Genomic DNA, 288358 nt, shown 5'->3' with positions numbered 1-288358 from the left:
AATGCAGGAACAATGTTATAAATAGAAATACAAATATAAACTTTTCATAAATATATTAAGCTATGATAAAATATAAAGAAATGTGGGAAAGTGGTAAATCTATAATGCAGGGATAGAAGTAAGTTCTGCGCAGGAGTAGGAGGAAGAGGGGTTTTCAATGATATAGGAAATACTTTATTTCTTAAGATGAGCAGTGAAAACATTAACATATGTTATATTATCTCTCTTTTAATGTGTATTTTATGCTTTTTATAATACATTCAAAGGGTAGACAATATCCTTAATATTAGGCCCCAAATTCACAAACATACACATGCACTATTCTCTCAACTGTTCTGTAATATTAGACACTTAATCGCAGAAGTGACTGACAAGGTTATCTATTCAAACTTCCCTCAAATTAAGAATGTACTGCCCAATATTCTAATCATCCATCTATTCAGGTATTCATTTAAAAATTTAAAAAATATATTTAAAAGGACCTCTTTGTGGTAAGCACTAGAAAGTCAGTGGAAGACACAGAGGGAAATAAAAACCTACCTATTTACGATGGGAATTTGGATCATAGAGGAGAGATGGAGCTGTAAAAACTGAAGTGAAATGACTTGTTGTAGGTGCTATAATAGAAGGACCAGGCAGAAGACAAAGGCTGATGGTGTAAATCTGAAGGTAGCCGAGGATGTGGGATGGGAGCTGAGGCCCAGAGAATAAGTCAGCCTCTTACATATGAAGATTTGGTTTTCCACCCTGCACTCTCCCACCCTATAATGATGCTCTGTACATGTGATATTTATAATGTAAATGTATTTGAGCTATATACATAACAAATTTAATAATATCCCCCAAAAGTTCCAGTAGGTAAGAGCTATAGCATAGTTAAAATGCATAGCCTATATCTATAAAATCCAAGTTAAATGAGGTGAAGAAAGGGTCTGAAATAAAGAAAGAATCAGCAGTAATGCTAAAATTTAAATTCTAGAGAAAATGTTGAAAACATTCCTTTTGCTTTTTGGATTGATTTTTATCTTGATTAAAAATATTGTTTTGTTCACCTGAGTGGTTACTTTTATTTAAAATAGTGGTTAGAAGCACGAATGTTGGCACCAGAAAGACTGTTACAGAATAGCTATATGTCTTTAGGGAAATTTCTTAACCTAAGATCTAATTTTCTTTTATGTAAAATACGAATGATAGGAATATTATTACCATATTGTTATGAGAAATAAAATAGGCAATTCACATAATATTCTTAACACATTGCCTGGCACACCAAAAGCACTCAAAAATGTTCACTGTGGTATTATCATTATTTCAAATTGCCAGCAAGGAAAATCTAAATGTCCATATGCTATCTTTTATCAGGCATTTGAAATTCAATGGTACATAATTCCTTCCTAATCCCCTCTGAGTTCTTTGAATGTACATTTTCTGAGACAAGACACATTCAACTCTATATAAATTTGAGTAAAGCTGTGAACTAGAGAGTTATAGATGCTGCCTGCTACTCCAATCAGGAATTGTCGACACGCTTTTCAGCAAGCATCGTCATGCATTCACTTTTTTCTATTTTCTTTAGAAATGAACAGTCGATCTTAATTTACAGCACAGAACTGTTGTGAGAAATTAGGGAAATTACCGCCAAAAAAATGGCTTCAAATTTCACACCACTAAGTGCAACCTAACACCTAATGGCAATTTAAATGTTGGTTTTCTCTACAAATGTTATAATAATTGTTTGCTAGAGAATTCAACATAATTTGTATTTAAAATATTTGTATGCTAGCTCTGGCATTACCTTAGGTTATTTTGTTTTTGTGGAGTTTATCTTTCTGCAATTTGAAACTATGATAAAACTAATTATTAGAAAGTTGTTCCGCTTCGAAATGTATTCCTGACAAACGTTTCTTATTTGTGTTTTCAAAGTTTACAATACTTTCTGCTTAGGAAGGAATCAAAAGCATTTTTATAATTTGCACAAACTCTCACCTAAAGCCTTATATTCCCTTAGTTCTTGGGAAATAAAAATTAGGGAGAATATATTTTTGTGAAAAAATGAGATACTAAACGAAAAATTTTACACATACATTAATGTGAAGATGTTATATATGTGCGTGAGGGATTTTATCTGAGGGATTATTATTAAAATTTAAAGAGACTAACTTATAAACAATAGAAAGAAAATTCAATTTATTGTTATAAGTGTTTTATAGATTCTTTAAGCTAATAACAGCACACAATTGGACTTCTTTAGAAACACTATATATAAAGTTCCATAACCATTTACCACAAATTGTGGCAACTTTTTAAAATATATAAAATGATTAGTTCTAAAGTAATGGCATATTTTGAAAAATGTTCTACGTCTTGTAAGTGATTGATACATATTGACCTTCCATGGGAATCAAAGTATATTACCTAATCTGGAATTCTAAAGTGACACTACCTGAAATTATGGTCAAGGGACAGTGTGTGGTAAGGAACAGGTGCAAACCATTTATCTTCATTTCCCTGGCTTTTATTAGTTAATATCTATTTAAGGTTTTAAGGTGGCGGTGAGGGCCATCCCCTCCAAAGAAGCTTCCTTTTCCTGTCAATAAGTAAAACTTTGGTTTTTAAGATGACAGGGTTAATGACTCTTTAAAAAAACTTGTGCTAACAGGAAATCACGTGGAGTGTGTGCGGAAAGTGAGGAGAGGTTAGTGGTGGTCCGAGGAGCCCTGGAGAAGAGAGCTGGAGAAGGGAGCTGCTGCTCATCAGAGCCTGAGAGCCTCCAGGAAGGAGAGGTCCTCTGCAGGCCCTCGCCCCAGCTCTTGGCTTGTAGTTAGACACAGTACGATGATCACAGCGTTGGATGCAGTGAGAATTTAATACCCTGGCAGCTGTGGAAACAGTAAGATGATCCACCTCGCTACAGTGGGGTTGGGGAGCGTTCACAGGCTTCACTAGGGCTTCAAAAAAGCACAGCAGTGCCTGCTCCACCGAGCTGCTTCTAATTCTCTAGACGCTTGAAATTTTTCTTTTTCAAAAGGGACATTAGCTGAAGGTCATTTCTCCTGACTTAGGTTTCAGTGATTAATTTCATTTCCCTTGTTCAAGGGGCCTGTGTATACCTTACAAAATTGCATCAACAAATTGGGTTAGTAGCCTATTAGGCTAAGAAAAATAAAATTATCGTCCCCTCATCTTCTCTGTGTCCCATCCACTGCAGTGCAAGTGGGTATCCCTCGGTCCTGGATATGCTCACATGATAAGATGAACCTTAATAGAAAAATCATAAGTAAGCAGAAGAATGCTGCTAACCCAATTTTCCTTGCGTGTAAAATGATTAAAAGTCAGAGAAATAGGCAATATTTCATTTTCTGGATTTATAGATGATAGTTTAGGAATCCAGCAATGCATTTTGTTTTAAGGTGAGTTTTTTAATTAAGATATAATTGATATATAATATTGCATTAGTTTTAGATGCACAATAGAATGATTTAATATATGTATATATTACAAAATGATTACCAAAATTAATTTAGTTGACAGACATCACCACGCAGTTACAAATGTTTTTCTTGTGATGAGAACTTTTAAGATCTACTCTCTTAACAGCTTTCAAATATACAGTACAGTATTATTAACTATAGTCACCATGCTGTACATTTCAGCCCAGGAATTATTTATCTTATAATTGGATAGCAACACCTTTTGATTGCAGTTTGGCTCAGTTCAGTAGGACGCTGAATCCCTTTGGACACTTGGTTTTTCTTTGAATGAGTGCAAATATTTGTGGCAGTGACATTTCTATATTTTCTGCTCTGTTATAGATTCTTAAATATATTTTTCTCATAGTAATTAACACCTTTATGCTGTTCAAAACACTGAGAAATATTTTTTAAATCCTACTCATAGAAATACTCAGTTCTCAGAAGAACGGGAGAAATGCTTTTAATGCAAGGGAATAAAATAAGCCAAAAAAATGGATCTCTTGGATCAGGTGGGAAGTAGGGATGCCAGCAGGAAGAATGTGTGTGGGGTGGAACATGGTGTGTAGGAGTCCGTGCGTCTGTGTTCTGTAGCTGTTGGTACCCACAGTCCTCCCTCAGGACAGGGACACAAAGGGAGCAGGTGAGACGTGTGGGTGAGACATGTCTCAGAGGACTAGATGAAGTAAAACAGAGCTGTGCGGAAGTTAGTGGAAAACTATTAAAAGGAAGAACCAACAGCTGTTTAAAAACAACAAACAAACAAAAACCCTTAGGATCCTGTTTCAAAGAACTATTGTCTTCCCATCAGAAAGACCAGTAATTTTCCTTTACATCAACCCCCCCAATGAGAAGTATAAAATATGTTGACTTTTAAAAAGATTTGTTTCATATGTGGGGTGTCCTGCAATTTGGACTGGTGATTTATTAATCATAAATGAGCATTGTGTGTTCACAGCAGAGAGCTGAAGTAGGAGTTGGGGCTGTGTCGTAGGCCAGCAATACACCCGTGACTGATGGGGGCCTTCATTGCTTGTTTCGCGGGAGGTCACTTAGAGGGCCTATCAGCTTGGGCTTCTACTAGAGATGGAAATACATACTCCAGAATGACTCCTTTTCCAGAGGAGATGTTGTAGGCAAAAGGGAAAAGATACCAATTATTAGTCATTTATGTCAATTTAGATAAAAGAGGTTTTGTTTATGATGATGGTTGTTTTTGATGTGTGGGGATTATGTTAATTTGATTGTTTGCTCTCAGAGTTGGATATTGTTTACACTTATATTCTCTATGCAGGTGTCAGCAATTTTTCTCTCTAAAGGGAGTGTGTATATATATATATATGGTTTTATGGGCCACATACAGCCTCTGCCTCTGTTGCTGCTTCTCACTTTCTTCCCCTCCTCTCCTTTTTCTCTCCTCTCCCCTACCCTTTCCTCTCCTTCCTCCTCCTCCTGCAATTGTTCCTCCTGTGCAATAAAGTAATGCAACCCTGAGGAGCCCTTATTTAAGATCATCAGAATACTAACTGCAAGACTATGGACCATTATTACTAGAAATGACCTAATGTCGTTCCATTCAACACTGATTGGTTACTAAAGTGCTTTTATTTTCCAATGAGCAAGCTTATTCAAAGAACAAGGGTAACTATAAGCTGTCTTCTATAATTCTGGTTTAAGATACCGGGTAGGTTTGAAGTTGTCAATGTTAAATCAATGCCAGGCCTCTTTTTCCAAGATTTCTAAAGTGTTAACATCTCACCAAAATACTGACTATATGTGTAATTAATAAGGTTGAAAAATAAATATAGGTGTGATAAAACAGCATCAATCTATATGTTTACATAGTATAAATCATAACTAGAATTTACATTTAAATATGTTATCTTTCAAGGAGAATCTTGTAAAGGGCCACTTACTCTAATCCTAGCTCCACAAGTGTCATTAACCAGAAAATGGGGGATTTATGTTTCATAAGCCATGTAAAGTACTGTCCTCTTATTACTTTTCACAGATTTCTTAAATGATCTCACCAATAACAGCAATTATTATATCTAACTTCCCAAATAGCCCAACCTTTATAACTATGGCCCTGACTTCTAATTTCGCTCTTGATCCATGCATCTAGTTGCCTGTTAGGCATCTTTTTCTGGAGTTACCAACGTGTGTCATAAACAATACATGCTCAGTATATAACAATTCCTCATTTCCCAAACCTCCTCCACCATCTGCATCACAATATCATTTCTACCCAGATGTCCAAGCCTGAATGCTGAACACCCGCTCCGTCTCTCTAACCTGCCTTCCCTGTGCCAAAATGCTCACTGCCTTCTGTCGATTTTATCTCCTCTGTATCCCTCAGACTCATCTCGTTTCCATTTCCACCACCACTGACTCACTGCTGGACCTCATTATCCGGGCTTATCCTGCTTCAATAAGCTCCCTGTCAGCAGCCTTGACCCTCTCTAATCCATACCTGACATTGCAGCTAGAGTAATCTTTTAAAATGCAAATTTAATCATCTTATTTCCCTGTTTAAATCCTTCAAATGGCTTCCCATTTTGTACAGGTTAAAGTCCACAAGCTCTTATCTAGCATACATGGCATTGCCGTGATCTCACACCCAAACTCATATCGCCTCCATTCCTCCTCCACCCATCACAACCCCCAAACTTAATGGCCCAACGGGAACTTCTTGGAGTCTCTGCACAGCCCCATTCTAGTTGTTTATCACATTCTGCTTTCACTACTTACAAAGTCCTTTACACCTTTATCTATTTCTCAGACTCACACTCACACTTTAATATTTAGGTAAGTGCCACACTCTGCATTAGTTAGGATTCGTAAGTGAAAGAGAACCACTTATATATACACTGGAACCAATTACAATTATATAGACATATCTATGTATGTGATTTTTATGAGGAATTGGCTCATGCAATAGTGGAAGAGGCTGGTAATTCCAGAATTTGCAGAGTGGGCCGAGGGTACAGGGGACGGAGGGAGGGCTGATGTTTCAGTCTGAAGACCGTCAGGCAGGAAGAGCTGATGATGCTGATGAAGCTGAAGTCCAAAGGCAGTCAGCTGGAGAATTCTCTCTCACTCAAGGGAGGGTCAATCTCTTTGTTTTATTTTTTTAATCCTCACCCTAGGATATTTTTTCAGAGAGAGTAGAAAGGGGTAGAGGAAGACAGAGAGAGAGAGAGAGAGAGAGAAACATTGATGTGAAAGAGACACATCAATTGGTTGCCTCCTGCACTCGCCCCTACCTTGGGCCAGGGATCGAGCCTGCACCCGAGGTATGGGTTCGTTCCCTTGGCCAGAATCGAACCCAGACCCTTCAGTCCACAGGCCAACACTCTAACCACTGAGCCAAGCCAGCTAAGGCAGGGAGGCTCAATCTTTTGGTTCTATTCAAGCCTTCGACGGACAGGATAAGACCCACCCACAATGTTCCCCGATTTAATACTGATCTCATCCAGAAACACACTCACAGAATAATGTTTGATCAACTGTCTGGGAACTCAGTGGCCCAGCCAAACTGACACCTAAAATTAACCATTACACTCTCTATGAAGTAAATCTTCACTCCTCAAGAGAATTAGTTGAATATTCTCTCATTGCTGCATAAACATACCTATTATATTCCTCTATTTTTATTACAATATTTTTTACAATCATTTATGTCAATCTCTCCTGTCAGATACAAGGTCCATGAGGAAAGGTATCATAGTTGACATTACACATGACAAATTCAGTGTTCAATAAATGAGTAATGAATTAAAGTGAAATATATAGTTGAGAAATATATATGAAAATATCTATATAAATATTTTAATGAAATCGTGTTACACTGGTCATCAGTAGTAGTTAAAAAGATAATAATAAGACCAGACATTGTAGAGACATGTTCCATTTACAAGATGTTTCTTTCCCAAATGTCTTTCTCACATTAGTTACGCTTATACACAAATGGCTAGTGTTTCTCCCATCTAAGAGATGTGGCGACTGAGGCTTAGAAGATATGAATCTGATCAATGTCACCGAGTTAGCAACTGTGACTGCCGGGACTTCCAGAATCAATCTACTTAGCACTTTCCCCCACAACAGTCAGGTTTTCATAAAAGCTTGTGCTAATCCCTTATTTTGTAATTTTTTAACTACATGTCTTTTACTTGGTTATTAATTTTCAGACTCTCACTGTACATGGGGAAGCGATACGCTGTTACTTGGAGCAGTATGTTGGAACATGCTACTGCTTGACTCATTTCCAATTTTCAATATCTGTAAAAAATGGAAGTGGTTCAAATAGCTGCAAATTAAAGCACAATTTAAAACCACTGTATCATATCAAGCCTATCTGTGCTTTGGTTTATAAGTGCATATTGCCTGTGCATGGATAATCCATCACAGCTTAAATTAGAAAAAGACTCACAGCAGGTCGCTGATTTTCCTGACAACATGACCTTCTAAATACTTCTTAAACTAAATAGATGTGTTTTCCTCTCAATGTTTGCAAATCAACATACTTTCAATGGAGACTCGTTTCTGTCTGGGAAGCCCATGCGAGCCCATCATTTAATTAGACGGGTATTTGCATCTATAAAGCAGGAGTACCCGAGGGCAAGGGCATCCACTCGGACATGTGCCCCAGTTCCAGGACGATGTGCTCATCTGTCAAGGTCCTTGAAACTGAAGCCATGCGACCGTCCTCTGATGTTGGAAGGTATTCTGGACACACCGCTTCGGCTTGCCTGCCGAGCAGTGTCAGATTTCACAGACCCTCCAGGGATAAAAGGAATCTCTACTGAGACGTGGGCGTATTAAATTTGGTCAGTATTTCTCATCTCCCTTTTTAAAAACCGTTTTTATTATGTTTATTTTCAATGAACACTTAGAAAGTCTGAGACAGCTATAACTGTCACTGTTCACAATACCCACCCCATATCAAATATCCAGAAACAAGTGCATGTGTAACCAAAGCTTTGCTCTTCACAAAGATATTTAAATTGCGCAAATATGGTCTCCTTTCCAGTCTCAAAACCCGTGTTATTCTGTTAAGCCAATTTCCTTCTCTTTGTTTATGTGAATGGCACTCCAGATAATGGTCTCCTCAGTATGAATTATTTTATACAACCACTTTCCCAAATTAGTATCTGCTCTGCTCCCCATATCCTTAACAATTTTAAGTGTTTATAATATTGAATTAAAGACATAGAAAGTGATATTTTATAGGCATGTGGGCTTCTTGCACGACAAGGGAGGCGGCATTCCTTTTAGCCAGGAGCATCATATTCTTGGCTATGAGTGGAGGAATGTTTCTTTAGGATAAAAGCGAGGCATCCTGGTCGCCTGTGATGGGGGGATTTAAAATTGTGCAGCCGAAGGGGGAAGCTTTAGGTTTTTTATCAGGAGCTGGCCCAGGAGGTTGTGCAGCTGAGAGGCGGGATGTATTGGTGGGCTTCCCTCACAGGGAGGTGGTGTAAAAATGAGAGATTCGAGGACAGCATGGGGGGGGTGGAGCCTGCCACAGCTGTGGGGAATCGCAGACTTCTTTTTGTCTAATGAGAGGGATCTAGAAGCAGCATCTGGCAGCAGGGAGGGGCTATGTTTTAGTATAGACAGAAATAGAAGATAAAAGGGTATAGTGGATGCAATGCATGCACTTTCGTAAAGCATTTGATACAGTGTGTGGTAAAACTGAAATTTAAAATACTTCTGGTGGGTCCTACTACCCAAACTCATGAGAAACACGTGAGAAACTGCGCAGAAAGGAAAGGGCACGGCAGGCAGGCCTGGCTGGCACAGGGCTCTGAGCCCGCCCCGGGAGCCTGCTGGGCGGCGGTGGCCGGCCCGCCTGCTTCAGCGCAGCTCCAAGGACTGGGAGGTGGCTGAGGGCCTTTCTCATAATTCATGGGCGACGCTGAGTGGGAATGTGATATGTGCACATATAAATCCTACACCAGGATTTAAGGAACGAAGGCGGCTCTACGTCAGAGTCCAGGAGGTCATGGGAAGTAGGATTTGCCTTCTCCCTACGTTCCCAGCAGCACCTGGTTCATTCTGCGATTCAGCAATCACTCATTCAGGCCAAAGTGTCAAAGTCCGTCCTGAATAAAGATTTGTTTTTGTTAATCCACCTGGATAAAAATAGCAAGAGCCAATAACCGAAAGTGGAAACTGCTCCTCTCTTAATATGAAAACTGAAATAAATTTACAGATATAGTAAATATAAAAATAAAAGACACAGAAATGTAACTTTCTATATGGAATGCATTAAAAAGTCATCATTACATCATGGAAAAAAGTTATTTGTTATATTTTTAAACTGTTAATGTGAACCTTATATTCCTAAACTTAGTAACTAGAATATGTTTTACTTAATCAAGGAAAAGACACAAACTGAATTTAAGTTCACAGAAATGATATTTTTAGGTTTTGTTACAGTGACAGTCATTTAAAATGCGAAGACAGTTGTAAACTTGAATTACTGCAGAGTATTTTTATTACAAAGAGTAAGTTGGTATATGCAAATGGAGAGATAGGATGTGATAAGATATTTTGATAGCTTCACAGAGTTAGGGCAAAGGCTACCTGGTGAAATCAATGTTTATCTCAGTTTCTAAATCTTGTTATGTTTAAAAGTGATTTTAAAAATCACTTGTCTTAAAAAGGGACACATGTTCCTTTCATGGAAAGTAGTGTGCATCTGAGCACAATTTGTGACTTTAATTTGATTGCTAAGAAGAAGAAAAGTTTATATAAAGAAATATAAGGCAAGTAATAGATGAGAGAGAGAAAAGGGGTAAATCTAACACAAATTGTCGTCCCTTTGGCCCTGGAAAAGAAAAGATGCAGAAGTTATGAAGCTGCAGGAAAATGTTAGAAAGGCAGAGTAAGGCTTTATCTCTGATTTACAGAAAGCTGTCATGGATGAGACTCGCACTCATCCGAAAGAGCAAAGCAATTGATGGATATTGGCCTAAAGCCCCAGGGCAGTGCGTGCACTTTGAAAACGTTTTAACTTTAAAATATTTTAAAATATTCAAAATATTCAAAATGGCTGAAAGAGCCATCTACTCAAAACAGAGAATAAACTACTACTAGAAGAATTGATCACTATTAGCAATTAAGGATCAAAGTCAAAATATAATAAAATTTTAAGTATTGGTTTTGATATGTAGAAATATTAATCTTTCCCAAGACCAAGAACAATATTTTCATACTTACACTTACATTTTAAAGCAAATAATGGTTACTCCCCTCCCAACCCCCCCCCCCAAAAAAAAAAGATTCTCTACCTGTTAATTATGTCTTTAGGAAAGCTCGGTATCCCAATGAACCAGTACTCTCAACATAACTTAAGTTTGTAATTTCACTATTGAGTATAGAATGTTAAACCTATAAATGGTGATAAATAAAGCCTGGTTAAATACAGAGGGTTTACATTTTAATCATAGAGGGGAACTTTGTAATTAAACAATGACAACTGACCTTAAAATGATATATTCTTTTTTTTTTAATGTATCTCTTTTGCTTCTTTCATTCTTTATTATTCACAATTATCATTAATATTATCATTTTCATTTTATTCAATCCTTATTTTGTTTTTATTCCTTCTATCTCTGGATGCCGCCTAAGCAAAGGGAACAAGTTGATCTTTGAGGTTCTGTGAAGCCGAAGCTGAGCACTGACTGAATGCCTGGCCTCCCACGCACCAGATTTTGCATCCGCCTGGTTCTTCCATTCCACCCTCTTGGCCTTCCCTATCCAGGGAACTTCCCTGAGTCAGGATGTCACACACCCAAAGGTGCTGCCTATTGCCTTCTCCTGGCAATGACAAGGTCACATTTATTATATTCTTTTTTGGGGGGGAGGTCTAATCTTTTATTTAATAGTTCCAATGGGAAGTCAAGATTTTAACAGTGTGTGGTAAGAGATGAGAGGTCATTCATACAGGAAAAGCTAAGGCGTTTCTTGCAGCTGTTGTCTAGTCTGATACCCATTCCCAAGCTGGCCAGGAGTCAGGTCACCCAGTCAATGGATGGCCTCAATAATACTCTTCTACCCTACTGATGCCTAAGGAATGCATATCCCTTTTGCAAATGATTAAGTAATTACATTCTAAAAGGAAACCTCTAAACTAATTTTTAAATAACTGTTATGGTTATCGATTCAATATTACCGTAGAATAATAACCCTCACAAAGTTATAATTATATATGATATATCATAAAGATTTATATAATCATTACCACTTAAATATCATTATATTGATGATAGATAAAGGTCATTATTAATGATACACTAATTGAAAACAAAAGTATTTGGAAAGAAAAAGCAAAATGAATAACATTTTCTGCTTAGGATCTATGAAGCATATAGCATAATCCACATTTTAATTATCTTTTGAGACAAAATGCTACATTATCAGAAAGTGAATATATTTAAAATTAGATTCTATCAATTAGTAAATAACAATATTGCTGACATGATGAAATTTAAGCTGAGAATGTTAATCTGGGAAATAAATTCAATTTTATGTTACTACTTCATTCTTGAATAAATAAAAATATATCACATTTAGCGCGATTATTTTCTATTCATTCAAGACATTTGAATAGCAATTGTTAGTTGTTTTGGCAATAATCTTTATGGTTCTCATAATGTCAAATTATTTTGGAAACATACTCATTGCAAAATAGAAGAATCCAGTGGAAACAACAGACAAAGTTCTCTGGGATTTGAAAGACTTAGGGATTCACCTATTAATTTAATAAATAATTCCGGGTATCTATCATATATTCAACAACAATGCAAAGTGCTAGAAGTTCAAAGATAAGATATAATACCTATAGTCAATACCCTAGCCAAATATGGTGTCTATAACCCACTGTAGTTTACTGGAAATTAGCAATGGCAGCTTCAGTGTTCCTTGACAGATTAGGGCCCAAGTTGGCCACTATTGTTTCTCTTTGCTTTTCACTCTATCCCTCCCCCTTTTCTGTCTTCTAGACCTGAACCCCACTATCCTAACTTCTTGCTTTTGGTTTATCCTAACCTTGGGCCTTAACTAGCTATGGATCCTTCCAGACAGTGGTTCAGCTTCTGGCTATACTATTTCATGTTTCAGCCATCCCAAGTAAGCAAACATTCTTTTTGGTTTACCAGGTTCCAGCCCTGAGATTCCCCTTCTAAATACTGCTCTTCTCTAAGTACTCTTGCTTCAGACCCTTGAGCAAGACCTGAAAGTTAAACAAAAGAAACCGACATCTAAACAGATAGCGAAACCGTACGTGTGGGATATGACTCTGTAGAAGTCTACGAGGTATGTTTATGGCACAGAGGGAATAAGAAATACATCAATGTCTTAAAACTGTCTAACCTAAATAATTTTGCCACAATTTTAGAAGTGTTCTCTTTGTTCTCTAACATAGATCTTCTCTATCCATTCACTAAGGACATATTTCACTGAGGACGGGTCTATGATGATATGCTCTGGGTATGCAATAGTGAGAAAGACCCTACTCTCTTAGAGATTAAAGTTCAGCAGTAAAAACAGATGTTGAGCAAGAATCGCAAAGGTGTTCTGTGCTCTGAAGAAGGTCGAGGATCATTAGACTTCTGACAGACAGCCTTTACCTAGCCAGGCTTCTGGGAAGAAAGGAGCATCAAACTGTGGTTTCACATGACAATGTGCCCATTTCTTGTACACCTATAATCCATTTCTATTAGCCTACCCGAAATTCATTAGAGTAAGTATCAACATGAGCTACACTTTAACTCTCTTTTAGCATAAGGCTCTGTATTATTCAGAAATAAATATATTTACTGTTCGATTGCACTGAAATGTGTAAAACATTTCTCTTGCTGATTATATTTTATTACCATAAGTCCTTATGGAAACAAAACACCAAATGAACCAAAAAGTTAATGGACAGAAGTACATTCAGCTCTTTCCATAACATGTACCCCAACACACTGAGGTGGTAATTTGACAATGTACCAGGAGAAACTCACATTCACTTTTCTGCTTCACGTAGATAGATTTAGGAACAGTAGATGCACAAACGTATTCAATTTCCAAGATGTTATGTGCATAGTGTTTTTTAGGACAAACTACTGAATTGCTCAAACCGCACCTTTTCCACTAAATTAGAGCTTACAAGTAAATATGGATAAATCTATCTTCTATTATTTTTCAGCATTTATTGCATATCACATCTTACCTTTACATCAGTTTTATCTTGAATGCAGATCAGCCTCCACCACTGAGGGCCCTCTGTTACTGAGTATTTGTTTATTCCCCCTTTAAATGTTCCACAGGAGACCTAGCATAGTCAACATTTAATAAATTCTTGGTGGATTAAATGGAATGCAATGAAATTAAGTGAAATATCTATAAAATCAGTCATACTAACTGAGTTTTGAAGTGATTGATCTCAAAAAACAGGTCTGGATACTGAACAGAAGGTCCACAACTGTATAAACATCCTCACCATGATTATATAATTATTTTTCTACAGAACATGGGGACATGAAAAATCGAATCACTAAATTATTTACTTCAATTGCTTTTTTTTTTTTTTTTAACCAGTCTTTTCATTAAAAATGGTAACTAATTGTCTGGTTTAAAAATTTCTTTCCTCCAACTAATTTGTATATAAAAGGAACAGTACCAGTGGAATGACCAAGTAAGGAAGAAACAAAAGTCCTAAGCAGCCTGTAGAGGACATGCCCTGAATTATCAAGGTTCTCTTGCTAATTGCAGCCCAATTCGAACAGATTGAGGTGTTGCTGTGTCGGAAGGAGGAGAGTCAAAAACCACAGATCCCAACCCTAAATGGGCACAGAGAACACACACAGCTCACAGGGAAGACTTGTCAGTACAGTTCCTTCCCCCGTGGAAAGCATTTTGTTAACTAGCATTAGTTTATAGCCAGTAGCTTTTCTAGAAGAAACAGGGACTCAAAACATACCCCAGTCTAAGAAGAACTTGGACTGCGATGTAGAGGTCATTGAGCAGAGATCAAAGAAAGCCTGCAGCTGTTCTATTCTGGTTGTCCTGGGGTGTTCTTTGATGTCTATATAACTGTTTGGGCTAAAAATCAGAGTCCCGTGGAGAAAGAGTCACTCCCACTTCTTCCACCAACTTTTATGGGTTTTACCAAGAAGTGGAGAATTAGGTAAACACTCAGGCATATCGGCTACTTAAGCATTTAGAGTTACAGGAGCATTTTTACTTTTGAGGAAAAGTGTGGTACATGGTTAAGTAGAAAGTGTACACAAGTTAAATTTTTTTTAGTACCTCCATGTTAGTATAAAATTTCATAAATGAGAACCCCAGACTTTCAGGGATGAATCTGGTCCCTCTTTCAAGCTGCACATGTCATGTCCTAGTCCTCAGACAAGGGTCGAATCTTTCTTTGTATATCTTTAGACATATACCCAGAAATTGTGAGATTAATATTAAACTGGGTAAACATATCAGCCACCGTTAATGCTATGTGTTACCATGACATTAGGCTTTGTCTTGCTAAGGTTTTATATATTTATTTTAAGCTCAGCAATTATTTCATTTAGGACATGTTGTTTTTGGTAATGATCCCTAAAATATAAAAGGTTTAATTGTGAGAGTAAAAGAGCGTCTACATGTGTTCAGGGATTTAAGGGTAAATTAAAAATCTCTAATCTTCATACCCTCGTTGAGTGCATGTTTCCTAAGTCTTTTACTATGGCAGCAGGGCCAGCAGGTTCATTCGACCAAAATGCCACCAATCTGGCCTCCGTTGGCACATCTTCCGAGCCAAAATGAAATGGAAAGCAATTATTCAACAGCTCAAGCCCAAAGCCCCTATTCCACCATTCCTTTAACTATTTGGCTGATAGGTTTCTGTCTGAAACATCCCAATTAATTACAGCACTTCACACTTCGCTCTGACCGTGGAGACTTGCCAAGCCACTGACATTGGTCTGTCCTCTGTGTGTGTAAATGTCTCCAGGGCAAGGGAGTGTTTCTGAAGAGTGGCCGAGGGGCAATCCAAACAACAGCATGGCAGAGTGGCTCTGCTTTATTTCTCTTTAAAAGCCAGAGAGGCAGCACCAAGAAACCAACCTTTTTCCTCCACTGGGAAATTTCACTTCATCTCTGTGACGCTAAAGGAACACAGTATTTAGAAAGCGTCTGATTAATGGGAGCAATGAAGACCTCCGAGGCAGGCCATGTCTGAAACTGCTGACCCAAGTGACCCGTTTGTAGTTTACTCTGAAACTCACTATCTCTGCATTTGTACTCTATGAACAACACCTGACAGACTGCATAGATAATACACTGACCAACAGACAGATGACAACAAAATTTGCTTTTTGATTGAACACTCTGATGAAGAATTAAATAGTTTAAATAGGGCTTTTTTCATCTTTATTGCAATTCAGGCACACTTCATCTGTTAATTGTGAATTATAAATACCTATTTTATGACAATTTCTGGATAGGCTTTTGCTTCTAAAATAATTTTTAAAATGTTTGTTTCATTTCTGCTGGGTTTTTGTCTCATTTTGTTTTCCTCAGAATGAAAGCAAGAAACTGTAAAGTTAAACTTTTCATGTCTTTTTAAAGCTTTGATACATTCTATTTCCTTTCAAAGTTTTATTTTGAGCAGTTGTTTTAGGAATAGGAAAATTAATTACAATTACAGCTATTACAAAATGGAACGGGAAAGAGCCTGTGTTATATCATATACAAAGTACAGGGTCTGGTTTATGTATGAATTTTTTACAATATTCCTGGCTTCCCAATCACGCCGTGCATAAGTAGCTATAGGGTAGCCGGCGGAGGAGATTAAGGGATCAAGGGCATATTCCGTTCTGTGAGGTTCACCGTGGCTAACGCTGCTCCAGTGCTGCTTTTGCTCTTGGTTTCAAGGGGAACCTTAGCTCCAAGTTGACCTGGATTATATTTTGGGGGCAACATACTGAACATTCTGGCTCGTGAGCTCAATATCTCAAGTGGGAACTGAGTGACTATGTGTGGCACTCTCTTGTCCTGCCCATTTAATCTGTCTCTGCAGGGATGGGAGGTGAGGACACTGAGGATGAATTCTGGGAACGTTAAGAGACGCCTAAAGAGCAGAGGCGCAAAGCAGCACCGCGGTCAGGCATAAAAATGTCCCCAGCTGTCCATTTGGACACCACACACAAAGCAGAAAGATAAGCCCCCAAGTGAATTTATTTCAAAGTTCTAGCTTCATTCTTACAAACAGACAAATAAAAGCTTACGTTTGTTATTCACATTAATAAATTAAACATTAGGAAAATGATGTGCTAATCTCTCACTGTCCTGTGGCTATTTCACTCCTTTCACACTTTTATGAGTGGGTTTCTCCAAGTATAATGTGAATGCTTTTGTTTATCAATCCTTGCTATTTGTCTGTTTTTAAAGTTATGAATCATAGTAATAGTTTAATCTCAGTTTCTAATTCTGTTCAAAGGTAACATTTTTTGCTTCAATGTGTGCTTTTTTTAAACATCCTAAACATAAAACAGTATTTCTCCAGGTGGATGGAAATTAAAATATAATGCTTTAGTATAAAGTAATTCACACCCCCACCCCCACCCCAGACACTTACGGTGTATTTGGTGACAAGTTAAGGAGCCCACCATTTTGCAGAGCTGGGAAACATATCTGTTAACAAACCTTATTTGAATCTCCCCTCTCAACCATCTCCACTTTTGAACCCCTAGTCCAAGCCACAGCACTTGCTACAGTTCAGTACAGTGGGGTTACTGTTTCTCTCTCGTTAAGTTGGCAATACAGACAGTACGTTGATCTCTGGGACACTCATTCAGCAGAACTTCATTCAGCAAAAATTTATTGAGTGTCTCCTATGTGCTCAGCATTTTATGTTCCAGTCAGAGGGAACCACTTGCCATTCCTCCCACGTGCCACCCTTTCTAGTCTTCCTTCCTTTGATGGTAACAACTCCTCGGCCCAGATTACTCACCCTCATTACTTCATCACATATATCTCAGTTCAACTCTTGCCCATTTATCAAGGCACAGCTCAGATGTTTCTTCCTTTCGAAAACTATTTTTGTTTCTATCAGCGGGAGATGATTTCCTTCTTATTGGTGCCCAATAATATCTTATTTGTGCCCAGTTATGTCCTTTGTGAAGTCCAGTACAAAATGGAAATGAAATGCCCCTTGTTCAAAACTTCCGAATTCCAAGAGTGGCAGCCGGGATCAAACCAAGCGTGGGCCCTGTGCTGCTGCACAGGTCTCCAGCCCCGTCTGTACCTCCACAACGCACTAATTGGCCTTCAATTTTCTTACTGCATGAGCTATTTTTACACAGATTGACTTTTCTTTTTGAATATACTGTAGGCTCCTTGAGAATAGTGTCTGCGAATATTCTCACAGTAACCTAAAGTTAGAGTCTTGCAAAAGATCATATTCTAATTCTTGCTCCTGAAATGTAGACCATGGACTGACATCGCCTGGAAGCTGTGCAGAAGTGTAGACTCTCTCACCCCACCCAAGCCACTGAATCCAATGTGCATTTCACAAGACCTCTGTGTGGTTTGTATGCAGGTTCAAGCTTGAGAAGTTGGCTATAGTTTTACGATATTCTGTTGTTTTAGTACCGATCCAGATTCCACTCCTGTGTGTTGTTATCTATATCTGTATAATATGCCACAAAACTTAGCAACTTAAAACAATGCCTATTTATTATCTGGCATTTTCTGTTTTTCAAGAATGTGTGCTGTGTATCTCGGTGTCTGTGCCTCAAACTCTCTCCTAGGCTGCAGTCAGCCTTTGATCAGGAGCTGCAGCTTAACCCGGAGACTGGACTGGGGGTGACCTGACTCATTCTCAGGCACACAGGCCCCTTCGCAGAACGGTTTGATGACATGGTGAGAAATCCAAGAGGGAGCAAGAGAAAACCTTCAAGGGGAAGTCCCTGTCTCTTTATAACCTAATTGCAGAAGTGACATTACCTCACTCCTGCAGGGTTCTATTGATTTAGAAGTGAGTCACTAAATCCAGCCCACACTCGGGGAGGAGATTACACAAAGGCATGATAGTAGGAGTGAATCGCTGGAGGTCATCTTAAGGACCCTCTATTACACCCTCCCATTTAAGAGGAAATAAGAGCTAGAAAAATATAATTTCATCTGTTTAAGCTTTCTACAGACATTTTTTAAGGTTGTTTTTTTTTAAAAAATCCTCACCCGAGGATATGAGAATATGTGTTTTGTTTTAAATTGATTTTAGAGAGAGGAAAAGGGAGAGAGGAGAGAAAGAGAAAAGGAGAGAGGGAGAGAGAGAAGCATCGATGTGAGAGAAAAACATTGATCAGTTGCCTCCCCCATGCATCCCAAAAGGAGTCGAACCCTCAACCTGGTATGTTCCTTGGCTGGAAATCAAACCCACAGCCTTGTAGTGTACAGGATGACATTCCAACCAGCGGAGCCCCCCGGCCAGGGCTCTAAGGTTGTTTTTTTTTTTTTTTTAATGTGTCCAAAGAAATGTATGTGCAACTCTCCCATACCATTTTAGGAATATGACATGTCTATTCGGCACATTTTTGTTTCATGAATAGAACACACTATTTATTTGGGGGTAAATATGAAATAATTTAAAATGTATGAATCAGAATTCTTTCATTTGCAGGAACCATAACCCAATTCAGATAAATATAAATAAAAAAATTTTAATCGAGTGCCTGTAAAATGAAGCGTGTTTGGCGTTTGGCATGGCACAGTTCAGCCAGTTTTACCAGGTTTCTCTCCCTCTTGCTCTCACTCGTATTCTCATTCTCTGTGTGTGTTTTTTCTTATTTGGAACTCATTCTCAAACAGATATTGTTGATGTGAAGAAACCTGACATTTCCAGACTAATGTCATTTTTACAACCAGAATTCCTATTAGGTAGCAAGTTTTGTTTTATGTTTTTTTTCCCCAAAATTCCAACTGACATCCTAGAATTAAATGTGTCTCAGCCTGGCTTAAGTTGCATACTCTTTCTGGCCAGGAAAAGATATATATATAAAATATGTGAAGAGTCAGGCCTGGTATTGTGTCTAGGGCTTAGGTTGGGGCGTAGGGCCAGCCTCACTCAAAGAGCATGTACTAAGTGGGGGGGGGGGGGGGGAGAGTAAATCCTTAAAGAAAAATTGGGTGCTAAAAATTAGAATGGAGATTGGTCCAGCAAAAACTGCATATGACAACTACAAATATTTATTCAATGCCTATAATGTGCCCAGTGCGATGTTGATACTAGGAGTAATTCTACTGCTGACTTGTATAGTTTTCTTCAACTTCTGAGAGGGAGACTCAAGAAAGCTGAATAAATGGTAATAAGGTGCACCAAGTTCCTTTAGCTGGTTCAGAGGGTAAAAAGAAAACCAAGCTAAGTGAATATTTTGCATCACAGAAATTTTTATAAATGTATATGGTTTTAAACAGTTATATTAATATAATTAAATAGCTTAAAATAGGGATAAAATATTTTTGAAGCAATTTTTTAAGGTAAAAATTAGAATCCTACACTATTGGCCTCATAAAAGTATAAACTCTGTTGCCACCTCCTGCTTTGGTTACGTCGTCACGGAGAGAGAGGACTCACTGCTTCCAGTCCAGATTTGCCTTTCTTTTTGATAGCTTGGTGCCTCTTTCCCAGGAACCCTATTGAGGCCAGGTTAGGCTTAAAATAATCACAATGATCAAATATTATGGTGATTATTTTTCCTAAGCAATATGATCCTTAGGTAAGTCTTATAAATTTCTGAACCTGGTTTTGTGGCAGATGACAGGTTAGCTCATGTAATAGAATAGAGGGGGCCTTTATGTAACACGCGGTAAGGCAGTCATCCTGCCCACCTTTATTCTCTTACACTCTTAGGAGGTAAAGATCTGCAGGAACGCTGGAAGAATACTAAAAGTTACCGAAATAGACATGTTATTTTTCTGGTTTTAACCAAAAAGATAAAACTGGGGAGGAGCGGAGGGTCCATGTTTGCATGCAGTTGTCCAGGGAATGGACACATGTTCGTTTCTATTTGCTTAAGGTTATGAGCTGCTGGATCACTGCAGCACTTGTAAATGATTTATGGAATGAGACACATTCCTGCTTAGCGCACAAAGACTATCGACTGTGCTGGCAATTACAGAGGGCGGCTGCTATTTTTAGTGGTAGAGTTACACAGGAACCACATTATTATTATATGGAATATCATGAAATATAAACTAAGCATCAACACAATGGAGTTCTTATGAAGTTATGCCTAACAGAAAAGTAGTGAGAATGATTGCATTTCTTTGCAGTCTGTGCACAGATGCAAAATGAAGTAATTAACAGAAATCATACATAATTTTAGTGATAGCACTTGGTTCTGCATGGGACCTTAATGTTCACATGTTATATGTAACCCAAGAGTCAGTCTCATACCCCCCTTCAAGGGTACACATCCTCTAATATATTTGGACAAAATGGTCTGCCTCATCTCCACTCCCAGCCACGCGTTAGCCACCTGCTCCTCTGCTCACGCTGTCTTCTGGGCCTGGTGTATATTTCTACACCATTGCACCTCCAGGTATAATCCTGATCACTTCATTCCCTAAAGCACCACCAATTCATGGCTGTATATGGGGCAAAAATTGTGTGGATTTGGGGCAATGGAGGGGATAATTTTCAGAGCATCAGAGCCCAGTAAAAATTTTAAATAAATTATAAGAAATTCTGTTTTCTTAAATATTTTTCAGTATTTCTTTCATGGACTTTTCAGACTTTTCTCTTACCTTCAAGGTTCATCTTTGCCCCAGGAATGCAGGTCTCTCCTTCTGCCCTTGACCTCCTCCCCACTATTCTTAAGCATTTCGATCTGCAAACCCCTCACCTCTGTGAACTCCTGTACTCTGCATTTGAAGTCTATGGGTCTACAGACCCATTAAATTATTTTCCCTGAAACATAAATAATTGGTCACACAGATGCATAAAACTAACACACACAGATAGGAAGCAAGATTGAGTGACACGAAAACACACAGTAAACAACTTATAGAAAAATATATAGACATAGGCAAGATGTATACATCACACACACACAAACTCAATATATGAATAACAAAATGAGACTAGGATAGAAAAGAGTGCTTTTATTTTGGTTGTCACCACTCATTAATTTGAATCAACCTTCTTGAAATATAACTTATGAGTTTACTATAATCAAGAGAGTAAAAAAATGTTGTATACACCTAAAATATAAGTGTTAGTAAATAAACAGGGACCAAAAGATCAAAACAGTTACTAAATAAACAGGACCCAACTGTGGCATACTAAAGTAAAAACATATAATGAGCGCACACACACACACACGCACACAGCCAGAGGAGCAAAGTATACAATAATTCAGGGGCATACAGCTCTAAGTGCTGATTACACGTTCTCATGATAAGCATAATGAAAGGATTTCCATAATTCCCATAGCCATTGTCTTGTCCCTGCTCCTTTTGGTGACTTCCTATTGACAATTTTAACATGGCATCTGAAAATCGTCATCATCCTGTGAGTGGAGAAAGAACCCTCTGAGCAAAGGAGGTTCCAGTTATTGCTATTACTTTACTCTGATGTTTTATCCCCTTGCTGCATATGTTAAGTTTTACTGTTTCTCTTCTCCCCCCTCTACTGCATCTTTAACCTTCTTATTTTCCCTGTGGGGCCACCTCCCTGCGACGGGCAGCTCAGAGCTGGTAGGGTCCCGGACCTCCTCTGATCCCTGCCTGTGCCCTCCCCGGCCTCTCTCTCTTCTCACGCCTTTATCCAGCTCCAACGCGAAAGGGCTTCCTACCCTCCCTCTGCCAACAATTCTACTCAGTCTCTGCTGCCAAGGCTGTTGGATCAACAGTCTCCTCCCTTAAAATATGGCTCCTTCTTGGATTTATTTTGATGAAATATGGTTTGAGTGAATATCTTTCCTTCAGAAAAAATCCATTCCTTGAGAAAAAAAAAAATCCTTTGAGGTTTTTGTTGTTGATGATGTTGTTTTGTTTTATTTTTAAACAGTGTCTCCAGAGAAACCAATACTCTGAAATTCCTTTATATTTACTTGAAAGAATCCTCCCCACCTAAAAAAAAATAAAAATCCATATGTCAAAACTTGCCGGCTCTTTATGAATAGTAAAAGTATTACTTGAAGACGAACCACTTAAGATTTGATTGACCCGTTTATGTGTGTAGGACTCCGCTAGCCTCTAAGGAAAGGGTGGTCCTTTGATTGAGCTTAAAGAGACTGGCCCATTTACTTAATTTTCCAATGGCTACTCCCAGGACAACCTAATGGGGGCTTTTGTTTTTGTTTATTACAAAGTGCATTTAAAATATTTTGTGGCTTGTTTCATCCAGATATCAGCTTAAAAATCATCCCTTCGGATCTTAATAAAATTGTTCCAAACCTCTATTCAATATATCATGGAGAATCAAATGTCTTCCTCAAGATTTCTATGAATTTCTAAAGATCTTTTTGATTTTCAACTGTTTTCTTACATACATGTAGGGATTAACTTAGTGTCTAGATTGTCTTACTCTGTTTTTAAATGCTCTCATCGAGGAGGAACTCACTATACTATATTAAGGGTTAGAGAGATAGGAGGACATAGCAAGGCCCACAACTTAAAATTCCACCTTGGGTGGTTAAGGGAAAGGGAGAGATTAATAGGAAGAGTGCAGAGGATACTTAGGGCATTGAAATTACTCTGATACTTTAACAATAAGTACATGTCATTATACATTTGTCAGAACGCAAACTTATAAAGTGTACCATACCAGGCATAAACTCTAATGTAAAGTATAGTCTTTGAATGAAAACCATATATCAGTGAAGTTCCATTGATTGTAACAACATCCTGAGTTCACACTGGTGGAGAAAGATGCTGGAAATGGGAGAGGCTCTCTCTCTCTCTCTCTCTCTCTCTCTGTAGCAAAGGAACAAGGGGCATATGGGAATCTCTGTACTTTTGCTGTGAACTTAAAACTGCTATAAAAATAGTGAGTTTAAAAAAATATTCCACATGGGAAACAGTCCTGCTCCTAAAGCTTAGCAGCAGTTTCCTTGGCTCAGGTTTTACCCCCTACCATGCTTCCCAGCCTCTTCCTCTCTCCCTGTCCTCTGAGCAACCTCACAGCCCCCGAACATCTCTGCTTATATCCAGTGCAGGCAGAACTGCATTCGCCTTCACCAGCATAGCTCCTACACAGCCATGCTGTCAGAATCTCCCCTGCAAGCTCCAAATACCTTAAAAAGGTATTTTCCCCAAACAGACAGTTCTCGTCCTAAAGTTAGAATTCTGGAGCCAGCTGTTTGAGTCACTGAAATCTCAAACTCCATTCTATACAAATTGTGACCAAGGCTCAGATTGCTTGAAAGCAGCCCAGTGCTCTTTCATGATTTTGAATATTTTAATGCTTAAAATAATGATAAGAAATGTTCTGGTTCTATCTCTTCCCTTCTCTTGATGCAGTGGGCAGGTCCATTTCCCATACCCTTTCTGTCTTTGAATGATTATTAAGAAAGGGTGAGCCCGGCCAGTGTGGCTCAGATGGTTGAGCATTTGACCATGCATCAGGAGGTCACCAGTTTGATTTCCAGTCAGGGCACATGCTCAGGTTGAGGGCTCGATCCCAAGTAGGGGGCGTGCAGGAGGCCTCCAATCAATGTTTCTCTCTCATAGGTGTTTCTATTTCTCTCTCCCTCTCCCTTCCTCTCTCTCTAAAAACCACTAAAAGAATTAAAAGAACAAAAAAGATGAGTCCTTTGAAATCCTGAGACATTCCCAGCCACTTAATTTTTGAGCTTGTCTCTATTAGAACGAAAGTTAAATATTTCTGATTCTGAACTTGGGGTTCATTACTTCCCTTAGTTCTCTTATGCCTCTCGAGGTTCCAAATATTCAGTGTTCATCTAGGCAATCTAATTATGGTGCTGAAGAATTTCGACACCATAATTTCTATTCAATATACATATCAAATATGGGGAGATACATCAAAGGTTAAGGTTCCAATTTACCTCTACTATCCTCATATGAGCGATGCTGACTTTTGATCCAAGGTGATATCCAAACATTGACTAAATTAGCTTTAATAGTGATCCTACTGCCTTTTTGTCATTGACTTTTCTACTTAATAGGGACTTATTTAATCCCAAAAATGTAAAGTAAAATGATTCTCAGTTGAATTGGTACCTACAGGAACATACTCATAGTCTGTGTATTCTGGGTAGTTTCATTTCATTTGTGGGACACAGTAGTCAGTAGCACATGAATTTAAAGTTAATATACTAAGATTACTATTGTCATAACTATCTGTACAGAGGTTTCAAAAAATGTTTTCTCAGTTATAAATATGCCCATACTTTGAAAAAAAGATATTGTTGTAAGTTTAAAGCCAAGTTTAAACTGTTGTGCTTTCTGTTGCTACTTGCTAATTAATTGTACTTAATTATAATTCACTTTTAAACATAGTCATTATGAAACAGTTAATTATTCCACATTATGGCAGATCTGAGTATAAAATAATGTATTCAAAGAACATCAAAATAATCTACTGAAGTAAATATTTTCCAGTGTTTGGTTAATTAGTACCCTCTACTGTTGAAAATTCTATAAAATTACTTATTTTCAATATATATTATTAAAAGTCCAAATTTAAAATCACTGAAATAAATATTATATTTAGCATTTATATTTTTCATATAGACTTCAATTTTTTCTGCTAAATATATATGTGTGCATTTATTAAAAATTATGGTTGAAAAATAGTTGTTATCCATTTGTGCAAACTTTATAAAAATTAGGTAAGAATGCAGTAAAAATATGACTTTTTAATTCTTTTAATTAAATTGGAAGAAGAGATATCAGTAAAATGCTTTTATAGGAACTGAGATCATACATAGGAAAGGTTAAAAAACATTGCAAAGGCTCTGTCTTGTATTATCCATTATGCCACTGTTTTCGTTATCTATTCTTGCATAACAAACCACCCAAACCCAAAACTTAGTGACTTAAAACCACCACCACCATTTTTTATTTGGCATCTTTCTACAACTTGGAGGCATCGTGTCTCTGACAGACATTTCTCTGTTGTCTGGGGTGGCTTGACTGGGGCTTGAGGGTCAGACATGGCTTCGCTCACATCTCTGATATGTCAGAGTGAGTCCTTAAAAAAGCTGTAGAACTGGCCCGGACCCTCTCCGTACTCACAGCCTTTCATCACTCAGAAGTCTCACAGGCACTTCTTTATTGGGCTCAATGCCAAGAGAGCCAAAACTAAAGCGACCAGGATCCTTATGGCCTCCGTCTGGACCTGGCACAGTATCAGCTCTGCCACACTCAAAGCTAGGCACAAGGTGAACCCCAATTCTAGGCGAGGAGAAATAAACTCCACCTTGTGGTGGGGGTTCGACATGCATTTAGGGGAATGTGATGAACTGTCGGTTGGCAACTTTGCAGCCATCTCTCACAGTCACAATTAAGTTAGTACTTAGGGAAAGTGATGGTGAACGGGAATTTCAATGAGTTACACTTCAGACGTCAAATAAAAGAAAACAATATATTTAAGACAAGGCTGCTGCTTTTTAAGGCTTCTGAGGCTCAAAAATATTATTTTAGGATGACAACAAACATACTGAGATGTTGGCCAAGTTAGATGTCAACTAAAAGCTACTAGTTAGCACCAGTTAATCAAATGCCACTGACTCTAGCCAGTTCAGTTTTGTTAGTAATCTATTTTAGGCACTCAGTATTTCCAACAGAAAGACATACAAATATTACAAACAGTGAATGATGTCCTAATAACCAAAATTATATGTCAATTAGCACATTTTCAATTACCTACCACATTTGGCAATTAACATTTTGTTAATCATCTACTCTGCAATTTGATGTGACTTTCTAAAGTAATAGCTTACCCTCTACCTCTGAAAAATTACTGTTTACCATTGGCGAATATGTAATCAGTTCCTCAACTTTATATTTGATTTAGAAGTGCCTTGTGGTAATGGATTCACCTCAAGCAGGACTTGTTTGGAATAGTGTTCATATGTGAGGGCACACATTCCGAGTGACAGTTCTGTGGTTTGGATGTCCTCAATATACAAAAAGTATGCCAAAAATGGATTCACAGACATTAAGAAAGGATTTTTAATGACGTGCATTTGACAATCAGAGTTCTTTTTATAGGAGTGTTCTCATAGCAGTGTAAGGAAACTAGAGCGTTATTTTGATTAATATGAAATCATATGAACTGAGATTTTGAATAACACCCCAGTGCAGCACTTCTCTGTGCATTTTGGCAAGAAGTGTGGTGTAGTAGGAAGTACAGGGATTTTGACAGCTCTAACTTCAAATCTTAGCTCATCCATTTATTAGTAGATTTGTCAGCCATTGCTGTGTTAATGCTTCCTAACAAACCACCCCCAACTCTACAGCAGCAAACATTTGACGTGCTAGCTCCTAGGTTTACAGGTCAAGGCAGTTTGGCTCCACAGGGTATGCTCGGCAGGGCAGGTCTTCACACTGTGGTCAGGATGGGCTTGAGTTATCACTACAGGTGAGGTTTAGGTGCATCCTCCATGCATTGTGCCCACCCAGGGGATACTCTCATCACAGTAAATAGCATAAAAGCAAAAGACAAGCTAAACTACACAACACATTTAAAGCCTCTGTTCACGTAACACCCAATTACGAATATTCTATTCCCAAAGTCATGCAGGCAAGTCAAAATGAGGCAGAGACCATACTGTTTCCTGAGAAGGGAGTAGAGAGGTGAGTTAATACCATCTGTATATTATTGTAATCTATTACAATACTTGGCCACATTGGGGCACTTTCCTAATAGTCTCTGAGTTTTCATGTTACCATCTGTGAAATAGGAATGATAATATAAAATTTTCAGAACTATGTGGGATGATCATACTCCTAACACAAAGTTGACTGGATAAAAATAAGTAGGTAGTGTTATTTAGTTCAATGAGGATCTGTGTGATGCAACAGATTTAGCAAAATTTGAAAGAAGTGAAATATTGGCTATTTTGAATTTACTGTCACTAATTAGTGAATTGCATTTACTTTTGTTAAAATCAATGTTGAACTCAGGCTGTTCATGAAAGTTCACGTAAAAACATTAAGTTCCATTTAATATAGTCATGAAGTTGTATTTAGATGTATGGTATTGTCTCAGTAATCTATCAGTAGATAAATTAACCAACAAATCTATATTAAATACTCTGAAAAATTGTGAAATTGTCATTGTAGAAAAGAACTGACAGATATAACGTAAGGAATTTCCCTTCTAGCAGCTTCTAATCTTGATAGAGAGTATAACACAAGAGAGTTTAAAACACAAATTAATGATGTAGATAATTAAATTGCAGAATTTGGAAGGGCAAAAATCTCAGTAAGTGGGTAATAAACATGAAAAAACTCATAAGACAGGAAGGACTATTGTTGTAACTTAATTGAAGGATTGGGTTTGAGTAATGAAAATGATTGGAAATTAGTAGCTGGGGGAATTTACATCACTATTACTATAATCCCAGCTCCCACTGTAAGGTATCTTCAGTACCTCGAGCTTTATGTAGGCACTTTACCTTCATGTGTTCATTATCAATCAAAGATGGTGATTGTCCCCATTGAAAAAGAGACTGACTCATAACTTAATTTTTAGACATGCATCATAAGAGGTTTACAGACCTTTACAACTCTACACCCTCAGCTTTGACTATACAACACTCTCTCACATGGGTGACATACTTGGCTAAAGGAGAAAGTATATGTAGCATAACACAAAGAAGTAATAATTAAAAAGGAGGCTTAGTTGATATCATAAAGAACTTTGAATATCAGGCTAAAAAATATGAATGCTTCATGTCAATAGGGGTTCATTGATGGATTCTGAGCAGGAGGTTGATGAGAATAAAACAGTGCTCTAAACAAGCCAATCTGACATAGACACGTTAGCTCACATTAGATATGAGGAGATTATATAGAAGGTTATGCAATGGTTTAGCACTGTGTATGAAGGGCGTGCGACAATACATGGAAGGAGTGAAAGAGAAGAGGAATATTATGAAGGCAGGATTAACAGGATCTCAGGGAAGGCAGTTCTACTTTTTTAAAATTCCTCATTAAGTTATATTTTATATAATGTACAAAGGAAAAATTTCTTGGGATGATCATATAATATACAGCCTTTACTATTTTCTGTGTGTTTATGTGCAAACACGCCTATAAAGTGGGGCCAATACATTTGTTCCCTTTCCCCTGGTAAGACATTCCATTGGCTCACATACATTATTGTTGAAAGACAGAAGCAGATGTTAATAGAAGTGATGTTTAATGATCTGTGACCCTATATACAAAGACTACAGCCATCATAGTCATCTGCTAACCACATCTATGAAAACTGGCAGTGCAATAGAATTCATGACCTTCAGATCTCAAGTACCGGCCTCTTTCCAGTGAGTTGAAAGGGCTCAGCTGGAAGGAAAATAAAAAAAGAGAGTAAACATTTGAACAAGTGTGACATCCTTCGTATTGGGGGTAAGTGATATATACACAGCTTTCTTTTACCTCTCATTTCCCCTGCAATTAGGGTGAAGCTTGTTCTCAAGGTGCAGACCAGCTGGGGTTCACAGAAGGGCATTACCACAGTTGGGTGCCAATCTTTAATGATGCAACACTGCCTCTGTACACAGACTTCAAGGTCGTCAGTAAACACGTGGAAATAATCACAACAAGTTTCTATTAAAAGCATCAATGATGACTCGATGGCCAAAGAAGGAGATTCACTTTCTAATCAAATAGAATCTATAGACAGTTGAACATCTGTGACATTATATATGAGAGAAAGGGCAGGATACACATCAGTTGGAGGGTAAATCTCCCCAAGGTAGGTTTTATAGGTTTTGTTAATTATTACTAAAATGAAAGTTTCGCTTTGACACTGAGAATTACCAAGAGAGAAGCAGTTCTAAATTCTTAGGCATCCTGCCATGTTATGATTAATTTTACAGTCTATGCATGGATGTTTAGTTAGAGAAGAGAACTGTAGCTATCTTGTACAATCCATCAAAATAGTAGGAATAAACTGTCACTCCCAACATGAGCCGTGAACATGTTTATTTATGAGCCACTCTGTTGAAATTGAAAAAAAGAAAATCAAGACAGCAATGCATAGAGAGGCATCTGAAATGTTCTCTGTTAAGCGCTAGCTAATGGAAAGCATGCAACAAAGAGAACCTGGCTGATTTCCAGTTTTCAAAACTGTTGAGGACATTGGTTCAAATGGTTTAGGTTTCCTTTTTGACTCACCGTAAGACCCTTAAAATCTAATGGGAATGTCCTCAGAATTTGGCTGTTATGTCTAAAAGGAGAGTGAAATACTTTTTTTAAGTCTTTAATTTTAAACTTTAGTATTAAAAAATGAAAATATATATACCAACATGGTAAGTGGTTATCTTTGTGGAATAGTACTGTGGATGACTTTGTACCTTTTAAATTATTTTTTCTACATTATAAATTACATTTATAATGCTATATAAAACCAAGATCTTCATTCTCTTTTAAGTAGCCTTATCCCCATTTTTGGAGGACAATGATTATTAGCACAATGTAGGGACTCAACAAATATCTGTTAAATAAAGAAATGAATTAATTAACCAAAATTATGTCTAGCTAATAGCTCATAAGTAAACTGCTATTAAATTCCTGTTAATGTAATTATAGATATAAATAAAAGCATTCATATTTACATAAACTTTGAAAACTTTAGCTAAAAAAAATCTGCTTATTATTAGCACCTGGGAGAAATTTCGACAAACTACAAGGCCAATCAAACTAAAAACAAGTAAAAGTTAATTGGTGACTCCAATGTGCTTTGCAAAAATAAGAACCATGCAAATGTAACAATATTTGATCCTCTTATTAAATAATAATGGGTCAAAGGGAAGGCAAAACTTTGATTACGGCAATATTAGGGATGTTGTCAAAGAGATTTTCTGATGAGGAAAACAATTTATTATTCAAAAAATTTGATCTAAGATGTTTTAAAACAAAGAACTAGGCAAAAACACTGAAACAAGTTAAAGTATTCAGAAAGAAAAGAGAGAGAAGAACTGATGATTCATGGTCTGATACTTTGTAAAAAGATGACAACTGGGGGAAAAAGAGCAAACCGGAAACACTTTCAGAGGAAATGAAGAATATTACTTGACAGAAGTGATCACAAAAGAAGTAGCAATCACAGAGGGTACATTAAAAATCATAAGAGAATACTCCATATATAATAAAATATATTTGAAAATATGGAAACAACTATTCGTTTAAAACGACATTAAAATGGTTTTCTAAAGTAGTAGAAAGCCTAGGCATTAACAAATAACAAAAAACATGAAATAGAAAAAGTATCAAGAAACACCAAACCAGATAAAGACAAGTCCTAATGATTTTTCTGGCAAATACTGTTGTACCTTCAGCAAGTAAATAATCTCTATTCCACTGAGATATATGCCATAAAACAGAGCATTCTGAATTTTTCCAAATGATTTTATGATGCTAGCATTACCCATCTAAAAATTTATGTAAAAAACTAACAAGCACTTTCTTGGGTCTTCCGCTTTTCGTCTTTTCCCTGGAACACTGTTCTTCAGGGTATGAATGCCTCTCACCAGGCAGCCTCAGAGGGCAGCTCCCCACAGCTCAAAGTCCTTCCCCGAAAACGCCCTCTAAGATTGTGCTTCCCAGCTTCTCTATCCAATTCAACCAATTTTATTTCACAGCACCACAATGTGAATTTCTTTTATGTTTTTAAAAAATGTGTTTTGTACATCTCTGGCCACTGGAGAGTAAACTCCATAAATACACAGCTGAAACCTCAGTGCCTTGAACACTGTTGACCATACAGTAGGCACTTAACAGATATTTGCAAGTGTGATGTCCCATTTATAAGTAGACATGCAAACATCTTAAATGGATATGTTAGATATTGATAAGTGGAATTTTACTTTTGGAAATTTATATAAATTAAATAATTTGATAAGTGCAAAGACATATATGTAAGTTATCCATACCAGTGCTGGTTTCTAATAGATAAAATGAGATACCATTGAAATACCCATCAGGACTGAACCATTTACAGAAATGCTGTATAGCTTTGTAAAGGAATTCCATGCAGCCATGGTACACAGAGTGATGGACGTGTGCATTTTCTGCTGTGCCTTTATACATACAAAAATGGAAACTATAGGCAAAATATTAACATTTTGTGCATATTAAAGTAATACATCCTTCATATTTTGTTTTATAGAGAGAGTGATGCATAATGACAAGTACATAAATATCTTTAATCAGACAAAAAATGAGTAGTAATAAAATGGATAATAAAATAAGACTTGTCTTCAAGATATTAAATCATAGCACAAAGTTTTAATAATTAATATATTGTAGTATTAGTATAAGAATCAAGAGACAGGTCTAGCAGAATTGATACTGTTGATGTAAATATAGATAGTTGGTATTTAGAGTATGCCAAAGGACATATCACAGATAATTTAGGAGAAGGGATTGATTACTCACCAAATGGTACAGAGAAATGTGTCCAATGAGAGGAAAAATGCAACTTTGATTCTACTCTTATACTACATACCACATTTAAGAATAACAAATTAAATCAGAAAATAAAATAATTGGAAATTGAAATTACTTTTGATCTGTTCAAGAATTTAAAAGTATTTACTAAACATGAGAGCAGTGGAAGATATTATAAAGGAAAATACCCATTTATCTAAATACATGCAAGTTTGAAGCATTGCGTGCTGAACAAACACAATTTTATAGTAGAATTCTTTATTCATTCAATCAAATGCGAGGGCAGAACAAAGGCATTTCACATGTGAAAAGACACTCAATTCCTAGGTCTCTTTGGTAGAAAGATACTGAGGATATAATTTAACAGATACAGAAGTACAATAGACAAGAATCCATTAAGAGATCCAATATTAAGCTGATCTAATTCTTTAGACCTACAGTAGGCCAAAAGATCAGGGTTAGAGAGAAAGATGCTCCACAGAATAATCACTATGAAGGAGACAATAGAAAAATAAGGTATGAAAAAGGCATAAAACACCAGAGGGCAAAACAGGCAACTTGAAACTTCAGGAGAAACCAACAACTATAATCGAAAGCCACAGGTCAGTTGTACAGAAGCCAGTCGAAGACAAAGCAAGAAGACGTTGGTGTTCAAGAGAAAGAACAGAATGGAATGGGTACAGTAAAATTAAAAACAGAATGGCATTAGTACAAATATGAGTTATTAGAGTGAGGGAGAAAAAAGCACATATTAATTTTTTCCCAACAAAACAGAAGAAAGGCAACTAGCAACTCCAAGAGAAACCTACAATTGAAAAAAAAGGGTCTGATACAAGTATAAAGGAGAGCAAACCAGTGTAATTTTAGACACTCACAAGGCTTTAAACAAAGAAGAATCATTTGTGTGGCACTGGAATTGTAACATTGAAAACATAGACAAGAAATGTAATATAGAAGGCTATATGATCCAGAAGTAAATTTTATCTGTCTAGTCATAATCACATAAATAATGTCTCTTTATTTCAATTTCTATTTTCACTGATTTTTAAGAGAGAGAGAGAGAAACATTCATATGAGAGCAAAACATCGATAGGCTTCGTCCTGCGTGCCCCCTACCAGGGACAGAGCTTGCAGCCCAGCTATGTGCCCTGACTGGCAACCAAACTGGCAACCTTTTGGTGCACAGGGGGATGCCCAACCAACTGAGCCACACCGGCCAGGGCTATTTCAATTTTTACAACCAACCTATAGATAAAGCAAGAAATATTTAATAAAGTGCAAAATACAGGAGTAAGAAAGAGAAATAGATTGAAATATCAGAGTCCTTGATAAGTTTGTTCATAAGCCACAAGGAAATCAAGAAGTGCTTAATACCCATAGGTTTAAGGATATGATTTAAAGATCAAATAATAATCAATAGATAAGTTAAAGATGGGTTTGCAGAATTAAGTGGAGATGGAGATATAGGTGGAAGAGGGTATAAGTTAGCAAACACTTCGTTTAGTGAAGATTCGACGATGAGATTTATTATGAGCAAATTATTTAGACACCCACATGTGAGTGGCTGAAGAAATAAAAATATAAATTGCAAAAGGGCGTTAACTCAGGAAAGTGGCCCTAAAATCTGGGAGTAATGAGCATTAAACTGTTGTGATCAGGTTAAAAATGTAAACTTCTATATTGTGATAGCCTACAAAGTAAAAAAAGTAAAAGGCCTAGAAAGTAAAAAAGGAAGATGCATACCTGGAAAATATTTGCAACACACAGGATAGCTTCAGGGTTAAAGACATAAATATCTTCTAAATAAGTAAGAAAAAAATGAATTTACTAATTTTAAAAAAAGAAAGAAATCAGAACTGGTAACTAACAAAAGCAAAAATATAGTGAATAAGTATAAAAATTATTTCATCATACCAAATAAACCAATACCATATTTAATCAAAATATGGCATTTATTTTAAGCAGTTAAGTTTTCACAGTATTCTAAAATTTTATAATACCAATGCTGTGGTAGGGACAGTAATGTAGGTATTTCTACACATTGCATTTGAGGTGTTAAATGGTGAAAGGTTATAGATCAAAGAATGGTATATTTATCTAGTAGCTTGACTTTATAAATTTAGTTTTAGGAACTCAAAGATACAACCTTATCCATTCAAAGATTCATAAAATAACGTATTTCTATCAATATTATGTATAATAATTGAAAACAAGCAAATACCCAACTAAATGATTAAGTATGGGTGAAGATCTAATTAATGTTTTCTTTAACCATATAACAAGTGAGAAAAGCAGACACAATATGAGATTATTCAAAGCAGACTGCTCCTAGGGAGGAGGTGTGGGGGCTGGGTGGAGGTGGGCAAAGGCTGGGGGCGCATATCTGCCATGGTGTCAACAATAAAAAATTTAAGTATAAAAGCAGGCTGCTTACAATCTCAATTTTGTTATCCATATATGTTTAAATAATTTATATAATATTATATGTATTTATATGTGATTAAATTTACAAGTTTGCATGTATATATGAACTTAGGACCAACTGCAAAATGTTACCATGTCTGAGCTTATGGTTAATATTTATTATGCTCTTTATATTTCTATAATTTTAAATGTGTTCCTTTATATTAAATCAGACAAAATACATAGTATTTATGATAAACTAAAATTAAATCAAGTGAAAACACAGTTATTTTATTTCACAAAGCCAGATATGAATTATATAATATAATTAATCTAAGTTGCAAAGCATTTTCAAGGACTTTACGAGAATTCCTGATGAGTGAGTAGATATGACTAATTCATCATTTATGCAGCAAACTCCTTATTCATAAACAGAATTGAGTGTACTTGGAACACATGATCAAAAATTAGTAGAGGTTTATTTTATAAAGTTTTACTGGTTCCATATAAAATTTTAAATACCTATTTAGACTTAATTATGATTATAGAATTGCTCCAGAGACAGTTATCATATACATTTATAAATTTTTTAATTAAGTAAATTTATTTTCTTTTCATGAAAATTTAGCATTATTATCCCAGTAATTTTGTTTCAGTACCTATTCTGAATAATTTATCAAAGGAAAAGACAATAGGGATTTTTATTTAATTTCAATGTATTTTAATTAAATCAATACACTATGTAAGTTATACATATACATAAAAAAAACTAGAATTTGCTATAATATTATTTATTGTGGTAAAGAATTTTACACAGGCATATATGTTATAAACTTCAAAGAGCCTCAGATGATAGTCTGAGACCACTCACCTTGAGGGAAATATTATTTAATTTTACATGTACAACAATTTTTTTCTTCACTAAAAAGACAAAAGTTAATTGTTCAATAAACTGGAGGCATAACTACCTGAATTGTTTGGAAAATGAAGACATTCTGTTTTCTTCTAGTGAAAAGGGGGGAAATAGAGGAGGGTTTCTGTAAATGAAGAATTAAAATAGATTGGGGTTAATGTTAGGAAATTTGAACTATATTCTGTAGGCCAAAGGGAAACATTGTGGGGTTTTTGGTGGGGGCATGACAAGATTGGGTTTATACTTTGTCAGAATATCCCACAGAGTTGCTCTGTGAATGAAGCATTCTTGATTTTAAAATTTAGTAAATGCATTCTAAGCTTATAGACATCTGTTTGGATAACTACAATGAGTTTTATCGTAGAAAAGGCTCTGAAAAGTCCTGCAACAAAATGTAAAATATGTTTAACTTTGTTAAACTCAGTTTTTGCTAACTATATTTTATTAGAAATTAGTTTTGGAAATAACATCTCACCTTCTAAATTATCTTTGAAAACAGCTGCTTTATAATGGCATCAATAAATTCTATAACGTAGTCTGAAATAGCAATAGAAGCCTTTACATCATGCATCATTCTCATGATTTACCAAGGGGTTTTACTTTTAGAAATTTTCTATATTAGGTTTCACTTGTTGCCCTAAAGCTTGTATTTTTGTGTAAAAAAATTAATCTGGTTACTAAGTATACAAAAAAGTAAATTCCAATAGGTTAAGATGTATCTAAAAAGTATAAAAATAATTATTTTAAAATAATAGTTATTTTCTTTATGAGATTTGCTATAGTCCATTAATTCTCTTAAAGGAGTTTATAAACCTTAAATATCAAACTCAAAGACAGTTTATTTTAGTGTTACTATGCATGTAAGCCCATAGAAATTATTTTCAAACCTTAAGTCATACTCTTTAATCTCCACTTTCTCCCTAACTGCTAAAAACTACAGATTCCATCCAAACTAAAACTACAATTTAGGATTTATGAAGGATTTAATTCATACTTTTTACACAGAATAGATATTGTGAGAATAAAAATCTATTTTACTAAATCATTTGCTCTCAGCCGAGCACTGCTCACACAGGCAGAATCAGAAAAGAGAAATATTAACATCTTTGAATGCCAGTGTTTGAAATACATCTTAGACTATTGACAGTTCTGTCTGACAGAGCTTTCTGACCACCTCATGAATTAGGAGAATGAACATATCCTTGAAAAGTTGGCCTCTTTTGGAAAAGTCATTTTCAGACGACTTGTCATCTCCCATTGTAAAACTCCTGCTCTGTGAAAGTTCTCTTGGGTCTTTATTTTCACTATTAGAAGAGACCAAACTCATTATGCTATTTAACACCTTGAACTAGACAGCAACTTGGCACAGGAAAGGAGTAGCCAGTGTTATATTTGCCATTAAATACAGGCACCTTTTAAACTATTCAGAGCGCAATTTTATTAAGCAAAAGGCATATTATTGGCTTAGGGCCATGTACTATAAATATTTCCTGCTCAAGATCGATTGATGTAGAATTACTTGAATAATGCTAAAGGAAATATAAAATAAGACCTAGATGTCAGATGATATAAAAGATTACATAAATGTCAGAAATTAAATTAAATTATTTCTAAATTATCCTTTGTGTATGACCTGGATATTGTTGAAATAGGGTCCATAGAGTCCAATCCCAGATATAATGAGATGGTTGAATTTATACAATCTATAGGATGTGCAAAATTCCCTCTTCTCCAGGTGCTCTCAAAGTAGAATCCAGAAAAAGCAAATCAATTTTTGGCTCAAGAAAGAATGTGCCTTCCCCTTCAAATTTGGGAACATTAGCCAATCAATATCTGTTTGGATGTCCTTTCTTGCCTTTGTTACTCTAAATCAAGAGTCCTGAAAATTAAGCAGTATTAAAAGAAAAAATCTGAACATGCTACAATGAACTTTTACTGAAGCCAAAGTTTTCTTAGAGTGGCTACTAAGTGGTTAACACCAATCCTTTGAAAGATAGTGACACAGTCTCTCTTGCCTCCTTTTCTAAAAGATTCAGAGCAGCAACAGGACTTCATAAGAAAAAAGGGGAGTAACTATTTTGGAACAAACAAGAAGGTGATAGTTCTTGCAATTTGGGAATCCAAAAGCAAATTTCTTATGCACCAGTTAGAACTTCAACAAATTGTATTTGGGGCTAGATAGTGTTGTGTTCTTTGACAATGCAGCTTTCGCAATGGTGTATAAAGAGACAGAGAAAAGCACATTTGGGGCTCACATAATATATACCCAGGGAGATATAAAAAAATTATTTTGATTTATAAATATGTTTTCAACTTAACAAATTTATCTGAACAGATATGTGCTGTATTTTCCCCTAATTTAAGTTCAAAAGTTGGTTTAATGATTTTTGCTTAATAAAGAATATAATTTTGTCATTTGATATCCCTGAGACCAGCAATCAGTTCCACCGAAGCAGAGTTAATTTTTCTTATTCTTGATATAGGAAGTAAACAATGTCAAGAGAGCAAAATGTACTAGGGAATGAGGAATCTGAAGTACAGACACCTCCTCCTCACATAACCCCCTCACTGAGAAGATTAGCTTACGTGTGTTGTAATTTCCTAAACAGAGCACCAGTTCCTTAAGAACAGAGATAGTCCTACATAGTTGGATTCTGACAAACCAGCACATTGTGAGTGCCTAAGAACAACTTAATGATCTACTAATTAAATTAAAGGTTAAAAAAAGTCTAATAATGACTACTAATTATATATGGATTCCAAAATTTCAACTTAATTAATTAAATAGACATAGAACAGGACAGAGCATAAACATCAGTGTTTAAGCTGTTTCTGCCCACTTACCAAGTGCAATGAACTTGGGGAAGTCACCTCACCTCTCTACAACTCAGTTCTGTCTTAATTAAAATGACAATAAAACAATACCTACTACAGGGTTTTTATAAGTCTGTAATCAGATGTATGTTAAAGCTCTCTGTTAACTAAAGTCATTATATAAATAAAAGTATGTATTATTATTTATGCTAAAAATTAATGACAAATCAGCCCTATACCTATGTACTCCAATAAAACTTAGGGTAACTAAAGATGATTAGTACCTCTATTTTTAAAAAGAAATGGTGTTTAGATTGAGAACACTTGAACATAAGGGTCTAGATTAGAAATCTATAATTAAAACTCAGGAAGTATATATACTATATCATATATTCCTGAACAATGATTTGATGAAGCTTATACATCTAAGTAAATTTAGAAAAAGACAATTAAAGATAAAAATGGAAAAACACTAACTCCTGAGGGACAGGGAAATAGTCGTATTTTAGAACCTATAATTTATTTAGTGTAATTGGTATTCAAATTTCATCTGAGCTTTAGCAAAATTGTTGCTACGAGCAGACTGAAACCAATTTCCCACAGCTGGTGTGAACTTCCTCGTGAAGGGTGTACAGCTGTAAGCCCTTGGACATGATTTTGCAGAGTCTAGCACACTCCCCAGTGAGTCTTCTCCATTTTATCTACACTGTCTCCAGCCACAGTCATACTTCCTTCATAACTAGAAAATCAGCTCACACTGAACTTTATTCTGATCCCGGTTTTTAACTCTATGTCCCTCAAATTTATTATATCTTATCTGGAAATATATGTATATTTTCACCCATTCTCTCCTCCTTCCTTTACTGAGTTAGAGGAAAACACAAAATCCTTCCTGTTTTCCAAGGTTAATTATCTACTCGTGTCTTCTAGTTCCCTTGTGCCATCAATTTCTCTCTTCATTATATTTCAGGCTCTTCCTCTCCCCTGGTGACTTTGATTCAACTCAGTAAAATATCGATCTTTCTTAATGCAAAAATTACATTTCCAAATTTCTACAGCATCCTAGAGTAGAGAAAATACAACCTAGAATGTAAACTGAGCTGATCTTGAATGCCAGATCCTCTACCCACCACAAGCGTTCAGCAGAAGTCACATATTTTTTATTTCTCTGCCCTTCCAACCATATTTGAATCTAGCACGTTGTGTCATTGCGCAGGTTTTCTCTGTAATACTTTTGCTTTGATATCTCCCTGTTGGTTCCTTCCATAACCGTATAAAGTTATGCTTTGATTGCTTCCTTATTATTGACATTGCCTACTAATCTGTTTTCCCATCCCTCTCTTCACTGTCTCTGATCTATATTATACATTATTACAAGAATAGTTCCCCAAATCACACTTCTAATCTAATTTTTGTTGTAAAAAGATCTCAGTTCCTGTGCAAGGCATTTGAGAGATTCTAAAATATACCCCAAATGATTTTCCAACAATCTCCTTATAGCTGAGCTTTACATACACTCACTTTACAATGTCAGCTCAATAAAATTGGCCTGTGTTTTCCTGCCTCTATGCCTGAAATTATATTTTTTTTATACCAAGTTCACCCTTTTAAATTTTCCAAACACTGAGGGTGTCCTTGTTGCATCTTTAAAGACTCCCTTCAAAGTCTTCTTCTTCCAGTAAGTCTCCGAGGTTCCTCAACCAGAACTTTCCTCCACCCCTAACTTCTAGGAAGATTTTATGTTTTTACTTCAACATTTATCTTCTACCTTATACTTCTTTATCCATGTATATTTTCTTGTTCGGCAGATTCCAGCTCATCAACAACAGTCATCATGCCAGTTTTGTTTCTGCCCCACTCATCAAGTCCTTTCACTTTGAAAATCCTTGGGGTTCCATGTAAAGGGATGTTTGTAATATTTTAAATAAAATAAAGTAAATGAATGTTGACTTTATATATATCTGCAAAATAAAGAATATAAAGAGCCAATTTTTCCTTTCCTCTCACATGAAAACAGAAGTTCACATTCTGCAGCGTGTTTGTGCGCACCGATACACACCAAGAGCCCATGAGATCTCATCAAGTTCAGGAGTGAAATCTTGTGCCAAAGTGATGTTTGCATGGTGGGTAAAGAGAGAGTAGATGACAGGGAGGATACAAGTCCAGTGAACCAAATCCGAAGTGGTAATTTTTACAACCTGCATAATCGGCTCTCCATATGTTTCCTGCAAACCCTAGGAAAGGTACTGTAGCCATGATCTCTGCCTTAGAGGAGAGCACATAAAGATTCACCTCTTAGTGGGAATAAATTTAGAAATAGAGAAGCAAGAGGAAAGCTTCTTGGCAACTTTTCCTGTAAGTATGTGCAAAGCTGAAAAGCCAAATGGAGAGAGGAGTCTGTGTATCACACACCACATGCAAAGTCATCGCACATCATAATGCTTTCAGATCGCATGTTCTTTCACATTCTCGGACACGGCACCACGTAGTGAAGCTCCCAGCAGCTGGAGGCATCCTGGTGCAGCAACGGTCTACCCAGAGCGCTCAGGGCTTCCTCTAGAGTTCTCGGCCGCAGTGGCTTGAGACAGATTGAAAGCTTTATGCTCACAAGTCGAATCCAGACTGTGACCTAAATTAATTTCCCTTACATAATTTTTAAAAATGTTTCAACTATTTTCAAGTCAAAGGAACCCTGTACAGTCTAAATTAGGGAAAGTAAATTGAGTTTATCTACTAATGGAGGTGTTGGTGCAAATTTTCATATTTCTAATATATAATTTTGTCTTTCCCTCTTGTCCCTTTGATCCTCACTGTCCCCCATCTGTCCCAGCAGGGGGCTATGGGCTGCCGTTTGAGCAAAATATATTTCAAGTGATTTGTTCACATCTCAAGGAATGATTTTGTTACCATCATTTTCAAATATATACCCTTTGGGTAATTTTCTTGAGACAGTGTCCCCATTATTAAAAAATATGAATACTTTTTTCCTAAACTGGCGTGGTAATCTGGTTATTGGTCATGAAATATATAGTCATGAAAACAGCACATCAAAGGTGTTGCTCTTTGGGCTTCTGTGTCAGTGAGAACCCATCCCCCTTAGGAATTTCACTCTAAAGCAGACAAAGGCCCTTGTTCCTGCCCCTTATTGATCTCATGGGCTAACAGAAGTCCTACGGGAAGAATAAGCTACTTGCTAACAGATGTCTACATGGCTTTTCTAGTTGTGTTGGGGCGGTGGTGTGGTGGAAGGGCACAGCTTGTGGCATGATGGCATAGGTTTGATTGATCCCCAGATTCTCCTCTTCAACTGCTGTGTGATATTGAACGAGTTACTCAGAAAACTTATTTTGCATCTATTTAATATTCTGTGAAATGAGGATAATACAATTCACTTTCAAGGTGTCCTAAGGATTCAATAACATGACATGAGTAAAGCTGTCTAATACCTTCACTAAAGATAAGTCTTTGTTCTTCTTCTTTCCCCCCTCCCCTCGTTATAAAGTTAATTCAACCACCGTTTTACCTTTCAGATGGATTACATGTGAGGGCCTGATTTTTAATTTTATCTCACATATGGTCCCTGTACCCATCTCTGTGAATATCTATTTCTAAAGCACTCTTTGCCTTTTGCCATTTAAAAAAGAAATGCTTATTTAAAAAAAAAAAAAAGTTCTAGTACACAAGCCAAATAAGCCTACAATAGTTCAGTTAATTCTCCTAACAGTTATTCAAATAGATATTATTTATCTTTAATCTATAAATGAGGAAACTAAGATTTAAAAAGCTAAGTGACTTTTATAATACCGCGAAGGCTAAGCAAGGTTAAGTGGCTGCTGTAATACTGTAACATGAGGGAGCAGCGATTCTGGGAATTGAACCCACGTTTTCCAGTTTCAAGCTGAGTGACCTCTCTCTTCCCCCATCCTGGCAGAGCTTTACTTCACATAGTTTTCCTCCTGTCTCTTTAATGTACTTTTATAATTTGCATATTAAACCCAATATTTTGCCTTAGGCAGCTTCATCTTTCTGTTCTCCTTTAGGAACCCGGAGAAAACTCTTGCTATGGCTGTAAATAGGCATCTTTAGTCATAGTTACGTTGAGGCACTTGGGAGGGAGGGAGGAACGGAAGGAGGAACGGAGGGAGGGAGGGAAGAGGGATGGGGAGACAGAAGAAGGAAGGGAAAAAAATGAGAAACTGAGTTACTGAAGGATCATCCTCATCACAAACAGTATGGACAGAAGTGGATTATTGATTATATTAGTATCTATAACTCTTTGAGTATATGCCATACCCTGGAGCAAATTTATATAGAGATAGATTAATAAATAATATATTAAACTCCCTAAAAATTCTGAGAAATAGATTTTATTATCTTCATTCCCAAAAACCCTACAAAACAGGGTTCATTATTTTAGATACAAAAATAGTCTCAGTGAAGTTAAATAATTTGCCTAAAGTCACATCATAAATTGGCAATGAAATGATTAAAAGCTTCTTCTATGTTGTGAAATAAAATGAATGTTTTTGTATGATACCAAGCAGTCTTTCTACAAAAATAAATCATCTATTCCCTTAATAAATAGTAATAACATGAAGAACTTTTTTAGCTATCAAGGGTCCTTAAATATTAAAGCATATTTTTTCTAAGTATCTCTATTCATTTTTGGAAATAATACCCTAATAAAATTAGTATCAAGAAATTATAAAAAACTATGATGTCACCTAAAAGAAAAGAATGCACATCTGGTTCCTGTCGGAATGAGGGCTACCAAAGCACACACAAAGGGTAATCTTATGGAATATAAAGGGCCGAGAGTCTGAATGATTTTAGCAAATAGGACAGAAGAAAAAAAACAAAGAAAGAAAATCAGAAAGTGTCTCCACTTTTCACCAAAATGTTTATAGTTTCAGACATTCCTATTCTGAACCCTGATAAACAAAGTGCTTTTTATAAATGTTGTTCAGAAATAAACTCTGGTACATCCTCAAGACTGAGTTACCAAAACCATGACTGTGATCATAGATAAAGACCTTTAAAACAACAGGGATTTATTAGAAATCTATTTAGGTAAAAATGGCAATACACCAAAAATACAGGCTATGGCCCTATCTGTGACTAAAATTCTTAAATTTAGATGTATGACTGACAAATTGATAATTGTTTGGAAATACATAAACAAAATGTTAATAGAGGTTATGTCTAGATAATGTGGCTATGCATAATTTCAAATTTTATTTAGTGCTAGTTTGAATTTTCTAAAATGGACACACATATCAGCTTTTCGTAACAAGAGGCAATAGAGCTTACATCAAAATTCAAAGTTTACTTTGTTCCATTTTGGATGCTGATCATTCAGATATGGCTCATGCATTTCCTTCATTCAGGGAGATGCCACTACCAACTGACTGATAAAGAAAAATAAAAATAAACTCCTTTTTCAAAGAGAAAAAAAAATAAGGGAGCCACTTCTTGGTTGTCAGTGTGATCACATCAGACTCTAAGACCCAAGGAGACAATTCATTTAGACTCTGTGCTGCACACAGAGCTACTGGTGCTATGCACACAATTATGATCATTGACAGTCACTCAATCTCCTCTCTCTTCTGTGCCATTGCTGCCCTGGTGCTGCTTTGGCAGCATACGTAGGTTTTAAGTTGTCAATCATGATTCTTTTATATTCCCACAAAATGATAAAAACTCATAATATAAAAAGATGCCTGGTGGAGCAAAGTTTTTGCTGGACAATCACATTCCTTTCCCATGTGAGTTATTCTGTCAATATCTAATGCACCAAATGTGCTGCAATCCAAACAAAGCAAGTTTCCTTGTTTTAGTTTCCATATAATATATTTCAAAAACTAGGCTCATTTTTGAAGAATATTCAATGATTGCTCCACAAATTTCTGAGACAGTCTGAGATTAAACAGGGAAATCAATCAGAACAAAATAAGATTCCTTTTGCCTTTCTATATCAAAACACTTCCAATCTATTCTCTAACTGTCCTCGGGAGTAAAATCTTCATTAAGCTGAAATACACACATTGCCATAAATCATAGAAAATATCTATCTCTGCTTTGCATATTCTGTTTTAGGCTGAGCGATCAATACCACTCACCATTTTCCAAAAGAAAATAGGTATCTTTTTTTGTTTTCAGTGTTTCAAATGGAATTTTCAGAAAACCTGAAAGCCAAAGAAAAGCTAAACAAGCACTAGATTACCATTATAATAAAAAGACTTTCAGTGAACTGAAAATTTAAATCTAAGTGTAGTGTGTGTGTGTGTGTGTGTTTCCTTCATGAAATAAAATGACCTAGGAGATGTTTACTACCCAAGAGATCAACTTTGAAAGCCCTAGAAGATTACCACAAGGAGGTCATAATCTTGGAATTTTAGGAATACCTACGTAAGGTATAAGTAATAAATTATTTCAGGAAGTTTCTGTCCCACTGCCAACCCCAGATGACCAGATATGTGGCTGGCCATACTGAATAATAAAGTTTGGGACCAGATTGTCCCCTTGAAATGTATGAACTGCTTGCCTTCAATTTCATTACTAGAGTTCTTCATGCAGACACTTCTCAGGAACCTCGAACAATTTACTATATCTAGAATTGTGTGAAATATTTACCTTGAAAATGGGAAATATTTCATTTTATACTGGAGTTTTGTTTCTTTTATTCACAGAATTAATCATATATACATTTAAAAAAACTTAATTTAGATTTTTTTTTGTACCATTTAGTCTTATATTTATAGATTCGGATGTAGTGTTTTAATAGCAGTTTGCTCCTGGGAAAACGAGCCAAATATTCATAATAATATTTACTTATTCAAAATAAATGTTTCAAATTTTTGATGTTTTTTAAGTGCAGAAAGATTAGTATTCAATGTATTTCAATAAGTGGCTGTGAACAGTAGTTAGGACTTTGATTATATGTCTCATCTCAGCAAATCACCTTCAGAAACCTAGAGTGGCCTAACTTGAGTATAGGGCACTATTGAAATTACATTTAAAAGGCAGGGAAAATGTAGTTACAAGGTAAAAATGTAAGAGTAGTAATTACTTGGTCTGTGTTAGGGCAAAGTCATGAGACAGAGTCACAGAATGAAACCCAATTAGCAGAGGTTATAAAAAGAAATAAGGAAACACTTACTGTAAGTGCCTGAGAATCAAAAGAATGTCACTGAAGAGTGTGAGTCCACTACTTAATAGGAAAAGGGAAAATTATAGACTACAAGAAGGCCAACACGTCTAATTGCTCCTCGGGTTATTATTTTCTAAATACTAATAATTGTAAAAGGTTGTCTAATGTGATAATAGTTACCAAGGTTGAAGAGATCAAAAGGCAATGTCGGAAAGTAATAGATGGAGGTGAGTAAACATTATTGTAAATGTATTAATGGTATCCTGAGATGTACCAAAGAAGCATCTGATGCTGAGGTGGCAGTGAGAGTACAGGCTGGTAAAATAAATAGGAATCATTCATTCCTCTTTCAGTGGTCCAAAGGCGAGAATTATTCCAGTAAAACCTTTAAAATTGATAATCAGAAAATCAATCAGTTAGAAATGTTTGTTAAATGCCTATTATATTTCTAGGCCAGGCCATGAACTGCAGTGAATCTCTAACGTACATATGACTTATCTCTACTCAAGAGCATTCACTGCAGTTTTGGTAAGTAGCTAATGTATGTGTGCAGTAATTAAACAGCAGTTATGATAAACATGTAAAGTAGTAATAAAGGTATTCTAACCCATATATTATCAACAATCAAACCTACTAATGTGACACTAATAATAACTCCGTTCAGGGAATAGAATAAGTCTATTCTACCTTCTAATGCCTTTCTAATGCTCTCTTTGCCAGAGAGTTTTTTACAGGGTTCAATTCTCTGTGAAAAAAATATGATGGGTAAATAAATACTTATTGATGGATCAGAACATATAAATATACATTCTAACTTCCTTAGATCACAAAGTACTTTGCCTTATTAAGATCATAATAAAAAGATGATTTTCCCCACTTTATTTACCTGCATTCCTTTAAACTATTCAAAGACTTACAAATATTAAAAAGAACTTAAAAAAATATGACAATGATCAAACCTTATAGGGGTTTTATGTATATTTTATCTTTAAAATAGTCCTTGTTTAATTATTTACAGAACTTTGAGCCAACAATTAATAGTTGTGTATTATAGTGCTTCTAAAACTAAGCTTCTTGCTCGACTGGTGTGGCTCAGTGGTTGAGCATCGACCTAGGATCCAGGAGGTCACAGTTTGATTCCCTGTCAGGGCACATGCCTGGGTTGTGGGCTCGATCCCCAGCAGGGGCCGTGCAAGAGGCAGTCTCTCAATGACTCTCATCATTGATGTTTCTATCTCTCTCTCCCTCTTCCTTCCTCTCCCTGAAATCAATAAAAAATATATTTAAAAAATAAAAATAAAACACTTCTTCAGCTTACTATTTACATCCTGAAACTCAGTGCAAAGCAGACGATGATAATAATAATTAGCAGTGTTTTGCTGTCTTATGACTATAATGAAATATCATTAAATAAATCATAAATATTCTGGTAAAATAAAATTGAAATCTTTATAATCTATTTTAGAATGGCCTGTAAATAAATGAAAATAAATTTAGAAGTAAAGATAGATAGTACTTTCACCAAAAGAGTGTCACTATTGGTTTAAAAATTACACAAGACTTTAAAGAGCAAAGTACATAAAAATAAATAGAACAGAACAAAATACAGAAAACAATTGGGTGAGAAAAGATTTCTAGAGTAGTTTTCTAGGTGAGTTGTTTTCTGCTTCCAATGACAGTAGTGAGTAGCATTCATTCAAGAGTAAAAAAGAAAGAACTCTTACCTTTTGCTACAGCATAGATGGACCTGGAGATTATTATGCAAAACGAAATAAGCAACTCAGAGAAAGACAAGTAAACTGACAAACAACATAGAACCATAAGCATGGATACGTGGAACAGACTGACAAATGTCAGAGGGGAGATGGGTGGGGTAGAATGGAGAAAGGAAGGTGAAGGGATTAGCTAAAGAACAGATATGCATAGCCCATGGACACAGAGAATAGTGTGGTGATGGCCAAGGTGGGGGGCACTGGGTGAAGGTGGGCAAAGCAGGAGGAATGAAGGACATCTGCAATAATGTCAAAATATAAAATTTAAATTTAAAACAGAGTAAATAATTGATTTAACTTAATAAATTTATCAGTAAAATACATTTTAGTTCTTTCTCAAATTAAATAAAAATTATATGAATATTAATTAGCTTATAAAAGTTACTTTTAAAATCTCTTTAAAAATAAAAATAAAAACCTCAACAAAATATTGGCAAGCAAAATCCAACAATACATAAAAATCTGCAAATCAGTCAATGTAATTCACCACATTAACAAAATGACAGATAAAAATCATATGGTCATCTCAATAGATACAGAAAAGCCATTTGATAAAAATCAGTATCTGTTTATGAAAAAAACCTCAAAAATGTTGATATAGTGGTAACATACCTCAGTATAATGAAGGCCATAAATTATAGGCTCTCAGCTAACATAGTCAATGGTGAAAAGCTGAAAGCCTTTACTTTAATATCAAGAACAAGGCAATGACACTTACTCTCACTACTTCTTTATTTAAAGTTGTGTGTTTTATGTTATGTGTTTATTAAGAATTCTACACCATGAACAACTGGATTTTATTCCACAGATACAAGGCTTCTTCAATTTTCTAAAATCAATCAATGTAATCCACCCTATTCACCGGCTAAAGAAGAAGTATGCCATGATCATATTAATGCAAACATAGCATTTGACACAACTCAAATGCAATTCAAGTTTTTATTATAAAACTCTCAGAAAAATAAGACTAGAATACATCTACAAAAAACCTACAGCTAGCATTACACTAAAAGACTGAAAGCTTTCCCCCTGAGATCAAGATCAGGCAAAGATGTCTGCTCTTTCCGTCATATTCAACAGAATGCCAGGAGTTCTAGCAAGTGCAATAAGTTGAGAGAAGGAAATAAAAGGTGTACAGATAAGAAAGGAAGAAATAAAACTGTCTTGTATTGTCAATGAAATAATTGGCTACATAAAATATTCCAAAAAATTGACAAAAACAAACACAACAAGAAAAAACACTCCTAGCACTAATAACGGAGTTTTGTCAAGTCTCAGGATCTCAGGGTACAATAAAGCAACTGTATTTGTATATGCTAGTAATAACATCAGGACACTACAACTAATAAACAAAATACATTTATAATTTCTCAAAAACATTAAATACTTAAGTATAAAGCTGACAAAACATGCAGGGCTTGCACACTGAAAACTACACAAAACTGAAGAAGAAGACCTAAATAAATAGAGAGACATATCATGTTCATGGATTGGAAGACTGAACATAGTATAGAAGCCAGTTCTCCCCAAGCTTAATGCAATTCCTATCAAAATCCCAGCCAGAGGATTTCTAGATATAGACAAGATTATTTTAAAATTTGTATGGAAATACAAGGAATCAGGGTAGCTAAAACAGTTTTGAAAAAGAATAATAAAGTAGGTGGAATCACTCTACCCAATTTAAAGAAATGTTATTTAGCTAAATCAGTCAAGGTTGTGCGGCATTGGCAGAGCAATAGACACATAAATTAGTGGAATAGAAGACTCAAAATTGGACCCACACAAAAACATCCAAAGCAACTCAAGGAAGTAAAGATAGGCTTTTCAACACATGATGCAATTGGACATCCATAGGCAAAAGAAAACTTCACAGTTAATAGAAAAATTAACTCAAAATGAATCACTGACTTTTAAATGCAAAACATGACTATAAAACTTTTAGAAAAATAACAGAACATCTTGTGATCTAGTGCCAAGAGAGTTCTTAGGCACTAAAATCGTGATCCATAAAAGGAAAATTTAATAAGTTGGACTTAATCAAATAAAAAAAAAATTGCTCTGTGAAGGAGAGTAAAAAGATAAGCTACTAGAGATGGGGAGAAAATATCTGCATACTACAGCAAAGGACCAGTATATAGAATATATAAAGAACTCTCAAAACTTAACAGTAAAAAGAAATGAATGAAAAAAATGGCTGAAGTCATAAAGTGACATTTCACTGCAGGGAACATGCAGATGACAATCTCCCCACTTCTATTCAACATAGCACTAGAAGTCCTAGCCAGAACAATTAGGTAAGAAAAAGAAATAAAAGTTATCCAAATTGGAAAGGAAAAAGTAAAACTGTCACTATTTGCAGTTGACATGATATTATATATATAAAATCCTAAAGACTCCATCAAAAAAGCTGTTAGAATTCATCAGTTCAGTAAAGGTGCAAGATACAAAATCAATACTAAAAAAGTGACATTTTTATATACTAATATTGAACTATCAGAGAGAGAAATAAAGAAAATAATCCCATTTGCAATTGTATCAAAAGAATAAAAAGCTTAGGAATAAATTTAACCAAGGAGGGGAAAGGCCTTTATATTGAAAACTACAAGACTTTAATGAAAGAAATTCAAGAAGAAACAAATAAATGAAAAGAAACCCCATATCCATGAATTGGAGGAACCAATATTGTTAAAATATCCATATTACCTAGAGCAATCTACAGATTCAATGCCATCACTATCACAGTTCCAATGGCATTTTTCAAAGGAATGGAACAAATAATCCTAAAATTTGTATGGAATTCCATAGCCAAAGCATTTTGAGAAAGAAGAGCAAAGATAGAGGCATCGTGCTCCCTGATTTCAAATTATATTACAAGGTTATGGTAATTAAAACAGTTTAGTATTAACATAAAAACAGATACATAGATTGGTGGAACAGAATAGAGAGCCCAGAAATAAATCATGCATATCTGGTAAATTAATTTACAACAGAGGAGACAGGAATATACAATGGAGAAAGGACAGTCACATGCAAAATAATAAAACTAAGTCATTATCTTATACCATACAAAAAAATTAATTCAAAATGGATTAAAGACTTGAGCTTACCCAGCCAGTGTGGCTCAGTAGTTGAGTGTCAACCCATGAACCAAGAGGTTGTCGGTGTCATTCCCAGTTAGGGAACATGCCTGGGTTGCAGGCTTGATCCCCAGAAGGGGGCATGCAAGAGACAGTTGATCCATGTCTCTCTCATCGATGTTTCTATCTATCTTTCTCCCTTACTCTCTCTCTAAAATCAATAAAAACATATGGGGAAAAAAAAACAAACTTGAACATAAAACGTGAAATACATAACATCTGAAACCATAAAACTCTTAGTAAAATACCTAAGTGGTAAGCTCATTAACAGGCTTGGCAATATATATGTTTTTAATCTGACACCAAAAGCAAAAGCAACAAAAGCAAAAATAAGTAAGTGGAACTACATCCTGCTAAAACACTTCTTCACAGCAAAAGAAATAATCAACAAAATAAAAATACTACCTGAATGGGAAAAAATATTTGCAAACTCATATCTCATGAGGGGCTAAAATCTAAAATGTATAAAGAATTTATATAACTCAGAAAAAAAAATCCAATTTAAAAAGATAGGCAGAGAATCTGAATAGATATTTTTCCAAAGATGGCATATAGACAGCCAACAAGTACATGAAAAGATGCTCAACACCATTAATCGTCAGGAAAATTTTGTTTAACTGGATATATTTATAATAATTTCTTAATTGATTATTTTTAGTTCCCTCTCTTCTTAGACACTATTGAGTCACAGTAAGTTCTTGTATTTCTCCCCTAGTATCAAATTTAAAAACTCATTACTTTTTGTCACAGTTTATATCTGTGAAGTAATCAGTGAGCTTATTCTACTTTCCATGGAATCTTCCCTTTTCTGCTTATATTTGTGGCATTAATTCTACACTATAATATGTATCTGTCATCTCTATGTCCATTAGTTAGTCCTAGGTATAAAGTTAAATATATTATATGCTCATCAATAGTGCCCATGGCAAAGCTTCATCAATCGTCTCTTAGAGAGCTGAATCTTATTTTCTTATGATCTAGTTGGTTCTTCAGGACAGTTACATGGGAACAATATTCTCAATTTTTTTTCATTTTCATAAAATATTTACCTATAATCAAAGACTTCTAGCATCAATACTATATTACCTTAATAATTTTGCTTTAGAATAAATTTTAATTTATGATAGATTATGTTTCCCCATCTTTATTCTTTCCAAGTTGCAAGGATTCACCCATGTTATATGGGAATGTATAAGGGCACAAATTTTAAAAATCTCTATCTATGACACTTGAACTTGGATTTATGATCTTGGCTTCTCAACAAACATCTCCTTCACCAAACACCCAAACACACACACACACACACACACACACACACACACACACACACACAATGACATTAGCTCCAGGAGTTTGGCATAGTTTCTAGAGATTTTATGTAAGATTCCTGATAGCTTGATATTCTACTGGATAGGCATTATTAATTTTGCCCATTTCACAGTTGACAAAACTGAAGCTAATTCATTTTAATGAAATTGATCAACTAGATTATAAGCTTATCAGATATGTCTTCGTATACTTCAGAACATCCAATATTACTTGCCTATAAAGAACACAAAAATTAATTATTGATTTGTTATTTACTTATTAAATAGATCTATTATTATGGATCAAAGAATTTATTGTGAAAAGGAAACCAACAGAACACTCTCACTATTTTGACAGATAATTATTAGCAAACATCAGGAAGAAACATCTTCTATTCTCTAGTTTGAGCATACAAAGTTGTGTTGTCAAAAATCTTGTACTAATTGTCTTTTAGACAAAAGCTGAGGTTTGGCAAGCTTACATATATAGTAATTGTCATTATCATGTGTGATTCATTAAAAACCCATAACAAAGCACTCTGTGGAGGAAGTTCTCAAAGCACTTCCCATCTTCTGCTGATGTTATGCCTGTGAAGCTTGTTCTTTAGTCTGAAGCTGCAGCCATGGACTATTTTCATCAAACTCCCCTGTATTATATTCTAAATGATTATTCTTGTGTAAAAATGTGAGCTATCTTTGATTACCTCATGCCTAGTTGTGCTTTCTGCCCTTGCTTTTGGCTAGCAATTTATGTAGGAATACTTCATGTAAAGTTGTACCTAAATTTTTTTTTTAATTTCTTTCCCATACCTCTTAGATGTTATAATCAAAGTGAAATTGTAAAAGTTCACTTACTGGAGATGAACCATTTCAAAAATTTTTCTGAAATGTGCCTGAGAGAATTCCTTACTGCAGAATCTCTTCTGCATCAAATTTCAGTAAAACGACTGGCACAGAGCTGGTAAGCTCATCAAAATATCAGGAACTCCAACAAACAATTTCACTAGTATACAACAGACCAGAGTATATTAAAAAGTGTTTCTTCTAAAAGTCATAACTTGAAATTAAACATATTAACTGTAAGTTAATCACTTTTCATATGAGCACATATCCAATTCAGATTTATTTACTCCATATGACCTTTGTCTATAATACTAATTGTATAATAAGTAGAATGATTGTTATGTACTCATAAGAATTCAGGCAAGTGCTATATATATATTTGAGAAAAAACATTATGTCCCTTAATTTCCCTTAAGATAACATCCAATCAACTTCTAATGACAAGATGCTTTGTTTCTTTTTTTATCACTATTTATTAAGACTTATAGTGGATCTCATTATTATATAATCCACCATGTAAGCCAGGTTCCTTTATAATATTTATTGTTTAATTATTATTTAAATCATTCTACTCAAATCAATCACCACACACTTCTTTATTATCCAACCATATGAATCATTCTAAATTGACCACATGCCTTGAATCTGCCTTTTAAAAAAATAAAATAGAGGCCCCCAAAGATAAAATTTTATTATGTCACTCCTAATATTAGCCCAATACTCAAAGTAAATTAAAAAATAAGTATATAAGAAGTAAACATGCCAAAAAAATCAGTATGCCTATTTATGCATAAAATATGTTGATGATGTTGATAACAATATTAACAATTTTTTTACTACTTGTTCTGTGAGATAAGCACTATTAAGATGTATACTTTAATGATAAAGAAACAAGCTGAGATAATTACATGGCTTAGTGAAAATCATGTATCTAGCTAGTGGGAGAATTTGGAAAAAAATCAATTTTGATCAAAAAAAACATATCATTATGCTATACTGTCTCAGAATTTTGGAAAATCAGAAGGTGAGGTCTCATCAAGGTATGGAAGCCTTGAGTGACAACACTAAATATATCTTGGCCTTTTATAAGCGCTGTCAAAAAGTATGTTCTCACCTGCTATAAAGGTGGCCAGAATAAGGTATATCAGTTGTACATTATTAAAAACCAACCAGCAAACAACCAAAATAATTTTTGGAGCTGTCATAATAACATGTGTTTGGCAGGGTGTGTGTGTGGAGAGGGTGGGGAGGAGTAATCTTTCTTCCTCAAGTGAAAGAAAATTGTTGTAAACCCCCATGTGGATGCACTGATGCTTAAATTCAAGGGTAGCTTTTTTACAGACATGGCTTTTAAACTTAGACATGGTGAATGACACATCAGGAGCAGATTTAGGCTCTTCTGTGCTCAGGTAAAACTAGTACTGTGGCTTCAGCAGAGGTTTGTCAAGACCCAACGGATAATGGGATTTTCCAACCATGAAATATAGTGGAAGGTGTAGGTTATCAAACTACATTTTCTCTCTCAAGAATTACTTTTGCCATCTAAGAGTCACCACAATCTGTCTTCCATCATGTTCACAAGGGTCTTTTTGATCATAGTAATATCTAAAGAGAGTAGAGAGTTTTTATAATTAACAAAATTGTAAAGTTCTCAAGGCAAACCATATCAGTCACCTCTCCTGCCCCTGCCTCGGAATATTTGTTCTGTTGCCTCTAATCTCTTTTCACATGGATATGGCTAAAAAAGACATTTTGTACCTGTGCCCACAAAACCTTAAAGACCAATACCACATATCATGTGGCCAGTAAGCTAAATTGGCACCCAGAGCATGCCACCGAACTAGAAGCCAGAAAGCATACACTCTAGAAAATATAACATTTTTACCTTCTAGTAAAGGGTCTGGTTGGCATGGACTAGACTTCATCCTGTATTTTTCCAATATAATGTTTAACTATCAGAATTAATATATTTCATTTTGACTAGAGCATTAAGGTAATATACAATTAAGCGCTTCAGAACACGTCCAAGAATTCTTTAAAAAATAAAAAATAAAACAAACCTGAGATTCTTGGGAACTTATTTATGGGAGACACTCCAATAATTCAAATTTAACAAGAAACAAAGACACAATGGCCTTTTAAAGCTTGGAAAATATGCCTGGCTGGCATGGCTCGGTGGTTGAGCATCGACCTATGAACCAGAAAGTCACAGGTCAATTCCTGGTCAGGGTATATGCCTGGGTTTCAGGATCGATCCCCAGTGGGGGGCCTGCAGGAGGCCGCCGATGAGTGATTCTCTCTCATCATTGATGTTTCTATCTCTTCCTCTCCCTCTCCCTCTTTCTGAAATCAATAAAAACATATATTTTTTAAAAAACTTGGAAAACATGATGGCCTGTAGTAAAAATAAAATGTGAATGTAAAAATTGCTTTGGCAGAGCATTGAGGAAGGAGCTAAGGGGTTCCGAGTGGTGGCGTGCTAGAATGAATTTATTGTATGTTATCAGTGAACGCCATAAGCTGCCTGTGCTCCCCAGGAGGAATTAGAAGAAGCTTCTTTCACTGAAGCAATAGGGGTTGGTCAAGTGGTGAGGGCGCTGGCATTACTGACAGGCTCAGTTGTAACCTCGCTTTGAGGGTCAGAGTTGATGGCAGTGAAGTCACCTGGGTTCTTTACAGGCAAGAGAAAGGATAAGATTCTGGAACAGCACAAATCAGATGACAGCAACTAACTGTCAGAGGCAAGGTTTTTATAATTGCCATACGGGCAATAAATCCAGACTGGTAACCAGAGGTCGTGACTTACAGGGGTCTGTGCTGGTGGCTAATAGACATGGTGTCCTTGGAGTGAGAGACATGGATAATCAACGAGGGCGTCATTGACCTAGATAATTACAAAGATTAAGTGAGAGTGAGCTGAAAGTTCAGCTGATGCAGTTGAAAATCCCAGTGCCTCGCCCAGCTTGTGTGCGAGTGGGCACGAAGGCATAAATCTTTGTATCTTATATCAGTGCTAACTATAAAAAGTATCTGGCACAGAGGAGACACTAAATAATAAGGATAATATGACTCATTCAGCGGAGGTCAGACAGCTTTGGTCCTTGACCACTCCATGCTTATGTGAGCGGAGTCATCGTTGGTGCTTTGGCCAATGGAATAAAAGTAGAAGCTGACATGTGCCATTTCTGAGCAGGGGCTTTGAAAACTATTATGCTGCCTGATGCCTTGCTTTCCCCCCTTCCTTAGCATGCCAACGCCCTTGAAAGGAGCTGCGACACACTGGGTTCCAAGGTGAAACAGAGAAGGGGGGGGAGGAGACACAGCTGGCCGACAAAGTACATGGAACATGGGAAAATAATAAACCTTTTTTTAAAGCCACTGAGGTTTTTCATTTGCATTGCTAACCTCTCCTAATTTATACAACTGTCAGCTATCAATGCTGAGTAATTATAGCAATAATTTTTCAAAAAGGAATAATTAACAGTTCTATTATATATCTCATCATTCCCAGTGCTTAATTTTCACATGCTCCCGATGTTCCCATGACAGGGACAGAGAGCAGGACATACCCAGGTTTCTGGATCACGACTTGATGTCTCTTGTTTTAAAGAATGAGCTTGTTTTCCCTGTGGCAGAGCCTAAGTGTGCACAGGACTCATTTCAAGAGTGTCCCTGACAGGTGTTCAGCCGAGTTAAGTAATAGCTTCCTTATCGCCGTGTACAATAGGCTACCCATGTAAGAGTGCTTTCAATTTCAATATATGCCACCTCAAATGAATTCATGAGGCAATAAGTCAGGAATTTGCAACCTTTGCCTTCAAAATTTCATAAGGGAAGGCAGAGCAAGCAGCACATTCACTGCAGATTACATTGCTGGGTCTAAATCAGGATCTTCACCACTCACTGATAGTGTAGGGAAATACTCAGTTTCCTATCAATTTGCAGCAACTTTGTAGACTTATCCTTTATACAAATGCAAATACAGGCTCCAGTCTGATTTAACCTCATAAGGAGCTGCTTATTTGCAATGACAAAACGAAAAAAAATCTACAATAGTGTGCTAGGTAGTTCATATTTTTTATATTGAAAGACAGTTTCTTACAGGTCGAAATAACAATGACAATAAGAAGAACTCTCTTTCCTTACAAATATGAAGACCCTGATGAATTCACTTTGGACTTGAACTGTAGCCTCAAGTTTTTACACTGTCATTAGTGCCTCGGCAGCCCACAGGCCATTGAACATACATTAATGTTTGTATTAAAGCCATTGATTCTTGTGTGTATTTCAGAGCAGGGAAGCATTAATTCAAGGAGCTTTCCTGACAGGTGTACCCACAGGTTGAGTACAGACTTTAAAATACAAGCATAGACTTTAAAATACAAGCATAGGATTAACCCCTTCTTTTCCTTCCAGTGAATCACTACTGTATGTTATTCTATCATTTTTCCTAGGGGTGAGGTGATGGGAATAGTCATTTATCCTGGGCCAAATCCCCACAATTGCTAATATAAATATTGCCTTTGTTCGTCTAAGAGACAATGAATCACAGTGTACTTTCCTTAAATTCTTCTCTCTATCACATCTCTTGGTAGTCCTGGATCAAAACCAGTTGGTTGTTTTTTTAAAAAAACAAAAGATTGGTAGTCAGACTTCCAGGGGGTAATGACAGTAAGTTACTACTTGCACATTGCCTGAATTAAAGGAATAATACTTTGTTCATCTAGTCTTAGGTATACCCCCACTTGAGCCTTCATGTTACCTCTTGAAAGACCCCCCAATATCAGTTTTTAAATTGCTCACACAAAGTATTCCTGAGTGATTTTTAGCATATTATGGGATATAGCTTGGTGCTAATGCACTTCTTAGTATCACAGGCTATCTGATGGTTTCCCCTAATTAGATAGCTATGCACTCCTATTTTTTCCAGATATCTAATGCAACACTTTTTTAGAGTCAGTGTCAATAGCAACTCCCAATATCAAACATTAGATATTCCTTACTCCAGCCATGGAGCTACTTATTCTGACAAGGATCTCATGGCGTCCACATAGATATTTAAATTCTTTCATGGGCCAATAGATGGCAAAAACACTTACTTTATGGGCTTGAAAGTATTGCCTATACTTCTCTAAGAAGAGGAGCAAAAAGAAAAAATGATTTTGGCAATTAGAAATTCCTAGACAATTGGAGAGCAGCTGCAGTAGAGTGACTAATCAAGGCAGAAGCTGTCTCACCGGTACTTTTACCAATAATAGAGAAAGTCCAACAGCCGTACAGTTTTCGAAAAAAGAAAAATTAAATCCATATACTATACAAAAATTATTTTATCATTTTTTCTCAATTCATTTATTGAGTGTTTCAATACTATCATATATCCTACTATATATAGGTCATATCTGTCATATATTGAAATGGTCAGTTTTGCATTTTGATATGCTTATAATTAGGTAGCTTTATTTTATTGAAAAAAGTCAGAATGTTTCCAAACATTCTAATGCAAATTGACTAATAATCTATTAAAATTTAGAACTCTATGTCCCAATTCCTTTACATATGCTCTTCAATACATTTTTATTTTCAAAATCACCATTTTTCCCTTTCTCAATCATCACCAGAAACTTATAAATATAAAGTTGTGAATCATAGATAAAAAAGTTTAATAAGACTATTAAAAAAATTTAAGTGTGTACTAACTGTACTCTCTAGATCTCTACTACAAACATTTTTCTTTCTTTCTTACTTTTCTTTCTTTTTTTTTTTTTTAATACCTCTTTATTGATTTCAGAGACAGGAAGGGAGAAGAAGAGAGAGGTAGAAACATTAATGATGAGAGAGTCATTGATCGGCTGCCTCCTGCATGCCCCCGACAGGGAATCCAGACTGCAACCCAGGCATGTGCCCTGGCGGGGAATCAAAGTGCGATTTCCTGGATCTTAGGTCAACACTCAGCCACTGAGCCACACCCTGCCTGGGGACAAACATTTTTCATAGAGAATAATGACTAGTATTCCTCTTCTTGTCAGAAATATGTATACAACACAATATAGTGGTCTTTACAACTATTTAGAGCTATTTATTTTGGGGGAAAATACATATTAATGCCATGAAAAAAATTTTATTAGTATTTTTTTTAAATATCCAATCAAAAGTGGTAATTATGTTGGTCAACTCAAGTATTTGTGTAATTTTTGAATAATTTTTATTAATTGTTTTGATCTACACTGAAAAGAAATCAGTATGCTTTTTATTCTTTTTCTATAACAATTAATAAAATGATTGCTCTCATTTATATTGCATATATAGATGATTTACAATTTATCATGCATGATCGGGCAATGTGCCTTCTTAACAGAATGCATGTTAATAGGCTTAGCTAAAGTTTAGTCTTACTATCTAACAAGCATGACCTCTTGTGATTTTGTTAAGCAGGTACATGAGTCTAGAACAAAAATTGTATGTAAATTTCCATAAACCTAAATGATAATCAGTATTTATCTTCTTAAACCAATGAAATAATTTTCATTTAAATTGGCAGAGGAAACTAGCTTCCAATTTAGCAAACTATGGTATAGGCTCAGATACAGCCACAATATATTTTTGTAATAATTATTAAGTATTGTGTAGACTACTATATCAGTGGAGACACAGTAAAAAAAAACAAAAAACCCAGAAATGATATCTGTTATTTCAACACAAAAGAAGTCAATATAAGGAATTGCTTAAGTTTATATTAGAGAATTGGAATTATGAAAAGGAAATACTGAGGTAAAACAGAAACAGTATCTGCTAGAAGTAGCCACCATCTTTGGGGCTGGAGAACAATGAGAAAAAGTGGGGGGGGTGTGGAGTGGGGATTCCAACCTCTGAGCCAGAGGCTTAGTTCCTGACAACTCTGAGTGGTCTGGGTGTGGGCACAAAACTAGGCACTGAAATCAACTGCCCCTGCCAGGATGAAGGGTTATCGCTGGTGCCATACTATCAGGACCAACAATCAAAGAGGGCAGAGCAAGCCTTCAGTTCTGTTTTAGGCCCCTCTTGTGCCCCCTATTGGTGGAACCTGGCAGGGAGCAGCTAGAAATGTGTTTTGCAAGGTCTCCACCCAGCATCATGATACAGAAAGAATGGAGTAAAGAGAAAGAATGGGTCAGTAAGTGACCCTTATCTTTATTATTGTTATTATTGTGGAATTCTCCTTAAAATCTGAGGATTAAAATTCCATGATATAATGTATGCTTTTAAAAAATATACAGATCATGTATCATAGAAATGTACACTTAAAACTTATATAATCTTAATAACAAATGTCACCTCAATAAATTTAATTTAAAAATTTAAACATAGTGAAAAAGGAAAAAAAATCAAGTTTGATGAACATTATTGGTGTATACTTTTGTAAACCTTCACATTGAATGCTTTTTACTTATATAAAATGATATTTTTAATGTATTTTTTCTTGGTACTTCTTAGCGCATTCTCAATTTCCCTCTGGATTTTTCCACTTGAAGAAAAGTGATAGAAGCGTTTCATATCCCTGTTCACTCTCTTTTCTACTCCTCCCCATAAGAAGGGCAGTTTGGCTGGCTGAGCTGCGCCATTTGTCAAGTTCATCAAGGAATGAGTGAGCAACACATTTAGATGAAAGCCACTCCTTTCTTATCCATGAAACAATTTATTTGCATATTCGTATTGTTATTGGATGACTAGTACAGATTTAATGATTGATTTTCCTATTAATGCCATATGCATCATTTATATTTCCGTTAAAAGTATAATACTAATTTTATAACACTAATGAAAATATTTTCCTTATAACTACATGTAGCAAAAATATACGATCAGTTGGAGTTTTTCTTTTCCCACTTGATCATTAGTGACAATTTCTATGAAATATAAAAAAGAGATATTTTTATTTTGAAATTTAGAAAATTGTCATTAAGGTATTGTGATTAGGAAAGTTATTAAGTTCATACTGAGAGTGGTACTTGTGACAAATTTGAAATTAGAGACTTTCTCTTAGGTATACTTTGTCCACAAGCAGCTGTAAAAAATGCTAAGTAAGAAATGCTTGAATAAGGGCCTCCCAAGTAAAAGATCAGCTCAAATTAATTTATCGATTTCTATTTTGAACACTGATGGATTTACCTGTTTGTAAGTGGGGTCCTTAGTTAAAATTCCCAAATATTTTAAAGCAGTCCTTATATCTAAGTGAGTAAGCAGGTAGGAAGCTCTTTGGAGTTTTAGGGGATCTTTTTTTAAAAAAATCCTCACCAGAAGACATGTTTTTCATTAACTTTTTTAGAGAGAGGAAGGTAGAGAGAGAGAAAGAGAAACATTGATTGGCTGCCTCCCATACACACCCCAACCAAGGATCGAACCCCCAACCTGGGTATGTGCCCTGACTGGGAATCAAACCCTGCACCTTTCAGTGTACAGGACGATGCTCCGACCAACTGAACCACAACAGCCAGGGCAAGTTTTAAGGCACCTCGATTTCATTCCATGAGGACATGAGATTGAAAAAATTTCTATGACTAATTTTAAAAATTATTTTAATTTAAAGGATAATATTTTATAGAAAAGGGCACAGAACATGTACAGTCCAGTGAATAATCATAAAACAATTACTCATGTAATTTTCACCAAGGTCAAGAAATTGACCATTGTTATAGACGGTGGGCAACTTCTAAGACAGACCTCACTGACACCGGCCTCCTGTTTATCATGCCCCTGTGTGGACTGGGCTTAGTGACAGCAAAAACAGAACAAAACAAAACAAAATGAGGCAGAGGTGACAGGATGTCACTTTTGAGATTAGGTAATAAAAAGACAGTGGCTTACCTCTTGGCATTCCTTCTCTTGTTCTCCTTTAAATCACTCACACTGATAGAAGTCAGCTGCAAAGTCAGAGGCAGCCCTGGGGAGAGACCCACAGGAGTGAGCCTGGAAGCGGATTTCAGAGGCCTGCCAAAACCACGTCAGTGATCTTGGACTACGATACTTCAGGCTCATTCAAGGTTTGAAAGAACCATCTTGGCTGACACTTTAATTCACCCTCGTGAAAGACACTGAGACACAGTCATCCAGGTAAGTAGTACTCTGATTCCCGACACAAAGAAACTGATATAATAAATATCCGTTACTTTAAATGCTAAGTTTGGGAGTAATTAATTACACAGCAATAGGTAACTCATACTCTATTACCCAAAAGGCCCTTGCATGCCCCCTCCTAATTATTTCCCCCTCTCCCCTCTCCTGTCCCCAAAAGTAACCACTATTCCTACTTCTAACACAAAAGTTTTGCTTTCACCTGCCTTTGAGCTCCTCGTGAATTCAACATGCAGTTTATGTTCTTTCGTAGCCAGCATTTTTTGCTCCACATTACATTTGTCAGATTCATTTTCATTATTGTATAGTGTCAGTTTGAGGCTCTTAGGTTTTTTGTTATGAAAATTTTTATGAATGTCTCTTGGTGCTCCGATTTATATTATTTCTGATTAGTATAAAGCTTCAGCTAGAATTTCGGTATCAAAAGTGCGCATATCCTCCACGCTGGCCTGTAAGGACAAACTGTTTTCTATAGCGGTCTCGCCGATTTTCTCTCCCAAAGCAGAGCATCACGGTTCTCACTGCCCCACATCTTCATCCAATTTTGCTATTTAAGTTTTTTCGTTTTAACCCTTCTGCCGCGGGAATGGTAGTAATTCTGTGTGTTTAACTTACATCTCCTGATGACTGAGTGCTTGAGTGCTCTTTGGCTATAGAGTCCTGCCATGTACTCTGCGAATTTGCGCTTTCCTTACGGATTGCAGTAGTCCTTTATAAATTCTGGATGCAAACTCTCTCTTAGTTATGTGTTTAAAGTCACCTTGCCCCTCTTGGGGGGAAGGGGAGCTTGTATTTTTTTCTTCAAAAGGTGTCTTCTGATAAACAGTAGGTTTTACTTTAATCTGATTTCTCAGTCTATTTTTTATGGTTAGCACTTTTATAACTAATGGAAGAAGTCTTTCCCTTTCCCAGGGTCCCCCTTTAATATGTTAGAAATTGTAACACTTTACTTTTCATAAATATATCTACAATCTACCAGGAATTATTTCTCTGTAAGTGTGAGGCATGTATCAGATTTTCTGTTTTTCCCCATAGATATACAGTTGACACAAGATGCTTTATTGAAAAGACCACCTTTGCCCCTTGGCATGGTAGTGTCATCTACATGGTGACCACATATGTGTGCTATGTTTCTGAACTCTCAATTTCATTTCATTGGCCCCCATCTCTGTTGATGTGTCAGTACACACTGCCTTAATTGTTATGATTTTATAAAAGAACTTGAGTTTTGATATCTGATAGTGTAGGTTATCCAGTTTTATACTTCCTCTTCAAAATTTGGTTCTTTGCAGTTCCATGTTTATTTTTAATCATTTTATCAATTTTCCCTAAAAAAAAAAAAAAATTACACCCTTCAGGATTCTGGTTGGGATTGCATTGAATCCTTAGATAAACTTAGGAAAAACTCACATATTCACAGCAATAGGTTTTCCAGTTCATAGATTTAGAGGCCAAGGCATACACTGATGGGGACACCAGCCATGTTTAAGGTCTCTGAAACCTCCATTTATGTCAATCCAGTCCCATGTGAATCCCCAGATCTCGGCTGTTCACTCTGTTCCTCTAGTAGTAGCCTTATGGGCACGTTTACATAGAAGTCTTTGCTTTTGCCTCAAACCTACAACCAACAAGCGCCTGGAAGGACAGCTGTAGATCCTTAGCCCTTTTTTCTCCTTGCTGGAACTTTACTCATTTTAGTCTTTGTTGCCTCTGGAGTTCCCTGATGCCTTTAAATAAATGATATTCTATTTTTTCCAGGTTTCCTATTTTCTAATTGTTTTTGATCTGCTTCAAAATGCTCCATCTTACCTGAAAGTGAACTTCTCTAAGGACTTATATTTTATTTAGACCAGCAGCAACGGGTGATCTCCTTAATTTACTGAGATTGAGATGGTTCAAATTTTGGCTTCAAACCCTGTTAAGGCCAGGATATGTATTTCTTATTTCTTGTTTACCTTTCCTCTGCAATATAGCCCTTAGGAGATCCTAATTCAAATGAAAGGAGTTTTCTAGGGCTCCTATTTTGACAAGCATACATTTGAATTTCCATTCGTCGACATTGCTCATTTGTCAAAAGTTCTGTTCAGTTTGCCTCTAATAGCATGTACAGATGCCTCTAAACCTAGGAAAAGAGCAGGCCCAAATATTGGGTTTACTTCTTGGGGTTTCCATCTTTTCCTGGAACTTGGCCCTGTAATTCTTCTTGTCTTGTTAGATCTCCAATGTCTCAAAGGATTTGTTCTTATAAATTTTTCCTCAGCATTTCTAGTTCTCCCAATGAAGAAACCTGATCACATTACCTAGTTAATATTTCTTTAAATGCAAAAGCATAGAAAAATTTGCTAATGAGTTATTTTCACAATAAGGAAGGTATTAATTTTTGGACTTGGCTGAAAAAATAAAGTAGTCTGATTTGGTTTGGCATCTCTTTGTTTTGTTTGTGTTGTTGGTTTTAGTTTTAATGCTTTTGGCTACAGTGCCAAAGATCTGCTCTGTAAGTTCAAGTATTTGGAATGAATTTTTTCACTTGAAAAAATGGTAGCAGGGACACATTAAACATAAGGGCTCACCCCTGTTTTAATTTTTGAGGTCCCATTTAGTGCCTTCATTTGGCTGGTCTTCTGCCAATTAAAAAAAAAAAAAACTTGAGCATTTTAGCCTTGCACATGCTTTGCATCTACAAAACTGCTTATAAAAATTTATAAAGTGTGCTCTTTAGGGACAAAGAAGTATTCCATTTTACTGCCAGTAATACCTCAGTCCAGACAGTATAGTTCTATGTTTTATTATTGAACATGGATGAACTTTATGAATGTACATATACCAGAACCCTGAAAAATCCATAATCTAAATATTCACAATCCCCCATTATTTCTGGGTATCACTATACCCTTGTTCACAATGTTTGCCTCCTCACAACCTGTGCATCAGGTTAAGCTCCTTTAGTTTATCGTGTTTGCTATTGCTCTAAGTGTTAGCATATGCATTTCTGCATTAGGTATCTATCGCTGTGTAACAACTTACCACAAAAGTTAGCAGCTTAAAACAACACTTTAGTTATTTTCTAAGTTTCTTAGGTCAGGAATCCAGGCATAGCTGGGTCCTCTACTTCAGGGTCTCTTATAGGCTGCAATCCATCTGTCAGCTGGGATATGGTCACCTCGAGATTTACCTGTGGAAAGACCTACATCCAGGTTCACAGAGTTGTTGGCAGGATTCAATTCTTTGAAAACTGTCAGACAGAGGATCTCAGATTCTCACTGGTGGTTGACCAGAAGTAACCCTCAGTTCCTTGCATAGAGACTTTTCCAAGGTACCATCTCTCTTCAGGAAACCAAGAAAGCTGAGAAGGCAACAGAGTCTGTTACTTTCTTGTAAGGTAGAAGTCACAGTCTTTTGCAATCTAGTAATAATGTGACATCCCAGCACTTTTACTATATCCTATTGGTTAGAATCTAGTTACTAAGCCTAGCCTACATTCAAGGAAAGGGGATTACACAAGAGCTGGAATGCAGAAAAGCTAACATATGGAGGGAAGAACTGACCAAAAAAACATATACAAACGGGACTCATACTCTACATGATTAGTTATGTCCCAAGCAATCTTCCTGAGGCAGATTTCTGATCATAGCATTACCCTGCCCAGTAAAAATATCAAAGATTCTCTTGCCTGAAACTTTCCACAATCAGATCTTAGCATTCATTTCCAACTTTTCTATTTTTTTTTTACCACTCCTCATGAATTCCATGTTCTAGCCAATGCTCTTAGCTTAATTCATACAGTGCATGCTCTGCAGGTTTGTTCATGTTGTTCCCCTGCCTGTAACAGGTCCTTCTCTTACTACAAAGTAAGATTTTCAAGCCTGGAAATAGAATGGACAATAGAGGGCACATTGTTTTTTTTTCACTTATTTATAGAGATAGCACCAAAAGAGGCAACATGTATAAAACTTAAAAGGCAGGATTTCAGGTATAATAGAGCATTACTGAAAGCCTTCAAGGCTACCCAACAACGAAGTAAACTACCTCGAAAAGAGTGAGTTTTCCATTTTTTAGAGGTTTAAATGAAGACAAAAAATCTGTATATTACAGGGATAAAGGGGTTTCAGGGTTCAATGGGAGTTAAAATGAAAAGATTTCTAAACTACCTTCCAGCTCTTGAGTCCACAAATCCGTGAATTTATATAAGGATAAGAAAGCAAAACTATTTCCTTTGACATGCAAAGATGAGAAAAAATTATTTACATAATAAAATTTTAATATAAATTATACTTGCTATTTAATTTTAAGCTGTGGGTTTAGTGGATGTTCCAATTTTCTAATTGTTTACGAACATTAGCTGTTCGTACAAATTATGAAACCTCCGTATTTCAATATTTTTCTTATTTATAATTCATAATTATCATAAAAAACAATGGAATTACCTAACATTCTAAATTTTAAGATAACTATGTTTGTAATTATTGTGCACAAATGAAAGGTTTTATTTATAGAAGAGGAAAGATAGTACAATTTAAAGACCTTGTTCCTATCAACTATGTTCTTAAGAATTTCTATAAAAGGAACTCAGTCCATATTTTCACATAATCTTTGGTTATTGCTCATTTTAGGTTTATTGATGAGACAGAAATTCAGAAAAATATTTATCTTGCTTTAGAAAAATTCACAGATGCAACAGCTGCCCAAACTCTTGTTGCTACTCGAGATAAGTTGGAGCAAGTGGTGTACAAGTGTTGCTTTGAATCATTGCATGGGTAAGAAACCTCCAAAAGCATGCCTTCTAGCTTTCCCAGAGAGACCAGAAGAGACAGAGAGAAAGGGAGGGAGACAGAGAGAGGTCAAAGGAACCAGGGATGTCCATTTCTTATTGGAGCACTGGATTAACAGTCTCTCCTAATGGTTTCCAGTAGAAAAGACCCAATCTGTAGGTAGAAACTGGGATATGTTTTTAAAAGAAGAAATTATGGCAATTCCTTTTATTTTACTTTATCTAAACTCTAAGATAACTCAAGTCAGAAACCCTGTCTAATTTGTTGTTATGGCATGGCTCAGTATCCATCACACTCACACAAACATTTAAATAAATGTTCAATGAATTAGTAATTGAGAGAACAAATACGAGGACAGATGCATGGGACTCAAACAGTGTCCCAGTGTTCTGTTGGGCCTTAGAACTGCTGACTGGTCTGTTATCATGCTCCCAAGGATCATGTATCACAGAAATAAGGAGACTTGCACGAGACTAAACACTAGTATTTACTGACTCCCTGATGAGGAGAAGTAGAATTAGGTGTGGAGCCATCTGGCTGGACTGTTTCTGTCATATACGTGATGTGATTCGAGTCAAATAAACCAGGCATAATGAAACTGACTATTGTGTAAAGTTGGTGTTATGGCCATAAGACGACACACACTCTAGTTGATGGGGATGGAATTTCCTTTAAGAGAAATGGAAACTTCCATCTTGGGAAAAAGTTAATCCTGGGACCGATGGAAGTGGATTTTCGATTAGGGGAAGAAAAATTGTTCTGGTCTTCCTGGAGCCTAGAGTAGGTCAGGCTCTGAGATGTGGTAAGAGATGAACTGCCCTGTGGGTCAGGAGTAGGACAACAGGCAGCCAGTAAGGGGAGCCTGTGAAGGGTCTGGGCCTGGGCAGTTGTTAAAAGTCACCTTGTTCTGTACACCTTCTACTTTCCCAGCTGGTTGCTAAAAATTAATTACAATTTGCAGTATGGGACTCTGCCTTGTGTTTGGAAGGAAATGAGCACTTTCCAGAGTGCTCCAGTCGCAGTAGCGGGGAGCAGTCACCGGAGGAGTGGTGGCTGGTGGTAGGTCAACAACAGGACCAGCCCAGGGGTCAAACACTGTGGAAGTCCAGAAAAGAAAATCCCTGACACATTGTTTAAAACTATTCTTTAGACATTTAAAGAGTGGTCATTTGGTAACCAGTTACCTTGTCTGTAAAATGGGGTGATAATACTTGTCCCTGCTTCCCTTCATGGAAGTTAAGAAAACGTAAAATAATTAATGACTGTAATGTGTTTGAACACCTTGGAAGAAATATTATATATAAGCATATGATATCATGATTACCCTCATAATAAAAAGAAAAGAAAATATTAAAATAACAATAATATGTACATTTTCAACACCTGTGGTTGTATATGAAATATATAACTCTTTTTATTGTTTTCTGTCTAATCCAATGCACCTGCATTAAAAAATGTACCCCAATGGTCTAATTTTAAAAAGTACATAAAATTTAGACAGGTACTTATTCTTTTATTCACCCCATTGTGCCTAGGTCTCACAGAACATATTTTAAATAATATACAGCCACAAAGAGACCACTTCAATACAAATCTCAATAGTGTGGGTTAGTAGAAATTACTTTTTAAGGCAAACATCTGGCACCTCATAAATATATATCAGCTTTCATCAAGAGTTTTTCAAACTCTCCCCATATATAAGCATTATTAATTCAGCATATTGTACGTAGGTTTTTAAAGTAGTCCCAAAGCAGAATTACATATGTAAAATATGTGCTGTAATATCTAGGCCCGTGCAGTTCATAAAGAACAAGACATTAACCACAATGCTAACTCCTTTTGATTTAATGTACTCTGCTAGCTAACAGGGGTGATTTTTTTAAGCACAGATACAAGAAAATACTCCAGTTAAGCTTAAAGGCAGCTATTTATTCCGACTAATTTTTTTCCTCTCTTGTGACATTTAGCAAATTATTCTAGGCTTACATTTAGCTTGTGTCAAAAACATGTCTGAAATATTTTACTCTGGTTTATTTCTGTATCTGAAAGAAATTTTAAGAGACGATTTGCCTTTGCAAAGGCTGAATTCAGAACACCTTACCTGGTACTTCTCCTTTTCCAAGTATTGAAAAATAAAAGGATGTTCACTCACTAGTAGCAACAGGTGAAAGACCTAATTGTGTATCAGGACAGTAAGGCAACAATATGTGATCCCACCAAGTCTCAATAAGTGCCCTGTCACTGTCTGCCTTACATGTCTGAATCCCACAGGCTTGCTCACAGTGTGTCCTTAGCTGCCAGGGTAGTTGGCTGCCATGATAAACACAAAGAGATGGTCTTTGATACAGAGAGAAGCTTCCTGCTGCAAAGTCTACAGCACTGGCTCTCTCTCTACAGACCTCTGGTAATGGAGCTGGAAACTGACAAAGTACAACTACTACATATGGGACCTTTATTCTTCCCTCTTCATTTGAGCTTGAAAGACTGTCTCCCAATCTCTGACAAGTCCCATTTCACAGCAGAACCGAATGGTCCGAGAAAGATCTCTGTAAGGATAAACTAGTACAAAAAAATTACTGAGTGTAAGAAATGATAGGGAAGTCCAAAAAAGAGTGACTCAGAAGAGCAGTCAGAAGAGTTATGTTCTCTAACAATATTTTTTTTAGATAAAAAACATAATCAATGCTTCTTTATAGAAGTCAAGGCAGTCACACAACTATGAGGCAGACAACCAAAGGGAAAATCTGGTCCAGAAGAAACTATACAGAGAGCAAAATACAATCACCAAATTAAAAACCTCAATGAGGTAAAGATTAGCAAATTGAAAAGGCAGAAACTAAATGACCAACACAGTCACAGATAAAGAAGAAAATCCTGCCTTTTGTGGCAACATGGATTAACTTTGAAGGCATAATGCTAAGTGAAATAAGTTAGACGGAGAAAGACAAATACTGTACATTTTCACTTATACATAGAATCTAAAAAACGGCAAAGTTGATTGTCTAACTATTGTGCTGTGTACCTGAAATCAATACAAAATAATATTGAAAGTAAACTGTAATTGAAGAATAAAAATTTTAAAATGCAAAAATGAATAAATCAAAATTTTAAAAAAGCCAAACTCATAGAAATAGAGAGTAGAATACAATGGTGGCTGCCAGGAGTTGAGAGAGGGGAAAATGGGGGGATGCTGGTCAAAGGGTACAAACTTCCAGCTACAGGGTGAATCCTAAGATACAAATGGTGACGTTAGTTAACAACAGTACTATATATTATACAATGAAAGTTGTTACGAGAGCAAATCTTAAGTGTTATCACCACAAAAATATTTCAATGTGAGAGGCTAGAGGTGTTAAGTAACCTTATTTAGTTATTCATTTCACAATATTTGTGTATCAAATCACCACATTGTTACTTAAACATACATATGCTACATGTTGATAAAATCTCAATAAAGCTAGGAGAAAATAAGAGATGATATTACAAATATAATGCCTGAGAATTTCTATGACAAAATCCTCCAATTAACAAAGCGCAATGAGAAAAGTACACAATTAATAAAAATAAATTCAAATCCAAACATTTGTTAAAACTTCCAAAGAATAAAAACAAGAGATTGAGTGCTTGTGAAGAACAATTAGATTGAGAGCAAATATTGTTTATCAAAAACAATAAAGGTGGAAGCCATATCTTCAACATGTTGAACTTAGAGTTGTATACCTAGATAAACTTTTGTTTCAGATCAAAGGAGAAATAAGGACACTTTCAGGGAGATAGAGTTTTACCTTCTGTGAGTTCTTACTGAGAGTATTGCTAAAGAATGTGTATCTGAAAGCAGTAAATTGAACTATGAAGTTGAAATAGAAGGTTGACCAAAGGCATTGGAAATCAACAAAACAGTCTTACGGAAGCACTGACTGTAAACAAATAATAGTAACGATAATATCAACATGACAAAAATAAAAATAATTTATGAGGAAACATAAAGCAAATGATTAAAGGGCAATATCAAAATGGAAAACATTCTAAGAGCCTAAGATCCTGCCAGATATCATAGTCTCAAAGTACATAATGCAAAAACTGTAAAAAAAATCAAAAAGAAGTTGAATTAAAAACATGGAACAGTAAAAACAGCTTAACAGATCAAGTTGGCTTGATAATCTTCAATTTTTTCAGTAAGGACCATTAACAGCAAAAGACAATTTAGTATTTTACTTCAATAAATATCCATGTTTGTTTAAATATAAAGCTATTGATTCCACAGCAGAAAGAAGTATTTCAGTAAAACTGATAGTGTTTCATGTTTCTATTGTGGCTTTACCTAATCCGCACACATTTCTATAAGGCTCTGAGCTATGCTCATCATAGAAAATGTCCTGTCTTCAAGAGCTTACAGTGCAGTTTTACTGTTGCATTATTCAAACTGTAAGGAACATATTATTCCCAGGATGGTAAATTTGGCTTTATTACTCAGACCTAACAAAGTAACACATAACACATGCACATAAACTAGGGTTCCCGCAGCCTTTTGAGGTTGTCCAAAATACTAGAACATGCTTTTCAAATGTTTATTTAAAGAATTTTACTTCATAATGAATTAAGCTATCTGTAGGAAGAAAAGGGAGTTCCAGAATAGGTATTTTATTAATAAAATACTTTAATACTTTAAAGAAGAGAAAAACAAATAATCATCTGGAAAAATGCCAAAAAGATGCCAAAAAAGTGTTGTCTTTAGAAAATTAAATGTAGAATGGTACTTCAACATGTACAGGACAAGAAGGTCTATGCTCTCCACTTACGATTCCACATTATTTGAAAATTCTTATTAATGCGATAAATAATTAGAAATAATTTGTAAAGGAAAACTTCCAGAAGATGTCATTATCTACCTTAAAAGTACCAAAAAAAAAAAAAAAAAATCAACTTAAAATGCTTAAAAGAAAAAAAATGCTATGTTAGATGTGAAATATAAATATAAGGAAATTAAAAGTTTTCTTGTATGCCTAATGGTATCTAAGATGTTGGTCACTGTAGCAACCAATGTCTAAAATATATGGGAATTACTTGTATGAGAAATAGTTATGAAAATATGACAACACTTCAGTGATGAATAAAAAAATTATTTTGAAAGACAGCTAAAAGGAGGGAGTCATACCAGATTTCTGGATTCAAAAAAATAAGATTTTATAAAGGTATAAGTTTTCCAAAAATTATCTGTATGTATAATGAAATTTTAATCAACATTTCAAAAGGATATATTTCAAACTTGACAAAAATAATTCTAAACTATATCTGAGAAAATTGATTGTGCTGCTCTTGTGCCCTCTCCCCTAGAGAAGGCCATACTTGTGGAAGGCATTGGGACTCTATGCTACACCTCCTGGATCAGGCATCGCACATATAGGTGGACCGAAAAGTTGTATGTGACCATGGTTAGTTAACCACATATCTTGATAGATGAACTATTTCATACTAATTTCTTGCAATGCTGTTATTTGTGTTTCATAATTGACTATCCACTAAATAGACCTTGGTACTTAATAATTGCAAATAAAGAGTAGACCAAGCTTTGACTTCTGATTTACTCCTTTATTAATGGCTATTAAAATAAGCACTTATATTTATGGAACACTTCTAATTTTCTAGGAACTTTACATGCATTTTCTCATTCGATCTCTATACAAATATCATATAATAGCTATATCGAGAATTCCATGAGAAAATTAAAGCTCAGTGAAATTAAACACCTGTTGTTCAGTTACGTATTGCTAAACTCAGTCAATCCCAAGCTTTTTTTGGCTCTAAATTCAGGCCCTTTCATTTTGCTGTTATTTTCTTATGGTTTTATTATTTATTTTATATCTTCAATCATTTTTAATATTTATGTTTTAAATTTTATTTCTAGTTTAGTCATTCTTCTCTTCACTTTGTCTGCCAGTTCTCACGTTGCTGTATTTGCTATGCATGAATAATTTTTTAGTCAAAAATCTATTTTATTATTTATTTATTTATTTATTTATTTATTTATTTATTTATTTATTTATATTTATTATTTTCTTTTGGAAGCCCTAGAGTTGTGGAAATGTCACTGGAGAGATATTTTTGGCTTGTTTATCCTGGAGATTTCAAGGACTTCGATGATCCTGGAGCAATTTTGACGTTGAATTGTTGCCATGTAGTTCTCAAAGCACGCAGGGTCTGTGCATTATCACTTCGTATTTATATGTAAAGTGGGCTTGGAATTTCAATTTCTCTTCACTGACCTTTTTCCTTCAGAGACAGAGACTGGCAATTGCCCTGGTCTCTTTGGGGAAGAGCGGGGAGAGGAGTGCGGAGCTTTCCGCAGGGCCTGCCTGGCCTGCTCCCTGCAGCGCGGAGGCCTTGCGGCCTGTCCTGGGGCTTCCTAGGACCCAGGGCCCACTCCTTCAGCCCTGCAGGGCCCCAGACCCCAATCCCTCGGCCACCTGGGTATCGGCCTTGACTCACCGCTTTTGCGATGTTTTGTAATTGATTTCAAACAAATGTGGATTCCCTTTTTATTATTTTTAGTTTAGATGTTTAGCTTTTTGAGTCTACTGTTTCCTTATGTTTATAAAGGGACAATTCTTCTCTCCCTCTCCATGTGCGCTGTCCTGGCACTCCATGTGTTTCTCATTTCTTCTATGGACTGAGAATTGTTTCTCTCTGCCCTCACCTGTTGATTGTGCTGCTTTCACTTCCTCCCAAGTGCTTTCTATTCCCTTACCTCCTTCTTATTTCTTGATTTCTTCTATCTGCCCTTTTTCCTGGGGTACCTCTTCCTCTTTACTTATCTTAAATATCAGCCTGCACCTTTCCCCATCAGTTTTTTTCTTCCCATTTTTCATGTAACTTTTTAACTGTTATCTATACATTTTGTTCCGTTATCTCTTGTTGAATGTGATATAAGTCAGAGCTGGAATATTGTGCTTTTGTGTGTGTGCTTCATTGATTAGCTCAGAACACTACAAGAAATTGCAGCCAAATGGGGCTTAAGGGATCAAATTATAATGAAAAATTAATTAAGTTAATTAACTGCAACTTGGAGTTTGAAGTATAAAACTCAGGTAATCACTCCATTGGGTTAGGGGCTCCATTATTTAGGGTGTAACAAAGTGTGAAATTTAAACTGAAATTAGGTAATTTATCAAAATAAAAGTCTCGACTCTACATTCTAAACAAATATAAGGCATTTTATTTTTGGAGGAAAGGTATATTATGTACGTCAGGGCAACACTTATAATGCAGATATTCTGCAAATGTGGTTCTCATTCTAATATGTAAAGATGGTGAAAATTATACCAAAGAGTTTTGATTGTTGTAGGAATGGAGTCACACTATCATTTGGAGGTCGCCACCGAATAGGACCTCAGTTTGTTTAACAGAAATAGTATTAGCTCATAGTTACTATGCACATACTATGTGTCAGGGACTATTCTAAGTGACTTAACTTTAATCACTCATCTCCTTCTACAATGACCCTAAGAAATAGGTCATATTATTATTTCATCTTACATATGGGAACTGAGGCACAGACAGGTTAACTTACTTGTTCAAGGACACGAAGGTATTTGGTTTTGGAGGTAGGATTTAAAATTGGACAAATTAGTTCCAGATTCTGGCATTTTAAGAATCATTTCACTTTAAGAAATATACTTGAAATCTAAAGAAACTACATTATAGCAACCATGGAGTCCTCAGATAGTTAATATTAATCAAGACCTATCTATGTATTCTTTTAGCAAAGTGCATATTAATATTTTAATTATTTCATAAATGTCTATACTTTAAATGAAGAGATAAACTTTTTTTTTTTTACCTGAAAAGGAATTCATTAATATATTGCCACTATGGGGGTGTGTTGTACAAAATGAATTTATGGATTTTAGTAATACTATGAAAAGAGAAGAGCAGATGATTAGTGTAGTCTATTAGTATAGTTTAAGAGAAGTTGGAGGAAACATTCATCACAGGACCATCTTTACCAGGCTTTGGTCCCAGCACTTACTATAGCCACCTATGACTTTATTAAGATAAAGACAAAGAGAGAAACAGGAAAAAATAGCACATATAAAGAAAATTATTTTGACAATCTTTATTCAAGCATAAATAAAGAAAAACAAGAAAAAGAAACAAAGACATGAAGAAAGGGAGGAAGTAAAGAATGAAGGCTGCCAGGGAGGAAGGAAGGGGGAGAGGGAGGGATGGAGGGAGGGAGGGAGGGAGGGAGGGAGGGAGGGAGGGAGGGAGGGAGGGAGGGAGGGAGGGAGATAAAAAGAGAAAAAAGGAAGAAAATGAGAGAAATAAAGAAAAGAAAAAGAAAAAAGGAAATAAAAGAAGAAAAGAAAAATTACCTGTAACCCAGCTTCTTGAAGGTCATTGCTCTCCGTATTTCGGTGTCTGTTCTTTCTAATAGATACTATGCATGGCATTAAAAATACGCACACACACAGTGGCGTACACATACTCACTTGCAGGCTGCTTCTTTTTCAGACAGTAATGCACTGTCAACAAAACATGTTCTGTGCCATTAATCAATTATTTATTTTTTTACTTCTCACTTTGAAATAATTCCCAATTCGCAAAAACATTTAAAAATTAATACAAAAAGTCTGTGTCTTTCACTCATCTTCTCCAAATGCTAACATCTACATTACACTATAAAGTGATCAAAACCAGAAAATTACCATTTATACAGTAGTAGTACTAGTCTAGCTACCTCACTGAAATTTCAGCAGTTGTCCCACGCATGTCCTTTCTCTGGTCCAGGATCCAGTCAGGATCACACATTTCATTTACTTAGATGTCATTGAGTTTATTTAGACTGCCCTTATCAGAGAAAATTCTTTAGTTTTTATTTTTCATTATCTTCACCCTTTTGAAGAGTACCGGCCTGTTATCTTGTGGAATGTCCTTCAATGTAAGGCTCTCTGATGGTTCAGGTTATAGACATTTTTCCAAGTATATTGCAGAAGTGATGTTGTATTATATCAGGAAGCTCAGTGCATTATATCAGGAAACTCAAGTAACTGGTATGTCCCATCACTGCAATGGTTAAATTAATGTTTTGACTGAGATGGCATCTGCTATGTCTATCCACTGTAAAGCTACCATTTTTTCCCTTTGCATTTAATAAATTAAAAGATGGTTGAGATTATGTAAATACATTATTTCTCATTATACTTTCGCCCACTTATTTAGCATCCATTGATAAATCTTGCCTAAAACATTTATAACTGCAATGTTTACCAAATGTTTACCAAATTTTCTTTTTCCATCATTCTTTCTATAATTTTTAACTTGAATTCTACTATAAGGAAGAACTGTTACTTATCTCTTATTATTTATTTATTTATTTACTTATTTATTTTCTTATTTAAATATATATCATTATAGGCTCATGAATATTTGTTTTCTTTTGTTTTATAATACCTTACTCTTGTTAATTTTTTCTTGCTCTAATTATGGCAAATTTAGCCATTCAAACATGCCCCAATAATTTTTTGGCCATTCCCTTTCCCTGTACTTTCCCTGCCCTGAAATCTGTCATTTCTCCAAGGAGTCCTGGTTCCATTTGTTGGAGAGTGGCATTAGGAAACCAATATCCTGGCACTGGGTATGCTAAGTGCTGCTTGGTTTCCATTGTTTACAGCCTTTTAAGTAAACAGAGTTAATAAATACATGTATGTATACACACTAATATACGCACATTTATATATTATTTGTCTATTTATATATCTACATTAAAAATCATGAATTTATTCTAATATTTCCAATTCCACTTCAACAACTCTTAACCTCTTGTCTTTCCTTACTTATAACTCCTTTCCTCCACAATAGAAAACCTGGCACTTATTACCCACATTTTCTACTCATTTGGTCAATCAAAAATACACTTAGTTTCCCAATTAGTTACAGATTCTACTACTGAAATATGACAGTTGTATAAAGTTATTTTTGTCTCTGTCAGATTACATAGTAAAAATATTGTTTTGCAGAGTTACAAAGAGTTATTCCTTTTTTTCCACCCCTTCAGTGCATTATGTTATTCATTTGTGATACTATTAAGCTCAGTTACATTCTTTAGATTTTATTTTAATCTCTTTCCCTTAATCCTGGTTTCTATTAATTTATCATGGACAATAATTTCAGGTATATCAACTCAGAAGAGCCTAAAATTCACTTACAGATCTGTTGTTGCCATGCTGAAATTCTTAATTTCTGAAACAGGGACCCCTCATTTTTGTTTGGCATTTGGCCACTCAAGTTATGTAACAGGTCTGTGTCCTAATGAAGGGAGCAACATATATCTAGTAGGTGCTTCCACATTTACCTGCTTTTATTACCTTAAAATAACAGCTTCCATCATCTCTTCTCATTCACTTCCCCCTATCCAAAAAAAGTTTATTGTTGAATTATTAATTTCATGGTCTCCTAGTTCTTAAGAAATATTAAATTCTTAAATACTCCACTACTTGTTCCTTCTTCAAGTTCCTCAAACATGGCCATATGCCTGCAACTTAGTGGGTAGAAAAACTCCATCAGGACTTGCTAACTCATCAAGCTAAAATTGTGTTTATTTATGGTAGCTATCTCAAAAATGCTTTTATTTTCTCTCTACTTACATCACTCCTTAAATTTTTACAACATAAGTTTAGTCCCTTAGAACTTCATTTTCAAAGTTCAACAATGATTTACCAATTGGCAGAATCGGCACACTTTCCCTTGGTTTTCCAGTCTCCTTGACATTGTCTTCATTAATTTTTTTCTACTTGAAAGTTCCTCTTCAACTGCCATTCATGATAGAACACTCATCCCTTCCCCTCTCTTCTCTTGTGCTTCCCTCCACCTCAGTCTGCTTTCTCTGGGTATAAATTGGCACATAATTATGCTAAGTGAAATAGGGCAGTCAGAGAAAGACACGTATCCCATGATCTCACTCATATGTGGAATCTAATCACCAAAATAAGCTGAACAAAACAAACTGGAGGGGATCAACGGGGGGAAAAAGGGAGCCATCTGTAATACTTTCAACAATAAAGATGAATTTTTAAAAAAGGTGGCCTTTTTGCCAACACCTCCAACTTAGTCTTAAGTCTTAGTCTTAGTCTCCAAATTACTTGTAAAATGGGTTCTAAGAAAAAAAGAGAGGGGAAAAAAATAGAGAAAAAAAGGGGTAAGAGAATTTAAAAACAAATTTTTAATTTGTATCTTTATTGATTTCAGAGAGAGGAAGGGAGAGGGAGAGAGAAAGAGAGAAAAACATCAATGAGGAGAGAGTCATTGATCGGCTGCCTCCTGCACGCCCCCCACCGGGGATCGAATCCTCAACCCTCAACCCGGGCATGTGCCCTGACCAGGAATCAAACCACAATTTCCTGGATCACAGGTTGATGCTCAACCGCTGAGCCACTCTGGCCGGGCAAGGGGTAGGAGAATTTCACAGCAAGATGCAGAGGTCGAATCCAGACCAAAAAGAATCCTGGAGAAGAGTAGAAAACTGAGAAGTCCTCAGGACTTCACCACAGACATCTGAGAACCTCTCTCCAGGGTTCTGCTATTGAACTGCTTCAGTCCAGTGAGTCCTAACATTCTGGGAGGCTTCAAATTCCCAAAAGAGAGCATCTGATTGAAGCATCTTATACCTTGGATTAATCATCTTTGGTCCAGTCACGACTAGGAGAGTCATGTTCCCAGACTCTGGAAAAGACCCTAGTTGTTATCTACTGCAAATATTCACAGTACTTCCTACACTGAAGAAAATATTTCTGCTTTTTAATTCAACTTTGTGTGATATAGTTTAAAGAAGACATTCAAAACCTAGCCAGTAAGTACCCAGGAAAGAGTGGCTAAATTAAGATAAAATCAAAATTATATATATATCAGGTAAGAGAAGAGTTATAGGGAGGAAAATATACAATAACAGTTTTCAAATATTTTAAACTTATGAATTAGAAATAGTCAACTTATTTCATAGCTCCAGGAAACAGAAATGAATGCCACAATGTAAAATATGTGTGATCATATTTCTTAGCTCAAAGTAAAGAGAATATTTTTAAATTACAAAGTTTTTCATTAACAACATTGTGAGAATTAGAGCACCCAATAAATATTATAGGCAAACTCAAATTTTCCTCTCACTGGAGATGTTCAAATTGAATGTTAACCATCTAATGTGGACTATTTAGAGAAATATGCTGATACTGCTTGAATATTCATAGTAATCACTGCCCCAAAACATAATTATATCATGTTGGCATTGGAATGGGTATTAGGTAATCTAGTCTACTTACATCACTCTATAAATGAACAACTGAGCCTCTATGAGGTTATGAGGCCACGAGATTGGTTAGTGGCAGAACCAGAGCAGAAACACCGTTTATGAATGCTCCACAAACCGGGAACAGAGGACATCTACAATGAACAGAGGAACATAATAGGCCACAAGCAGGAACACTGGTTAATCTTAGTCCTTAACGTCAAAGTTATTCTGACAGGCTAAAGCTATAAAGTTTGACAGAGCACTCTGTTCTTCTATGGGGAAATAGCTTAAGCTGGCATTTTTTTTCCAACCAGGATAATAAAAACTGTTTACATAACTTTTAAAATATAAAAATAATATAAAACAAAACCAAAGAAAATGTAGAAAACAGAGGAAAGAAAAATCACTGATAGCCCCACTCAAAGACAATTATTTTGGTACTTTGGCTTACCTAATTCCAGCATTTTTATATGTTTTTACATGGTTTTTACATATACATGTTTTTTACATTATGTGTATGTTTATACATGGTTTATATACCCACACTTCCCATATATAAATTCTGCACCTTTATTTTCACTCTTCTTCTAGGTATTATCACACACTTTTAAATAGTTTTTTTTTTTTCCTTTTTCCTTTAAAGGAGTTATCAAAAACCAATTTTAAGGAAATATCTTAACGAAGTGTTTTTAAATGAAATACTAAAATTTGATAGCATTTTTTCCTATTGTAGCAATGTTCAGGTACATCTAAGTCTCCATATTTAACTTGAGAAAATTTTCTAACTACTTGGGATGAAAGACTGTCTTTCCTCCAGAGTCATTCTCATCTGTGACTATTTTAGGGAGGAGCAGATTTTTGAGGGCACTCCCACAAATTCCTTGGCCATATATCCTAAGTTCTCTTCATAAGTAATGTTTTACCTCTCCACAGTGATACATATGGCGTATTAATTTTCCCCTAAAATAAACAGTGTAAGTGACTGTAAAATATCCCAGGTAAACTTTCATGTACATTTAAAGCTCATATAAGATCCTGCGTTTTACTGTTTGGAAAACAAGTATTTCTTTCTTTCATAGATGAGCTGCGTTTTGCCAGAACATTATCTTTTTAGAGTTAATCTCGTGATAATTGAGCAAGACATGCAGGGGGTTGTCATCAGGGTGAAAATGAGCGTTTGGACGATATGAGGGCTGTGAAAGACACGGATGGAGACAGAAATGAGGCGTACCTAGTATTCACCTGTTTCATTGAAGTTGTCTTATGACAGGTCTGTCACTCCCGATTCTTTGCAGGGTTACCTCTTTCCACTCTACTGCCAGAATGGTGTTTTAAATGTTCCTGTGACTAAATATCTCAGTTACTTCCTGAACACAACATTCAAGGCTCTTTATGACTAGGGTGCCCATTTATCCTGTTTTGTTAGGAAAGTCCCAGTGTTCATCTGTTATTTTGGTGTCATTATTTACAGCATCCCTTTACTTTCAAAAGTTTTCCAATTTCAGAAAGTTTTATTGTCACCATACTCATGACCTACCTGTTACCAACCCTTTCAGTCCCTTCTGCTACTGTCTAACTTGCACTTTTAGTTCCATACCACATAATCCATTCAGCAACTGCAGACAATGTATATGCACTGAGTCCCCGCCCCTTTGTCAGAGCTACTTCTTTTATATGGAATGCCTTTCCTCCTTCCCTACTTTGGTAAAATCCTATCTTTTTTTTTTCGTGGTCCAGATCCAAGGTCACTGCTCCTGTCAAGTCTTCTATGGTCCTCTCTGCTCACCCACTGCACTTAGTCTCTCTGCCACTTGAATGAAATGTACTTTGAGGTTCCAATGCACCAGTATATTTTGATCAATGTATACAATTTAATTTTTGCTAAAACAGAATATACGTAATGTTAAAGTGTCTAAGAACTGAACATGGGCCCGGCCGGGCGTGGCTCAGCGGTTGAGCATCGACCTGGGATCCAGGCGATCGGGGTTCGGTTCCCGGTCAGGGCACATGCCCAGGTTGCGGGCTCGATCAATGACTCTCTCATCATTGATGTTTCTCTCTCTCTCTCTCTCTCCTTTCCTCTCTCGAAAATCAATAAAGCTATATTTTTAAAAAAAAAAAAAAGGAGTGAACATGGGGTGAAGGGGGTTCCTCATTATGCCTCAGAGCAGGATACAAATGCTCTGTTTGAGAGTTAAGCAGAGTCTGATGTTAAGTGAAGGTTAAGAGTGACATGTGAGAACATCACAACACTTGTTTAGATGGACAGTAAGCAGTGCAGCTCCAACAGCGGGCTGTGCTGCAGAGCAGTGGTTCCTTTTACAGACACTAGGAAGACACGGTGGTGCTGTGCTAGTGACTGCACTGTAATTATTGCTCACCTGCTTAGTGTTCTACTGAGTCTTTTAACCACTTCAAGTATAGTGTCAAAACCTCTAGTATTCAAAACTGTGCTGTGGTGACCAAAAAAAAGAAAAAAAATGAGAGCTATTCGTATGGTAACCTAGAGCATAGGTATTTTTGAATAAAAGACGACCTGAGAATATATTCTGCCACAGCCTAAGTGTGACCTTAGAAAAATTATTTAAACTCTTTAAACTAAGTCTCTTCTTCATTCAAAGAGGGGGGAAATACCTATTTTTATAAGGGTTGTTGTGTTGATCCCATAAAATCATGCTTATAAAGGGCTCATGGAGTAAGTACTCACTAAACATTGCACCCCTGCCTAGGTAATCTTTGTGTACTGTAGTAGGTTGTGTAATACCATAGGAACTAATCAACTGGTGCACCTTTCTGTCTGTGGGGGGAAATGAACAAAAGAAAACCAAGATATTTGTAATACTTGACCGCAATGTGGTGACAGAGCAGTAGTATCAGTGCAAAGCAAAGACAGTGAACTTATCAGAAGAGATTCAAGCCATCCCGGGAGACACATCAGAAAATTGAAGGAGATCATGAGTGGAAAAGTATTCAGAGTTCAGTCCATGGGAAATGAATCAAGCTAAAATAAGAAAGTAGTGTGACCTCAGTCAAAAGGGGCTAAGGCATCAATCTTCTTCAGGAACCAATGTGAAATGAGCTCATAAAAGAATGGCATCAAGTAATTAGCCTAATCTCCCAGGGAGAGTTTTTGAGACAGACTGTGGCCACCCACTCAGCGGTGAAATGTTTCTAAGAACATCTTATGAATAAATTAATTAACTGGGCCTTTATCTCCTAAGAAAATGAAGAGGGCATCCTCCACATGCTTGAAAATCCATTTGACCCACTTGATTGAGGTGAAGATCGTGCAGACCCTCTCACATGCTCAAGCATTTACACTCATGTAAACCCAGTGACTACAATGCTTGTCTAAGTACAAACACTGAATACGTGTTGACTGTATCTAAAACAGAGTACAGTTTTATTTTAACCATATCTTTAATCCTGCTATACAATAGGGATGGATGGGGCAGTTTCTACTACACTGGCAAGACTAAGAAAGGAGATATTTTGGAGCCAAGCAGACCTTTTTTTCATCTTTTCAAATCCCATTAGAAACATGTATGTTCCCAGGACCAGATCTTAAAACAATCAGTTTTTATAGAAGGTTCTGGGAGTTGCCAAAGATGCCACAAAGAAGCAATATACACATTGTTATCAACATCCCCTGGGGAAAGTAACTCAAATCACTTACCACTTGAGGAGAAACACAGTCTGAAATTTTGAGGTCTTAAGAAAGTCACCAAAATTCTGTCATAGGATTGTGTGAGCTCTTAAATTTTTATAATTTGATGGCTAGAAGATACATTAAAATACTTCTTTACTCTTAGTTGTACTCTTAGTGACTGCAAAATTACTATGCAAACAGATGATAGGCTTTTTTTTAATTTATTTGTAAGCATTTCTTTAAATATTGTACCTTAAAAAATAAATAAATACATAAATAAATATTGTACCTTAATAATATAGCTAGAATTATCTGATAAAGAGAATATCTAAATGGTAACATTAAAAATACTATGTCAACAACCTGTGAAATGAGTTCCATATTATGCCACATGTTAGTGGCTGTAAATTAAAATCAAAGAAGTTATTTAAGGAAAATGATTGTGGAACAGCTTTTAATGTGTTTTCTTTTTATAATATTAGTTAATAAACATCTTTAATTTCAAGATTAAATTTATAGGGTAATTTTCCCTGAAAAGAGAAGGCATATCTAAGTAATTCCAAAAGTATAAACTGGCAGATCTGTTCTCTTCCTTTCTGAACCAATCCTTCTTTAAATCATGATAATAAATAAAGTGCTTAGACTTCAAAGACTTTCCCTGTTGGGCAGGGAAAAACACAAAACTAATCCCATTTACTAAGAAAAATTGAAAGTAAGTTATATCTCTAAAAAATAAGAATAAAGAAAACAAATTTATTTATGGAAGGCTCTGGGGACTCCACATGTACTTTGGCTTGTGGCTGCACAACTCTGGCCTACTTTTCTCTTTTCTCTTACATAAGGCATTTTCTCTTTTCACTTACATAAGGCATTTATTGTGTACTCAAAGGATAATGTATGGAAAATGGGCCACTAAGTAGAAGGTAGAGAGAATCAACATACAGCTTTATTATGTTCTTTATTAATAAATTCCGCAAATACTAAATGAACACTTAAAATATGCCAGGAACCCTACCAGTGCAGGCAAGATTGTGATGGGGGGGAAAACCCCACAAAACAAAACAGTGTCCTGGCATTCACACACAAAGCTTCTAGATTAGTTGTAAAGATAAATATTAAATGAATTATTAATTAATTAAAATTGTAACTTGGTCTGTCATCATGAAGCCCAGTCTAGTAAACTTTGCTATCTAATGAGTAAGCAAATAAACTCAAAGGTTGGAAAAAAATTTACAATATGTAGTTCAACTTCTTCATTTTTACTCACTTCTCAGTCCCCTTTTACCTGTTAAAAACACACAATGCAACCTACAGATGGTGTATCAATGCACTATAGAATTATACAGTTGAAACCTATATAATTTTATTAACCAATGTCACCCCAATAAATTTAATTAAAGTTTTTTTAAATGAAAAAAAATACCACAGAATAAATTTCTAAACCGTTAAGGAAAAGACAAATGCCTTCTAAGGTCACTTTCAACATTACAGTCTATAATTCAAACTTAAAGTGAAATGTTCATAAGTTAGCTCTGTTTTTGATGAATAGAAGCCTTGCTAATTACCGTGTTATGCAACTGGCATTGAAATTCAAAGCTAGAGAACCTACAAGGAAACTTGAAAATGTTCTATCAGTTAGTTTGTAGATATGGCAGCAAGAGTAGCTTTCCATCATGCCAAACACCCCAATCTTTTTATTTAGTATTTTCAAGTTTCTGTTAATTAGGTGGTAGTAATACAAGTAACAATAATAATAATATCCGGGTGTCATCAGGTTTCACTGGACAGAACATGATGTTTGATTCTAATATACCTGAATTTAAATCTTGTATTCTATTACCATGTAAGTTTTCTAAGAGACAGTCAGACTTCCCTCACTTTAAAATTTAGAGAAATAATAAGCACTTCACAGTATTATTGTGAGAATTTTCTGAATTGTCCTATCTAAAGACCTTAGTATATAACAGCTGCTCAAAAATGTTAATTCTCTTTTTAATGATTAATTGACCCAAGTAAATGGTTTCTCCTATTAGGATGACTAACCCAGATTCTAGAATAATATACCTAACTGGCTACTCTGTATCTCTATTTGGGTGCCCAATAGACAACTCAAAAATTAACAAGTTCAAAACAGAAATCTTGACTCAATATCAGCCCCAAACCTTCCCTACATCCAAACTGGTTCTTCCCTTAGATTTCTTCACTCATTATCGGTGGTACCTGGATGATCATATCACAGATATAAAAGGCAAAATTGATTCCACAGACCAACTGATAGAACATTTTCAAGTTTCCTTGCATGTCCTCCAGCTTTGCATTTCAATGCCAAAAACAGTGGCCATGTTTCTCTCATGTACCCCAAGTATGGCCATTTCCATTGAATGCTGACCCCCTCATTCACTTCTCTCTTGTCTCACCTGAAATATTGTTAACAGCCTCCTAACCTGTTCCATTATTGGCTTTCATTATTGGTTTCCATTATTGGCTTTCACATGGCTCATTTCCACATGCTAGTTAGGGCAAACTTTCAAAAATATAAATAAAATACTGTCACTCCTCTGACTAAATCTCTCCAATGACTTCTTATTGTGGTTAGAATAAAATCTAAACTCATTGTCTTAGCCTTAATCATATCGTTTGATTTGGCCTCTGCCTGTCTAACCATTCACCGCACTCCAACCAAACAGACTTTCTTTGCTAAGTTCATTCTCTCATCAGGGCTTTTCCACATTCTATTTACAGTGTCCGTGCCCTAGTTTTTAAAGTTGCTGGCCCTTTTTAATAATTCAGGTCGCAGCTCAAATGTTAAGTCCTGAAAGAGATCTTCCTTGGCCATACCATATAAAGCCGCAAACCCTCCTATCTCTGCACCATCACACCTGATCTCGTATTTCAGTTTTATTATTATAGCACTTATTTCCATGTGAAAGTATCTTATTTTATTATTTGGGTATGTGTTTAAACCTTTCTTGGAAGGTAATCACCAGAAGAGAAATCACCTTCTTGACTCTTACACTACCTGGTGTCAACTGCCAGACACACAGTAATCACTCAGTGAATGCCATTAGAAACTTCAAAATAGCAGATGGCAACAATAAAACAACAAAAATAAGTGCATATTGTGAGTAATGCTCAAATGTTCACAAATATATTTAAGTGTACTAACAGAAATAGAGAAAATAAAGAGAGATAATTACTTTGAAATTCTAAATCAGTGGAAGAAATGTTTGTATTTTAAAATATTGATTTAATAACCTTACTTTCCTTTCAGAAGCACTCTTTGCCACACATTGAATAATCATACAGGATCTAATTACTAATAATAAAGATATACTATTAAGCAATAATAATGTAATTATTATGGTTTGGTTTATAAAAGAAAAAACATAAGCAAAATAACATCCCCTAGTAAAATTTTAACTCACATAAACATTTAAAGATCCAAGCAACCACGCAGTAGGCTTACTTATATGAGCAGTACAGTGTAATTTTAGCATTTAATAAATTAATAATAGTCATTGCCTTTAATGAAGGTCATGCAATTTTCTTCTTCAAGTCAATATAATAATTCTGAACTTTTATAACTCAGGGAAAAATTATATGGAGGCTTGAAAACTATTCAAGTAAATCATGAATAGCAAAGGTACACTTTACTATTGGAAACTTTATCAGTGTAAAAAATAAACACAATTATGATTTCATTTGTGCATTCTTGTATCTGTGAATACTCTAAATGTTGCCTATTAATTCTTAGAATTATATTAAATATACTGAAGGAAGATTGGTTAATATCCCCTGAGATTTCCATGCAAAATAAATGTCTGTTTCATTTGGCTAGTCAGGTGGGAAAGTAGGAACACAAAGTCAATACGAATTTACATATCATACTGTGCTGTTTCCAAAGGCTCAGGAATATTCATTTTCCAGATAGTAATCACTCTTTCCACTTTATAGTTTGCAAACATCACATACATTATCTCATTTGCGCTTCATAACAATTATTTGAGGTAAGTATGGCAGAGTATTGTTTCATTTTTACAAATGAGTAAAAAGAAACATGAGGAACAAAAATGTGAGTAATTTTTCCAGATCGCATGGCTAGAAATGGACAAATCAGCAATATAGCCTAGGGTTGGAATTTCTATCGCAGAATTCTTTTCATCACACCATCCACCTCTGTTAATTTCCCGACAAGCAGGACATGAAGTAATTAAAGAAGAGTGCCTTGAGCTATTGCTACCCACAGAAGTGTCATGACATTCATGTTTCCCTACAACAGCAGATCCAGTTCTGATTCTAAGCAGGAAGTGTCTCTTAAAAACAAGGGGCTAGAAAACCCTCTTGCGTCAACAAAGCTACAGAACCGAATACTAATTCTGCAAAGAGAAAGCAGCTGCTGGTAGACAGAGCTCTCAGAATAGAAGAGCAGAGAGCAGCTAGCTGGAAACTACTCTCAAAAGACAGCAGTTTCCAGAACATATTGAAATGAAGCACAGATTTTTGTAGGAATCAATTGATAAAGATCCAGTGCTCAAAGATTATACAAAGAGGAAGAAAAACAGGAAAAGACTAAGAATCTTGTATTAAGGAGCGTGTTTCTCGATCAGGCAGATTTGGGCAAGAGAAACTTGATACGGAAAGATCAAAACCCAGATTGGACCATATCACATTGTTAAATAAATATTACAAGTCTTATGTGAGGGGAACTTGGAAATATCAGAACCTCCATTATGCCTGTTATAGATCTTACCTGACTGCACTGTAAACTGTACAAAATCTTCCTTTGGTTTATGGATTTAGTTACTCTGGACAAATAAATCTGCTACCTTTTTTAAGTTCCAATATGAAGACACCTAGAAAACGCAGGTCTTATTAGAGCTAAAATTCTAGAGCTCAGGTTTGATTTAATTATTTAGTTAACCAAACTTATACCTTTCTGAATGAAGTTTAATTCTGTCTTAGGCTGACTGTGTCCCTCTGCTCATGGTCACTGCTTCCCTCAAGGCCAAGATTGATCATGCCTATGTCCCTCAAGGCTCCAGAAAGTGCTCCCTCCCCTATTCCCCCTCGGCCAAGGTGTGATAATAATTTGTCTGCTAATATGCCCCAGATTGTTGCAGTATCCTTTGTGGTTGCCATACACCCACACCTTTATAATTAGGATCTCTATAAATATATCATTCTAGAATTAAGTGTGCCATCTGCTTCCTGTTGGTACTCTAACAGATACAGACCCACATAGTGCGAGACTCTTTGTTACACAGTTCTCATCACAATCATAACATATGTACTGTTGTATTTCCTATTGATACAAATGAAACTTGAGCTTGTAGAATTTAAATAGTTTACCTAATGTCACACAGACAGTAAGGAGACACCAGAATTTTGATATCGAATAATTTGAGCCAAAACCTCTGATATTTCCACTATTGCACTGACTCTTGAGTTTGTATTATATATGTATATTTGCACATGTGTATGCTTTATTGGTAGCAAAGATTGTTGTAAAGTTTCAGGATGTTTGGGTGAAAAAAAAAATAGAAGAGATAAACTATTTCAAATCCTTTATAAGTAAATAAGGTAAAGAAACTGGGGGAAAAAGTAATTTGCTCAAATTCACAAAGGTATTGACTACCAGCCATGCGTCCACACACACACACTTTAAATAGAGATATGTAACATTCAATGACCTACTGATGCAGAGGTAAAATGGTAAAACTACTTTGAAAAACAGATTGACAGTTTCTTAAAATACTTACTGTATGATCCAGAGATGCTACTCCTGGTATTTACCGCGTCCCGCAAGCATATTCATATTGTTACTCATATTGTTACAGCAGGCAGTTAGTTAGTTATTAACGAGAAAATTCAGGGAACAAACATCTGATTAAGCCAAATTAACTAGGAAGGGGCAATTTATAATCACTCAGGGAACAACCAGCACCTTCCCCTGATTAAGTGGGGAGGGGGAGCCCCCTGTGGGGTAAGCGCATGCTCAGTAGAAGTGAAAATGGTGACCATAAAGGGGAGGAGACTACTCTGGAAAATTTGGGTAAAAAAGACCAAATAGGACAGGGCACAAAACCCCAGGAGATACAGGAAAGGTATTAGATAGGATGAAAGCACCAGCACAGGCCTGGAAAAGCCAGGAAAGAGATTGGGAAGTTTGAAAAGAGGCCTGCACTTTCCCAAAACCCGAGGAAATATATATGGAAGTTGAGAAAGGCCCGTCTCTGGGTGGCAGCCCTGCTGGCCAGAGCATAGCGCCAGTTGTGGCCTGGGTGCCATCAGCCTTGGCGGGAAACGTACAGATGGGAAATTAGGCTTGGAGAAGTTAAGTAACTTGCCCAAGGTTACACAGCTAAGGATTTTTATGTCAGCTGGGAGCAGGGACTGAGCTGGACTTCAGGGGCCTCAGGTGCTGGGAGTGATGGCATTGCAGCTCTGGGCCCTGACTCTTCTGGGCCTGGTGGGCACAAGTGTGGGCCTGCGGCCTGGAAGTTAGACTTCTTCCACAGCAACGGGGAGCTGAACCACCTGGTCATAGATCAGACAGCGGCAGAGGTGTATCTGGGAGCAGACTGGTAACATCAACCAGCTTCTGCTGCTGGGCCTGCTGGGGAAGCACCTCATCAAGTGAGGCAACCTCTTCAAGGGCACCCTAATAAATCTTACCACTATTGCTCAAATCCTCCTTTGCAAGTGTCCCCGAAATGCTTTTTCTGAACACTGCAAGAACCTATTCCAGACCCATCTTCCTCAGGTAACAATGTCTGTACAAAGACTTAAATATAAATGTTCATAGCAACTTTATTTGTAATCACCAAAAACAAGAATCAACCCAATGTCCATCAACAGTAAAATGGGTAATTCCACAACAGAATACTACTCAGCAACAGATAGGAATGACCTACTTACTAATACATGCAACAATGTGGAGTCTCAAAATAATGTGCTAAGTGAAAAAAATCAGTCCAAAAAAAAAGGATTTTCTGATTCCATTCACATAGAAATTCTAGAAAATTCAAGATAATATATAGTAACAGAAAACAAATGAGTGGCACCTGGGGACTGGGAAGGAGAGAGTGACAGGAGTGCGGGAAGGGTGGAAAACAAGAATTACAAAGAGTCATGGGGTTAATTTAGGGAATGAAAGTTGTGTTCATTATCTTGATCCTGTTGACAGATTTACAAGTGTATACATATATCAACTTATCAAAATGTACACTTTATATATGTAACATTTATTGTATGTCATGTATACCACAATAAAGCTGTTAAAAAATTATAATGACTATGTATTATTTTTTCTATTTAAATTATTTTAATTAATTGTGATTACATTATTATGTATCCAGATTCTGACCTTGTAGCAGTAACATAGTGGGTAAAGAGTTTCTCTCAGGGGAAAGGTTTATGGAAAAAGTCCTATGTGACAACTTAGGCAGGGGGCTATTGCCCAGAAGTCTCCCCATGAAATCTAGCCATAAGAGGGGGAAAAAAAATAAAGCAATGGGAAGGAAAGACCAGAGGATTAAGAAAGATGAACACGGGTTAGGAAGTGGATATGAGTTTGGGAAAGTCCAGGAGCACATGAAGGCCAAGGTCAGTAGTTGAACATCTAAGACATTCTCCCAGGCTGGTCACCTAACAAGTACAGTCTAGAGTATCTAATTAGATTTTTGGGGAGAGCTTAGAATATTTCATTGACTAGGGTAAAACAAGCGACATCTATTCTAAGCTAGGTAATGAATTCACCAATTAAATAAAAAAGAGATCTCTCAATGATACCCCGTCAAAGGGACTGAAGTCCTCATATTTAACTAAGAAAAACACTGTTTACATGATGTAAAAAGACTGTGTTGATGAAGTGGAATTGTGGCCAGTGAAGTTGAATTGTGAACATTTTCTTTCCCTGTTGTGTATATAAAATAATTGCTCTTTGAAAAATTAAAATCTCAATTTAATGATAATGCTTAGGGATTGAGAGTTCTTGTTAATTGAATTTTTTATTTATACAATCATGGATGACAATCATAGAATTTCACAGCTGGAAAGGACCTTGGAGATCATTTAGTCCAGCCTCATTTTATAGATTAGGTAACAGAGGACCAAGAGGTTAAGTAAATGGCCCAAGGTGGCAGTCAATTAGTGACAGAACTGGGATTACAAGAGAAACTTAACTAGAACATGCTATTTTGTTTTAATCCTTGTGATTGAAAAATTTTCCACTAAAAAATGTATTCATCTACTTAAATGTTTTAATATGAAAATACAGGAACTCTGAACCTACAGTGAGGTTGTGCCCCCAATTTCTTCTTTTATTAATTTATTTAACTCATATTTGTTGAACGTTCACTATGTTCTGGGGACTAATTAAGTTTTGAGGATAAAGAAATAAAATGTACAGAGCTCACAGTCTAAGGGATTGTCAGGAAGTAAATGTGATAAATTCCATGACAGATGTAAGCACAGGGGCCCTGAAACTGCACCAGAGGGGTATCTGCTGAGATGGAAAAGAATTGTGACAAATGTTGTATTAATATAAAGAACATATAAATTAGGGATACACACACACACACACATATAAAGCCATAAAGAAAAACAATAAAGGAAATGCTTATCACAAAATTTAGGATAGTGATTAACTCTAAGACGGGATGAAGAAGCTCATTGTGGCAGTTGCCGGAAGCCCATTCAATTATACTAGTCATAATCAATTTCTTAACCTGGGGGGCACATTGTATCATTTTTTAAAATAAATATATACACTTGTTTGTGTACAGACTATAATACATTAAGAAAAAATAATATTTTAAGCAACTGAGAGATAAAATATTAGGAGAGTGAGTGAAAACTATGGTCCCTTTCATTAGCCAAGGATTAAAAGGAGATTCCACAGGAGCTCAAGGGGTACGAGGGGCAAAGAAAGTAAATATTTCAGTTTTTCTGGTCACCAAGATAAAATGATTCAAAATTAAGATAGGAGGACTACATCAATAAATATAGTTATGAAACTGAAGAATGTTAAAGTCCGTTTGCGAATGGTGGTCAGGCATTCCTTTCTGTTAGACAAAAGAAAAATGGGAAAGAGCTAATTGTGAGAAATTTTAGGAGAGAAAAAAGACATGGTCCTCATGGCAAAAATAATGTTCCATATTTGCTTAGCAAGGAAAGGCAAGAAGAGGTGGTGAGCGGGGGATAGGGGAGTGGAAGGGACATGGATGGGGCAGAACTGTCCTTCGAAGCTGGGAGGAAGTGAAAATGTGTGGAACAGCCTCTAATGGACACAAAAATTACCATTAAAGTCTATCTGAGGAGTAACAATGAACCTGCAGTTGATTACACTGGCAGTCTCCTGCCTTTTTTTATTTTTAAAGCAATGATTAGCAATGATTAGCACGCTGGTCAGGGAAGTGGAGAGATCGGGGAGCTGAGAATAACGCAGAGCGCGTCTGGAACTGACAGAGGCAGCGAGGAAACACAGGGAGTAGGGCCATGTCATAGCCTGGCCCACGGTACGAGATGTGGAGCTACAATTAGGCAAACAGAAGAGTGGAAAGGAAGAAGCCACTTGGAACTTAATCTGAACCCACCAGAGCAGAACAGGTGAGGACATTATGTTTTAGGATTCAATAGTTAGATTTGCTGTGAGACTAACTACAAAGAGCACATGAAAGGGGGCGGGGTGTTGGAGGTAGTGTGAGCCATGAACGATGTACAAAGAATGTCATAAACTCTACTTGGATTCAGACAAAAGTCAAAAGGGGTTTGCAAGAGCAGGTGTTAGATCCCAGCAGGAAGGCAGAGCACAGCTATAATCTGGTTGATGGCCCAGGAAATTTAGGAAGAAAAAAGTTACTATTCAGAAATAGGTCTGTAGGTGGGAAATAAGGACCCATTTAGCAGGTGGGTGTTGAGAAGCAACCTTTTGTACTTCTAGAAAGAAGTACAAAAGAGGCCAGGGTAAAAGGGACCCAGTATTAATTAGCCCTGCTCTGGGAACTGAACCCCTAGGGATAAGAGCAAGTTTGATTCTGAGCCTCTGCTCCGGAGCTTCAGGCTAGAAGAGCCAAGAGTAAGGCTAAATATCTTCTGATTGGTGTCTTAAGCTGTTCAGCTATTCTTTCATAAGTTGGATGGTCTCAGAACTGGGGGAATGTGAAGGTGTACTAGATGTGGACAAGGGGACTCAGTCCTATAATCGGGTTTGAAACAGTGGAGTCAAGAGAACTGAGGTAAGTACGGTCGAAAAGCATGAAAAGGTGGTTTAGGCAGAAAAGAGTTAACATGAGGTCCAGGAGACTGGCGGGACTCAGGGCCGGAGCCACTGAGATGTCTGTGCTTGTGACTGACTCACTACGCTGGTTCTTCACGTTTTCTGCTAGTTCATATCTGTATCCAGGCTGGACCAAGTGATTTACAGTCGCTCGTCTTCCTTCTGATAGGTGCACTTCAAGGTCACATTCATCAGAATGTCAGGTCACGGGGGAGTATTTTCAAAGACTCCTGCTACTCTTAGGGAGCTGATGTGTTACCCAAAACACATGAGCACCTGTGCTGTCAAAAATGCTGTGCTATGTGAAAGTGCCACAGACACACATATCTGACTTCAGGAAAAGTGCAATCAGTTCCACACAGGAGCCATGCTTAATAGGAAAACAACAATCCAGTCACCCCCCTTGAGAGTGTGGAACATTGTCAATCATTCCGGAAAGTTAAAAAGAGCAGGGGAGGGGCTACCATTTGTGAAAATGATTTGATATGTGAAAAATGAAAGGGTTAGATCTAAAAAATGAGAAATGTAGGAACAAATTTTCATATAAAATAGAGAGGATAAAGGTATATTTTTATTTCAGAACATGTTCCTTATTCAAGTGTATTTTAAAGCTTCCTTTGCATATGAAGAATAGTCTTAAAGAGCCATGTATGAAAGCTTCACTGCAATACTCTGCACTGCAGAGCACACTATAGTGAAGCAAGTCTATCTGGGCATCACCTGGAGGAGGCGTGTTCAGTAAAATGCCAAGAGGCTCTTAAGATAATTTCACTAAAGCAAGTCTCACAAATGAAACCATGAGCACAGTGCTTTAGCAAAGTTTCAGCATATATTTGCATTTTAATACTTTGGAATAATAACTAGAACAATTGATTAGGAATGAAAATGCTACACTAAGCATCTATGATGAGAGTGCTAAAAAAATCTCCATTTCATTTTCTTTTTAAAATAATTAATTAATATTTGATAATTATATAACAATTAATTACATATTTAATTTTTCACCTCTTTAAATATAAGTAAAATATTTTTAAATTATCTACATTGTTAATATCTTGTTGATTGTTGATTTTAATTACTATCCACAGAAAGTTTAAAATTAGGTTTCATTTGTTTTAAGGACAAAATTTTCATGAAAGCTTTTTTTCAACCATATGTACCCTAAGAAATACTTTAATGCATCATAATTTAGCTTATGCTCTTGAATAAATAATTCCACTTAATGGAAAATTTTCTTAAAATGTAAATGCTATTCAACTTCATTCTACATAATTTTAAACTAATTCTACACAAAAACCCATACATTTTTGCGAAAATGTGATTGTTCATTTTTAAGTTAGTATCACGCAAACACACATACATACACAATTGGCTAAAAATGAACAAAAGGTATGGCTGTATAAAATACTAACACACACACACAGAAAAAAACCATACACTTAGAATTTTTTCTAGAGAATAAGTAATCATGGACATAGAAGAGAATTTTATCTGTTGGGTTCCCAACAAGAAGCAGATGTCACAGTAAAACCAGGACAATTCCGAAAGCTACCTGAATATGGGGCTATTACGGAGACGAGACAAGGGTCTAAGGGAGCCACGAAGCACAAAGCAGCAATGCGGGCTTGGTAGAAGCTGTGGAGCTGCTGCACCCTGACAAAAGCGAGAAGAGAGCAGTTACTGGACTGTTCTATTTCCAGAGAGAGAGCCAAGAGGATAAATACTTGAGTTCACTCCCGTCCCTCTCTCGGATGTTCTACAGGACTCTCCAATGGCCAGACCCAGTTAACAGCCTCTGGGCACAGGAGCCCTAAGTAGGCCACTGGCTCTTTTTCCTCAGACAGAAAACCAGGTAGAGAAGGGAACAGAGGATCTAGAGGAGCCAACCAACAAATGGCCAAGCCAAAAGCTATAGAGCTAAAATTTTCCCCTAAATTAATATGTAAGGTGTTTAAATTATAGCAATTATTGAACAGTATTAGTAATTACAACAATTAGTAATTCAACCAAGAAATACTTGGTTGAACTACTTCTAGAATCTATTGCCACTATTGACAGAGTTCACAATTCAGCCCGATACAAATCTCATCTCTCCGTCGCCGCAGTTAGAAGAGATATTTTCAGGGGTTTGGTTCGCACACCCGTATGCATTAATGTATTCAACAGCAAGGTTCATCATTCATTCTTTCAATCATTAATCCATTCATCCACTCTGCCAGGCACTGTGGATTAAAAAAGGGATCTCTGCTTTGCAGAAATTCACAGTGTAGTGAAATAGACAAATTTAACAACTAATTCGAAGACAATGTTTGTGAAAAGACCTCAGAAGAGGGATGCTTTTATCAAAAAGCTAATTTTTGACCTGGGACTTGAAGAAAGAATTATTCTAGATAGGAGAGAGAGCTTGTGCAAAAGAATAAAGTGAGAGGTTCTGGTATGTTTGGGAAACCACAAAAAATTCAGAGTGATGTGGGCACAGTGTGAGGGTGGGTGAGAGATGCAGATGAAACAGAAAAGGTGAATTGGGACCTAATTATTAAGGCCTTGCATGCCATGAAAATAGCTTAAATTCTGTCCTAAAGATAATGGTTTTCCTTTTTATTTTGCCATAATAATAAAAATACAGAGAGGGGATAGTGAACTTATAAACCCACAGGTCTGTCAGCAGCATCCTTAGCAGTATTCCGCTGCAAACAAACAAAAAAAAAAAACATTTTAAAGTCATACCTTACTGAGAAAACAAATGAGAATCTTGCATTCTCCTCTTCTGTTGTAATAACATAAAAGGGATGTTTTGACCCACTTACAAATGATTAAGATGGCTATTATAGCAAGCCAGTTATGGTTAGCTTGAGGTTTCTAAAAACTCCATGCGTGATCTGAGAAAGCACCCTCCCCAGGGAGTTTAAGAAGCAAATTTGAGAAGTTTCATAAGGCAATAGAGAGACAATGGAAATTGTGTGTGAGTGTGTGTGTGTGTGTGGGGGGGAGACCTTTAAATGATATAGAAATAGTGGGAAAACATCATAGGCACAGTTATAATGGAGAAAAGAGACCGTATTCAAGAAACGAAGAATCTAGTGTCTGGTAACACTGGGAGATTAAGAATGAAACAAGGGTGATTTCAAGGTTTCTATCTGGCATAGTTGGTCTCAATGCTGATGACATTTTTGAAAATCACAAAAAAAAGAGAAAAGTTTGTGAATAAATGTAGTGATCATAGCTGGGGAACATACTGAGTGAGTTTCTAGAGGAAGCCATACGGATAAGTAGAGATTTACAGAAGAATGACACAAAATCAGGTCTGGATTTCCAAAAATAAAGGTTGGGATTCAATGTCAAAAATTAGCCATGCACCATGTTAAAATACTTGGCTTTGGAGACTAATTTCACTTATTGAAACATTACAAGTTCATGGAGCCCTGGGCCATATGACAGACTTCCCACTTACTGTAAAGGCTGCACAACCTTAGAAGACGTGCACAACCTCCTCCACCCCTCCGCTCATCACGGAGGCGCACCCCCTCATCTGCCTCACACATCTGTCACCTGTGAGCCCCTGATGATGTTTAAATTTGCAGTTTGGTGAAAGCCAGTTAATTAAATTACTTATAGGAAATAAAAGGAGGGGACTAAAAATGATAAAGGAAAAGAGATGAGAAGAGAGAGACAATGAAAGGGAAGGTGTGGGGGGAGGAAGAAAATAAGAAGACTGTTTTCCCTGAGAAACAGCTGAAAATTGCCAGGAAAGGATTGTAAGGATGGTCAAGTAAGCAAGAAAGGGATTGCGCTAGTCCAGCAAGTAAGAAAACAGAAAGTTTGCACTGTCATGAAAGTTAAGGGAGGAAAAATTTCCAATAAAGTAATGAGAAATCCCATGCAGTCAAGAGGTTCGATTCAAACGAGTTTGGAATTTTGGAGATTATTGTTATCTCAACAGGGGCTAGATTGCAGTGCACTTTAGGGGAACGGAAAGTGAGCCAAGACATCCAAGTAACCCGAAACATTCTTTTAGTGTGTGATTTTTTTGTGTTTTTGAAAAGTTTAATCCACATGATAGAGTACATGAAAAGAGCAGAAATTAATATACCAAGTTATAAATTTATTCTTAAACTTGAATTTAAATAAATTATACTTTCAGGATACACATATCACGCAAAATGACTCATGCTTTATTCTAGAATGTTACTTGAATGTGAGGATAGATGAAGATTTGAAATAAACCAACTTCAAGACAAGACTGAGGTGTGTTTTTTACTTGATCTTGATACAATTCACCCTGATTTTATAGGAATGAAAAAAATTATTACTGAAAGTATGTATTATGCCCAAGATTTTACAGATTATTTTCTCACCCAAATACTAACAGATACATTTGTGGAACAGTAGGAAGTCCATTCAGAGCTAATGGCCTGTCCTGCAGCTTCCCTGTATCTGTCAGGTTACGGCAGGAAACCAAAGACATACTCAAAAGGATTGTCAGTGGAGATGATTTATGGGAGAGACTATTGTACAAAGGCTCCAACACAGTTAAAGGAAAACAATTAAGACAGATATAGCTCAGGACAAGCTAAAGAAGGCCCAGGCTGAGTAAGGAAGGAGGGGGAATATTTGCTAGAACCCAGGTGAACACGTAACTGTAGGGGAAGGACAAGACGGGAACTGTGTTTTTAAGAGAAAAATAGCTACAGCCAATCAGAATGAGGGCTGACAGGAAGGGGGCTAGGGGGATAAATATGTCATACTCATTGTCCCCCCAGTCTCCAGTATCTGGCCTTCTCTCCCACTGTCTAAACCCAACCAGAAGCCCTTATCCCAACAATAGAGGTGCTTGATTTTCTCTCTCACTGTTCGGAAGACTCACACATTAGGCAGGTACTATAGCCTGTTTTTCAATAGTATCCAAGGTCATCTCTTACTTTTGAGGGAATTTGTCCTTGCTATTGTCTGTGAAGCGAGGGAAAGTGCTCCTGCTGCTATTGACTATGAAAGCCAGAGGGCCAGACCTTTCCTCTCGCAGCCCTCTGCCCACTAAGGCAAGAGACGTGTCCTCCCGAGACTCTAAAGTTAGAGGAAGGAAGCAATATTAACCAGGGAGTCAGGGTTTATTCTAGAGAGAGGAAGCTCTGGTCACTTTAGCAGCAGCAGTAGCTGCCTGGCCAGGCTATTCCTGCTAAGAACACTTACAGTATTTTCTATACTTTTATTACTGGAACGTCTTTAATTCAATCCATTACCCTAACCTAGCCTTCCAGCTTCTCGACAATTACATGAGCTCCAAAAAGTCCTTCCAATAAATGCTCTTGTTGGCGTCTGTTATGTGTACTCAAGGGCATCCTAATGTCTGTGGTTGCTGTTTGCAACACTTGAGTTGCTGGTTGGATGGTAACTGCTTTGCCCATGGAGTAGGCGGGGTTATTTCTTTGCACCCGTGACCTGGACCTGTCCTTGTTTGTTCTTTCCTTTTCACCCAGTGCTCAGGCCCCTTCTCAGTGCCCTACCTAGTGCTCCCTTCGCCATGACTCTGCCCTCATCCAGAGCCCTTTTTCCCCATCTCTATCCATTTTTTTTTTTTTTATGTGTAGTATTTTTTTAAATCTCAATACTCATCTTTGGAAACATTTTCATTCCAAAGAGTTTAATTCCAATATTTGAATTCAGTTCAATGTGTATAACTGATAGAAGCTTGATGTGATAACCAATAGACGTTTAGGTATCAGAGGCCAGCTGTTCGTTGAGATACCTGAGGTACAGAACAGAAGGACCATCCTGGCAGTCTTAAAAACCTCAGCAGTCAAATGACTGACTACTCTGCTTAAAAAGTGTAATGCAAGGGAAAGAGGGAAATTAACATTTTATACTTGTCTACTTTAAGTCAACTGCACTGTGCTGGCCACTTTTTGAAGTTATCTCCTTTCATTCTCACAGTAAGAGAGTTTAGATAACTTCTCCAAGTCACTGCTATTTTGTGACAGAGCTGGGATTAGATCCTGTAAAGTCCCACCCTTAGCTCCTGCCACACTACCATCCTGCCTCAGAATGACAGCTACCCCTTTAAAGACCCTGACACTCACATATGAGTGTGAGGAAATTAGTGGCAGCAGTCAGTTCAGTGACAAAGGTACAAGAGACTACATGGCACCTCACATTTCAAGATGAATTTTTGACAGCACAAAAGGCACTTTATTAAGAAGTCATGAATTCGATTGGGTTATGCTTAAAACATCTACTAGCAAGCCACTTCTTAAATTACCATTTTATGGGCTATGGTATTGAAGGAAAGGAAACTGAATAATTTGCTCATGTGTCAGAGGGAGTCTGCTTGTGTACCGTTAATGATAATGAAAATATCTGACATGTAATAACGTTCTGGTAACACTTAAATCAACCTGATTACACTGAAAACCTAATAAACAGTAACTACAGAGTTTTTTAATATGCTTCTGGCTGAAGTACTGCCAATCTATAAAATATTTCTGAATTCCAAACCGCAATGGATGTGTTAATCAAAATAGAGGAAATAAAAACACAGCTTTGATTGAGTACACTTTTAACATTAAATTAAAGAAAAATAACTGAAAATCATATTTTGAATGTTAATTTTAGGGAATTAATATTATTTTGTGGCCACGATGAGTTTCTTTAGTGTAATTGAATTCTTTTTGGTGATTGGGTTTCATAGGTGTGACTGGAAGCAGCTGGAAAAGCAAATCGAGTTTGCTCAGGAAGATATTAATGGCATTCTGAAATTCCTTATCCCCAAGAGAAGGGTAAAACTTTAAGCTAAATACTTGAAAGAATACACATTTTACATGTTTCTTTTAATAGTGATGAGAGTTGCTTATTAATCAATGTTTAACAATGTAATTACAGCTGTTTTAGTCTCACCAGATAACACAGAAATAAATGACCTGCAACTAGTGAAGTGTGCAGATAGGGTAATGAATTCTTTCCATCAGCACACTAATTTATTAGTAATAAACAAAGACCATGATGAATTAGGAGAATTGTAGAGTTTCTGAATATTGAAATCAAATTTCCAGATGAAAGCATTTAATCATTAGTTTTTCCTTCATTTATTTCTCTTCATGTCTGATAATGGATTGGGATTTGCCTTTTTGGACTGCATTAAATAGTTCATTGAAAGCTCTTCTTTCATACTATTTGCAAGTTTACATTGATCCAACTCTTATTGTTACATATTAGTCTGACCTAATACTGAAAGTAGACTAACTTTAATTTCAATTAATTGAACTATTATGTTTAAAAGAGCTCAATGAAACACTATTTGATTAGCCCTGTTTTCTTAAAACTGGCTTTAACCACGTAGAATTCTATTTGAAGATTTCAGTTAACTCAAAGGAGAAAGACGCAAATGCATGCACATTGTGATAAATATCACCACTATCCTACAGTGAGGGAAGTCATACACACCCCAAAATAGCATTGTACAATGTTTGTCATTTTATAAACACTCTTTGTTTAAATTCTAGTGTTCCTTTGAACTTCACTAGCATACAGTTCTTCAAATATGAATTTTACCTGGTGGCATACATTAAATAAATGCTCCTTCAATTACCACCAATTTGGAGGGCGAGGGAGTGGGACGATGGCAATCTCAATCTGAATTCCTAAGTTAGAAATGCGATGTTGCTTTAAAAGAAAAGAATTAGATGTATCATTGGCAAATATGTTCTTCCATACACTGGGCTCCCTTTTCATTTTGTGGATGGTTTCTTTTGCTGTGCAGAAACTTTTTAGTTTGATGTTGTTCCATTTGTTTATTTTTTTCCTTTGTTTCTCTTGCCCTAGGAGATATATTAGTGAAAATTCTGTTACATGAGATGTCTGAAATTTTACTGCCTATGTTTTCTTCTAGGATTTTTATGGTTTCAAGATTTACATTTAAGTCTTTTATCCATTTTGAGTGGAGGGAAGGAAAGGGAGGGTATGGGGGACATCTGTAATACCTTCAACAATAAAAATAAATTTTAAAAAAGAAAATAATTAAAAGCAAGAGCTACTGAATACTTTCTTAAATTACTTAAGAAAATTAAGAAATTATCATACTTAAATCTATATATATTTTGTTGAACTGTATTTTAAGAAGTGGGTTCTAAAAGAAAGGTATGAATCCTGTTAAGAAACAGGATGGAGAGTGAGCTAGAAAGTGGGAAACGTAGAAAAACAAGAATGTGAAGAAAAACAAATTTTTGCACTAACTTTCTGCCCAGAATGGAAATGAGTCTAGCAAGAAAATTACTCTTTCCTGATGAGAAAGGAATTTTCAGAGACACCAGTGGGTGACACTGCCCCCTGTCTGAATCTGCACAAAGTTGGAGATAGTCTCTCCTCTAGCTCTGGTGCAGCCTGGTGGAACAGAACACTTTTTCCTCCAGGTAAAAGAGGCAAGTAAGCAGAGAGAGAACGACTCAGGTCTGAGCCCAAATTAATTCAGTGCTTTCTCCCCGTGATAACTTATGAAGAGGGTATTAGATGCCTCAACTTTTTAAGACTGGAGAGTGCAGCCTGAGAAAGGGCCAGAGAAATTAGAACTGCCATACATTGCTAGTGGAAATGTAAAATGGGATTCAGGCACTATGGAAAAACGTTTGACAATTCCTCAAAAAATTAAGTATAAAATGCCATACAACCCAGCAAATCCACTCAGTATATACCCAAGAGAAATGAAAATAGGTACTTAAATGAAAACATATTCAGGCATGTTCAGAGTAACACTGTTCACAATAGCTAAAAGGTGAAAATCCAACGAAAGGAGGAATGGATAAACAAATTGTGGCATCCGATGGAATACTGTCCAGCCATAAAACATAATGAAGTCCTGATACGCGCTTCAGCTGGTTTGAACTTTGAAAACATTATGCTAACTGAGAGAAGCCCGTCACAGAACACCACATATTGTAGGATTGCATTTATGTGAAACATACAGAATAAGTACCAGGCACAGAGGCAGAGCAGGTTGGTGTTGGCCGCGGGCGGGAGGTGGGGAGGTGAGAGTGCAGTCACTGCTTAATGGGCCTCCTTTCGGGTGATGAAAGTGTTTCAGAGCTAGATAAAGGTGACAGTCGCAAAACATTGTAAAAGTACTAGATACCAGTGAATTAACCCAAAAATTGTCCATTTTATGTTCCATTAATTTCACTTCCATAAAATTAAAAGCAAAGAAACAGGAAAAAGCATAAATGATGGCGAAATAGGCTCCATTCCATACAGAATCGGGGAATTAAAATCAGGGTATCTACTTACTAAAAAATTCATACGATTACACAAAGTCCAATAAAGTTCAACAATCAATACATATAAAATCTCTAAATATAATAAAATGGAAAGAAATTATTTAACTTGATAAACATTGAGAACAGATATTTACCAAAACCTACCGTTATAGTGTATGGTGAAATGTGAAAATCATAACACAAAAGTCAAGAACAAGACTAGAATGCCTGTGTCAGCTGCTGTTATAATGAAAATTACTTTGGACAGTTTAGATAATGCAACTGGAACTAAAAATGAAAAATTTTAAATATTAGAGGAATAAAAGTATATCTATTTACATAATTTATAATATATAACACCAAAATCCAAGAGATACTATATTACTAGTATTAAAATAAAATCAAATAAGTTAAGTAGATATAGAAAAAATATGCAAATGTCCATAAATAATTTCCAATAACAAGTTTAAAAGTAGGGTTAAAAAATTAGTATCCCAGGGACAATTTTAAAAATTACAAAATGCAGGAATAATTCTTTTAAGTATATGAAGGAAATTATAAAATATTATTGTAAGTGGTAAGGCAAAATCTGAACAGTTGCAGAAATATACTCTTCTCTGGATAAGAATGTTTTATATTATTTTTATTAACAAATCTAATTCAATCAGTATTTCAACACAATTTTTAATGTGGTAAAACAAATATTCATATGGAAAAATACATAGTCTATGAAGAGGTAACAAAATTAAGAAAGAGAATGAGTGAGAAAAATTATTTAAAAAAATACTAGCTTTCCTAAATACTAACAGTGCTTGCTATAAAACATTTTGTAATAAAAATGTGTTTTGGTTATGGGAAGATAGAAATAAATCAGTGAGCCCTAGAAGGGATGCTCAGTTGGTTGGAGTGTCACTCTGTACACCAAAAGGTTGCAAGTTTGATTTCTAGTCAGGGCACTTACCTAGGTTGTGGATTCGATTCCTGGTTGGGGTGCATATGTGAGGTGACCAAGCGATGTTTCTCTCTCACATTGATGTCTCTCTCTCTTTCCCTTCCTCTCTCTCTAAAAATCAATTCAAAAAATACCCTCGGGTAATGATAAATAAATAAATAGATAAATAAATAAATAAATAAATAAATAAATAAATAAATAAATAAAACAAAATAGAGAATTCAAAATGTAGATTAAGTATATATGATGACTCACAACACTTGTTTAAGCAGTTAGACACCCGAGATGGAGCTCAATCTCTCACTATATGAAAAATCAATTTTGAAATTAATTTAATGTTTAAATTTTAAAAATAAATTAAAATATTACAAGAGCAAATATCATTTATGGAAGAGATTCCCTTAATGGATTATTATAAATGCAAAAAACAACTGCAGGTTCAGATGTTATGACTTTTGCTAAAAAAAATTTTTATAAATCTAGAAAAGTGACCATATGGTTGTAAAAGGATGGGTAAAGCTGTAGTTAGGAACACCCCAAAATGTTAACATATTTACATGGGATTACATTGAAAGATGGGAGGTAACAAAGTAAGGATAGTGAGAAATTATTAACATTTCTTTATAGATCTTGGCATTATTTAATTGGATGTGATGAGTTCATGTTATTTTTGTCTTATTTGGAATACATTTTACAAGGAAGAAATACAAGGTAAATCCTTCTGAAATAGAAGGGTGGCTTCAGAAGTGTGACAGCAGAAGATTAAGACTGAAGAGAAGCCATTAGAAGTTTGAATTGGCAAGAAGAAGAAAAGGATTCATCAGGCCCAGGCCAGGAACAGAACCACAGGACATTCTCACCACTGTAGGTACCAATACCATTTAGCTCAATCAGTTGCACAGGGTTCCCAGAAGACTGGGCAGAATGGCACAGATCCCCCGAGTGTCCATCCTACTGAAGGAATCAGGGATTGGGGCTCCTCAGATCTACCATAGAATCATGAGGGTTCCAGCACGGCAGAGATCTATACAACTAGCTCCAAGCGAGAGACGGGGGACTGGAGAGAACGAGGCACTAAATAGGGGTGCTTGGGATGGAGTCAGAATCTAGGCAAAGGAAGCTGTGCCCGTTTAGAAAATTGTTTTCCATATCAATTAAGCCAGTGTGTGTATTATACATATATATATATACATATATGTATGTGTGTGTATATGTATATATATGTATTCCTCATTATTGTGGCCTACTTACTAGCCTAATTGATATATAGAACAATTATATATATATAATTATATATATATAAAACTCATTAAAAGACTATTGGCTAAAAGACATCTTTTGTAAAATTTAACTGCAAACCACTGTATTCAGTGAGTTACATTCATCATTTCAGGTTGTTACAATTACTCTGGGAGATACATATTTTTATCTCCATTAGACAAATAAGGAAACATATTCAACAGCTAGGAGAAACATGCCCTAAGTCACAAAGCAAATAAGAATGGGGCTGGGATTTGACCCTAGATACACATGCATATATCATTATGTATCATTCAACATTGTACCCAAGAGTACAACTATAATAACCTTTTTTATAGTGTTCCCTGAATAATATTTATTTTGAAGATATATGCCTGGAACTAAGAGCTGGACTTATTACAAAAATCACATTTAATTAGTGAACAGGCACTATCCATTTTTTTCCCTTTCATACATTTTTTTTCTCTTTCATACAATTCTTTTAACAGTATGATCTTGGAACTTAGGCCTGAGTTATTGAAGCTATAGTTATTGAAAACCTTTGAGAAAAATGAATGAAAGTAACTGCTGAGATGGAATAGAAAATTCATTATCAGTTTCTGTATAGTGGAAACACAAGGATTAGAACAAGGGCTCGGAAAGTTTGATGAGCACTACTTGAGGTTATGTGATGATACAACTTACACCTGAAGATGAGACAAAGAGAGAGGGTGATATGAAAGCAGACACTGAATTGAGATAATCATCAAACAAACATTGCTTCAAGGAATTTACACCAAAAACCATAAACCAATAAAGACCCTTTGCTGGGAGACATGACATTAATACATACGTATTTCCCAGATTGTCCAGATAGCAAACATGACAAATCATTAGTTGATTTAATAATTCCTTTTCCCACAGGTGAAAATCTCTTTGTTGAAAGACAATGATATATTTACAGCATTTTGCAACTACATTCACCTGACCATCCAAAATCAGACGAGGTTATTAAAAATGACTTATAAACTGTGGGATCTACAACATCCCCATACAGTTTGTGGGTAGCTCTTTGTGTGCAAAGAACAGGTTAACCTGTTACAGGCACGTGGAGTATGTTTTTCTGGCCAGTTGCAGATGCATATATAAAATCTGACTGCTAAGTGGACTTCTACCAAGGCTTACGTCTGTGCAATAAGCTAAAAGGATCTTGCTCTATCAAGCTCTGACAGGGAGCTCTATTGGGAATTTCAGCTTCACATTCTTCCTTTTAAGATATTTCCCTTGCAAGGGACTTCAGCCTTGTCATGGCAGAAGCAAAGGGAGTTCTGTCCGCAGCATTTGACTATCACACATCTCAAGAAGGGCTGAGTTAGAATAGGAATTGGGCTTAATGCAATTTAAAATAACAATGTTTTCACTTTTGTACCTATTTTTCTTTTAATGGATTATCTTTTGGACTCTTTTGTTTTTTAATTTGTTCTACTACAATTTGAAAATAGTAATCAACAAGTACATGCTAAAAGCAGTCTATTATGAGGGTAATTGAGCATTAAAGAACAAAGCTAGATTTATATCACAAAAGCACGCACTCTCCTTAAACAGGTCTCAGATTTGGGCGTTAAATGTGTTCCTGTGCTTGCTTCATATTAAAATATATATATATATATATATATATTATCCAGTTCTCAGAGGTAGTTCGGGCACCCACTAGAGCAACACTGCTACCTGCTTTTCAGAAACACTCTATATTTCAATCAAACAACTAGAAATGGAAGTCCTATTATAAGACATCTAGTTGTGTGTACACACACTTCCTGAAAAAGGACTTTGCTTACATCTTGATTTAAAGCAGTCTTCTCTCTTAATGATCTTTGTAACATTACCAACATTTACTAATTTGCAAACACTTACTAGTCCCTGTATCTGCATTATTTTGAGTTGTGGACATCACTTGGCTCTCTCACATGGAGTATAAATTCCATGAAGACAAGTATAATCTGTTCATTGCTGTACCCCCAGTATCTGCAACATAGTGTGGCTATGAAAAGGAGAGGGTAGAGGAGTGAAAGAAACAGCAAAGGAAAAGAGGGAAGGAAGGGAGGTGGAGAAGAGAGTGAAGAAATGTATTTGTAAATCTGCATCTCAACTCAGAATACTCAAATTAGCCAAACTCCACGTGTTAGTAAGTTTGGAGCCTGAGACTACTGAAACATGCTTATTAATGACTTGTAGAACGCACCAGAAGAGGGAGGTAGATGCAAACGTATTAATCTGCCAAAGTTTACAGTGGTTTTCAAAACTTTACTTGGAAAGTGTTTTCAACAAATGGTGCCGGGGCAACTGAAGCACGGGTCCCGATAAATGAACTTTTACCAGAATGTCATAGCTTATGAGAAAATGTTAGCTCAAAAGTATCACACCCGTAAAATGTAAACTGCCAAATATTTGGTAAAAAAAACATCGGACAAAGTCTTAAGTCTAGAGCAAGCAAAGAGATTTTAGGCTTGACAACAAATACAATTTATAAAAGAAAAAAAATGATACATTGGAGCTCTCCTTGTGAAGATAACGAAATAACAAGCTACGGACTAGGAGATATCATTTGTAAACCACACATCCATAAAAGGCCTTGCATCTAGAATATATTTTAAAAAGTAAAAACCTCTCAAACTCAACAGTACAAAAACAAAACAATGTAATTAGGAAATAGAAAAAAAAAAAAAAAAAGATGTGACAAGTCATTTCACCAGGGGATAAACAGATGGCAAATAAGCACAAAGGAAAATGCTCAGTATCATTAGCCATTAATGAAATGTAAACTACAAAATGAGATACAGTATCATTACATACCTAAAGGAGTGGCTAAAAAAGAAACTGTGATAATACCAAATGCGACAAGGATTCAGGAAAACTGGATCACTAGTACACTGCTGATCGGCATGTGAAATGGAGAGCCCTGGCCGGCGTGGCTCAGCTGGCTGGAGCAGGTTCCTGTGCACCAGGTTTCGGGCTTGATCCCCACTGGGGAGCATGCAGGTCGCCACGAATAGATGTTTCTCTCTCACATCAATGTTTCTCTCTCTCCCTCTTCCTCTCTCTAGGATCAATATTTTTTTTTAAAGAATGTAAAATAGTATAGCTACCCTGAAAAAGAGTAAAGCAGTTTTCTTACAGAGCTAAACTTGTGCTTACCCTGTGGCCCAGCCAGCAGTTTGCACTCTTGGGCACTATCCCAGAGAAACAGAAGCTTATGATGATACAAAAACCTGTGCATACAAGTCCATAGCTTTATTTATAGTGGTCAAAATCTGGAAATAATTCAAATGTCCTTCAGTGGGTGCATGGGTAAATAAACTGTGGTATACTCATACAATGGAATGCTTCTCATCAATAAATGGAATGAACTATTGCCCAGCCAGTGTGGCTCAGTGGTCGAGTGTCAACCCATGAACCGAGAGGTCCTAGTTCGATTCCCAGTCAGGGCACATGCCCAGGTTGCAGGCTCAGTCCCAGTAGGGGGCGTGCAGAAGGCAGCCAATCGATGTCTCTCTCTCATCGATGTTTCTATCTCTCTATCCCTCTCTCTAAAAAAAAAAATCAATAAAAATACATATTAAAAAAAAAGAAAGAAAAGAATGAACTATTAACACACTCAACAACTTGGATGAATCTCATGGATATTTTGCTGAGTGAAAATGGCCAATCTCAAAAAGTCACAAACTGTATATGATTCCATTTGTATCACATTCTTAAAATCACAGAATGATAGAGATGGAGAATATATTAACGATTGCCAAGGGTTAGGAATGCTGGGAGAGGAAGTGAGTGTAGCTACACAAAAGGAGCATGTGGGATCTTTGTGGTGATGCAATAATTCTGAATCTGGATTATGGTGGTGGCTACACAAGGGGAAAAACTGCATAGAACTACACACACACACACAAATGAGTGCGTGTAAAACTGCTCACATCTGAATATACTCTGTGGATCATACTGGTGTCAATTTCATGGTTTTAATATTATACAGTAGTTTTGCAAGATGTTAATACTGACAGGAACGGTGAATGGTATACTGTCTTTCTTTGTATGTTTTTTGCAATTTCTTTGAATCTGTAATTCTTTAAAAATGAAAAGTTTAAAAAATCACTTAGAATCTTTTAAAAAAACCCAAGCCCAGCCTGCCTTTCATACAAATTAAGTCTCTAGGATTGGAATCCAGCATGTTAAAAGCTTCCCAAGTGATTTCAATAAAGAGCCAACATTAAAAAAACAATGTTCCAAAGCAGTGGCTCTCATGGTGTGATCCCAAAATCAGAAGCAAAAGAATCACTTGGAAATTTGTTAGTCATGCAAATTCTCAGGCTTCACCCAAGGCCTTCCGGTTCCGGCACTCGAAGACTGGGAACTGGCAAGTCATGTTTTAACAAAATTTGTAGGTCGCTCTGATGTACACCGTCTCCGGCATGGCAGCCACTAGCCACAGGCAGCTATTGAACACTTGAAATGTGGCTAGTGCCACATGTTGAAATAATAATATTTTGACATATTAGGCTAAATAAAATGTATTAACAGATTAAACCTCACTCTTAAAATTTTCCCCAGCACTAGTGGCATATAATTGACATATAACATTGTATAAGTTTAGGGTGTACAGCACCATGGTTTGATAAACATATATGCTATGAAATGATTACTATAATTAGGTTAGATAACATATTCATCACCTCACAAAATTACAACTTGTTTGTGGTGTGAACATTTAAGATGTATTCTCTTAACAACTTTCAAGTATGTAACAGTATCGTTAACTGTAGTCACCATGCTGCACATCAGATCGGAACACACTCATATAACTGGAAGTTTGTATCCTTTGGCAAACGTCTTCCTTATCTATTTCTTCTTAATGTTTTAATGTGGCTACTACAAAATTTTAAATTACGTACGGCTTACGTTACATGTCTATGGAACAATGTTGCTCTACAGCAGTTATTCTCAGCCCTGAGTCTACGGTAGGAGGACCCAAGGAACCTGAAAAATAATACCGGTGCCTACACTCTGCCCCAGATTAACCTAATCAAATTGTTAATAATGGGCTTCTGCAGTTGATCATTTTAAAAAGTTTTCTGGATGATTTTAATGTGTTTCCAGGTAGGAGAACCATTGACCTAGGCCAGGTTCTAAGTTTTTTCAGCTTGAATTCCTTGTACTTGGGAACCTCTCCCCATCCCACAAATGCACCTTCACACATAATTTGCATATATTTTAAAGGTATTGGCAGGCATCATATAGAGGACCCCTGCTTGACAGCTTTTCTGATTTCCTTCTAAGAAACTTGAACTAAACAGTTTAATATTTTTTCATGTCCTTACATTTATTATCACACTTCATTTTTAAGTAGGTAAACTGGAGCTAGGGTGAGTGGTCCATCATAATCTTGCTGAACTCTCAGATGTGATTTTTTTAAACTTACTAAGTATGCATAATGAGAACTTATCTTGCTTAATTCTGCCTTATTTCCCCAATAATTATCTGCTCTATTTGAATATTTATGGCTTTCTTTAAAAATGAATATGCATCCTCTGATATATTGTTTCCTCTCTTGAATTTCATGTATTAGCTACTCTAATGACCTTTAAAGACTTGAATTTTGATTAATAATGGCACTGCCAAAAATCTTGCCTCCATATAATCTAAACTATGAGAAATGTCCTCCTATCTCTAGCTGGTGTGCTCAGTGGTTAGAGCGCTGGCCCACGTATGGAAGGGTGGCGGGTTTGAGTCCCAGTTAAGGGAACGCACCTGGGTTGCAGGTTGGAGCCCTGGCCCAGGTTGGGGTGAGTGTGGGAGGCAGCTAATCAATGTGCCCCTCACACCCATGTTTCTCTCTCCCTCCCACTCTCTCTAAACATCAGACCGTCTATCTCACTGAAAAGGAACAGTCTGTTAATTGTGTGTATTTCTGCCAAAGGCTAAACAGTAGAATGTACTTTGTAAAGTGTCATGAATGCAGAGAGGGAAGAAATAAAAGAGGGGAAAACATGGGGGGAGAAATGACAAGGAGAAGAGATGACTAACTCTATTCGTGTCTACTTCAATTTCTTTCTTTGGTGCCTGATAATTTTTTGAGGACAGGCCTTGGTTAAATTTATTCCCCGGTACTTAATTCTTTTTGAAGCAATCGTGAATGGGATGGTTCTCCTAGTTTCCCTTACTGATAGTTTATTATTGGTGTGTAAAAATGCTACTGGTTTCTGGCCCTGGCCAGTTTCCAGATGTTTATTTGGAATCCTGCTACTTTAAGGAATTCATTTATCAGTTCTAGTAGTTTTTTGGTGGGATCTTTAGGATTCTCTACATATAGTATCAGGTCATCTATAAGTAATGACAGTTTTACTTCTTTCTTTCCAATTTGGATGCCTTTTATTTCTTCTTCGTCTCTGATTGCTGTGGCTAGAACTTCCAGTACTGTTTTTTTGTTGTTGTTTTTTGTTTGTTTGTTTGTTTTGAAATGTATCTTTATTGATTTCAGAGAGAGGAGAGGAGAGGGAGAGAGAGAAACACCAGTGATGAGAGAGTCATTGATCAGCTGCCTCCTGCACGCTCCCCACCGGGGATGGAGCCCTCAACCCGGGCATGTGTCCTGACGGGGAATCGAACTGTGATCTCCTGGATCCTACGTCGATGCTCCACCGCTGAGCCACACCAGCCGGGCTCCAGTACTATGTTGGATAAGAGCAAAAGTGGACACCCCTGTCTTGTTCTCCATCTTAAGGGACACACTTGTAGTTTTTGCCCACAGAGTACTGTGTTGGCTGCCTAATGACCTAGTCATTTCACTTCTGGGAATATATCCAATGAAACCAGAAGCACTAATTCTAGATAATATATGCACCCCTTTGCTCACTGCAGTGTTATTTACAACAGCCAAGATTTGGAAGCAGCCCAAGTGCCCATCAGTAGGGAGTGGATAAAAAAGCTGTGGGACATTTGCCCAGTGGACTACTACTCAGCCATAAAAAAGAAGGAAATCTTGCCTTTCATGGGCGGACGTAGAGAGTATTAAGCTAAGTGAAATAAGCCGGAGAAAAACCAGTACTATATGATTTCACTTATATGTGGAATCTAATGATCAAAATAAACTCACAAAGCAGAGGCAGTCTGTGGATACCGAGACCAGACCGACACTGTCAGAGGGGAGGGAGTTAGTGGCTGGGTGAGAAGTGTGACGGGATTAAGCAAAGAAAAAAAAGAAAGACTCAGGGACACAGACCACAGTATGGTGATTGCCAGAGAGGAGGGTGGGGAAGCAGAAGAGGGTCAAAGGGGGATAAGCAGTGATGGAAGGAGACTTGACTTTAGGCGGTAAACACTCAATACAATATAGAGATGATGTAGAATTGTATACATGAAACCTATATAATTTTATTAACCAATGTCACCCCAATAAATTCAATAAATAAATGGAGAAGGACATACCGCAGGGGAAGGGGTCAGGGCTGGAATAGGGTACGCCTAGGCTTGCTAAGGGAAACAGCCAAATCTGTGAGTGATGAAGTAGTCTAGAAAGGCAGCTAGTACGCTGTCCAGTAAATATTTTGATAAGAAAAATGGCATCACATGTTAATCACTGCCATTAGACAAATTCAGGAAAACACAGTAGGTGGCAAGCAATAAGGGCACTGAAGAGCAGTTAATATCCAGGCAGACGGCAGGTGGGCCACGTCAAGATGTTATTTCAGCAGGTAGCAAAGCCTAAGGCGTAGGGCTTGGTTCTAGGTCAAGGACCTGGCTAGAGGGGTGGGGTGGTGGAAAGTTTACTTAAGGGACTCACACTTACAGGCCAAGGTAAGAATTAGAATACCAGATTTAGGAAACCAAATATAGACCTTGACTCAAAAATGAATCACTGGTCCTCCAACCATGTATTTCACAGTCCTTGAATTCCGCCTTCCTAACGCCAGGCGTAGTTTGCATAGAGACTACGGTGAAAGCCAGTTGGCTCTACTAGGTGTAGAGAGAAATATGCAAAATCTGTGAGCCACCTAGGTCTTGGAAATAGTGCATTGTATGTGTATCTCAGTAGTGGAAATGTTTCTGGGTCTGTTCGTTATTCTAGTCAGATACCTTTAAATGAATAAATGTGACATGATCAGCACTTCCTTTTAACTCTGGGATAAATGTCTTACAATGATAATCTGAAAAAATTAAATTTTGAATAACAGATACAACTAGAGAATATATTTTATGGTAATCTCTATAAATATGAGAAAATAAAAGGTATACATTTTGCACAATTGTACAAAAATATATGCCATCATATTCAAATTCCATATACAACTTTAAAGATTTTTATATACATATCTGTAACACTAAAATGTATATAAAATGTATACTTTAATTTATGGTCAAAAATGTATTTCTTTAAGGCTCAGACTTTATTAAAAACATGTAAATAAGTGACTATAAAAGTATAAAGCAATTTTTTTATTTATTAATTTTTAAAGAGTAAGGTGGAGAGAGAGAGGGAGAAACATAGACTGTTGCTCCACTTATTTATGCACTCACTAGGCGATTCTTGTATGTGCCCTGACTGGGGATTAAATCCACAACCTTGGGGTACCGGCACGATGCTCTGACCAACTGAGCTACCTGACCAGGGCCTAGAGCAATTTAAAAAATACTTATTTTCAAATATTTAAAAAGGTAGAACCCTAACAGGGACCCTAAGCTTGTACCTCCTTTTCCTCCCCTTTTCATTCGTTATCCTTCACCATCCTGCCGCATAGCCTTGGGAACAAGTATAACTGATTGAATCATAGGTGTTATTCTCTGAAATGGACACAACTACCAATTATCTAAAACGTGAGGATTTACTGCACAGTTTCCCAAAGGTATCTGAGGACATGCATATAATTATAGTATATCTTTATTCAAATTTAGAAAGTAATCCTTCTCTTGAAAATTTAACTCAAAGGTATATGTAAATATATGACAAATTATTAAAATACAGAGATGTGATAGTATAGAAACATTAAATCCAAGTTGAGATGTGAAAGAACTCTCATAAGGGGTCCTTTCCTTCTCTATTGGAATGCAGGGCCATTTCTTTTTTCCCTGTACTTGTGAGGCAGACAAAGTAGGTTTTATCTTTTATGGTTGTCATCTATCCTTAAACAAGTCAACTTTCTTCCATGTTTTTCACATCTTTAGCTTGCCTGTTAAAAGACTGCACAGAGAGTGACTATCAGATATTAAAATACTTAATTAAACTGAGATTGATCTGTCATTTCATCAGTCTAAAATCAACCAGAGAATGTGCCAGCTTAACTTCGTAGCTTTAGCTAAAGCAATGCATCTATAAAACCAAACAATAGTAATAATGATCTCATAGAATCTGAGATGGGTTATAAATTTTCATGATTTTTTTTATCTGACCTGAGTGCAGAGAAGGGGGGGGGGAATCTGGGACAAGACAGATGATAAAGGCCTTATCCTGCATTAAATCATCTTGCAGCTTATGGTCAGTAGGGTGATTATGAAGACATCATCGTGTTGATATGGCTGAAATCAACACTGCGTAAAACTGGCTATTTACCTATTTCTTTAAACGTATGATCTTCTCTGCTTTTCTAAAATGAAACATGAATCACAAAAGAATCGTGATGGGTGTTAGGTCTCTTGAGTATTGGCCTATGCTTTGTCTGTTTATGCCCCCAGTAAATATTTAATACTTGAAAACCCTATTTTTAACCGAGGGCTTCTGCCATTATTTTCGTTCAGGAATACTGTGCTATTTAGATTGTGAATCTATAATCAATTTGATCCACATCATCAAGAGGAAATATAGTCACTTATCTCTTTTAAGTTGGCTTGTCCAACTTAACAGGAAACCTAGCATCTCCTTCTCAAGGTTTTCTCTTCTCCATAGTTGTCTAAGAACTCGAGGAGTACACTCAGCCCAAAGGGATTGGATTTTCTCTAAAGATTAGTATGTTCAGTCCACTAGTAGCTTTATTTTCATCACTGCCATAATGAATAACTTTGAAAACTGGCTTTACACAGAATTGATTCAGTGTTGCCTTGTTCGATAGATCCCTCCCCAGCTATAGTGTCACTCCACATTTTAGCTACAGTGGTTGCTAAAGGTCTTTTAGTTCATATTTACCTAATTAGTAGAAACACCACATTTGCGTTGCTGGGTTTAGAGGGTCTTTGAGCCTCAGACATATGTCTCCACCCAGCAAATTTTAAGCACAGAATTCTCTTTCCCTCACAATGAGTTCTTCTTTGAGACTCTTGGGCTCATTTTCTTCTCAGTCAGAACTATTCTAATGTTTTAGAGCTTCTAATGTCCTTGAATCTCAAATGAGATTGGGTTGGGGACTTGTGACATCTTTCCTACCAGGAGAGCCTTTGTCTCATACAAATCTTCCCAATGCCTCTGTAGAGAAGAGCTCTATGTGTCCAGTCAAGGGGCAGTATTAGGCACCACCCTTGGCAGTGGATAGAATTCCACCCTTAGTGGAGAGAGTATCCAGAGCTTTATGATTTTGCAGCCTAGGGGAAACTGTTCAGGAATTGTTTTCTCCATCACTTAGAAACTCAGTTTCTAAATTACTTTGACGCATAGAAACTCCTATTGTTAGACCTGCTCTTAGACCTCCTTGAGAGCAGCCAGGCAAATTTTGATACAATGTTAGTTTTAGTATTAACCACGGCAGAAAACTAGGGTGTATAGTGGTATCTAAAACGCTCCTCAAACTAGGGAGTTCTAGGAACTTCACAAGATCCTTAAAAAATCAGAATTATCAAGTTCAAGAGAGCACTCAATCCCGCGCCCGCACTGTTTCTAGGGTAAAAGTCTTTGGGAGTTAAGTGGGTGGAAAGTAAGGAAGAGAGTGTCTCTGGACTAAGTTCCTCAGATACTTAGTTTTTAAAAATTGGAGAGCGTTTTTCTGCAATATAATTCACCTTCTAAGGTGCCTTTGGAGCCCTTTCAGTTAGCTTGGCCTCTGTAGACTGAGATAGGTTATAGAACATTTCACAAATTTTTACGAAGGTCTTTAGTAGGCTGACAGAGGAAAGACAGGATAAAAGTATAAATAATATTAATTATATGTAAAGTTATATATATGTAAACATATATAATTATATATGTATATAATTTAATAATTTCCCCATTCTTACTCAGTATGAACGTGATTGGTCAGGACACCCAGAGATTGTGGTGCCCCCTGGTGGTCATCGAGTTATCACAGATATTGACACCTAAAAATCCACTAGGTTTGAAGAGCTAAAAAACTGCAAGATGAGAAATCACGAAAGCATGTAGAAGTAATTTGCATAATTTAAGCTAGTTCTTCCTATCAGTGCTGGTGATTTGCCAAGCCAAATCAAATTGGCAAAATCAAATTTTAAAAAAATTCTGAAAAGTATTGGACATGTGCTAAGTGATTTTTAATATAACATGCAACATTTTCTATTAGTAGTTCTTTTACTATTAGCCAAATAATAAACTTCATTTTACTTATCACTTTTGAATATTTTAAGTAATTAGAAAATTTCAGATTGACAATTTAGCAATATTCAACTGGACTCTTGTAATTTTGCTATACATTGTATTTTTATTTGTTAACCTGTCTTAAATTAACTCAGTAATTGTAGTTGAAGAATTATAATTGTAATCTTCTGAACATTACAACTTATCTGACCTCATAAAAGTGAATGAACTTCTATAAAGGCACAAAATATAGTGTTGACTTATGATTTAATTTCTGACCTCTGCCTTCCTATATGGCCAGCTAAATATAAGTTTAGAAGAATAAATTAAATTATTACTTTTTAAAAATGAGCTTAACTTATGTATACTTTTTACATTGGATTGCAAATAAATATTTTATATACACTACATAAATCACATCAATGTAAATATATGTGATTTTTCTGCACAGTAGAGATATTGTTTACATTTTGACTGAAATCACAAATAGAGAACCCAATTTTCTGTAATATCTATTAACTGAGACATAACATTTCTTTTCTGTTTATAATCAGTTTCTTCTGCACTGTACCTTTTCTAATTCAGTTTAAATTACCCCCTTTTCTGTGATGAACTTCTATTTTCACATTTACCAGCTGTGAATGCATTTAGACAGTAAATGCAAAAGCAGTAGGTTCAGAAACAGCCCTTTGATTTCATTGTTGCTGTTAACTATTTAGTTTGGCACCTTAGATTTGTAACATACTAAAGTGTTAGGTTGTTCCCCATACATTCTAAAGGCTCCTTTACTACATTCACCGTACACACACACACACACACACACACACACACACACACACAAAGGCTTTTATTTGAAAATTCATGGAACTTATTTCCTGAAGTCTTTATAATTTACTACTAAGTAATTATTTCTCTCTTAAAATCACAAAATGTCTCCCCGAGATAAACAGTGAGATAAATGATAGTACTGAAGCAAATTAAAATAACATCTGTATCCTTATTTGATGTGTGTCTTGTATTTATACATTTATTTTCTTATATGTACAGTTATGTGTGATTATTAGTAATAAGATAAAATAACATGATACATAAAAATTGGGTATACTATCTTTGAATCTGAAAGTAGGAAAGTAGGCATTTTTCATCTTTCTACTATATATTAAGGATAGATGTTTCAAAAGAGGGGATATAAATGGAAATATTAAAGTTTCAATCTCTTTTTTCCATGTATTTAAAATTAGCTAAATATATGTAGGCTACTTCATCAATTGTATTATACAATGAATATGTAAAAATTAAGAAATAGTTTTCATAATCTCTGCTTTGGCTCACATGTATTGGCTATATACACCATTTGGTATTGCTCAGGAAAATGACTTCTTGTCTAACTTATTTTATATACACACACACATTTATAGTACTTCTTACTATTTGCTTTAGGGGTAATTTGCAAAAATCATAAATATGAAGCCAACGTAAACCATTTTTAAAAGTTATATAAAGTAATTAACCATTAAATGTTATTTTAAAATATGAAAGTTTTATAAACTGATTATTTTTTATTTCAATGCCTTCATGTACAAATAGGTTTATATGCTTTGCTACTAGTCAAATATAGTCTAATACCAATTTATATACTAAAATATATGCTGTACAGTAGTGTATAATGAACATTCTCCTCTTGGCTAAACCATTCACTTTTACTTAAATGCCATGACTTCTTTATCAATATACCTAGATAGCAAAGAAGAAAAACAAGGAGGGGGTGGGGGAGAGGAGGAGTGGGGGAGAAAACAAGAGAAGGTTGGTAAACTTAAAATGAGTATCACTGTGCAACTCTGCAGAGAAAACTGTCAGCAGCCTGGCACATGTGCATTTAATGTGAAGCCTCTTGTCTCTAAAAATAAAAGCGAGGCTGCACATGCCCCTGTGTCTGACAGAGAGAAGGGACACAATGAGGCAGCTCCCCATACCACCTACACTCAGCAGAGTGAAGGGTGTTACTTCTTTGGTTTCCTGGTTTAATGGAAAGGTATTTGTATTCACATCACTGAGTATTAGTCATTCAATAGATGAAAGGAATATTTTAAACTTTAAAGGCTACCTTGGTGTCATTTGAAGAAGTGGGGATGAGACCCTGGGGAAAGTGTTGAAATCCTGCAGAATTATTTTAACTATTACAAGTGGTTTCATATTTGTGAGTTTGTGGTTCTGAGATTAATAGTTTTATAGCCCGAGTGTGGGCATTTATGTTTTTAATTCTAATGTTGTACCTTACAGTTTTTACTCTTAAAGCATCTGTTTGTGTAACTACCACTCGATCTTCTCTGTAACAAGTGTACTTTACTTTTTTTTTTTTTTTGGTGTCTTTTCAAGGTTAATCTATTGAGCAGTATTTATTTTCTTTGTGTCCTTTAAAAGAGACTTAGGATGCTTTTATATATAATTTCTAAAATATTTAATAGGTGTAATGCCTAGGAAAAAGTAGCATTTAAGGAAAAACAAAACAAAACCCTACAGAGCCAAAGAGAGGTTAGAGGCGAAGGAAATTTCATTTCTTTCTCGTTTGCAATTGCATTAGGCAAATAAAAACTATAGGAGACAATTTACCATAACATAAAAATTAAAAATCTGAGGATCTGTCATCTCTGAGAAGTCTGTTAAAAATACCAGAAATAACTCATTTTTCTTTATGTTTCCAGCTAGAAAGACAGGAAAAGTTTGGAGTCTTAGGCGAGATCAAACTTTGTGCCTATCATAAATAAAGTATAAACAACAGATTTTCTTCAAAAGGAAGAGATACAGAACAAGAAGAAAATGAAGTACATCTTAAACGTGATCAACTTACTTTATGTGACCTTTGAAATGGATGATTTGACAATTAATGTTTTAAAGCTCTTCCTCTCATTATATTACTTACCTCTGGTGTTGCAAAGAGTCCAAAACTGCCTAAGGGTAAACTTATTTCTCTTTACACAGTCGTCCGCGACATTTTAGTTGGATGAATTGAAGTGGAGATGTTGATTACACTTTTTATTGTTTCCCTTGGAGAGATAATTATTGAACAATTATAGGAAAGTAGTTGCTATTTGCGAAAGACGTTCTGCTTTATGAATTTAATGCGTAATAGTATTCTTTAAAATTAATCTATGCAGCGAAATGGGAAAGGATCAAAGTGGGGAAATTCAAAGAAAACCTCAGAAAATGATAAACGTAAAAAAAAAAAGAAAGATGCGGAACCGTCTGAAGGTTCTCTCTTAATGTTCAACTTCACCCAACAAACTACAGTGAAAAGATAGGGCGGGGTGAGAGAGACACGTAAAACAAAAGACTTCCTTTCTCCACTCCCTTTTCCTCTGTTTCTTTTGCCAGAGCTTGTTGCAAACTCTTGGAAACGCTGTTTGAACATAATGCATGTGGTTACTTTTATTCTTCAGGGACTGTGCTGGGTGGTGCCTAGAGCTGACTGCTTTTGGAGTAACAAAAAGAGAAGTAGCAGCCCTTCAAGAACGGAAAAGAACAAAGTTCTCCGACTCGCGGAGGTTGTAACAACAAAAAAAGTAAAAGGCACTTTACTTAAAGGCACAGCTCATTTCGCTGTCGGGGCAGCGTGCTTGGTGGCTGGGACTCCGCTGGCATTGCCTCTGGTTTCTACACGATGTAACGGAGTAACGCTGCACAGGGGACTGTAAATTGGGAGCGTTATTCTCCAATTGATTCGGCTGCACGAGAGCCGGGGCTGCTAAAAGCGGAGCGGCCACCGCAGCGCGCACCTCGGCTGCCATCCACGTCCTTCCTCCCCGAGCATCCAGCACGAGCCGGAGCCCAGAACCTGGAGGGAATCCTGGACCCGCAACCTGACTCCGCTCACCGCCCATTGGCCCGCTCCCCGGGCCCCGCCCCCGCGGCAGGAGCGGCCGTTTCGCCGGGACCCGCCCCTCGGCCCTGGGAATCGCTGCCTGGCAGGCCGGCTGCGCCTGCCACTCAGCCCGAGTGGCGGAGGCTCTGGGCTCGGAGCCCCGCCCCCTCCCCCCTAATTGATATTATTGGAGTGTGGAGCAAGCGGCGGGTCTGCAGTCGGAGACTTGCAGGCAGTGAACGCGGTGCGAACTAACAGGAGGGGGGAAATTTTTAAAAAGCTAAACGTGGAGCCGCCGCCGGGAGATCGAGAAGGGGAATCGATGCAAGGAGAGCGATAAAAAAAGAACCCACTTCGGAGCAAACAGCATTTAAAAAGCTGCGACTCAACTGAAACCTAAAATAAAACCTGCTCATGCACCATGGTTTTTCAAACTCGGCACCCTTCGTGGATTATTTTATGCTACATCTGGCTGCTCCGTTTTGCACACACCGGGGAGGCGCAGGCTGCAAAGGAAGGTAAGGTGATGGAAAAGCAAAGTTTGTTCTGACTTATTTATTTAGCTGTCTACCTGCGCGAGCTTGCTAGTCCGCCGGGCTGCCGACCGCGCCTCCGGCGCGGGGCGATCCTCCCCCGCTAGCTCCCCGCCCCCTCACCGCTCCGGCTGCCCCTGGGCGGGCGGCCAGAGGCGCCGCTCCCAGCCGCCTGGAGCCCGCGCCCGGGGCTGTCGGCCCGACGGGGCGGGATTTTCGCGCGGGCAGCCTGGAGGGCGTGAGCAGCCACAGAGGGCGGTGGGATGGGTCGGGGGGCCGGCCGGCGAGGTCTTTCTCTAGGACCCGGGGCGCGTTAGCTCCCTTGCTCTAGCCCTCTCCCTGTCCTCCGCTCTGCGTTCGTCTCGGGTGGGTTCAGCTGCGGCCGGAGTTGGGCCGGAGTTGGTCGGAGACTGGCGAGCGCAGCCTTCGTGTTCCCGCCCGCCCGCCGGCGAGCGGCTCAAGTCCGGAGCCTTGCGAGAGGGGCCGCGACTTGCGCGAGCTGGGAACGCTCGGGCCGCTAACGAAGTGCTCGCTGCGTCGGCGGCGGCGCGGGCCTGCGGTTGGCGCTCGGTCGCCGGCGCGGAACAATAACGCCGCGGAGGTGAACCGACTCCGGGAGGGCGCCCGGCGGCGGCGGGGGACGTCTCCATCCGGCGCGCTCGGCGCGCGGGTCCCGGTGGCCCGGGGCAGCCCGAGCCCAGAGCGCTCCGCCGTGCCGGGGAGGCGGGGGGCAAGCTGGGGCTGTGCCCCTGAGAACGTGCTGCCGCCTAGGCGACCGAAAGTCCCCAAACATTTGCCCCCCGAGTGGTCAAACCCTGCGAGAGACCTGGACCCCGAGGGCTGGCTGCGGGTGGAGGGAGCAGGTTTCGCTTGGGCACCCGGACGCGCTCCGGTGTGGGTATGTGCTTCTCCTTTGAACCGCTGACAGAAGGTAAAATACCTTTCGGTGCCTGTAGTTGGAGCTGGGGAAAAATAAATCCTGTCAATGGAAATGCCTGGCTCCAAGCAGTGTCACAATTGAGCCCCCTCCCCACACCGTCTCTTCTGGGCTGTGAGTCTAAGGTTGATTTTGCGATGTTTAAAAGCACAGTACTAATCATTCCCTGTTCCTGAAGTGTGGAAGGTGGAGAAACCCGATAACAGATTCAGGTCATGGCGGTGGTGGGGGCTACATATCGGTCCTCGCCTCATCTGTCCCTGACAACTTGGTGATTCAGTGCCATGCCCCCCCCCCGGTCCTCTTCGAGCATCCCTCTTCGTTCACCCAAACCAAGGTCTTGTCCTACTTCTTGACGCAGCCTGACCTTCTGACCCCAGTTTCCACATCCGCAACCTGTGTTGACGTTGAACCCATTTAGAGGAATTTTCAGAGAAAACCGTTGACTCCGATGTGTCGGTTACGCGTTTGCGGCTGAACCGACGTGTGCTAGAAACACACACCCAGCCACACCAAACCCCATATTTCTACTCTCATATTAGCGATTAGGAACATTCAACCCCGGAACCGTGCCCCGACTCCTCGGGAATAGCAGGAGCTGCGGAAAAGTTTGCACGGCGGCGGCGAAGCAGGGAGCGCAAGCCCGCCGCCCGCAGCCCCCTGGAGCCGGAGCTGTAAAGAACCGCATCACTAGGGGGAGAGGCCCCGCAGCCGGCTGGCCGCTCGCTGGCCTTTCTCCGGGTGCAGGCTACGTGGACGGGGTTCTGATTCCAGGAGGCTGAATTCTTCTAGCGCTAAGTGAGATATTTAAAAGGTGGGCGGGGTGGCGAACGCGCCGGCTGCTCGCTGCTGACGCTCCCGGCGCTCAGTGGCGACCCCGAGCTGCGACTCCGGGGGCCGCCGAGCCCAGGCGCGGCCGGGCGCTCGCAGGCGGGAGCGGGGAACCGCCCGGAGCAGTGCCCGGCCTCCGGGGAGACGGGGCGGCTGGGGGAAGATGAGGCCCCCTCCTCCCCTTTCCCCGAACACTCTCTCTCGGGGCGATCAGTTCCCGCGCCTGCGAGCGCGGCTCTAAGTCCGAGCCTGGCGGCTGGAGGTGAAGCGCCGCGGCCGCGTTTCCTCTCGGTCAAGGGGCCGCCGCTCCCTCAGGGGAGGTGCTTCCCCAAAGGCTGGGCTCCTGCCGCCTCCGGCCGGAGCCGCGGCGCCCCCGGCTCCCCGGAGTGCCCGGGTCTGGCCGAGGCGTGATGGATGCGCGGCGCAGCCCGCTCGCCGTCTCGCTGCCCCCGCCCCGCCCCGCCCCGCCGGCGGCCCCGCCCCGCCCCGGCCCCGCCGCCCGCCGCTGCCCGCGCGGCCCTTGGCTGGCTCCGCCGCAGCGCCCCTCGGCCCGCTCGCCCCGCCCGCCCCGCCCTCCCGTGCGCTCGCGCGGACTCCCGCAGCCGGGGCCCGGCGCCCGCGCTCCCGGGCCGCCCGTCGGCGGGCGCGAGGGGCAGCTGGAGCCCCGCGCTCTGAGCCGCGAGGCTGAGCGCACCCGGCGGGGTCCCGGGGGGCGGGCGCCGGGAGGGGGCCCGCGGGTCGCTTCGGAGCTGCTTCCGAGGCGCCGCGCAGGGGCCGCTCCGGTCCTGTTTTGGTTTGTTCCTCGGCGTGGTCGCCGTCGGCCCCGCGGGGCGGTCCTGCTCCCCGCCTGCGGAGGAACGGGACGGCGCTGCCCGCGCGGGCGGCCGGCACTCGGGGCGCCGCGCCCGAAAGGCCGCTCGTCTCCTGTCGGCAGGGACAGCACGACACTGATGATAAAACCAATCGTCTCGAAACAAGAGTCCGCGGCACCCACGTTGTTTCCCTGTGCTTCGTCTCTGTTGTTGAGAACAAAAACAAAATAAACTTTAAAAGCTACTGCATATAAATTCACTAGTCCCACGATTTATTGATGTTCAAAGTGCAAAATACAATTTCTGTGTTTAAAGTGTTTTTTTCCCTCCTTATTTGGGAGAGAGTCAAGTGTTTGTGACCAAAGTTTGTGTTGTCATTGTCTCTCCTACAGTCTTAAGTGCAAAACATTTTGGGGGGAAAAAGTGTCTCTATCTATCTATCATCTATCTATCTATCTATCTATCTATCTATCTATCTATCTATCTATCTATCTATCTATCTATCTATCTATCTATCATCTATCTATCATCTATCTATCTATCTATCTATCTATCTATCTATCTATCTATCATCTATCTATCATCTATCTATCTATCTATCATCTATCTATCTATCTATCTATCTATCTATCTATCTATCTATCTATCTATCTATCATCTATCTATCATCTATCTATCTATCATCATCTATCTATCTATCTATCTATCTATCTATCTATCTATCTATCTATCTATCTATCATCATCTATCTATCTATCTATCATCTATCTATCTATCTATCTATCTATCTATCTATCTATCTATCTATCTATCATCTATCATCTATCTATCTATCTATCTATCTATCTATCTATCTATCTATCTATCTATCTATCATCTATCATCTATCTATCATCTATCTATCATCTATCTATCTATCATCTATCTATCTATCTATCTAATCTATCATCTAATCTATCGTCTATCTATCTATCTATCTATCATCTATCTATCATCATCTATCTATCTATCTATCATCTATCTAATTATCATCTATCTATCTACCTACTTTTTTCAGTTACAGGGAATAACCTTGACTAGCATGAAGGAACTGAACACATAATCAATGTGTTCTGTTTTCTAAGCATAACACGTTTTCATTTCCTTCAAAGTACATTTTTTCCCTCTAGTGACTATTTAAAAGTTTGTATAAGCATGTATTTTATTAAAGCCCAAGTTTTAACATTTTGCTGAGGCTGGATGTTAACTGTATTTATATACTCGAGAATGCATTCACTGTTATTTGTGGGCAAAATTGATACATTTATTAAAATGCTCTAGAGTAAAAAATACTTTAAGAGGGAAAAACTCAGATAACAAACCAGTCTGAGCAAACAGCGAATGCTTTAGGAGGGTAATTGTCTTAAAAAGCAATAAAATATGTCAAATTGGAATTATGATATATGCCACTTGAATATGTTATAGCAATAATACCAGGAGCATTTGTTACATTTATATAAATTTAAATTAATTGCATTATGATTTTTGATAGCATAAAACTGGAATACAACTTTTAAAAAGACAAGTCAGAAAAATAGTCCAGTCAGAGTTTAAATATAGTATTTTGAGAATTAGCTAATACTTTGAAACCTTTGGAAATTAAAAAAGTAGAGATATTGAGAACAGATGTTTGAGTAACTGAGAACTACGCCTTGCAGATACCAGCTTTTTCTAAGAATAACATTGTGTAATATGGTGTTTAGTCATACTCATTTTAGTCAGAGAAGACACTGCGAAAAAGTTTAAAAAATAAACTGCAATTCTCAAAAGGTGCTAGGAAATACTTAGGGCAAAATATTGTACATCAATGACTATCTTAAGAGTAATTTCGAATTACACTTTATTATATTCATGTTATCATATTTTGCAAAATTTGGAGGGCTCGATGGTTTATAAACTCTTTATAATATACAGTTTCTATAGAAACAATACATGACAGCAATTTTTACCCTCATTTTTATGTTACTTTTGAGTTTTTAAATTTACTTTAATATTTTAATTAAAAGATCAAATATAAGATATTTTAATATATTTTCTTCCAAAATGGAGTAATATACTTGTATCAAGTAGGTCGCTGTTCATGTCACTATTCATTTATATAGGTAACTGTTTATATATCTTAAGTCATAAAGTGATAATTACATAAAATGACTTTTACAATTGTGTTTAAATTTTGCATGTAACACTTGGAAATAAACCTTTTTTTTTTTTTTTTTTTAAGTACTACTGCTGGATTCGAAAGCACAACAAACAGAGTTGGAATGGATCTCCTCTCCACCAAATGGGGTAAGCGCTTCTCATAAAATATTACACTTTATTTTTTAAAGTAAGACATAAAAATTTTTCCTTCTCCATAGTGGAGTTACTCACATTCTTTATATTTAAACAGTTTTAATTCCAAATATCGTATTCAGTATTCTGTTGTATTTGTCGTGAGACATTTAATTCTTTAAGTAGGAAGAAGGTATACCTAGGGCTTGGGGACATGGGTTTAAAAAAACTCTGTAGCCATAATCTTTTGAGTTCTCATTGATTGTGAGTGGTGTCATACCTCAGGTTCCAGGCTATAAATGCTAACTAATTACAGGGAACAGTCCTTTCAAAAACTCTTTTAAACCTCTCTAGTTGCTTTGTACTTCTTTAGTATAATAGCCAGGTGGGTAGGTTGTGTGTAGTTCTTTAAAACAGCATGTAATCTTTTAAAAACAGTTTTAGCATCATTCAAAATATACTTTAAAAGGTAGCTAAAAATGTAATATGCTCAATATTTTAGGATACAGTTTGCTATAAAATAATAGTTGGATTCTCCAAGTTATATCATGTGCTGTTATTAATCAGAAGTGATGGCAGAGCATTGCACACATTACAGTAAAAATCTGTTACAATAGGTATGAACAAAAGCAGTCAAATAAAAATCTATGAAAATATATGTAACCCTCTCACCCCCAGTTTTTAACCATTATGTTTTATATATCAGGAAAGATAGATTATTTTCTTAAATTTAGTTCAATGTCTTTGTCCTTAGGTTTTTTAAAATTGTGAGAGTGGGCACATACTTGTCCCTTATTAAGGGAGAGGGCTCTGAGAAAGCAAAGCATACCCTATTGTTACTTCAGTTAATCTTTGGCACAGTAAGACACCTGGAATCAAAGAACATGAAGTATAAGCGAGGATATAAAAAGTATAACAAATTTTGCAAAGAAAAGAACGAAAATCCAAAAGGGGTTTTTGAGAACATCATAAAATCTATGTCATGAAGTAGAAGTCAGTTTAAGAATGCAAAATGTGAAGGATGAAAATCTGTTTAAAATATTCTGATTTTTCATTCAGTTAATATTTGAGAGATTGCTTACTATCATATTGTAGTTTTCTGTATTGGGCAAAATAAGTTATGAAAAGTTACAACTATTTTACAGATTAAGTATAAAAAGTACATGAAGTTTGAGGTAGGCATGCAATACTTTTCTTACAAGTGGAAGTTTTCCATGAGTAAAATAATGTACATTATAGGAAGACATTCACAATAAAAAATGAAATACCTTTCTTGCCAATGATAGATGTAGCCTATTTTCTATCATCCATCAATTAAAACAAATAGAGATAGAGGGTGGTTTTTATCTCTAAGGAGAAGTAAACTGATATATGATTGTAGTATTTCATCCATGTAATCCATGAAATGATAAATTATGACTGTCTATGTTATCTTGGACTCAGATGGGCATTCTGTCAGTCCAAAGTATCTGAATAACAGTTACCCCTACATATCTGAAGGAATCAACAGATAATATTAGGAAATGAAGATTGATAGTATTTTCCATATAGGAAATGGATTGGCTTACATGTGATTAAAAATCTAACTGGAAATAGTTATTAAGGTACAAGTTTCTAGAAAATATTTTTATAAGCAAATCATAAAAGCACAATATCTGAATTAAGACTTCTTTCTCAATGGTTTCATTTGTAGAAATCATTGCAGTTTCTCAGAAAATGAGATAATAAAACACAAGTTGCTTTAAATGCATTTATGTCGTGTCACTATTTGTTATCTATACATAGTTATCTTGAAAATTTCCTCTCAGGAATAAATTTTTAAATAAAAATTAAAATGAACTGGGATTCATAGGTTAGTAAAATTGATTTTTCATAGATAGAACAAAATAATGTAATTGTTCTTAAAGTTAGAAAAAGGAATTCTTAAGATATATTCCTTTATAATAATTAGCCTTGGTTTCTTCAAACTGGGAAATTATTAAAAAGAGCACATTTATCTTTGGAGCTTTTAGTATTTTAGTAGATACCATTACCAGTTTTACTTCTTTTACTAATTATAATTTAGAGACAAAAATCTACCTGTCTACATGAAGAAACTTGGTTGTATTTGGCTAAGTGCCATTCAAACAGATTATAAGCAACTAATGGAAGCAAAGGGAAAATATGCTCACCACTAACTACTCAAAAATTCGAGTTGTATTGAGTAAAAACTACACATGGTAATGGGTTCTTTGCTGTAATTGAGGACCTTTGATTATATGTATAATAAAAGTGTAGCAGTTATATAACATCACACAAGAAATTTCTGAATTACAGTATATTGCTAATTTGTCAGTTTTGTTTGTTTTCTAAGAAAATTTTAAAAGTAGGTATTAATGCTTTATAGAGAATTTAAATAGATTCTCAATCAAGTTTTACAGATAAAACTCATTAGCACATGCTTATTAGTTTATATTCCCATCTGCTTTTCTTGAAACAATAGTTTAAATATTGCATGCTATATGACTTTGAACTTTAATACTAATATATTTTTATATTTGGCATTTCATATTGGGGAAATGAATAAAAGTAGATAACAATTTCATTAATAAGGCAGCATAAATATAAAGTGGGTAATTTTGTAATGATGGTAAGAAAGGACATAAAGAACTGGTATTTTAGGCTTTTGGGGCTATTTTAGGTGAAATTACTTTAATTGCTAATAGTTATATAATTAATATTATACACAGTTTAATAATCTTTAAATTGTCAGGTCTGCTAAACTTACTATTTTCCTTTTTTTGTGACTATATATAATATGAGTTTTCTATAGCATGCATTGTGTCAGCATATCAGTGGGCATTTTGAAACATCTGACATTTTTCCTGTCACAAAGCTTATTACTAAAATAAGATTCAGGATGCTGATTTGCCATGTTCATTTGATTTTCTATTGAAAGCAATTTATTTACAACGATGAATCATACTTTTATATGAACACTATTTTATAGTTATATGGGTTTATGTACAATATTATTGATAACACGGCAATAAATTTATATAAATACTATTTTATAGTTATATGGGTTTATGTACAATATTATTGATAACAGTGCAATAAATAAATAGCTCTGTAAAATGCTACTCTCTTATGTCTCATTTTGAAAGACTGTAAGAGTCCGCATTGTGAATATCAACATGTAGTGGAATCCTTTTACATTTCAGAGTACGGTTGGCATTTTCTTCCCTATGTTTTTAGGTGCTTTCTAAGTTTAAATGTAATGTTTACACTTAAAATGTCAACTGAGTTCTAAAAAATTCTGCTATATGTCCATATGCATATGCATTGAACTGTAATATAAGTAATTGTGTTGTGCATTTTAGTCCATAAATATTGTAATCTCAATGGAGACTACAGATGTAAGCAAGCATGTGAAAACAAACACTAATATAATACACTAGGAAACAGATATTAAACAAAATGAAATATTTGTTGCATGTACAAACAATGCAAGCAACCGAAATTCTCTACCGCAAGGATGAAGTTGAAGGGAGAATGCTCTCTCCTCAGGTTACAGTGTTCGTCAGGGTCAGAATCCACTTCTTTCAAAGATGTGCATTTGTGCTGTAAAAGATTCCCCATGCACTCTTGAAATTAAAATGCTATTTTTTGCTGGATGACTGATGACCTTTATTTAATTTTGCAGTGGGAAGAAATTAGTGGTTTGGATGAGAACTACACCCCGATACGAACATACCAGGTGTGCCAGGTCATGGAGCCCAACCAAAACAACTGGCTGCGGACTAACTGGATTTCTAAAGGCAACGCACAAAGGATTTTTGTAGAATTGAAATTCACCCTGAGGGATTGTAACAGTCTTCCTGGAGTACTGGGAACTTGCAAGGAGACCTTTAATTTGTACTATTATGAAACAGACTACGACACTGGCAGGAATATAAGAGAAAACCTCTATGTAAAAATAGACACCATTGCTGCAGATGAAAGTTTTACCCAAGGTGACCTTGGTGAAAGAAAGATGAAGCTTAACACTGAGGTGAGAGAGATTGGACCTTTGTCCAAAAAGGGATTCTATCTTGCCTTTCAGGATGTAGGGGCTTGCATAGCTTTGGTTTCTGTCAAAGTGTACTACAAGAAGTGCTGGTCCATTATTGAGAACTTAGCTATCTTTCCAGATACAGTGACTGGTTCAGAATTTTCCTCTTTAGTCGAGGTTCGAGGGACATGTGTCAGCAGTGCGGAGGAAGAGGCGGAAAACCCCCCCAGGATGCACTGCAGTGCAGAAGGAGAATGGTTAGTGCCCATTGGAAAGTGTATCTGCAAAGCAGGCTACCAGCAGAAAGGGGACACTTGTGAACGTAAGTAATATGTGCTATTAAAATTCTACTTTCCTTTTTTTTTCTTTCAGTATCAAAGTCTTTAAGTAATAATAATTATTTGAACATGTGAGTCGTCCCTATGCCAGCAGCCTGATTCAGTAGATCTTAAGCAAAGTCACTATTGAACTTGCCAATGATTCTGCACTGTGATATCTGCACTAAGCGTATGTAATAAGTATTGGCAATAATGGTATTTGCCCTATCTTGACATAGAAATGAACAGTTGCACATTGAGCTATGAGATTTAAGAGAGGAGAGTGAAGTGACATTAATCAGGATTTAATGATAAAGTAATTCCTTCTGTTTTGAAACCCCCATCTTCTGGACTTGTGAGTAGCAGTAAAAAGTAGGTCGAGAGGGCTGCTAACAAGAATTCTACTGACAGGACAAGTACAAATACAGTTGCAGGCTTTTAGAAATATTTTTTATAAATACTAAAATTTTGATACAAAGTCATCACATTTCACTTGATAAATCTCTGAGGTTACTTCTGCCAAAGCATAGTTCTTTTCTGGACTAAATAATAAAATGAGTGTATTCCTGATAAGCTGCATTACAGTAGACCACATTTCTGTGGAAGTGGGCCAAAACAAAGTTTTAGTTATCGTAATACATCAGCTGGACGTTTTGTGTTTGTTTTGAAACAATAATAAGCCTGTGAATTAGTGAACCTTATGTTTTATAAAACTGGATTTTTCTATTACATAACATTATGTGGTCATAATAATTGACCAGTATTTTTTTTTAATTTAAAAGTATGTTACATGGACCTTCAAAACTTATAGATATTTTTCTGTTTGTGGATATCCTGACAATTTTCTTATTACTTATATCTCTTTTAACTTGTAACTTATAATACATTCCCAAAGCTAAATTTTATATATTCTTTTAGTACTAGCCAGCAGCGTAATTTTAATATTTGCAAATATTAGTTAATTTAGGGGGGACTGTAACTAGCAGTAATTCTTATAACTAAATTTTGGGAGGTAACAGTATGTGCAGATACTCTCTCATGTGCTTTACATATACTAGTTCATTTAATGAGGTAGATATCATTATCATCTCTACTGTACAGAATGAAAAATTTGGGCTATCAAAATAAATGGCTTGCTTGCAGTTAGGTTAGTGAGTAATGTTTGTCTTAGCTCAGGTTCAAACTCAGAGCATTCCGATTTCAGAGCCTGCGCTTTTAACAAGAATACTGTTCTAGTTTCCATCACAAAACAAGGAGAACCCTAGCAAATATTATTCTGTTTCATTGCTGAACTTAAATGTCTTGCTAACAGTAATTTGGTATATAAATCAGATTACTTCCCCATAAAATTCTCTTTCTAGTAGGCTAAAGAAGTAATAAAAAAAAATTTAGATCTATGTTGTCCAGTATGGTAGCCAGTAGATCTTTAGGTTCTGAAAAGTGGCTATTCAAAATTGAGACATGATGTAAGTATAAATTATACTCTGGATCTCAAAGGTTTAGTTTAAAAAAAAAACACAGAATGTAATATACATCGTTAGTAATTTTTTTAGAGAAATGGAATACAGTATAGTAATATTAAAATTAATTTCAACTGTTTCCTTTTACTCTAATAATGTGGCTCCTAGAAATATAAAAATTATGTATGTGGCTCACATTATATTTCTACTAGAGGCAATATTTAGATCCAGTAACTGAGCAAGTATAGTTTTCTGTCCTGGTTGAAGAGTTAAATACTTCATTTGGATGATCGCTAGCATATAAAATACTTACGGCCCAGCACTCAGTTATCATCTTCTCCATAGCTGACACTGAAGTGAACTCTGCAAAGTAACTGCAGGTTCAGGTCCCATAGGACAGCTAGCAGCCTTCTTTTATACCCCCTGAAAGAGTCAAATCTGTCTACCCACTGTCTTCTTCCCCTTTCTGTCACTGGCAGTATTTCTTGCAGAGTAGAAAATCCTGCAGGTTCCATGTATGTAGAAATCCAAAACTGAAGATTTACCACTACTAGTAGGCAGAATGCTATTACGCTGGGTAAGTATAGAAATATTCTTAGTTAACTAATCAATTTAATTTAATGAAAGACAATGTTCTTATTGATTAGAGGTTAACCATTATTTGAAAATGATGGCGGACTCAACAATCAGTATTATAAGAAAATTTTAAGAACATAATATTACATTTTAGCTATAAAAGCAGTCAGTTTTAGTAGTATGAAGATTTTGATTGATGTGAAAATGGAATGTAAAACTTTAATACAGTTAAAAATGGGAAACCTAAGAAATAATGCAGGGATACGTATAAAAGTGCACAGTAAAATTTGTCTAAGGAAAGACTAGGAAATAACATTAATGTTTATATGTTAAATAACATTAATAACATTAATGTTCTTTTAATGTGTAAAGATTTTAAATAAAATTATAGTAATTCTTTTCATTGTGTATAATTTAACTCATGATTTCTACATTTACTTGTTAAGAAAAATAAGCAAGAATACTTATAAGTATAGAATTGAGTAGGAAACGCAGTCTTTAACTGCGGTCAAGAGATATATTTACGGTGAAGAAAAAGTCTCCAATTTCTTCCAAATGAGCAAAATCATCTCATTAAATGTGTACTATTAAAATTATTCACATTCATTTATTTTGGTTTGAAGAATTTGGACCTCATTTGAGTACCAAAATTACTGTCACCTGCAAAATACACTGAGGTACTTAAAAATAAAATAAAATTACTTCACTGTCATCGACATTAATTATGTATTAGGATAGGTGGAATTAGGTGTAAATAGTAGGAGTTTGTTAAAGAAACTGTGATTAAAGGAGTCAAGACACCTCCTTACCATTCATCTGTGAAAGACTACATTTTTGTAAGTTAATTGTTTATCAAATAACTTTCTTACTTTTTAACCTTGGTGATATTGACAAAAGAATTAAACACCTTATGCTTAACTGTGGCACTATGTTCATTTGCAAAATCACTTCCCTCCTTGGCATAATTCCTGGGCATCACTGTGAGAGTGCTTGCCCCTGGAATCAGTCCAGGCCTGCCTGGATAGTATTCCTCCTCTTTCCTTTCAGTGATCCTGTTCAGAGTTTGAAAACAAACTCTAGTCCCATACTGAGGAAAACTGAAGTGTTTGGGACAGGATGCTGGTGAGTCCCTAGCCAAATGAGGGTGGTTAGCCATTTAAAGGCAAGTTTATCTGAACACTTTCTAGAGCAGCAGATCCTTGTGATGTTTTTAGAGTATAATTTGAAATTTGAACGACTAGAAAAACTGAATCACAGTTTTAATCAGTTGATGTAAGAGTTTCTTTCCTTTGTAATTTTGAAAAAATAACTCAAATTTGAAAACGAAATATTTCTCAAGTCTAATATATGGAGAACTTCTGTCTGATTCCTTAATTCAGTACTTTTATGAAGATTTCTTTTTATGGTCACTTAAAAATATATAATTTCAGGTAGTTAACCCATATTAAATACAGGGCTTAGGAAACAGAGCAGTAGTAACTGGCAGGTGTAGTTTAAATCATTTAAAAAAGGGGAGATTCAAGGCATTCAACAAGGATAGATCATAGATTTTATGTTTTAGTTCTTAATAGATGACAAGTTATTTTTTTAACTTTATTTTTATTGTGGACATTATTACAGATGTCCCCATCATTTTAAGTGCTTCACATCTATTAACTCATTTAATCTGGTAGGTAGGCACTGTTACAACACAGTTTAAAGGAGAAAAAATATACTTTTACTGAAGTATTACATTATTTATATAATTCTCACTTGAGGATATGTTTTTATTGATTTTTAGAGAGAGAGGAAGGAAAAGGGAGAAAGAAACATCGATCAATAGGTTGCCTCCTATATGTAAGAACCCACAACCCAGGGATGTGCCCTGACTGGGAATCAATCCTGCAGCCTTTTGGTGTACAGGACGATGCTCCAGCTAACTGAGCCACCCGGCCAGGGCAGTTTTGTTTTGTTTTTGTAAGGAAACGGAAGTACAGTAAGGAGTGGGTGAAGTGCCTAAAATCACATAAGGAGTGGCAGACTACTGTTTAATCAAGGCCATTTTGCTCTAGAATCTTTGTCTGTAACCAATACACTGGACCTCATCTTTATAAATGAGCATGTTATCTATCACAGTCTTTTATAAAAATAAACTTTCTTTTAGGATATCTTGAAAGGTGATAACAAATCTGAACATATCTTTCATTTATACTAATTTCAAAATACTTATGTCTGTCTTCCCAGTGTCCTAAATATTTCATCTGCTTTGCCACCTTCTTTACTATTCTAGTTATTTTGTTCACATGGCACTCAACATGTGCTTTGTAAACCACAACACAGTGTCACTTTATTTTGTTGTTTTAAATATTTTTTAAATTGATTTTAGAGAGAGAGGAAGGGAGAGGAAGAGGGAGAGAGAAACAACGATGTGAGAAACATGGATCGGTTGCCACCTGCATGTAGCCCAACCTGGCAACAAACCCGAAACCTGGGTATGTGCCCTGACGACACTCAACCAGCTGAGCCACACCAGCCAGGGCATAGTGTCACTTTATTATTCAGAAAGCTTCAGGCTCCTAATTACCAGTAAAAATTTCCTGCTGTTTAGACTAGCATTTAAATTCCTCCAACATGACCCTAATCTTTTTTTCTAACTTTCAATCACGTCTATCTTACTTGAAGCCCCTGTTCCCCCTGCCTGGTTCTTGTCTCTCACTCTACCCTTAAGCACATCTGTAGATATTTTTATGATGTCCTATTAACATTTGGCCCCAAATAAACAGAAAAACAAACTGAAACCTATTGTACCTTATTAATACTACACTTCCCAAACTTCTTCAGTGACTTCAGTCTTCCAAATTCCGATGGTGATTACTGGCAGTGCCATTCTCCTGTTCTTACCATAATAGAAATAAGTTTCTCATATCTGGAGCAGACTCCTGCCCATGTTTGCTAGTTATTAGCATATCATCTTCCCTTGTTTTTTTTTACCTGCAATGCCACCTAGTTTATCTCAGGCTGTGGGAATTTTCCCTTTACGTGCAATTTCACTTAAATACCACTGATGATCTCTCCTTGTGAATACTTATAAATACTTTGCCTTTTCCCTATGGGAATCATCACATGCTTTCTGATTTTAATTGTTATTTGTGGTTTCCTTTTACAGCTTCTAAGCTTCTTAACAACTGAAATTTACTTATAGTTTTCTACCTATCCACTCTAGTAGTTCCTTACACCACATAAATCTTCTAGTAAATGTTTATTAATTTTCTTAAAGACTTAATCATATACACCCATTGCCAAATTAAATATTTTTCTATTTTAAATTTATATGATTATTTAATTTCTAGTTGTGCATGGCTAGTCTCTATGATTAGTCTTAAACTTTGTGAGCATGAGAACCCTTTATTATATTTCATATTCTCATAACATATGGCAAGATGATATGTTAATAACTAGCAAACGTGGACAGAGTCTGCTCCAGATATGAGGAATTTATTTCTATTAAAATAATATTTCCATTTATATTTATTCATTGTCATATTATTTCCATTCTGTTTGTTACTATCTTTCAGCGTTTTCCTTTACAACTTCATCTCCCTCCTCTAATGAAATGAAAGCCATTTACCTTCTTTACTAAATGTCTATGTCTTGAGAAAGACAGAATTCAAACTATCTAAAATAAGAAGTTCTTAAAGTATATTTATTATTATCTTATATGGGAAAGTGACTTTTGTTATGAGATTATATTGTTTTGCTTCCAAATTATATATTATAAATATTTTCTTGAATTGCTAAACAAGCAAAAAATAATAGAAAGAAACAAAACCTGAGAAATCAATTCCCAAGCTAATATTACACTCTATAAATTGGAAATTACGTAAATATAGTGTCATTTCCAAATATATTTCTTCTACTTGAATTATAAGTACATCACATTACAATTTTTATACTATTGTTTAAATTATTCACTTTCAGCCCCGACCGGTGTGGCTCAGTTGGTTGGAACTTCGGCCTGTACACCGAAAGGTCACAGGTTTGATTCCCGGTCAGGGCACATGACCCAGGTTGCCGGAATGACCCCCGGTCAGGGCAAATGTGGGAGGCAACAGATTGATGTTTCTCTTTCACATCCATGCTTCTCTCACTGTCTATCCCTCTTCCTTCCTCCCTCTCTAAAATCAATAACAACATATCCTCCGGTGAGTATTAAAAAAAATTATTCACTTTCATAAGCTCAGAATACTTGTTTTAAGACATTTTTGAATAGGAAATGTGCATAGACCTAGAACAAGTGCCCTCCCTGTGCTCTAGTCCCACAGCCCTTTTCTCTAGGGGCAACTGCTATTATCAATTTCTTCTGTCCTTTAAAGAAAAAAAATGGAGAGAAATCATTGTGATTCTTAAATTTAAAATCATCACAATTTTCTACAACATTGTAGACTTCATTTAAAATTATACTTTTTACTTATCTTTATATGTACCCACAATTCATTTATCTAGTCCATAAATAAAGGACAGGAAGAAGGAAGGTCTTATGAAAATGAAAAACATAATGAAAGAAGAAAGTATGAAATTAATGTATCTGATTTAACTTTCTATGCTTTATAAGCTCAGTTTATATTAGGGCTTTTATAATTATCCTAAATTTGGCAAGTATAGGGTCACTCTTTTACATTTCTAGTGGAAGTTTAAATTGGCATTAATTTCTGGCAGACGATATCATAATACAAATCAATGATACCTTAACATTTTGCATTTAATTTGATTTTTATGTCCAACTTCTAGCCATTTCCTATAAAATAATTGTCACTCTAATTATAATCTATAAAATATTTATTATGATAGTGTGTGTAATGTGGTTATTTTACACAAATAATAATATCATCTTCAAGGAAGGAATTTAACCCTGCTCTATATTTTTCTTTATGTACGTAAGTATTCATCACATGAGTCAGAGAAGAAAATTTCAGAACATCTTTTTTATTTCATTTTTTTCTCACATTTAAGTTATCCCATCCTCTGCAATATATCTCACAAATTTAGTTTTATGGTGGCATGTCTCTGTTAGGATATTCATGTAGTGTTAATACTTGGAAAGTAGAAGATTACATGCATATATAATGTGCATTTTTTAAAAAATCTGGTAAAAAACATTCAACTTTGAATTTAGCGAAGTATAGTCATTGTTTTCTGTTTTTTACCTGTGATATCAATTTTGTTAAAAGTTATAGAATCTGAGAACCTGTATGTATAGGTCATAGTATTAATCCGAAATAACACAATTTCACGATAACCCAGAATAATACATACCTCAGTTGAATTAAATGTGCATTATTTTTCACAAATTCTGTGGTCTTTTTGAGAAGTATGGGAGGTTTATTATTTAGCTGACTTTGTTTAGTTGGAGGTCAATGATTGACATAGAAAATCAGGGAAAATCATTCTGGGGTACAGCAATTTGAAATTTTTTTAATGGAATTTTTTAAGGGAAGACAGTAATCTTCCCTTATCTGCAGTTTAGCTTCTCACGGTTTCAATTACCCATAGGCAACCACAGTCGGAAAACATTAAATGGAAAATTCCAGAAATAAACAATTTATAAGTTTTCCATCACACACTGTTATGTGTGGTGTGAAGAAATCTCACACTGTCTCCGTCCCGTTTGGGATGTGCGTCAATCCTTTCTCCAGAATATCCACACTGTATCTGCTACCCACTTGTTAGTCACCTGTGGCCGCCTCGGTTATCAGATCAACTGTGCTTGTGTTCAGGTAAACCTTATTTTATTTCAGAATGGCCCTAAAGTACAAAAGTAGTGGTGCTGGCAATTCACATATGCCAAAGAGAAGCTGTAAAGTACTTCCTTTAAGTGAAAAGGTGAAAGTACAATACAGTAAGATATTTTTGAGAGAGAGAGAGAGAGGCCACATTCACATAACTTTTATTACAGTATATTATGTTTTATTTTATTATTAGTTATTGCCATTAATCTCTTACTGTGTCTAATTTATAAATTAAATTTTATGATAGGTATGTATGTATAGGATAAAACATAGTATATATGTACAGGGTTCAGTACTGTCCATGGTTTCAGGCATCCCCTGGAGATCTTGGAAGGTATTCCCCTGGATAAGAGGGGGCTACTGTACTATAGAGTTTAAATGTTTCATTTGGCTCATTCACTTATATTATTTACTATTGACGATTACATTGTATCTGGTTTCCAATGTATTAGAAAATCAGGAGGCTTTGAAAGGACACGCACTGTGTTTTATATTTTATTTCATATGTCACCCAATTAACACCTAGGGTAGCCCCTCACCTATGGTGGTGTAAGACCTGCACTGCAGCCATTAACACTGGAACCTGAATTACAGCCTTCTATAGAAAACCTAGGTCTGGGGAGAGGAGCACTGATGCTCTTATTAATAAAATATAATATTGATCAGATGTAATTATTATCTACATCTTTCATTCATTATTTGTTAAAATCGGTCAACAATCTATTATGTTAATGTTGCCTACTCTACTTTTAAAGAAGAGCGCTCTTTCTAAAAGACTAGAGTAAGAGAGGGGCATAGGAGTAGGGGATAAAATATATCTAATGCATCATTAGATATAATGAAAATTTATTCTGAGAAAAAGAAATTTAAAATCAGTAAGTTCACTATACTATATATTTTCAAATGATTTATGTTTTATCTTTGTTTTAATAGTAGTTTACTGTCATTATCTAAACTAGTTCCCATGTAGACAATGACACCTAATGGCATTAACTTACCTAATCACATTAATTAATGACATTAATTTAAACAAGTCGATGGATTAAATAAATAATCTTAATTGATTTACCCTCTCAAACACATTTATTATAACACAACTGTTCTGTGGACATTCTTGTACTCCTTGAAGTTATAATTTCTTCCAAGAAAATTAGAATAATAAATTCTCAGAGTTTGAGTATAACTCAAAGATTGCAATAGTTAGAGGGGGATTTTGGTCTTTTTTTTTTTTTTAAGAAATGGGACAGCTGAAGACCTCGTTTATAGTTCTAACAGGACATTCATGACAGATTCTGAAGTAAAATCAGAACTTACTCTTTCCAGTTTTTTTCCACTTCAACATAATGCATACAATACCTATACACATATGTACACACACACACATGTACACACACACTCACACTGCCAGCCTCTACCCCATACTAGAGGAAAAACAAACTTTAACAAAAAAATTAAGTATCTTTTTGTACTTGACCCATTTTTGGACTTCTAAATTGTTATATACTAATCTTTTAATTTTTAAGTGCTGAATAGTTAAAAAAATATTTTCTCTGTGGAAAATTCAATTGACATTTACAAAGAGGCTGAAAACTCATATAGGATATTCTTGGATTATTGTATATTTTAAAAATAAAAAATAAAATAAAGCTTCCTTAGCAATGCCTTCAAGTTTTCTTTCAGAAAGCAAGACAATTTATAAATTTTGCTTAACTTTAAAATAGATTATCATTATTATTTTTTCAATTCTTGAGATATTTTACAAGATCATAAGAAAGTGAAGTTTAGCAATTAGCACATTTTGGATATTGTGACAGTTGTATATAAGTGTTTAAAATGAGAACAGTGGCCACCTCTGACATCAGAAGCCTGGAATTTCAGAGGGAGCAGAAACTGCTGTTTAGCCTGTGGCTTCTGACTAGATCTCCTCCGAGAAACCTGCCCCTCATTCTTTGCTCCTGCAAAATGTTTCCTTCAAAACTGAGCTTTAAAATGAACACAGGCTAAGCTTAGACATTCAGGCTATGAGCTGGAGCTGGGAATACGTACGGCTCCAGGTTTATGATGATGAGACAGTATTTTAGTTTGCGAAAGAAACCTGAGAGGAGCTTTCTAAGTTTGCTGCTTCAGCCATGCTCTTCCTGTGTCTGTTTATTCGGCACAAAGGTGATGTATGAGAGCGCTGTGTTTTTCGAGGCTGAATATAATGGCTGGATCCTTTTCCCCTTTGTAAGTTTTCCCAATAAGACAACCTTGCTCTCACTTCAAATTCAAACAGCAGTCTCATTGATTTTCAGAATTATTCACCAGGCCATCACTGTGCGTGTTGTCAGTCATCCTTCTTTCTAATGTAGTTTATCTTTCAACGTGGTAAAGTGGATGCTCTTTGCCATCACTGCTCCCTCTGGTTTCTTTTCTTTCTGCATCTTTTCCTATAGTTTCATAGGCTTTGGCAGTAGCTTTTCATTTACCTTTCAGAAAATTCTGCATTCTCCCCGATTTAAAACTTTTTAGAACATACCTTCCCAACGATTAAGTGGATTAAAATAGTGAAAGTACATCTTCCTTCTCTGCTCTGTGTCTTTACTGAAATAAAAATATATAGCTCTTTTGCCTTCTTTACATGACAGTGATTTTACATATTGTAATTCAGTGTTGTACAAATTAGTAAATTAAGAAAAATATTGAATCTTGTTAATAACTATTACTAATTACCATTGTGAATTTTTTATCTAATCCTGGCAAATCTTTCTGTTTTGAACTATAATCCATCTTTTTATGTTTCTGTTAAAATTCTTAATTAGGTATAATAAAAAAATCTAGTTTTTGCCTCTTCAAATCATTGATAATGTTCATTATTTACAAAAATTTATAAAATTAAACTTTTAATATTAAACTGAGAAGAGAGTTTCATAATGGAAAGGTAAAATGGTAAATTTAAAAATGAAAATCACTCGTATTATATATGGCAGAACTTGCATAATTTGAATTTTAGCTTGTTTTTATTGGGCTAAGAAAAAAATCCACACTTTGACTATAGTCTCTTTTGTAATGTTTGGACTGTGACTATATAATTTTAGAATTACCTCTAGCAGGCAATACCATAAAGAAACTCAGTCAAGGTATGTATACGAATGCCTAATCAAAGTTCTTAATCATTATTTTTTCAAAAAGCTGTATGTAACAATTTCTGTTATTGTGTGTTTAAATCAGAGAGAGATGGCAACTGAACAACAAAGGAGAGTGTACTAATAGTTTAAATAGTTTTTCCTCCAGGAAGGCAGATTAAGGGTGAATATGAAAGAGGCGCAAGGTTGGAAGACTGACACAACTTCTGATCTTTAGTTTTTTAAGGATTTTCTGTCATTATATACTCTATTGCAGAGACAACAAAGTACGTGTTAGGTATGTAAAAGACAGCATAAATATTCAGGAGCCTGTGAATACAGCCCATTTAAGCTTATATGATACCAGCTGAGACAAGGTTGACTTGGAGAAAAACAAAGCAGTAATGTATACAGAGTTCACATTGAGCACATCTTTTATTGCAGCCACTTTTTTTTTTTTTTACCATTTCCTAATGTATGAGATGAAAACACACACACAACAAACAAAAAACCTAGTCTGCTTCTACATATAGACTAATCTACACTGAAAATAATATACATTTTATTCATATAAACCAAGACGGCATGATTATTATTCACTAATGTCAATAGCTACCTGCCCGTCACTTGAATCAGAGTTGAGTCTGATAGCATGCGGACGCTGATTGATGCACAGATCCTGAGAATCTACATAGGCAGACTGCTGAGGTCAGCTGAACATATAAAATCATCCTGGACTTGACTGAGCATGAATAATCTTGTTGCTTTTTTTTTTTTAAACATTGCATAGTACCAAGAATTCATTTGACTTTTAAGATTAATTTTAGATTTTTAGCATAATTATCAAATAAGAGTAATAACTGATTTGATTTTTTAAAAAAATCAGGTCCTGGTGCTCTAGCTCACAATTTGATTTTGTTTATTGTCTTACAGAGAGATAAGTAAATAAAATAGAATAAAAATTGACAGTTGCTTTGCAGGTACATACTTGAAATTATTGGAATTTTTCATAGAGAAATACTATTTACTTGAGAAAATAAAAGTTAAGAGTCATTGAGGTGTATAGTCTGTATGATATTTAAGATAATAGTGAACTGTGTTCTTGAATTTCTCCTTGAATGACTATCAGCATTGTATATTTTTGATGGATTCCTCAACCATAAGAAGAAGTGCATTTCTTTTAATGATAGTCATTAATAATATATCAAAATCTTTGCAGAAATTTTAATTGTTATTTTCAACTGTAATTTGTTAATTTTCTCAATTTGAATGAAAGCATTAGCACTTGAAAATAATACACAGAATTTCAGAATCATTTAATATAGTGTTAATAGTTTTTATTTAAAAGTGGAGGGAAATGATTATATTTTGTCTGCAATTTAATGAAAGGTTTAACTTGAATTATAATTGTTGCAATACTTGTCTTCATTTTTGTGAAATTTTTATTTTCAGTTCTCTTTTTTGTACTCATATTTTAGAGCTTCACAGTTATAAATCCATATGTACTCAAAATGTTTATTTTTTAAAAAGCAATTTGTAAGAACTTTTTATCTTGTTTGCATATGCATTTTAGAACATTTGAATTTGAGGTTATGTAATTTCTCTCACATTATTCAAAATCAATAACAAACCTCCAACATATTAGAATAGCTCATAGTCAGCATCTCAAAGCAACATGTAATTTATTATATCATTGCAGCATCTTTATTAGATAATAAATATTTTTATGTATTTTTTAGTCAAGGAAGGCCATATTTCAGAGTTTAGCCACTAAAAATGGAAAGCAAAATACAGTTCTGAAAATTATATAGAATATTTTCAGGTACATTCATTTTAAAATATGGTTGTCAATACTGCTTATATAAAATGACTCAGAAGGACTTTTTTCCCTACCTGCTGAATATTTGTGCAAAACATTTTACATGCTAGTCATCACAATCACATAGACATGAGATGTTGATTTTGCCATTCAGAAGTATACCTTGAGATTATCTCAGAGTTAATTTCTACAAAAGAATGACATTGGGAAACTGAGATAAATAGTTGAGCATTTTCTGTGCTGACATGATGTTTGCCTGTCTGCTTGCATCCTTTCCAATAGACAGCAGAGACGTAATTACAAAAAAAGACATCTGTGCCAGGGTTTAGCTAGCCAAAGAGGGCAAGCTCTTGTGTTTAAAAGGTAGGGAATCAAATCGATGAAAATGTCTGGACCTGTTAGCGCCAATAAAGCTGAAGGCTGCTGGGAAGCTCAGGGAGGGTCTTTTGTTGTAGAGATGGAGAGACCCAAACTACGACACTTTAGGGGAGCAGGGTCAGCGAAGGAGATCATCCATCTTCTTCAGTGGCAGCTTTCTGTCAGATTCCGATTCCAGCCCTGTCCCGTGGAGGAACTAAGCCTTTCCTGTTGACACCAGCCGATTCTCAGCCAAGTGTAAATGAAGCTAATATTCACTGACCTTATGCATAGCAAAGGAAGCCCTGTGTGTCATTTGAGAAATAATGTTATCTGACACTTCAAAAAGTGAATGATGGACTGAGTGTGTTTGTATGTGTGTGTGTGTGTGTTTGTTTTTGTTGGTCAAGTAAGCAAATACATCTTTTTAGCCACTCCATAGTTTTATCTGATTTTCACAATAGCCACAGATCTTCCCTTTTGACACCAATTTAACTTTGTGTTATTTTCATTTACACGTCAAGATGTTTTCACATGCAGAGCTTGAGTGGGCTGTAGAGCAAGCTTTTATTTGGCTTCCTTAAGTTTCTATAATAGTGTCCAGTCACAGAAGAGAAGATTCAGTTTTTCACTAATAAAATATATAAATTTCCACAAAATTCTGAGTTACTAGTTCACATTCAAAACATAATGAAGCAGAATATATTTCTTTATGATTATAAAAAGTGGAGCGCTCTCATTAGAGAGCACGTCAGAAAGGGTTTATCATTTTAAAGCATTGTCTTAAAATTATTATTTTTAGTTAGTAATGTCTATTACAACCTAGCAGACTTAGTCTATAAAGCAATATTTTCCTATATTTTTCTTACTGAGGGCTATATTTTAAATTGTATATTGTGCATATATTCTTGCTCTGAAGGATTTTTCCATAGTACTTTAAAAAAATTCTTGCGAAAATGAATTAAACTGTTCCAGTGGTCATAAATGTCCATTTTATCAACAATATTAAGTAGTTATGTACACTGCAACTAAAACATTACCAAAGACAAAAATAGAATACTTGTGATAAATTAAAACAACCATTTTAAAGAATGTGTAGAATTTAGGGTTTAGGGGAAAAACACATGAAAGCATAGTGTTGAATTTTCAGAGTTCCGTGGAAGGTGGCAATCTGACATGGTGGATTTTATGAGAATCTCCAGGATGAATCTGCATCTAATTGACATCAATCATGTTTGAACTGAAAATAAACAGTTGTAAAATTTTTGGAATCTGTGTATTGATTTTTGGTCACCTCATCAGTCTTGTTTATTTGTACTTATTAAAGGAGGAGACATGTTTTTTGTTCCACCAAACTTGAAAAGACAGCATTTGATCAGGAAGATGTATTCTTCTTATTTTTTTACAAGTAACTAAAATCAGATGAGATCATACACAAAGTTTTCTCCTGGCAGTGTTCCAGAACCTAATCATACAAAGACACTAAACATGTGTTTAGTCAGTTCTTATGTTTTCCCTCATATCTGCCTGAATCTAAGCACCCTTTTAAGCAAAATGATGCTCAAAGACCAGAGAGAAATTATCCTTGTTGATAGTAACTTCACTGAGTTCTGACATCTCTCTCTCTGTCTCATCAATTATCTCCTGCAGGATTTGAAAATGACGTACATATAAAATGCAAGTATTAGAGTTGTAGCTTTGTTTATGAATTGTATACACTATCTGCGCATACAGACATCAATTATTTTCCAAACAGAGAGTAATTTTGTAAGTTAAGTTGTTGTTTGTGGTGGTGGTGATGGTGGGGAAGGGGATGGACTAAATTAAGCTGATTTTCAAATATCTTGAATTGCATTATTTTGTGCAGTGACTCCTGCAGATAAATTCAGTGGACACAAATGCACACAAACTGCTCCAGAAACGATAGCAGCCTCCAGGCGATGGCTTTTCTAAATGATCTACATAGTATAGTAGCTCTCTCTATAAACATTTGTAAAAAGTTGTCTGGAGTACAGATATAATTTTGCTTAAATTTTTTATATTATGTTGTCATAGATTTTTCGGATTTCTTCAGAAATATGATTCAAATAGTTTCCATAGTAGAAGAAAATAAGGAATAATTGCTTGAAAGGCCATAGATTTTGCTTCATGGAATCAGTGGTTAATGGATTTAGCCAGGTGTTTGAATCTAAATTGAAAAGGCCAATTGTACTTTATGATCTGCAGGAGTCAGATTAGATTAGTAACACTAAAGTTTAGAAACTGGAGTGTCATTTCATGCTGCTGTTAAGGCTCAGCCCCTTTGCCCTTAGAACTTCAGTCCAGTTAAGCCCTGTAGCCCAGTATAGGGTTTTTAAAATATGTGAATCAGTGTATTGTGGTGTCATAAAGGCCTCCGGTAACTTTCTAAAATTATTCCTTGTTGAATAATTTGAACTAGTGGTGTCATCTCACAGGATTTCTCAGCTTATTCTTAGAGACATTATTTGGATTGGAAACTTCTTTGAGACTAAGAAGGTACTAAACATTACTCATGTACTAATATAACAATCATTAATTGAGCAACATTACTCAACATTATAGTAGGTGCAGTATTTACATACAATACTGATTATATTTCAGATTTTTAGGAGCTAAACAATGCCTGAAATAATTGGGATTCCTAGAGTCCTGTCAGAAAGCCAATTGTTGAGGGCTGTGACTTGAGAAAAGATGCCAATAGAGGGTTATTAAAGATGCCTGAGGAAATCATGCCACTTCAGTATGAATTATGATTTGCTAGAACAAGTCTTAAAATGAGTTTCAAAGATCTTTAAAGTCATTCAGGCTGTAGAATCAGTGCATCCTTTCCCAGAGTTGATTGTTATTATTGCCATATATTATTAAATGAAATGATATATTTTGCCCTGACTAGTACTAGTTTTGTGATCTGTAAAGGAAGAGGTTGCTACAAATTATTCAATAAATAAGTTTATATAAATGTTAAACAGTTATTCCCAATAAAAAATTTGCTTCTATTCATTTTCAAGGAAAAATTGAAACATAGTTCAGGTAAAAATTAATTCTTAATTTTATATTTTATTGTATTTTTTACATGGGAAATGTATGATATCAAAGTACACATTTTTAAAAATAACAAATTGTGCATTATTGGGTAAAGGAGAGCTTAACATACTTATATTTTTAAATATGGAAGAAATTACTTTGCATTCAACTCTCCCCACCTGAAGAAAAGCTTTTCCTTGGTAGTGATTTTATATACTGTATTAAAATATACTAAGTGTTACTTTTGTATGTTGAAGAAGCAATTTATGGAAAAACCTGGTAAATGGGTAGTATTCAATTTTAAATGCTTTCTGTTTTTCCTGTTAAAAAGTAAAAAAACAAAACAAAAGTGGGACAGGTTATTTGTAGTGTAGTCAGCTGGAGAACTATCAGGTGAGTAGTGACATCTCTGAGAGCCATGGGAGTTGCGTTTTCCTTTGTTTCAATCTGGAGGAATAAATAAACCGGCAGCTCCAATACTTGGTCTGGCATTTCACAGGACAACTGAAAAGGTAACCATCCCTTTGAGGGCATGGTTGATTTTACTTCTGATTCTTACTGTGCTATAGGGATCAAGGATTTCTGGCGAAGCTTGGCCCATGTTTGAGGTCAAGAAAAGGGGGTGATTTTTACTTTCTCCACCTGCAGGTCTCTGAAGTTGTATGTAGATTGCAGTTTACTCTGCACTGCTTTGTCAGCATAGCTGTGGCTTTTTTGACAGTTTAAAAGAACCCTGAGAAGGAAGGATTTGAGTGTAAAAATTGTTTTTTCTGTTGAGTGGGACACTACTATATACTTTTTAAAAATTTGAATTGTAACGTAGAATTCTGAAAAAATTTTGTGTCATTTTATATTGAAGGAAATTGTCTAATGCTGCCTGATGCTCCAAAGTATAATCATTATAATGGGTTTAAATCGAATCGCAATTCAGATCTTGGGATTTTAGTTTTAGGTTTTTTCTATCTCCTAAACCATGAGGAGTTTAACTTTTATTCTATTTTTAATTAGCTGGAAGTTAAATGAAGAAGAAATAGATTAGAATAGTGGATTGTTTTATTCTGTTGCTCTTTTAGCTAGTTAAATAAATAACTAACCAGCTTTCTCCATTTCTCCCTCCCCTCCTTTCAACCTTTCCTTCTGTTATATATTTATATTTGTAAATATATATTGTTCATAACTATATTTATTGTTCATAAATATATAGACAGTTATCTCAGGTCCACAGGCTTTGCAGTAAATCCTTTCTTATCTGGATCTTTTTCTTTACCACTGAGGAACTGGTTCCTTCAGTTCTGCCTATTCATGCTATTTCCCTTAGGCCCTCCTCTGTCCTGCTCTACCAAGGTATAAAAGTTGACATGTTTTTGTTTATTTCTTGGACAGTGGTATCACATTAGTAGTTTTTCAAGTGAAGATGACATTGAAGTTTCCATTCATGTTCTTATACCTGTAATGATCTTTCTTGCCCTCAAGGAAGAGATGCTTGTTTTGGAATCTCTGTGAACCTCTCGAGGGTTAGTACTAGGTATAAAATTCCAGACGGATTGTTCTCATTACAGTGTACTCATATCAGGCTACATGTACTGTTAGGCTAGATTTAAATATTTGTTGACAATTTAAATTACTGCCAAAATTTAATGCATTTTACTGAGAAACAGTGATGACACTGACAGGAATATAATATATAGCGGGCTTAGAGATTCTTCAATGCTGCATGGAGAGTAGAAGATCAAACAAAAAAAATACTGGGTTTAACAATAATTCAGTACTAAAAACGCTATTGGGAAAAGATGCTTGGAATATAAAAACAATTCAATTTAGTTCAACAAACACTTCTTGAGTGCTTTTTGTTTATAGATTACTATGATAAATGTGTTAGGGAGAGATAAATTTATATGAGTTTATGGATTGCCAAAAACACTTAAAATTAATAATGCTAACAGTCAAGCAGTAAATATTTAACTCCATTTGAGAAATTAATTTCCACCTTATATTTTTTTTCCCTTTTAAAATGTCTAACCAACAGGAAAGTACAAACAAGAGCCTAATGAATACTCTTAATGTTCAGACTCTCCAATTTTTAAAATATTGCCACATTTTTATTTGCTTCCCTTTCTCACCCTTGTGTGTGTGTATTATATACTTATACAGCACATATTTACATATATAATTTTTTTTTTCCTGGCTGAGCCATTTAAAAGTAAGTTGCTGATGTAATTACATTTAACTCCTAAATACTCTAGCATTTTTCCCAAAAGAAAGACATTCTTCTACATAAACATAATATATTTCAAATGCAAGAACTTTAATATTTATTTAAAGGTTTACCTACTAAAGTATTTGTATGTTTATTTCCCATTTACCTCAAGCTGTCTCTTACAGCTGTTGGGTTTTTTTTCCAATTCATGATACAATTAAAGATCTCATAATTGTTTTGTTATTATATTTGCTTTCTTCCCTTTTAATCTAGAACATTCCCTCAATTTTTGTCTCACACTTTTTTTAAGATTGTAGATCAGTTACTTCTTAGAATAATGCCACGCTGTAGATTAGCCTGGCTGTCTCCTTGTTATTAGATTCAAGTTAAATTTTTTGGCAGAGATACAGCATAGTGGATGTGTTTTACTTCCGATTGTATCACATCATGTCAGCTTGTCCCCTAAGTTTGGTGACTTGGTTAAGGTTATGTTATTGTGCGTTTACTGTTTTCCCTTTGTAGTTGATACTTAAAAACACTATAACTTTCCAATTCTTTGACAGTCTTTAACCCTTGTTTTATTCATTGATAATAACAGGTGAAATCATTTATTACATTGATACTTGCAAAATGTTGATTTTCTAATTTTCTTATTCCTTCTATATTTCATAGTTTGTTTTATTCTGTAAGAAAGAGTTTTTTTTCTTCCTAGTTGTGATTTTTTTTTTTTAATAGTGCTATGGACTCACAAATTCTAATAAAATAATTTTTAAAGTGAATTTCTAGTTAAAGAAGAATGATTTCTACTTAAAGAAGAATGAAATTGAATATTAATTATATACTTTAATGTCATAATTTTTAAGACTGAAATTCAAGCCCAGATCTTTCAGTCTTTGTTCTATTATTTTTTTACTTTTTTTTTTTGCCTTTGAAGAGAAATTTAATGCATCTTTATTGTTATGAAGACTTCATAATGAGTGAATAAGTATTTCATTTTCAGGAGGCTTTTTGAGACATCTTTCATATTGGGAACATAACCCAATTAATGTAATTAGATAATGGTTAAAATATTTCTCTTTGGTCTAGAGATACAAAGAGGTTCAAGTTCAGAATCTGTCACCACGTAGCTGTGTGAATGGGCAATCTGTTTACTCCCTCAAGTCCTTGGTCTCCTGAATTCAAATGGGAAATATTAATATATCTATTTCAAGAGATCGTATATGGACCAAATGATCTAAAATACATACAGCACTTGCACATGTACAGTGCAAGATAAATATGCATAAAAATGAGATGATGCTTGCCAAACATTTAGTACTAACACATGGTAAATGACCGATAGATGTTAACTACAATTGTTATTCTAAAAATTGCTCACTGTATTTCTATTTTGGTAAGAGAGGCTGGAAATGATCCAGAAGCCTTATTAATTCTCCCTTCATAAAGTGTCTTCAGTCTATCCAATGCACTTTTTTCCCATTCTACTGTCACTATCTAAGTTTAAGCGCTTGTCTTATCTTCCTTAGAGAATATCAGTAGCCTCCTAATTTTTTGTTTGTTTTTATTCTTACTCCCTTTCAATATTTTTCTCTACTTCCCCTCCACAGTAACTTCTTTTAAATGCAAATTCAATCATGTCACGACTTTCTTTAAACATATTTACTCAAGTAGTTGCCAAGACAGTTCTTACCATGTTATTCAAAATCCTTTTTTACTTGCCTCTGTTTATTTTAATATGCATTGCTTAACTATACTGAATAATTTGAGGAATCCAAAATGCTTTCTTTCCCCTTGTGATCTCCAGATATTGTAATTTCCTGCCTATTTTGCCATCTCTTTGGGGGAGGCTTTTCTAATCTTATCATCCTCTACTCCTCTTACTGTCCTCTCCCCCACAATTTCACATCCATGGGACCAGACACGTTTCCAGTCTGCATCAGCTTTATTGTAGTTTGCCCCCATTAGATTATAGGTTACTACAGAATGATGGCGCTTCTTTATATCCATTAAAAATAGCACCCTACCTGGCTCCCTAGCTACTTAGTAAATAGAAGAGAAAGGCTTAAACATATAAGTGTAGTTATTTAATTAACTTCTATACAGCCCAACACAAAAGTCACATTTCTTATTCAGTGTTCAATTAACTGCTAGTTAGCAGTTAAGTACCAACATGCAATTTTTGATGATGATGATGATAATATGGATTTTCTTTCAGGGCAAGAAAAAGATCTTTGACTCTGAAAAAGGGCCTACCAACCTAAGTGTCTGAGAATAGGGGATTCAAACTATTATAAAATAAGCACCAAATGAAATCTCATATAGACTGTCAAATCATATCATTAAATAATAATTGTTTACATGGGGAATTGTTAACAATATTAGGCCAAGTAAAAAGCTGTGCACACAGAGGTGTGATGTCACTTTTAGTAAAAGACTGGGAAAATAGCCATAAAATTCGTAATGCGGTTCCTCTCTGGCCAGTGGGATATAGGTTATATTTCTTTTTCTTTGGATTATTCTATCTACTTTATGTTTTGTGCAGAGATCATGTATTACTACATACTATACATATGTATATGTGTTTGTGGGTACAAACATACCTATCTAATCTATCTATAATTTCACAAAGCAACCAAAGGGACATGGATAGAACATGACAAAATTAACCCATCCTTGCCTTGCTTTTTACCCTCATTAACATGTGGGGTGCAAGTACGTTTTTGGTGGTTGTTTAAAAATATGGAATACCACTCTAGTAGTTCCACTCAAGTGGTATTCCATACAGTGTTTCTAATTTTCAGTAATATTTTAGTATTAATACAAACACACGATCTAGACCAATTTAGTAAACGTATCACCATAAGTGTAGAGGCTAAACAGGGACTTTGTGGGGTTTAAACTTAACATTTATTAAGTCCCATAAATGTTACGTAGTATCTAACATTTATGATTTTTTCTGACTGCTGGATGACAGAGAAATAGATTATGTGAACACACTATAATATATAAAATACATAAAACTATATGTGTGCGCCCACACATATACATTTTATATTCTTATAGGTTACTAGTCCATGAGTTGTAGCTGTTACTAATAAGCTATTACACATTTGGTCCATTGCATTGTTTGTGGCAATGGGTGTTGCTTATAGAATAAGCTCTAAATGAGTAGCATGAATTCGAATAGGTTTTACATATGACTTCCCCAAATGTAAGTATCTTTTTGTTGGAGGAAGAAATTGGTATATAATTGCATATTAATTCCAGAAAGAAAACCAAATTAATTATAAAGTTAACTACTAAAAGGAAGTAGTTATATTGTAATGATCATTTTTAATGGCATATTGAATCTTGCCATATTATGTATATTACACATACATTTGTATTTGTTAAGGAACTAATTTTTCATTGTCTGATAATGACATATTCAAAATCTCTGTGTTTCTTAGTTCCAATAAAAATAGTTTTTAGCTTCCATGCCTAACTTTCAGTAAGTTTGTTTTAAGGAATTAACACTTGTTTTCATAACAGACTACAAAGAGTATTTTAAGGAGATCAATCATCTGTGAATCATATGATGAAGTATAATTTATGAGTTTTTTAAAAGATATATAAATGTGCAGCCTTTAGCCCTGCTTCGTCCTGTATAATTTTGGTAGATCAGCCTTCTCTACGTAGATGCGCTCAGGTGATAGATAACATTGGAGGATTTTGATCTTCGATGCTTCTGCAGCACTGGGGAATTTGTGATTAGTAGAGAAGATGGAAAAGGCTGCCCCAAGGCTTGTGTTTTCCCATCACAACTGCTGTTGCCCACTGTAAGGGCTGCATCAGGAGGACTTCTGCGCCTGCTGACATTGTTCGCCCAAATTTATCTCCCCATCCATTAGCTGGAAAAACAAAACTGTACAGAGCATCTATTCTGTACACTTTTAGATAGACTGTATGTTCATCAAAGTCTAAATGTTTAAATAACTAGTTACAATGAAAGTCAGAAAGTGGTAAATTCTGTATATATTCTAATTAAGTGAGCAAACATTTCAACTGCAGAAAAAATAAAGGTTTATAGGAGATGATACGTACTTGAGTTTTAATAGACAGATGTGAAATCATACAGAGGCACTCCCAGGCCCAGTGAACTTTAGGATAATGGTGTGGCATGCATGAAATTGCAGGTCATACTTGGTGGTCAGATAGCTGGGATGTGTGTGCAAAGGATTAAATAGTCATGAAGCTGGGAAAATGGAAGATAAGTTGGATTAAATCTTGGGCGGAGAGCTTTCTATGTTATAGTATTAAGGAATTTATACTACCTTTTGTAGTTATGAAGAAATCATCAAGAATTTGTAAAGGTGCGGCGAAGGCCTGAGGAGAGGCAGGAGCGGGGTGGAGGGTGTCAGTGGGGGGGAAAGAGGGGACATCTGTAATACTTTCAACAATAAGAATAATTTTTTAAAAATTTAAATAAAAATAAAATTTGAATAAAAAAATAAATAATAAAATATGGGTGTGAATTGGGGGGAAAACCGGAACACCAAAAAAAGAATTTTTAAAGGGGGAGGGGTGTGCATATAATCAAAGCTGTTCTGTAGTAATCACTTTAAGGGAAGCTGAAGACTGGATTAGAGGTGAGAGACACTGAAAGCAGCAGCATGTTTTGGAGTGACTCAAGGTAAAGACTGTGAATAAGGACCCTGTTACTGAGAAAGGGATGGAAGGGATGTGTTACAGACATATTATGGAGGTAAAACTAATGCCTCAAAAAACAAGATATTAAGGATGAAACATGACTGGAGAGTTTTTGACCTTAGCTTTTACCACTATCCTTTGTAAACCCACTTCAGCCAAACTAACTAACTTAGTTTGTCAATAGTTTCTAAATGTAGCTCTTACTTTTTGTTTTCAGTATTTTTTATTGTGCTTATTTTACTATCCTGACACTTCTTTTCTTCCATATCCTCATAAAATATTCGTATATTGTGTGTCCATCAAAAACTCAAGTGTTAACTCTTCCAGGTAGCCCTCTCTGATTTTCACGGTCATACTAATCTCTCCTTAGAGATCCAGAATATTTTATTTGTATATTTCTTACCAAAAAATAATTACCTAAGATATTATGTTTTAGTGGTGAAGAGCAAACGTTTTGGAGCTAAATTCATATTCTACTACTTACTAGTTGTGACCTTGGACAAATTACTTCATCTCACATAATCTCAGTTTCCTCATCTTAAATTGGGGAATCATAATAGAATCTGAGGAGTCTGAGTGATATCCAATATTAAATTATATAACACCTATGTATTACTGAGTGACTTTCCCAGAAACAAAATAAGTGTTTGGTAAATATGTTAGAAGTGTGAGGTGATATGAATTACCTGAATGATTTAAGGCAGTGGGGAATGAGACTCTCCCGCCAAATATTGGGCCAGTCAAATTGAGCATTCTTAATGCTGGCTCTTAAAATAGGATAAAGACTTTGATTGGGTGCAGTGGACAAATAAGGGAAAAATCATTTTAAATACCCACTTTTGCTGATATCTCATCCTTGGTCAGGTCAGAAAACCAGGCAGCCTGGGCTTCTCCGTCGAAATGAACGTGGCTGTGTGCAATGTCAGGGATATCTCTGGGAGTGACTTGGGTATGCTAGGTCCTTGTCAGAGATACTTGTGAAAACAGCAGTAGTTGAAAAGCTGTGGAGACAAGTTCAGTTAAATCCTGGTGAGAGCTTTCCAGGGAGCCCCATAAGGGTCGGCAGTACCTCATCCCATCATGGAACAGTGCTGAGGGCAGAGACCAAATTTAAGTGAGCCACGGAATTATTGGGAAAGTGAGAAAATGGCTGGAAAGAAAATAGACAGTTGGCATGAAGAAAAGAGATGAATGACTAAAGTTGTCAGAAGAGTGGATATAAATTTCTCTGATTATTTGGATGGTCCGCATCAAAGTGTTTTCTTTCCCCTCTGGAGGGTTTATAAAGAGAGACAGAGTTTTGAGAGGCCAGTGTTAATGACTTTTTGTATTCAAAGTTTTCTAAACTTATTTGATTGATAAAATTTGGATGGTTGACTTTACGATAAACCCTTTTTCCGTAATTCTTGGTCATGTTTATAGCAGTGTTGGCAAGCAAGGCTGGGGAAATGATCATCTAGGCTCCTTGAAGGAGATGGGCAAAAACGCAGGATGAAAGTGGGAAAGGAAGGAGTTCCAAGGCTGAGATCACAGTGGGAAGTTCCAGAGTTCGTGCCTGGGAAATGAAAAAATTCTGATTGATGATGATGGCTTAGGTATGGCTGTGCTTGCTGACAGATGGAGATGCTGTCAGTTTTTCTCTCCGAAGATGGGGCAGAAGACTTAGGATGGGAGGATCACAGGGTGTAAGAAAAAAGAGTAATCTGCCACAGAATTCCAGAATCGAATCATCTTTTCTCCTAACTTATTAGCCCATTGGGTTTCACAACCTTTGATATAACATTTCTAAGCGTTTTATTTTCTGATTTAATTTGTGATTAATTTGCTAATATTTATTCTTCAGTTGTCAAAATTACTAAATACATGAGTTAATTGCAGTGCCACAAGAGGCATCTTCTCTGCCCTACAGAGTAAGTCAAACTGAAAGGTCCCTGCTTTTAAGGACATATTTTGAAATGCAAAGGATTTTCTAGACTAGAAGTCTTTAGTTTGCTTCAGAGAGGGTAGTAAAAACACAATATGATCTTTTAAAGGCATATGCATTAGATCTTACTTGTGTTTCCCAATTATAAAAATGAGATAGACATCACTTACTTATCTAATAACTTAAAATAATGGCTTGCTTCTATTGCTTATTTTCATTTTAACTTAAAATTTATCACCTTATTATTTTCTCAATTTATAATTCAGTAGCCAAGGACAGATTGCACGGAGCACTGAAAGTAAATAGCAAATGTGATCCTTTAAAATGAATATACCTGTGACTAGAACAATAAAATTTTTTCAGAAAAATCTACTACGTATTTCTTCCTAAAGAGGACTTTATCATTTTTAAAGAGGATGCTTTTCTGAAAATGTTCAGGAGGAATTGCTTAATGGTAACTGAAACAAAAAGCGAATGAAAGCAAGCAGTTACCTTCTGCAGAGCTTTTAATAGTTACAGTGAAAAAAGAGGGCCACCTGCCATGTTGAATTTCATAAGTATGAATGATGTAGAGATACTTGCCAATACATTCATGAGTAGGTGAAAAAAGAGGGGTTTTATATAGTAAGGCAAACCTTCAAATGGAGTTAATAAAAGACAAGGCTTTTCTTGACCGGGTGGAAAGTTATCTGCTATATAGAAGGGCCTACTGAATGAAACATTTGTCCTCACATTTCTTTTAATCTGCTGTGAGGTTCTGCCTGTTACCTCACTTGGGATAATGTGGCAGTTTTGTAAGGATGAAGAGAATGTTACCCTTTCTCCGTTCCTTTAGCTTCTCCATGCGGCATTTCCTTGAATTTCACAGTACCTGCCTGTTTTTAGCAGCTCTAATTTCAGACTATCACTTTCCTGGACTAAAGTGTAAAAACTGATATTCTCGTCTCCTTGATGGAGAATATTCAAGAAATGCAATCCCAGTGAGAATCCTGCTTACTAATGGATATTTCTTTCTCCAGGCTTCTTAAAAAAATTCTGTTTCTGTTTCAACTCTTTAATAGCTCCTGTGCTTTACAAACATGGGTTAAAATGCCTGGTCTCCCTGCAGGAATGCATTTGTGGTAGCATATTGCTTTTGTGTTGTGTGTTGTAAGTGGTTATTGCGCACAGCTCACACCTTAATAGTTTGAGTTGAAGTATCTTTCTGGGCCACTACAAAAATATTTACTTTGTCCTGTGACTGTTTAGAACTGAAGTGCAAGAATCCAGAGAGGTATAATAGGGTTTGAATTGGTTGGTGTTTTATGCTTTGTTTTTTAAAGCTAGTAGGGTATTGTTCTTATAGATTGAAAAATGTTCAATGAAAATAAAAGATTTTGTAAACATATTAGAGACTGTTTTGTAACTGTGGCAAGGAACCCAGGTCCTTGGCACTAAAGAGGGCACTCTAGTTAATGTGGAGGAAGGCTAAAAACAAGCAAAGACAAAAAGTTCTTACAGTTTTAAAGTCAGTTTTAAACAAGTTGTTACTGTGAAATATAGCGATTCTAACTCAGTTCTAAAAACATTGGCAAAGGAGCTGGCTGGTAAAATTTCAAAAATCTCCAAATTTTAGAACTTTGGTTATATCTAGGTTATTTAGTTATTAGAGCCGTATACGAAAGCTAATTTTACTAAGGGGCTCATCGTTGTAATTTCGGGACCTCTTAGAAAGCCATTTCCTTTTGTTATTATTTCATTGTAGTGACTAAGGTGACATTCATTCTGTTGTCATTATTAATAGCTCCCCTTTCACTCTTGAAAGGGTTCTGGTTTGGGTAATAAATTACACAGTCATCTTCTGTATAAAGCACTTAGCTTCCTCTTTCAACACATTTCATGTGTTTCCAAAGTAATCGCTTTTTATCAGTATTCTTATATATTATAGCTTTTTAAAAATATAAACTCAATGTTATTTATCATATCCAAAATAAATTTATATATGAGTAACTGGTAGTTATATCCACTAACAAAAGTAACTATATTGCCCGGAAGTTAAGTTATTAAACTGTGACTCAGGACTTCATATTTCATGATAGCAAACTGATTAATTATAATTTTTTGGAGTCCAATTTAGAGCTGAAAATATAAAGCACCTTATAGGATTACTTGTCAAATGCAGCTAAATGGAAAGAAAAATTATGTTTTGGAGAAAGAGGCAATTCAACTTTTTTACTTCACTGGAATTAATATGGGTTTCAAGTGAACTTGCATGAAGGCAAATTTGATTTTCATATTTCATTAAATATTTATGTTCTGATCATACTGCCAACTAACCCATGTGAAACATAATTTTAGCCTGGACAGTGCTATTAGATCTCTTCTTCCTGTATTACTTATATTAATATGAATGTCTATTTATAAATTTATTCATTTAGTTATATTCAGTATAATAAGAGGTTATGCTTTTATTTCCATCTCTATGTGGAATGATCACTGAATATACATGTACATTTATGAAATGATTAGAAAATTACACTTGGCAGTCATCAGGAGCCAGAGTGTATAATACATACCACATAGCACAGGACTTTGGCAAAGGTCTGGATCCAGGAGAAACACACCACCTGGTTCTACTACCTGGTCACATCATAAGTTGGTGTAAATTACTTGATCTTTCTGAGCCTCCACTTTCATCATCTGTCAAGTGAGGGAATCTTCCTTGCCTTTGCCTGTCTCTCAGGATGTTGCGAGGACCCTCTTTGCTATTGTAAGTCAAACTGCATTTTTATTTTTTACAGTATTTCAAAATTGAGCCTGCTGGTGTGTGCGGGATAATTGGGAGGTGTGAGAGTAGGGACTGGAGGCTATCAAGTAAAAATCTGTTGGTTCTTCCTCCAAGATCTACTGAGTGGCCCGCTCTGTGAACAGACTCGGGTGTCCCATTGCGGGCCGCCGTCTTGCACCGGTAGCAGGGCCGCACCCTTCTCTCTGTCCTTGTGGCTGCCTCCTGCTAACTTACTGTAGCCAGAGTGACCTTTCCAAATGTGAGTCTTACCACAATACTCCCTTCTTAAAATCCTTCATAGTGGTTTTCTGATTCTCTTAGATAAAGTAAAAGCTTAACCCGCACCCTGCCTTCTTTTCGAGCTTCATCCCTTGCTTGTCTTCCACTTGTGCCCTACATTACACCACAGTGACACTCTGCCTCGCCTCAAGGGTGCCATCTTTCTCCTCTTTGCGCTTTCTTTGCCTGTGAATAATCTCTTTCCACCCTTTTGTAAAAAAAAAAAAAAAAAAAGTATCTTAGTCTGTAGGTTTCAGTTATAGCAGAAGAGATGACACCTATCGGTGTTCCTACAGCGAGCCCCTTTCCTAACACGTTTGGCTCATGCCTGCGCGCTTAATTATTGTCTTCTGCTAGACTGGGAGGCCTGCAAGGGCAGGGACTGTGTCTTTTTCTTCCCATCACGCCTGTAATTCTTCTCATATGAGTCAGGTAAAAAGTATTTGGTATGTTTGTTGAATCAGTAAGCAAATGATTACAGGAAGATAGTACATACAGTAAATAATACAGTAAATAAGATGAGCTGTGATAAACATTTGACCCAGGGCTACTGTAACGATAGCATCAAAAGAGCAATGGACAGGAATTAACTTAGTGTGAGAGTCAGAGGAAAGCGGAAACATCAAGCTTCCTCCTTTTAAAAAGAAGGAATGACAAGTTCAGGTTTGTTTGTTTTTTTATTTTGAGTTTTAGGTTATGATGGGCTTTATAAGTGGAGGCACCTTACATATAGCTGGACATTTGAACTAAGAGACATTGAGATGAGAGAAGGGATGGTGGTAATAACCATAGTCCTTTCAGCTTGAATCTATATAGCACTTGTTTTGGTTTTTCAAAACTTCTTTTTTTTTTTTTTTTACAGAAATGTCAAATGAGGTTAATTTCTTAGCAAATCATCTAGTGCTTTAGCTGGAGAAATTTGAAGAAAAACTAAGTTTATGAAAGATAAAACTGATTTTTGTAACAACGTTATCTTCTATTTTTGTTTAAATATGGAAAAAAATCTAGCCACAATCCTTTTTATTTTGCTTAGTTACGAAGGGGTTATTAACAAAGAGATGACCAGGACTCAGAAATAAAACTGACAGATACTTGTTTGTGGTGAAGGAGGGCTTCTCAACAATAATACTATTGATATTTTGCACCGGATAACTCTTTGTTGGGAAGAGCCCTGTAGGATGTTTAGCAGCATCTCGAGATGTCTACCTACTAGATGTCACTAACATCACCCCCCTTATAGGTAAAATAATAAAAAATGTCTGCAGTCTTTGTGAAATAGTTCCTGGGACCAAAATACCCACTCTAAAAAGTAGTACACTACATAATTAAAAATTATATCCCTTGTCATTGATAGGAAAACATTGTAATATATGGGAGCCTCGTAATTCCCATGTAAGTTATTTCTAGATCTTTATTTGGTCATCATTAATAAAATGTAAAAGACCAATGTGACCACTCCAAGTATTGCTAAGAATGAAGGGGTGAGGACTCCTGGCTACTTCTCTCAGAAAGCAAAGACTGCTAAGGAACAGAATTGATGATGGGAACCTAAGGAAAGGATGAACGACTAATTTGTGGCTTGAGGATCTGCTTCAAAGAGTGCATGGCTCTGCTTGCATCTTTGACTTGGGGCTCAGAAGTGAAGAGTTGAATACTTACATTTCCCCAAAGGAGAGGCTGCAGTTAGAGGGCGTGCACTTACATATATGGTCATCTTTATTTTTGTTCTGATGCACTGATATGGAAGACAGTGAATATTTATCTTATAATAGAAGGACACGATTTTCCAAAAAGTCGGCCACATATATTCCTATAGGTGGGAAAAGCATCTTCGGCGTTTTCGTCTCACATATTATTATCATTTGCTTTCTCAAAAGATTCATGTCAGTTGTTTGGCTGCAGACTACCAGTATTGTAAATATATGAAAATGAAACTACAATTTTTCACTTGGTTACTGCTAGTGATGGTATGGCATGCTTTCTGGAGTATGTTCTTTCTCTCTTATCTTCAGACTTGTTATTAATTATGAGAAGGCCCTACCTTCTTCTGCCTAACTTCTCTGAAATCACCATATCATAAATCTCTTATAATGAAGGTTCTGTTGGCATCTGGCTAAGGGAAATAATGACAGAATAAGCCCTAAAAGTGCTGTGATTTTTTTTGTGGTCATAAAGGAAGTGAATGGTAGCTTTCATTTTTCTTAGTAGCCTTTAGAAAAAAAATTGTCGGATTTTGCACATGTGGATGGAAAGCAGATTGATATTAAAATGTATATGGACTTACATCACTGTTAAGGGTAGCAAAGAAAAATCGTGGACTGGAAAAAAAGTTGTATTATCATAGAAATCTGTTCTTTTTATATTACATTTTCCCTCCCCTCCCTCCCTCCTTTCCTCCCTCTCTCTCCCTCTCTGTCTTTCTCTCCATGAATGTTTTATCTATAATAGCTGCCTGCAAGATACTGGAGCTTTTCTTTCCCCTTCCAAAATGTTTGAGTTTTTATCAATCTTTCTTATGTTGCTTTATTTTGGCATTAAATGACAAGTTGCACAGATTGAAATGTGTTTGGCATACTTCCTTTTATTATAGGTTAGAGTTGTATCTCTGCCTAATAAACATGCTAAAGAAAGTATGTTTGTTCAGAACAAAAACAACAAAAGGGAAAATAGGTTAATTTTCCAATGAAGGTTTTTTTTAAATGATGTCATTTTAAAGAATTCAGTATACATGATTTTTTTAGTTGTTGAAACTATTAGAGGAATTTCTAAGCTGAAACTTACAGACATTTAGCTACATGATTTACATATTCATGCAGTTAAACAGATTATTTGGAAAAAATGTTGGAGGATATTCAAAATGTTTGTTTTAGTGGAAGCAAAACTATCATAATTTTAAAAAAGTTTTTTTTAATAACATCATAATGATAATTATAATATTAACTGACATGTCTAAAGTGCTTAGTATGTCCTAGACAATGTTATAAGTTCTTTAATTTAGTCCATATAGCGATTTGTTAGGGAAAAAAACTATTATTATTCCCAGGCAGTTTCTTATGTAGTGTTTGATCCATGGGTTTCAATGCAAGGTATTTGACTCCTAGCCTGAATTGTTAAATAATATTCTCTACTGTTCTATAAATGTTTTCTTAGTCATCAATACATATTCACACATATACGTTTCTTCTATTTAGGCAAATAAAATTGTAATCTACATAAATACTCGTAAAACACCAACATTCTGGGCAGTATTAAAGACATGTTTAGTGAGGCATGACACTCAGATGGAAGACTTTAAAGGGCCAAACTTGTGAAATATAAAGGAAATATAATTAACATTTTTATATTTAATTGGAAGAATATGTTAACTATCTTGTAAGATTGTAATGAGGGCCCTGCCGGGCGTGGCTCAGCGGTTGAGCGTCGACCTAGGATCCAGGCGATCGGGGTTCAATTCCGGGTCAGGGCACATGCCCCGGTTTCGGGCTTGATCAGTGACTCTCTCATCATTGATGTTTCTATCTCTCTCTCTCCCTCTCCTGTCCTCTCTCTGAAATCAATAAAGATATAGTTAAAAAAAAAAAAGATTGTAATGAGGGAATAATATACCCAGTGTTAGATCTGTAGAGATATAAAGATATATAGATATGGACAGACATAGACAAAATATTATATATAGTGCTTAATTATAGGAATGGGAAGAGAGAGGCCTCCTCTCAGTTGCCTAAAGCAGAGGTCATTCACGGCTTCACTAAGGATGTGTGGTTTGGAATTTTAGCAAATACGTTTGTGATGAATCTTCTTCAGGAAGTTTACCACATAGCTTACTCCTTGATATAAATATCTCTAAATTTGAGCCTGACTGTAAAAAAATAATAATAATAATACTCTACTTCAAAACCTTTTGTGAGACTCCATATTATTTGTGTGCTTTCTGTTGGTGGGGAATTTAATCTACAGATTGTATGTCATTCTATAGATTGTATGTCATTTAGGGATATAACGTAGATGGAAGCTTTATAAAGGAAAGATATAACGAAGATCAAGGTAAAGAGTAATCAGTGCACCTCAAAATTCTCATTTTACAAAATATTTTATATGACATAACTCTATTTGTTTGATAAGAGAAGGATTTCATTTTGGGAAAATCTAAAGGCTTCCAAGCTTATATTGATACTGTGGCTAGACATATTTCTTTAACATCTGTAGCTTGAAAAGATCTACCTTTTAAGCCTCTTACTTAAAGGACTACTAATTTAAACTACAAAATAATCATGTTGAAAAATGGCAAACAGAACAGTCACATTCTTATAAAGGTAGTCCTTTTTCCTTTTATAATTGTTGAAATTTGGTAAGGACAATCCTTGCTCTTGTCATGTTATAGGTATTGTTCATTATTGTGAAATGAGATGAAAGCACATAAAATATTTCAAACATCAGGTACCCCCTTTTTCTATTGGTATACATCCTTTCACAGAAGTGTGTTTTTCACAAGTTCTTGTAAAATGCTAGATTATCCCTGTTACATGGGACTCAGTCAGTCACACCTTAGATTTTTAGACATTCTGTTTATTTATGCATATATACAACTAGTAATCTTATCCGTCTTTTGTTGAACATGTACACCAAAGGGCAATTCAACTTAAATGTTGAAAAATAGATCTATTCTGAAAATATTATCTGACCCATTCCACCTGGACAGTATGTCTCCTATGACTATATCTTCATAGCCTGCCATCTGCTTTTCTTCTGTATGTTCTTCACCATTGCATTTGGGTACAATTTTGGAACTTTTTCTTTCCTACCTTATTATCTGTATTATGTTTAGTATGAATTTATATTTCTAAACCTAATTAGACAGATTTTATGCACTATCAACTTTCTCTACACAATATTATTATTACAGTACCATTAGTTTAGAAGTAGAATCAATCATCATATTCCAGAGAACTTTCAACAAATCATTTTATTTGGAAATATTCACATTTACATTATTATCCTTTACCTGGAGAAAACAGTATTTCACTTCTAAATTTCTCAATAGTTTCAGATTTAAATATGCAGGGGTATATATTGAGTCCAATACTTTGTAGTGCTTTTCTGAGCTCATTTTTAATGTTAAGGTGCTTTGTGTTTTTATCCAGTTTTCCTGTTAGGTTTAAGTTTTAACTTGAAAGAAGTGAAATAATATATATATATTCATATAAATAGGCTTTAACCCTTAGTTTTGTGATGCCTCTCACCCCATTAGTCATAGACTAAATGAATTAATTTATCTTAGCAACATATGAAATTGAATGAGGAAACAAAAATGTACAGAAGGGTGTATGTGTATATATACATATATATATATATATATATGTATATATACACACACACACATATATATATATATGGTTGCGCTCATAATGAAAAAAAATAAACGATGTAATAGCCCACTGTATTAAAATGAGGGTTTTTTTTTTTGTTTACTATACAATAATTGTTTTTAAAATTTGAAAGAGAGCCAGTAAGAAATAAATTGAAATCATTTTTCATAGTGTAAGGCATCAGTGATATTTCTGTGTTTTCCAATGGAAATGTTAATGATAAGAATTTATTTTAATAGTGGCCTGTCTAGTTCCAAATTACTACCATAAATGAAAGAATTTGTGTACACGCTAGAATATAGCAATTCTAGATTATCTGAAACTATAATATTCTTGTTGTTGAGTTTGGAGGACGAGTTAGTTATTCTCAAATAAAGAACTAAACTAGATGTCTTTTTCATATCTAACATAGTTACTTTTTATACACTTTACTAAAATTATATTAAAAGACATTCTAGCAGTACCTACATTATCTGTTTGCAAAATGCTCTGGATGCAAAGTACGTAAGATACAGATAGAGCTGTGACAGATTATTTGCTTGGTATAGAGAGAAAAATTAGCAATGGACTGATATTCTGTTATAAGGAGTAGAAAGTATGGGAATCCACTTACAGAATTTTACTATTTTCTATCTCTAATGATTGTTTATCTCACATATATGTAAATATGTACATATACATATGTGTATTATGTATATGTCTGTTTGCTTTTTGTGTATGTGCGTAGCTAACTTCTTTTTTGACTAAAGGATTGAGCTCAGCAACATCATTTGTTGTAAGGATTTATTCTGCCTGTGATTTTCTTTTATTTCTAAAACTTAAGGATTGAGTGAATTTCCTCATTGTTCTGATGTATCTTTTTTAAATGTCATGCTTCAGGGTAAACTGATTTTTTATGATCTTTGGAAAATTTTCTACTGACATCACAGAAATGATTATTTATCTCCCCACATGTTCAAATGGCATTAAGCTGCTTTAGGGTTATTTGCTCCACAAGACTTAGTATTGATCCACATTTTATAACTGACTAAATAAGAAAAATATAATCTTTACAAAATAGCTAGAAAGATTGCTTTAACTGATGATTTTGTTTTAATCATTTTGGAAATTATTGCAGAAAACTGATGGTGAAAAGGCATGTCTGAGACTGCTTCAAATGGAAGGACTGCTTTAAAATGTAATTAATTCTTTATTTTGGCTGTGGATCTTAAAGACCTTTCTACAGATAGATTTAAATATATTGCAGGGGAAAAATCTTTTATTGATGAATCACTCACAAAAGAGTCTAATTTAATTCTTTGACTTGAACTAAAATATGTTCACTTTATTAAACAATGAAATCTCAAACATTTGTATTTATATGTATATTTCTTGTCTTGCTGAACATCTTTGAATTTGAAGTAACCTGCCCTTACGTAATATTCTGATATCGCCAGATCCACTATTAGAGTCATTGAGAAACAAGCCAGTAACTGCCACAAATAGCTCTCCAGGTTAAATATAATTGGTCAATCACATGTCCCTACACACATTTCCTGCATGTCTACCTGCGCTGAGTAGTTTTCTCACTTAACATCGATGAAATGCTACAGCTTGGCAGGAAAGGTGACTTTAGAATCTATATTCACCACTGAAATAGGAGATAGTTGAGCACATTGTAAAAGATACAAATTAAAGCACAAAATTTTAATTTATGTAATATAACTTGTATGAAATACCAGAATCTTAACTAGCTAAAGCACATAATCAAATGCTTATACATACCATTTGATTGTACATCAAAGGTAGAATGATATTTAGATATCATCATATTGGGTTTTTAGCAGATTCATCTTTGGTCCGTTGTCCGATAATGCAGAGAGTAGGCAAACAATCAGGGAAGGAATAATTTGGCTATGTTTGCCTAATAATTTTTGTTTCTTGTGTAGATACACATCTGGAAATGGGGAAGTGGCTCAGTGTTTATCAAGGTAGAACTAGAGTGAGATCAAAACTTTGCATGGAAAATTACATTGTGACATAATCATAATAGTAATTTATTGAGTGCTGTTCTCCACTAGGCACTGTGCTAAGTCCTTCACCTGAATTATGTAGTTCATTTCACAACAATCTTATGAGGTCATCTTGTTACCAGGTTTCTCTGTGTTAGATGTGGAAAAGCAGGGCTCAGAGAATTTAAGCAAATTTACAAAGGTCGTGCAGCTAGTACATGCTGGAGGGGAAGCCAAACTGATCATTTATAATAAAGGACAAGTCCTATTGCCTTTTCAGATTGTTGAAGTGAGCCCTTATGTGATGAAATTAACAATGTATATTATTCAGAATATAAATTTTATCTTTTAAGAAATGTTTTAAAAATGATTATGTCTAAACAAGAGTAGTTTTCAAAAGAGGAATTCTCACTCGTATATTTTACATTATTTTTTGTATGTGGGGCCTACATTATCTGACCTCTCGATATGTTTTCAAATCTGTGAGGAATAATTTAGCATAATGAGAATGAATAATAAAACTAAAATTACAAAACTTATAATAAATGTAAGAAATCTTTGAAAATGAACTTGACAGTGGCATAAGTGCTATAGTAAATTGTGCTGTGTCTCAAATCTTCCTAGCACCAGTTGCTGTTTAAGACCTCTCCTGTTGCATCCTCTTGTTCATGATGACAGGACCTGAAGGAAATCTTTTAGAAAAATAAAATAATACTGTCAAAAATAAGCCACCTTTTTTTAGTTACTACAAATAAGTAATGAATGTTTGAGTTTGGTCAGTTAGTTTCCCCTAAGTGTTTTTAATCCATGGCAGCCCCATAACTATACTACTTAGCTATACATTTGAATTAGATTTAAGATTACTGTAATTTTAGTTATTTTCCAGTGGGATTACTAAATTCTAAGATTTCATACATAATTAATTTTTTTTTTAATCTATAGGTTGATCTCTCATAGTGGACCTATGAGGACAATATTGAGTGAGATCCAGAAGGGTCTGATTTCATTTTGAATCTTTTATGGGAGTTGATTTTAAGTAATTTACTTCATTTTCAAACTTCATTTCTGGATACTTTTTTGCACAAACCAAAATGAATGTGCACATTTCTGGGAACCCAGACAGGGTTTGACAACAGTGGCACAGTGCGAGTTAGAGGCGAATTGTGAGGCAGAGGAGTTGCTGACGCAGGGGCACGTCTGTCAGGAATGGCCTGGGAGGCAGGGCCCCCTTTAAGAACCTGTCTTTCACGCCCCAGCTGAGGCACCACTGAAGGACTAAGGGGGTGTTCATTTGTATGTGGGGTTCTGGGGTGGTGGTGATGGTGATAGAAAAGTGTTTTTAAAGCATTTCATTGAAGACAGTTGTATGGGAGTTCTAACAGCTAGATAACTGATTGCCCTGTTATTGTTAAAACAACCTTTTTACAAATAGAAATATAAAAATAACTAGTATGTCTCTAGTGCTTGATAATTAGTAACAAGGAAACAAGGTCATGGGAGCCCAGGAATGTGAAGTGACTTTGTCTAAATTACATGCCAGTACGTGGCAGAGTGGATTTGAACACAGATCACTTCAATTAATACCCAGTTCCCTTTCTCTGTAGCACATTCCCTCTTTAACACAGCCAAATATTTATAAAGTCGAGTAAGAATAAAAAAGAGATTTTAAGTGTTCTAACGCGGCATCTTTTTATTTCTTCTAAATAATTTTTGTAACGACATCAGAATTATGCTGACATTCTGATAAAATAAAGAGTATTTTAATGCCAGACCTCAGAAAAACCCTTAGCATATTCCAAACTGATAATTTAACAAAGGAGAAAACACGGTGTTTGCATAATGCTTTATTTCCTTTTACAGTCTAAATCTTAAAAATAAGACTTTTAAAAGCTTCGTATTTCATACCTGTTTCTTTTCCACTATACACTACCGATAAAAGCACTAAATTAAGTGACACAAATAAATAACACCTATTTAGTAATGCCCCGAATCGAGTTTTCCCTTTTAGTGTCACAAACCCCCTTACCCTGGGCCTTGGGCGCCTGTGCGCCAGCTTCCCGCTGCGCGCTCCTCCCTGCCGCGGCGCAGGGGAGCTGGGCGAGCTGGCCGGTGCCTCGCCGGCTGTGATAAACTCAGGTGCGTCGTGGTGTTTCCATCCTGCCTGCCACTGCTCCTTCTCAGTGTGAGAAATCGCAGCGTATCGGTGACAGGGGGTCTGGCTTTCAGGCAGACTTTTGTAATTATTCCCTCTGAGGCACTGTCAATAGGATTAAAATACTGGATCTGGATCTGTCTCTCCCAGATGAGGTCAGCACTTCGAGCAGTGGGAGTGCTATTTCCACAAGCTCTGCTTCCCCCTTTGCCTTATAGAAGCATAGACATTAATATGACACAAATATTTGAAAGCTCCTATGGAAACAGACTCGCTTTGCCTGGATTAAGTAAAATGTCCATCTGCAATAAATAAAATAGCAGCATTCATTATAATCCCTAACTATGTATGTATGTAGATTCTATAATATTAAAGCCCAGAAACTTTCAATTACAGAACAAGCTACTTATATAGTTCATAATTAATAAACTTTTTGCAGCTGCATAACTGTGGCCGGAAACATCTGCAAAGCCTCATGTTTTACACACAGACACATATGTATAATTCCTTCAGAAAAAGTTCAATTGTGCTTAAAAGCACAGGTCTGGAAACAGAGTAAGACCTGAGGAAGCTGAATCTAGTTGTGTTCAGTTAGCTCATGGAAGAAGAATTGAGAGGGTTAGGAAGGAAGGAAGCCAGCCTTTGTCTAGCTAAATGATGTGGGGGAAACAATAAGAATATTTAAAATCTATTCAGATATTCACTTAAAACTCACTTTGTAGATAATGTATTAAAAATCTCCCCTAAATATAAGCTTGCTATTGATAAGAATCTATTTCTTTTAAGTTATAAAATTACTCAGATATAATTGCTACTCCTCAGATAAAATATGTTATTATTATGTGACTCTAAAATTACCAAATGGTAAAAAGAATATGTTGATTATAGATTTTCCAAAGTTTTAAATAATTTATAGTTAATTTATTTTACCTAAATGCAGCTTTATAAAAATAGATCAATATAGAATATATGTGTTAGAAGGGCAAAGTAATATATTATCAATAGATAAAATTTGGAACTTTTTTCTTTGTTTACTTAAATGTTTAGTTTGAAGTTGTATTATTAATGGGTTTTATTATATATAACAACTTTACTGAGATATACTTCACATGCCATACAATTCACCCATTTAAGTGAACAATTCCATATTTTTTTGTATAGTCATAGAGTTGTACAATTCTCACTGCAAATTAATTTTAGAGCATTTTCATCACCCCCAAAAGAAATCCTGTACTCATTAGTAGTCCCTTGTCATTTCTCCTCACTGTTCCAGCCCCTAGCAACCACTAATCTAGTTTCTATCTCTATAGGTTTGCCTGTTCCGAATATTTCACATAAATGGAATTATGTAATATATGATCTTTTGTGATTGGATTTCTTCACCTAGCATAATGTTTTCAAGGTTCATGCATATGTGTCAGTATTTAACTCCTTTTGATTGCTGAATAATACTCCATTGTATTTATTCATTTATTATTTGATGGGCATTTCCGTATTCCACTTTTTTGGTTATTATGAGTAAGTCTGCTATGGATGTTTATATGCAAGTTTTTGCATTGCTGTATTTTTCCATCTTTCTTGCATACATACCTAGGAGTGGAATTGTTGGGTAATATGGTAATTATGTTTAACCTTTAGAAGAACTGCCAGATTTTTTCAAAGTGGCTGCAACGTTTTACATTTCTAGCAGCAGTGTATAAGGGTTCTTATTTCTCCATATTGTTCCCAACACTCGTTTTGTCTGTCTTTTTTATTATAGCCATCCTACTGGGTTTAAGTGGTATTTCATTGTGGTTTTGATTTGCGTTTCCTAATGGCTAGTGATGTTGAGCATCTTTTTGAATGTTTATTGGCCATTTGTATACCTTCAATTGAGAAATATTTATTCAGATTCTTTGCCTATTTTTGATTGGCTTACTAATGAATTTTAACTTTTATTTTTCTTAGAACTCTAATTTTTAGATTTTTCAATGTCTCATTTTACCTCCCTCATCAATTTTATGGTGGAGATATTTTGTTATGCATTCTTTAGAGATTTTGGTAGTCTGAGAAAAGACCTGGAACCTACAGAATGATGATTCTAAAAACCCGGAAACGTTTTAAAATATAGAAATGTCCAGGCTCCAGGAATGATTTGATTACTGTGACAGGGCCAAGGCATTAGTGTCTTTTGAAAGCATCTCTAATGTGCATTCATAGAGCATAGCTGATGAAGATAATGGATTATCAGTGCCTGGATGTCTAGAATGGTGTCCAGTATGTCTGAGATTAAAATTGGAGCTTACGATTTCCAACAAAATAACCTGTTAAGGACCAGGGAACCTGTCTTGGCTGTAGAATTCTAGAAGTATGTGGATTTTCTGGGATAGGGCCCTTACAAATATAATCAGATAAGATACCCTCTGTGTTTACCCTTATAGGTAATAAGGGCAAGTCTGAGCATCTCTACCCTCACTCAAAAGTAAGAGATATTCCATTACACCTAATTGTTAGGCTTAAAGGGTGGAAATCTGTCCGTGGCTTTTGGATGGCCTTTAGCATTGTTCGTTGAGAACACAAGAGTTTTTAAACCAGTGCCCTCGTTGTTCCACAGGCTGCCTCATGAGGTATATACTTAAAGACCTGGTGCCTGTTATTTAAACACTTGCCGCCCATTGAAGACAGCTGTGGAATGTGAGATTGTAAGAATAATTTAATTGAGAATCAGAGCTCTAGAATTCTGTATCAATTCACTTATATATTTAAATACCTCTGTGTTCAGAGATATTTTGTTGCAGTACTATAGCTCTTAAGTAATTGATTTACAAATGGGAAGCCCTATTGCCTTTTGTGTTCTTTTTAATGAATTTAAATTCCAAATATTATTTGAACCAATTAGGACAATATTCTTATGTAAAACTGTTGAAATTAAATATATTAAATTACATTTATTTCTTTGCAGTAGATACTATAACAGGTCTTGTAATATAGTATATTGTAATAATAATTTAGTAGATATATTGAAGTAGATAATAATGTTGCTGTCTATTAAACAGAAATTTCATGGTCTTCCTTGATTTCCTTTTTCTTTGGTATTTTTTCATTTAAAGAACAGATCAGATGAAAACTTGCTTAGTATATAAAATCTGACAAGATTATGGTTCTTGGCTCTAGAATAATGAATTTATGTTGTTTTATTCATTAAGGCCCTAAGGGCAGAAAAAAAAGTCAAAGGAATTAATCCCAGGCCCTTGTGGTAACACTGAAAAAATACTATTACTAAAATAATAGGTAAAAGATTTTTTTTACAAAAGTAATCAAATATTGAAAACAGATTTTATACATATTTCCAATTTTCATCAATACAATGAAATATTATCTAAAGGCATGTTGAGCACACAATGCAATATACAGATGATGTATTATAGAACTGTACACCTGAAACCTATATAATTTTATTAACCAATGTCACCCCAATAAATTCAATGAAAAAGAAAAATTATAAACAGGGGAAAAAATACAGTGTTCAGTTAAAAAAGCAAAAAGCATCAAAAGGCAGGAAATTAAAATGGTATGTTTTTTATTGTAATTAACTTTACCATAGACACGTACTATATTAATTAAAGTCTGCTTTGAGTTCAAATGCTGTTGAACAAATTGAGAAATAAAGCAAAGGAAGAAAAGTTTTAAAACTGTGATTTCACGATTTCTAGAAAGTTATTCCTGTATACTTTGTAGTTATGTATGAAGGGAATTTGTCTTTGATTGAGGCTACAGAAGTCCTTTACCCCTAAAACCTTTTTGCTAGTGCTTTTTAGAAAACCAGCTGCATTTATAGAGGAGAAATTGTGTTGATTTCCAGGTAGCCTTTTTGGGAGCAGCTTGGAGAACTCATCTAATTCTTCCTATGTGGTTGACTCTCAGATATGTCACTTCACACCAGTTTCTGTCACTGAGTATTTTACTGAAGCTATTTCATGTAGCTATTTCATCTAATTTTTTAAAATATGTCTTTATTCATTTCAGAGAGAGGAAAGGGGAGGGGGAGAGATTGAAACATCACTGATGAGTCATTGATCCCCTGCCTCCTGCACGCCCCTTGCAGGCAGGTGCCCTGACCGGGAATTGAACTGTGATCTCCTGGATCATAGGTTGATGCTCAATCGCTGAGCCATGCTGGCCAGGCTAAAATTTTAATTTTAAGAGCATCTGTTACTTTCTTCCCAAACTTTTTAACCACCCAATTGCTCACTGTTATTGCAAGAGACGCATCTTATGTTGTTGCATGTTCTTGACTTAATATCATAGCTCCAGAGATTTTGTACAATAGTCTCCCTTGTCTGTGGGGGATATGTTCCAAGACCTCCAGTGGATGCCAGAAACCATGGATATTACCCAACACTATATAGACTACATTTTTTCCCTATACATCCCTACCTATAATAAAGCTTAATTTCTAAATTAGGCACAGTAGATTAGCAATAACAACTAATAATAAAATAGAACAATTATAACAGTGTACTAAAATAAAAGCTATGTGAATGTGGGTTCTCTCTCTCCAAATCCTGTTTGTGCTATTACTTAGCCTTCTTCTCGTGATGGTGTGAGATGACACAGTGATGAGATGAAGTGAGGTGAACGAAGCAGGCAATGTGACATTGTTTAGGCTCCTGTTGATCTTGACAGCACATCAGAGGAGGATCATCTGCTCGGGCGATCCTGGATCGCGGAGCCGTGCCAGTTGACCCTGGGTAACTGAAATGCAGAAAGCGAAACCACGGATGAAGGGGGCTGCTGTACTTCTTTTTAATAACTCTAAATTAATAGTTTCCCTAGAGGTTAAGTCAAAACTGCCTTGTTACAACTCATTATTTTCAATATTAACCGAGCTGAAACAAAATATTACTTCCAAGAAAAAATGTTAAGACTTTTAGGACCACATTTTTCCAATATTGCTTCTATCATTATCTGTTTAATAAGAGCCATGCCTGTACTCCATAATTTTGCAGGAATCGTCAGTGCCAAAATTCATAGTGAAATTGAGAATACCCATTTAATATCTCTTCTGTAAGGTATGCTAGGATATTATTTCATAGTTTTCTAAGTTAAAATAATAGCTTTAAATTAGTAAAGGAGTATAATTAAAGACAATAGGGGCACCTTGGAAATTAATTTTTAGGGTTGCCAAAGCCCTTGAGAACCATTGAATAAATGCCAGACTTGGGCTCATTCAGTAGTCGACGCGGGTGGAATAGCATATGGCTGAGGATCAGTAGTCCTGTGTTCTAAATCCAGTTTTAACCCAGACAAACAGAACTATTTGAAGAACTCAGGTTACTTTTGCTTCAAATCTGCTTTCCCATCTGTTAAAGTGGTAACAGAATTTAATGTAATATAAAAGTTGATGATAAGGATTTTAAATTTCTCTACATTAGGTACCATACATATTCTACAAATCATGTATGTTGAGCAAAAAAATGTACCCCCTTGTTTGCGAGAAAAATGGGAATAAGCCTTTAGTTAGAGGCTTTTATTGACAATGGAAGATAGAAAATTTGGAGGGATTCCACTAGGTAGTTTGCTGCCTAGTAACCTGGAAGAATCACCTAGTAGATGTTGAATCCTGTGTACCCCCTGTGTCCCTCTTCCTAACCTCCTCTCCCTGTAAAAACTAAGTAAATGATGTCATGTCTCTCCCCTTGAGCCTCCTGTTACTGTCTCTCTTTTTCTGTTTTTAATTCTCTGGGTCTTAATGTTATCAAGTTGCAGGTTGTGAATAAAGCATTGCCTTCTCTATTTTATAGATGTTGTATCTAGACTTTGAATTACAGATAATACTTAGAGCAGGATACAATGAATATTTAAAGAAAGGAGTTTCCATCCTGAATTCTTTAACCGAGCCGTTCACCATTCTTTTCTGTGGCAAGATCATATCTTTGGAGACATTTTTAAGTGTTATATTTTTATTATATTATTTTGTAATCAATCTCATTGTTTTCTCTCTGTGTCTTAGATTTGTAGTAATTGCTACTGAGAACATGTAAAGATGCATTAAGCTGCTTTGCTCAATATGTTATGAGTTTTTCCTCTTGTATGAAGAGAGGAAGCCAACTAAAGGCAGACTGGCTTCTGAGCTCAGTAGTGGATGGTATATTTACAAAGAGATGGCTATAGTTCTGTTTCCATATCTAACACTTACCTATCACAGTGTAACATATCTTTAAGTTTCTAAGTTATCTAAAATACCTATCTTGTTAATGTAAAGCGGCTTTATTTTCTTAAAACTCAGAAGGTGATTTTGAGCTCTCAAATGTATCAGCATGTGAGCAAAAGTAGAAAATATTTTCTGCTGGAGAATATACCTCCTTGATAAGATACGATAGCTTTTCCTACCAAAGAGTGAAAATGTGATTAAGTTACTGAATAATGCCCAAGTTAAGAACATTAAGTCAACTTGAATATAACAATTTAGTTATATTTGAACTTACGTTAAATGTTATAAATCTATAAAGATATGATTTATTAATTTCTGTTAAATTTGAAGGTCACTAAAACTTAAATATTCATTTAAAAAATATGAAGGACAAATTGAATTTATTATATATATTTAATGTATCATACCATCTATTAATAAAACATTGTCGAGATAATAAAAATTTAATTTGCTAAATTTTAATTGAAAATGAATATATAAAACATCCAGTGACAGTAAATGGTTCAAGGTTTCTTGATTTAATAACAAATAGGATGTTAGTGAATAAAAACAACCTCACTAGGAGGTGATAGAGATGCTTTCTGTGCCTGTCTGTCCGTTGCTGAGAGCATTTGCTGTATTAATGTGACTCTACCCTAAGCCTCTCTTGGCTGGGGAGAAACGGTCCTGGTCTCTTTACAGTTGATGGCTTTCTCCTTAATTCTGGTGAATAGGTTTCTCCTATTTATGGGATTTCATTATTTTTAGTAACAAGGAAGTTCACTTAGTGGAAACCCACCTGCCTTATAAGTTAAATTGGTTGAAATTATATTTTGAAGTTTCCTGAAAATTTGAAGGTAATATATTTCTATCATTTTCAAATGAAACATTTTACAGCATTATTTCTAGTAAGTGATTAAAATTTTCTTAAATTTTTTATTATAAATCAAATCAACAAAAAACGTTCTTTTACAGCCATATTTGGTGAAGAAAACATAACTTTTGAGTGTGTTAATGCAGTTTAGCAAACAAAAGTTAATGATATTGAAATCAACGTTACCTTTGATTAAATATCCTAAGATTTTGTCTAAACAAATTATGCTTGTGTTCAGTTTTGGGCTCTGGACTTTAAACTGATGTGAACTATAGGTACAAAATTGGGTTTTTATTATTTTTGTCTTAAAATGGAGTATTATAAAATTGGGTTATTGATATACACTAAACAAAATTTTATCATAAACAGCTTGTTCACAAATCATATTTCATATTTTATTCTTTGCTAAATAGTAATGAAATTTTAAAAAGGTCTACTTGCTCTTATGTTTCTATTTTCACTTTCTTTTGCATACCCAGCCTGTGGCCGGGGATTCTACAAATCTTCCTCTCAAGATCTTCAGTGCTCTCGATGTCCGACTCACAGTTTTTCTGATAAAGAAGGCTCTTCAAGGTGTGAATGTGAGGACGGATATTATAGGGCTCCATCTGACCCACCATATGTTGCGTGCACAAGTAAGTTCACAAGAGTCCCTTCCTACATTTGTACTATTGTGACATCACTGAGTTAGGCAAAGAATTTGTGAATATTCTTTATTATTAAATATTTAAAAATTTTTCATGAACCTCTAAAGCTAAACAGTAATGCAAAATACATCTTACTTCAACTTCAGTTTAATTTTTATGTCTGCAAAATAAAGATGCATTTTAATAATATTTTTCACATCTATTTAATAGGAATCATAAAATGTAAAAGTTATTTATTTGAGTCTTACATGTGTATGAAATGTGAGTAAAAAGTAATGGTTTCTAAATTAAAATCCCATCACTAAATAGAGCAAATCTCACATCTTGGTGCTTCAATTAATGAGTGTTTGAAAGTCCCAAATCCAAACCAAATTCCAGACAGTCCTATAAATCATTCTTGAGCACATTAAAAATGAATAGATGTATTCTCTGTTATACGGTTAAAAGGAAAACTATTTTTAAACAACCTCACAACTGTTTTTTTTTTAGGCGTATTAACTGTTGTTTTTTAATTGCTTGGAAGTAAAATAGCTAAAGACTGTGGCAAAAGTACAAAGACAGTTGTTATCCTGTTTTCATTTTGACATATTAAATGGAAAATAAATAAAGCCTCTTGCCAAGTGAATTCAAGGAGGCTTTTATATGGCTTCACTAGGAAAGGTAATGAAACGTTTATGTGAAAGAAAGCATTTCAACTCGTTTTCTCTATGGTAATTGAGCCGCTGGCTTAATGACCCACATGGTCCTTTGGTGCATTTTGTTTGCCTTTTTCTATTTTTGTTTATTTGTTTGTTTATCTTTGGTTCCTGAAGGGCCCCCGTCTGCACCACAGAACCTCATTTTCAACATCAACCAAACCACAGTCAGTTTGGAGTGGAGCCCCCCTGCGGACAACGGGGGAAGAAACGACGTGACCTACAGGGTGCTGTGCAAGCGGTGCAGCTGGGAGCAGGGCGAGTGTGTCCCCTGTGGGAGTAACATTGGATACATGCCCCAGCAGACCGGCTTAGAGGACAACTATGTCACCGTCATGGACCTGCTGGCCCACGCCAACTACACTTTTGAAGTTGAAGCTGTCAATGGAGTTTCTGACTTAAGCCGATCCCAGAGGCTCTTTGCAGCCGTCAGCATCACCACTGGTCAAGCAGGTAGGCTTTTTCCTTTGCCTCCCCTGAGGGAATAATGTCCCTACATTAGCGAGGTGTCTCGCTTGGGTATTTAGTTAACTTGGCTACACAGGACTCGATTATTCCAGCCTGTTGATTATTCACACCTTTAACTTTTCTTTGTTATTTCTCCAGTTGCCTGTTAAACCATTACTAGACTCATTAACATCTCCTCCAGAGATCTGGCAGGAGAAGTAAAAGGGATAAATTGTAAACCAGTTAAGACTGCTCTAAGACTAGAAACTGTTGACAAATCCAGAGGAGAGTGGGTACATTGGGTAAAACGAAATGCAGGGTATCACTGGCATTTTTACCTTTTTGTGTGATATGTGCTCATGATCAAAATCTACATGAACATTAGGAACAGTGAAAGAGCTGGCTGCACTGCCTCCCATAGTGTTAACCAATTTTTAACCAGTTAGAATGTGATATTTGAAATATATGGCAAGTCTGCTTTAAATTTTGCATGAGGGAATTTTAAGTTCACCAGGAGATTTGTGATGGTATTGTTTGTAACATTGAAATAAGTACTTGGGAGATCTCATGACGATTTCAAAAGAAATGAATTAGAATATATAATAACCATGATTATGAACTTCTAGTTTAGCCAAAAAGCAGTTTTCACTTATTTTCTTACTGGCATTTGAGATGCCCTGTTCAGTCATTTTTTGCTTTGCTACCTATGTTTTGGAAAGTACAAATTGGGAAGGAAGTTTTATAAATTGGAGACTTTCTAAACCTTCAGAAAAATATTAACTACTGAGGAAAATTTCAGAAATTGAGGGCTTTCTCAACCTTTTGAAAATGCTTGCTGCCGAAGGAAGGTGCTATGCAGGAGATGCAGCCAAGTGCTATGTCATCGTCATTAATAAAATTGGACTTACACTGGAGCCCTGAGTTGTGTGAGCATCATAATAAGCTTATAACAAGGTCTTCTTGATCTTTGGCTGGCTGTCAAAAACCAGTATTATCCCAAATTCCTGGACATAGACTAATCTATTCTTCATTTCTATGCCAATTTTAACAGAGTTACTTATTTAAATTATATCTGCAGAACGAAAACTATGCATATGGTCTCCTGCTTACCATTTTGAACAGATTAGTAGGGTCTTATTCTAAAGATTTCTTTTCGATATTTAAAAGGCTATTATTGCAAATTATATCTCCCATGTAAAAGCAGCAGAAGTCTGGAGGTATAACAACATAGAGACTTTTAAATCTTCAAACATTGGGCAAAAGAAATAACGAATTTAACTGATATTTGGATTGATGCATTTTACTTGCCCTACACGATTTACTAGTCTTTAAAATGTTGTTGTCATTACGTTTTTACTTATGTTGCTGTACATTTAAATTTGTCATCATAACTCTGCAGCGAGTGTATCTGAGACACTTTAGGTTCATGATTGTGATACTAGCACTATCTTTAGAACCATTAATAGGACTCAGGTCTACTGAACTAGAATAACTGCTTACTCCTGCTGATATCAAGGATATAAAGGGACATTTTAATTTATTTTTGAATACAACATACAGATGCTGAATTGATACCCCAAATAGAGTTCACCAAATAGGTTGTCTTTGGAATTAGTTTTCTTGCTCTTTAAACGTCAGTGTTTAATTTTTCAAGTTTACACTAACACCAGCTAAATGGATCATAGATTTTCCATAAATTTCCAAATCAAATATATCACAGTAGTTGGGTAAAGTGGCTTTGGGCGTTGATTCTCTTCTCTTAAGAGTAAACTAGACTTGTTTGTCTTGTGGGAAGGAGGTAATTTAAATGTGCAAAAATTAGATTGTGCTGTTCGCACGATTCTGTAAATATACTAAAAAATTATTGAATTGTGTACTTAAAAATTAGTGAATTTTGTGGTATGTAGATTTTATTCCAATAAAGCCATTAGACTTTTTATGAAGAATAGATATAATAAAGTTAAAAAGCAAACTAGGTTTGCACTTTTATACTGAAATATTAATGCACAATTGCCTCGTCTCTACTCCATCTCAAATACTAAAAACCCATGAATTTTCATTGTTACACTGTTAGCTTTTTCTGTTAGCTTTTTCTACTTAAAAAAAAAAAAAGTGTTTAAATATGGCAGCAAGCTGTGGTAATTTTAAAAGTTTTAATTTATTTTTTTAACAGAACAGATTTAGAATATGTAAGTGACTCTTCTACTCAATTTGTATACCACTTCTCCCCCTACATGCATCACCAATAGTTTTGCTTTTTTTTTTTTAAAGGGGAGTGATTTGAAACTTTGTGATCCTTGAAATTCTCATTCTCCATTTAACCAAACAGCAGCACCTCCCACCTAGTTTATGCCGCAGTCACTTTGGGAATGAATTTAAGCCTCCCCCTCTGGTTTGTTATCCCTCTTGTCAACCATCCACTGTGCCTAGTATAAAACAAAGAATCCGAATGGGGAGGGGGCAGGAATACAGAGGAAGAATGGCGCAGAATCAGCCTGTGTTTGAAAGGCAGCCTGTGCTCTTTGTAGTTCCTTTTCTATGATGTTTGGCGTCTGGAGCTCAGACCCTCCATAGCAACGTTTGTGGAAATGGAAATACACTGAGGACCCTCTGTCCTTATTGGTGTTACAGGAACTGTGCTCCAGCCCCAGTTCTGCCACTTAGGAGGTGTGTGCTCATGGATGAATCGCTAAAGTTCTTTGTGCGTAAAATGGGGATAAAATAATATCGAGCTTCCTGTATTATTTTGTTAAATGAGACAATATTAGAGAAAACTTAAAAACCATTATTACAAAACTGTTATTTCAGCGAGTAGCAAGGTGAATGCTGATTAGCCCTCTTTTTATGAAACCCTTTGTGAGCATATGTCAAGGCAAAACATTCTAAAATCTTTATCTATTGCAGGGTGGGGGGAAATAATGGAGGCCCAGAATTGTCAACGATGTGCTACAACATTGGAGGAGGGAGGAGTTAATTTTGTTTGGCCTGTATAAAATGTAATTCTTAAGCCACAAGTTATTGTAAGACTGATGTTCTTATTTAGACCAATAATTAGCTTTAAGATGAGAACGGTAGCCAGAAGCATACTATGTGATATTCATATTTAGGTAATTTTTTTAGTTGCTTATCATGAACATATGACTTACATAAGCTGGCTGATATATATTCTTTTTATTGTTGTTTTTTTGGGAATGATATTGACCTAGTAACAAAGAAGTCACAGGGATCAAACTTACATACTTGGGAGAGATTTGAAGGACATATAAGTGAAGGGAAAAGCTCATCCATTTGATTTATGGCATGACCCTCATTCTTCTTTACATTGGAAGGCTCTCTTGAACAAATATGGTCGTAATTATTACATTTGTGTTCATAAGAGCTGACTATTTAAATGATGCTTTTCAAGTACTGCTTCATCTAAGAGTACTGATGAGTGTGTGTCAAGTACTGTGGAGAATGCTAGGATAGGAAGGTAAAGAATGGTCCTATCCTTATGAGGAGCCCATACTGTATGTAGTAGGATATATATTCATTTCACAACTCAAGATAGGGCACTTGATGCCTGGCCGGCATGGCTCAGTGGTTGAGCATCAACCCAGGAACCAAGAGATCACAGTTCTATTCTGGTCAAGGCTCGTGCCCGGTGAAGGCCCATGCCCAGTTTCAGGCGCGATCTTTAGTAGGGAGTGTGCAGGAGGCAGCCAATTGATGATGTTTCTCTCTCGTAGATGTTCCTCTCTAAAATTCAATAAAAAAATATTTTAAAAAAACCACATAGGGCACTTGAATAAAAAGTGTTGCCTGCTGTAGAGCAATATTAGGAAAAAATTTCAGAAACCCTGAAGGACTGTTTGTTTGAGGAAAAAAGGAAAGTCCTCACAGAAAAGATGCCAGTCAGTCTTGAGGTTCAGAATAGATATGTATTTGCCAGGAGGAGAAGAAATGTTATATTTGAGGACCTCTCCCTTTAAAACTTTATAATTGGCACTGTATTCCATCCATAGACCAGTTGGATTAACCTAAAAATGGTCTGCAGAAGTATGAAAGTTAATAAAAACAGGCCACCCTAAAATTATGGTTTCTTTCTGTAATACCTTTATTCACTGTGGGATCATTTAAACAGTCAGACAATTTTAACTTTGTTAGAAAAACAACACAAAATTATAAAATGTGGTCTTAACTCCAAAGAGACTTAGGGGCGTAGCAGTGATTCTTCGGGTCAGTGATTACATTATGTTTGTCTGTGTCTTACAATCAAACACAATTCTTTTTTATTTAAATATTAAGAAAAATGTTATTGAATTTATTGGAGTGACAGTGATTAATAAAATTATATAGATTTCAAATGTACAATCCTATAATGTATTATCTGTATATTGTGTTATGTGTTCACCACCCAAAGTTAAGTCTCTTTCCACCACCATTTGTCCCCCCTTACCCTCTTCTCCTCCCTCCACAACCCCCTTTTGCTCTCCCCCCCCAGCCTTCCTCCCCTCTGACAGCTGTCAGTCTATTCTCTGTATTTGTAAGTCTGTTTCTATTCTGTTTGTTAGTTTATTTTGTCCACTAGCTTCTACATGTAAGTGAAATCATATGGTACTTGTCTTTCTCTGATTGGCTTATTTCACTTAGTGTAATATTCTCCAGGTCCATCCCTGCTGTCACAAAGGGTAAGATTTCCTTCTTTTTTATGGCCAAGAAGTATTCCATTGTGTAAATGTAGCACAGCTTTTTTATCCACACATCTACTGATGGGCACGTGGGCTGTTTCCAAATCTTGGCTATTTTAAATAACGCTGCAATGAACATAGGAGTGCGTACATTCTTTCAAATCAGTGTTTTGGGTTTCTTCAGATATATTATCAGAATTGGAATCACTGGGTCATAAAGCAGTTCCATTTTTAATTTTTTGAGGAAACTCCATACTGTTTTCCACAGTGTCTGCATCCGCCTGCATTCCTGCCAACAGTGCAAGTGGGTTCCCTTTTCTCCACACTCTTGCTAGCACTTGTTTGTTAATTTGCTGATGATGGCCATTCTGACAGCTGTGAGGTGGTATCTCATTGCATTTCTGTGATGATTAGTGATATTGAGCATCTTTCCATATGTCTGTTCACCATCTGTATGTCTATTCAGGTCCTTTACCTTTTTGTAATTTGATTGTTTGTTTTATTGTTGTTGAGTTGTATAAGTTCTTTATAAATTTGGATATTAACCCCTTATCAGATGTATCAGCGAATATGTTCTCTCATTCAGTGTGTTGTCTTTTCTTTTTTTTTAAATATATCTTTATGATTTCAGAGAGAGGAAGGGAAAGGGAGAGAGAGAGATAGAAACATCAATGATAAGAGAGTCATTGATCGGCTGCCTCCTGCAGGCCTCTGACTGGGGATCAAGCCTGCAACCCGGGCATGTGCCCTGACCGGGAATCGAACCATGATCTCCTAAATCCTAGGTTGATGCTTAATCACTGAGCCACGCCCAGCCGGACTGTCTTTTCATTTTGTTGATGGTTTCCTTTGCTGTGCAAAACCTTTTTAGTTTGATGTAGTCCCATTTGTTTATTTTTTCTTTTTGTTTCCCTTGCCCAAGGAGATATATCAGAAAAAAATATTACTATGAGAAATGTCTGAGATTTTACTGTTTCAACTCTAACACTTAAGTCTTTAATCCATTTGGAGTTTATTCTTGTGTTACAGGAACTTTTAAAATTTAAAATGTACTCAAAAAGATGTCATAGTTGAGTCACTTAGCTTCTTTGGACTCATGTAGTCTTCGTAAGTAAGACATTTGAGACAGAAGACCTCTAGGATCCTGTCTTATGTCCATAATTAAATGGACATAGTAATAATACAATACAAAATATACATTATGCATTGTTGATTGCCAATTATTGATAATTGAGTACTATGTGTACAAATAATGTAATGTTTAGTGGGATTGATAACTATAGAAAGCATTGGGAAGCAAATAAGGGTGAAAACTGTAACTTCTTGAAAGGGGATCTAATTTCCCAAATTGGGCTCCCCAGGAAGGAGAAACTTAGATGAAGTCTAGTGTGCAGGAGCTGGATTAGGGTGTACACTTGTAATCAGTACCATCGGAAGAGAGGGGCAGGGAGTATTACTGAGCAGAGAAGGTGATATATGATGCAGTCTCATTGTAATCCTCAGCCTACACCACGGGGAGCTCTCTACCTATAAGGGACCTTAAGATTGTCCAGAATTGAAGAGATAATGGCAGGCTTTTATACCTCTGTGATGTCTAGACATTGGCTGCAGGCTGCCCTAGTTAGGGGCAAAGTGTCATTTTTTCAGACAAAGGAATTCTAAAAAGAGCTCAGGAAACTGAGCTCTACTTTCTGGCAGCTAGCAGCTGGGCTAATAAGTTCTTCAGTCCTTCACCAGGGGGAATGTGGGCAGTCCATCACGACATTCTTACAGATAGTTCAATCATGCAAAAGAATTGAGAGGGCAAAGTTCAGAGTGTGTTTAGAGAATCCTGGTGTAAACTAGTGAATAAAGATTTGTGGGAAAGAATAATAGAAAACTTTATTTTTAGGTAAACAGACCTTTCTGGTACACAAGGGGAGAACCTTGTTTTTGAAGAGCCAATGACATAACTGACCCAGCTTAAGTTTTAAACTTTGTATATTTTCCACAGAATATTTGATGTATTACACAAAGTCATTTCTTACATAGAGATTGATAGATAAGTATATATCTATATCTATGTATTTATGTAGAAGACATTTTCTGAAAATATGAGAAAGTATTAGCAAATCTGCCATTGTTGTGTAGGGAAACATCTTAATTTCTCTACCAAAATATCCTACAGAGTCTCTCTCAAAAAATATATATATATTTCCCTCATCACCACTTTTGTGCATATAACACATACACATATTATCTAATTAAAATTTCAGGTAGTCCTAGCCTGTTAGAGGGTCAGCCTGCAGACTGAAGGGTCCCTGGTTCGATTTCAGCCAAGGACATATGCCTCAGTTACAGACCCGATCCCCGGCCCTGGTCTGGGTGCGTGCAGGAGGCAACCAATCGATGTGTCTCTCTCACATCAATATTTCTCTCTCTCCCCCTTCCACTGTCTCTGAAAAGCAATGGAAAAAATATCCTCTCGTGAGGATTAAAAAGAAATTTTTTTTTCAGGTAAATTGGTAAAGTTGGTAAGATAAGTATTAATAACATTTACAAGTAAACTGTTGGATTTTACAGTGTATGACTTACAGTGGTCACATAGTAAACGTATAGTGGTGACCTTGATTATTGCAATCAAGTACACTGTTGACCTCAGAATTATTGTGCCATATAATCTTATCATGGGCTGCTATCGTAAATAATTTAGCTCTATAATCCTGTATCTGGGAATTTGCAGATTGATTCGATGGCCTGGTGATAAATTACTGTTCAATGAAAAGGGGACTTACTAATAAGAAGTGTTATTTCCTGAGGATATTAATAACAAAAGCAATCTCTGGGAGAGAGTATTGGTAACTATAGTATTTGCCTTTTGGCTATGATTTTATTGTCCTTCAAGAAACTATAAAAATAACCCTGCATATCTCAATTTGACTAATTTCCCTTATGTTTTCAAGTGCCCAGATCTTATTTCACTGTCAAAATTAAGATTTGCTTCAGAATTCCCTTTACTTAGCTTTCTGAAATATTTATATTAAGTGTCGAATGAAATATAAGTATAGAGTTATATGATATAACATACATAGTCAAAATTACTTTTTAAAAAAGAGAGTACCAGAAGTCATTTCCTATATTTGTCAGAATATCTTTACACATATTTATTAATGTGGCTCAACTGTGACTATTTTTCTCATAAATTAACTCAGATAATTTTTTTCAATGATTTAAAATAGTAGTCTAAGTTATAAGTAAAATAAATTCCATTTAAGTTTATATATTTTTGTATTCCTTAGGATTATACATAAGCTCGCTTTATATTTTAAGGGAACTTGATATTAAGAAAAAAATATTTTCTTGCTTGAGAGCATTTACTGATTATATTGAATAATATTAATGCAGCAGCCTTCATAAGGTGAAACAAGATATAAATGCAAGAAAAGCCACCACCACCACCAAAAATATTTTATACAAATAGTTTTAATGTTCAAACATACATACATACTCACACTTATGCAGTCTGCAACAGAAAGATCAACTGAATGGGATTCCTTTACAACAGTAAACCATTCAAAATATACATTTCTGTTTGTTCCTATTTTATAAACCTGATGTATCTGAAAGGCGGAGCAAATTCAGTCATGCTAGTAATTCATGCCATAGTGCATGATATTTTAAAAATGTATGTGTTTTGCTTAGCAAATAGGAATTTTAGATTATTTGAGTGAATTTTAATTCTTTAATATTGAAGTATTTTGTTACACCATTGGTTAAAAATTTTATGTGTGGATACATTTACAGTTTTTCTTTAGTGTTCGTCGGTAATTAAAACATATATAAAGGTAGATTTTTGGATACTCTTTGAATAAAATTTTTATTATGGGAAATACAACCATGTCGGAATTAATACTGACAACTACAACTTATTGAGTGCTTATTATGAGCTTGTCACTTTACATGTAAGGACCCATATGCCCAGACAGTATCTTTACATCCCAAACTTATTATGGAAATTTAGGAGAAAATTACGTCTTTGTGTGATACTGACTTACAGTATTTCATGCTTTTTTTTAAATCCTCAACTGAGGATATGTTTTTACTGATTTTTAGAACGAGAAGAAGGGAGAGAGAGAGAGACAGAGAGAGATATCAATTGGCTTTCTCCCGTTCTTGCCCGGACCGGAGATCAAACTTGAAACCGAGGTATGTGCCCTGACCAGGAATCGAACGTGCAGCCTTTTTGGTGCACAGTGCAGGCTCAAGGGCTCAAGCATTTTCTTATTCTTCACATATTATCTGGGAGGTGTTTGTCTTCTCAGTTTGTAAGAAAACAGTGGCATCTTGGTCAGTCTTATTCTCTAGGCCCTGTAACATATTGGACTCAGGATACATGCTTAGTAAATCTGTTGAACAAATTCATAAATTCTTTATTGTAATATGAAAAGAGTCTTTATAAGATTATTAAGATTAACATTTGAAGGTTCATTTAATTCGAATTCAATATAATTTTATTTAAATTATGCAGTAAATTACATAGGATAATGATTTCAAATATAAAATTTTTGCGATTTGGCCTCGAAAATATAGACATTTTTAAAATCTTAAAATGAGATTTCAGCCATAACTTGATATCTAATTTAGGACAAAAGCTTAAAGTAATCCTGTTATAAAATATTAAGACATAAACAACCTTTACTTTTGAAAACTTAGAATTCTTCATATTTTGAAAATCTTCTGAAAATAGAATTAATTTTTGTCTTTTTATATGACATTGAATGTAGTAGAAGCATAAACGGAAACCAAGATTTGAGATTTTTTTCATTAGTGTTTAGGACTACTATTTTAAACACATGATATCAGCTTTTCATATGTTATTTTAATATTTTTTATTTAGTAATTTTTGACTGCTTCAGACTATAGCATATACCTGTTCTGTGATTTTGATAATTAAAATATATGTAAAGAAATGCCTCTAAACAACCTGTGTTCTCATCCTCACACATTCATCTTTATCTCACCTCCATGTTCTTCAGTGCCCATACCTTTGTGAGTTGTCAAATCACCCTTTTCTGCTTTTATAAATACGTGTAATGAACTACTTCTATGTTGGGCTTAGGGTGAGATGTTGAGCATACTGTTTAATGGACATTTGAAAGAAACCTAATATAAGGTATTTTAAGTAGCCTCTCATTTTCAATTTAAGACATCTTAATCTTTTTCTTAATTTTTTTAATCTCAGCATTGCTGTTTTGTGGATAATGATATTTAAGATCTGGGAAGAAAGAGCTAATTTGTTCATTAGCATAGATTTAATACTGCTATAAACTGAATTGTGTCCCCCAACCACAAATTCTTAAGCTAAAGCCCTAAGCCCCAACGTGACTGTATTTGAACACAGAGACTATAAGGAGATGATTAAGGTTACATGAGATCATAGGGTTGTGGCCCTGATCCTGTAGGTTTAGTGTCCATATAAGAAGAGACCCTAGAGAGCTCTCACTCCCTCTCTGCGTTCTTGTGCCCAGGAAGGGCCATGTGGGTACACGGTCAGAATGTGGCCACGTACAAGCCAGAAACAGCCTTCCTCAGACTCTGAACCCTGCTGGACCTTGAGCTGGGAATTCCAGCCTCCAGAACTGTGAGGAAATAAATTTCTGTTTTTTAAGACACCCAATGTATGGTCTTGTGTTATGGCAACCTGAGAAGGATAATACAAATACCCACCCCTGAGATCATTTAGTTCTATACGATTATTTTGAAGGAAGGTATTTATTTTCCATATTCATGAGGATAGCTAAGGTGTGCACACTTTTGTGGATGGGGCAAGGAGTGTATAACATTTCTATAATCCCCCCCCCCTTAGAAAAGTGCTAAACTTATCCAGGGCAATGCATTAGTTAAGTGGCAGAAAGACCAATAATAATATATTTCTTTTGGTATCCAAGACAGTTTTATTTAACAGAGACAATTCATTATCTAGTAAATTATGTGATACACTATATTGATGGTAGTAGAACATTTGATACAAAATAAGTTATGAGATTTGTCCCTGAGTTTTCAAGCTTGATCAAGTTCATCACATTCTTGGCAATGTTAAAAGAGAGATCTCTACATGATTAAGAAGTGAATGCTGTTTCAGGATTTTCTAGTGAAAAAGTTTTTACAATTCGATATTTTGGAGATTTAAATTTGTAACTTGTTAAATTTAAGCTTCCTCTAAATAGGCTCTTCAAAAATGTATGACTTCCCATTGGGATCATTATCCTGGAATACATGACAGAATTATGTAAAGTAATTCTTATTATGTATGTTGTCCTTACAGGAGATCTTTCATTTTGCTACTGTCAGTTTATCAAGTAGAGATTACAGCAAATTAAAAATGCATATAGATAATATAGAAATAGTATCTATAAAGAAATAGCCACTTTACTTTTAAACTCAAGAAGTTTGTTAAATTAAGATACAGAAAATCTATACCTGAAATATGACTAACCAGACCACCTACTCTTTACTTTTAGGGGAAATATATACAAGACAAATTAATAGCACGGACTTAAGTAAAATATGCAAATTTTTTTCAGTATACAACCATGAGTTAATATATATTGAATTCAGTCTCTTTTTCTAGAGGTATTAAACAATTAAGTAATTTAACAGCAAAACATATGTAATATGGTATAGCGTTACTACATTAAGAATACCAACTAATATTTGTGAAATATTTTTAACAGGAATTGAATCAAGTGGTGATTTTCCTTAAGTTGAAGGAAACTAGTTACCTAATTTACTTGGTGGTGTTTCATAGTTCAAAACAGTTTTTACCTGTGAGTTGTTTGCTTAGTTCTTATAGAGTAAACTATTCTAACCATTTCCCCAAAGTGTTATTAAAGGAATAGCATTGATTTTTTTCTCTTATTTTTTAAAACAGACATAGTTTTAGAAAAAATTCATTTCATAGTCATAAATCAATAACCTGCATTTCAGAGAATGAAAAGCCAGTGGATGGTAATTTAATACATTATTTGTATATAAACGGGTACACATAATGTGAATTGATGATAATACAAACTTGGGCGCATACATTTGAAGTACATATTTAGGGCCCCCCCCCCTCAGGTCCTATTTCCTACACACTGATACACCCAGCCGTACATACCATTTCAAGCCCTGGATAAACTGGGGGATATAACATTGGAAAAGGTAGGAGATAATCTTTAAATTGACAAGCATTTATTTGTTGTTCTGTTTTCAGTACCAGTGTTAACAGAGAGTAAATGTTGATTATTTTATTCCTTCCTTCATTGGTGATAAATTGAAGCACATTCGATTCAGACAAGCAATCTGGTGGAATGATGCAGAGCCACCCACAGAAACATTTGTACTAATCAACCAATGCAGTAAATTAGAGCTACAAGGAAAAGACATTGATCCAAGAGGATCATTAACAGTTTTAACCAACTGATCTAAGTAATGGTGTAAAGGAGAGAACACTATCAAGATCTTGCTTTTCAGATCTGTCTATTCCTACTGCAAAAGCTGGATTGCTATTTGTTTCTATTTCAACTGTTTTATGACTTAAACTCCTTTTGTACTATTGTAAGCAAGAAAAAAAGGTCAATTAAGTGGTAAAAACCCAGGAAAAGCTATCCATATTTCCTGCACCCCATTTACAAAGAGGTTACTCTCAAAGGGAGGGATAATTGCAGCAACCCAACAAAATTAATCAGGGAGAAGGCAGAGTGGATGATGTATGTTCTGTGACAAAGTGCGTGGCAGGGATGTACATACAAGGCTCCTTGCTTTGTTTAAGACACGGCTAGAGAAGGAGATCTGAGAAAGCATAGCTTTAATGCACACAGTTCTTAATTGTCCATAGCACGTTGACATCAGATAATTAGTGTCCTGATTTTTAATAATATTTGATAATGAACTTCAGCATGTGGAAAAATGAAAAATCATTGTCGGGGCATAACATTCATAATGGCAGTCATATATGATAATAAATGCAAAGATACTGGTTAAGCCTTTTCATTATTGAAGTTTATTCAAGTGGTGCTAATACTCTTAAACATAACGGCCTTACCTTCTGTTACATCATGTGTATATCGTGCATGTGACCTGATATACTTATGTGTATGGGCATGCATCTGGACATTTGTAACTATATGTACTTTTTTGCTTCATACGTTTTATGAGTGCATATATATTCCTAAGTGAATGGGTGTTAGGATGGTGGTGGAATCTAAATGTTATACATCTGAGGATCATAAACCCCTGGATGGTGAGTTAATGAATGACTCCTTGGGAAGAGAAGATGAAGGTATAATTTAAACGTCTGAGAGAAGTTTTGAGAACACCCAGAGTTAGGAGCTGACAGAATGTGAAAAGCACATGATAAAGACCAGAAAGAAAGGTGAGGCCAGTTGGATAGGAGGTCTGTGACAGCAACGGAGGGAGGCGACGTGTCCTGAGTCAGTCGATCATAGAATCAAATGTTACAGGAGGTCAGTACCATGAACACAAAAGAAAGACTATTGGATTTGACAGTTTCGAACTCTGGGAAACAATTTTGATAGACAACTTGGGGTAGAAGATGTTATAATCATGTTTGTCATGGTGGAAAGCAAAGTATAGCACTTTGTAAAGGAGAGAACACTGTCAAGATCTTGCTTTTCAGATCCGGCGGTTACTACTGCCAAAGCCGGATTGCTACTTGCTTCTATTTCAACTCTTTTATGACTTAAACTCCTTTTGTTCCTATGTGGTGTCAAGTGCTCAATGGTGGCCGACTTGAATTGTAATAGATGACTGTTTATGCTGATTTCATACAACATTCATCAGACTGGCAAGGACTCTAAAACAGAGCATGAGTCTGAGTTTTGTTTGAAAAAAAAATTACTGCCTTTTTCCTTTGTTAATACATTATCATAACCTTGTTTTCTCCTTGTTTTGACATCTCTTCTAATTTCCCCGTATCCCTGACATCACTAAGAGCCCACATTTAGCCTCACATAAATTTCATTGTTGAGAACCCAATAGTCTCAGAAATAGAGGTCAGAAAAGGTAAGCTGTTAATTGTATGAAGATAAACTATACATTTATAACGACATCTTCTCTAATATATTTATCATTCTTCATATAAAATATTGCTATAAAATCGAATGGGTTGTTATACTTACCTCATAAAGATTTGGTCTGTTACTATATATAGATATATAGTTACATACATACATTTTTTGTTGTGCTTTTAGTTTTCATATTTCTTTCTAGTCCTAGTTTCTTTTCTTTCTCACAGACATTTTAAATTATGCCCCATATCATGTGCTCCCTTATAAAAAAGTAGGAGATCCACCTAAAAGTTTGGAAACTTTATTCTTGCTATTTATAGTATGTTAATACTACTAAGCCTTTATCTTTTATTTTTTACCACATTACCTTTAAAAATCATATAAACTAAGAACAGGAAGCCATAATGCCATTTCAACAGACCTTGGGATTAACATGGTTTGTGAGTCACTTCTGGTGCACCTGTAGCATTAAATACCGGTGTTATGTTTAAAAAGATACTAACGGGCCTCCTTGAGAGTGCTATCTCACTGCTCTGATGTTTCATTATTTTCTTCAGTCCAGGGATGAAATGGATGAACGGATCTTAATTATAGTGTCCTGGTGACTCTTTTTTTTAAAACCCACTTTTCTGGATAAGCATCAGCTAATCTGACAAATCATGAACAGTTTACTTTATAGTTTGGTTGGGATTAAGTTACTAACTGGAACCTGCCGGGAGCATAGAGAGCAATGTGTGCTGATAACATGCGTTGGGTATTTACCACACCTGTTTTCAATTTTAATCAGTAACCTTTAGGAATGGAGAACTATAAACAAAAGATTCTCTGATAGATGTATTTTCATACGTTTACCTCTAGCACTTCAAACATAAACGGGCCCCATGTATCAAATTTACATACCTAAAATCTAATTGTGTGTTTGCCTAAGAATCTCCGTACTTCTGAGTTTTCTCCATGTAGAAAGAACTCTGTAAAATTTATTTTTATTTGCAACAATGTTAGAAGTATGTGTTAGAATTAGGTACGAGCATTCGTGACGAGCCCTTTAATTGCCTGTAGGTAATAGTGCACCATAGGTTTTATTATTTTGATTGCTTTTTAATTTGAAGGGTTTTTATTTTATACTGAGATGGATGATATACTGAGAGGAATTTGACTTCATATTTTGGTTTGTTTTAGTTTAAATAAAACATAAAGTGTAAACTTTTGGAAAAGTTACATAATTATTTTAGGGTTTGTAATAGTACATTAATATTTATGTTATTATTTAAAGATTTCTGTTGAACAAAAATACTTCAACTTGTATGCTAAGGTTATTACTTTTTCCTGACAGTAATTGTCCTTTCTGTGAATTCCATAAACCCTCAACAAGATGGCATGGTTTTGCTGTTTAGCATTAGTTTGTTCTTTCAAACAAGAAAAGTGTTAGCATTTTCTTTATACAGGTCACTAAAAGCAGAACGTGTTCATTAGTTAAAGTGAGCAAATGAGTAACATGTAAACCCATATTTTTCAATCACTATCATTTAATTGGGCATTTTGTTTCATCTATCTGCTCTTAGTGTGTAGTAAACACACCTAAGAGAAGCCAACATGGAAATTAGACTTAGCATCCCTCTGGGTAACTGAAATGACCCTGCTCTTGTTATAAAACAGTATATTTTTTATTATTCTTAGACTGTAAATAAATGTATTGACAGTACAAAATTAATAGCCTATCCAGGAAGACTTTATTTAATAATGATGATATAAAATATTTTATGTCATTCGATTTATCTAATTTATAACTCTGATTACCCCAGCATGTCTTTCATCTGCAAGAATTGCTCCCTGGGGACTAGTCAATTTATTAATTCGTCACTTGTTCTTTTATGGTTGCAATCCCCATTATAGTATGAACATGGAGCAATATTTTCTTCTGAAAGCTGCCAGCCGCCTGGTTCCAGTCTAGCTGACCTTTTGTTTGTAACCATGATCCTAATGGTTTTTCGATTGGCTTCTGTTTCTAATAGGTTATGTTACAATCTACCTTTTTGTCTATGATAGGACAGCAAGAGTGAATTCCACGCCTGCAATTACAGAGTTTTGTAAAAAGGAAAGACCTGCTTCAAGTTAACCTGTAGGCTTTTGTAAAATGCCTTTTGATTTATCTGTCACCTGATCCATCAGCAATGAATAATTTTCATGGAAGGTGCACTTTAATTACATTCGCATTTGACTTGCATTATCAAGCCCTATCTAGGTAATTAATCTCACCAAGTATCCAATTTCGGCCTTTATTGCTGGCAGGCAGGCCTCCTGAATTATGTGTCCGTGAATGGGCTTTGGGCCTTTAACCAGGCAGACCCTGAAAGAGATTTGGGGTATTCCAAATGCTGGAACCATGTCTTAGAAGTTTTTTTCTTAGATGTTTTGATTAAATTATATTTGACATCACAAGTACACTTCCATATTCAATGAAGCCTATAGATTATTATAATCATGAAAGCCTTCACTTCTAGGTGTAGCCAATCTGCATGTCATTTTGTATGTTGTGGACATGTGCTAAATTGTTAACCGTAGCTAACATCTTTATCAATCTTCTGATATAAATTTGCCAAAGTTACCACCTAAAATTTTGGGGATAAAAGATGGTTAGATCAAAATTAGAATGCCTTGCAATTAGCACACTTTCTACAGTATACTCTTGTTTTCTACAATTTTCTTTATTCTGAATTAAAAGGTATCTCACCTTTTATGTTTTTCCTATCTTTTTATTTTGATGATATTCATTCGTTAATTACTTACACTGATACATGCCAAAGTTCAATGATATTACCAACTTAGTTTACACACATACACATACAATAATTCTTAAAAATATAATTTGCCTTTCTGTTATAGTCTTGTTTTATAATTTAGTGAACACATGAAGTGTTTTATAATTTTCTAATTTAGAAATTATGTTTATAGTTTACATAGTGTTTTACTTCTCTGAATACATCTGAAAAATACCAGAGCTCCTTGAAAATTATAAAATATAGTATCAATAGATTGGCTGTCTGTTTGAAGGAGATCTAAATATCTGACATCATTTTAAGCCAAAGATTGCCTGATTAGCAGAAAAGAAGACAGCCCAATCTGTACTAAACCAAATAGGTTATAATGGTTACACAGTGAGATATTTTGAAAAATTTGGACTGATGATACTGGGGAAATGATGAGTACTTTTTCAGCTTCTACTATTACCACTATATAATTAAGTCCATAAATCTCTGCTTCTACCCCTTACCTCTTTCACAAAGCCCTGCCCCATACCTCCACAAGGCTGTAAGTTATGATGTTATAAGTATTTCATCATCAAGCCAAAACTCTACATGGCTAAAATTTAACTTTATTTATTTTAAAATCTCTTAATGTATAACTTCAATTTTACCCTTTGTAGTTTGTGAAAATAATTTAATGCATTTTAATGTAATATATATTAAATATGGATTTGTAAAACATTTAACATTGCTTTGTAAAAATCACATAGTATTTCTTTATCCAAGTGTTTACCTTTCCATTTAGAAATGAGTCTTCTGGTTTTTTCTTCACAGTGATTTAACTTCAAGAATAAATATATTTTACCATCCATGATATTTCTGGAATGGAGATGCAATAATTTAGTTCAATATTATTTCTTTTAGATTTGTTCATATTAATTGCTTATAAGCTACAAGACAGTTTAACTCAGGATTTAAGTTGGTCAGGAAGATTTGTTACTGAATTCTTCACTATTGTGAATTCCTCAGTAAAGTGTGTGCATGTACTCATATGTAAACATATACACACATGGACACCCAGATATGTATATGTCATGTTATAAATTAAAAAACCATTTATTCTATGAATATACTATTAACATATCCTTCCCTGAATAATTAATTGGGTATATAGTATCTGTTAAATAGTTAGATTTCCTCTTAAATATTAATATTCAAACATAATTTATATGGCTTTTAACATCTGTCCCTACCATTTAGTTTCTTTATGGCACTTCTGAATCATGAGAATTTATATTTTTCAGTAAGTGGTATTGTTCCCTGTTACACCATTTTGAATTATGAGTATAACAAATATAAATAATTTAATGTTTACAAATAAAGGAATTGTAAGAGAGATTATTTGAATAAATAAGAGAGATTATTTGAATAAAATCTTGTAGTGAATCAGTAGGGTCTACTTTAGAATTTTAGGAATGTTTGTTAACTAAAAACATTTCATCTGTGTTATTTTGCTTCTCTTCTCTATATTGTTCGATGTAGATTTTTCTCAGTGTATTGACTTGCCAAAAAAATGTATTGCTTAGGTTGTTTACATAGTCAATAAATATACTGAGCTGAGCAGATTGCTTACCTACATCAATATAAAGTCAGTTTATATATAACAGTGCACTGAGAAAAATAGATTTAAAAAGACCTATCAGACAAGTTAGACTTAGAACTCTGGATTTCAAATCAGAATTTTCAGTTCAGGTTACCAAGCTGCTTTTTTAACTTGGGCAAGTAATGCAATCTCTGTATTTTACTAATTAATCTCAGTATTACATGAAACAATACATGAAAAAGTGTTTTATAAAATAAAAACACTTTGCAGCTTTCAGTTGGTGGTTTTGCTATAATAGAATGGAGTTGTCACCAGCTATGCTATAAATTTAACTAAATTAGCAAACTAATGCTGATTATACTACAAATTAAAGTTGGCTAAATTCTCATAAAATATTGCCTTCTCAATAACCAAGACTACAAAAATATAGACTTTTCTATATACCTATTCATGGGCAAAATCATCGTAATTCAGGGAATTCTAGGAATTAATAAGAGGTATATTAGATATAATTGATTTCTTAAAATTCACTTTGAATTCTTAAGACACTATCTCACAATAAAAGAGTTTTCATATTGTTATACTTTTAGAAAACGATGGTAAATATCAATGCTATGTTTCATCCCCTTTTTTTGAAAAATTAAGTAGTGTGAAAATATGTTGGCACCTTATGGTACGATATGCGTATGTATATGGATTATGTAAAATTTAACATTTGTTTAATTTTTCATAAATTTAATTCTCTAGCAATACAGATAAGTATTATAAACACATATAATTTTCTTTATCAGAATACAGGGAGTTTTCCACTACTGGACTCAGCTTATGTTTTATTTTGTGAGTAAGACAATGTAAAGTTGGAAGAGGGTGATTTACTAGAAAAAAATTGAAAAGATTCTAAAGGTCAATAATTTCTAGGTGTTCTGGTTTTTAAGATATATCCTAGTGTGCATCTCTGTTAACTAGTAAGAGAATGAGAAATGGCTCATCTTTGTTTTCTATTACTATTTAATACTCAGATATAGTTGATAACTTTGAGGAAATTTTAAATATTTGGGAACATCTACGTTTGAAATTTAAGCCCGCTTGTGACATACTAAGGTTAGGTGAAATATGACTTATTGAAATACTAATTTAGAGAGAAAGTTTAATTTTGATGCTTCAAATATGTTATAGAATCATGAGACTATGCCCTTGTGTGGTTCTGTACGAGCTTAGGAAAGTGCCGGGAAATTGCTCTCACTTAATGTATCTGACTGGCTTCCAGTTTTCCCTTGGTTCTTTCTTGTTGGCTAGAAAATGAGCCCTCGACTGCACCTTCACGCACCCCCCCTCCCCCCCCCCCCCCCGGTTAGATTACTTCAAACTATTTCGAGTAGGGGGAGGCAAGAAATAGGAAGCCAAAAGCTGTAAAACACAAGAAGAAGAAAAAGAGAAGAGGAACGTGCGTTTCGTCTTTGGACAGACTAGTGTGTGAGAGCAGTTGCAGCAGTTCTGTAACTCAGAGGCGGTTTCTTTGCCTTTTACATTTCTCCCCCCAGGGGTGTTGTTGATGGGGATTTCCGGCAACGGGACAGTATTCTTGAGCCTCCTGTTCTAGACTCTCATGCAGTTTGGCGTGTTAGCTCTCCTGTTGGTCTCCTCTCACCCCCCTCTTTTCCTTCTCCTTGCTGCCCCTCCTGCCTTCCCATTTGTCTTGGTGGCCAGCAGCTAGGCACGGGAAGGGCCTGCTACAATGGGAACCACTATTCCCAAACCCCAGGTCACATGAATGGTGAACAAAGAACAGGTGGTTCCGTGAGAATTCACTTCTTTGCCTGCAGGACAGGATGCTGCTGCTTTTTTTTGGCCCTGTGATATTTACTTCTCTCTCTGAGGCACATCTCACTTGAGAGCTGCAGGCTTGAGATCCGTGGTGAGAATAACTACAGCGTTGTCTGTGACACTGTCCTGTCTGATAGGGAAAAATATTGGAATATTTTCTTTGCCTGTTAGCTTTCTATGACAGAAATCTCTCAGTCATCGACTAAATACACAAATCTGAATGAGTGTTTTTAAAAAGTAGTTGTTTGAGGCTCTTTGAAAACAGAATTTCTTTCCCTCGGACACTTAAAAATTTTTATAACTAAAAAGCAGCACTTGGTCCAATTTATTTTATATTTGTAAAGGTAGCTTTTCCTAAGGGTAGATTCGGTCCGAGAACTACCCACAGAAAAGCAGGTCTCATTTCTAATCTGTATCCCAAAGAATAAAAGTGGAGTCTTTTGTTACGGCGTTATTCAGCCAGTGTGTAAACACATCCACTTACTACAAGATCTTGTGATTCTGACCTTTTGGAAATGGTGTGCGGTCACTGGAACCTTGCTTTTGATCACTGGTAATCTTCGACATTACTGAGCAGCCTTATCTTTGAGGATCTTTCTCTAGCTCAGAGTCAGTCTCCCATGGGAGAAAAGTAAGGTTTTGGATTCTGGATTTGAAAACAAAGCAGCCTTGCACTCTGCTGTTAAGATATCTTCCGTGAAGATTCTCACTGCAGTGAATGTGCCTTCAGCCAAATGCAGAAAAGCGACCCAGTCACTTTTAAGTACCCCTTTATACTTCACACCTGCCTTTTTCCCAATGACTCCCAACCCCTGTCCCTTACAGATAGCAAGAGTCTTTGTTTTTTTCTTTCTTTCCTACTGTATATTATAAAAAGGTGTCCAATTTCTATCACTCCAAACATCCTTCAGACTTACGGTAAAATTGTTAAATTTGAGGAAGGATGCCATTCAAAGCAAGAGATTGCTCTTGGCTGCGTAAGTGGTAGCAGCTAAAAGAGCTGGTTTGGGAGGAAAACTGTTCTCTTCTGTTACAAGGTGTAAAAGGCTTTGTCTAGCTATGCATTTAACTACTCACTAGGTTTTCAAAGGGACAAGCACACTGTGTCACTGCAGTTTGTAATGTGTGGCAAATGCATAGAACCTGAAACTTTCGTGCATGCCTTCAACTCGCCTGGTTTACTGATGATAAAGCCGCTGAGGCGAGTGTAAGGAATGTTCCTCTGGGCAACCCTAGAAATCAAGGGCAGTGTTGTAAATAAAGTTATACGATGGTTGTTATTAGTTTTTCCTTATATTAAAAGGCCTCTCTATCCGTATTATGTTCAGATCTCTAGCCCACCATCTCTATAGAATATCAAGAGATGAAAAGGGAGTTTCCCCTGGAGTGATTTGTATCTTAATAATCTTTTTCATTATTAAACAGATTCTATCTCTAAGATTTTACTAAATACAAAGGAAATTGATGTAATTGATTTATGTTAGTAAAATATTATTAACATAAGAATTTAGAAAGTATAACTTGTTTCCAGGTATCTGTTTTAATTGCTATAAATAGCATGGGATTTAAAAATAAAAGCAAAAACTGGAAGATTATAGGTTAATTTGTGGGTCCAATAGGCTTTCCCCTTTTGCTCCTTTCTTTTTCTTACTACCTTATATCTTTTCTGGTGGTCTCCCTCATAAAACACAGGTGTTTTTAAATATAATTATTTCAGTGCTTTTTTAAAAACGTAATTCCTTATGTCCCATATGACACCCAGAATTTTAAATAATCCTTTGTAATTATAATGTAAACACCAATGAAATGGTAAAATTTTAAATAGAATCCATGTCTGAGGTTTTGTCTGAGGGCAGAAAGCTTATATTACAACCTTGTACAGATAATACATCACATGTGTAGATGATTATGTTTACTTTGGATGAAAAGTTTCATTTTGTTCTAATACTGAAAACAGAAGTAGAGAGAATTTTTATTTTTCTTGAGTTACCCCCATACATTTTAGGAGTAGAAAAAGTCAGATTGGAGTTACATAAAAGATGTTTAGGGATTCAGTTGTGCCTGTTAACAAGTTATTGTCTCCCTAGGTACCAAACTCGCAACAGTTTTGTGAGGCATGTTATTATTCAGAATGCAGGCAGAAGTTAAGCAAATTGCCCAAGGTGATAAGGCTATAACGTGGCTGGGTGAGGAGACCAATGGGGTCACACAGGCCCTAGGTTATATTTCCTCTCTCTGTTTGATTTTTGTAGTTGTGCTGTCCTATTTCTGGGGGTGGGGGGGAGTCAGTTCTAAAAAACATGTGATGCATACTCATATTGGGAAATTTCTAAATACAGTCTGCATATCCTGATCTGCACTACTTTTGGATTAAGTGTAAAGGTGAAATGTGCAAATATATTTGTTGTTACCAAGGAAAGAAATCTATTTGCCTCACACTTTGAACCTGCATATTTGTTGGTTTGATTCAGAGCATCCTAGTTGTAATGCATGGATGATTTCAACCCAGAGGAGGAGCAATGATAACATCTAACATGCTTCTTTGGACATTTTTTCCAGCATTAAATGTCAGATTTGCTCCCTAATTGGAAAGTATTTCAAATTGTAAGTGTAGTATATGCCAGTTAGAGAGTTATCTAAAGAAATATAAAATTAATATAAATTAAAATATGAAACTAATTTATATTATTTTGATGAATTTGAACCAACATTTTTTTTTAAATGAAAACTTTTGACAGTCCATTTACTTTAAATCTTTGACAGAGTATATTGTTGATCATATCAGTTTATTTTAAAATTCAAAAATATCCTAAATAATATTTTGACTTAATTGTATTAAAAATTTTAGGCATTTAAAAAAATATCTCTAGCTTTTGCCTTCAAAATTTAAGGAGTACTATTAGAATGTGTACAGAACGAGTACTAATATTTATACAAACTTGTTTACTTTTACCTTGCACAAATATATTCCTATATGTAGCAAAAAAATTATTAAATTTATAGTTGAGTTCCTATGTAAAAGCTACATATAATAAAAATATAAGCCAGCTAGCAAAGAGAAGAAGGGAACTTGCCAGTATTGTAAAAGTTTATATCAGGTTAATGATTGCAAATACAAAAAGTTCACCTTCTGTAAATAACTGATTATTTTTATAATGTATTCTCTTTGTAGCCATAGCCAGAATTAGCAGAAATGTAACCTGTCATAGTGAGGGTAAAAAGAGTTATAATTTCCATTATTGCATTTATTTTATTTAGTGGCATTATTATTACTTTATTAATTTTCTCAAGAAGACTTATTATTTATATTTATTGTGTGCTTGATTGATTTCCACTCCCACCAGGTCCACTGAGCTCCGTGGTAAACATACTTTGAGTCCAATTCTGTGAGAATATTCTTAAACAAGTGTTCTTATTCAACATGTTTTCTAAAGTCAAGCACCTAACAATATCAGGTACATAGTAGATGCGTAATACATATTTCTTGCGAAAATATATTGATACATAATTTATATTGAATTGAATTATATGAATAAATTTGACTTAGATTTGTCTATGTTCCCCTTAAAGCAGAGTTGATAAGATGAAAGCCTATTCAATCAGTATTGGCTTATGGATACTATGGAACAGATAAAATGACAGAGTGGTTCACACTAGCAGCAGAAAAGTGAAAAATAAATACTTTTGAAGAAATAGTACATTGATAGACTGAATGGACACTGTAGTTGAATTGCTGTTTGACACACACACACACACACACACACACACACACACACCCCTTATATTGAGGAACTTATTGGGTGAGAAAATGCCATTGCCTCAATAGTTTGTATATTTCAGGTAAAATAATTCTTTCTCAGTTATTCAGAGTATTTCTTTAACTCTCCATGATCATTTCTGTGAAAAATATTTATGTGTATGTACATAAATAAATCTACTATGCACTCTAGAAAGACTTTCTTTTTCTAAATAAGTTATAAAATAAAGACCTATGTGTATGTTTGATTCAAGTGAACTCTGGGTCATGCTTTTTATATTTGTTTTCCACTAAAGATAATATCTGCATATTTCAGAAGGCATGTGTTCAAGAGTTGCAGAATTTGAAAAGGGTTTATGGGTGAAGGAAACTGAGAAAGGACATTTTGAGTTACTAGAAGGAAATCACTGGAGACCTTAGAAAACATGGTTTTATTATAGTGGTGTGAACATATATGTGGAAAATAAAACTAGCAAAAAACTACTAGGCCATCTTTGTTGACTTCTTTTTCTAAAGTACAGTGATATCCCTATTTGTAGTATTCTGATTTATACATTTTTTTTTTGCCAAAAGTTATACCTAAACCCTTATGGGTTTACTTCATTCACATATTGCCAGTGTACACTCCAACATTTGCAGTACTTCAAATAGTCATTGCTGTACTGAAATGTTTGATTTATATGCCCACTTTCAGATGTGAACTTGATCACATTTTGAATGTGGCAGATCTTCTAATTAAAGCCACTTAAGAAATACTCAGCATTGATTAGGTGTGTTTGTTCTCCGTAATGTAAAGTCCTAAGACCAGGTCGAGAGTAAGGAGTCAATACATCTTTGGCTCCTTTTGAGATACCTTCTAGGCTGATGCCCAACTAACAAAGAAGAGGATAAAATATTTTGCCCTTGAAGAGAGTCACCTTCATACTATGATTACCATTTTATGCACTGTGTCAAAAAGAATTTTAATGACTCTATAACATTGTATAACAAGGATTGCTCCAGTTTCCTTTAGTAATCTCCCCTCATCCTGCTAACTGGGAGTGACATTTCCCTCCATTCCTCGCTAAGCATAGGTTTTCTTTGGCCAATGTAAAATGATGGGTCTGGTTATACTTTAGGTGAGAGTTTACACTGCAGTACAGGCAGACCTCACTTTATTGTGCTTTTTACAAATTGAAGGCAAGAAAGACCCTCCACGGGCAAAATGACTATGTCTCACTTTATTGCAATACTCATTTTCTTTAGTGGGTTAGAACTGAACCAGCAATATCTCTGAGGTATGACTGTAATTTAACTCAGTATTATTGCTTAGTGTCTCTGTTCCAAGCATGAGTCTTTGGTTTTGTTTGTTTGTTTGTTTTTTGAGTCTTTGTTTTTTTTATTTCAAGTCAACTGTTGAGTGTGCTGGAAAGATGATAGGCCTTCTAGAAAGTTGACCTGGTTTTACTTGCTGGTTGTGCCACATTCTCATTGTATAAAGTAGACTGCATATGGAAAGGTTATTTTATACATAGAGTTATCAAAAATATTTGATGAAATAACAAGAATCTTTGAGAACATCCAGGAAGCCACTAAATTTATTTAACCTCAGCCACACTTTCTAATGGATGCAACGTATACTTTGGGAAATGTCCCTTATTTTCAAAATTCTACAAAGAATACCTATGTTGGGAAAGTACATGAAAAATTCAAATATATCAGAGTTCATGGGCCATGGTATAGCACTCACATTTTTTTATTAGGTGTGGAGCAAAATTCTTGGGCGATCTCTTGAACAATATGATATTGCTGTGCTGGTATGTCTAAAAAATCACAATTTTAGTTCCATATTTGCATTAATATTGCTTTTGGTCTGGCTCAGATGTTAACTGACAAAGATTTGCAAGCTTTTATGTCTGAAATAAAAACTACTAATGATCATCAATTAAAAATTTTAGTTATTTTGCTTAAAAGATAAATGATAAATGTTTTGTGGCCAGTGCCTCATTCAGAATTTGAGAAACATGCGGTAGTTATATATCTTAGGTATGAATTACTTACCTCATTACAGTAGAGATCTGAAGAAAGAAGATATTTATTCACTGTAACTGATAGTAAAATATAAAATTTCTAACTGAGACAAAAGTTAAAAGTTAATCATAACAAAAACACATTACTTTATTAACCTCCGTTCCATGAGGAGTTAGTTATTTGTGTGTGTTAAAATGACGAGACTTTCACAATTATGGTGTCTTCACTGCAAGTTGGTTTTGATAATGAAAGATAAACATGGATTTTTTATAATGCAGTTTTGGTTCATTTGTTCTACAAAATGTGCCTTTTTTTTTTCTCATGCTTTCTTAATTTTATCTTTAAGTAGGAACTTAGAACTTTTCCTATTTTGTTGTTTAGTGAAAGCATTATTTTGACCATGGTGGATGTGTAGTTTGCTAAAGGAGACAATGCCATCTTTCACCCTTCTGTCCCCAGAGAATCTTTCTCCTATGATTAAGTTGTGTGCTTAGAGGGGATGCATTGATTATGTAGAGCTCCCATGGGAATTCTCTAATGAGAATGTATTATTGCCCAGAGTGCACAGTGAGCCCCTTATGCTTTAAAATTGCTATAACTCAGGAACCAATGTCCTAGGAGAAATCTTGTTATCCAAAGATGATAATGCTGGGTAAGACTGGCTACCTCTAAGCGGTAAAAATCAAGAGGGTGTGGCATGTGCTGTCCTTCTAGGAAACTGTGGATTCTGGCACACCAAAATTCTTTCCAACTGGTGAAAATTCAGTAGTGAAATGTTTTCTCTTAAAACTTTCATTCATTCTTTTATCATTCAAAAATCTTTATTTGGTATTCACAAGTTTCATGCATTTTTTTTAGGTGCTGGGGGAAAAGCAGTAGACAGCAAAAAATCTGCTTTTAGTGGAAATTAAATACACAGGGTAGAATAAAGTCTATTAAATGTGTAAAATATTTAAAAATTAGATGATGTTGTCCAAATAAACTGTAGGAAAGGCATGAGCAGAGTTTCAGAAGGGTTGCAGTTTTTAAAAGGTCATCAGAAAATGCTTCATTGAGAAGATGACAACTGAATAAAAGCCTGAGTAAGATATGAAAGCAAAACCAAAAATAGGAAGTGTTCCAGCCAGAGGTGCAAGGTGTGCAAGATCCTGAGGAAAGAAGATGCTAACACGCTGGGCTTGTTCAGCGAAGAGATGGGTATACCTGGGGTGGAGAGACAGAGGGGAGTGGAAGTGGAGTTCAGTGTTAATGTGGTTGGAGGATATTGTGTTGGTTCTTCTAGGTCATTGTATCCACTGACTTTAGATGGAGGTGGAAAGCCACTGGGGATATGAACAGCGGAGCGACTTCAGTCTACTTCCAATTTATAATAATACCATTCGGCTGCTACATTAAGAATAGATAAGAGGGGCTCAAGGATGGAAGCAGGACATTTGTTTGGGAGGCTATTGCAGTGCTCTAGAAGAGAGATGAAGTTGGCTTGTGCTGTCTATTAGCAAGGGGATGGTATGGAGTGGTGGTCAGAATCTGGATGCATTTTGAACATAGTCAACGATTAGCTGACTGTGGAATGTGCGATATGAGAGCGAGAGACCAAGAGTGACTGAGTATTTTAGCCTGAACAACTGAAAAGGTGAAATTGCTAATAACTTAAAAAAAATTTTTTTTACCCATGATTGGATTTTTTACATTTTATTTCTTGGTCATTTTAATGACAGGTATCATGAGAATACAACTGAGAAGGGCTATTTCCAGGTACAGCAGATTTGCAGGGGGTCAGGCTTGAAAGAGAAGCTTAGGACCTCTGTTTTGAACTTGCTAAGTTTAAGATGCCTAGAATTGCTTCTAACTGGATATACAAATCTGGAGTTTGTGTTTGAGGTCTGGGTTAGTGATATAAATCTGGCATTATCAGCATAGATCTGGAAATTAGAGTAATGAAACTAAATGAGATAATGGAGTTAGTATAGATGAAATTTAAAAAGAGAGTTCAGATATGAGTGCCAGGACACTGAGTGGTAAAGAGCAATCAGAAAGAGTGACAGAATGAAAGGCCAGTGAGATAGGAGGAATGCTCAGTTTAATGCCCTGAAAACAGAGTTATTTCAAGGAGGAGGCAGTGATCTGTGCCAAACAAATGTTAATAGCCCTGCAAAGTGAGGAGTGGGAACTAAACTTCGGATATAATGAACTCAGCATGAGTCTAGCGGTCATCAGAACATCTCATATATTCACATGATCGCACTAATCTGTAGACTAAGGGTGGCTGACATTCAGCTCTGCTCTACACTTGTCATCTCTACCTGGGAGTATTGTGCCCAATTATGAAGCAACTCAATCAATAATATGAATTCCAGTTGAAAGAATGGGGTTAACTAAATTGGAAGAAACTGAGGAACATATTATATTAATCTTCAAACAACTATGAAGTTTTTATCTTAGAAAGTTTTGGTTAGTTACAGTTTGTTGTTTCTGTCCATTTATTTGTTTGTTCAATAAATGTCACAGGCCTATGAGGTGTCACACACTCTGCCAGCCACTGGAGATCAAGGAGTAGGCAAGGAAGACAAGATTTTTGTGTTCATGGAGTAGACTGAAAACTTTTAGTCCAAAACTGATATGCAATGATGAGATCCCAGGTCTCTGTGTATTCCTGCAGTAATAGGAAACTCGCTCACTAAAAGTGATGAAGAGGGAAGAGAAAATGTAATCTTACTTTAAAAATTCAAGGAACAGTGATTTCTCAGTTTTAAAAATTGCTTTCTGTACTTATAATTTTCTGTGAATTACTGGAAATCATCACAAATGGGGAATTTTAGATCACATGGCAGTCAGCCTTTCTTCTAAGTTCAAGTTAGGGTATTCATTAGATATTTAATACTCATATTAAGTTTATTTAGGATAAAATGACACTGATTAAATGACACTGAATATTGTGGCAATGTTGAATTGAGATTCAGGTTGTGTTTTTACTCATTTGTTAAATAAACACATACTGAATGCCTACTATATGTCAGGTAATTTGCTGAGAGCTGGGATTCAGTGATGAAATGGTCATAGTGTCTCACAGAACCTAAGTTACTGGGGGAAGAAAGATATCAATCTCTTTCCTTTTTCCTTCCACTATCACTGTGAGGTTATTTTTAAGAGTTCTTATGAGATATTCATTACATGTTCTTAACCTAGGAATAGAATTATCTGCTGTATGGCTAATGTTTCGTAAAGGCATCAGGCAGTTTATAAATCCAGAATTATTGTTCTTTAATCTTTGATGGATCTCATTGATGGCAAAGACAAAATGTTATGTCATTTTTTCACTAAGCGTAGGCATCAGATCTACATCTATCTTGAGCCAGCAAAGAAAACAGATAATTATTTAATCTCGTGTGTTTGATGATAACCATTTTTCTTGGCAAATGCTTGAATTAAGCAAGTTGTCTTCTTTGATATTTCTATGATTCAGAGTCCTTTTTTTAGCCAATTAAATATATTCAGATTCTGCAAAGTGTGTCTGAGTAAATATAAAATATCAAGCATACCAGTGTGTTCAAAACAGTTTCTTTTCTTTTTTTTTTTTTTACTGCAAGTTTTAAATGTATACCTGTTTGGGATATTAAGAAAAGTGGTAGCTCATTTTGTTGGAATGTTTTATAAATTTCCATTACTGATTATATCTTTTATGTTTTACCTAGGTAGATATATGGTGTCCCGAAAAATGTATACACACACTTTGAATAATTATAAGGGCAGTGTTTATTAAAATACATTTAATTTTCAAAATTGAACTATCAGCTGTTGAAGTGTGTATACATTTTGGAGGACACCCTGTGTATTTTGGCAAAATCAGGACTAGGTGTGGAGAAGGGGAAGCAGTGTAGTTTAGGAAGATGTTTGTTGTATCCTAACTTCTAGCATTTTAAACAAAGCTTTCAGTTATGAAAATTTTTAGATGATTGATCCTAGCAGATATTTATTTCAAATAAGTACCCATCACTGTTTTGGCCTATGTTATCACGCAGCTGGAGGGGCTTGGCATTTGTTTTGATAAAGGGGCACACTATCCCTTTTAGGACAGGTGAAGAGTTTTTGACTTAAAGAGTTTTGATTATTAAAATAATATATATGAAGTGACGTAATGTTGACATTTCTATAAAATAAAAGCCATTTAGAAATAGTTCTTTCTAAATTCCATTGCTCTCCCATTTGGAATTTAAGATTGGAATTGAGCTATATTTTTCAAGTATTTTCTTATGTACATCTATTATACTTGGCAATTCCAATTTTTTTCTGCTGGTAGACTCTTAAAAGAAATTTTGGTCTACAGTGTACGTGTTTGTATGTGTTGTGATATAGATCTTTTGTTTTTTTCTCCCTAGAGGAAGATCAGAGATAAAGGCTAAAGGGTGTTTTTCTTGTAAAATACCTGAAGAAACTCTCTATGTGTACATTTAAAACTCATCTCCTCCCACCCACACCCATTTTTTTATCCTACATTACCTCAGTCTTAGAAAAGGCATATTTAGGGGAAAGAATTCTTTTAAGGATTTTTATTAATAAGTAGAGAATAGAATAGTAAGGGGAAAATTTGTGGGTACAGGGTTTGCACGTGCTCCTTCTCCTTATAAAATAAACCTCTTCTACCCTTGCAGTAAGCACACACGCATTTCCTGCTGCTTTGGGCCAAGGACTTAGACTTGTAAGAAATCTCAAAGATCTGAGTGCTTTCAATTTGCTTACCTAGGTGCTAAGAAATGCAGATCTGTGTTTCTCTGTATAAATCTTGAAGAACATCCTTGAGTCTTTTTTTTTTAAAGTTTATCTTTATTGTTGAAAATATTACCCCCATTGATCCCCTGCACCCCACATTCACCCCACCCCCAGACCTTCCCTAGGCCAATGTCTGTGTCCATGGGTTATGCTTATAAACATACAAGTTCTCTGATTAATCTCTCCCTGCTCACTGCCCTTTTCCACCTTCCCTCTGAGACTCCTCAGTCTGTTCATGCTTCTATGTTTCTGGATCCATTTTGTTCATCAGTTTATTTTGTTTATTTTATTCCACATATAAGTGAGATCATGTGGTACTTGTCTTTCTCTGACTGGCTTATTTCACTTAGCAAAATACTCTCTAGTTCCCTCCATGCTGTGCCAAAGGATAAAATAGCCTTCTTCTTTACAGCTGCGTAGTATTCCATGGGGTAAATGTGCCACAGCTTTTTTATCCACTCATCTACTGATGGGCACTTGGGCTGTTTCCAGATCTTAGCTATTGTAAACTGCGCTGCTGTGAACATTGGGGTGCATAAGTTCTCTGTGATTGGTGTTTCGGCTTCCTTAGGATATATTCCTAGAAGTGGGATCACTGGGTCAAATGGCAGGTCAATTTTTAATCCTTTGAGGAAACTCCATACTGTTGTCCACAGTGGCTGCCCCAGTCTGCATTCCCACCAGCAGTGCACTAGGGTCCCCTTTCTCCACACCCTCGTCAGCACTTGTAGTTGGTTGACTTGTTGATGGAGCCATTCTGACAGGTGTGAGGTGATACCTCATTGTGGTTTTTATCTGCATCTCTCTCATGATTAGTGACGTTGAGCATTTTCTCATATGTCTCTTAGCCATCTGTATGTCCCCTTTGGAGAAGTGTCTATTTAGGTCCTTTGCCCATTTTTTAATTGGACTGTTTGTCTTCCTTTTGTTAAGTTGTATGAGTTCCTTATATATTTTGGATATTAACCTTTATCCGATGTGTCATTGGCAAATATGTTCTCCCATACAGTGGGCTCCCTTTTTGTTTTGTTGATGGTTTCTTTTGCTGTGCAGAAGCTTTTTATTTTGATGCAGTCCCATTTGTTTATTTTCTCCTTAGTTTCTCTTGCCCTAGGAGATGTATCAGCAAACATATTGCTACGAGAGATATCTGTGATTTTATTGCCTATGTTTTCCCCTAGGATTTTTATGGTTTTACATCTTACATTTAAGTCTTTTATCCATTTTGAGTTTCCTTTGGTGTATGGTGTACGTTGGTGGTCTAGTTTCATTTATTTGCATGTACCTGTCCAATTTTCCAGCACTACTTATTGAAGAGACTGTCTTTACTGCATTGTATGCTCTTGCCTCCTTTGTCAAATATTAACTGACCATAATGGAGTGGGTAATTTCTGGGGTCTCTGTTCTGCTCCACTGATCCTTGATTCTTTTCTTGACCATGTGAACCCCTCTGACTTTCCCCAACATACACACACATATTTTTTTAAAGCATGGCCATTAATGTTATCTAAAAGTGTTGTACACAGTTCTGAGAGTATGCAGTTTCCTGTTTCCAAACTTTTCCTATTATGTTGTGTGAATTTTCACTAATATGTTATATGAGTTCTGTGATCCTATTTTTACCTCAATGACAGTACTGCTATAGTTTTGTACTTTGTGTCTTTCATCTGCCCTTGGGTTTTCTAAAATCTAATAATAGTTTAGAGATGATTCTTCCCCAAGCTAAATATGTTAGCCACTGAGGTTTATGTAGTATTCTTTAGAACCATCTTAGATTAATTTGATTTTCAGGCAGAAACTTTTTTAATTATTTGAGATTTCCTTGGTTACTCTGCATAACTGAGGCCCAATTAAAAAGATTCTGAACTACTTATAAGCATATTTCCTGCTAATAAATTCATATGTAGGCAAATAAAGCTATCCCAGGACAAACAATGCAGATTTAAAAAAAAAAAATCCTTCTATTCACTCACATTAATTTTACAGGTTTTTTTCTAAGCAAACACATCAAAAGATAACTATCAATACTTCTCTGAAAATCTCAAAAATATTTCTTGTGCTAAAAAGCTTTGCCCCTTTACGGATGGCTGAAGGTAACTTTTGGCAAAATAGAGCAAGCAGACCACTGATAACACTTGGAGGTGGTTTTGTATTCAGGATGAAATGCATGTGAAATATGTAAGTGGAAGGACTCCTGGAGGTAAAATTTTAATATTTCAGTTGTAGATAACTGTCTTTGAAAATATAGCTCTTTATACAGATTTGGTGTGAAAATGTTTAGTTGAGCAGATGGAGATCCAGCTGGTAGAGTATATGTTTGTCAGGGTATCTGGCATTTAGCTACATCCAAAAATGATATCAAACCGAAAGATGCTAAAGAGCAGCTCTGTGTGAAAGCCAGTAGGATCAGTTAGGGGTAGTGTTCCCTCATTTCTGATTTTCCAACCTTGTAGGAATATGTTTTAATTCAGATGGAATTTTTTCCACTTCAGAAATAAAATCTGAGGATATGTAAATAAAATTGTCAAACATCTGCCTTTCCAAAATCTTGATTACTAAGACCAGGAAACACATGCTACTTTGTGTGTTCAAGTTTAGTACCTAATGAATAGCCTATATCTGCAAGCATGCAAAATCACGCACATTTCCCAGAACTTTATATTCTATGTACTTAAAATCATTATTTTGGTTTCAAGAGCTAAACTGTCAGAAGTGGCGGAGGATAATGAATAGAATACTGAGAAAAAGAAGGAAAGCATTTGGGGAAGGATGGCAGGGGTCCCAACGATATTTGAAAACATTTTACCCTGTCAGATGCCAGTATTTAAGCCCACACTGAGGTGGATAAAAGGCCAGTTGAGTGTGGAATAATAACATGTATGTTCCTAAGTTTTAGAGCATGTACATCTGGTTGATTAATATAGTCTACTTATTCATTTCTTTCCTAGAGAGATGAATATTTAGAAATAACCTATTTTAACAAAATTATTAAGTACATGTACTCAAAATGTTCTGTGTTACACACGAGAAATTGTTTGTTTGAATTGAGATCAGTGGGCAAAAGCCATAATTGCAGTTATAAAAAATTTTCACATCATGTTTTTTGTTTGTTTCTCCCTTTGGATACTGTATTAGTAAAATCTGAACTCAAGCTTTTAATTTAAATTCACTGAAAATGACCAGTTTGATGGACTGCTATTTTATATGCGTCCTAAATAGCATTAATAAATGTATTTAATAGAACTGTTAAAACTCATATGCACACATACCCATGTGTTCACACACACACACAGTGGCAAACAGAATATCCCCTAAATACTTGAAGCTGCTTACCATAGGTAGTAAAAGTATCTGCAAGTGGCTTTTGGAAGGTTTACCATAGAAATTTATATGAATTACTGAATCCAAACAGAAGTTTTGATCCTGATTTGACCCAATGACTGAACTCATGATTTAGGAACCCAAGTTTTAAAGGTATAAGTCAGGATAAGATAGTCACTAATATGCCTCCCTGATTCAGCCTTTGATATAACCAGAGCTAACTGCACTGCTTTAAAATATTCCCTTACCACAAAATTGGGCTGGGAAAAGCATGTCCGTTGGTGAGCATGGAGTAGTTAGTTCAGATTTAGAAACTGTTTGAGGAAGAGCATAGCATGTATCTGCAAAACTCTATACATCTATTAGAAAAGCACCCCTCTAAAATAAAGGGCCTCTTCAGGGAGCTTTATATGTTAAAAAACAGGATAAAAAAGAATCAATATTAGTAGACTATAAAAGATACTTGCTTTTGATTTTCATGCAATTTGTTAGAATATTTTTTCTTGAATTTTAAAAATAATGCATATTTATGCTATATTTTCTCTCTTTAAAGGCCTGTCTTAAACTTTGTTTATATCTCTTTTCTACACTATAAGTTATACACAGTATGTTATAGATATGTAATATGCAAATTACATACAGTATAAATGATATGCATATACTTTTTTAGTTTTACACTTGTTCATATGGAAAATGATACTGTAATTAATAAATTATAATACAAGAATAAACTCTGTATCTTGCATTCTCACAACTGTAAACCTACTTTTGCTCCAAGCTGTGTGTGTGTGTACATATAGGTATTATATATATAAAAAGGTGTGAGTGTATGCATCTGTGTGGTGTGAAAACGTGATTGCTTAATTTACTTTATACTAAGTTCTGTATTAGGTTCTTTGCATTCATTATTTCAGTGAATCCTCACAGTACTTACTTTACTCTAAGTAATATTCATTTCCCCATTTTATGGATGAAGAAGTAAAGGTGTATAGCATTTGAGTAACCCAAGGTTGTACAGAGACAGGAATCAAACTCTAAACATGCTTTTAATGACAATGCTTAATAGCCTTTCCAACTTATGAGTGCTTTTAAAGGCCAAAATTAAGTCTTAAAGGGTATAGTTTAGATATTTACCTGAGTAATTGACCAATTAACTTGAACAATTTCTAAACAATTGGCTGATTAATGTTGAGGTTAGTATGGAGCTGTGTGGACCATGAGACTTGGAGAGGAACAATGCTCTGAAGGAAGTAAAGTGTACTGAAGATCCATGCAAGCCCAGTGGGGTCAGCTATGTCAGTTCCTGAGGGTAAACTAGAAATCTGGGTGTTCTGGTGAAATCTTCAGATTTAGTAATTTCTCTATAATAATGCAATTTATAAACAAAAAATTTCCCAACTGTGTCAAACACCACAGATATATTAGGAAGGAAACAAGAAGTGCATTAATTTTTTTAACACAGCTACACAGGCATTATGGGTTGAATTCCAAAGGAAAATAGAGTCTGAGACAGAGATATGTAGGCAGGAAATTTATTGGGCACTGCACTTGAAATAAACAACTATAGGATGCAAAGGTATTAGGACTGGGCAGAGGAACTCATTGAGCTAAGATTCTGCCCCAACAATGGCTTTAGCCAATCCCATTGATTAGGGCTGGGTGGGCACTGTAGATTTGTCTCAGTTGGGGCAAGGAGCCAGACCTTTATGCCATCCCCCTGTCTGCTATTAAGTAGTCATTAGATATGCCCCTGCTCGGGGGGGTATGACCTTGGCCCAGGTGGCTCTTGTCAGCCTAGAACAATTTTCAGAAAGACACTCAGCAGTAAGCTGTCAGTCACCAATACACTTAATACCAAAGAAGAGATGCCAGGGGCTCTGGATGGTGCACCACAGCACACACTACAGCCTGCCATCCAGTCTAGCCCAAGCTACTTTAACCACCTAAGTCATCTAGTAACTGTCCTCTGACTATTCCCTATTAATCTAGTCCCTTCACCAGAAATGCCTCTCTTCCACCTCTGCATATTCACATTCTATCCATCCTTAAAAATCTAAGTCTCTCTTTTTCTATGAATCTTTATAGATCATACTCAGCAACTGTGATTGATATACACAATCAACAAATAATGTATTGCTGTTGCATGTATCCCATTATTTGATTCTTGGAATCTCAAATGATGTCCCCAAACTTCATGTTAGGTGCTTGTTACAAATGCAGATCCTGGGACCCACAGTGAGGAGATCCTGATTTTTCTAGGTAACTGGGGTAGAGCCCATTTATATACATTGTTTATATGTATGCAGGTGATTCTTATATAGCATTTTGAGATACATGAATTTAAAGAAATACATAAAAATACAGATTTATATACATCTTCAGGGCATGGTTTCTGTCCTGTACAGCTCTTTTTAAAAGTCTTCCTCCTAGCACTAGTGATAAGTAAGTAAAACTTATTGCTATTTTATTTAACAGTTATTACATGAGAACAAAATATAATAAAAATATATAAATTCTTTTGTAAACCACGGAACATTTTATAAATGAAATAATATTTTAACTAATCAAAATTATTTTGAGAAACTTCTGACTTGGTAAGTTCCTACAATCCCGTATTTCATCATTTTAATGCTGCCTCAGGACTTGGCTAATTGTGTTGGGCCATCTTGTCTCTAAAGCATTAAATACTACTAAAACTGTAAGCTTTAAATATAATTTTCCAAATTATATTTTCCAACTAATGCTTATGAAATTTCATGTTATCAAAAATAGATTTCTTCATTATAAAATATATTTCCCTCAGTTTTAATTGCACATCCGACCTGTGCCTAATACCGTCTTTTCTAAACCACGCAAGAGATAAGTAAGCGTTCTACGTCTGCCGAACCTGGTTTTTCTAACTACGTTCTTAAATATATTTACTAAATATGAAAGGGAATTGTTTTCCTCCCCAGTGAACTAAAATTGCGTTACAAATCATTTTGTGCTAATGATTGTATTCTTTTAAAATAGCCAAGCATATTTAGTCTCTAATCACTTTGCCTATCACTGTAATATAATGTTAATTTAAAAGAATTCTCTTTTGGAATGAAAGAACTAATATGCTGAATCTTTATTCGAATTGTACTTATACATCAAAGTGCTTTGCTAAGCTTTTGTTATATCTGCCAAATATTCTAATATGCTGAAGCGTCTTAGTTTTAAAATATAACATTTATTAAAGCACTTCTAGGTAAAATAAAACCAGGCATGAAAATATAATATCAGATAAAATTTCTAAAGCTGCACAAGGAAGTTAATTAATCAATGAAATGGATCAGTAATTTCTCTTCCTTAAGTGAGGAACCCATTCATCCTAGCACACAGTACATACTACATATTTCACCCTGAGTCCATCTTTAATTGTCTACCATACTTTCTTATTGCAATATTCTACCCATTTTAATACACTGTTCATTATCTAAATATCTAATAAGTATGTGTTAATAAGATGGACCCTCAGCATAGAAAATTAATTTTTCAGCTTACCACAGGAACTCAAAAAAATTATAAAATATACTATTTTGATGTCTTATAGACATTATTTTTCAAGTGAATTTATAATGATCAGTTATTGGTTACTAAAGATTATTAGAATACCTTTAATTCTTGGTTGCTAATATTTGCAGTCTCAGGAACTCCTGTTGACTCTGCCTTCCACATATTTATGTATTTATAAAATATACATGTAGAATCTGACCACCTTTTTCACTTCAGTGTCTGTCTGGCTGTTCCAGGCGACTGGCACTTTTTACCTGGATAACTGCCAAACTTCCTAAGAAAGTCTCTGTTCTTCTACACCTTGCCTCTGGTGGTCCATTCTCAGCATGGAAGCTATGCCCTTTTTAGAGCATAGACAATTCATTCCTCGTCTGAGGAAGCTGCTGTAACTGCCCATATCACTCCGAGCAAGAGTGCAAGTTGAAAGTCCACCAGGCCTTGGGTGGCTGGCTCCCTGCCACGCCTGCTGCCTCCCTGTGCTCTCATCTCCTGCCGTTGCCCCCTCACGCACCCACTCCAGCCCATCACCCCGGCTGGCCCTCATACACACCAGGAGTGCTCCCGCCTCTGAACCTTGGTTCTGGCTCTTCTTGCTGCCTTGGAGTTTTCTTCAGCTGGATGGCTGTTTGGCTAACCATTTCATCTCCTTCAGATCATTGTTCAGATGCTACGTAGTCAATGAGGCCTGTCTGGACTACCTATTTAATATGATCATTTGTAGCTTTTCAGCACCCTGCACCCTGACCCTTGCTCTGCTGTTTCTTTTTCCTTAGGCCACTTTTCACCCTCTGCGCTGTACAGTCTCTTAGCTGTTAGGTTTATTGTCTGTCTTCCTTATGGGTGATGTAAGCTACATGAAGCTATAGATCTTTCTTTTTCTTGATTTTATTTCTCTGACTCAAGAGTGTTATGAATATAGTAAGCCCTTTATAAAATATTTGTTAATTTGAATTGAATTGTGAAATTAGCAGGAAGAGGAACTAAACACATTATTTATATTGAAGAATTTAAATCTAAACTTAAATAACAGCAAAGACTGAGAAATTAAGACAACGGAAGAATTACTTATCAGAAAATACCAACACTTTCTTTCAGCCACAGTATAGTTTCCTAATTCTGAAATTTTAGGCAACTTTAAAATAAAATTTTTAAAAAAGGAAAGACTGACAAATGAGGAAAACTTCATGAAGCTTTAAGGACTAACCCCACTTTGTTATCACCATAAGGGTCACGATATAGACAAGAAAGGGGGGGGGACTTTTTTTAAATGACAGTATTGTTTTATCTCCATTATTTCTTTTATTTATTAAAAAAAATTACTGTTGAAATACAATATTGTATTAGTTTCAGATATACAACATAGTGATCAGACATTTATACAACTTACAAAGGGAGCGCCCTGGTAATCCATTATTTCCTAAAATTGTGTTTAAAAACTGTATGATCAAAAACAAAATTGCATGATTAAGGACATCTTTTAAATTAAATGCATTTACTTTTATTAAAAATATACTTATTTACAGGGTTATCTGTTTTTGTTTTTTTTTCCCATTTCTGGTGAAAACTGCATTAAGGAATATCACTAGTCCACAAATCTGAATTTAAATACCATGAATTAGGGAACTGTGGGCTCCAAAATACCTGATTCTAAGTAGTTTCTGCACATAGCTTTCACTTTCTCACCAAGCAGATGGCAGCATCGTGGCAAACTATGGAGACATGCAGGCCAGTTGATTCTGCCATGAACTGAAACTGTGCTAAAATTTGTAGGCAAAATAACAGCAAGAGAAAAACTAACACTTTGAGAGCCATATTATGTACCAAGTACTGTGTTAGTGTTTTCATATATATTATTTCATTTAAGAAATCCATGAGTTAGCAAGAGAGAGACATTAACACATAGAAGTGCAATATGTCTTATACGTACAACGTTTTTCTTCGGGGGGGGGCAATGCTGTAATTGGATTAGCTCTTCAGGCTTCATGCAGTGTAATATTTAATCAAAAGGAAACAGTAGAGCATTCTAGATACAGAAAATGATTATGAAGAGGGTATGGGGGTAGGACAAAGAGGTATGATTATTGGATGGCTTACTTAAAGGGAGATGAAAAGTTCCAATTCATATTGTAACCTCATTAGATTAGCTATTTCATCTCTTTTTGTGGCTAATGACTCTCCGGGGCATTCTTAAGCCAGCTGTGACGGCAGCAGGAGCCAGTTTCAAATATTGTAGGTGCTAGACAGGGTCAAAGATTCCTGCTTTTATAAGAGCTGAAGGGATTGGGGGCAGGTAGCATTGACGTGGACGGGGGATACAACCTAGCTCTGCTTTAATTCTGGTAAAACTGATTCTGCCAAAGCCGTTAATATTTAAGCTTGTAATTATGTGAAACTCCGTGACCAAGTATAAACTCTGCTTAAGAACTAAATTTTCATATGCCAGGACCTTATTAAAAGATAGTTCATAGTTAGATCAATCACTTTACTAATGTTAAAATGGAATACTCTGAAAAATGTCTATGAGGACCCACCAGGCTTCATAATTCATGTATAAAAAGTACCAAGAGCAGCATAAAACTGGGTCCTATTTAACTGTCCCTCAAATTAGGACTTTTCCTTTTTTAACAGCCTTGTTTTTAGTCTAGCTTCTATTTGTGGATTATATCTAGAACTGACTTCCACCTATCATTCATGGAGAAATGTGAATTCATTTCCACATTAGTTTATTTAAAACATAATTAAAATAGTAAATCTTTTTTTAAAAAATCTCTATAGTAAATTCCAAAGCCAGAAAGCGATGGGGTTGCTGCAGGATTGTTTTATGTCTACTCAGGCAAACATACAACTTGTACAGTAGAGAATAAAGCCCTCGAAAGCACCTGCTCTGAACCTTGCTCCCATTCTAGCAGAAAGAAAGAAGAAAGGAAATCCGAAGCGTCTAGCACATTATTATTTGTTTGGCAAAGAGCAGCTAGGGAGAAATGACCCTAGTAAAAACAGCAGGTAGTTTTACTAAATGTACAGTATGAAATTACTACATTCCATCTTAAGGCTGTGGTTTAGTTTTCTCTTGTCAAGGCTAATTATTATTTTCCATCCGACTTCACATTGTTTTCAAAATTTGTTTTTATAGCTACATCATTTATATATTTAGAAACCATATATATAAGAAATATACTGAGAATCTTGAAATGAGCAGCATTAATTTATATAATGTAGAAACTCAATAATCTACAGGAAGTTATTGAAAATACACAATTTTTCTAAAATGTAATCAGAAATAGTAAAAATATATGCCTTAGGTTTACTTAGTCATTTTTACCAACAGGTATAGAAAGTAATTGTTTTACTCAGTTGATATTTTACATGTAAATGATAAATCATATATCTAATGAGCAATTTGGGACCTGATAGGTAGACATTTAAAAGAGTAGATAATGCTAAAAAAATATCAATATTCACACTGAAATTGTAATGCACATAATTTAGAAATTCTATAAGAGTAGTATATAATCAGATACAAACAGTATCAAAAGAATAGCTTTCAAGGTCTCTCAAAATATCTGTAGCTCCACAAGGAAGAACTCCAAATATTTTCAGGTTGATTCTATAAGAGCAAATTCTAATGTTATAAACCACTTGGCATGTTCAGCTCAGCAAATGGAAAATGTATAAGGATTTGGTTTTCAGCATTAAGCTATTTAGGAAGTTGGAAAGGGGACGTTATGCTTATTCTTAAACATAGTTAATCTGCTACGTATGCATTATTAAATAGAAAAGATTTTTAGAAATCAACTCCTGCCTGCCTTACCAGTCCTGGTGTGAGAGAGTAAAGCAGGCTCATCTAATTATTTGTTGGCTTCATTCTATTATCAAAACTATGGCAGTGCAGAACCTTCCTATGATGGCATAAATAAATCATTCGCTTCCTATTAAATTGTTTTCATTGTACCTTCTCACCACTTTCTAAAAAGGTAAGGGCTTATCTTTTCCATTTTCTTTTTTGACTCAGAAGAACTTTAATTTCTACAGTAGGACCATGAGAGCTAATTTCTTCATAGCTCTTAAGGTTATGAAGTTGACTGTTTCATAACCATGAGAGCTATATTTTAGGATCCTCAGTCTAGGAGGCCTACTCCTACAGTACAGTTCTTATAATAAAACTCTTTCTTTAAAGGGAGAATGAAAAACTGAGTGAATTATCAGCATTTTTATCATGAGTAAGAGAACACATGACGAGAAGCTTAAATAAATTCATAGGCCATGAAATTGGTAAGGCAAACGCATGATTTTCTGTAGGTAAAAAACTGAACAAGGAAAGATCAGCAGATAGTCAAGGTGTTCATTTCAGAGTTTAAAAATGGACACATTGAAAAGTATGCAGCAAGAAGTTGGGTGATGTATCCACAAGAGGGAAACTGAAGTGACAGATGTTTTTCAAATACGAAAAAGAGTTGATCATTGCTTTATACAACCAGAGAATTTAGCTGAAATCAAAGGGAACCATTATTTACAGGGAGATGGAGCATTTTGGGGGTCATTTTTGGATTGTTAAACATTAAGTATTTTATCTTTAAATGGCCTAAATTTGTAAAGTTTAGGCCCCTTAAGACAAAAATAGACCACGCAACCACTGAACATTCCTGTGATTATGTTCTTCTGTAATTAGAGTATATCTATAAGATATTTGACACACAGTTTAGAAGAAATTATTGTAGTTTTTATTCAGTGCCTAAGTGATACATATTTTAATCACGGTCTTAAACTCAATGAAAGAACTTAATATTCTGTTTTTTCAGATTTTGAAATTTTGTGTATATCCACTTATCAACTCATTATTTAATGCTATTTATTTAAGAAAATCTTATTGTCAGCTTAATGTTAATTTTTAAGTTTTTGTATATATCATAGTGATTTTTAATATTTTTAAGAAAAATTTTGTAAAATCATTGCAATATTTATTAAATAACTATACTATTTTATAACACGCATACTTTAGCTTCAGATTATTATCAGCTAAACTATATCTAAATGCAAAATTCAGGGGTTTTTAATGGATGTAGCATTATACAGGATTTTTTCCATGTAACACTGTTTTTTTTTAAGAAAGGAGCAATGTAACCTAACTGAAATTTCTCAACATTTATTTTCTCTTGTAATTTATTTTTATGTATTAAAAATACCAAATTACTTTATTTTCCTGAATAAAAATAAATATTTCCTATGGAATATGCTTAATTAGCCTCAGGGGGGGAAATGTGAACACAGTAAGATTGTTTCAATAGGACTGTCTTTAGAAACATTCTCAACAGCCAGTCCCATGCATGCTGAGACAGCTGTTGTTAAATAGAACTCACATCTTATAGAAACCAGGCAGATACACTCTTTACAATATTAGCATCTATTTACAGAAAGAAAATTATTCAAAGACTTGGTGCTTATTGTTAAATTGTTTTACGAAGGGGTTGTTTCAATGTACACTGTATATAACAGAATAGGAGAGAACCTGCTGTGAGTTTTGTTTTGCTTTGTTTTGTTTTTAACTTTTATGAGATTACAGAGTGAAACACTATGCAAAAAATTGATGTCATGTACTAGGAGACTTTTCCATTGCTGATTTTGATTCAATTTTCAATGTGTTTCATAATGAAACTGAAAAATCACTCAGGGGGTTGAGGGGTACAACTTGCTCCATTGAGGCCATATCCAAAATTTATATGAACTGGACTCATGTCATAGGCCAAGTAATTTATTCTAAAACTCAGCACCATGAAAATGTAAATTAATTATAATAATTCATCTTTATTGCAGACTTTTCAAAAACATACCTTTTTGCAGTCTTTTTAAATGCATTTGTTAGATGTCTGATAAAGCAATAAAGCCTTCCAGGAATTAAGGACTTTGAACAAAATGTAAAGTGACTAAAGCAGTTAATATCCACCTCTTAGAATTTTTTCTCCATACCCCTAATCTCACTTTCTGTGACTTTAAAAAAATTTAAAAATGTTGTTTTCTAATGTTAGTGAATTTAACAAAACATTTATCTCCATTGTTCATTTAATTGTGCAACTATAAATGTTCATTAATTTCAGAAGTTTGTTAGTGCTTTTAATTGCTGGTCTCTACATGAACATTTATTTTGTTCTTCATACTTATTTCAAAAATAAAGTGTTTTCTCATAATATAATATTTGGGTAGATATGTATTCATTTCTCATATACTTATGTTTAATTGTATAAATTTTATAGGATCATAATTTATGCAATTTGAAAAATAGACTTTATTTAAATGGTATATATATTAAAGATGTCTTTGTTCAGCTTTATTAAGCACCAGGGACTTTTTGCATTGTTTAAATAAAATGATCATTTCTTTATAAGCCATCAATTTTTATCAAGATTAACTTTTCTAACGATAAATATATGATATAGAAGATTTTTAAAGTAGCCATCGTATTATGAGAATTTCAGAAATTAATGTTATTCTACCTGTATGTACTCTTTCAAGAAAAAGAGATCTCTGAAATGTATTAAGATATTTGAATTATTTATAAAAATTGTAAAACTATTTGAGGGGGTATTAAATATCATATGATTTCACTTACATGTGAAATCAAAAAACAAAAGCCCGGGCGGTGTGGCTCAGCAGTTGAGCATTGCTCTAGTATCCAGGAGATCAAGGTTCAATTCCCGGTCAGGGCACATGCCCGGGTTGCGGGCTCCATCTTCAGTGGGGGGCATGCAGGAGGCAGCCAGTCAGTGCCTCTCTCATCATTGATATTTCCTTCTCTCTCTCTCCCCCGAAATCAATTTTTTTAAAAAAAATAAAGGAACACACAAAACAGAAACAAACTCATAGATACAGAAAATATTTTGTTGTTTGCCAGATGGTAGGGGAGTTGGGAAGATGGGTAAAAAAGGGAAAGTAATTAAGTAAAAATTGGTAGTTACAAAATAGTCATGAGGATATAAAGTATAGCATAGGGAATATAGTCAATATTATGTATACAATAACTGTATGGTATCATATGGGTAATAGATTTATCGGGGTGATCACTTTGTAAGTTATATAAACGTCTAATCACCATGTTGTACACCTGAAACTAACATGATATTGTATGTCAACTATAATTGAAAATTTTTTTAAATATTTTTAAAATTATTTCCAATAAATAAATAATTCTACACCTAAGTATTCAACTAACTAAACTTTTATTATCAGAAATAGTAGTGCATTGGTTCTACTAATTGTAACAGCAATACTATTTTTTCATTTTGTGTCCTGAAATCTGTCACGTGGCAGCTGGAGCAGGTGTTGAAGGGTCGTCTGCTCGGCATCGCAGTGAGCCACCGAGACAAGGCCCTAGTAGCCCAAGCAAGAGGAAGGGCGATGGCTAGAGCCTGCGAGGAGTGAGTTATCGTGTAGCATATCACTCAAGAGTGATTAAGCCTCAAAAGATTAAAAATGGTCAGCATTTCATGAGACACAAAGAATATGCTTTCTGCTTGGACAGCGTCGGGCTCCTGTGACTCCACCCTGTCAGTCTGACACTGGAAGCTCATTCTGCTCCAGTGTCTCTCCCCCCTGCACCCTCACCAGACACTGCAAGCAGGATTCAGGGCAGTGTCCTCTCTTTATTTTCATAGTGCTGACGTCTGAACAAAAGTGCCCACATCCATATTCATTGTAAAGAAAGAGTGATATTTGAGAACTAGGTAGAAACTTTTTACCTTCACTATTTTCAAGTAACCATAAAAGGTACTTTTGTTATTAGTAAATCTTCCTGGTTTCATCCAGACTCAAAGGGCGGTTGCAGGCTTTCCCCAGAGTAAAAAAGACGGGCTGTGATCACGCAGTCATCGAGGGGCAAGGGACACGGCCATAAGGATCGGCCTGTGGTAATATGTAGCATGCGCGCATGTATGTTTTACCGTGTTTGTTCTTATCTTCCCGCTGTCTGCTAACTGCCTGATCTGAATGCCGTGAGGTTAAATTTGTATTAATTTACCTAAGGGGAGCACACATACTTGACTCAAAAATTATATAGTATAAAATTTAAAAATAATAATTTCAATTTTCATTAAATAAGTTCATCTCCTTAGAAACATTTTATTTAGGGAGAGAAAAACGATGAAGTTAAATAATCTTTCAAAATACCCGTTGCTGAGTTACTATGGGTGTGAATTAGTCCAGGGAGAGATAAAAAATACAGCAGAGAAAAGTTATTCACAACTTGTTATCTGAGATGGAACAACTCAGTTCATTATCTGATTGGGTTTCAAGGTTTATTATCTTTGATTTATTTCTGCTATATAAGTGTATCTATCTACTATGATATTTGCTATTAAAATAAATAGTAATTTCTACTAAAAGGATTAAATGATGTGGTTTATCTTCACATACAGTTTTCCCTCCTTCAAGAGGGAATTTCTCTCACCCGATGAAGCAAAACCCAGTGTTCCCACTGCAGGTCATAGAGTTTAGTTCAACTTTGTAAGGAACCTGATATTTAGCAAACTCTCAGAGCGCATTCTTTATATTTTATTTCCGCAGAATCTAACATTATGGTTCCTTTATCCCATTAAATGAGGTAAAATGTAAAATTCTCAATATAATTTCTGGCACATCAGCAAAATAGTCATTCAGCTGGGACTCATGGGAGGGCTTATGAGGATACAGACATGTGGGCTTCCACAGCTCTCCAGTCAAATCATACTTTTACAAAGTTATTTTAAAGTTAGAGACATGTTTGGACTTATTCAGATAGCATGAATCTAGCATAAATACTGATTTCCACACTAGTTTTTCTTTTATGTAAAAATATTAATGAGCATTTCTACTTTTTTGGACCAAACTGTATTGTATTCTGATATTTTATTGTGACACTCATTATAGAGACTGATTTATTTTAAAGCAAAAAGATTAGGTATTAACTGAATATCTGCTAATGAGAGTAATGTGACTCTATTAAGTACTGTTATCTCTGTGTGAACATTTAGGATATATGGGAGGAAAATATTTTTAAAAGTGTAAGTTTGCAAAGATGGCACTAATGGAGATATTGACAGCAGAAAAAGTTGTTTTGCTTAATTGCCAGTATCTATTCCCATTGGTAATAGGATAAATTAATGACTTGTGATTTTTATTTGCTTGGCAGTTACAGTACATGTTATTTTTTCACAGTAACCTAAATATGTCTAATAAGTCTAAATTAGCATTAAAACTTATGAGAATTAGAAAGTAATAGTAATCCACTTTCACAATAACTAGTTATTTCTCATTAAATTGCTTAATTATATATATTGTGCTTTTTTTTTTCCAGAGAAGTATTTCTTACATGGGCATTTTAGATTGGAATTGCCATGTGGCTTCTAATGGTTATACAGAAATTGTAGGAGAAAAGATTCCTTACAAAAAGCAATTTATAACCACCATAGGTCACTGTGGAATTATTAAATTTTAATCCACAAAATTCTGTATAATGGAACTGCTTTAGCCTCTCATATTGTTCCTTGGACTTTGACTTGCATAATTTCTCTTTTCACTACCATCACCTTCTACTTTCCTTTTTACCATATACTGTTTTCCCTACTTAATCAGATCTTCTCCCATCAGTAAATCCAGCCCATGCTTTTCTTCTATGAACCCTTTAGGTTTTTCATTGAATGTATGGATATGTATTTTATATCAGGAAGCGAGAGTGGGGAAGGTATAGAAATAATTGTGGGGGAAAAGACAAAAATTTCAGTCCTTATGGTGCTGTAATTTATTTTAAAAATATTTATTTTTCAGATAAACCCCGAGTTACGAGTGGAGATAACCAATGACGTGAATAAACTATATGGTCTTTAGAAGCTAAGAAACAGGAATAGAGAGTAGAAATGGGGTGGTGAGGCGGGGGCTGATTGACAATTTTAAACAATAGTAACAGGGGGAGATTCATAACAACGAGGAGAAAAGAGAGCAAACCATGCACATGCCTAAGGAAAGAAAGTTCCAGACGGATGGATGGAACACTGTTTGCGAAGCCATATGTGAACTCCCTGCCTGGTGAGTTGTGGCAACAGGGAGAAGACTATCGCTAAGAAGCAAAGGCGAGTTTAAAGTACAGTAGCAGGCAATGAAGGCAGTAGCTACCCTGGACTCGGCCTTTTTACTGAGGTGTTGGGAAGCCACTGCAGAGTTTCAGCTGGGGAAGGACATAATCTGACCTAGGGTTTTATATATCTCATTTTCTCCACTCATATCTTACTTAACCTAATTATATTCCCCTTTAAGTCAAGGACGTCAGGTATAAGCACTTTCACATCGCCTGTAGCACCTAGAATAAAGTCGGAGGCGCGGTGCATGCAGTGAATGGCCGTGGATTCGGTGCGGGAGGTTGGAGCAGGATGGCTGCGGACTGGCAGCTCCAGAAGGCTTTTCCACACAGCATTCGTGCGCCCTGTCGAGGCAGGCCGTCCAGCAGAGCTTGCTTTGCTGTCTTCAATCTAGAACAAAGAGTAGACTACAATCCTCAGGAGCCTCTCTGTTGTCTTTCAGAATATGTAGTTTCAACAAGTGCCCCAAACTGGGGACTTGTGCGTAACGGCCCCTGCACCCTGGGATGCCTGTGAGTCGTTTACTCTTTTCTTTAGTGGATCCTGTGACTTAATCAGAAACTGTTCCTGTGTTCTCTTCATTTGAGTGCAGTGAGGTATGTCTTTAACATCAGATACAGAACCATCTTTCTCCTGTTCGTTTCCCAGACATTTATGTTTTGCAGCATGTGAGAAGCATATTAAGTGGCAGTTAGGTTTCCACAGACGTCGTTTGACAATTCAGCCAAAGAAAATCAGAGGGAGGAATTCATGGGAAAAGGTGACTTAGAGAAGAGAGGTGGAGTTCCTCTAGGCATTCATAGAATAGAAGGAGTGTTCCCTTGCCGTGCTTTTTCAGATTTCAGAAATAGAGTTTCACCTTCCATTTCTCCAGGATTGTAAATCACCTTTTTACAGACAAAATTATGAAATTAAAAATCTCCAATAGAAGTCTATTTAATTTAAAAATGCAGAGTAGATATTATACTGACCCATATGCTTTTGTCTCCATTTTTTTATTTATTTTTTTTTTTTAAATATATGGTAAAAAGTTTTACTTCTTAATGTAATCTGTATGCTAGATCTGAAATTTCAGCCATCGACAATATTTCCCATATCTCCACTCTGCCTTATTTTTCTTGCTAACACTCCTCACTATTAGCACAGGATATATTTTACTTATTCATATTATTTCATGTGTATATCCTTACCCCCATTAGGATGTAAGTTCCTTGGAAGCAGATACATATATTTTAATCTACTGCATTAAGTATTTGTACATTAAATGAAATTAGTAAGATATATTTCAAATTATATATACAGTGGTGGCTCGGTTTTCGAATGTAATCCGTTCCAGAACCGTCCGAGTTCTGAAACGTTCAAAAACCGAGGGATCCACAGCCTTCAGCTGGGCCTCAGGGTCTTTCCCTGAGCAGAAGCCGTGGGGCATGTTCGACTTCTGAGGCGGGTTCGAAAACCGAAGCATTTCCTGCCGGGTTTAGGGCGTTCGGAAACCGAGATGTTCGCCAACGGAGACGTTCGAAAACCGAGGCACCACTGTATGTTTCTTTTGTTGTCTTTTAACTTTATATATGTTACTGTTGACAATTTTTTTTGAGTCTATCTTTTGCTTAGTGGTTTACAGCTGTATTATGATGCTTAAAAAAATTTATTCAGAACAAAGTTATAAAATACTTATTCATATGTTCTTTTATTAAATGGCCTAGATTTTATATTAAAATTTTAAGTTACTAAGAATATATTTTGTATACAATGTGAAAATATTTTTAACTCCCTACTCCCTACACTAATCTTTTCAGTTGCTTTAATACAATTTATTATAAAATTAATTCTTCTCACACTATTTAAAATGCTAAAAATTTTATGCCAAGGCCATGTAGAGGCTGGAGCCTATTTGTGGACATTCTAGTCTTATTTAATTCTTCATTGTTTGTTTTCTTGGCTAATATGACATCATTTTACTTATTATAGACTTAGAATTTTATATTTTGTAATTTGTACCCTAATTATAATCATCTTTCTTAATATACTTACTTTTCCAGCTAAATTTTAGTCACTTTGTGTTGAGGTTTTTAAAAAAAATATTTTGGCGTTTACATTGAATGGTCATTTTATTGAATTTGTGGATTAACATGAATAAAATAGATAGCTGTCCAGCATGGAGTCCTCTCAGGACATATTCTGTTCCTTTATTTAAATGTTTCTGTGTAGCTGAGTAAAGGATTATTGTTTTCTTTATATAAGTCCTGTTGATTTCTTAAGTTTATTCCTCAGTGATTATTCTCAAATCAGTTTTATGTTTGAAGGAAAATGAAATAGCTGTTTGACTTTCAGAGTTGCAAGACAAAGTCTACAGTAAGAAAGCTGACTTTTTATTTCATAAAATTTATAAATGTGTGCTGTATCTTGAAGATCATAAAATACTGCATGATGAATAATTGATTTTGCACTCTTTCTCAGCCAATTTAATGTACTGAGAATTTCTTGAAAATGCTTCACACCTTGCCCAGTAGACCAGCTCTAACAAAAAGGCACCTGTAAGTGGGACTGTCTTCATTTCTGTTCTTTGTAGTTCTAATACGTGGATCAGGAAAGTGTTGTCTGTGGCTCCCCAGTTAGTAGAAAATTGACATACTGGGAAACTGACCATAATACGAGAAGAACTGAATTCTAGTCCACTTTCCTACTAAGTGACCAGTTCCCTTCGACAAGTTACTGCACTTTTTTGGAGTCTCCGTGTCCTCAACTATAGAATTCAAGATACTGAATTGGAAAATATATTTTAATGTATTGACTCTGCTCCCACCATGACTGTTGGCTGCATAGGTGACAGGGAATAAGTCGAAGTCCCTGTCCTTATGGAGATTAAATTCTAGTGCCCCCAAAACCATTCTGATTCTAACATTCTATGTCTGTCTTGCAAAATGTGATGAAGTCCGGGGAAGAACTAAGCCATAAGTTATAATCAAGAAAGTTTTATAAAGCCTTACAAAAACTATGCTCAATAAATCTTAATTTATGTCCCTGTTCAACATACCCTGAAGTCAGAACTTTTCCTCACTGTGAATTATATTAGATTGAGATCAACATAAAGATCACAGTAGGACAAAAACAAAGGAGACAGAAGTCATAGGAACAGCTTCTCCGTTTACAGGATCCTCCTGACCTACTAAACATCTTCTGGAAAGAGAACCTCTGAAATCACACACACCTAAACCTAGAGCTTGTTAAGTTGAGGGCTAATTTTGTTCCCCCCCAAACTAAGGTAATTCCAACTCTAATCAATTGGGAATTACATATAAAATATCATAATGGAAATAAGGGCGAACTGGGCATTTTTGACAGAGACATACAGAAGTAGCTTAAAAAGCATTGAGTAGTTTAAAAATTCTAGTAGCTTAAAAAGCATTTAGCTCAAGCTTTGTACTGTTTTCGTTCAGGCTGGGAGATATGGTGTATAGGGACCTCAATTACTGAGTTCCTGTCTTTAGTAAATAGCTGCCCTGTAGGTCACTAAGTGCTACTGCTGACAAGGTTGTGTATGAGAAAGCTTTTATTTTAATAAGTAGTGGCAACTTGCACTCATAAAGAACCTCCCATTTCTCAAAACCCTTCTTTGGTTCGGAATGGCTACACGGAACTGCAGTGACCTCCGGAACAGTGGACCTACACCATTTATTAACACGGGACTAGATGGGGCATGAAAAGAGAGGAGACTTTTGAGTAGAGACAGAGCACCAAAACTTATAAAATGTGGCTTGGGGTCTTTATGGCCATATTGAACAAAGTGAACTTTGGTTAAAAACCGTTTTTCTTAAGATTCATATCAATAACCTACAAATAAATAAGCTCGCTTTCCTCAAAAGGAAAAATAACTTAGACCTAGTTTATGTCCTTAGTGTTATAGATTTAGTGACCTTAAGAAGGTTAAATTATTTTAACCTGTTTCCTATCTATAACATGGTTAAAATGCCTTCTCCAAAGACAGTTTTGACCATTAAGTTAGGTAATTATATAGGTACCTTCCTCAGTATGCAGCATTCATTAGTTGGAAAATGAATAGTGGTCAATGTGAAAGCATAATTTTAAAAATGCAGTTGACAGTTGCAGAAACAAATACATAAAAATGTAGAAGGGACCATATGTTATGCAAGATTTTATATTAAAAAACTACAAAACATTTTCAAATGACATAAAGACCTAAATATACAGAAAGTTTGACAATATCCATTGCTTAGAAGTCCTCATACTATAAATATATCAAGCCTTCTCAAGTGAATTTTTATATTCAATGTGATTGTAATCAAATTTGCAATAGATATGTGTGTGTGTGTGTGTGTGTGTGTGTGTATAAAACTTAATCAGTTAATCAGATTTCTGAATTGAATGAAAAAGAGAAAATGAATAGGCATCATTAGCACAATTTTGAAGAAAAAGGTGTGGAAATGTGTTATAAAGCTATGGAATTAAAAATATGCTCTCAATAAAAACACAGATAAGTAGCCTAAGAAAACAGAACAAATGTCTCAAATGTATATAGAAGTAGGATAATATAATAGAGGTGATATAATTAAATAAAAAGTACTATAATACCATTTATTGTACTGTACACAATAAATAACAATCAATTTCATAGAATAAAGACAATTGTGAAGAGAAAAATATAACAAACAATTTTGAAGATAATACAGAGGGCTCTCTTTACGGCCTCCGATTAGAGTAGGAATTTCCAGGAAACCCAGCCCATAAAGAAAAGATTGATAAAACTAACTATAAAAGTGAAAATAGAAGCCTCACAGTAGGAGGAAATATCATGTATATTTGATAAAGGAGTAGTGCCCAGTATTTATTTGGGGGAAAAATTACAAAATACTAAAAAAATAAAAACAACCTGTCAAATACACAAAAGATGATTTAACACATAAGAATAAAATGTTAATTAAAAATGTAATAATCTCAGGGGTTGTCAAGAACACAGGAAAATGGAAAATTTTGTAAATTTCAGGTTGAACTAGAAATGTATAAACCTGCTTAGAGTGATGTGGCAATATCTATCAAACTGAAAATTCTCTTACTAATGAAGTTCTAGACACACCCACATGTTCAAATGATTCACTGTATCATCTGCAATCAATTAATTATAAATATAAATGGAAATTAACTTAAGCGTCTATTAGGAAACAATGGCTGTTAGATAACATGTTTTTAGAATATGTAGAAATTTAGACAGATTTCTTAGCCAAGTTTTGTCCAAAGTGTCCCCCCCATTTCAAAAAGTTATCACATTTTGTGGGATTTGAAAGATTTTTTCAGGAAAAACAAAAGTTAATTTGAAGCATTTAAATCTTAAACTTTGAGAAGATGGCCACTATACAAGCCAGTCTTGTTTTAATAAAATGTGTGCAAACAAAGCAACAATATTGATTGTATCATACTTTCTGTAGACCTCCTGAACTTTGACTTACTATCAATGCCACACATGAAGCCTTACCTATTAATATATGCATTGAAAACACTGGACTTAAACTAAGCATGTAAAATTAATAATTAAACGAGCTATATCAGTTTTTGAGAGCTGATTAACTATAATTAATATAATCAGAGATTCCTATGATGACATATATTTGTATATTTTTTAAAACAAGGCAACATTTAACTACAAGTTTGTAGCACCATAGTCATATGATTGAAAACATTCCCATCAATAACAAGGTTCAAACTAGTTACCCATGAAAAAATGTGCATTTCTCCAACAAATATTTTTCAGTTTTAGTGTATTGATAGTTATATATACATCAACTTTTAAACACATCTGGATGGAGTTTATTTTCTTAACCAGTATTGACATTGGATTTAAAGTTAGCCTACCTTGTCATATTGTCCCTGATGAACTGTCCGCTTAAGGGGTCAGGAAAATCCTTATTTTTACATGAGAAAAATTACTTTAGTATATTCCATTCAGAGTCCAGAGTTAAAACCCCAGCTATATTGTCATCTCCACATTCAAAATCATAGTGTATTAAGACTTTTTCCACAGCTAATATCCTTGAGGTTGACATCTTCTTGTGACTGAGTAGATAGCAGCAAGAAATTCAATTACCACAAGCCGGCTCTGTCATTGCACCTGTCTGCTTGCTCAGGAAATGATTTGTAAATTGGGCTTTATCTTTCCTGTCCCATAAATCTCCTGTCCATAATTGACACTTGTCACCACAGATGAATAGTGGGAGAGAAAAAAAAAAACAGAAAGTAAATGAGAAGCCCACCTGGGAAATGATGTCTTGTTGCCTTTGGGAGTCATTTACAAACAGCAGTATCTACGGGCCAGAGTTTTTATCCACAAGCAGGTGGCAAACATTTTGCTACTAAAAAAATGCAACGCCTGTGCTGAATCTCAACAAAGATAAAACAGAGGAACAATAATTAATATATGAAATGTTTTCCAGAGAATGTAAACATGTCTCTCAAGGTAATGGAAGCTTTTGTTTACTGTTTGTGACGCTCACTTATTGCTGCTGCACATTTGTAAGTATCAGGTTTGTGTCTGGCTTGTCAAAGTGCATTCATGAAGCAAGCATTTTGGCTGCCTTGGGAGTTGATATTGTCACTTGTTACACAACTCAACATCAGTTCAAAGTTGTTTGATACCGGTGTCAACAGATTGATCTAAAAAACACATAAGAATGACAATGTTTTCTTTCATATGTCAAAGAGAGAAACAAGGGATTTCATAGAGATGATCTTGGGAGCGATCACTAACTGTAAACACATGACAGATGAACCTGCATACCTGATTTTCCTAAATGGCTCATTTAATTTTACATTTCTTTCTGAAGCTTATCTCATATTATGAAACACTCATATTTTAAAACAAAAAAGTTCAGAATTTATTAATAATCTCTTGATGCTGAAATACCCGAGTATTCTAAAAAATATTTTAAGAATTTTTAATTATTACTAAAATTATGGTTGTTTTAAATAAAAATTATAAACACAAGTGCACATACATTTAACAGATAGAATATTTTACAAACTAAATTATGAATAACAAAAAAATCATAAGCATCATATATGGCTTTGCATAGCCTTTTTCACATATTCCTGATTTTTTAAGAATTTCGTCCTTAATTGTACATGATTTTATCAATATTTTTTAAATATGCAACTTATTATTAGGAAAAAAAGAATTCTTTTTGAATTTTGCAAGATACAGAATGATTTATTTCATCTATATGGTTTACAAATATATTCTAACTTATCAGGATAACATCTTCATCACTCTTTGCTTGCACACATCAGCACAAAATATAAAGAGTTTATAACTCCTCTAAAATTAGACCAAAGATCAGGAATGGAGCATTGGCAGGACCTAGATTGAACCTGAATACCTCTCCACTAGCTACTGCTCCTCTCACCTGTGGCTCGCTGGGTTGTTTGCCTATCTGCCTAGTATTTACAGAAGTTGTAAGCAATCTGTTATTTTTATATGACAAAATGAAAGTTTGAGGAAATTAAGTTGCTTTTCTGTAGGTTATTATTAGTGTAAAATAGATGATTTCTTTGTGCCTACTTCAGTAGGCTGGGCTTTTACACATAATGGATATTTTGTGGATATTGATCTAAAGCAGTAGGTATTTGCAGCATAGTACAGAGGTATTCCATAACCCTTATCAGGGTCAGCTTTGTCATTTAGAAACTGAATAACAAAGGAAAACCTCTCAGTACAAGTAGAATGCTGCGATTTACCTGCCTTTTTAAAAAATTAGCAGCTTTCCAGTAACTATTATATCTGCTACTAATCTCATGAGTATCATCAGTCTGGACATTGATATTTAAAATATTAAAGAAATAACAACATTGGGCAGCATTGAAAACAGAGGTGTGAATATTGTTATATTCATATGTAAAAAAATTGTTTTAAAGCTTCTTTAATGCATTACTTTCATTTTGTTCCACAAACATGTGAAATACCTGCTTTGTATTTGGTACCGTGCAGTGTTTGGGGATGTAACCGTGAACAAATATAGTTTCTACTCCAGGGGAGCTCATATTTTGGTAAAGGAGGAAGGGATATAAACAGGTAATCACCCTAGTTAAAGGATATACCAAATACAAAGAAGCTGAGCCTCTGATTTGCTTGAAGTTGTGAGCAGAAGCTTGCTAGCAGACTAGGGTGTAAGGATTCCCATGTAGAAGAAATCGGGCAGCCATAGCCATGAAGTCACGAAATGGAAAGTACAGTTTAAAAAGAGAGAGTTTTCCCTGTTAAAGAAACTCCAAGGTGTTTTGCAAGCCTCTCATATAGATAGGAGAAGGAAATAATAGGTAATGACGCTGGAAAAGTAACAGAGGCCAACCATAACAGACCTGTATGCTGTGCTATTACTATGACAGCTTCCATTTATTTTATACTTAGTATCCTAAGCCCTGCACATCTTTTCTCACTGCGTGCTTTCAACAGCCCCTTAGAACTTGACAACATTATCTCCATATAAGAGGTGAGAAAACTGAGGCACACAATAAAATGAAATAATGTTCTCATATTCACACAGCTCAAGGTAGCCAACACCATGATAGTTAACTGAGGGTTATACGGGCACTTTACAGCATCAGAATAACATAAAGCAAAATATGTTTTAAAGAGTTATAATTGATGAGTTTAAAGAAGTGTTATGGTCGTACTTTCAAATCACTTAAAAATAATAAACAAATCAGTTTATTAGCAGAGAAAATTTCCTCTAATCGGAAAAACTACAGCTTATAATTAAATACCCAGAGTTCAACATATAATACTTTATGTTGTATATATCATCCTTACATTTTAATTTGTGTGAATGATTTTAAATTTGGTAGAGCATTTACCAAGTCATATTCCCTATTAACCCACAAATAAAAAGAAATTAAGTAGAGCATAATAATTGAATAAGACAGTACACCTCTGCACCTCAACAGATGCCTAAATATGGTATATCTCTGTGGACCTACATTAAAATATTCAAGGTTTCAAACATATTGTATTTAAAATATTTATGTTAAATTTTAAAATGCCAGTTTGCATTAGAATAATGTAAATGAACTGAATGGAGATGTTTCTTGATGTGCTGTTTTATAAAGTCAATTTGGCTAGGTTTATTTCTTCTTTAAAATCTTTCTTAATACTAACATTTATTGAAATGTTGCTAATTGCTAAGTATTGTGCTAAATGATTCACATTCATTATACTTTTGAATTCCTGTAACATTCTTATTATTCCTATTTAAGGTCTGATAAGCAGAGCTGGGATTGAATCTTTTCTGTATTACTTCAAAGCTTTTAAAGTTGAGGAAGGAGCATCTTTAACAATACCTTTTCTTTCCATTTATTAAAATTACACATATATATACATACATATACATATACATATATGCACACATATATAAACATATACATATATGCATGTGTGTGTATGTATATATAAACAATACCTAATCTGTATGTTGTGGTTGTCATGCTGGTGGTTAATTTTAAGCATCAGAAATCAAATTTAACTTAGACTGATTTGCAAGTACTTTTCTTTTTAACTCTGGAACATGATGGAGTTACATTTTCAGTGTGCACACCTGTGTGTATATGTGTGTTTGTGTGTGTGTGGGGGGGTGTTTTCCAAGTGACCTTTTGCACCTTTTATCTAAGGAATAATGTACAATTTCCAAATGGATCATTGGGTAGTAGCTAACAAATGTTTCTTTTCTTTTTTTAAAAAAATGTATCTTTATTGATTTCAGAGAGATGAAGGGAGAGGGGGAGAGAGAGAGAGAGAAACATCAATGATGAGAGAGTCACTGATCGGCTGCCTCCTGCAAGCCCCTGACTGGGGATCGAGCCTGCAGCCCGGGCACGTGCCCTGACTGGGAATTAAATTCCGATCGCCTGGATCTTCGGTTGATGTCAGCCTCTGAGCCACACCCGGCCAGGCTGTTTCTTGTTTCTAGAACACATAAGCTGATCACCTGGCACCAGAAAATTGTTCCCTGTCTGTTATTTAGTAGACTCCTTTTGAATTGATGACTGAACTGAGTCATCAATCAGATAACCCACATCCTTGTATTCCCAGCTACTGTGTACTGATTCAACAGGTGGACAGTGAGGAAGCTTTTAGGAAAAAAATTAATTCGTTTGAAATATAGTGTTGGAGGAGAGCATCTACCTGGACCTATGAACAAGTAGGTCCTAGAACAAATTAAGCCTGAAATATCGCTGGACTTAAAAGTAAATAAACTGAAGCTCCCCTGATTTGAGCACATCATGAGAAGGTAGGGTTCTTTGGAAAAGACAATGATGCTGGGAAAAACAGAAGGCAACAGGAAAAGAGCAAGACCAAATATGAGATGGATGATTCCATAAAAGAAGCCATAGATGTGAGTCTACAGGGGCATAGCAGACTTGTTGGGGACAGGGCATCGTGGACATCACTTACTCGGGGTCATCAGGAATGGGACTTGATTCAGTGGCACTTCATAACAACTGCTATTTAGTGATTAAATATTAATTTATTTTACATCTTCAATAAAATATTTTATTTGGCTCTGTGGTTAGATGCTTAATGGTAATTCTTTCTTGTCCTTGACATTAAAAAACAACAACACTAGAATGTTATTAAATTCAAGTTTTTATTTTAAAATAATGTAGGAATCTTTCATTCAAAATACATTCTTAACTACAAACCATATGGAATCTGCCTCTCATTTTTCATTTGTGTGTAGCACAAAATATGTTATATAATTGCTTTTGTTTGCCATCCAAGACAATGTAGAACAGAAATGAGGGATGTGTTCAGAAATATGATGCAGTTTTCTAAAGAAGTGTACCATTGGACAAATTTTATTACTGGGCAAAATAGAAAATGTACTCATTTTCCACAACTGTTAAGCATTTGTCAGTCAGTGAATCGCAAGTATTATGTGAACATCAGCAGGGTAATATTTGCAACATAGACAATTGGTATATATTTCAATGTTGTATTTATTTCCTGCAGTTGTATGTTTAGTTTTGTTTTACGCTAATAAGGAATCAGATTTATAGTAAGCAGAATTACCTTTAATGAATCATTCCTGCAACTTTCTGCCAGGCCCTTAAACTGAAAATGCCAGGGTACTGGGCACCCTGCAGAGCCTTGCTATTGCATTGAGTGAGATAAGATTATGTGAATATGTAATGGAAGGTTCACATAACCCTGCATTGCTTCATTCTCAGAGAACAAAAGTTGTTCTGGAGCCTTGATTGTAGTCTGTGGATAGTCTACTGATTTAGACAAAGAGATCTAAAATGAAATAAACCTAAAACTAAAAATAAGAGGGGTTGGGGGGAGAGGAAAGAATTTTTTTCTGTTTTAGAGGAAATTTTAGATTTGAATTTTATAACAAAAATTAACTCTGATGACAATAATCCCTTGAAATTAGACCTGGCAAATTGATCCACAGAGTTGAGGATACGTTTATTGCTGTTTATGGATGTATTGGTCATTGTTTCAGTAGAAAGCTGAAGAGTTACTAATTTCATACCTTTATTCAATATGGAGTTAATTTTTAGGGACTATAGCCAAAAAAATTTCTGAGACTGTCGTATATAACTGAGAAGTATCTTTGAGAATGTACAAATCATTTTTTCACAATACTTTTTTGTAGTCAAACATTATGGAAATCATTAGCCATAGAATTATCAATATATGTTGGTATAAATTACTTTTAACCGTAAATATGAAGTTTTTATGTAGGTATTATATATGTATATATATGCACATTTCATTTTCCCCCCAAAACAGTTATAAGACCAAGAGAATGTGTATAAACTAAAATATTTTATCATAACAAGCATTTAAATAAAAATTGGGGGAATTGAAACTAATATTTTGATGGGCTTTGTTTTATTAACAAGTATGTTATATATAACCAGTAATTTTATATGTCCTGTTTGATCTCCAAAATCCCGTGTGGGTACACAATGTAAGATGTAGTGAGAGAACTTGGTTGCATTTGGAATTTTTAAAAAATAATATAAAATAAGGTCTCAGAATACTAAGCAAAATTATGCTAGGTTTTAAAAGCTTTGAATTTAAAATCTTTGAGTTAATAGTTTGAACTCATTAGTATCAAAATTTATCTTAATTATATATTGAAAATTACCAAAATATTGCTGACTTTTAAGTTATCATCCTAACATACATTGGTATCATTAGTTTGTTTTTTAATCTTTTGGGATTTTATGATATTTCTCCTTAAAGAAGTGTAATATACATAGCCATCAGTAGTCAAAAAATAAAGTCTGATCTTAAGGTATATATACAACTTAAGAAAGTTCTATGAGGTATTTTAGCCCTTTAATTTGAGAGGATAATTAACTAGAAATAAAATTAAATTTGCTTCCTAGAGGAAATTTTTAGGTAGTTGAGAGTTGTTATTTATTTAGTAAACCGGAATTAAGTGTCTACGTAAAGCTTGGAAACTGTGATACATAGAAGGGACATTATTTGTTACCAAAATCATATAGGACCCCTACCCCCAGCCTTATGGAGCATACTAGTCTTCTAGTGGGGGAAATAGACATTCATCAGGTAATCATACAAACTTGTCAGTTTCCACCTCTACAGTGCTGTAAAGGGAGAATTCCTAATTTCCCTCATGTACGTTTACAGTCACTCCACACTCCCACACCAGACCTACCCAACTACTAATCTACTACTAGTCTCTCTATAGGACTGTCTTTTGAAACATTTCATGTAAGTAGAATCACACAATGTTAGTCTTATGCATCTGGCATCTTTCACTTAGCATAAAGTTTTTGAAGTTCATTTACGTTGTACCATATAGCAAGTCCATCATTTTGTGGATTTATATATTTCCCTTGTATCCCATTTCATCCGTCTACCAGTTGAACCTTAATGTTGTTTTCACTTTTTGACTAGATGAATAATATTGCTATGATCATTCAAGTTTAAGTTTTCATGTAGACCTATATTTTCATTTCTTCTGGGTAGACAATTAAGTGTAATTATTGGGTCATATGGTAACTTTATATTTAACTTCTTTAAAAAATTGTCAAACTTACATTTTCACCAAGATTGCATGAGAGCTCTAGTTTCTCCATGTCCTTGTCAACACATGTTATTATCTGTCCTTTTTATTGTAGCCATTCTAGTGAATATCAAGTGGTGTTTTAATATGGTTTTAATTTGCATTTCCTTGATTAAAAATGAGCATCTTTTTATGCAACCTTGAGGAAATTTGACTTGTTGGTTAAGAAGAGGCTTGCTAAGGAAACAAAAGAATTAGCCATACAGAAAAACTAGAAGAGTGGTCATGGAAGCCAAGGGGAAAAGAGGAGAATATTAATGCCTCCAAGAAAGGTGAGGACCGAGAAAAGTATTCACTTGGTTAGATGAGGGCATTGGTGGCCTAGGAGCAACTCACTGGATAGGATGAAGTGGACAGATTGGAGAAGATTGGAACATGAATGGGAGTTGAAGAAATGGAGGGGGCGAAATCTAGATAATTTCGTTGGCATATTTGGCTGTTAAGGGGAAAAGAGGAATTCCTCAGCAAATGGAAACGGATATAAGCTTGAGAAAGAATTTTATTTCCTGGGAGAAGGTTAAGTTGGTGTAACATCTATTAGGAAGGATCCAAAGAAGAGGAAGACACTGGTTATATAAAAGAGAAAGGCTAATTTGCAGCAAAATATGTTTATCGATTTATTTAGCATATACTGAGTGCCTAAACCTGCATGGTACAGAGTTCCTTGCTGGTGCTGGGGATCAGTGTGAGGCGCTCATCCTCACGAGGATTTCTCAAGTATATAATGGCTAAATTAAGTCATGATACTGATAGGTCTTCTTGTAAAAAGTTCTCTATTTATGTTCAGTTAACATGTTATTCGTGCTGCCTAGTAAATGGCTTCTCTCATTGACGATCTGTTTAAATCACCTGAGATGACTTTTTTTCGGGATAGTGGTTGTTGCCCTGTTCAGGTATCTTCAACTATCTGGTCCTACAGGGAAAAGCTTTCCTGAAATAACTATTTGACGCAACCAAACAGAAAAGAAAAAGAAAAGAAAAAATGTTTCTCACCCGTCTTCAACTTGACAGATAAAGATTAGTGGTATCACAAATATCTCTCCAAGTCCTGTTTTACATAACCTTACTTTTTATCCGTAACCTGGTGCCTTCACTTAGGAATCGGCATCACTTCTCTTGGTTCTTTCTGTTCTGTACGTATTCAGAAGAGAAAGTAGTTGAGGTTGTGGGGACAGGAATCAAGTGAGTGAATGCTCTCCCTCCCCCCTGCTACTGGGATCAAGATGAGGGTGGCAGACGCTGCTAGTTTCCTCCCTAATATCGAGTTATTTTTTCTTATTTACTATCTTTTTTTTTTTTTTTTTAGAGCAGCAGCATACCCAGCTTAAATTTTAAGAAATCCACGTTCAGCCTAGGGAAAGAGATGAATGAAACCTAAACAGGAGCTTGCTAGAGTTTCCTGGAAAGGTTGGCTGTCCTAATTTCAATCCCGAGCACCCCTGCATTGCCGTTTCATTGCCTGCCGCAGCTCAGATGTGATCGCTTTACCGTAGCAGCAACAGCAGCATGTCGCAACCCTGAGAGAAGGGCCATGAGAATCATCTTTACATCCTTGAGCCACAGGAAAAAAAATACCAACTGCCTATTTGTGGAGCACATTCTTTTTTTCTTTTGCACAAGAAAACAAACAAACCTTAAACCACTATTTGGGTTTTCTTATTTGCAGCCCAAAACAGACTGTAACTCAGGGATAGGCAAACTTTTCCTGAAAAGGACCAGATAATAAATGTTTCATGCTTTGTTGGCCATATTTTCTCTGTAGCATTCCTCACCTCTGATATTTTATCACGGTAGCAGCCAGAGACAGTATGCAAACAGGTGGATGCAGCTGTGCGTCAATGAAACTTTGTTTACAAAATCAGGTGACTAGCCAGCTTTGTCCCCTGGTCTTAGATCTTCACTCTGATAAACGGTGGAACTGTATTTATTTGCTAGTTAGTTATTGGGATGGTTATTTCCTGGTGGCTGGAGACTAAGAATAAAGTCAAAACTCCATATATGGAAAGGGGAGGAGACAAGCCAAAGCTGATCGATTTCTGGCTAAGAAATGGGAGAATTTTAGGAGGATTTGAGAAGATCTTAATTACTTTATTGAAGAACCTGTATTCACTATAGTAACAAACATTTTATTCATTGTATTTTTTTTTGTTTTGCCTAGTTACTAGTATTAGAACTGTTTTTATTTCCTTTTCTATACAAATCTATATTTTAACAATATTCTAGGTCACATACATAATTGTGGGCTAACCTGGAAGTCGAAGTGCTCTTTTTGATATTGTCCCTATGAGAAATGAAGTCTAATTACAAACAACTAAACTACAATTAACTTTTGGAACCAAACTTAGTCATAAATTAGTAACTCTTCTTACATACAACTATTCATTATAAACCAGATTTTCCCACTATATAAAAGTGACTCCTTAGTTTTATGTCTTGATTTTTGAAGAATTTTAAAGATAGTTAAACTGAATGCTCAGCTTTCTGTGAAAAATAATAAAATAATAAAATAAAATAAATAAAATAAAATAAGTGACTCCTCAGGTATTGGCCACTGTAGGAAATTGCATTAATTTTCTCTTGGTACTAAAACATTATTTAGTAAATTAATGCCATGGTGCACCATTGGCATCAGACAGGCTTAGGAAATTTAGAGTAGTTTTCATTTGTGCCTAAATTCCTAGGCAGTAGCTTTCACATTGTGAGGCCACCACTCTAAAGTACAAGCTGCAGTGCTGGCTGAAATGGATTGAGCAGACTCCATTAAACTGAGCGGTAGGTTCTTGAAATAACAAGTCTTGACTGGTACTGAGAAGTTACTTTTAAGAAATAGGAATTTCTTAAGTTTGTGCACTTTGGAGATAATATATATTCAGAGTACCTGGAGCAATTGAGATGATAATATTTGTTAATTGCATATTTTGAATGAAGTATTTTTAATGAGTTTTGAGATATTTAAGTTTCCTTTTCCTTTCCTCTTCCTCCCCTCCTCCTCCACCACCTTCTTGTGTAATTTTCTTCCTTCTTTTGTTCTTTCTTCTCTCTGCTTCTCCTTGAATAATTCAACTTATAATAGGATGGGAAATTAAAATCAAATTGTGAGGAGCACCAGAGTGATGATTTGGCGGGGGGGAGCTTAAAAAACTAAAATGGACAAAACCAGTAATGGACAATTTCTGCAATAAATATTATTATTACATAGTATTTAAGAAAGTAGGTTGGTTACGATACATATGAGTTTTCAGCCTAGAAAGAATACATTGAAAAATAATTCATACCAAGGTAGAAGACGCAAAGAGGAGAAATAGAATGAAAAGAAACCATAAAGTGGAAAAGTGTGACACTGATAGCAGCCAGAATACAATGGAATCGGTCATTTTCTTCAACCATCATCAATAAGTTTGGGATAGCGTAAAAGAATGGTGTAATATGGAACTGGCAAGCACATTTTTGCTGTATTATGTTTTGTATTATATCACATTACACACATGTACATTACTCTGTAAAGGGATATGCCCTCAATTATGTATCATGTAATGAAGTGGCTTTCAAAATTTTTAAAAAATAACAGTAGTAATTCACAGGTGCATACTGTGTGTCTTTACTTTGCTATATTCATACATACTGTTTACAAAATATTATTTTATTTACGTTGTAACTCTATGAAAATACAAACGCACCCAGGATTTACAAATTAACCCCTCATCAATTAAAATTTTAGTCAATACTTAAACTGAGATTGACAGTGGGCCCAGTATGCGTTGACAACTGACCAATGGCCATCGTAGCTTTCCCCACAACCCACACCTCTTTGACCTTAAAGCATTTTACAGAGAGATTTTGCCAGGAAGTGCTGACTCCTATAGTAATTCATTAAATATCCAAACAATTGGTTTCTAATTGTATGATGATAACAGAGAAAACTTTATTCTCAGAAAGATGTATTGTCTAATCATGTTGTAACTATTGCTTTAAAGAATAAGGCTGTTATTAGTTAATCAGATTGTAGAATACTGGCTTCTATAGTTGCTGTTATGTTATATTACCCTACTGAAAATATATTGACTTAATTTAAGAATGTACTTGACTGGAGCTTCAATCCAGGATGCTTTTTTTTTCTGCTTCAACATCACATTCATTTTTTCACAGAAATTTCAGATCTTAGCTTTACTCTTATTTGTCTTTTTAGTGACTGTGCTTAAATATTTTAGAAATCCATTCTGTGATAGCTTATGTATTATATTGTGTATTTTACATTTTGAATAAAAATCATCCTAATTGGTATATTAGATAACAATGCAAATAACATCATTTAATTTTGAAAAAGAGAAATTCATTTTCTACTGATTTTTTTTCTCAACTACTTATTACAGAATGAGATTGTATGTTTGTTTTAGCTACACACCACGCTTCTCTCCAACCAAAAATAATTTGACAGACATTTATTACAAATTAATTGTTCATAATTGCTGCGGGCTCAGTTTCCCTTAGTTCTGGTGCTTTTTTTGTTAGGTAAAACTTTATATTTATTGCTCTTAATATTATTACTAACCTCTTTTTTTACAGTCAGGAAATTAAAGTTTAGTGAAATCACATGTTAGGATTTTTTACATATTCCTACATACCCCCCAAATTGAACTGATATGGTACGTGATACTTAACTGTGTGTGTGCTTATGGCCTCATGTGTTGTTATTGAAATACATTTATAGGTGTTTTTATATGGTTTTCTTTTCTGTAGTGCAAAAATGAAACACCTGTGGGGAAGAGTAAGGAAGCTAAAAGTTGTGTGTTAGAAAATACTAAGCCTTTAATAATACAGAAATATTTCTGATTTCAAAGGATTGCTAAAAATGAATTCTACACTGTGTGGCAACAGAAGTGTTCAGTCAAGACTATTATTCTGCTGTTGTCAGATTTGCATTTGACTGCTCTAAAGATTTGTTCATTTTCACTCTTTGTATTTATTTAATGGCAACCTAACAAATGTCAATAGATTTAACAACTTGAAATGCATGGCAAAAGGTCATTTCATGCTTGTTGACCCATCTTACCTCATTGTATTCTTTAGAAATACAAATATTTTTTCACTCACCATTCTTTGTTGAAATTCAATGAGAGCATTTAAGTGTAGTAACAATGCTGGCTAGTATAAATAAATTACTTTTAAAATCCAAAATAAAATTCATGAGCTTCGCTGAAGTTCTACCACAACAAATGTTTTTTGAATGCATTGTGTTTTGAGTCTTAAGATAAAAATATTTTGACGTCATTATTGCAACATGAAGTTTGACATATCACATTATCAAACTATCCTATCATGATCCTTTTTTTTTCATAGACTTTATAAATAGGCCAGTAAGTCTTGCTTTACGATCTATGTGTATTGGCTTTCTATTGCTACCATAAAATTACTACAAAAACTTAAAAACAGCACCTCTTTCTTATCCCCCAGTTATGCAGCTCAGAAATCTGGGCACAGCAGGGCTCTCAGCTGGATGCTCTATTGACAGCCTCCCGGGGTGAAATCAGGCTGTCAGCTGGGCTGGGCTCTGTCTGGAAACTGGGGAAAACCCGCTTCCAAGCTCATTCATGTTGTTGTTAGAATTCAGGGCCTTTGCACTTGTCGGGCTGAGGTCTCCGTTTCCCAGCCTCTGTCAGCCAGGATCATCCTCGGATCCTGAAGGCTGTCCCCACACCTTCTCATGTTTCCCGGGGTGCCTCTGACAGGCTGATGCCCCTCCCGCTTCACTCCTCCCTGGCTCCACCTTCAGCAGCACCTCCCGGGCCCTGGCTGGAGAAATCGCTCTGCTCTTAAGGGCTAATGTGATTAGATGGGACCCACTGGGGAAAGTCCAGGATAATAACTTTATTGTAAGATCTATAACCTTAATTACAGCTGTCGTGTCCGTTTGCCATATCCTGTTGCACATACACGTATTACAGATATTAGACTACAGGCATCTTTGGAGGGCCATTAGCCTACTGTACTGCTTTTTAAAATTGTCTTTTTCCCCCACCTTGTGCTAGGAAATTTTTCCGTACATGAAGATAAAATTAACATTTTAGGGGGGAAATCGAGCCTTTATAAATACAGTTCATCGTAAAATGTAAATGTATTTTTTGTTTTTTAATTAGAAAATGATTAAGATCAAAAGTCACGCCTGAGTGCTTGAAGCACAAAACCTGTAAAATGTTGATTGGTTCAGCTCTGTACATAAACCTACCATTCCTACTGATTATTTTTTAATTCAGAAGCTCACACTAACCCAGCCCACAAATTTACCTCCTGTCTGTTATTAGATTTCTGCTTTCGTGTTGCATCAACTTTATCAACCTTGATTTCATACTGTTGAAATGTATCCCTTTGAACAGCTCGTCTTCTGACTTTCCTAAGGTCATCTTTCTCTGTCATCTGTACAGACTCCAGATATGTCCCCAGTAAGTCATGAAGATCATTAAGGGTAAAGGTGCTCCATCTGTTTCTTCAGTTAAAATTAATTTTTACATCTGAATATTTCTAGAAACTTAGGTGAGAAATGAATCTGTTAATCGTTTGTTAGAAGCCCTACTAAAAGTTTTTGTTTAAAAGCTCCTCTCTCTGAAGTGTTTGTTTTCCCACTTTTTCAAATTCAGGGAATTTATTATTACTGGTTACTAATTATTAACTTCACATCAATTCTAATTATATTTTATTTCACTTTGATAATTGTGGAAATTACAATTTAAAGGTCATAGCACCTAATTGTTTGTTAACTGTATATAATTTAATTGTGTACATATTCTTTTCAAAATGAACTTCAGATTTAATTGTAGTAAATTGAATATTTTTGCGTGAGCATGACTATATTTTTAGTGAAATTGTAACAATGTGATCAATTTAATAGATCATATATATTCACCATAGAAATTGAGTTTTAAGATTATTTTATGCAACTTCAATTTTACTTGTACATATAAATTTGTCTGGAAAAAAAATGACCCTATTAGAATCTGATTAGCTTAGCTATATATCTTTTGGGTTGTATATCCTTTATGTCTAAGACATTCAAACTCAAGGGAAAATATTATCAGTTTTCCCGCACCAAAATATTGTATTTGAAGGACGTAAGACAGGGAAAGATTTTTCCTATCATGCAATTTATCTATTCTCCGGGGCCATGTGCTAGTACTTCTGTCTCTGATCCTCTTAAAATGTGTGACTGGTTACAGTATCACCAAGGGATAAAATTTTTAAAAAGGGAAATATATAGAAAATCAGGAGTATAGTCACTCACAGATATGGCTCCTTGGGCAAAAGAGGGGTGGTGGAATGTGGCATACTGCACTGCTGGTGCCGACAGATGAGTTTTAAAATACTGTCTGTTCAAAAAGTATTTTTAGGTATTTCTCACCAACCCCCAATTACCATAAATTTTATTGGTAAAGGTGTTTTTTTCCAGGCTGAAACAATGATTATCATTTTAGTGGGTAACTTGCAGGAATCGAGTCTCAGTCTATACTTCGATCTTGCTGTAACTTTTCACAGAAACGAATTGAGGTAAATTTATACACCAAGTGTCCCCCATACCTTGGAGAACTCAGCGTCTCCTGCCTCCTTCACCTTAATATTTAGGGACAGAAATTAATCAAAATGTCTTACAGTTTGACTTAACTGAAAATCGCAGTAAGCTCTGTGTGTTCCTTGAAAGAGCCCTCGAGATGGGGACCTCCTGACTGCCTAACCTGTTTGCAGCTCCCCTTTTCCAGATGGCACACATCGCTCGTAAGCCAGCGGCTGTACTGGGTAATTACAGGTGGTTGGCTCTCACCGTAGTCTTACCTGTGCTGCACTCGACTTTTTGCTAATCAGAGTTAGAAACCGATTTCTCGGAATGATCTTACGTGAATTAGACCATTAGAGATGACTTGCTAGGTAGAATCTCACCTCACACTTAGTTGGGAGTGTTTTCCTCGGGTACAGCTGGAGGAAGCAGCCCCCCGAACATCGCAGTGGGCAGAGGGGAGCTGAGCATGTTCTGGGCCGAGGGGCAACTCACTTTGGAAACAAGTGCAGCTTCACTGCACTTACTCGGCTTGGAAAAGTTGTGGCAAAAACTAAGATTTCTTATTAGAAATTGGCTTCATTGGAAGCATATCAGGAACACATTTATTCTGTAAACACAGTGTGTTGGGGACGTCAGCCGCATCCCCCGAAAGCAGAAGCTGTTCCGCTTCATCGTCCCTAGTTACGCTTTTGTTAGTAATCTGCGAGGAAATGGGAGTCGTGCATCTTCCACGTCCTTCCCTTCCAACTGCCACGCCAGAAAGGAGTGAAAAATGGTGTTTTTTTTTCTAGACATCGATACAAGAAAATATTAAAAAGTGGAAGAAACAAAATAAAGCCAAAGGGATAAACATCAGAAGCCTGCTTAAACAGCTTTGGCCCCATATAATTGCTTTTCTGTCAGCAGGATTATTAACAAATTTGGACATCTGAAAATTAAATTAACAGCCTGAAAATATTTTACAGAATGAGATGGAGCATGATACATGGAACATAATGACCCCCCTGAAATTCAGCCAAGCCAGTGCAGCTACTCATTTAGACGGAGAAGACAACTAGTTAATCATCACTGAGCAAATTAGACAGAGCAAATTAGTTCCCTGCATTCCACAGTCTTAGCCACCAAAAAGAGTATGTGCCACTAATTAGAATGAAAGAACTCTAAGCACATTATTATCGATATAGAAAGAGAGAGCAAAATTATAGTTTGAACTGCTTCTATCAAAGCTTGAGACCTAGGTTACATAAGTATAAATTTCATGTGCAAGAGTATGTATGTGTTTTCACGCACATATTTGAATATCAGCAGCTTTAGCATTTTCTTGCCTTTGATTGAATGAAGTGTAAAAAATTTTTTTCAAGGTTAATTGGAATTCTTTGGGAACACACACACACACACACAACATGAAAGCATTTTTGTGTGTGATCCCCTTAATTGAAGATTAAAGTAGCCATTTCATACACTCTTTGTTACACGATATTAAATTATTTTTTCTTTTATAAGCGTATTGCTTGTTGCATGTGAAATAAATATTTGGACTTAGTTTATCACTGGAGATTAATCTGAAATCATATTTTGTAGCCCTAATTAGCATTCATTTGCTTAATTGTCATTCTCAGCCCCATCATTTCCATTTTTTAGTAACTTGAACAATGCTATCTTCTGCTGTTTGCACTTTAATTTAAATTTCTATTAAGGTTTATGAGCAGTAATAAGGACCTGTTTGAATATTCATTAGCTCCTGAATTGTGAACTATGAAAAGGTGCTTTCTGTTACCTTCGTGAAACTGGCACAGCATGGAACTGATCAGTTGTGACATTTGATTTGAGGCATCCAGTGAATTTTCTCATTGTTTATTGACACATCTTGTCCAAACAGCTCCCTCGCAAGTGAGCGGAGTAATGAAGGAGCGAGTGCTACAGCGGAGCGTGGAGCTTTCCTGGCAGGAGCCGGAGCATCCCAATGGAGTCATCACGGAGTATGAAATCAAGTATTACGAGAAAGTAAGTGCGAGGGCCGGGAGATGTACCGCGCTGTGCGCCTCAGGCCGCCCTTCTGCGCTGCGCACTGAGGCGGCCCTTACGCCCGCTGTTGGGGAACCTCAGGCTTCGTAGTGATAGCCATCGTCCCTGAATCTCCGGTTCGTTATTATAATTTCTGTGTATTAAATTTCTGTTACACAAATGAAAATATTCCATTAGAAGTGTATCTATTTATTCAGTTTTTGAAATCACAATAATTAGGTGGAGGAAGTTTTAGCACCACACAGCCCAGTGCATTTTTGAAAAATGTTTCTTTTAGGACGCCTGTTTGGGCCTTTAATGATTTATTTTATTTATGTGGTTTCAGTGATAATTATGGTGGCCTCAAATTATTCAGTAATTTGAAAATTAAGAATATTTTCTGCAGTCACTTTGTAGTTTTCTTCTAAACTTCAGAATCGGGTGACGATATTCCATTCCTTTACATTCCTCCTGAAATGTACTTCATTTATGTTATGTTATTCATGTCCATGACCACTGCTTTGCACTCCTCTCTCCATGAAAAAAAGTAAGGCTAAAACCCATGTGCTGCCCCCTTAATCTCCACAGTGGCTCAGTTTTAATGGGCAGTGGTGTCTCCGAGCGTGTGAGTGCATTTATTTTTGACCCACCCGGAGCCTGGGAGAGCATGGTGCCGCCCGGTCACCAATTATGACGCAGGCTCTGCCTCAATCCCTGGCTCAAGGTTTGAAACATGGGAACTATTGTCATTAGTAGTAGTAATAGTGTTACTATTACTAACTTAAATGAGTTAGCTGAAGTACTGTAATACACGTATAACTATTTTAACCGTTTAGACAGCATTTTAAAATAGGAGCTTAAAATTGCAGGAAATGTTAAAGGGACTGTGGTAATAAGAAGTTGAAATAGAGAGAATGAGAAACATAGGCATTAAGAAATAAAATGGCAATAGATAAATACCTATCGATAATAACCTTAAATATAAACAGGTTAAATGTCCCAATCAGAAGACATAGATAGGGTAGCTGAATGGATAAGAAAACAAGGCCCTAATATATGCTTCTACAGGAGCCCCACCTCAGGACAAAGGACTCACACAGGCTGGAAAAAACTTCCCGAGGACTTTAAGGGAGAGACCAACAGCAGCACAGTCATACCGAGGGACCTTCCATCCCACGGACTGTGCTGGGTAGGTCTTCCAGACCTAAAATCAACAAGGAAACGTGACTCTAAACGACACACTAGGTCAGATGGATTTAACTGGCATTTACAGGACATTCTACTCCAAAGCTGCAGAATAGGCATTCTCCTCAAGTGCACACGGGACATTCTCAAAGACAGACCACATTTTGGGACACAAAACAAGTCTCTACAAGTTCAAGAAGACTGAAATACAATCATCCTCTCGGACATTTACACCATGGAACACTATGCAGCTGTAAAAACGAAGGACCCCTTACCCTTTGGGACAGCATGGTGGGACCTGGAGAGTATTATGCTAAGGGAAATAAGCCAGTCAGAGGAAGACAAGTGCCACATGATCTCACTTGCATGTCGAATCTAAAGAACAAAATAAACCAATGAACTAAATAGATCCAGAGACATAGAAGCATGGAACAGACTGAGGGATCTCAGGGGAAAGGTGGGGGTGGGTGGGGAGAGATTAACCTATGTACTTATAAGCATATATGCTTAACCCATGGACACAGACAATAGTGGGGTGAAGGCCTGGGGGAGGGGCACAGGGGGGATGTGATCAATGGGGGGAAAAGGGGACATTTGTAATACTTTCAACAATAAAGATAAATTTAAAACATAAAATAAAAATAAAATAGAAGCTTAAAGTTTTGGAAAAACTTGGGTAGTCATCTACTTGAATGAATAATTAACAGGCACATAGTGCATTGGTGATAGTTAATATTTTTCCTTTTGAAGAGAAAACATAGTTTAAGATTAGTTTCAGTGTTCAAATTAAGTTTACAGTATTTTGACTTACTATTTCCTTTATAAATTCGTGACTCCATTGCCAAAGTTACATTTTAAATACCCCATTTTGTACCAGGGAAACATTACTTGTCCCATCAAATATGGTTCTGAGGAAATCCTTGTTTTTAATATTGGTTTTATGTCTGTTTTCCAGTGAGCTCTAACAGTTATAATCCCTTCTGAAACTGCATCAGATTTCAAAAGCAAAAATGTACATATTTGTAATGTAAGTTATGTGGTAAATGAGAGTGAAGTTTCTTACAGTGGAACAAAACATTTTGTAAATCCCTACTCTGGAATACACTTGTTCAAGTAGTTACTTCTCTATTTTGCATGGTAGAAACAAAATGTTTGTACATTCGCTGAACTTACAAATCAGGCAGTCATTAAAGGGAAATAACTATTGCATGGTAATGTATGTAAGCATATGATCTCTCTATATATACATATATATATATCATTATGTCATCTAATATTAGTTATACCTTGTTTTGTTTTAGATAAATGTATATTTATAATACCAACTATCATTTTTATGAATGGTTAAAATGAAGACAATCACAAATCAGTTTCACTATAAATCAAAAATCCAGTTTGAATATACATTTATTTGCAGTTTTATAAATAACAATGTGACAACAAATCACATAATCAGACTGACATTTTCAGATTTTGGTGAGAGTTTCATTGACAGTCACAGTTGAGCACAGGCATTTATTATAGAACGAATAAGAAACTGTCTAAAATTGTATATTTGAATGAGCCGTTTTTATCTTTTTTCATAAATAGCCCATTAGAGGCATATCAATTAAGTTTTAAATTTTTATTCATTTGAATATTGTTTTCATGGAGTTTTTATATTCTTGAATTTTTAAACTTACTATATTCTTAGGCTTATCACATATAATATGATTAATACATTTGTAAACTCCATAAGCTTCACTTTATATATCTGAAAAATGAGGAAACTGAACAAAACTGTATTGTTTAAAATATTGGTAAGCCATAAATTATACAATACTTTGACTTTTATATTAATACTTTTAATTTAAAATATTCCTTTAATTACTATATTGTAAAAGTGGTTTTATTCTGTTATAAATGCAGTTTTAATGAAAACAATTGATAATGTCACTATGGCAGCAATTTTCAACCTTTTTTATCTCATAAACTACTAGAATTCTGTGGCCACCAAAAAATAGGTATAATTTTCATTGATTTTTTTTTAAAAAAAGAATAATAGTAATTACCTACTGTTTTTGCTCCAGTGTGAATTTTTTAAAAATCAGGTGCCTATACTTGGATATAAGAATTTCTGGTACCAAGAATTAACCAGTCAGATGCAACCTTATTATGCAATGTGACCTGTAAGATTCAACTCTGTTATATCACCTATATATTTATGGCTCAAGTCAGGACATTCACAACAGACCTATTGTGTTGGCTGTTGTCATTTTTTTATTTGACATTCTAAGAAAAAAGAGGTTAGTACCCCTGACTAAATAGTCAGGCATTACATGTTTTAAAAATTCTTGCAACACACTGGTTGAAAATCGCTCTACTATGTTTGTAATGTTAGCTAAATTTCTTGATTTAATAGCTTTCTTCATTTTTAGCATATGGTTTTTTGCTTGCTGAATAATATTCAGCAAAAATATTAAAAGAACTATGTTATGAAGTGAAGACCTCAACTAAACCATAGATTTTACAGCTGTACCCCTGTCCTGGTTATCAGGACATTTGATTTTCTTTATGGCTGAATAGTTCTTTCCATTCTGCCCTCTACCAACAAAGCAAACGTTCAAAATATCATACATGTTTAAACAAAAGTATTTCTCTTTGAAATTTATAGAACAAAGGCATGTGTTCACATTTACATTTTATATTATTTGAGAAACAACTCAACGTACAATAGTCCACAGAGTATACAATGTAGCCTTTGTAATAACAATGCAGCAAATTGAAATAAATTGCAAAAATTGGCTGTCAAACTGCCTGGTTGCAATCACAATTAAATATCCCCTGTATATATTGTTTCTAGGATCAAAGGGAACGTACCTACTCGACAGTAAAAACAAAGTCCACTTCAGCCTCCATTAATAACCTGAAGCCAGGAACAGTGTATGTTTTCCAGATTCGGGCTTTTACTGCTGCTGGTTATGGAAACTACAGTCCCAGACTTGATGTTGCTACGCTGGAGGAAGCTACAGGTAAAATGTTTGAAGGTAATTACCACCTTTGATTTGGATTCTTACTCTCTATAACTCTTGCACTTTTTGTTAGTTGCTAGGAATAATGATTTGGTTTAAGATTATTTTTACTTTGAAAGGTGAAGATATATGCACATAGATGTACTTGTAAAGGTTATTCAGAATAATAATTTAAAATGTGCTGTTTTGTTTTGAAATGTTAGAAACTGGTGATTTAAATTAGTCTCTTTAATACATACTGACTTTATTTGGAAAAGACGAAGTTAGGGACAGAAGCGGGACTTGTTCAATACACAGGCTGGTTTTGTACACCCCAAAATGAATCTGCTCTAGTTGTGTCAGTCAAAGCTGCTTCTTTACAGAAAGCTCAAGGGAAGCCAGGATGTACACCAGGGTGGGCCAGAGAAAGAGAATAGGTAAGAATCTGTGTTAATTTAAGTTACTTGCCCTTTAGTAATGGTTTCAAAAATTGAGTTCAGGAATATCTTAGAACTTGCATTTATTTTTATCATCACTTTTATTTCTCCTTTTTTGTGTGAAATATTTCAAGCATACTAAAGATAATATTTAAAGTATATGTGAAATATTAAGTACATTTAAATGAGTATCTCTGTATCTACCACTCAGCTAAAAAATAAAATGTTACCAATATCTTGAATCCCTGTTATCATTTTGCTTATGCTTTATAATGCAGCATAGGAACACAGCAATGCCTGTGTCTGTAGTGTATCACAAATAAGCAGATGCATGGATGGCGTCCTGGTTTATCCTCAGAGTGCAGTTTCAGAACAGCTGAGCACCACTGCAGCTTGTCCTTCAGCTAGCGGATGTCTCAGCATGTATTTTTATATTTTGAAATTTTTTTATTTCTCCCGATGTCACTGCTCAGGCACTGTTACCTCATCACCACCTTGCCAACCTAGCATTCTCACAAAATTCTAAACAAAAATGAGCGAAAAAATATTACATGAGAGAAAAAATATTATATTTTCTATCCTCAAGATTAATAAAAAGTTTTTTAAATAAATTAATACAATTTTGATCAAATAATTATTTTGACTTCAGAAAAATATTTTCATACATCTTTAGAAGGTAGAATAAACTGATAAATATACTTCACATTAGCCAATGATTAAGTTTGCTAACAGTATTCATCTTTCAAAATGTTTTATATTTTTAAACTAAGCTGTCGCTCTCAGAACCTCAAATAATAAAACATTGAAGTAAATATGAAATATAAATTATTTTATATAATTGTAGATAGAAAAGCATCAATTTTGAAAAGTCACATAATTTGCTGTTATAAAATTAATGCCATTATTCTTTATTATTTTTTAAATGGAGTATGTAAGATTAAAAATGAGAATAAGTTCAATAGCCCCAAAACCATTAAAGAATTTTAAGTTAAGATTTCAACATGTAGACATTTGAGTGGTCTTGTGTTAAATCTGTCCTCATAGTCTTCAACTTTGGTTGATTTAATGATATCTATGACTTCTAATGTAATAAAACACTTCAAATGATGTTTTTTCATGTTCTAATGAATAATTTAAACTTAAGTTGAAAACGTCGTTTAGTTATCTCATATTTACCTACACATTTTTATCGGTTAAACCTTTAGGTTTGAAAACTTGCAAAATATTTTCATAATATGTTTGACTATATTTTCAAAATGGGTTTCAAAATATTTTCCAAGTAGGTTTGAGAACTTTATAAACTTGCGTATTGTGTGCTGAGATTCATACTTATTGTTTTCATTATTTTAAAATGAAGTAAATAAGACTCAGAGAGATTAAGATGAAGTAGTGTAACCTGAGTAATCAAATGAAATAAATCTTAAAACTGGACTTTTGCATTAGAAAGAATTGGATGATATTTAGCATGAGAGCATTCCCTCCCTCTGGGATGTAAAGTTGATGAAAGAATGGTCATATGTCCTGCTAGTGCTTGACATGTAGAAGTCACTCAGCAAATAAACAAAATATAAATACCTCACAGTCGTCATCTGAGAACAGATTGTCGGTATCGGTCGGTGTGAGGAGACATGTTCCTGGTTTCACATCTCAGCTCTGCCATGTCCGGATGTGGGACCCTGGGTGAGCTGCTTCTCTGTACCCTAGTTGCTAGGATAGCCAAATCCAACTCACACGGTCTTCTGAGGATTCAATAAATTGATGTACACAAAGTGCCAAGTACAGTGCCCAGCACACAGCCAGTCTCAAGTGTCAGCTTATATTAATGAGCACAACCATTTCAAGCTTTTTGTCTCAGGAACCCTTATAGGCTATTAAAAATGTTGAGGATCCCCAAAGAGATTTTGATTATTTGGATTATACCTATCAAAATTCACCACATTAGGCATTAAAACTGAAACATTCTTTAAACACACATTTCATTTGCCGTCAGGGTGATGAAATCATCTCATGTCATATAACTTCTGGAAAACTCTGTGTGCTTGTGAGCATATGTAAGTAAAAAAAAAAAATCAAATTACATCATATTATATGAAAATAGTTTTAACCTTGCAGATCCCAGGAGAGCTCTTAAGGGACCTTCAAGGGTTCCCAGACCATCCTTTGAGAAATACTGATTTAGCACAAGGTATTGTGCTAAGAATTAGACATATGACACAGTTGATAACTTCAATTTAAAGTTTAGTAAAAGACAGGCTTGTGCAAAAGTACTGTTCATGCAATTAAGTGCTGGTCGAGTGCATGTCCCAGTGCTACTAGTGTCAGGAAACAGTGACTCACTGTGCTGGGAAGAGCAAGAGGGAGGATGCCACTGAAGAGAAGTCACCTGAGCAGTGATTTAAGTTTGCTAACAGAATTCATCAAAAGAGAAGTTAAACAGTTTATTTCATTGCATGTACATCCTAAAAGCCCCTTCTATGCAAAGTTAACTCTACTGTTTTTATAATTTTTAAACTACGGTGTGTTGATTAGGGCACTTATAAACTAGTTTTAAATTTTATTACCCATGAAAGAGTTGAAAATATTAACCATAAATGTTGGCTATGGAAAGATTAAAGTGTGACCCTTCCTATATATAAAACTATATACATAAATGTGCACAAATTCCATTTCATCATTCCCCTGAGTTCAGTTTTCTCATTGGAGTTCTGCTCCTGAAGCTAAGGACAGAACAGAACCTAAGACAAGCAAAGGATTAGCCCCATGAGACACATAGATTGAATGGAAACAATTTGTACATGTGTAATTTTTCCTTCGTAAACAGCCTACTCCATTCTTTTCTCTCTCTTACTACATATAAAAAAGACAGATAAAAACAAAAAGCAACCAAACCAATAAAAAAAAACCTTAAAGTCATCTTTTCTTTGTTGAACTGTAATTCAGAGACAAAGCTTAAAAGTTGTTTTCTCACCCCCACCCCAGTTTAGTCCCCTTGGGGAGTAAATCAGCGGGAGAACTGGGAAGTGTGTGTAATACCTTTGTTCAGAAATTATTACACCAGAGCCGGTGATATTGTTTTTCAGGGTAAAAGCTCTCTATAGTTAGCATAGGTATAAAAAATTCAGAGATGAGTTGTCAAAAGGGGGAAGACTTAGATCAACTAAAGGAAGGCCAATCAAAAAACAAACAAACAAACAAATAAAATAAAAAACTTTATTGCTGCCTATTGTGGGAAAACATGCTCTTCCTACGGATAATTTACTGCTCTGGAGACCCAGTCCCTTGTCACCAGCAAGAAGGAGCAGTATTTTCCATCCTGCCATAAATTAAAGATTACAACCATTGATTGTTTCAGGAATAAACAAACTATATTAGTTGGACATTATATATTATATGATATTTGCAACTGAATCATTTATTGGAATATACATTTTAATTGTTTTATATATCTTTGATTATTTTATGAAGTCGGTACTGGCATTGGAAATATAATACTCTGGGGGAAATATGACGATTGCGAATTGCAATATAAGTAAAGCTTCACTAATTTGGAAAAATGGAAATGGGAAGGCCATGTGCCTCTATGACGAACTGGAATCAGAGGCTGCTTTAAAGGACACGTAAACATACACTGTTCCCAGAGAGACTCCCGAAAGGCCAGCTGGGCTTGCCTTAACGAGCAGAGAAGAATCGCTTAGCATCGTGCAGGCAGTGTCTACGATTAGATAATGCTGAAATGTTTTTAAAGTACTTGCAGAAAGTTTGCTCTTTCATAAATAGCTAACCTCCTCTATAGTCTTAAACTCTCGTGTGTGCATTGCTACTTTGTCAGGTTAATACGAGTAATTCTGCCTGCTTCCTTAATTGTGGTGCATTGTAAAGTCATGATGACATACTGTGATCACGTGATGATTTTTATTTTAGACTGATAATATGAAAGATAATGCACTTAAGGTACTTTGAAAAAATGCACAGATTATGTATTTTGGTTCCTTTTTTATACACCAGAAAAACAGATATAGAAGGATCAAATACATGCTGAGGAAAAATAGGGATTTAATAGCAACTGTAGATCAAAGATCTCTATCTCTGATTCATAACTAAGTTTTCAACAACTAAGCAGGAGCTAGGCATTCAATAAGGCATTTCATAGGTTTCTTTTATAGCTGAGGAATATAAAATAGATGACGGTATTGTCCTTAGCAATTCTCTAAAATGCAAAAATAAGCATTTACATTTACATTGTTACAATATAATGCATTTATTTCAAATTAGAGGTGATTTCAATAGCATAGACGGCTCTCGTTAATAAGATTTTGTTTAAACCTCTCAAGTTCTTGCATGATATTCAGTGTTTCTGAGCCTGTTTCCTCTATTCACAGCTACAGCCGTGTCCAGTGAACAGAATCCTGTTATTATTATTGCGGTGGTTGCAGTTGCAGGGACCATCATTCTGGTGTTCATGGTCTTTGGCTTCATCATTGGAAGAAGGTAGGAAACTAATTTCTTCTAATCTCTGAGATAAAATGTATTGATTTTTCAAAATTATGTTACCCATTACGTATTGTTCAGCACATTAGAATAGGAAATGCAAACATTCTTTGTCTGATACGAAACATTAAAGGTCAGTAAGTTTTCATTCTCCCAAGGTCAAAATACACTTGGAGCTTAATCGTTGTCTTTAGTTTAAGAGGATGAGTATTGTAGTTTCTATTGGGTACATTTATTCTTTTGGTTAATGATTGTGGAAACCATTTAAAGCCTGTTGTCGTTGTTGTTTTCCAGAAAAAAAATGTGTAAGCAAATATGTACTCATTGATAAATCTAAATTTACAAGTATGTTCCATCTGCATTGTCTCACACAAATACTTTATATTCTGTGCCTTTTTAAATCATATGGGTGGCTATATTATTATTGAGTTGATAACTGTGGATAGCAAGTTTCTGTATTTTGTTTATAGATCTAAGTAGCATGTTGTAAAATAATTAAGGTATATTTTACGGAATTTTAAATATATAAAGTAAGATCATTGATTGTGTCTGTCACAACATTTGATTTCTTTTCAGGCACTGTGGTTACAGCAAAGCTGACCAAGAAGGGGATGAAGAGCTTTACTTTCATTGTAAGTGTTTGGCTTTTCTTTACTTTTATGTATTAAAATTAATACAGAAATCTGGTTGTTAATATTGGCATGAAAAATTTCCTAGTGCCTCATGCTCAAAATTATAGAGTGAGCTCAAAGTATTGTTTTAAAGCATTTGACATTATATTTAGAATGAAAAGCATATAATATGAATTAAAAAAAATAAAATATATTCTGAAATGTAACCTCTTAAGAAATTTTAATATAACTGCAGGGTATTAGCCTGTTTTTATGTCACTATCTTTCCTTTTGCAAACTTTGCCCGAATGTTTCCTACTGTTCTAATAATAACCCATTAAATGTTGCAAGGCCCATGTTCTAGCTAAGGAATTCATATCAAATTAGGATTTCCCACCCAGTGAGAGATGCCACCTTGAAAGGCTAAGGAACCTCTTTCTTTTCAGCTACTATGCATTATCTATCACTGATAGGTTTTTTTAGCAGCATGAAAAGTGTAATATATAATAGGATTTAATCCTCCAGGGTTTTCATGTGAATTTGGGTTACCTGATTCTTCAAAGTTCATTTTAGAAATCATATTTGGAAGAGAGCTTAGGGAACCAAAAAAAATAGATGTCCATCTGCATTACTCTTATTCCTGTTCAACGTGGATGGCAAGGGGAAAAAATGAGAGTCATGTGAGTGAACGTTAGGATTTTATGCATCCAAAGTAAAAACCTAACAATCAAATGATTTTAATTCTGATAATCCTTGAAGCTATTAAGAACAATTTTACTTATTATTTTTCTTAGTAGCAATAATCTTTACTAGAATTTTTCATGGATAGATAAATTTCTTAAATGGCATAAGAATTATATCTATTATTATGTTATTTATCACATTATTAGGTTAATAGCCAAGAAGATATTGTCATGTACCCACTCTAAAATAACAAGATTATATATAAGCATCAATCAAAGAAATGTGTTGTTTAAAGACACACATTTTGAATGCTATTTTTATCATTCCTGAGTTTCTTTAATATGTTTTTATTTGTTGAACCAGAAGTTATCATGACTTTAATTTTCAAAATAGAAGTGGCTTTCCATAATATATATCCAAATTGATTATGAAACTCTTTAGAATTCCAACCACTGAAGGTAGGAATGGTATTGGGGATACAACAAATTAAAGCAAAAGTTATGAGCAGAAGTGGCTTTATTATGAAGCTTAAGCTTCAGGGCCCCTCACTTCCCCAGACCCCTGCTAAGGACCTGGTAAAGCCCTAGCTATTTTGTGTGTATAATCTCTTTTTACTTGAAGAGGGTATCCCAACTGTAGAAGGTTCAAGCCTCATAAAACTTAAATCCCCCCTGATTATGACTGAATAAATGTGATTCCATCACCTCCCCTCTGGGATTATGTGATATGCTCCCGATGTTGGCGCTTCATTTCTGCTAATCCAGCAGTGACTTGTGAGCCTCAGGGATCAGAGTGCCACAGGCACTTTTTAGTTAGAGGGTGTACAGAAAAAATGGAGGTTACTATTTTTCTCTCTCTTGACATGAGAGAATATATTTAACACTTCCACAAACAGGAAAAAGAGGATCCAAGCTTGAATGCCTACATTTTTATATCTAGTTTAAAATGTATATGGAAGAGTAACATAAGACTATGGTTCCTGGAATCCCTGATTCTGTCCACGTGTGAATAATTTGATGGCAGAATCATTTAATATTGCCTTGATCAGTATGTCACTTTTGTTTCCTTTATGGAGTATTTCTGAGACATCTCAAAACTATCAAATACGTTTTAGTTTATTTGGCTTTAGCTTGCCGGTTAATGCGGAAGGTAAATTGAAATATGGCTTCTGTAAAACTTGTATAGCCTTATGCTTAATTGTCATCACTCAGTTTTAATATTTTAATGATTTGCTTTTTTTACTTTTGACATTCAGTTTGTAATTAGGAAAAATAGAGCTGCATGTTTTACTTGCTAACATAGACAAGATAAGCTCGATAAATATACGGTTTTCATCTCTAAAGCAAAATATCGACGGTGGTTTTAAGATAGTTAACATTCATGAGAAATGTAAATGAACTACTAAAACACACAAAAAAAGCTCATCGTCTTAAACTGAGGTGAGCAAGAGAACAAAATATTCAGAAATGATGTCAATATTTTTTAATTTTAAAAATCTATTTTTTAAATGGATAATGAGACCAAGTGCACTTAACGTACCCACTTCTGGTAAAGCCTTGGTATGTCTGAATCACCCTTTTACAAGGATATCTTTCCTTACCTTTTGATGAGAACCAGGCATTTTATTTGATTTTATGACCGTATTTAAAATATGTAAAGTACAACACAATGGTCACCAGCCGTTGACAAGTCGGTGTCCTTTTATTCCGTTAGTATACAAACAATTTTCTTAGGTGCTAAGACTCCAGATTGAGTTTTCACGGAAACCTGAAAGCAGCCATTTAACTAGCTTTTAGAGCCCTGAAATTTAATAGAATGTCCAGTCGTTTGTATCAGGCACCCTCCACTCTCCGTGGCCCCAAGTGCCACATGTAAAGATATAAACACAGTGGAGGAGTTTAGCGAAGCCATTCCGATTTACATTTTGTTTCCTCCTACCATTTCTTCTAACAGTGTCTTTCAATGCAAGCTGGGCAGTATTTTATGTTTTCATGCCAAAATTGCCGTGGCCTGTCAAAATGTTTTATGACAGCTTGAATAAAGAACCATCAGAGACCCCGATTGAGATGCAGGAGGTTACCTCCACCCTAGCTCCCTTATCACAGAACAAAACCAAAAGGCAGAACAGCTGAAAGAAAGAGAGAGGATGGCTCATGCTCCACCTGCCTGCCAATCTGGGAGGTTAACCTATTGTTTTCTTCCCTTCTCTCTTTCTCTCCTCCCCCTCCTCCCTGTACTCCTGCTTCTCTCTTTTCTCTTTCTATCCCCTCTCTCTCTTCTTCTTGTGTTGTGTTTTTTGTTTTTTTGTTTTTCTTTTCATGTTCAGCTTTAGTAACAAATGAGCATCTGTCAGTTTTATAAACTGCAACAGTCATTGTTTAAGACAATCAATTTTGGATAAACAATCAGCTACAGCAGGATAAATCAAGATTTTTAAATCCCACTTTCCTTTATACATTCTGCTTCCTTTGGTTGGTTATGTGTTTATTTTTAAAGGATAATTTTAATTTAATGCGATGACATAAGCACAGTTAGGCTGCAGTGTAAATACATAAAGAAATATATTGTTCTCCGAATAGTGAGATTTAATGAAAAGATTGTTCAGTGGCTTTGTTAAAAACAATAAAGTTTTTCTGAGGATGTAGTGTAATTCTTTTCATTGCATTAATATGACCAAATATATGCCTATCTTATCTTTGTCTTTAACCATACGACTGATTTGGAATACATTATTGTAACTGAATTTCATTTAAAGTTTACATAGCATTCTCTGTTACCTGCATGCTTCTGGGTGCATTTTAAGAAGATTTTAACTTTTGCAACTTTTATGATTCTATGTTGTTTGAATCTTGACTACCTTTTCTGAGGCATATTGGCTGCCTCCTTCCAGAGCCTTATAATTGAAAGTTCACATAAACCATTCCTCTTTCCAATTGTGTCATACATGGTTAGCAGATCCCAGGAATATTGTAAATTTTCTAATTTTACTCTGGACTTTGTACATTCTGGCTGGCCTCTATTGCCCTGTAAGGTAAAGATGAAACTGTGTTTTTTAGTAGATTTCTCTCTCCGAGTCTGTGATAGCGGCCCTCACATCTTGTATTAATTTTATGTATATGTCAACGGTGGTTGGTCTTTTAAAAAAATAAACCAAAAGAATAACTAAGATGTCTAAATGTTTTTAATATTGCTGTCAGCGTAGTAGGCTACCTGTATATGAAATGTCTTCTTTTCCCAGTGTATGTATTTGATTGACTGACTGATAGATTTACAAATGTTGTTTCCAAGTCCATTACTCACCTCGATATGGCTTGAACTATGCCACGATAGCCGTGAATTTAATTAAACCTCCAGTCTGATAAGTCATGTCAGAGAATTTGGGTGATGTATTTTGTTGATTTACCGGAAGAGCAATTCAGTTAGTAACCTATGAGCTGGATCCTATGTAACCTATAGAAGCTTGCAGATAATACCTATGCGCCAGCAGACTGAAGTAGTCTGTTAAAACTGCTGCGAATCAGGTGATGTGGAAGCAAGTTCACTGTTCCAAGGAGCACTCTGCATAATGAAATTCCTGGGCTGACTGCACAATAAGTGCTTTGCTTCATCACAGTCATGCTTTCTTACATCATTACAGTTAAATTTCCAGGCACCAAAACCTACATTGACCCTGAAACCTATGAGGACCCAAATAGAGCTGTCCATCAATTCGCCAAGGAGCTAGATGCCTCCTGTATTAAAATTGAGCGTGTGATTGGTGCAGGTAAGGCTGCTGTGGCTTCCTTATTCAGCTCTTCCATTTAGCCAAGATCGAAAGTCATACATCATAATGACAGGCAAATAATTATACCTCAAATATAGAACTTTTGCATTTACCTGAACTATTGGAAGCAATGAGGCTGTACTTGTTTATGAAACCTTAAGAGAAAAAAAATGAAAAAGAAGCTTGTGGCACGGGGAATCTGTGTATCTTTTGTCTTCTGTTGGGTTTTTTAAGATACTGGGGTTTTTTGTAAGCTGTTTTTTAAGTTTTGGCCTGTACAAGAAATGACTTAGTATTTTAAAAAGTTAGAATGTTTCTGAATTTTACTGGAGTATATTTCCTCTTACTTGACTTACCATCTTCTTGCTAAGCTTCCGTTTTTCTATTTTTTCTCTTGCATTTGTAGGTATTAGGTAAACCTCGTACTATTTAATTTCATGTAGAAAATTAATATGTATGAATTATCGAAAAGGAATATTAGTTTCTATGTATTCGATGTATTTTCATAATAACTACATTTTTCAGTCCCAATCCCTTTAATCTGGCAGCCCTGGTGCATATGAATTCCAGGCTCTTAAATCTTGAAGAGCCATTTGCCCCTTAAACCGTGAAAGCGGTGGCAATGTTTAGCATTTGCCAATGTGCCCTTTCCTATAGTAGGCAGCATACTTTACACAACATATTTCAGATCTAAATTTTGTTTCCAAAAGAGGTTGTTGTTTTTTTAATTCAGTTAAAAAAATAGTAGCTTGTGTAACAGTTTAGAAAAGCTTAAAAGTGCTTTTAAAGAATTATTTGCATTTTGTTTGAGAGAAGACATATTTCTGAAATTAAAATACATCTGCCTGTTCTGTTACTTCAGGAGAATTTGGAGAAGTCTGCAGTGGCCGTTTGAAACTTCCAGGGAAAAGAGATGTTCCAGTGGCCATCAAAACCCTGAAAGTCGGTTACACAGAGAAACAGAGGAGAGACTTTTTATGTGAAGCAAGCATCATGGGGCAGTTTGACCACCCAAATGTTGTCCATTTGGAAGGCGTTGTTACGAGAGGTAGATATTGATTGTATCTTTCATTTATCAAGTGGACTGTCAGAAATTAGCATCATTTCATAAATAATAAGGGAGTCAAATTATGAACATATTGCATATTCTAAATGAATGTTTTTCTTGGTATGAACTGACTAAAAAATTCTTTTGTGTCACCAGGAAAAAAACACAAATAAATGCAGGATTAGAGTTAAAGAATAAATCTGATAGAGCAACTGATACTCTCATTTAACTCAAAAGCCGTGGAAGTGATACAGCTTAGTCTTCATATTTTATATAAAGTATCATTTTCTCTGAGTTTTATTCACAAATCAAGCTTCAGAGGAACACACTGATTTTTACTGTTTAATTTCATGAATCATGACCATCAGACATTTGAGGACTCTGACCTTAGCAGCAGCGCTAGAAACGTTCGCGACACACAGCTCACCCATTCAGTGTTTCAAAAGAGCAATGTGTTTCATCTGGGGTGAGGAAAGGAATAACCCTGAAGTTGAGGTTGCACTTTCTGAAGCAACATTTTTATTTTCTTACATATGTATATTTTTAATTTTAGGGAAACCAGTCATGATTGTAATAGAATTCATGGAAAACGGAGCCCTAGATGCATTTCTCAGGGTAAGTAGCACAATTACTCTCCCATTCTAAATATATTGTATACATGCTACCAAAATAATTTCCTGAACTTTTTTTTTTCTCAGTGTAAAATGCGAACATTATAAACGTTAACAAGTTAGAAAGTTGTCTTTGAAAAGCAGATTAAAAATCAGAGTCTTAGACTAGATTGAACTAGAATCATTTTAATCATTCAAGTGATACAGTGTAGTTTAAAAAAATCGTTTTCATTAATACACTACCTCAAGTACAGAGGCTACTTGAAGCCCTGTAATTTGAATACAGACTGTAGAGTACATTTTACTTTCCTAGGACAATTATAAATGAAATACAATGGTAATACAGAGAAGACGAGAAAGTGAAATAACCACTTAATGTTAGTGCCATGGTCCCAGTTCTGCTCTGTGGAACCATTTCTATTATACTGTTACGTGAACACTGAGCATAAAATATAGAAGTATTAATATTTTAAAAATTAATAGTATGTGATTATTTTTGTAAATGTTAAATTCTAAATGTTTAAACATATGTATTTTTATTCTCAGAGACTTTTCACCTAAGAATATGAACTCACATTAACATTTTTTTAAATGGCAAAGAGAAAATAATCTAAGCAATAAGAGGCCATGCAGAATTATCATATGTGATCTAGAATGATACATTCAACCCAGACTTCTAGGCATTTGGAGGATTTAGAGAAATTTGCACTGCTGCATCTCTGTGATATGCACAACTATAGGCTCTCGGAGGAGAGCATCACCTAGCAAGTTAATCAACTCAAACCAGTGTCTTCATGCACCGTAGTTGTAATTCAGTTGGAGAAATCTGTAGGTTAAAAATATGTTCAAGCTATATGATAGCCAATCCAGTCGCATATAGAGTTCAGTCCCATTTGCTAGTACATCTATTTTAGAGACTCTTTGTTGCAAGTAATGTTCCTACTAATAATGAAACAAGGAAAAGTATAAAATGAAAACAAAGGCAGCCACTATAATCATTTTCTACTTCGTAGTTTCTCTTTATCACTAATTTAAAAATCCCCCCTTTTTTTTTTACCATTTAGAGAAAATATCTTAATATCTGTGTCTTCGTACCTTTATATATTTTTAGATTATTTATATAATTTTTTACCTAATGAGGAAAACAGCTGTCAAGGATATGCTTGGACTTTCCATTCCCTAACTTTCACCTAAAAATTAGCATGTAAATAACTGAATGTAAATAACTGAATACCAAAAGTGTTTTGTATTATTTGACTGTCAGTTAAATCAGCATTTGTTAATGTTTTTCTCAAATGTATTATATAGAAAATTAATTAGTAATTCCTATTGTACACTAGTAAGTAACTAGTGTGCAGACTTTTTCTTTCCCTTCAAAGCACAATTTACTGGACTTTTATTTTTGTCTTCCTGTAGAAACATGACGGGCAATTTACAGTCATTCAGTTAGTGGGAATGCTGAGAGGAATTGCTGCTGGAATGAGATATTTGGCCGATATGGGATATGTTCACAGGGACCTCGCGGCTCGCAATATTCTTGTCAACAGCAATCTTGTTTGTAAAGTGTCAGATTTTGGCCTTTCCCGGGTTATAGAGGACGATCCAGAAGCTGTCTATACAACGACTGTAAGAAAAAGTCTATTACTGCATCTCTCCATGTTCCTGAGATTTTCCTACCGAGAAAGCAAACCTTAGCAATGCAAAATTAACAGTAGAAAAGAGGCAAATTGATCTCAGCTTTTTTGTGTTACTGTTTTTTTCCTTTTGGAAGAATCGTTGTTGCTTTTATAGCCTACACATAGGATAAGAGAAGAAATAACCCTAAGAATGACAGCATGCTTATCTCGTATTGGGATGTTCATATAAATAATGTGCTGTATAGTCGTATACAACATCTAGTTACTAGCATCATACTTGCAGCAAAAAGTATATAATTCTATTTTTAAATAAAGATTTTTTTTTTAAATATTAACTATGCCAAGTCTTACAACTTTTGTGAGACTCCATAAAAGAAAAATATGTGAGGGTTTACTTAAATGCCCCATATTTCATTCCCTTTTAGTAGTTATTTTGCATAATTTGTCATTTTCTTTTGACTAGACTCTTTCCTGAGACCACATAAGGCCCATTAAATTGAGTTGCCTAAAAAATGAAATCTTGCAATGATTTTAAAAAACATATTAGTAACTTTAAACACACTTAGAGAGATTCAGGATGGATAGGTGTGATACTGCTGAATTGCCAACCAAATATACAGATGTTTAATGGTAGTTTTATGGCTCTGCTGTAAATGATTTATAAGTTATTATACATAATTAAAATGTTGATTTCTTTTTATATCAGGGTGGGAAAATTCCAGTAAGGTGGACAGCACCTGAAGCCATCCAATACCGAAAATTCACATCAGCCAGCGATGTATGGAGCTATGGAATAGTCATGTGGGAAGTTATGTCTTATGGAGAAAGACCTTACTGGGACATGTCAAATCAAGATGTAGGTGTTACACTACTTAAACCAAAAGGATTTAATACATTAATACCCATTATTATTGGAGTATGTAGGTGATGGCTCATAAGAAGAAGCTTCTATAGAATTAAAAAATACAGTTGTTGAGTTTACATAACTAATACTACAAATTACCACAATAATTACCATAAATTAGTGGTTCAATCAACTTAATTTTAGTTTTCATTTTGAAGGACTGTGTTATCTTCTTAATTTAAATTTTCTAGATATAATAGAAGCCTACAGAGGATATTTCCTCCTTAATAAAGATGATGATGCTTTGCACAGCTGTAGTGGGAGAGTCACATGGGTAAAAGAATCACTAATGGAGAGGAGGGTGAAGAAGGTCGTGACTGTGGTGGTTGTTTCTGTTTGTTTGTTTGTCTTGTTTTTCTGTAATGTTCTGAAAAAAATCTGTTTAAATTACGGTTGATTAACTTAATTAAATATTAATTTCATGAGACAATCTAGATTTTATGATCAGTATTGGTAAGTGTTTCATAGTGATATTTTAGAATGTAACTACAATGGAAGTATTTTGGAAATTCCTTAAAAAACATAGTCCTCATTAACGTGTATCCTGTTACATGCTAAGACATAAAATGTGCTATTTTTCTTTGATACAAAAAGCGAATAGCATTTTCGGAGGTATACATCTCACACCAAGAGACCACTTATAAAGTAATAGGGGATAAGTGAGTGTGAATTTTGCTCCTATTAGGTTGAATTTTTTTATTTTTTTTATTTTTGAAATTGACATTTTTATAAGATCTGAAACTTTCAAATACTGGCAGATTTATATAGTTCAACTTAATGGCAATCTGAGTGAAATTTAGATAAAAATAGAGAAAGTGTAAATCTAAGAACTAGAAATCTGAAGAAGACCTAGGTTTACAGCTGGTGAGAAAATTCTCCCAGGGAACCAACCCACTGGCGAGTTTGGAAGCGAAAGCTGATGGAGGCGCGTGGGGAGCGCCCTCGCAGACACCGCCCTGTACAGAGACCCGCACGCTGTGCGGGATTCCCATTGAAGGGGAGGCCGGGGCAGGTTGATGAAAGGCTTTGGTGAAGGAATTTGAAAGTGTTACAAATGCAGGTTGTTGAGGAGTAAAAATGAGTAGTGCTGGGGGAAGTCTGTATTGCCATTAGACAAAGGGTGTGACTAACCAGCTGTTTGGATCAATCAATTCTGTAAACACAGCAGCAAGAGAAGCTGGCTAAAGTTAAAATTGTGTTATTTTTCCAACAGAGATTATGAACGTTGTTATATTAAATCAACGTCTTTGTTTTTGATTTTAGAATTTTTCCATATCAAGTTTCTGTGGTCCTCAAAACTTATAAATAGTTACTTTTAGACAATGGAAGTCAAGTCAGACTGTTGGTAAAGTTATTTTCAGTGTATTTCCCTACAAATGTCTGCATTACCTGAAAAGTTCACAGCCTGAAAAGGCAAAACTTTTAAGTCATTTAAATCTTTTGGTATTTTCAATTGACAGGTGACATGAATCTTTTTAATTTTTGTAAATTATTTTTGGTTTTGGTTTTGGTTTGTCAAAGATAAAAGTCTAAAGGATGAGTTCGTTTGGCAGAGGCAGAGTTGTTAATATTTGGCAGGTCTCAGTGTCAGAGATTTCATGGGCTGTCAGAAAGAGAGCAAACAAATCCTTGGGGCAGAGAAAGAGAAATATTGATATTCCCTAGATACTCAGTAGAGTTTTATTTCTTTTGACACCCTCCTTCTGTACTAGATTCAAACATAAAGGGAATGACAGGAATATAAGATAACTTAAATTCAAAGTTCACTTAACTTCTGAAAACAAATAACAGAAATAGTTAAGAAAAAAATAAATATCTTCAGTTTTCATTTTTAGAATTCCTTAAGTATTGTTCCTTTGTTTTTCTTCAAAATTAAATATCATTGAAGATATAATTAGTGTATCGAGAATTAAATATTTTTATCGATTAAATTAAATTATGTCTAGAATGAAGTTTTGTTCTGACGTAGAACATTTAGCACCATCTTTTTAAAATTTTGAAGGTCTTAATTATTAAATTCAGACAGAAGTTTATGTAATAGTAAGAGATTACCTATGCAGTTCAGTTTTTGTAATAAAATTGATGGTAATATTCCCCTTATAGGGTAATATTTATTATTTCATACTTGTTGAAGTGCTATTTGAGCAATTATATGTATAATTTTCAATACAGAAATGGTAAAAAACCTGGATAATTTAAAATAATTCCATTCTGGTAAGAAATTCTCTTAAGTGAAAGCTTTTTTTACTTGGAGTCTCTTGTAGGAGTTCATAGAGAGGCTTGAGATCCCTGAAACCCTTCATGCATATGGAAATTCTGTGTGTGAGTGAATATATTGTGTTTTACTGGGAAGTTTGCTTTCATCAGATCTACAGATATATTAATTTTTTAATTAGCCTAGATTGATTTATTAAGTGAATCAATTCACTTAATAGTGTTTAAATTTAGCTGCTAGGAATTTGTCGGCAATATAAAAAGCCCCCAACTTAGATTTTAAAAGACTTTTAATAAGATGCCATGAAAATAAGTAGTAAATTTATGGTTTTGTTTATAAGCAGGTTCACAAAATTCCAGGCTGAATGCTGAACAAAGGGAGGTTTCTGTGATGGCTCTGAAGAAATAGAAAAGGGGTATTGTGAAGTCAGTGAGGTAGATAGTTTGTTGCCAGGAGGCTTTAGTTACTTGAGCAAGAACTTGGGAAAAGATAATATGCACAGGTATAATGATACCCACACCCGAATGCATTATGACTTGATTAAGGTTTGCATGAATGCTCATTGTATTTTTGTGTACTTATAACTTTCTTGAATTTTTACTAAATGTTAGCAGTTTGAGTCTAGTTATTTGCAATTACTAAAATCAAGGCTGAGCCTTCTAAATAAGTTTCCAATTTTCATTCTTCTTAAAAGTCTGCAGATGTATAGCCCTTTTCATAATGGCTTTTCAGAGGAAAATCTTTATATATGTAAAATGTAGTCAAATGTAATAAATATTATAGAAATTGAAAATACTCATAATTGGCATTCACAGCAGCTATCTTTTCATTGAATTTATGTCTTAATTCAAACAAAATTTTTACTCTCAAATTTTGAAATTCTATATTGTATAGATTAGATTTTTTTTCTGTGTATATTACTCAACAAAGTTATTTCTTCTCACTGAGTTAGGCCAGTCAGTTCTTAATGTTCTCAGTAGGTAGCCATAAAGATGACAAAAGTAAGCTTCTATAAAGATACGGGACATGAAGATGAATTCTTCAAGTGGTCCATTTTAGGACATTTAAGAGCTTTGAAAGTATAACACATGTAACTAAATTTATTTTCAGCTAAATTGTGAGCCCTCAATTTTTTCTTTTAAAAGCCACCACTAACTTATGACTTTGTATTTTTATATTGATAGAAACAAACTTGTGATTTTTTGGTAAAACTTTGCCATAATCACATAAGTAGGGTCCGAAATATTTGTTGTATAAAATGTGGGTTATGTTGTGTGAGGTTAAGGAAATGACAGTGAGCGTGAGCAGAGAGCAGAAGCCAATCTCGGTACAGCCATGTGGAGCTCATACAGGCCCGTTTCCATGAGTCATTCTCTTAATGACAATGGTACTGCAATCATACTGAAACACTTCTCAACAAGCAACTTTTGTGTTTATTCCTGAGTATTTTTTTTACAGTATATACCCAAGTGCTCCCTATCATATCCCGGTGGGTGTCACGGATGGCATTTACCCTACTCACTTCTTATCTTTCAGGGAACTATCTAGAGTTAGAAATTACTTGTGAATGGTTTTTCTTTGACTTTTATTACAATACTAAGGCTAGATCTGGACAGACAAAACCTAGGTGTTTCTGGTAATTTCACAAAATGATGTTTTAAGTAGATTACATGAATCCTTACGCAATGCTCTAAGAAGCCTAGGTTCAGCCATCTTACCTGTGGGCCTTGTTTCCAAGAATATGTAACAATCTATAGAAAGTAATCCTTATTTTCCCATTGGAAAGTATAATGAAGCTAACCAAATTAAAAACTGCAGAGCCTCTAGCTTCAGTTTGTGCCGAATCATCCGCTGCTGGCTGGCGTATCCGCAAAGGGCATGTATGCCGAATTGTGCTCTAGAGGGGCCCAGGCTCCCAGCAAGTATCGCTAGTGCTGCTATAGGTGAGGGCGTGATCGTTAATGGGAGCATTAGGGTCCCAAAATTGATTCCCAATCCAGAGCATCTCTTATTTTAAATGTTATGTATTGCTGCTCCTTTAAAAATGTATAAACCACTGCGTCTTTGAGAGCTACAAGTTCCATTTTGGATTGCAATAAATGTTTCTCTGCTATAATGATAGGAATCGTGTAATTCCTATAATGCAATAAGACAGCTACAGAGATTTATTAATTTTTATTCCTGTAAGTCTTTAATGGTACTATACTGTGTTCATTGGCACAAAGGCTTAAGAATTTCTTGTGTTCAAAACTAAAGAAGCCCATGGGAGAGCTAGCTGTTGGAGAGCATTATGTCAGGAGGATCATGATAAGATTTAGGTTTACATTTTAAAAGATTATTTAGAGGGAAAGAAAAAAGGAAAGCTCATTCTACCTGCATTGTTTCTTTCTGGACATCAGAAGACAAACCACAAGCAGGGAAACCGGTCAGGAGGGGATAATAAGGATACTACAGGCCTGGGAATGGAGTCCTGTCAGCTCAGAAAGATACTGCACATGTTCAAACGCGAGCAACCGCAAGCCCGAGGAGAGCCACTCCTTCCCCAATGCAAAAATGCCTGCCAGTTGTTTATTGTTTGAACATTTTGCATACATAAAGTTTTAGAAGTTTTTTATTTACATATGCATAATTTGTTTAAATAGCTTAAACCCAACTTCCCAAAATGCAGTCTTTTTACTTTTATTTAAGTTGTTTAACATATATCACTTTTGAGTCCAAGTATAGTGCTGTCACTGGATAGTTGTACAAAGACATGTGCAATTGTTTCATTTATGTTTTTTTTTAATTTAATTCCTCCCATAGCTATATATTAGTGATCTATGCAGTTACCATTTATGAACGTTTGCGTATGTGAAGTATGAAATGCCTGTGGAAAGTGCAGATGAAGGTGTCTAGTAAACTGATGTACAAGAATAGTGATCAGGAGAGGATTTGGGCTGAGGATTTTATACTTACAATACTTCTCAGAAATTACTGTAATTAAGTTAACCTATTTACCTTTTAAACTTTATCAATTTCCAATTTGCATATGTAGATTTTTAAATTCAAGTGCACTCTTTTTTTCTCTTACAAAGGATGTTCTCTAAAAATTGTCGAAGCCAGCTACTTTATTCATTCCATCCTACAACCTTTTACATTTGAATGTGCTACTTTTGAATGTCAGCAGCAACTTAAGGATATGATTCCATAAAAATACCAAGTTTATCAACAATTCTTAAAGCCAGTTTATTGTCTGCCTACTTTGGGCCTTATTTTCTTCAAAAACTCAAGGTCACCTCTTCTCCCCCCACCCCCCCCAGAGTCAGTATTTCTTCTCTTTCTACTATATTATGTCAGTGTCAAAGGGTTTGTTAATCCCCCTTGAATATTTTAATGTTTTGCAAGCCTTTCTTATTTGCATTGTTTGCCTTCCTATTATTTTCCTTGTGCTGCTCAGATTTGTAAGAATTTCTGATTTTTAAGATCTATTTTTTCTTTTCATATAAATAAAAAAACAACAGGTCTGAGTAAGTAACTTTTAGACTTTCTGATTGCCACATACAAATGTCTATAGAAGCCTGCTTTTCATTAACATTCAAAGGTTGATATAAATAGCATTTTAGTCTGTTATTAGATATAAATGGGCAGTAATATGCTGATAAAAGTTTAATAGCCAGGACTCTGCTTGGGAAAACCCTGATCTGTGACCTTCTCAGTTTCCTAGTGTCACCCTTTTTCCCCCTCTCCTCCCCCAAAGCTAATTTCAATCTGCCGTGGGAGGTCACTAAACTTAGCATATAAGCTTCATATTATTTAAAATAATAGTGTGCTCGCTAATATTTTCTATCCTACTACATGCACATATTTTGATATCTTGTTTAAAAATGTTATTTAAACTTTGCGAAAAGTGAAACTTTGGGGAGTTCAGTTTTGAATAGCACAGAATCCTCTTACAACTTGAAAAATTTGTACGCATATATGTACATTCACAGCTATATTCAAGTAAAATAGGTCCTTCACATGTATTACCCCTTTTGAAACTTCTGGGATGACATTAAAAGATTTTCCACCTATTTTACCCTGAGTGAGCTTAATTGCTGTTCCCCATTGCTGAATTAACTAGAAAATGTCATATCCTGCACTTCATGTACCCCTTAATAACATGCTTAATATTCATGGATGTTTTGAGGGGGGAAAGTCTTTAGCAAAGCAGTGTGCTTCACTTTTATCAGGATATTTCACTTTGCCTACTGGACAATTAATTTAATTATAACTGAACCTCAGTCAGTAATATTTTTAATGTCCTTTTGGCTATTAGGTTATAAAAGCAATAGAAGAAGGCTATCGCTTACCTGCGCCCATGGACTGCCCGGCTGGTCTTCACCAGCTGATGCTGGATTGTTGGCAAAAGGAACGCTCCGAAAGGCCAAAGTTTGAACAGATAGTTGGAATTCTAGACAAAATGATTCGAAACCCAAATAGTCTGAAAACACCCTTGGGAACCTGTAGTAGGTAAGAAATACCTAAGGGAATGGAACCTGGGAGAAATTAAAATATTCACATGAACCATTTGTCTCCCCAGCCCCACCTCAGTGGCCAGTTGACATTTGTGTTAAATTATAAATCCATATTAAATATATTATGTTTACAGAAGTTTTTATTTTTTTTTTCAGATGGCTTACCTCAGTTGAATTAGTGTTTAAAGAGACCTATTAATTATTATTGCTTTCTTTCTTCTTAAAAGTTATGATATACATCAGTGGCTGCCATTTAGAAAAAATTTTTAATTGAAATTTTGTGAGTAGGTGGCATTTCACATTTTGAAATTATTATTATTACGCTGTGTGTTACTATTGCCCTAGTTTGTTACGTATTATCTATTTTATTGTTTTGCTATGGGTTATGTAAAATGATTCTCTAAGTTAACATTTATAAAAGCAAGTTAGTACATGATTAAAGAGGTGTACCAGCTAAAAAGAGTCTGAAACACTCCATTCTTCGCACTTGGCTTCCTCCGTTGTAATGCATATTAGCAGTTACTCAGCGTCAGCTGCCAGGTAAACCTGAGGCTCCGGTCCGTCCTCTGGGGAGTCAGGCCTTGTGGAGGTGTAAACTCACCAGTTGCTCATAAGGTGCCATCAGCAGTGTGAACATAATGTTCTTCATAGCACCCTCATGGTCTAAACAAGTCAGTCCACAGCCAGATGTGCTTCTTTATTCCAAGTTACTTTTGGAGAAGCAAATGAACAAATATTTACTGCTCACAAATACTGTTGGCTGCACTTTTAAAAATGCATGAAAGATGCAATCTGGTGGTCATCAAATATAAGTAAAATATAAATTTTGGAATCTGTAGTTATTGGGTAACCTTTATGCATTATATTTTATTAGCATATTTGTTTATATTTATATTTTTATATCTTATATTTATATTATTATAATATCAATGCAAATATGTAACTTTATTCTATACATCCTTATTGTTGTATGGGACAAGACATTTTTCCTTAGTAGTTCATAAAAAAAAAATTGTTTTATTCTTATCTAGGCCAATAAGCCCTCTTCTGGATCAAAACACTCCTGACTTCACTGCCTTTTGTTCAGTTGGAGAATGGCTACAAGCTATTAAAATGGAAAGATATAAAGATAACTTCACAGCAGCTGGCTACAACTCCCTTGAATCAGTTGCCAGAATGACTATTGAGTAAGCTTAAACTTTTAAAATTATATTTAATTATATTTTAAAATGTATTAGGTACAATCCAAGCATTATACAGTAACCTTCACAGCAACAGTTTTATTAAGTCAGTTGTTTCACATACAACAAGGCTAAGGCTCAGAGAATTTAAATATTTTCCCCAAACTGACTCAGCTAATTAAGTGGTAGCTAATTTGTCTGGATAGCCAGTGTTCTAAACATCATTCAGTGAGACTTCCTTTCTCATTAATCACGGTATCATTTAGGTTCCTAATCTTTCTTCATTGCAAAGGAGGATTTCTTTCGCCACGTTTGTATCAGACATTAAACATCTCAAAGTTTCAAACCCAGTTCCAAAATGCACTGGGACATTCAATATGATTATTGTCTGAAGAGGTCAAAGTAAGCCTAATTTAACTCACTGTAACTAAGACTTTAGTTTCACATACCTTTTGGAAAGTATATGATTAATTGAGTCAAATTTTTTTTAACCTTAAGAATCACCTGATAGCCTGGCCAGCATGGCTCAGCGGTTGAGCATCGACCTATGATCCAGGAGATTGAGGTTCAATTCCTGGTCAGGGCACATGCCTGGGTTGCGGGCTTGATCCCCAGTCAGGGTGTGCAGGAGGCAGCCGATCAATGACTCTCTCATCATTGATGTTTCTCTCTCCCTTCCTCTCTCTGAAATCAATAAAAACATATCTTTGAAAAAATAAAAATTACCTGATAAAACAACTTTGAAATTGCTGTGAACTGGAAGTAAAAACTAATTTTTTTTTGGCTCCATCACTGATTATGTGGTCTTATGAAATCTAGTTAATTTATCCCAACCTTGGCTTCCTTGGCTGCCGTGTAACTCTTATGGATGATGCAATTCCTCTCAGTCAATGTGTTTGAAAACGGGAAACAATCATGAAGGTTTTATTAGTGGAGCCCTTTTTATGTCCTGTTGTGAGAAGGGTTTAACACTTTTCAGAGAGATGAAGGCCAGCAGTCAGATATTGTTTCCTGGCATGTCAGGAAAGATAAGCATGTACATGAACTTAAGCATGTGCATGCTATCTTTAGTTTTCTGCTAGTCACCATTCAGGTAGTACTGGCATAATCATGTCTGTCTCTCTAAAGTCATCTACTGCCATGAAAGACTGTGTCTTTCAAAGTCATATTAGATCACTGCTGTTAAATACTACAGTGCTGTCCTGTCGCTATATTTTAGCTGCTCGAATACCTAACTTCAATCTTAATGGCTATTAGTAAAGGTAAAAGTATGTACACAGATCCAGTTAGCTTATGTCAGACTTAAGCTATTAAACATGTGTAATGGATATTGTACTCTTTACAATTTATTTTTCTGAAATGTAGTCAAATGAACAGAACTGAAAGTAAGTATACAACCAAGAATATAGTCAGAATTATTATGATATAATTAAACTCAGTATAAAAATTTTATGATCATTGATAGTTCTTGATCTACTATAGCCCAGAAGTATTTCTATTCATACTATATTTTATTTTAACAATTAAAATTCTTAAACTCCACTTAGGTTCAAGAATACATTCCAGATAGCATTTCCTAATCTTACCTTACATTAATAATAATTTTAAGACTGATAATTTCTCATATGAAATTTCAGATCACTTTAAAAGTAACTTATCTTGGCAGATTGAGAGCCTGAGGTTTCCACAATGGAATTCTCCTTGATGCAGTTGCCAATCTGACCCACCATGGCAGGAATACGTCGTAATACCCAAGGATTCCAAGATAAAATCTGTTTGCAGAAGACACACAGATTATTTAATTAAAGAGTTGATGACAGTTTAGTACCAAATAAATTCTTGGTAAGGTAACTAATAAAAAATGCATTTGTCTTTTTCAGGGATGTGATGAGTTTAGGGATCACACTGGTTGGCCATCAAAAGAAAATCATGAGCAGCATTCAGACTATGAGAGCACAAATGCTCCATTTACATGGAACTGGCATCCAAGTGTGATAAGCATTTCTCCCTTATGAGGGAGATTTGGGACCGTGAGAGAACAGTACTGGCCTTCAGTCATGCATAGAATGCTGCTAGAAGACAGTTGATGTCCTGGGTCCTTCCTACAGTGAAGAGAAGATTTAAGAAGCACCTACAGACTTGAACTCCTAAGTGCCACCAGAATATATAAAAAGGGAATTTAGGATCCACCACTGGTGGCCAGGAAAACAGCAGTGACAATAAACAAAGTACTACCTGAAAAACATCCAAACACCTTGAGCTCTCTAACCTCCTTTTTATCTTATAGACTTTTTAACATGTACATAAAGAATTTAAGAAAGAATATATTTGTCAAATAAAATCATGATCTTATTGTTAAAAATCAATGAAATATTTTCCTTAAATATGTGATTTCAGACTATTCCTTTTTAAAATCATCTGTTTATTCTCCATAAGGACTTTGTTTTAGAAAGTTGTTTATAGCTTTGGACCTTTTTAGTGTTACTCTATGACACATTACTACACTGGGTACTTTTGAAAGAATCTCAAATTAAAAAAAAAAACACACAAAACACAGCATGATCGAAGATATCTCTGTCAGAACATCGGTATCCTTTTTGTGCCACGTTTTATTTTGTTTAATCAGTGCTGTTTTGATGGTGTTTGCTAATTGGCAGGTAGTCAAGAAAATGCAAGTTGCCAAGAGCGCTGATATTTTTTAAAAAGAAATTTTTTTGTAAAGAGCAGACAACACTATCTTTTCAATGAAAAAAGCAATAATGATCCATAAATACTATAAGGCACTTTTAACTGACTGTTTATAGAGTGATTTTACTAGACAGAATTTACTAAAAAAAAAACAAAATTCAAATTGTAGGTTTTTGACCTAAAAATAATATGAGGCACTTCATCTGAAGAACATTGGTGAAGGCAAGCCTCTGAGAGCAAGAACTATCTAGTGTTATCTAAATTTAGTGTGAGCACATCAAGATTTTTTTCAATATCCTGACATTAGGAAATTTAGGAGAAATAGTTGGCATATATTTTATATCCTGTTCTGTTTAATGCAGTCCAAACACAAAAGGAAAGAATTAGGTTTTATTTTAGAACTCTGAAGCATGATACAAGGGGCAGTTCACAATTTTCACCTTTCAAAACACATTTGCTGCACAGGATATCACCAATGCAGTTAAAGGAAAAAAAAAAGTTTTATTTGTGAACGCTGATATGAGAAACTTAAGTGAAAGAAAGAACACTTTTTACCATGGAAGAAAGAGGTGAAGGATCTGACTTTCTTTAAGCTTTATTTATTATTCTATATTATTTGATTCCATGTTAGAATTTCACAAGCAATAATTAAATGTGTCTTTATAGCTATTTCAGGAATGTATACATATTGTGAGGACTGCTTTCAAAAGTTATGAAAATCATGAACTATCCCAGAATTGAACTGTTGTACTTCCAAAGAGAATTGGGCTGTTTATAATGATTTTAGTAGAGAAAGATCCCAGGGATCGGTCATAATTGGTCTTGTTTGGTAATGTGGGCATCCACAAGCAAACAAATAACAGAAGCAAAATCTGTAAATGTTCCTTTGTAAAGCTTGTAAATTTTATTTATACTGTCTTGTTTTGTACACACATTTCTCTGTAGTGGGCTCTGAATACATTGAAAATGCACTATATTTTTCTATTTTCCTTGCAGAGCATCACAAAAAAACAGGTATTTTCAGTGCTACATAATGTGTTTCCCCACATTTAGGACCAAAGATGGCTATAGAAACACTCAAATGGATTGTTTCCCAACCCCCTCCCACCCCTCCCTACCTTCCTTTTTTTTTTCTTTTAAATCACTGTACAGTGTTATTTGATATTTTAATTTATTTTTTTGACTGACTAGAAAAATCATTTTAATTTCACTAAAATGTTTTTTGTCCCTAAGGAAAAGTAATCTGTAAAATAATTTTAATTAGCATAATATAGTCAACTAGACACTTCCATTTGTAATCTTTGTAATAGACTGTAAATATATTTTTGGAACTATAACACAATGTGCTCGAGGGTTATTTTTCAGTGTCTGCAGTGTATACAAGTGTTTATACTAAGTACAGCACTTTACGATTCTAATCAGTAGCATTGGCCTTTGTGAGAATGAATGAAAGAGTTTGAGTGAGTGCTCTTAACTCCGTTTGGATTCTAGACTCACTAATAATGAAGTTCTTTTTCTTGTCCATAGCTTAAGGTGCTTATTTTTTCTATTAAAGTTAAATTAACAAAAAGCCATTCTAGAAATAGAAAACATAGTATGGTACATGCAAACGGTGTCTTTCCTGCTTTTTTCTAGCACTAGATTTATAGTTGAGCAGTCTTTCTTGAGTAGAAGGGCAGAATAAAAGGTTTTTTTGAGTTTTTTTCAAAAATAACTTTTTTCTTCAGCAATATACCTCATCTGCCTTAAATTTTTTACAGCTCTTTACAGGGAAAGGGGAGAAGGGATGGGAAAGACACACAGCACAATAGGAAGTGTATGATGACATCGCTCTCTCGTTTGTAGGTTTCTTTTCCCAATCAACATTATGATTTTTAAATACATGTATGTGAAACAGATATTCAGAGAAAAAGAATTAACATTGTGATGCTGATTGTAATACTCTCTTCCAGAGAGAGATGAAATGGTATAACACTAAGAATGTACAACTTGCACCTTGAAATCTTTTTTTGACAAGTTAGTGCTCAGGGGAGGGAAAGTAGAAAAAGCAAATGTCAAAAATAGTATTCAAAAATTATAAAATGCAAAAGGAAATGGCCTCCTTGCTTTGATAGAGCCACCTTGTTTAGAACGCTGTCTTCACCCCCAGCTCGGGTTTTGCATTCAGTACTGAAATAAAAGTAACGTTTGTTCCATCTGAATCTAACATTTCCTCAGCGATTGATCTGGGCCTTGTTTACTAGAACTGGTGGTTTATGCTTGTCAGAGCACTATTAGTTGACTCATGTTGTATACTTATGTAATCTACATTAGCTAGTACTATTTAGGACTATATTTTAATTGCTCCTCTTATCCGTGTTTTTAAGACAATTAAAATGGTGTAATTCACCTCTCTTTTTTTTTTAATTTAGGTAATGCTGATATTCTCCCTTTTGTTTCCTGAGTAGCCTAGAACTGTGCTACTCCCAGATGTGCATGTTCGAATAAATTACTGATGTGTATTTTTTTGCTATATGTGGAGAAATCATGGGGAACTCGGGGCGAGATGTGCTTTTTGTTGGTTGAATTTGTCCCTCCTTGCCTAAGGATTACTACAGGGGTCATCCTTTTATAAGGACAAACTGCTTTTGAACAGTGTCTTCAATGTATCAAGCACAAATAACTCTTTCTTCAACACGAATCATAAGTCTCTTTTTACCAGCTTAAAATAATAAACGAGTCTATTAGACAATGTAAAGAAAATCCTGTCTCCAGTCATTGGCGGAGTCCTTGATGTCCCGTACTCAATCTTTATTTTCTTACATAGTATCATGAAGGGAGATGTTTAGAGTAAAGGGTTTTTTTACTGAAATAGTTAATTCATGTCCTTTGTTTGCACACTAATGTAATCCCACTCTAATCATTACAGAACAACAAGTTAGGAAAGTGTCTTCAAAGAGCCACACTGTCAGACAACTTAGTTAAAACCTTTGTTTCTTTTTGAAACTACAACTGATGGAACTAACAAGAGTATTTGCAGGGGGAAAGTAATATTTCATCACTGGACCCTGACAAATATTGTATGCATTTGATATAGCAGCAACTTGGAAAGTTTTTGCATTTAAGAGTCTACAAGGTGCAAATGTAGGATCCAGAGCAAATGGGAAAAGTGAGCTCTGATGCTCTGATTGAGTTGTGTTTTGTCAACGCCGACATGGTGATCATTTCAACTTGCACCTGAAGAAAACTAAACGCTCCCTTTTCTACAGCATCGCCATCTTAAGCTCTACAAGCTCCTAAAAATATCCAGACATTTCAGAAAATGAGACCAAGCAAATACCAGATGAGGTGCTATTGGTCGCTGGTCGTCACACCTGTGATGCTGAGGCTCGGCCTAGGCTGAACTGAAACCCAAAGCTAATCCTGAAGTGTTGGCCACCCCTGACTATTCAACAAGCAATGCCCCTGTTAAGTTCACAGTGTAGCCTGAAACAAGGAAGGGCTCTCAAGGGATCTCCTCAGCACTGGATTCATAAGAGGCCAAAAATACACTATCCTACCAGCACTCTTTCTCCCAAAATTGTAAAGCCATTAAGGATATATAAGTTCTATCAGTAACTAAAAATGAGATTTAATACTTATGGTAATCATCAATAACCACTTTTTGTTGAAGGATGTTGATCTAATGCTAGCCTTTGTTTTATGTTGAGAGCTGCAATGAATAGTCAGTATCAGTTTTGAGGAAAGCTGCTGCAAGCACAACACAAAGCAAAGAAGTGATCAAATTTCTAATTGCAGGAGATCATGGCTGCTGATATTAACAAATGATAAAAGACAGCACGGTGACTGGCAGCCTCTCAGGCTGCTCAGAAGGGAACAGCATCCTCTTGGCTGTGTCAGTCCCCTGGGCAGCCCCCGCGTAGCTGCTGTCACCTGTGTAACGCATCTCCACGTGGCTTGAAGAATATGGGCAGGAGAGTAAAATATTTCAGTGGGAGTGCTTCTGTGAGCCTCCTTAGACTTACGTGCTGTAAGGGGTGTTTCTGTCAAGTTCAGTGATTGACTATAATTAAATACATGATTAAACGATAAAGGACCTCTTCTGATTGACCTTGAAGTTAAAATAAAAGTAATTCATTGATCTTGTTAGGCCTATTGCACGAAGTTTGGTATGTAGCAATAAGTACTTCTAGTCTAATGAACTGCAGGTATGTAACAGCACTTTAAGTATGTAACTGTAGTAGGGATTCCTAAACTGCCAGCACCTGATGATTTGAGGACAGTAACAAGTGAGGTATTGTCCATTTTAAACCTCCATGAATAGCAAATAAAGCTCAATCTGATATAACTTGCATCATGAATGGCATTATTTTAAATATCCCAGGTTCCTACTAGTGAAGATTAGTTTTGTTTCCCTTTTGAAATTCACAGCCTTTAAGTATATTTGTATATTTTATATATAAGAACGCACAATATATGTTTAAATGTGCCATTAATCATAGATCTTAAAGACACATAGGAAGAAATGGGATCATTGTTTTAAGTAATGTTGGTTCTAGCACAGTAAAGGACAAACATACTGTTCAGGTCTAACCAAAACTAAAGTGAACGACTGGAAAACAAACTAGAAAAACAAATAGAAAAAGTTAAACTACATTTGCAGCACTAGTGTTCATATCAATCATGTGCTTTTAAAAATATTTCCTAATTCATAGAGATGAGGCAGACAATTCAGGAATGCTTTTTATTACACTGATGGGTAGACTCTATAGCAAACGGCAAGAGAAAGGCCTGCATTTATCTGATGCCCCCCTCTGTCAATTTTTGGAGACACGCACTGTTAACATTGAAAACCGGACAAAATAGGAAACTAAAAATGTGCTCTCTCCAGATGAAAGAGACCCACACTTTTCTTCAGCTCTGACATTAGCACAAGTGTTTTGGGGACCTACCGGGCAGGAGATCTATCGGCCACACCTTATTGTTATTCCATGTTTTCACTAGACCTTCACAGGGTGCACCCCAAGCTCCAAGGGTATTCACCAGAACCCAGCTTCACATAAACAACAGGAACCTGGTGCTGCAAACACACCCTGCTTTGCCTGAGAAACGGCAGGAGTCAATGCTGCTATTTCAGCGGCTCCATTCATGGCCAAGGGCTAGCTGTCAGGTTAGGTGTGGCGCGGGGCCAGCAGAACGGGGCAATTAAACCTCTTCCGATCTACCTACAAAACAAAGCCAGCAAACACCAAACAACAGTGTCCCTCAGGTTTTGAAAAGAATCAATACTGTATATAAAAGGGTATATAACGGGCATGCACAGCCCTGTCCAGCGCGGCTCAGTGGATTGGAGCGTTGTCCTCACACCAAGAGTTGGCGGGTTCGATCCTGTTTGGGGCACATGTGGGAAGCAAAGGACCGATGTTTCTCTCTCACCTCTCTCTCTCCAATCCGTTTTTTAAAAAATTAAAGGCATAGATGAATTACAGGAAATCGGTAGAGTCAGACAGGAGAAGCTGAGTTTAAATGGAGAGGCAATGAAGAGCCATTAGCAACTCTAACCAGCGAAGGGATGTGGTGGAAATGAAGTTTTAGGAACCAAGGTCTAACAATGCTGCCTGAAATATGAATTAATTACTATTTATTTCTGGATCAGGGCAATAGACTATACACTTCCATGCTCTCATACCTTTGCTCTCCATTCTCACATTCCCTCTCACTTTTCTAAATGGGAGAAATTTCTCTCTTCAACTCAAAAGTTATTTCCTCCAAGTCTTCACTGACACCCAAGAGCCAGAATCCTCTCTCCTGTGCTTCGTTTACGCTGCCAGGGCTGTGGTTTTCCTACTGTGCTGTGTCAGATTTTCAGGGGGGGGGGGGGGGGTGCGTGTGCGTCTCTTCCACTAGATCAAGTGCTCTTGGAGGGCAGAAGCCAAATGGAAATCTTTGCATTATGTCCTTTGGGACTTAACAGTTTCTGGCACTCAGTAGACACTCTATAAATATTTTAGAATCCTTGAAGTGCAAATTAATTCAAATTGTTTTTTGTCTTAAAAGGTAGCAAGGATCAGGTGCTCTGAAGGATGCATGGGCGCAGTGAAGGTGGAAGAAAAACGGGTGTTGAGGGAGAAAAGTAATCTGAGAGCACGGATGAATGCCTCTGTGATGGGCTGGGGCAGCAGGCATGCCCCGAGGGACCGAGCGCGGGAGCTGGAGACGTGGACCTGGGTGAGAAAGGGAGGTGGGAGGAGCTGATTAGTAAACAAGGCCAGGACACATCAAATAGCATCTTCCAGATGTTCACCGGAAGAGGTATCACTGGTTATAAACAACAGAGCAAGATTAAAGAAGAGTTTGAAATCAAGCAGAATTAGACTTGATGAGAGAAACAGTGAAGAGATATTTACCAATATCTTGTTTGATGAAGCAAAGACATGGTGAGAATGTGTTTTTTTAAGGAACAGTAAGCTGCAGAGATACGTAAGATGCAGTTGTGACTATTTTTAAACTAGGCCTAGACAAGGGAAAAGAATATTTTTCTTTTTTTCTGCAATGAAAATTTTCCTCATTCCACCTCTCAGCCTCAAGATAGTACTGGTGATTCTATAGTTAAGTGAAAAATACGATAAAGCCTATTGTTCCCGGCCAGCCTGTAAAACTGCTTACCATCTGCATCGTGAAGAGGCCGCATAGCATCGGGGAAGGTTTCAGTTTGAAGCCAGGCCATGTGGGACTGATTCCTATCGCTACATGCGTAGCACAGGGAAAATGACTTATTTTCTCTCTACCTTCCCTCTTCTTTTACCTGTAAGATGGGCATAAATAGTACCCACTTCATGAGTTGTTAAACTTGTCATTTGATTCTCGGAAAATACTTAGTAACAGTATCCAATGCATAATGCATGTTAGCTCTTACAATTTCTTTGGGAAATTTTTTTTCTGTTTAACAAATACTTATAAACACACTGTTGTGAATTCTGAACTAACTTACAAATGCAATTTTCAATATAAATTACGTTTTTGCCCCAAATCCCATTCTTATCCTTTCCTCGGTTGTTTTTTTTAATCATCATTAATCATTTTTCTCAAGTCAGTACCCAAAACGTCAAACTTTTTTCTGACCATAAACAATTGCTCACTACCTCCGGCTGATTTTAGCCTCCAGTATCTCTGTAATCTCCTACCTTTCTCACAGCCACTGCCCTAAACTAGGTTTTTCTCATCTCTCAACTAGATTAATGTCCCACCCTCCTATATGTTTCTCTTCCCCCAATCCTTTTTCATCATAATTTCAGAGTCATTTTTTAGCACATAAAATGTTAACCCTGGTTTAAAGGATTATGTGATGGCCCCTTACTGATCAGAAAACTGCACTCGATTATGTAACATAACATCAACAACTGGTACTGTGATCTCGACCATTATCCCCGTCTGCCAGACGCGGCCACTTGTGCATTTGACATACAAAAAGTTCTTTTGCATTCCCTTGTCATTATAAGTTCTTTGAGGGGAGCAGTGAATATGTATTTTATTTCTCCTGGTATTTACTGAGCCCAACATAGATTTAAAAGCTGGGGATGACTTTTAATCCTATACCTCAAAGCAAGAATGTGTAATTATCTTTAAAACAAATGCTGGACAAAAAAGTTAAATTTGAAGAAAAACATACAATCCACCCCCCTCAATTTATAATTAATATTACAATGAAGTATTATAATATTATAATATTACAACATACAATACTTCAAATGACTTGAAAAACCTATGGAAAAATATAAGACAAAACATATCCTTTTGTTAATAAACATGGCATTCTGAGTTATAGAAAATTATTTCTATATGTTTATATGTTAATTTACATTTTATCTCATCTAAATATATGTTTTAAATTTTGTATTTCAGCACCATTACTAAAGCGGTAGGGAGATTTCTGCATGGCTTTATTCTATCATCTTTTCAAGATGTCCAAAAACCTCTAATTTTTTATTACCCAGTTATACAATATTTTAGATTGTTTATCTGTCAATTATGTTGCCTCATAGATAGGAAGTAGAGGTTTTGACCTACTCATTTCTGTTTCAAAGCCTGGGACAGTGCCTAGCACCTTGCAGGTTCTGAACAGGTGTGCACTGAGTGATTGAGAGTCACATGACCCTCAAGCCAGGGAGTCTGACACTCTAGCAGTAAGTCTTACCCTAATGCATGAGGACCATTCTCCACAACTGAGCCTCTTAATCACTCTTATTCTACTGAAGTATGCCTCGTTTCAAGTCACAGAAGGTTCCCAGATGCTGTACTGTGTCATTCCTCACCACGCCCCCATCTTCATTGACCTGAGTGACATGCATAACCCCATCTGAAGTCTCAAGACCACAGTTGTTTACACACCTTGTACAAACACATAACCCAAATGACACCAGCAATCGAGGGTCAGGTCTTAATTTCTATTTTTTTTTAAATATATCTTTATTGATTTCAGAGAGAGGAAAGGAGAGGGGGAGAGAGACAGAAACATCAATGATGAGAGAGTCATTGATCGGCTGCCTCCTGCACGCCCCAGACTAGGGATCGAGCCTGCAGCCCGGGCATGTGCCCTGACCGGGAATCGAACCCCAATTGCTTGGATCTTAGGTCGATGCTCAACCCCTGAGCCACACCCAGCCGAGCAGGTCTTAATTTCTGATTTTATAAAAACATAATATTTATGTTTAATCAACTGCTCACAAACTCTTTTGATTGGGAAACAGATATGTAATTATAAATTCATTATTCCAAAATACTATTCTGACTACTTAAAATATGGCCACTGCCATAACATCTCTATATTTCTTCTCCCCATCTTTTTCCAAGTAATCAAGCTAACACTTCATGTATTTCCCTAGCCTTATAGCTATTTCTTTCCTTTCGCAAGAAATCTGCATGGCCTCAGCACAAAGCAATAGCACACTCAGTAATTAGCCGTTTTCTTGACTTTAATATTCTTAAAATGCATACTCTCATGCTTTATAATTTATTTATGTATGTATGCTGATTTAAATATGCTAAATGCATGCTTTTATAATTCTAACTCTACCTGTTTTCTGCTCCCAAAGCAGCAGCAGACCCTGCGACCTCTCTGGGCAGTGTGTTTGGAAATAAGGTTGAAGAGGTTTTGCATCTACTGTTTTCATACATTCAATGAGTTAATTTTAAGAGCCAAAATCTGCTACTAGAGCCATACGTTTAATTATATTTTTTTGCCATTTTTCAAAAGTGAAAATATCATCATGTTTCTTACTTTCTTTCCTTTTATAAAGATTTAATTTTAGAATTATAGCAGTCCAAAATCTCTCTATGCACAAACTACAGCCATGAAGTTGGTGCAATGGGTCTTTCATCCCTCACATTCACCCAGCACTGCACATGGGCTGGATAAAAAATGCCTTGCACATGGCAGGTACATCATCAATAATTTTGACTGAATGAACAACTATGTAGCTGCCATGAAGGTTAAATAAATACATTTCAAGTGCAACTGAAGTACAGTCTTTCACTTCACAGTATATCAATTTCGACTACTAAGTTTTAGCTACCATTATATGTTACTCCATATAAATTTAATATCAAAGCCCTGGGCAGTTTGGCTCAGTGGTCAGAGAGCCAGCCCTTGGACTGAAGGGTCTGGGGTTTGATTCCGGCCAAGGGCACGGACCTCGGTTGCAGGCTCGCCCTCGGCCCCAGCTGGGGCGAGTGCGGGAGGCAACCAATGGATGAGTCTCTCTCACATCGGTGTCTCTCTCTCTTTCTCCCTTTCGCTCTCTCTGAAAAGCAATGGAAAAATATCCTCAGGTAAGGATTAAAAAAAGATTAATATCAAAGAAGAATCTTCACATTTAATGAGAATAAGAATAACCAAGGTAGAGGGAAAAGTTAAAAGCTCTCAGATGGAAGTATTAGTCCTGGTCCCATTATTTATTGATTCCTTGACATTGGCAGAACAATTAAACTCTTGGAAATTCAGTTTTCTCATGCATTGGGCCTTGCTTTTTATATTATTTAACAGTAATTTTATGAAGAACACATGAAATTAAACAGATGAATGAGCTTTAAATAATATGGAGCAAATTTTAAATAACATTATAATGATTTTATTTCTTTGAATTGAGTTGAATGCTATCTTCTTGCCAATTGTTTTCCAGTAGTTTCGATTTAGCCTGGTCAATTCAAATATGAGTGTTTAGGAAAAGATATTGATGGTTTTTTACTTTATTAATGATTTTGGCATATTTTTCTTCTCATCCGGGTTGGTATTTCCTGATTCCATTATTGCTTTCCAAGCTTTATAACTTATATGTTGCATAGTCTAAGAATTCCTCTGCTTTGCTTTCAGTTCAGTGGCTTCCAGTCAAGCACAGTTTCAAATTCAAGGTTTTTCTTTTTAGCTTCTAAGGCTTCCTGGGACCTTGCAGCATGTAATAAGGTTTCTTAATCCCTTAAACTCTAAATCACATCCCCTACTCTCCAAACTACATACCATTTATCTGCTCTTAGAGCCCACCTGGAGTTTCTTAGCCATCATGAATCCTGTGTGTTGGCCCCAAGGTTACAAGAGGTGGATGTTACTCAGCACAGGTGTAAGCTGCCTGAATTTAACAACTGTAACATCTGCATAAATAAGTAGTTTGCTTGTTTGGTAGTGCTCCAGGGTATAGTATATTTTGATTTCTCTATTTTGATCTTGTCTATATGCATGTCTAATTATGTCTGTTGGTTTAGCACTGTGTGGGGAGTGTTAGGTAATGTTATTATCCAGGGTTTGCTCATCTTGAAATGTCAGCCATAGGTGTAGAGCAGAAAAACTAGAGTTGAAACGACATGAGTAAGTTTGGGTCAACATTGCTTTTATGCTCTATATAATTTTAGAGGTTTATAACGTGGATGTAAATATTCACGTCGTACTCAACCACAGCAGGCCTTTTCTGACCCTTCTCACCAGGTTTCAGATGACTGGAAGATCAGGTAAGAAGATGACTGGCATTTCTGAGATTTTGTTTGTTTGTTTGTTATTGTTTGGATTTTCAAATGGCTCACTCCATTTAAAATGAAATAGATTGCATTGCTATTTTTTTATTTTAGTATATTTTCGACAGGTAGAAATCTGTATGCATATGTGTAAAGAGCAATGCTCTAAAGCTATCACTTCAAAACTAATGTGGCTGAATAAATTAATACACAAAAGCTATTGAGACTAAAGAAACATAATTCAAAGAGTTATTGAAGTAAACTTGGTAGTTTCTCCACCTTAACCATAAAATTATAACTATTATCATGCACATTCATATAATTTCTAATAATATATGGTATATTGTGTCCTGATTTGCATTTTGCTGTTTTCTAAATCTCCTGCAATTCTATTTCTCAAAACTCACACCTTTGGTTATCAACTTTGCAACATCCTTTCTCAATTTAACTTTTCAATACCTGATGGCAAAAGGTGAGAGTCGTCCCAGGTTTCATTTCAGAAGTAGATGTGTGAAATTGTTACCTTCATGGGATTCCAAGATAAGCCACGTCTCTTCTGTTCTTTGTCAAACTCTAACAAGTTTGAGCAAGGCAGGCATCCATAATACGAGAGCATGGCTGGGAGAAAAGGTTAGTAATGTTTATATCTCAAGAAGGAAGGAAACTCCTTCGGTTTTACTTTCAAATCCCAGTTCTACCAATTACAATTGATGTGACCTTGGGCTGGTTACATAACCACATTTTGCCTCATTTTCTCCTCTGTTAAATGGGAACGATAAATAGCACCTGCTTCATAAGTTGCTCTTAGAATTAAATTAATTAATATATGTAAAGATCTTAGAAATGCACCTGGCTGTTATTGTTCTACTCATTACGCTCGGTGACTGAAGACCCCTCAGTATTTGTAAGTGAAAGGCAGAAACCCATCGGAGGCGGGGAAACCTCATGTTAAACATCCACAGAGATTTTGTTGAGAGTAACTTAAATGCCATGCATTTTGCTAGGCCTCAGGGCCCTGTGATTATGGAAGAGTTAATGATAAAGTGTATAGAGAACCCAGAAAATAGCTTCAGAAAACTTGAAAGAAGGACCTACCCCTGACTCTGCGGGCGGATTTCCGGAGCAGAGCTCGGACTCCAGCAAGAATGGAAGAAAACCCGCTTAGGCACTGCCCGGGGCTGCGAACGTGAACTGCGGGTCCCTTAAATCCCTCCGAGAGCTGCAGATGAGACGAGTGCACAGATCTCGGAGCTGGATGTATTTTGCTTCCAGTGCAGCCGTGGCCTCTCACTAATTGTGACTTTGAGAAATCCCCTCAAACTTTTTGAACCTGTTTCATCACCAGCCAAGCAAGGCTAAAATATCTGCTTCAAAGTGTGCTTTTGAGAAACAGAGGGAGAGTGGGAACATAGCATAGTGTCTGCTAAAATAACACAATGTTTCCTTCCTCCCCTCGATTGCACCAAGTGTGCAAAAGCACATTCTGCGGCATAGAATATGCCTCTTCCTTGGTTTACCAGGGTCTGTCCCCAGAGATAGAAATGGTGGCAGCCCAGGCAGGTGGAGTAGTGACCATATCTCCACAGTATACATAACGACCCTGACTAGTCTCTTTTTCCCAAGGAGCAGATTTTTTTCACTCTCCCCACCCAAAATTGCCTTCCTAGTACGGAGCAACCAGGGTATGACATGGGCAAAGTCCTTTATTATCACCACATCTGAGTTGTGTTATGATGAGCGGAAGTCTTTCAGTAGGGGAGCAGAAAAAAGAACATCCACTCTCCACCAATAGCCCCTAAACCCATTAAATAATCAGGATAACAGGTTTTAAAAATATATCAAAAATATTTAAATAACTCAGTTAACAGTATCTTCCAAAGCTCAGCTGACCTCACAAATGTATTGAATCTCAGTAGAAAAAAAAAAGTCAAGATGAAATAGATAAAAGCCAATTAGTTGTTGAAGCAGAAGTATATTGATGAAATGTGTACACACACACACTCACACACAAGAGAAATAAGCTCAATGATGGCCTGGTGCTTATAACCATAAACCAATCCAATACCACAGGTAGTGTGGATATGACAGTAGTTTAACTGCCTTTCAAAACTTGATGATATTTAATAGAAATGTAAGCCAAGGAAGAGAAATCGCTAATTATTGTTTTTATAACTTAATTTCCCATTTTACCCAAACTCCCTTTCCTTTCACTACCATAATCTATTGAAAGTTAATTTTCAAGAAAGTATACCAATCGTCTGCCTTTCTAAAACTGCAGAGATTTGCAAAACCCATTTCTTTCTTATTTTCTAAATAGCTGTAGGCAGAATCATAAAAATTATAGAAAAACATAACCTTCCTCTACTTTATCTTGATATGCATTCTATATTGTGTCACCGGTAGGAAAAATAATATCTTGCCTTCATGCACAGTTCAGCATATAAAAGGGAATCTATTTGAATAACTATGCAAAGAGCTTCAGATAAACAACAAAATGCAAATGAAGAAAGTATCTATGCCCCATCCTTCTGTGAATGTTTTACAATGGACACAGGCAAACTTCCAGTTGGAGAGCAGGCCGTCATCGACCTTACTGTCCTAGCCAGACTAATGTGATGCGGGCTGAAATCGACACTGGAAATATTGGAAAAAGTCTTTCAACTTAAAAGTTGTCTTTCACCTTCCAGTAGTTGGGCTTTCCTGCTTTTACTAAGGAACTTGAGCAGTGTTTTAATGACTTCCATATTTTAGAATTCCAATGCTTAGTTCCTACTTATATGGAGGCATTTCCACTTATTTACGGAAGCTTTTCATGTTGAATGTTTTCTAATTTCTTTCTTTCACTTGGAAGGTAGCAGTTAAAACTTGCTTGAAATACTTTATTTTTTACAACTTTTCATGTCTTAACTATTTTTCAGGGAAAATCCATGCTAACTTAATTGTACAGATCTTAAAGATAAAAAAGAAAATTTGGCCTTTTT

General features: G+C 35.5%; 1 protein-coding gene across 5 annotated transcripts; it reads left to right on the top strand.

Annotated features, from left to right (window-relative positions):
• Positions 1-119568: 119568 nt before the first annotated feature.
• Positions 119569-277139, top strand: EPHA7 (EPH receptor A7). Of its 5 annotated transcripts, none has more exons than XM_087817515.1 (17): positions 119579-119836; positions 124692-124756; positions 128427-129096; positions 174108-174263; positions 175088-175423; positions 245335-245459; positions 249487-249655; positions 254451-254559; positions 255136-255191; positions 259504-259617; positions 260480-260665; positions 261219-261280; positions 262693-262902; positions 263620-263769; positions 270330-270523; positions 271560-271715; positions 273590-277139. In XM_087817515.1, the coding sequence occupies exons 1-17, from the start codon at positions 119740-119742 to the stop codon at positions 273702-273704; spliced, it is 2970 nt and encodes a 989-aa protein (XP_087673641.1). In that variant the 5' UTR covers positions 119579-119739; the 3' UTR covers positions 273705-277139. The 5 variants fall into 5 exon arrangements, with proteins under 5 accessions (XP_016054259.1, XP_087673641.1, XP_016054257.1 ...); XM_016198771.2 differs by having other exon boundaries at positions 259492-259617; XM_016198770.2 differs by having other exon boundaries at positions 249487-249670.
• The last annotated feature ends 11219 nt before the right edge of the window (positions 277140-288358 follow it).

The sequence above is a fragment of the Miniopterus natalensis genome, chromosome 5 (assembly GCF_054644295.1).
Source record: "Miniopterus natalensis isolate mMinNat1 chromosome 5, mMinNat1.hap1, whole genome shotgun sequence".
NCBI classification, from domain to species: Eukaryota; Metazoa; Chordata; class Mammalia; order Chiroptera; family Miniopteridae; genus Miniopterus; species Miniopterus natalensis.
This window is presented reverse-complemented; position numbering and strand designations above follow the sequence as displayed.

Bases quoted from the DNA above. Each gene is read 5' to 3' on its own strand.
- EPHA7 (XM_016198769.2), top strand. From the start codon at position 119,740: ATGGTTTTTCAAACTCGGCACCCTTCGTGGATTATTTTATGCTACATC. The intron at 119,837-124,691 runs GTAAGGTGATGG...TTTTTTTTTAAG, and splicing joins GGCGCAGGCTGCAAAGGAAG to TACTACTGCTGGATTCGAAA. The intron at 175,424-245,334 runs GTAGGCTTTTTC...TTGTCCAAACAG, and splicing joins CATCACCACTGGTCAAGCAG to CTCCCTCGCAAGTGAGCGGA.